Raw genomic sequence first — 220,169 nt, forward strand, 5'->3', positions numbered from 1 at the left:
GGCATTAAAGGGTTCATTTAGTTTTAAAATAATAATAATAATAATAATAATTACTATTATTATTATTAATAATTATTATTATGACAATGTCACAGAAACTAAGGAAACAGAAATAGGCCATACCCTCTAAATCTGCCACTATGGTAAAAGAGTTTTGGTGAACCCCTTGAAATATTTTGTGAACCCCTCAAGGTTCACAAACCACAGGTCATGAAATGATGCTCTGTCAATATCCAGTGGCAAGAGAAGCAAAGGGGGGGGGGGGGGGGCAATAACTAGTGAGACTACATGAAAACTTTGCCAACTAATTAAAGTTTTGCTGAGCATTTTCTGTTGGTGACATAACTTCCAAGCACTCTGTCACAATCTAAGAACACTGGCAAACTACCTGTATCAGTCACAGCCAAGATTTTACTAGTGTACTATGAAACATAAACAGTGGGTATTCTTTCACTCCATACAAATATCTCTTCATTTCACCTACACCTGTATTCCTACCCTACACAAATGATGAATGGCTCCCCTACAAAGTGTTGGCTTCTTATCTCTCTGTTCTCCACTCACTTTCACAGTCTCCCTTCATCCACTTTTATATTTACAATCTGCAGTCTACATTTCTCTCTGAGTTTTTCCCCTCTCATTTTTAACTGTCAGTTAATACAGTTCACTATAAAGAAGTAAGCAGTCTGGAATTCAGTCTCAGTTGTAAATTCAGTGCTCCAGATTTATTTCCAGCACAGTTCTGTTCCTGATTCAGAATTATGAATAACCTTCTGTTAAAAATTCGCTTCCATTTCAGACACAGTTGTATATTATATTTCCGAACTTTCAAATGGAACTAAATTTGTTAACTGAAATTATTTTAAATTCCATTTAGTCTATGTATTGTGACAAGTATATCTTTCAATGCCCACTGAAGTATACTCAGTTTTGATAAACTCATTTCCTTTGTCAGATGTCAATATTCTGACACATACATTCTGATATTCCAGACCTACATTAGTACAAACCGTACAATGAGGACAAATTATCACACACAACAGAAAAGGAGGTAATACATAAATACGAAAGTACTGCCGTTATTTAAGTAACTAATATTTTTAACTACTGTGGGGAAAATAAAAGACGTGTCTAAGGCAAATATTACGGTGAAAACCATGCTTCATATGCCAGTAGAGAACTTGGAACAATCATCTACTTGTTTGCACATAGCACAAATAAATAATTACTACATATAATGACATAATATTTTATATGAGAATACCATGCCATCCACTAGAGAGACTGAAACAATTATAGCACAGAGACGACATTTATCTTTCAAAATGCCATCCTTACTGAACAGCTGTAAATACAGAAATGCATCACAGAGGAAAGTGGACAGCATTGTCGAAGAGTTTTCTTTCATAGGTGATACAAACATGAATGTGTTGCTATTGGAATGAAATAAAAAACTTTGGTTAAATATAAAACATGTTCTCTGTACTTCACTGTGTTCCATACACCCTGTTGTAGATGAGAACCTTCTAGGGTGTGAAATTAGACAAATTATACATTAAGAGATATCAAACTTATTCTAATTAGGAACAGTTGTTTCATATTACGAATGTAAAAACTAAAGTATGCAACAGATCACATAAAGGTGAAACACTTTGGCAGAAGAATCACAAGAGGTTACCAAACAAGCCAATTTGTCTTTACAACTAAACCTTTTAAATTTCAAGAACTTATAACAAAGGGGTAAATCAGTTCTTATGCGATGAAGCAGCTGTTAACAGTCCCTTTTAAGATGGCAACAATTAAATTTTGCCCACCTTCACAGAAGGCCATGTCAGGCAGAGGGGTAATTATGTTATGCAGCTAAGATTAGAAACGACATAAGTGAGAACAGAAAACAGTGCAAGAATATTTGCTGACTGTGGTCGATGATTTCTATCTATATACTTGTGCAAGCAGATCTGAAATTTGCATTAGAGCCTCATTTATGATACTGGTGGGTTTTCAAATCAAAAGTACCAGTAATTAACAGACTTTGATCTACAGAATTTAGCTAAGACAAGAGATTAACTTTGATAGAATCTCAGTAAGACAGTTCTGAGTTCCAAAAATCTAACTAAGTCATTCACTGCACTGAAAATGAATAGCTCCAGATGTGTAATTTACAGTACACAGATATTTATGAACAGAAATATGACAGCTGTGAAAATCAAAATACTACAAAAACTACTGTGAGTTTACAAACATCTAATTCACATAATGCAGAGATTGATAAATTTTTCAATGACTTCTAATGAATGGCAAAGAGTTTCTTCTCTGAACTACTAACTAAATATCAACAACAAATAACTGGAAGTTCTAAATCAACATCTTGAAGGAAAGGGAACTATCATGATGACTTCTTGTTAGATAACTACTTCATAAGTAATCACAAATAAAAATCTATAATATAAACAAACAAACACACACACACACACACACACACACACACACACACACACACACACACACACAAATCTTGCAACAAAAGCTTATACATCTTTTTCAGTCAGGTATAATGGTCACAGAATTGTGCTATAAGAATGTTACACAAAGTAGATCTGTTACACAATTCTACATACTTGAATATAAATGTTTTTCTTTTGTTACATATCAATATATATATGTGGTGATTCGAACTACATCCATAAAAAGAAACTGTAGGTTTATTAAATGAAACACATGACATGCAAAGATTTGCTGTAAATGCTGTGAAAAATAATAAAAAATGTGTCTATGATAGAATAGTATCCATACTGTGGCAGTTCAATATAATTACAACACACACTTAACATTTAGATAATAGTAACAGTTCATTAAATGCACCAATTATTTTATTTTGCATCACAGTTATTAAGTTTGCTTCTGATGAAAACTGATTCCATCACAAATATTTATTTAAAAAAATACCAGTCATCATCTTTATTGTGTACAGAAAGGATTTTTTTTGTAAACTACAGGTGGCATAGCTTATATATTTTGAAATATTTTACTCACAAAATGTTTTAGTTAACTGTTAAAAATATAACACTTCACAAGATTTTAAAACAAACTGCCACCTATTGTACTTCTTTGGCTCAAAATTCATTATAGACAAGTTGGAAGGAAAATACAGACATCACTGCACAAAAAGAGATAGTAATTCAGTAGGGAATAGTTTCATCCCTAATATAATCTGAACAATGTGTTCAGACAAAGAAGAAAGAAGGTGTGACAAAGAAAATGCTGTGAAATACACACATCATCATGAAAATCTCAACTTAGCTTCATTCTAATATCAATGTAAAGGTAACATAGTCTTAAAAGTATGACATGGATATAAAGAACAAATAGCTATACACTGGCTTACAAAAATGTAATGTAAATAAAACATGACAGAATTTACATTCTGTTATGAAACTCAACAAATTTAAACATACACAATATGTGAACATATCCATATCCAGCTGATGCAGCTTCAAAAGTCATTTCCATCAGGAAAGTTTGATTACTGTGTAATGGCATTAAGAGTGCCACTCTTTTTTTGTCATATGACTTCCCAGTCCTCATCTGGTGCCACCTGAGAGTCCTGACTCTTTGATTCTTGTGGCTGTAATGACAGTTTTACAGTCTTTGGTCGATGCCTCAAAAGAGACCCCTTCTTCTCAATAGCCCACAGATCGTCATTCACAGAAGCTGCAAATTCAATTGTATCAACATATTTCTCTCACTAACAGTTCATGCACAACCTTATCACATATTTTAAAGATAAATACCACTAAAACTCATCAATTTTCAGGATCAATGTAAATTCTAAAATTTGTTCTGACATAAATTGTCTTTTTGTTGTTGTTGTTTATGTCAGAGAATCCAAGAGACCCGTGATTGCTACGATAAATCAGACTGCCAAAAAAATTAGTCTCATTATACACAAAAAGAAATGTTTTATATGAACCTTGTGAACAGTTGTGTGATGAAATATGAAATAATAATGAAGCTGGAAATTGGTAAAAAACAGAGGAAATGTTGTGAAAGGACTGAGAGGTAATTGATGTTTGTTGGCTTTAGGGTCACTGAAAATAGATGAAATGGCTGGAACTAAGAGAAAAAAAATAGACTAACATCTGTGAAGAACTTCACGAATATTTCCCAAATTTCTTAATTTTTTTTAACAACAACAAAATATATGTGACAATATGTTCTGATAAAAAGTTGTTTATAGACAAATTACATAAGGGCACCATCATCTTTCAGCTAGTTTCAAATACATATAATTTCCATGAGAATAAAGCTACATATCAAAATTAAATATTGCTGTATCCATTTTATAAATTAGCAAGCCGTTTATCTTGCTGTAGTATAATATTTTCATTCCATAAATGTTTTGTCTTTTATTTTACAGCTATTATTTATTTATTTATAATTCTGTCGCACCAATATCTGCATTTTCTCTCATCTGGTTGAAAGTGCAAGGAGACACTTCCATTTCATTTCACTTACAAAAATGGGCACATATCCACATCAAAATCTTTTTGTTTTCACATTTTGTTTTTCATTACACTTCACTGCTTGATCTGGCAATTTGTCAGTTAATGGATCTTGGTGGGGTTTATTGGGGGGGGGGGGGGGGGGGGGGGAAAGGAGAAATGTGTGCACTTATGCATGTATGAAAGTTGAATGCTGTGTCACATGTATGAAAGTTGAATGCTGTGTCAATATTAATTAAAGAGTGTAAAGCCAATAGTTAAGAATAGCTCTATTTCTAAAGGTATGTGTGTCCATACTTATGTGTCATTATTATATATATATTTTTTTAACATTTGGGAAAGAAATTGTATAAAATACCCTGCACAAGTTAAAGAAAAGAAAAGAAAATTAAAGGCACTGTGGACAGCGCTAGTCAGCCACTTTAAGAAGTTACTGTCTGTTCCAGTGAGGGACAAGCAATAGTCTAATAACCTTGAACATTCATAGCCAGTCTTTGCTAAGCATTTTCAAAGTTGGTTTCATCTCATTAGTCATTACTGAACAATCTGTATTAATACCACCCTGTGTAAAAATAAGTTAAGACTCCATGGAGTCTACACAGCTTCATGACATATTTTATGAAAAGTAATGGGCTATGTGAACTGCAAACTAAATCAATGAGTGTGTAGTTACAAAAATAAATATGCATTCATTGAAATTAAAATATCAGCAGCACTGTTTTGTTTATACACAAATTTTACTAATATCTCTTTGCTCACCAAATTAACTACAGAGAAGACATGCAATAAACTTGACCAACAAAACATCTTCCCCAAAATGTGAGATACAACACCAGAAGAATTCTTTGAGATGTTGATTGATTGCTGAGATAACCAAAGAGATCCTAAAAGTCAACCCTAGAAATCAGAAACATGATCACAGTCAGCAGAGTTATCAGCTTTTAACAACATAATGAGTTTTATGATTTCTTATGAGATGTGCTTTTGAAACTAATGTCTGTCAAAAGGATAAACACCCTCTGTTTGAGTAAACCTAGTGCATCTTTATTTAGTTATTTACTAGGAACGTGCAATGTTTGTTGCCAAAGCCAGTAAGTAATACTGAAACTGGTGGCCAGTGATATAAATGTGTCATATCTTTTGCTGCAGCTATGTTATGGTAACCCAATTTCGCTTTCATCTCTGCATTTGTATGTTTGCTGCTTTGTAATGCCCTAGACAGTTTTTGGTTTATTGTTAGGGTATTTTATTTTTCATGTGTATTCCATATTTTGCTTTTATGATAACATACTGTATGATGGAAAGAGTATATGGAGGGTCTGTACAAGGGCGATGTACTCTAGGGCAATATTATGGAAATGGAATAGGACGTAGGTGAAGATGAAATGGGAGATATGATACTGCATGAAGAATTTGTCAAAGTACAGAAAGACCTAAGTCGAAACAAGGCTCCGGGAGTAGACAGCACTCCATTAGAACTACTGATAGCCTTGGGAGAACCAGCCCTGACAAAACTCTACCATCTGGTGAGCAAGATGTATGAGATGGGTGAAATACCCTCAGACTTAAAGAAGAATACAATAATTCCAATCCCAAAGAAAGCAGGTGTGAAAATTACCGAGCTATCAGTTTAATAAGTCAGGGCTGCAAAATACTAACATGAATTCTTTACAGATGAATGGAAAAACGGGTAGACATCGACCTTGGGGTAGCTCATTTTGAATTCTGTAGAAATGTTGCAACCTGTGAGGCAATACTGGCCGTACAACTTACCTTAGACTCAGGAAACACAAACCTACACTTCTAGCATTTGTAGACTTAGAGAAAGCTTTTGACAATTTTGACTAGAATACTCTCTTTCAAATTCTGAAGGTGGCTGTGGGTCAAATACAGGGAGCGAAAGGCTATTTACAATTGGTATAGAAACCAGGTGGCAGTTATAAGAGTCAAGGGGTATGAAAGGGAAGCAGTGGTTGGGAAGGGAGTGAGACAGGGTTGTAGCCTATCCCCGATGTTATTCAATCTATATTTTGAGCAAGCAGTAAAGGAAACAAAAGAAAAATTTGGAGTAGGAATTAAAATCCATGGAGAAGAAATAAAAACTTTGAGGTTTGCTGATGACATTGTAATTCTGTCAAAGACAGTAAAGCAGGTGATGCTGAGGGAATCAGATTATGAAATGAGGCACTTAAAGTAGTAGATGAGTTTTGCTACTTACGGAACAAAATAACTGATGATGATTGAAGTAGAGAGGATATAAAATATAGACTAGCAATGGCAAGAAAAACATTTCTGAAGAAGAGAAATTTGTTAACATCGAGTATAGATTTAAGTGTCAGGAAGTCTTTTCTAAAAGTATTTCTATGGAGTGTAGCCATGTATGGATGTAAAACATGGATTATAAATAGTTTAGACAAGAGGAGAATAGTAGCTTTTGAAATGTGGTGCTACAGAAGAATGCTAAATATTAGATGGGTAGGTCAGGTAACTAATGAGGAGGTACTGAACAGAATTGATGATGTGGTGTCACCGCCAGACACCACACTTGCTAGGTGGTAGCTTTAAATCGGCCGCGGTCCATTAGTACATGTCGGACCCGCGTGTCGCCACTGTCAGTGATCGCAGACCGAGCGCCACCACAAGGCAGGTCTCGAGATACGGACTAGCACTCGCCCCAGTTGTACGGACGACTTTGCTAGCGACTACACTGACGAAGCCTTTCTCTCATTTGCCGAGAGATAGTTAGAATAGCCTTCAGCTAAGTCCATGGCTAAGACCTACAAGGCGCCATTAGCATTATATTGCATTTATCTAGAGAGAGTCTCACTTGTATCATCAAGAACGCTGTATACAAATGATGGATTAAAGTTAAGTATTCCAGCAGCTACGTACTTTTCTTTATAGCATTCATTCCGTATCCTGTTTCAGACCTAACGCCCGCCTGCGTGAGTTAGCGCGTGCATCTTGGCCGCCTCTTTCAATTAGTGTGCATAGTGTTGGCAAGTCTGCCGACACTACAGATGAGAAGAGGAATGTGTGCAATTTGACTAGAAGAAGGTATCAGTTGGTAGAACATGTTCTGAGACATCAAGGGATCACCAAGTTAGTTTTGGAGGGCAGCGTGGAGGAAAAAATCGTAGAGGGAGACCAAGAGATGAATACATTGGGCAGATTCAGAAGGATGTAGGGTGCAGCAGTTGCTTGGAGCCGAAGAAGCTTGCACAGGATAGAGCACCATGGAGAGCTACATCAAACCAGTCTCTGTACTGAAGACCACAACAGCAGCAGCAGCAGCAGCAGCAGCAGCAGCAACAACAACAACAACACATCAAATTATGGCTTTCTGGATGATTACTAAACTGAAAAGACCATGTATATATTTACTCACAATATAAAAGTCTTTTAATAACAAAATATCATCAACTGATATATTTTTGTAATCCAGAGCATTTGACTGCATGCATCACGATACCCTTTTAGAAGATTAAAATTTATTGCACAATTTGACCAGCCAGCTATGTGGAGATTCACAATGAGGCCCCTTTCAAACTCTCTCAGTTGCTAATAACACTGTCTTAAGTGAGTATGCAGCAACTCTATATTCTCCACAGTCATCACTTAACACCAGACACTGTTCATATCACTCAACACTAGACTCTGTTCACATCCCCCCACCCCAGGAGTTATTCCAAGTAAATAGGGCTTTGTGAGTGTAATGAAGTACTTGTGTAAATTAGTTTTACTTTTAAAAAAATGGGATGTTGGCCATTATAAATTAAATCCTCTCTTGGCCTAAGACATTATTTTATTTTTATGTAAACCACTGTAAATATACCTGTACATGTTTCATAAATGTGAACTGACAAAGTGTGCATGAAATCGTTTGATTTTTCTGGAGTATCCAAGACAAACAAGATTTGTACCTCTGCTAAAGAAAGGTGACACAGAAAAACAGGTAATTACTGCCAAAGTCTCGTTGCTTTCATCTTTCTGCAAAATAAGAGGATCTATTATGAAAGATGGCACATCAGATTACTTGAATAAATATAACATCCTCAATGAAGTAGTTTCTTCCGAAGCAGCAGAAAGTCAGACTCAGTCATTGCACAGTTTACAACAGTATCCTTGTTGCACTTGATTATGATGAATTTGTCACAGGCACATTTTCAGATATCTTCACAGCCTTTGATGATGTTGACCATAGCATTCAACTATGAAAGCTAGGATCATTTGGAATAATGAAGGGTTCCAATAGTATTTGGAAAATTGTACAGAGGACAGAAAATCATTTCTCATATAAACTGATTTTTTTTGTGAAATGTTTATAAGAAGCAAAATACATCAAAATAGCATTTCCTCAGCACACCATCTTAGGACCGATGCTGTCCTTGACGTAGATCAATAACTTTCCCCATAATATTAGACTTTGGGGTGGGAATCTGTTTGCTGATTGTTATAAAGCTCAAGGATTTCTACAATTGTCAACTTGCAATAAACTAACATTGAAGACACGGTAAACAAACAGCAATAATTTCTGCTTAAAGCGGGAAAATAATATTGTAATATTAAATTACAAACACAAAATCTTTATGATAAATATTGACTGTAAACTATAGTGGATAAACACACAAAGACACTAACAAAGAGAATGTTGCTACCATGTTATTTCCTTAACCATTTCGCGGGTGCATTTTTTGTAGTAACTCAGCGAAGACAATTTTTATGCTGCCCTATTGGAAATGTGATCAATTGACTATTTTTTGACAATTTTATTTTTGTGATTTAGGACCAAAAACTATTGTGGTTATCACCATGGCACCTTTGTGAGGTATTAAAATTGGTGGTACATGGATTTCCCACTTCCCTTTTGTGTGCTTTTATGTGTTGCCATTACATGTAAAAAAAAAGGGGGGGGGGGACAATCCTTGAAACGTTATCACACAATAAAGGTATTAACTGATACAGGTCACAATAATGTATATTGCAGAAGTGAAGAAATGTGTTCTAACAAGAATGTGTTCTAACATACAGAAACTGATTGTTGCAGCAGTTTTCATACATCTGTGCAGTGTACTACCACAAGATGCCAGGCATAGATAGAGGGGGTAAAACGTATTCCCAAAAGCTTTGGGCTACCCCTAAATTGGTGGTAAGTGTGCTTCCCAAGGGCCACAAATGACAGATTAATTTTGTGGTAAGTATACTTCCCAAGCCCCTTCCAGATACTACATCGGTAGTAACCATACTTCCCAATAATCATTAAAACACTGTTGTTTCGTGGGACACATACTTCCCACAGGCCTGAAGGCTATATTTCCCAACAAACAGCTGGTGCAGTAGAAGGCCATGCAAAGGAGCCCGGGTTCAATTCCCAGCTGGATCAAGATATTTTCTCTGCTCAGGGACTGGGTGTTGTGTTATATTCATCACCATCTCATCCCCATTAACACGCAAGTCGCCGAAGTAGCGTCAACTCAAAAGACTTGCACCAGGCGACCAGTCTACCCGACAAGAGGCCCTAGCCACACAACATTTCATTTCATGGGCAAGTATATCCCCCACGGCACGCAGAAGGGTTAAAGAGTAGTGTCACCAATTTGTAACAGATATGGCCTTGTAACAACATAATATTCTTACATACATTCTGTCAATTCTTGGCTACAAATTTTATTTTTTCTATTTTTTTTCTATTTTTTGTGATCCAATACCCAGAACGTAGATAAAATTTTTCCACTACAGAAAGAGACCATGAGAATTGGAACCTAAGATCATATGCAAGCACACTGTGAACAAACAAACAACTATTTCACGTTCTAACTGCACCATGTAAGTACATCAACTAATCTGGTATGGACATTAAGAACAGCATCAGTATTTGTTACAACAGCAGCAGCATTCATCATAATGGAACAAGTGTCAGGTTTAACTTACATTTACCAAAAAAACTAAACAAAGCACAATTCTCTATTTGAGAATAAAATTGTGCAAGGGCGTGCTGAAAGGTAATACGTCCAAATTTTTTATGTTAGAATGCTTTTAGCTTATTAAAATAAAACACATATTATGAACATTTTACATTTTTATTCTTCATGTCTATGTATTTGCAGCCCTCTGCTGAACTGGTCGCCCAACTGTAGCATGCAACATGGTTGTGTGCGATGTAACTATGGCGATGCGTGAGAAGCAGTATGTTGTAAGCCACTTTCGAGTTCAAAGAGTTCCACACGTGGAGCACCCTCTCTTTGAGCATGACAATGCTAGACCACATACCTGTGCTACAACACCTGCAACACTCCAATGCCTTGGGTTCACTGTCATCGATTATCCTCCATACAGTCCTGACTTGGCCCCATCTGATTTTCACATGTTTCCAAAACTTAAAGAACACCTTTGAAGACTTCACTTTGATACTCATGAAATGGTGGAAGGAGAGGTGAGGTTATGGTTCCATCAACAATGTCATACATTCTACAGTGATGGTAGGTACAAACTGGTATCTAATTGGTAAAAATGGGTTTGTCGACAAGGGAGACTATGTTGAGAAAGAAATATGTAGGTATGAATAATAAAGATGTTGAATGTTAATGATGTTTGGTTTAATTGGAAAACTTTATGAGTGTTCACATAAAAAATTTGGAGGCATTACTGTTCAGCTTGCCCTCAAACAATAAATTAAAGTCAGTCAAACTTCAGGTATTTAAAAAGTCAAAAAGCATACCATGAAATATTTCCCTATTGAGAATTATTTTAAAAAACACAGGAGTACACATTGATAAAAAATACTAACATATGCTACAGCTGGTTCAGTATAACAAAGTGATTGTTAGCTGGCTAGGGGAGTCAACCATTGCAACATTGAGTTTGATCACTCCTCCCGTTCTGTTCAATGTTTCATATCACTGACTGCTCAGCTTGCTACCGGTTAAAGAAAGAAAAAATTAATCCTAGGTTTAAGATATTTTGTTGTTTTCTCTGGGAGGAACTTACAAGTTTTGAAAGTCAGCATTAGTATTTTTCTTCTTTTAAGTACTTCTATTGATAGTATAGGAATCCTGTTCCTGGAGGTAAATATTAACCAAAAATTCTATCTCCATGTAATGTAAAATCAAATGGTATTACTATATGATATTCCACCAATCAATCAGATTCACATTATAAGCACAAAAGCCTGATCATAATGTCAGTCTGACTACAGACTGTAACACAGTAATTTTAAATGCTGAAAATAGTATTCCAAATCATTAATGAAAAATCTCATATAAAGAGGTGAAACAAATACTAACAGAGAGATAGAGGGGCTGGCCAGTACTTACCTCAGCTCAGTACAGCCGATAGATACACAAAAAACAGAACCGAAAAATTTACGTTCCCACCTTTCAGAACAAATGTTCCTTCATCAGGGAGGAGAGAGGGGAAAGAAAGGGAAGAAGGGAAAGTGGATTCAGTTACTCATAACCCAGGTCATGAAGCAACAGGGAAAGGAAAACAGGGAGGGTAGCAAGGATGGAGGCATGGTTGTCAGAGGGAAGCCAAAGATATTCTACTGTAAGTACTGTGCCAGCTTCAAACCAAAGAGGATGCATACAGAAGTAAAGAGGTATACAGTATAAAGATAAACACAACTATGTAGGATGAAAAGATGCGTGAATGGCTAAAGAGGAAAGGGAAAGAGGAGAAGACTGAGGAGTAAATGGGAGTGAGGTTGTTTAACGTAGGTTCAGTCCAGGGGAATGGCGGGATGAAAGGATGTGTTGGAGTGCAAGTTCCCATCTCCGCAGTTCAGAGGGACTGGTGTTGGGTGGGGGAAGCCAAATGGCACATACGGTGTAGCAGGTTCCTAGGTCCCTAGAATTATGCCGGAGGGCATGCTCCGCTACTGGGTATTGGACATCTCCTACGCGGACAGTTCGTCTGTGTCCGTTCATGCGCTCAGCCAGTTTAGTTGTTGTCATACCGATGTAAAAGGCTGTGCAGTGCAGGCATGTCAGCTGATAAATGACATGTGTAGTTTCACACGTGGCCCTGCCTTGAATTGTGTATGTTTTACCAGTAGCGGGGCTGGAGTAGGTGGTTGTGGGGGTATGCATGGTGCAGGTTTTGCAGCGGGGTCGGTTACAGGGGTAGGAACCGCTGGGTAGAGAAGGTAGTCTGGGAATATTGTAGGGTTTAACAAGGATGTTACGGAGGTTAGGGGGGGGCGACGAAAGGAAACTCTGGGTGGTGTGGGGAGAATTTTGTCAAGGGATGATCTCATTTCAGGGGTTGACTTGAGAAAGTGATATCCCTGGCGGAGTAATTTGTTGATGTATTCGAGGCCAGGATAATATTGGGTGACAAGGGGGATGCTTCTGTGTGGTCTGGGGGTAGGAACATTGTTGTTGGACGGGGAGGAATGTATTGCTCGGGAGATCTGTTTGTGGACAAGGTCTGCAGGATAGTTGCGGGAGAGGAAAGCACTGGTCAGGTTATTGGTGTAATTGTTGAGGGATTCATCACTGGAGCAGATACGTTTGCCACGAATACCTAGGCTGTAGGGAAGGGAACATTTGATGTGGAATGGATAGCAGCTATCAAAGTGAAGGTACTGTTGTTTGTTTGTGGGTTTGATATGGACAGAGGTGTGGATGTGCGCTTCAACAAGATGAAGGTCAACATCCAGGAAGGTGGCTTGGGTTTTGGAGAAGGACCAGGTGAAATTCAGATTCGGAAGGGAGTTGAGGTTATGGAGGAAATTAAGGAGTGTTTCTTCACCTTGAGTCCAGACCACAAAGATGTCATCTATAAACCTATACCAGGCCAGGGGAAGCAGCTGTTGGGTCTCCATGCAGCCCATGAAGAGGTTAGCATAGGACGAAGCCATCCTGGTTCCCATGGCCGTTCCCCTGATTTGTTTGTAGGTCTGGCCTTCAAAAGTGAAGTAATTATGGGTTAGGATGAAGTTGGTAAGTGTGATAAGGAACGAGGTTTTTGGAAGATCTTCGGGTGGGCGTTGGGAGAGGTAGTGCTCAAGGGCAGAGAGACCATGGGTATGTGGGATGTTTGTGTAAAGGGATGTAGCATCTATGGTGACAAGAAAGGTTTCAGGTGGGAGAGGAGTGGGAATGGATTTGAGGCGTTCTAGGAAGTGGTTTGTGTCTTTGATGTAGGATGGTAGTGTGCGCGTGATAGGTTGGAGGTGTTGGTCTACCAGAGCTGAGATACGTTCTGTTGGGACTTTGAAGCCTGCTACAATGGGACGGCCAGGATGGTTCTGTTTGTGGATTTTGGGTAATAGGTAGAAGGTAGGAGTACGGGGCTCAGGTGGAGTGAGTAAGTCTATGGAAGCCGTTGTGAGGCCTTGTGAGGGACCTTGGATTTTTAGAATTTTCTGCAGCTCAGTCTGGATGGAGGGAATGGGATCCTGGGTATCAGCTTTGTAGGTTGAGGTGTCGGAGAGTTGACGCAGTCCTTCTGCCACATACTCCACACGGTCAAGTACCACAGTTGTTGAGCCTTTATCCGCCAGGAGGATGACAATAGAGCGGCACGGGATTCAGCTGGGGTGATGTTGGGGGTTGTCGGGATGTTCTTCAAGAAGGACTGGGAGGCAACACTGGATGTGAGGAATTCCTGAAATGTCTGCAAGGGATGGTTTTGGGGGAGGGGAGGAGGATCCCTTTGAGAAGGCGGTCGGAACTGTTCTAGACAGGGTTCAACACTGGGGCTAGTATTTGGGGGCTGTGTTTGGGTAGTGAAGTGATATTTCCAGTTGAGGTTCTGGGTGAATGAGAGGAGATCTTTAACCAGGGCAGTGTGGTTGAAATTAGGTGTGGGGCTAAAGGTTAAGCCTTTTGATAGAACAGATGTCTCTGGAGGAGAGAGGGATCTGGATGAGAGGTTTAGAACTGAATTGGGACTGGTGATATGTGGCATTTGACTGTGGTTATAGTTGAGATTTGGTCTGTGTGGGGTATGTGCTGGGATGGGGAGATAGAGTAGGGTGGCTAGGCTAGGTTTGTTGGGTATGAGGGGGGTTTGTTGAAGGTTCTGTTGTGGTTGGTGTTTGTGAGGGATAGGGAGAGGGACCCCACTTCTTAGGTGTTGCACTAGCACTATGGATAGTTTTTTCAGGTGGTGTGTGGCATGGAACTCAAGTTTGCAGCTGGCATCTAGGATGATGTTCCTGAGTGTGTTCTCCAAGCAAGGGTTTAAGAGGTGGAGGACTTTGAAGAGAGATAGGAGCTGTTGGGAGTGGTGGTTACATGAAGTAGTGTAGAGATTCAGCACAAGTTGGGTAAGGGCTAAGGATTGAAGGTTCTGGAAGTCCAGGAGAGACTGGTGGAAGGAGGAATTGCACCCAGAGATGGGAACTTTTAAGGTAAGTCCTTTAGGGGTAATTCCAAAGGTTAAGCAGGACCGGAGGAAAAGTATGTGGGATTGCAGTTTGGCTACGGTGAATGCATGTTTCCGAAATGAATGTGAATAATGTGGTATAGGATTAGGGTACATAGTGGGTAGGGAATTTAAATAACTAAAGTTAAAATAGTAATCATAAGAAGGAATAAAACACGGAGGGAAGGACGAGAAAGAAAGAAATTGTGTTGGTAATGTTCAATACCAAAGGAAGACCACTAAATAAGAAAAATACGGAAAAAGATGACCAGACCAAGCAACTATGTCCATATCAGGGGAAAAGAACACACGTTGCTCAAAAACTGAGATCGCGCGTGCCACAAAAGAGATCACGCGTGACGCAAAAAAGATCGCGGGTGACACAAAAAAGATCGCGGGTGACGCAAAAAAGATTGCGGGTGATGCAAAAAAGATCGCGGGTGGCGCAGAAATGTCACAAAAAAATTTTCCTGTGGCAGAGAAAGATAGCCAATGGCATAACATTATCGCCAGAAACATGAAATCGACGGAAGTGTCATCTAAACACTTTCTCTTCTTCAGTGTTTTATATATACATAAATAAATAGTTTCGTCTCCAACTGTGCTAGTTTCATTTTCCTCCTATTATCTTGTTCCGTTTATAGTCCACTTCTCTTTTTTTATTTATTGGTTTATTTATTTAACATTCCATAGTTTTAACGTTTGTTATTTGCTGTTCTCCAGCCAACAATCACTGGCAACAATCTCTTCCACACCTACCAGTATCATCCATTTCCGTCGATTTAGCTGCAGAAAATCCAAAAAATCCAAGGTCCCTCACAAGGCCTCACAACGGCTTCCACAGACTTACTCACTCCACCTGAGCCCCGTACTCCTACCTTCTACCTATTACCCAAAATCCACAAACAGAACCATCCTGGCCGTCCCATTGTAGCAGGCTTCAAAGTCCCAACAGAACGTATCTCAGCTCTGGTAGACCAACACCTCCAACCTATCACGCGCACACTACCATCCTACATCAAAGACACAAACCACTTCCTAGAACACCTCAAATCCATTCCCACTCCTCTCCCACCTGAAACCTTTCTTGTCACCATAGATGCTACATCCCTTTACACAAACATCCCACATACCCATGGTCTCTCTGCCCTTGAGCACTACCTCTCCCAACGCCCACCCGAAGATCTTCCAAAAACCTCGTTCCTTATCACACTTACCAACTTCATCCTAACCCATAATTACTTCACTTTTGAAGGCCAGACCTACAAACAAATCAGGGGAACGGCCATGGGAACCAGGATGGCTCCATCCTATGCTAACCTCTTCATGGGCCGCATGGAGGAGGCTTTCCTGAAGACCCAACAGCTGCTTCCCCTGGTCTGGTATAGGTTTATAGATTACATCTTTGTGGTCTGGACTCATGGTGAAGAAACACTCCTTAATTTCCTCCATAATCTCAACTCCTTTTCGAATCTGAATTTCACCTGGTCCTTCTCCAAAACCCAAGCCACCTTCCTGGATGTTGACCTTCATCTTGTTGAAGCGCACATCCACACCTCTGTCCATATCAAACCCACAAACAAACAACAGTACCTTCACTTTGATAGCTGCTATCCATTCCACATCAAATGTTCCCTTCCCTACAGCCTAGGTATTCGTGGCAAACGTATCTGCTCCAGTGATGAATCCCTCAACAATTACACCAATAACCTGACCAGTGCTTTCCTCTCCCGCAACTATCCTGCAGACCTTGTCCACAAACAGATCTCCCGAGCAATACATTCCTCCCCGTCCAACAACAATGTTCCTACCCCCAGACCACACAGAAGCATCCCCCTTGTCACCCAATATTATCCTGGCCTCGAATACATCAACTCCACCAGGGATATCACTTTCTCAAGTCAACCCCTGAAATGAGATCATCCCTTGACAAAATTCTCCCCACACCACCCAGAGTTTCCTTTCGTCGCCCCCCTAACCTCCGTAACATCCTTGTTAAACCCTGCAATATTCCCAGGCTACCTTCTCCACCTAGCGGTTCCTACCCCTGTAACTGACCCCGCTGCAAAACCTGCACCATGCATACCCCCACAACCACCTACTCCAGCCCCGCTACTGGTAAAACATGCACAATTCAAGGCTGGGCCACGTGTGAAACTACACATGTCATTTATCATGCTGACATGCCTGCACTGCACAGCCTTCTACATCGGTATGACAACAACTAAACTGGCTGAGCGCATGAACGGACACAGACGAACTGTCCGCCTAGGAGATGCCCAATATCCAGTAGCGGAGCATGCCCTCCAGCATAATTCTAGGGACCTAGGAAGCTGCTACACCGTATGTGCCATTTGGCTTCTCCCACCCAACACCAGTCCCTCTGAACTGTGGAGATGGGAACTTGCACTCCAACACATCCTTTCATCCCGCCATCCCCCTGGACTGAACCTACGTTAAACAACCTCACTCCCATTTACTCTTCAGTCTTCTCCTCTTTCCCTTTCCTCTTTAGCCATTCACGCATCTTTTCATCCTACATAGTTGTGTTTATCTTTATACTGTATACCTCTTTACTTCTGTATGGATCCTCTTTGGTTTGAAGTTGGCACAGTACTTACAGTAGAATATCTTTGGCTTCCCTCTGACAACCATGCCTCCATCCTTGCTACCCTCCCTGTTTTCCTTTCCCTGTTGCTTCATGACCTGGGTTATGAGTAACTGAATCCACTTTCCCTTCTTCCCTTTCTTTCCCCTCTCTCCTCCCTGATGAAGGAACATTTGTTCCGAAAGCTAGGAACGTAAATTTTCGGTTCTGTTTTTTGTGTATCTATCGGCTGTACTGAGCTGAGGTAAGTACTGGCCAGCCCCTCTATCTCTCTGATAGAAAATGGTATTCCATTGATTAAATGTTACCTTTTGTGAAAATCTTTACAGATAGTAAATGGCAGCATGTAAATCGGAGAATACAATGGATATGGATCTAAAACAGCTGTACGACATAATGCAGTCATTAATTCAGACAGTAGTAAAAATATCTTACCTGTAAGAGCACTCACAGCTCCAGGTATCCTTTTCCAGTAATCACCAACATAATTGGAAGGTGATATGCCATACCGCCTGTACACACTGCCTCCTGGATCCAATGCCCAAACAGCAGTCCCACTGTCACCAACATGGAAAAATTTGAAATAAATTGTGTGTAGGTGATTTTTACATAACTTCTGAAAGATAAAACTCAAATTTCTAGACTGAAGAATTTTAAAGTCAAAGACGAAGCATGCAAATATATTGGAAATGCCACTCCACTAAGTCTGAGCAACAACAAGTGCCACCAACATTCTTTTTTCAAGTTAATTTGATTAGAAAAGTTCTCAGAAACGAATGGAGCATAGTGACAATAAAATTTTAAGAAAGTCCTGAAATGTTATTGCAATTAAATCATTTTATTACTGACACAGAAAATCCATTCCTAAAACGAATTTATCTCTAGACATATTAAAATATACCACTGTGAAACAACTTTATGGAAAGGTGACAGGAAAGATATAATCAAATTTTCACTCTGCAGCTGAGTGTGAGCTGATACGAAATTTCCTGGCAGATTCGAACTATATATTGGACAGAGACTCGAACTCAGGACCTCTGCCTTTCATGAGCAAGTGCTCTACCGACTGAGAGAATAACTTCTGATGAAGTTTGGAAGGTAGGAGATGAGGATGTGGCAGAAGTAAAGCTACAGAGATGGGTTGTGAATTGTGCTTGTGCAGCTCAATCGGTAGAGCACTTGCCCACAAAAGACAGAAGGTCCCAAGTTTGAGTCTAATAATTATTGTTCAATTTTCTATGGACTGTTTTTCCAAAACATTTGATAAAATAATGCACTCAATATCTATCAGGAAAGCAAGCCTTCAATGATGTGGATGAGTCAAAAGTATATTTTAACAAAGTGAAGCAGTTGTTAGAAACTGCATTAATAATGAACTATTCTTAAATTGCTATAAACTATTTGCAGTGAATCATTCTAAATTATGCTAGTAAGATTAATAGGAAATCTGCTAATTTGGAAAAGAAGTTGCTGCTTCCTCAGTTGTATTAAATAGCTGACATTTATCTCCTATCATAAGACTAATATATACGTGATCACATTGGGGCTTACAATAGAAAAAAAAAATGTTACGTGAATGAAGTAAGAACAAAGGCATATCTGACATAATCACTGTTACTTATCATGCAGCTAACAAGCATTTTTAAAATCTTGAAGCTAATTAAGGAGAAAGTATGTTTTTTTTTAAATTTATACCGATCCTCATATTCTTGCTTTATGTTTGCTAAGATTTTGTTAAATACCTTTGCAGCAGAATACAGACACCCATTATGGACATTAGACAGTGAGGCAAAGTGTACCTGAATATTTCTATCTACACCCAAAAACTGTACAAATTGTTGGTGGTGGTATATTTCTTGTGCAGGACTGAATATATAGTGTTCATCTGAAATTATCTGCAATGTTACTGGCAGTTTCTTATGTAACTGTTTCTCAAATGGCATTAGTTATTGCACTCACAAAATCTGCTAAAAGAGGGGCATCTTCAAACTAAACCTATTCCCCATATGCACCATGGGATGCTGAGTTTCAAGCAATTGCTTCCCAAGGTGAACCCTGCACTAATAAGTTGTTTATCGACCTCACAATTGTGAATCAAAATGTTCACTTTCAGAAAATACACTGGAGCTACTGTTTTCTTGGTAAACTGGAAAACATATGCTTGTCTGTGTTCCCCCAAGATTGCCTTCCCATTTACACTGGTCGCGTATGGTGACAGTACATTCCCCTTCAGGTTCAATTCCCAGTCACCACCGTGTACAAAAATCTCTTCAGCTGGTAATGCTGTTTGTTGTCGATAGTCACTCAGCAGGAAACTTTTCTGTCTGGATGCCTTTTACTTGTTTGGATTCTCCATCGCCAGGTTTCCCTTCCAGAAACTCTAACACCTTTATGCTCCCTTATAACCCATCTGCGAACCTGGCTTGGGATGTGCCATCTATTTCCAGGCTCTTATCTCCTTGCATCTAGATGCAATGTCCCTTTTTTGCTCGGCCCATTTCAGTCTCTTTAAGGAGGGTTGTTAAGCAGAAATACGGACACCTCCATGAGAAAGCTATTAATTGCTGTTTAGACCACATTCCTGGTAATGGTCATAAAAACTAATGGCTCCCTCCAGCTTTGTGGAGATTTAAAATCAACAATCAATGCCTGGGCACAAGTGGAATCTACCCCATACCACATCTAGAGGACCTCCTCACAAAGCTGGTCAGAAGTGATTATTATTCTAAGATCTACCTTGCCGATGGGTATTTGCAGATCTTGATGGATGAGGAGTTGCCAAACATCATGGTTATCAATACTTCCTTTGGCCCTTTGTTATCTCTTCCACTCCAGCAACCCTCCAGAGGTACCTGGGACAATTACCCAAGTCCATACCTGCTTGCACTAACTACATCGATGACTTAATTGTCATGGTGACGATGCATCAGGACCACCCTTTGTGGCCTATTTACTTCATTGTGTGACACAGGGGACTAGTGTCGCTTATACAAATGCCAGTTTGTAGGAGCAAGTGGAATATCTCGGACACTTGTTCAACAAACAAGGGATCTAGCCCACTGACCACAACTTCGCACTCTGAACCACTACTCTGCCCATAAAACTTACAGGAGCTGCAGACCTTTTTTGTTAAAGGTTATTTATTATTCTAAGTTCCTCTCACAAGTGGCTTACATTAAGCATCTGCTAAACCAGTTGTGGAAGAAGAGTATTCAGTACAGGTGGATGGCTGCCTGTGAACACACTTTCAAGAGTTTAAGCATATGCTGCACTCGGTACCCAGCCTTGCACCCTTTTACCCATCATGTCCACTAGTTTTGGCCATGTTTGCCTCTTTGTATAACATTGGTGCAGTGATGGTGCATGGGAATGATGATGACACTGAGCAACTATGAGTAGAGATGTTGACACCTGCTCAAAAGAATTACTCACACATAGAAAAGGAAGCTTTAGCTATTACATTTTCAATTAAGAAGTTCTGTATTTGTTTATTCTAGACTAAATTGACACTCATTATGGACCATAAACCACTGGTTGTGCTATTTGGGCCATGGTCCCAGCTTGCAGAGATGACAGCACAACATCTCCAGTATTGGACACTTTTCCTCAGCTACAAGCCCACTGCACAACATGCAAATGCGGACACTTTATCTTGCCTCCCCACAGCACCAGATCTGGTCTTTGAACAGCAGGAAAGCTACTGTTTTCAAATAAATCTGGTGCAGCAGCACACCTTGGACAGGTTTCCTGTTGCAGCCACTCAAATAGCTGCACACACACACACACACACACACACACACACACACACACACACTAGGACCCTATCTTATAATATGTGGTCCATGGGTGCCACACACATTTTCCAGAGAGCACCAACACAGAGCTCCGGGTCCGGGATCGCCCCTCCTGCCATCTGTCAATCACCACCAATGTTCTCCTGCTTAATGCTGATATGATTACTCACTGTGTCATCATCCCGAATCTCCTGCCGTAAGTTTTACAACTCCTCACCAAGGGCATTGGGTATGTCATGAATGAAAGCCCTCATTAGGCAACATGTCTACCGGCTGGGACTGAACGACGACATGGAGGCCATAATGCATGGCTGTTCTGCATGCACCTGGCACCAGGCTGTTCTGCCCCAAACTTTTGCCCTCTGACCACCCCGTCATCTCAGGTACCACATTCATTTGGACTGGCCCCTTTCTGGGTTCTAAGTCGCTAATTGTTACGAATGCTTACTGTAACAACCATTATGTAATCAGCATGAACTCCACCACAATTGACACTACAATTGACACACACACCCAGATTCTTGGCACAAAGGGCTTCCCCAACTACTGCATTATACAATGGGCCCAAATTCATGGCAAACACTTTTGAACAATTCTGCACCTCAAATAGCATCAAACACTTATTTAGATTTCACCCATCCTCCAAGGACCAAGTACAATATATGGTGCAGATGTTAAAACAGAAAATGTTAAAAAGGGGGTGAGAAACACCACCAACACAGCTGTTCCTGAGTACATACAGAGCCATTCCTGTCCACAACCATAACCCAGTGCAGCTTCACCATGGGCGGCAACTGTTTACTCTCTGTCACCTCAGCTGTTTGGGGCCAATGACACATGGATGACAACTGCGTTGGTTATCATGCATGGGCAGTGCCTGATGATGGTTAACACCCTGACAGGTTTGAAGTACCGTCATACTGACCAATTCCATCCACGCCTCCTGACTGCACCACCGCTGCTTGCTCAATCGGACCTGCAAAGCCAACCCTTGATGGTCTCATGATTGCACATGTACATTTTGCACTACCAAGCACTAGCGGTGGTTCCAATGGAAGCAGGCATGGTGTAAAAGTTTTACCACATCCTCTGCACCATCAGCCGACATCACCTGTGCCACCGCATCCCAGCTCATTGCCGAACACCCTCAGTTCCTCCCAGCAGCCAGTGGGCTTTAATGCCAGGACACCAGCTGTGCAACAAATTCACCTTCCAAAGCATTTTTCATGTCGCTTCTGGTCCTATGCACACGTTCCTGTAGGAAGGGATCTGGTTGGCAGATAAAGAATCAATGAAAACCTCTAGGTGGCACTGCTGGCTACAGAGCCACGTGCAGCTTGCCAGGCAGTGAGTGCCCACTGCTGCCCCTTAAAGCTAGCAGCACAGCAGCTCTGTCCTCAGCCATGATTGCGGTGCTCTCATGTATTATTCTCACTACAAATCACTGTTTGGTTTTGGAATTTGCTATGCCTTAGGTTGTCAATTTGTATTGTTCATTTGAACTTGATATTCCAGTGTCAGTCTTCCTCAGATGGTGGTGGTGGTGGTGGTGGTGGTGGTGGTGTGTTCGCACTAGACAGCTCACTGTTAATGGCCTTGGATGGTTTTCCAGTTCTGCAGGTTATTGAGTCATTCCAGGTCTTGTCAGATTCAAATTACATTACTATACCCACTTCATATCTGCATTTGCGATCCAAGAACAAGTAATGGATTCTCAGCAACATTTTATGTCATCCTTCATCACTGGTCGGAGACTAGCAGCAGTCGTACTAGGGAATTACTAATCCAGTCACAGGCTGGTTTGTACCACATAAGAAAAGGTTGTTTTGGAGTAGTGGCATGACCAGGAAGCATGGACTGCTGACAGATGGTGCTACACTGTGTTCAGCAATGAATCGCAGTTCTGCGCTATCCTAGATGACCATCATTATCAGGTATGGCTGTGACCTGGGGAAAGGTCTCATTATTCCAATTTTTTGGAGAGGCACGGTAGTATTACTCCTGGTATCATGGTGGGGGTAGCCATCATGTATGACGTCAGGTCATGGCTGGTAGTGACTGAGGGAATGGTACGCCATGGACACCATGTATCTTCATGTGTGACCTCTAATTGTGCTGCAATTTTTCAACAGGTCAATGAATGATCACACACGGCACATGTCTCCATGAGCCATCTGCAATGATGTTGAGATACTCCTGTGGCCAGCAGGATCCCTAGATCTGTCCCCAATAAAACATGAGATCAGCTAACACTTCAACTCCATCCTCAAGTTAGTAACAAGGACCAGTTACAACAGTTCTGGGCCAGCTTGCCACAGAAGAAGATACAACAGCATTATGACACCGTTCCCAACCAAATCAGTGCATGCATCCAGGCCAGAGGGGATGCTATGTCATACAAATAAGTGGCCTCATACTGTCAAGTTCTTAGTTAATTTTGATTTGATTGTGTAATCTCTGAAACAACAACAACACACTCCCTCTCACACCATGAATTATTATTCTGTTTTCTTTTCCTCTTCTCTGTGCTTCACTTTTTTGTCACACAGTGTATTTGTAACCAGAAGGTCAATTATGGATGCTAAGTTATTAGCATCTCTTGATGTACATCTGATCAATCATGGCACATCAAAAGTGTAAAGGACATTTATGAGGTTGTTACTGATTTCATCTGTGTCATTTATGATTGTATTCATATCTTCACATAATATAATCTTATTTTTGGGAGCTCGTACTTTGTCAAGTACTTCGGATAATTTATTAAGAACTGGTGTCTACACTAGCATAGGTGACTATCATAAACAAAGAATGGTTAATTTTTTTTTTTGTAAATGCCAATCCATGTAAGTTCAGTATCTGACATTTCAATGTGTTTTATTGCCAGTATCTGTGGCCCTTGTCATGTCTGACTTTAAACTGCATTTAGTTTTTGTTAATGGCATACATGTATGACCTTTTGCCCTTTATACAAGTTCTTCAATAACAGCTTGTTCTTTCATACAATTAATAGTTCTATGTGTTGTATTTCTGTTGTCTACACCAGTGTTGTGATACGTACTACGGTATAACATTTAAAACAGCAGTCTTTGTATCAGTCCTAGAAATAGCAATGGAGCGCATTTAATACTAAGTATAGAACGCTGCATAAAGCTCAAAACTGATTGCAGTCAAATTTTTGGGGTACATCTAACTATATACTTAAAGCAAAGGCTAATGGGAAATGGAGGCGGTGTATTTGCCACAATAAACAAGAAACTCAAATCTACAGAGATAAAAACTTAAGCCACATAAAAACTTAAGCCACTAGCAGAATCGTCTGTGAAAGACTTGGTATCAAAGATGGGCATAAGCCTGTAATTAGACCTTTCTATCGACAACCAGACTCACCCAAGATGTAGGGAAAAGTATGAAGTAGGGAAAAGTATGAAGTAGGGAAAAGTATGAAGTAGGGAAAAGTATGAAGTAGGGAAAAGTATGAAGTAGGGAAAAGTATGAAGTAGGGAAAAGTACGAAGTAGGGAAAAGTATGAAGTAGGTAAAAGTATGAAGTAGGTAAAAGTATGAAGTAGGTAAAAGTATGAAGTAGGTAAAAGTATGAAGTAGGGAAACATATGAAGTAGGTAGAAGTATGAAGTAGGTAGAAGTATGAAGTAGGGAAAAGTATGAAGTAGGGAAAAGTATGAAGTAGGGAAAAGTATGAAGAAGGGAAAAGTATGAAGAAGGGAAAAGTATGAAGAAGGGAAAAGTATGAAGTAGGGAAACATATGAAGTAGGGAAAAGTATGAATGCTCCCCAATATTACTGTCACCAATTAAGGAGACTTTAACCATGCAGTAATCAAGTGGGATAGTTACAGCTTTGTAAGAGGCAGACATGACAAGGCACCCTCAGAACTTTATTAAATGTGTTTTAGAAAACTACCTGAAACAGATAGTTTGGGAAACCATTCATGATGAAAATATATTATACTTGGTAGCAACAAACAGATCAGACCTCTTTCAGGATGTCCATATTGAAACTGGTGTCCATGAACATTTAGCAGTTCTTGCAAAAAATGGTTATTAAAGTACAAAGGGCAGTTAAAACAAATAGGAATAGTTACTGTTTAGTAAGTTGGATAAAGAGGCAGTCATGATACATCTCAAAGAGGAAGTCAAACCATTTTCCTTTGGGCAGGAGCATGTAGAGGAACTGTGGCTCAAGTTCAAATGACTAGTTGACCATACACTGGATATGATACGTACCTAATAGAACAGTTCATGGTGGGAGAGACCCTCCATGGGTCAATGTCAGGAAAGTTCTAAAGAAGCAGCAAATCTTCCTTGATAGGTGTAAAATGCAGCTTAGGGCTCTATACAGAGAATTACTGGATTAAATGCATATGGCTATCAAGAGGTCAATGCGAGAAACCTTCAACAACTGCTACAACAGAATACTGTCAAAAGAGCTCTCACAAAAACCAAAGAGATTCTTGTTATATGTAAAGGCTGTCTGTAGCATCAAAATTATAGTCTAAACACCCAGATGACACAACAATTATAAAATTAAACATGGCTTCAGGCCCCAGAATTTGAAGCTGAGTTAACACACAATTTAACCATAATTTATTGTAGATGTTTTTGTCGAACAAATAGCTGTGCCCAATGGTCAGAAAAAAGACACAGGTCATGCTTACCTAGAAGAAGGGTAACAAAAAAGAATCACAAAACTATTGTCTAATCTCATTGACATCCATTCGTTGCAGAATCCTAGAACATATTCTGAGCTCAAACTTAAAGAATGAGCTACTCCATGCCAACCAACAAGGATTATGGAAATATCAAGCGTGTGAAACCCAGCTTGCGCTTTTCTCACACAACATTCTGAAAGACTTCTGAAAAGCATTTAACTTAGAACACCACCTACTTTTATTCACAAAAGTATGGTTGTACGGAGTATCAAACAAAATTTGTAAGGAGAGCTCAGGCATTTCTTCTCAGTCGGAATACAGCATGTTATACTTGATGGAGAATCATTGATAGAATAAAAATAATGTCAGATCTGCACCATTAGAGGTGTACTGGAGTCCTAGTCATTCGTGTTATATATTAACGACTTGCCAGACAATACTAATAGCACACTTAGTCTTTTTGCAGACGGTGTAGTTATAGATAATGAAGTACTGTTTGAAAAAAAATCTGCAGAAATCTAAATCTGCATAAATATTCAATCAGATCTTGACAAAATTTCAAAGTGATTCAAAAACTGGCAACTCGCTTTAGGTGTACAGAAACAAAAATTATGCACTTCATGAAATAATAAAAAAATTAAAAAAATGCACTAGCTTACGGCTACAGAGCCAGTGGTTCACAGTTAGAATCCATCAACTCACGCAAATACGTGGCTTAATAATTTGCAGGGATGTGAAATACACTGAAGCGCCAAAGAAACTGGTACGGGCATACGTATTCAAATACAGAGATACATAAATAGGAAAAATACAGTGCTGTGGTCAGCAATGCATGCATAAGCCAAACGTGTTTGGCACAGTTATTAGATCGGTTACTGCTGCTACACTGGCAGGTTATCAAGATTTAAGTGAGATTGAATGTGGTGTTTAGTTGGCACATGAGTGATGCGACACAGCATATCTGAGGTAGCGATGAAGTGGGGATTTTCCAGTACGACCATTTCACAAATGTACTGTGAATATCAGGAATCCAGTAAAACATCACATCTCCAACTCTGCGGCCGGAAAAAGATCCTCTCTCACGATGACTCAAGAGAATCGTTCAATGTGAGAGAAGTACAACCCTTCCACAAATTACTGCAGATTTCAATGCTCGGCCACCAACACCTGTCAGCGTACGAACCATTCAACGAAACATCATCAATATGGGCTTTTGGAGCTGAAGGCCCACTCATGTACCCTTGATTACTGCGTCATGCTTTACGCCTTGCCTAGGCCCGTCAACATCGACATTGGACTGTTGATGACTGGAAACATGTTGCCTGATCAGACGAGGTATCGTTTCAGATTGTATCGAGCAGATGGAGATGTACGGGTATGGAGACAACCTCATGAATCCACGGACTTGCATGTCAGCAGGTGACTGTTCAAGCTCGTGGAGGCAATATAATGGCATGGAGCGTGTGCAGTTGGAGTGATATGAGACCCCTGATACGCCTAGATACTACTCTGACAGGTGACACATACGTAAACATCCTGCCTGATCACCTGCATCCATTCATGTCCACTGTGCATTACAACGGACTTGGGCAATTCCAGCAGGACAATGCGACACCCCGTATGTCCAGAATTGCTCAAGAGTGGCTCCAGGAAAACCCTTCTGAGTTTAAAGACTTCCGCTGGCCACCAAATTCCCCAGACATGAACATTATTAAGAACACCTGGGATACCTTGCAATGTTTTGTTCAGAAGAGATCTCCACCCCTTCGTACTCTTACTGCTTTATGGACAGCCCTACAGGACTCATGGTGTCGATTCCCTCCAACACTACTTCAGACATTAGTCGAGTCCATGCCATGTTGTGTTGTGGGACTTCTGCTTGCTCAAGGGGGCCCTACACGATATTAGGCAGGTGTACCAGTTTCTTTGGCTCTTCAATGTAGAATACCAACATCAGCATAGTCATATAGCAGTGGCAAAATTTGTTGACAGGACACTGGAAAAATGCAGTCAGGACACGGTTTACGAATCACTCATGAGTGTCACTGTAGTATACTGCTCGAGTATTTGATACCTATACTGAATAAGACTAGCAGGCAATACTGAACGTACACATAGAAGAGCGGCACAAATAGTGACATGTTTCTTTCACTCACAGGATTTGGAGTTCTGATATTGTGCTTGTGCAACGTTACAAGATTTTTGGCGATGAGAGTGATATTCTACTCTGCATGTTTTGTTTTGCATTTCACTATGACCAATATGTCAGTGGGCGAAATTATTCAATCCCTTGTTGAACAGCAGCTAGCTATCACCAGCCAGCACCAGGCTCTCTCCATGGTACTAGACAGTTTGGCAGCATCATCGACATGCCAGTGTTCACCACTGTTGACGCAACCCCCCAGTGTTTCCTCCATACGATGATCCTGCAGAAGATTGGGATGCATATGAAAATCACCTCTATCAACATTTCCAAGCTTTTGGTGTCGCTGAAGTCACTTTGTGTACAGTTTTCTTTCTGTCGTGGATTTCTCTCCGTGTTTATCACCTTCTGTGTCACTTACATCCTCTTCAGGAACCTGCTACTCTCCCTTTTGATGAAAAGTGTCCGTTGCTCTCTACTTATCACTTCAAGTGCACTCAAGTTATTGCTGCTCACATTGATTCTACCGTTCTCAAAATCAGGCACAACAGTCGTACAGAGCCTGGGGAGTGAACTTCATGGGCTGATCCATCATTGCAAGTTTGTTACTGAACTTCCTTGGGCCTCATATGTTGACTTGATGGTATGTGATGCTATAATACGCTTGGCCCCCTATATAGCACATCGTGAACAGGCTTTACAATGTAAAAATCCCTCTCTTGCAGAGCTTTTGAATATTGCCCAGTCTTTTGAAGTATCTAGGGAGGAAGGAATTCAGACAGAAGCTTGGTGTGAAGTAGCCACTGTTGGCTCTCCTCCTCAGCCTCATGGGGAGGGCGGAGGGGGCAAGATGAGGATGTGACCATGCAACTACCATCTCCATTAAGCATGAGGCAGCGTCACACTAAACAGCAACAGCAGTCAGCGTCACAACAGCTGGCGCATGGCCCTCTCCTGGAGTGCCCTCCTTCATCAGACATGAACATGGTTGTGAACATTGTTCCCCAACTGATGGTAGCCCCAAATAAACTTTACACTGAAACACATGCCATGGGCAACATGTTAAAAATACACAAGTAGACAAGGGCGTGACAGTGATTTTGTTAAATTCTTAAACCTATGTGGATCTTTGATCACTGCCATGTTCCCTGTCTCTCACTGCTTGGTCAGTTGCAACAAATAAAAATATGGATGAAGCTCTGTACCAACAATCGGATGCGCCCCGCTCGGAATTTTCCTCACTGTTTTTGGAAAGTTTAGGGTGTGCTACCGATTTCAAAACTCAGATCACAATGAAACCAATGGTGTGCCCCAGTTTGTTTTTTGTGCCCAGCCAATCCCAATAGCTTTATGAGAACAATCAAATCAAAACTCGATTACCTTACACCCTTGGGTGTTGTCACACTTGCCTCATTTAGTGAATATCTATTTGGGTGGTAATCGTCAATAAACCGAACAGTAACCTCTGGCTTTCTGGTGATTTTAAAAATTTTGTAATCTGACAGTATATTATTGATACATTTTCCTTATTCCATCAGGGTGAACTCTTAGCACAACTTTCTGGGACCCAATATTTTTTCAAGGTAGACTTGCCAGAAGCCTACTTGCAACTGCCCCTGGCTGATGATTCTAAACATATCCTTGTGGTGAGTACCCACTTTGAGTTATATCAATATCAGCATCTGCCATTCGATGTAGCTAGTGTGCCTGCTATTTTCCAACAAGTTCTGTAGCAACTCATGGTCTCCTTGTTGGGACGCATTAGGTATCTGGATGATATTGCAGTTTCTGGTTTCTTAGCAGATGAACATTTATGGAACTTTTTGTGCATTGCTTGTGGTGCTGCAGGCCTCTGGATTGACATGTAACTTGAACAAATCACAAATTTTTCAGCCATCTATTGCCTATCTTGGTTATTAAGTCTCGTGGCCTTTATACCAGCATGTCGATGCCATTGCAGCTTTGCCATGTCCAACCAGTGTCAAAGAGCTGCAGGCCTTTCTCAGGAAGACTGCGTACTATCATAAATTTCCACCTGATGTGCCCTTCATGCTCTCTTATGTAAAAGTGTTTCTTTTCACTAGTCGCTTGCCTGCGAGTAGGCTTTTGCTTCATGATGAAGTCAAAATTACATTTGGCACCTTGCTTGATTACATTGCAACCATGTCAACATCTTGTTTTGGCCACAGATGCCTCCCAGTATTCTCATACACAAAAATGCAGTTCCGAACATCCTATAGCATATGCCTCCAAAACCCTAATTCAGGTGCAATAGCACTACTCACAAAGAGAAAAAGAAGCCATTGCTATGTACTAAAAATTTCATATTTCCCTATAGGGGATCTAAATTTCATTTTATTACAGATCATGAACCTCTGGTTTCTCTTTTACATCCTTCAGCATCTGTACCAGACAAATTGGTCCATTGCCTGCAATACTCAGCTCTAATTTTTGTCGCACTATAATTACCAGATTCATTTCCGCCCTACAGCACAACATGCAAATGCAGATGCTCTTTCCCTGTTGTTGATTGACCATGATCCAGCATTTGATCATTATGAACTGTTGTGTTTTAATTTAGACACCAAAGCCCAAAACACCACGGATCATTTTCCCATTAGCAGTACTCTGATTTTGGTGGCTGTTGCGGCTGATCTTGTCTTATGTCAGGTTGTTCCCTTTTTCCACCACAGCTGGCCAGATAAACCACCAGGCCAGGTGTCTGTTCCCTTGCATACTTATTTTGCTCTCTGCTACCGCCTCTCCATTCTTCATTGTGTGTTACTGTTGGCTACTGAAGAGCCAGCATCCAGCGTTGTGATCCCAAATGCACCTTCTCCATCTGGACAATTGGCATGTTTCTCATACCGTACAAAATTGCTGGTCTGCTGCCACGAGTTGTGGCCTGTTATTGACAATGATATTATGCATGGCAGTGCGCCACTCATCAACCGGCAGCATGAGCCTCTCTTTGTCTGTGACCCGACCCGACCTAAACCGACCCGACCCGACCCCCCACCCCCACTCCCTTCCCCAGTGGCCATGGGAGCAAATTCGTGCCGATTTTGTGGGTCCCTTCTGTAACTACTTTTGGCTTGTAGTAGCTGACTTTTTCTCAAAAAATTTCCTTACGTGCTTGGTTGCCCTTTGGCAATTACTGTCAAGGCCCTCACAAAGATTTTTTCCTTGGAAGGATCGCCATATACACTTGCAAAGGTCAACAGCCAACAATTTGTGTCTCATGTTTTCGAAGATTTTTGTAAAATGAGTGGCAATCAGCACATTACAGCCACTCCATTTCATCCTCAGTCCAGTGGCTGTTCCGTACTTTCAAAATTTGGATGAAAAAACATATCACGCAGTCTTCTCCTGAGGAAGCCTTCGATAGGTTCTTCCACTCATACAGGTTCACTCCAGTTGACAACTGCAGCCTGGCAGAGCTGCTCCATGGCCACCAGCACATAAACTACTACATCTGTGCTGGCTGACACCCAGCCACCCACCAATGCCCACCTCGCAGTGGTTACCTCTGGGCTCCACCGTCTGGGCTCGTACCTTTGGCCAGTGCCTTAAGTAGATACTAGCAGTCATCCATCACTGCCCAGGCTGCCGCCTATGCATCATGTGTATTTCCGATGGCTTGGTGTCACAACACTACAACCAGCTTCATCTACCTGTAACCAACCACACGCTGGAGATCCTGCCAGCCCTGTTGCCACCTCTACCATCTGCACTGGCCACCGCCGTATGGTCCGTGTCCCCTCCAGCTCCTGTACTGCCTTCATTTCGAGTGCTGGGTGGAGTATTTAGTGCCATGCTGCCTCTGTCTACACTGCCGCTGCCTCTGTCTACACTGCCGCTGCCTCTGTCTACACTGCCACCTCCGTCACTGAATGCTTCTCTAGATGTGAACATGGATACAGTGCCTCTATCACCAGAGCTCCCTTACAGTCTCTCGTGGGCACCTCATCTGTCCACACTCGTGCAATTTCAGACTGTTTTCTCCTGTTATGGAGCAACATCTGCTCCAGCAATCATCCCCTTCCAATGAAGACATGGACATCTTCACAGTGAACATTTATCCTCACGAAGGAGGGGGGTTGTAATTCTATGGAGGAGCACACATAATTAAACAGCGCGTGCCCACACAGTTGGCCTAAAGGGGCCATCTCGCATTGGCACAGACAGCACAGCAAACACTGCATCATGTGAGAAACAGCCTTATATAAGCCAGTGTGTCGAGCCCTCGGAAGACACTAATGTTTGTGTGACAAGTGTGTACTTCACTGTTAGACTGTGCCTTAATGTACTCCTTGGTTACATGTGTTTGTACCAATTAATACATCATTCAATATCTTAGTATATTCCTTCATGTGGAAGTGGAATAAAAGTTGGTGAGAATTCTGATTTTGTGTTTGTGCAGCGTTACAAGAACAACCATTAATGTAAATCTTTATCTCTCAAAAATTCTACATCTACATCTATTCTCCACAAACTGCCATGAGGTGCATGGCAGAGTGTACGTCCCATTGTGCCAGTTATTAGGGTTTCATTCTGTTCCATTCACATACAGAGTGTGGGAAGATTGATTGATTGAATGAATGTGTCTGTACATACAATAATTAATCTTATCCTCACAATCCCTTTTTGAGCGATACATTCGGGGTTTGTAGTATACCCCTAGAGCAATCATTTAAAACCGGTTCTTGGAACTTTGTTGATAAACTTTCCCAAGACAATTTAAGTCTGTATTCAAGAGTCTGTCAGTTCAGTTCCTCCATATCTCTGTGATACTCTCCCACAGATTAAACAAACCTGCGAGCATTCGAGCTGTCCTCCTCTGTATATCCCCTGTTAGTCCTATCTGGTGTGGGTCCCACACATTTGAGCAATATTCTAGAACTGGTCACACAAATGATTTGCAGGCAATCTCTTTTGTAGACTGATTGCACTCCCCCAGTATTCTACCAATAAACCAAAGTCTACCACGTGCTTTACTCACAGCAGAACCCAAGTGGTCATTCCTCATCATATCCCTGCGAAGTGTTACACCCAGGTATTTGTATGAGATGGCTGATTCCAGCAGTGACTCCTTGATATTATAGTCATAGCATACTACATTTTTGTAAAACTTTACACTTCTGAACATTTAGAGCAAGTTGCCAATCTGTGCACCACATTGCAATCTTATTAAGATCTCAATGAATATTTATGCAGCTTCTCTCAGATAGTACCTCATCATAGATAACTGCATCATCAGCAAAAAGCCTGATTGTACCATTAATATTGTCTGCAAGATCATTAATATACAGCATGAACAGCAAGGGCCTCAACTCACTTCCCTGGGTCACACCCGAAGTTACTTCTACATCTGATGATGACCCTCCATTCAAGATAACACGACATGTCCTCTATAACAAAAAGTCCTCAATCCAGTCAAAAATTTCACCTATATCACATATGATCATACTTTTGACAATAAGAGTAGGTGTGGTACCGAGTCTAATGCTTTTCGGGAATCAAGATATATTGCATCTACCTGGTTGCCTTGGTCCAAAGCTTTCAGTATGTCATGTGAGGAAAGTGCGAGCTGGGTTTAACATGATCAATGTTTTCGAAATCCATGCTGGTTGGCATTGGGGAGGTCATTCTGTTCAAGATACCTCATTATATTTGAGCTCAGAATATGTTCTAAAATTCTAAAAAAAAACTGATGTCAAAGATATTAGATGGTAGTTTTGTGGATCACTTGTACTCCCCTTTTTGTAGATGAGTGTGACCTGTGCCTTCTTCCAAGAACTGGGCACGGTCTTTTAACTCTGTTCAGTTTTAATAATTTCAGCTGTTTCTCAACACCACTGACACTAATACGAGGGTGGTCCCATCGGTACCTGGCCTGATCGAGACGTGGCAGTCGTCATTGAAAAATATCTCTGGATTAGAAAGTATACAATCTATGAAGTATGTGTTTCAAGTCTGAAGACACCACATTGTTTAGTATTTGTTTGGCAGCCATCAATAGTGAACACTCTAAGTGAATATTTGTGAAAATGGAGAAAATTCGTCATCGGTATGTGATACTTCCCCCCCCCCCCCCCCCCTCCCAACCAATATTGAATGTGAGCTAGATTCTACTTTGGGAGAGTCTGCTCCCTTGTTGACAACAGTAAGCTGCCAAGACGAGCATTGCAGTGGTAAACAAAATGAGGCAACAACTCCAGAAATGGTGAAGAAAATCCACAAAGTGGTACTGGATGATCATTGACTGAAAGTGCACAAGCTAGCAGACATAGTAGGCATTTCAGAAAGTGCAGTACATTGCATATCTGAAAATTTGGACAGGAGAAAACTGTGTGCAAGGTTTCTGGCGCGTTTGCTCACACTTGAGCAAAAACAGTGTCATGGAGATGTTTCAATTGAGTGTTTAGTGAAGTTTCACAGCAACAAAGCTCATTTTTTGCACTGTTCCATAACCATGGATGAAGCATGGGTCCACCACCTCACTCCAGAGACAAAAGAACAATCAAAACAATGGACACATATTGGAGAACCGACTCCAATGAAGGTGAAGACCATTTCATCTGCAGGCAAGGTCATGACATCATTTGTTTTTTGGGATGCACGTGGGATAATTTTCACTGACTACCTTGAAAAAGGAAAAATTATAAATTGCAAGTATTATGCGAACTTACTGCATCATTTGGGCAAAGAAATAAAGCAAAAATGGCCGCATTTGGGCAAGAAGAAAGTGTTGTTTCTTCATGACAATGCACCAGCTCACAAGTCCATTATTGCAATGGCCAAAATTAGTGAATTAAAGTTTGAATTGCTACCTCATGCACCTTATTCACCAGACTTAGTGCCCTTGGATTATTTTATGTTCCCAAACTTGAAAAAATGGCTCGGTGGTCGAAGATTTTCAACAAATGAAGACGTGATGTCGGCAGTTAATGCCTATTTTAAGGAGTTAGACAGTTTTCATTATAAAAAGGGTATCAAACTTATTGAACATCGCTGGGAAAAGTGAGTAGAGCTGAAAGGAGATTATGTTGAAAAATAAATACATTTTTCCAAAATTTTTGTGTTTTCTTTGTTGGGTCAGGTACTTATGGGGCCACCCTTGTACTTATTTAGCTCACCATTTCAGAGGTATGAGGATCAAATTGGGGCAATTCTCCTGTTTTCCTTTGTTACGGAACATCTGAAAACGGAGTTAAGCATTTCATCTTTTGCTTCAGTACCCTCAATTTCAGTTTCTGTCTTGTTAGCCAGGGACTGGACACTAACTTTGGTGTCACTAACAGCTTTTACATATGACGAGAATTATTTTTGGATTTTGTGAAATGTCATTTGACAATATTCTGCTACAATAGTCACTGAAGGCATCACACACTGATCTTTTGACAGCCAACCGCATTTCATTCAGCACCTCTCTATAGCGCTACACTTTTTTTTAAACCTATTATGCAGTAATCTCTGTTCCTTTAGAAGTTTCTTTACAGTGACTGTATATCATGGAGGTTCTCTCTCATTATGAACTCTTCTACTGGGTCAACTATTCTTTTAAACTTGAGCCAGACTTACTCTATATACTCCTGTCCTGTGCTGAAAGTTTCAAGTTCCTCACTGTGATATGACACTACTTATCTTTTAACCTCATTTACTGAGCATATATGTTTTCTGCATTTTTTAGTTGTCCTTTGTACTTTGGTAATCATCAATGCCACAACTGCGTCACGATCACTGATACCAGTTTTGATGTGGGCATCCTCAAAGACAACAGGTCTATTTGTTGCCATTAGATCCAATATTTTCCCAACATGAGTAGGCTTCCTAACTATTTGTACTGGGCAGTTTTCAGAGAAGGTATTTAGTAGAGTTTCACAGAATGTCTTGTCCCACTCACTACTAACAAAATGGTAATTTTCCCAATTAGGTGTTGGTTGATTAAAGCCTCCACTGATTGTTACAGTACAACTGGGGAACTTATGTACAAGTGATGTACAAGTGAACTGAGGTTTTCTTTCACAAATTATTTCCTGGGGCAGTGCACATTTGGTTAAGTGTTTACTAAGCAACAGCAAGCAATAAGAATATGTTGCTTAGTAGATAGCTGAATATCTCGCACAAACTTTTTCAAAGATGTACGCATTGCGACATACTCTCTCCTGTATATTTTCTCCTTACTGGTATTCGTGACTAATAATAAAAAATCAGTCTCATTTGAACTGTGAATGTACAAGACCAAAATTCCTGGGCTTTGACTACTTATCAGCATGCTCAGAAATGAGAAACATCCTACTCGCAATTCTTCTAACACCTGTCATCCACTCTATGTATGAGATGTCCTAGTCCACTGTTATGCCACACCTGCTCCCAACCTCTTGCCACATTTGTGATACCCCTATGCGAGACCCAGGTGCAACACCTGTCTGAAAGACCCACTTAGCACATCCTATTCCAGTCCCATCACAGACAAATCCAAGTTTATCAAAGGCAGTCATATCATATACCAGCTCTGCAGTAATTTCTGCTCACCCTTTTATGTGAGCATGACTATCATCCAACTGTCCACCTGAATGAATGACAACTACCAAAGTTCATGCAAGATCAAAGTTCACCAACCAATGGCAGAACACACTTCTGAGCACAACATGCTTTGTTTCACTGGCTGATCACATCCCTTGCCATCTGTCTTTCGCCTTGACACCAGCTTCCCTAAATTAAATAGAGGGAAACTGATCTTTGTGACACATTCTTCAACCCTGTAATCCCTGATCTCTGTTAGCCTTTGCCCTGCACCCATCCCCACCACTGCCAGAGGACCCTAATTTCATTTAACCTGCACTCACAACCTCACATAGAGACCCCCTTTCTCTGTTTTATACTCCCCTCCTTTCCAGGTTTCCATGTCATTTTCCACTGTGGCCAGAACAAGAACACCTCTGCCACATTCCTATCCTATGGAGCCTGTTGCAACTTCATCCCAGCCATCTGCCACCCTTTCCCAACCCTCCCTCCTGCTCCCTCCTCATTTCTCCACTCTGTCACTCCACTCCACACAATGCTGCATCCAAATCGAGCTGCAGTGCAGATGGAATGTAGTGTGAGCTTTGCCAATGTAGCCACATAGGTGTATGTGTGTGCCAAGTGACCCTAGGTACTGTAGTGAGTAGTTGCCTTTACTCCCGCCATTACTTATATTCCACCACAGACATTCCTTCAATGAATGAGGCGTCCCATGCATCTTCAAAACAATTATAATTTCCACAGCTACAATGTTAGAAGACATAATGAATGCAAGTGCTCATCATTAAAGCTGTCTATAAGGCCAGACAGGTATCCAACATTTGGCCATAAAAGTCTTTGCTTTGCTCTCTGCCAGACTCTTGGGTAAATGATGAGAGTTTCGATCTAAACTGAAATAATTTCTTATTGGCAACTCTTTTTATTCTATATATGAGATTTTGACTACACACTGGTGTCTTACAGAAGACAAAGATGTTTACATTGGTGAATTTTGTTTTGTGGGCGTTAGCCCTTGGTCCAAGGTGTATTTCTGTGTCTAACATTTAGTCTCCTAATACTGAGCATGTTCTAAGTTAGGAACTTTTATCAGGGTCTATAACTTCTGATGATGTTTCCAGCACCACAAGATGAAACCAGGGTTGCCACACGCCTCCCCAAGTGAAATTCCCTGATATTTCCCTGATTTCAGACAAGTTTTAGCATTTTTCCTTGACAAATTTTGAGATCTCAAGGGTAAGTAACGACATAAGTTGAGGAAAAAATTTGAGGACTTCTGTATTTCTCCCCCCGTGAGCAAAAATCCTAACTATTAACACCAACATCTTTTATAATGAACTGTTTTTAGATGGAGAAAGCAAGCCAAATGGTATATGTGTTTCATTAAGACCGCTGTTGTTATTTTATTTCAATAAAACGAAACACATCTGGTGACAAAAGTACACATTTCCTTGGTGTCACAAGACAGATTTAAAATATCTTCACTGATTTCGGAAATAACCTCAGAAAAAGTAGGCCTCTTGAAAGAAGTGTATAAGGCAGGGAAGAGTTGTGTAAACCAGCACTATAGGTGACTGCCAACAAAATATTGGTTCTACTATTTTCATTATTGTCGGTTATTACCCACTGTGTTATGTCTATTATTTTACAGGTGTAGTGTGACTTTTCTTTTTGAGAAATATATGAGTACATAGTGTACAAACCGCCAGTGACTGCCATAATTTTCTTCTAATATATAAACTACTTTCAAAGTGTCAAAATGTACTACAGTAAATAACATGTCTATAAAATGCTGCACTGTATAATGTACTTGCGGTGAGACAGTTGCAATTCCTAAAATCCAACATCTGTGGCCTCTGGCCTGCCGAGGAGCACCCCAATCCTGGGTCTATGGATAAACCATGAAAATCTGCCACATTATGTCACATACAAACAGACCTGGCCTGCAGGCAGATTGGTGAGGCTAGATCTGGTGGGCAGGGCCTGCATATTAGTGGTAAACAATGGGCTTCAGATCGGCAGAACCAATCCGTTAGAGATACCCGCAGAAATGGCCTGTGGTTTTGGCCCATCATGGGAATCCACTCATGTGGCCAGCAGTTTACTAGTCACAGACAGCAATTTCAGCAGTGATATATCCATGCAACATATAACTTGTGCAAATACTCTGAGAATCAGTACTAATCAGGATAGGTAGCAACTCACTGTAAATTTGATCACTGAGCTGCAGACAGGCATATAGAAAAGACAATAACACTCTCACAACTAAACTTTCAGCCAGTTCAGATTTTGTCAGTAAGCGAGAGAGAGAGCGCGCGCACACACACACACACACACACACACACACACACACACACACACACACACACACACACACACACAAAACTTGTGCACACATAACTGCCGTCTCCGGCAACTGCGTCAACAATCTCAAAGAATCAGATCCAAACAAACCAATCTTCACATCTTCCTGCCTCTCATCGGCAGGTGTTAGGCTAGCAGTGAGAAGTGGTTGCAGCACTGACTGTAAGCTGAGGGGAGTGGTAGAAGGGGAGAAGCAGTAAGAAAGAGGGAGTAGGGAAGAAGCGCACATTCTCAGCTGCACCCAGCCAGCAACGATACATGATATCTCGGTAAACACACCATTCCAGCTACTGAAACGAAAATGAGATTTTTCCAGTGTTTTTTTCACATTTCCCTGATTTCCCTAATATGTTTGAAAGTCCCTGATATCCCCTTATATCCAGAACTTGTGACAGCCCTGTGACATGTAATGGACAGAAATAGGCCTCACACCATGGGCTAATGCCCATAAAACAAACTTCACCAAGTACACATAAGACTAAGATGTTGATTTATGTTACAGTTAAGGCACAGTGCTACTGAGTAATATATTAATTGCCAGAACATAGTCACAAACAAACACAAATTATGTTTGCCACACAGTGATTCTGTATTTATTAGCAAAAACATCTGACATTGTCAGAATAGGAGAAAGCAGTTATAAGCAGATAATCATACATAAAATTAAAAAAATTTAAAAACTTTTCAAAATTTTCTGTATATTTTCTTAACCACATTTAACTTCCCCCTCCCCCAAAGTGGTAACCAGTTTCGGTAGCAACTACCACCTTCAGATCTGAAGATGATAGTTAAACTTGAGCATACTGCATTCCATGGATGAACATTATGATGTTCCTTGTAGTAAATAAGTTTCTTTCGGTGAGTCAATGAGGGTTCATGGGAAATACAGCTTTTTTCACACAAATTATTTTGGAGATAGAAAATGCTAGTAAACAGGTAGGGTTTAACTTTCAACATTTTGGAAAGCTGCATAATAGTTGAAAGCCGTATAACAGTTCCAAATACCGTATTTACTCGAATCTAAGCCGCACTCGAATCTAAGCCGCACCTGAAAAATGAGACTCGAAATCAAGGAAAAAAATTTTCCCGATTCTAAGCCGCACCTGAAATTTGAGACTCGAAATTCAAGGGGAGATAAAAGTTTTAGGCCGCACCTCCAAATCGAAACTAAGTTGGTCCATTATGATACGAGACACAATTGAGGTCGAACGAATGACGATACAGCTACAGTAGTTTGGTTCGAGTCGTAAGCTTAGCAGTTAAGCTTCACCAGGAAGCCATTGCTATGTGTCAGGCGCTCCGTCCGTATTTATACGGGTACCCTTCCTTTTTCACGTGCTTCGTCTGGTTTGAATTGATTGCTTATTTTTCTTTGATCTGATAAGTGCCGTTATGTGTTTACGTCACTCTAAGCTGAAAATGCATTACTGTACTGTGTCATGCATTGTTTGTCGCATTCTGATAATGGCTTGCTCTTGTGCGCGGTTACTTGGACTGCTGCTTTCTTTGATAATGATCAACAAGAACCAAATAATAGACTGCATATGATGGAAGATGTTCTGAACGAGAGTTTAGCGAACATTTTTCTTCGTTTGAAAATCTTTGCAGACGCCTCTTTAGTACATTATATTCTGCACAGAAATTAGTCATCTTAGATTTAAAAATCTAGTCAATTGCCGTGCTTCATTTCTGACAGTATCACTATTAGGCATAAGAATAATACGAATATAAACATGACATGATTTGTGTATTCTTCCGCGTTTGCTGTGCTCTCGCTCTAGTTTCGTAGTTTATTAGGCAGACAGGATTTAAATGAGACAGCAGCAAGCACGAAAGAATACATGGCAAAATGTTTATATTCGTATTATCCTTATGGTGAAGAGAATACTGCATGTGATTCACGATTCACAAAAGTTCCTAGGAGCAACCATCTCTTCTCATAGGTAGGAAAAAATTCAGGACGTAAGGTTTCCCATATTGACAAACACTCCAGTCTTGCCAGTCGGATTTTCGTAGTACATTGAAATGCTGCTAGAAGATGAACAATACGAAATTCTATTTACTTCGTTGGATAATGTATGAAAGTGCAGTGGTCGAAACTAGGGGCGGAGAAAAAAGCTCGTTTTCCACTTTCTTTTTTTTAAATTTATTTACTGACGAAGAGGTTTTGGCGCCAGTATTTATCTTTGTGCCTGCAAGACATGCCTGTTGTAGCGCTACATATATTCGATGGCAGAAGTTAGTTGTGGCGGCACCTACCAACATTTTTCAGAACTTCCGCTTACTTTGCACTCAATTCTAAGCCGCAGGCGGTTTTTTGGATTACAGAAACCGGAAAAAAAGTGCGGCTTAGATTCGAGTAAATACGGTAGTCAGCTGATAACCAAGATAACCCTTCAAGGGACATCCCGGCCAATAAACGCCATACAATTATTTCATTTCACCAAGATATGATCCTACAAAACATATTTACATACAAGTAATTTCATTAATTTTTTTGTGAGTACCACAGGGATTGAATACATAGGTGATTTTTTTAAACAAAATGGCACTATTTTCTATTCCTCCAATTTTTTTAACTCCTCTAAAACACAATTTTTCAAGTTCTGCAAAATATGAATTTGTTTCTGCTATAACACCTTTACTCAACATTAATTTCTTCCACCAGTAGCAGGCTGTATCATAATTCCACAAATTTTGCTATGGCAATGACAGATGTATAGTTGAGTCCATAGTAGTCCTGGCGACAGAGAACCTTTCTCTTCACCAAATAGGTTCACATCTTATCCAAGTGTTTTGTGGAACTGATCCAGCAATGAAGCATAATATGTACCTATGATCATTTTACCCTTTGGTCGGCAGTCTATAAATACCATGCCCTGGGAATTACAAAAGACAAATGCAATGATTTTTTCCACTGACAAAGTGGTTTTCACTTTCATCCACTTGTCAACAACCGTAGCATTCACAGCACTCTTCTTGCTGACATTTCTCATAGCTCAGTTCCTATGCAGAATATTCCCTTCACTTGAGATATTTGCAGTCTTGGCTTTCTTGCAGAGCCAATAGCTTTCTGGCCCAAGTTACAGGACTTGGGGGTCATGTGTGCATAAGGTGTGCTTGCTTGTGTGAATGAATGGTATGTTTTTCTCTTTTTCTGATGAAGGCTGGGGCCAAAAGCTTATGTGTAAGTGTCTTTTAATTGTGCCTGTCTATGCAACTTAATGTGTCATCTTTACGGTAAGTAGCAATCTACCTTTTCCAACACTGTTGATATTCCTAGCTGGAGTTTCCATTGTTTAAAATGTAATTGAGACACTCATGGAACTTTAATGGCAATCTTAATAAATAAGGCAATGTGTTTCACACAAAATATGTGAGTACCAAGAAACAATGTGCAATAATTCCACTGCCTCCACCATGTATCTCCAGCAGGGGACATGAGAATAAGATAAGAGAGGTGAGGTCTCAAAAACTAATGTATGTAAACAGTCATTCTCCCTTCGGACCATAAGTGATTAAGACAGGGAGTGCCTAATACTGCTACAAATGATACTCAACCATGCATTGTTAAGTGGCTTGCATAGCATTACTGAAAAACAGATGCAGATCACATTTGCGGATCTCATAATAACAGATCATGTGTCAATTGCTACATGCATATGATACATTTTTTCGGTGAAAATATGGCTACATGCTGATTATTCATATGATTTGTTTTCACGCTGATCTTAATCTAATTAAGTAGCCCAACAAAACTCATGTTATCTATTCAGTAATTCTATTACAGCGTAGAAAAAATTATGAAGCTAAAATCATTTCAATTTTTTGAAAGCTGTTAGCACCTTTGTTACATATGTAAAATGATAAAATAAGACAAAGTTGTGAATAACAAAAGCTATTTTTTGTTTTGTTTTTATGATTACTAATACTATTTTCAAATTATAAGACATTCTTAGCAACAAACTTCATGTACCATATAGCTGTAATTAGTATATTTGGTTTTTTAAACAATAGTTCAAGGATGTACATCTAATATTATACTTATAGCATATTGCTGTACAATGACTACTTTGTGTTTCAATACAGAATTCCCTCAAAATATTACTTCACATAATATTAATGACTGGAAGTATGAGATGTAATCTAACTTTCTTATGCATTTGTCATCAAAATGTTGATCATAAACAAAGACAATGTTGTACTTCTTGAAGTTTTCTCAGTAGAGAGAATATTCCATCATATTTTGGATATATATCCTAGACATTATAAAAAAATACTATTCTGGATGTTAGCTTTCAAGCGATCTAATTATTTTCCTAATTTCCTCAGGAGAAGCTGGAGTAGCATCAAATTAATTTAATGCTTGTGTTACTGTTGTTGTGCTGCTTCTTCTGAACTGCCCGTACAGAGTTTCTAACTAATGTTTAGAAACAATATAACATTTAGGAAGTCATAATTTTATATAACATTGTTGGAGAAGACTGATATTTATTGTCATAAAATTATTTAAAAAAACAGTCTTGATCGCTGTCGATGTTATCTCTGGCCGATTTTGGCCTTTTTATTACGGGCCATCATCAGACTTTGCACCAACTGGATGAATGGCACCATCACTGCCATCTAGATGATGCAAACTCCAATGATGGTTTGTCATTAAAAGGCCAAAACTGGTCAGAAGTTAACATCATCTGCGATCAAGGCTGTTTTTTAAATAATTTTCCGTTTAGGAAATGATTGAGACACTGAATTACCAGAGATATGCAAAAAAAGTTATAAAGTCATATTTATTGATTTTAATTAGGTAACATTTATTATGAGCAAAGTAATATCAGTTCACATGATGCACCACAATGGAACAGCAAACAAGACAGGAGTACACAAATAGACAACGGACAAATGTATAAAACCTGATTCAAGATTATTATATATTAAACATTTAATACTATGCAAAATATTTTAAAATCATGTAGAAGTGATATGCTACCTGATACTCAGTGCAACAGCATCAATTCCAGAGACCAGCACCCAACCACTGCCAAGAGGAAAATCTGGTAGTATGTCTTTTCTAATGTATACTTTCCTCCTGACATCAATTGCCCACACCATGTCTGCTACAGGTCCAACGTATACCTTATCGGAGAACAGAAATGTAGTTACAGATTAATGAGAAAGAAAAACCAAATACACTATGTTATCAAAAGTATCCGGACACCCCCAAAACTCGCGGACTTCGGAAGTGGTCAGGTGATTGGTTGTCACTTGTGTCATTTCCACACTCCTAAACATCCCTAGGCCCACTGTTTCCAATGTGATAGTGAAGTGGAAACATGAAGGAACACATACAGCACAAAAGCATACAGGGCGATCTCATCTGTTGACTGACAGAGACCGCCAACATTTGAAAGGGGTCATAATGTGTAATAGGCAGACATCTATTCAGACCATCACACAGGCATTCCAAACTGCGTCAGGATCCACTGCAAGTACTATGACAGTTAGGCGGAGGTCAGAAAACTTGGAATTCGTAGTCAAGCAGTTGCTCATAAGCCACACATCACGCCGGTAAATGCCAAACGATGCCTTGCTTGGTGTAAGGAGAGTAAACATTGGACAATTAAACAGTGGAATGACGTTTTGTGAGTGGCAAATCACGTACACAATGTGACAATCTGACGGCAGGGTGTGGATATGGCGAATGCCCGGTGAACATCATCTATCAGCACATGTAGTGCCAACAGTAAAATTCGGAGGGGGTGGTGTTATGGTGTGGTTGTGTTTTTCATGGAGGGGGCTTGCACCCCTTGTTGTTTTGAGTGGCACTATCACAGCACAGGCCTACATTGATGTTTTAAGTGCCTTCTTGCTTCCAACTGTCGAAGAGTAATTTGGGGATGGTGACTGCATCTTCCAACACGATCAAGCACCTGTTCATAATGCACGGCCTGTGGCAGAGTGTTTACATGACAATAACAGCCCTGTAATGGACTGACCTGAACAGAGTTCTGACATGACTCCTATAGAATACCTTTGGGATGTTTCGGAATGCCTACTTCACACCAGGCCTCATTGACTGACATCGATACCTCTTCTCAGTGCAGCACTTCGTCAAAAATGGGTACCATTCCCCAAGAAATCTTCCAGCATCTGATTGAATGTACGCCTGCAAGAGTGGAAGCTGTCATCAAGACTAAGGGTGGGCCAACACCATATTGAATTCCAGCATTACCAATAGAGGGTGCCACGAACTTGTAAGTCATTTTCAGCCAGGTATCCGGATACTTTTGATCACAAAGTGCATATGTCGATATTGCAACACTTGCCACAATACAGTACCACATGCCACAATTTGATAAATAAAAAGACCAATTTAAAGTTCTAACTCATTGGTATCATCACAGCAAAACTGTAGAATATATGGAACTTTTATTTGTGGCACATAAGTATGTATGCAACTGCTTTTCCACCTTCAGTATTCTCGTCCTTGGTCTGGGCTGAAATGGATCCTACTTTCCAAGCTACCACCAGTAATTGACCACATTTAGTATATACACACACTTTTACCATCACTCTCATTTTGTTTATAACAAACTTTGTATACAATATTTTCGACTGTAGTGCAAAATCTTGTCTGCAGCAAATTGCTTGTCCACTGCCACTGAACTGATTTATGCTGTTGAAATTTGTCACAAATTCCTTAAACACGAACACTGTACAACAGGAAGGGATGTGACTGATGCCTGTGATTGTTGGCATGGAATAGAAAGAGGGAAACAGAAAGCATTATCTACATCAAGGGGTACTGCTTGGTACCAGATATATATTATTGATTGGCTAACTCGGTTCATGGCACATGGTCCCAGTTGCAGGTTGCCTATCTAACAAAGAAAAATTTTATTTTCAATATTTCATATAATTACTGACAAAATTAAAATATTTAAAATGCTGTCATAATCAGCTCATTAAGAGGTATACATTTATGTTAAAGGTATAACACAGCAGCACCAGTATCACAGTTAGAAACTGTATATACAAAGAGTCAATAATTAAAGACCCAGTTAAAAAATGCTATAGAAAGAGAACCACTGTTCAAAATGATGTCAAATTTGAACAGCATATTTTTAACGCAGGAGGAAACATCATGGGGAAAAAAAGGAAAAAAATGAAGATTTGACCACATACGGCACTGAAAGTGCCAGAATATGCATACCAACAAATGTGCGGCACAAGTCTGTTCCTCAGTTTCCATCCAAGATGCCCATCATGACTGTCTCCTTGAAAGATCATGCACTGCCGATACAGCTCTTTTACATGAATGGGGACTGTGCACCAGTAGCCCTGCAGAAGTTCCACACACTCAAGGGTATGGAAAAAGGCACTGATCCATCTGCTAATTGTCTAGGTAATTACAAAATTTGGAAAGACAGGTTCTTTTGAAGTGCAGTGTGACAGAGGGAGGATAGTATTTGATCCAATGTCAGCAATGAGTTGGCCACAGCACTGCAGGAGGGGTTGAGTGGTGGTATGCAGACATGCAGTGCAGGTGGAATTGCCTGAACTTTGGACATGCCTGCGAGCATGGTGCATAAAATCCAACGAAGCATTCTGCATTACTATCCATACAAAACCACCCATCTTTAGTAACTGCTTCCTGCTGACCTGCCAGCAAGACAAATGATCACTCTGGAATTTCTTGGTCACATAGAAGTGGACAGTGAATGGCATGGAACATTCTGTGGACAGACGAAGCCTATTTCCATCTCTAAGGACATGTTGATACGCAGAATTGCAGAATATGGACAACAGAAAATCCACACACACACATCAACCAGTACCACTTCATTCTACAAAGGTAACTGTGTGGCGCAGGTTGACGGCATCACTTATCATAGTGCTGTATTTTTTCGAAGAGATGAGTCCTGCGGGTCCTGTTACCTGCACCATCACTGGTACACGCTACGAGTGTCTTTTGCGCACCAACATCATTCCAACCATTCAACAACATGGATGTGTGGGCATGATCATTTTTGTGCAAGATGGTGCTCCTCCGCACACAGCCAGTGTAATGGCTGCTTCAGAGGCATTTCAGAAATGCTAGAATTATCAGCTCTGTCATTACCTTACAGCCTGGCTGTTCGGATCACCTGAGCTTAATCCGTGTGACTTCCAGCTGTGGGATTATTTGAAAGATGTTGTGTTCAGTGCTCCAGTTATGAATGTAGCTGAATTAAAGGCAAGCAAGACACTCCGATCTGTTGCGGAACATGTTTCTTGATTTCAACTTTTAGCAGAAAATGGTGGACAGTATATTGAAAATGTTTTGCACTAGTCTGATGACAACTAGAAACCAACATTGTTTTGATTTTTTAAAGTGATTTTAGGCACCAGGACAATTAAAAACTGATGTCACTTGCTTTTCATGCAGTTTTGGGCCTGAGGACAATTAAAATCAGATTTTTCCCATCTGATGTAGCACTTTGTGGGATCTCATTGTGGTGGATGGACTTACCTAACTAATGCTGCCACAACTGTTGACTGCCAAACTTCAGCAGTCATGCACACTGAACAGTACAGATGGTGCAATGTGCTATTTACATTAAGGCACAGCACCATCTTTTGGTAAAAGTTTCATTAAATTTTTTTGTTCCATGACGTCCCACCTCCCACACACACCTCCTCTGCCCCATCCCCAACCCCACCCTCTGTGTCAATAATATGCTATTCAAATTTGACATCATTCTGAGCAGTGGTTCCCTTTCTACAGCATTTTGAAACTGGAACTTTCATAATGGACACCCTGTGTGTCTTGAGGCGGTGTAACTCACAGTGTGCAAATTACGAAGGCTGTACTTATTCAGTATTTGAGAATGAGCGTGCTTAGCAACTTCCAAGAAGAGTTACGCGTAATTTTAAACCTTTATGGAACATTTTCTTGCTGATACCTCCACAAAATGATGAACAAAAAATAGTTTATCACTTACCACATTTTCACTGTTCATGCAATAAAACTTCAGCAACAGGCATGACACTTTAAATGATTACTTTTAGTGCTATTTGCAACACATTTTGCACACAGTATCCACACATGCCACTGAATGTACCTACAGAATTATATCACAGTACAAAACACAATTTAGGAGATATGATGTTATAAACACTGAGATGCATGAAAAATTAGCTTCTGCTTGAAACAGAGTGCAAATTACCAAGGCTGTACTCGTCCAGTGTTTGATAATCAGAGCAGGTAGTCACTTCCAATTAACTGTAAACATAATATCTAACTAGTTCACTTTTTCTAAGTTATATGCTTAATGTCAAATATTTAACATGTTAATTCATCTGTAAAGTAATCAGGTGATTGAAGCTGTTTTATCATTTGTGGGGGGTTTACTAATATTCATCTATCAAATCAGCACCTTCTGTTCATCAGCGTCTTCAATATTCTTTTAATTTTCATTCGCAGTAAGCTTACTGCTGTTTGTAGTTGACACTATCAAATGTTGTGGCAAGGCAAACATCAACACAAAAAAGTTTCATATTAGAGGTTGTGGCAGTCTTTCACTGCAGGCACACTTATCATTAAGTTTGAGACACATCACTGCGGCGCCACCTCTGTGCAGTCGGCCATATAAATCGGTGTTTCACACCAAATCTTTGCAACTGTGTCAGTGTTGTTATTTCTAACGCGCCGCACCTTTCTCTAATGCTGCCACATTGGTGAGTGATTCTTTTCAGCATTTGTGAATTTTGAGACAGTTTCACGTATTGTACTAGTGCAGTCATTGAATAAATGTTTTTCTTGACCACACGTGGATATTGTTCCCTGTGCAGCGCCCACTACGCCTTGTTGCACTATTTCAAATGTGTAAGTTAGGTGAGGACACATTCCTACACTGTTGATCAAAAGTGATGTTCTATTTTGGCATTTTGTTGGTGGCCTTGTACTGCTAGCACTCATTTTGGCTCTGGCACACGTACAACTGACCAGCAACTTCTGTTTTCTTGCTACAGGTAATACCATGCTTCGAATCACAAGCTGTTTCTCTTGCATATGTTCTGCCATCTCTTGTGCGACCCAGCAACCACAGCTTCCACCAAAGGACCAACCGATGTGTTGCTACATGCGGCTGCTGCTCCAGCACCTCATGACTTCACCACTGCGCTCATTGTGCACCTCATTGAACTGGAATGCTGCAAATGCCACCCTGTGCAAGTAACTCACAGTGATATGATCACCAGCAGCCCAACCCCCGGCACCAGACAATCTCACCGGCCCCTGCTTCTGCCACCACCGCTGCCATCCCTCCTGGTCTCGACATGCCGCTGCCGCCACTCCCCCTTATGCCGCCACCGTTCCATCTGGCTGTTCTGCGGCTCACATGCTGCCCTTCAATCTGCGGTACATGTACCTGTGGTTTTCCTCAGAAGCCGCCATCTTTTCCAGCTGCAGCACCACCCAGGCTACCACCAAGTTCGCTATGGTGATCAGCCGGCACTAGCTGACATATGCGATGGAGGTTCGTGACATCATCTCTCTGCCCATACCCACTGACGGCTACAAGGCACTCTGGTGTTGTCCCACGATACAATTCATACCATCAAAAAGGTAGGGCATCTGGCCCCTGCTTTGCCTCGAGCGCAATTCCTGTACCACCTCCAAAGCCTAACAGAGCCACATATGGTCTGCCACGGTGTTACCCTGCTTGCCCAACCCCACCCCACTGCCTGCCTGTCATCTTGGTTGACGCCAGCCAGTGAGCCACTGCCGTTGTCCTGCAGCAGCATGCAGAAAACATCTGGCAACCGCTACCCTTTTCCCAGCAAGCTCTCTGCCACTCAGTGGTGCTGCAGCAATACAACAGGCAGCTCCTTGCCATCTACAAAACAGTCAAATACTTTCAGCCACCAGCAGAGGCCCGTCACTTCACGGTCTTCACCGCCCACTAGCCTATAACATTTTCCCTAGTCAGAGACTTTGACAAGTGCTCGCCACATCAGTATGGCATCTGTCATTTGTCTCTGAACTTTCTACTGACATAAGTCACATAGCTGAAATTGATAACATCATTGCTGACTGCCTCAGCCATACCTGTGCCATTGTTTCCTCCCTCGATTATGAGGCACTTAGCAGTGCACAGAAGTACAACCCAAAACTTCCCCACCTATGTCTTAAACATACATCAGCTCTAAGCTCAAACAGAAGTATCTTGTGTGACATATCCACCAGCTCACTGCACCCGTTCCTGTCCGCTCACTGCACCCATTCCTGTCCGCTCACTGCCACAAAGCCACATTCAACCAGTTGCACGACCCGGTGCACCAAGGCATGCGTGCCTCCTTACCCTGGTGATGCAGCATTTGATTTGGCCAGGTTGCAGATTGTGGGCCCACACTCGCCTCACCTGTCAGCGCACCAACATCGGCTCTCACGTATGTGACCCCGCCGCCATTTTCCCAGATGTCAGGCATTGTTTCATCCACGTTCACATGGACATCACTGGTCCTCTACTGGCCTCTGACAGCTGTTGCTACCTCCACATCTTCGTGGACAGATTCACCCGCTAGCCTGTGTCAATGCCAATATCGGATGTCACTGTCGCCATGGTAGCTGCCACCTTTCTCTTCAGTGGATTCCCCGTTTAAGCTGCCCAAGCCATGTCACTATGGATGCCAATTTACATCTTCCATTTCTCATGCACTGAAGACCTCTGTAGGACTGACTTGCCCTGTCAGCGAGATACCATACCACCAACAGCAAGCTGGAAAGGCTACACTGTACCTTGAAGACTCCCTTCGCCTGCCATGACAACAAGCAGACTGCTGTCCTGCCCACCCACTCAATTCCGATCCCAGCCAGGTTCTAAATTGGGACACTAAGACATTTACCCTGCACCTCCAGGCACCCCTACCAGCGTTTTGATTGATAGGCTGAAACCTGCCTATACACTGCCCAATCTCACAACACCCAGCCCGACTACCATTCTCATCAAAGCCCCACAGACACAGGCCGCTGCCACCGCCACGGTCATCAGTGGCTCAAACGGTGTCACCACAGATGAAGTTGCTGCAGACGCAGCACCAAGCAGCTCCGTCACCGAAGCCACCAATACTCTGGCCTAGCAAACTATGATGGAGGACAGCATAGGAAAACCATCATGCTGCATCAGTGCCAGCCTCCAACCCACCAGTTGTCAACAGCACAGGCTCAGCATCCCCGACCCACAGGATGCTCATGCCTCTGCCACTCTACCAATCCTGCAGCCAATACCTGAGGCAGGGATGTCACCTCCGTACCTGTCAACAGCCCAGTGCAGCTCTGACATCACATTGCAACCTTCACAGCTTCCACAACAGTGTTATTTCTTGCATTCCAAGCTCCCAACACCAGAGCTGCCACCACCCATCCTCAGGCTGGAGGTGTTGGCAATTAACGCTCACAGTGTCTGCCATGTGCACTTTCAGCTGTCAAACGTGGCCACCAAGGCATCAACCCCTCCTCGCAGCCAGCAGGCAACACTGCTGTGCCCTTTCCTCCAGAGCTCTGCAATGGCAACCAAACCCAGCACATGCCCACTCTTGTGATTGCATCACTGGACACAGGCTCAGGCCGACCTGACCCGGCACCCCTCACCTCTCGAACTGCTAGCTTATTCATTGCTTACACTCACTGTTAGTACCATGGCTCCCACTCGCTTTCATGCAGTGGACCGGCACTTCCGTCAGCCGGCTGCTCCTTCCAGCTCACACTCTGCGTCCGCCTCCATCACATAACTGGCAACCGCCGTGTCCAAGCCACTGCCCACATCATCACTGCTGGTACAACATGTCCCTTCACGGGTTCCAGCCTTCACCATTGACACATTGAAGGGGAGGGGGCATTGTGTGAAAGCCTTTTGCTGCACAGCTTTCTTAGCAGTTCTATACGTACCTAGCTCAATGTGGCTGTATGCTAAGACAGTGGGTTTCTTCCATTGTGTGTTTACTTCCAACTAAAACTATTCACCCCACTGTAAGCCCAATAACTATATACACCAGTCACTGACTACCAGCACAGAACAACAGCTTGGTCCCTAGCGAGGCTCCTGCAAACCCTGCCTCGCTCTCAGTCTTCACCTGCTTCTCACGGCATCATCATCATCATCACCATCATCATATCATCGTCATAGTCATCATCATCATCATCACCACCACCACTGTTTGCTTCGCATTGTGACGGATGTGCCACCTGGCAATGCTTATCCCGAAGTTAGAGACAAACCCGCGATGCACTGTCTCTGTGTCTGCTATGCAGCCAGGTGTGTAAATTGATGTTTCACATGCCGTGTGTTCCGCCACATATGATTAACCCCACTTCTCACATCGAAAATTACTTGTGTTGCGCTGGTGATACTCAGGGATGAGTTTTCAAGTTCACTCAGTGTTGTTATTTCTGCCGCGTAGTGCTTTTGTCTGGTGCCACATTGGTGAGCAACTTTTTTCAGTGTCTGTAAATTTTGAGACAGTTTCAAGTTTTGCAGCAGTGTAGTCATTTAGTAAATGTGTTTATTAACACACCCACACCTTGTTTCACTATTTCAAACTTTCCTACAAGATATATCATTCAGAAGTGAAACCAAAAAAAGTTAACTTTCTAGAAAATTTAAAACATGCCAGAACAGAAAACACAAGGGGGAGACAATTAAAAATGAACTGTAGCAGTTATTTCCAAAGGAAGTTTAATGTCACATCATCACTATACTCTTTCTTATGAATTAAATAAGTATCATGCTGCCTGTGAAACATGCTAAAATCATTACTGTATAGATCATATGTGACATGAACAGCTAGTGTTGAATTTTTGTATTAGACTAACGCTTGTCTAGAAATGTGAGAAATAATAAGGGGGAATACGAAAAATGAACAGAATTTACCGCTTCAATATCAACTGTGGAGCTAACCCAAATAAGGCATACATCTTTTTAATATCTGAGAATCATCAAGCAGTTGACATCATGTGCAAAAAAGGAGAGAAGATACAATAACCAGTTGTTGTTAAGGTATCAGACTCTTCTCCTCAGTACAGTAACCAATAGAACTGGAGATGAAAGCAAAACTTGACATAGTCCGTCATAGTACAGGGTGGGCACAGTAGCACATTTGTAGATTCTATTTCGTAATTATTTTTATGCTTCTCAAAAGATGACTATTTGTGATATTTTCAGTTCATTCCAAAATTCAAATGGAACATATGTAAGTCAAAATGGATGACATAAATGATATTGTTCAATAATAACTTCTTAAAACTTCAGAATTTTTGTAGTTCAGTCTTGGCTTCTTTTAAGTTAGCGAACATCAAGCATTTTACAACCTGAGTCTATTTGTGTGTCCTAAGTGGGTTCAGAACTAAACTACTGACTCCAATTTAAATGCATTATCTTGACACACAAATACCAAATGAGCACTATCATGGAACAACCACTCTAATATGCTATAAATGCATGAATTTACTTGTTTACATTGCAGTGCTAGCTACAACTAAATTTTCTACTGTCTTAATATGGCCCGTCTGCATAACTGGAATCAATGTAAATTGTTCGCATTACGTGTAACTTAATTTTTTCAGTAAGGGTTGGAAATAAATGGCAATGGTACAATGCACATTTCTCCTTTACGCAAGGATCATTTTGGACACCATATGCTTCAAATTCCATGACTGGTTGCCACATTCTTTATAATTTTATATTCCACGTTCGCTGCACAGAAAGGGAACCTTATGATTCTCTAGTTCTCTAAGTACAAACTATTGGGCCCTGAGGAAAAATGAATAGCATCTTTTTTGTACGTGATTTCATGTAGTTTAGTTTTGTACTGGGATATGTTTTTGCTAGAGACCAAAGTTTTCATGTTCAAGATAAAGTGTACAAAAGTGACCTTCAAAGCACTCACTGCTCACCAGACAGGAATTTTAGTATGCTGTTCATAACACTAATTCTTATCTGTGTACAAAAAATTTGTGGCTATACGAATTATTTCCCTTATCTGATCTCTTTTGGTCTTCATTGGCTTGGTCATTACACTACTAGCTTTGTAGGCTATTTCATTAACATTATTAATTTGAACTTCCCTGTGACAGTATTGAAAGGAAAAAGAATTTTCTCAATATTATGCATAAACTGATTACATGTATTAAGAAGGTCAGACAAATGAAACAGTTTAAGTGTTAATTTTATCTTGTTAAAAAATGCACATATTTGTGAGGTAAATTTATAAATACATTAACTTTATAATTTTCAAGAGCATGACTAAAATAGTGGCATAACAGCCCAGCCAATGAAGACCAAAAATGGGCAAATGTGGGAAGTAATTTGTGTAGTTGCAAATTTTTGTGCAATGGTAGGACGGAGTGCCACGAACACACTAAAAATCTTGACCAGTGGGAGGCTGGCTGTTGGGATCAGGGTGCATTGGAAGGCCACTTTTGTATGTTTTTCTTGCATAACTCAAAAATGGTGGCCTCTTGCAGAAAACATACCTCAGTACAAAATTAAACTATATTAAATTACCTGCAAGAAAGGTCCTATTCACTTTTTCTCTACGACCAATAGTTTGTGTGCAGAGAGTGAAAGAAACGGAAAATCTTGCACGTCATGCATGCACTGTAGTTTAAATAGTTTTTATAGAGCAATGTGTGGCAGTTTCCCCTGCAGAATGTTAATTCATATTTGCTCATTTTAAGTTTCATTTTGTAACTATTCATCAACTGAAACAAATCTCTCATACTATGAACAAAAGAGAAAATGTTCACACCATGGTTAGTAACATGAAAATTTGATATTACTCATGATGTATTCTTTTATAAAATGACCAATAAGGATTTTCTATTAAACCACAATGAAACTAACATCATAATATTTGACATCAATACTAAAGCTTTCAGTTCTGGAAACTGTTTAATACAAAATAAACCTTTGGTTAAATAAATCTGCACAAATATGGTTTCCCTCTCCCATGTTTTGTACTCACTTATAAACTTACCAAACTTTAAGCACATATTCTGAGGTTGTTCTGATTCTTATTACCAAACATACATTAGCGAAAAAGGGAACCATTGTAGAAGTACATCATTTAAGAATCATTTGAAACTAGACAACACCCATATCTAAAGAGTGTTCTGTTGCCACCTCCACCTCCTCTGCCACCACCACCACCTCCACCTCCTCCTCCTCCTCCTCCTCCTCCTCCTCCTCACATTCCATGGAGTCACACCTCTGTAACTGAGTTACAACTCAAGGATTTATATTTACTTAAAGACATGGCTCCATTTCCAAAAAGCTGATGGAGAACAATAAGAAGAATATACACTGCTTCAATTTGTCGGAATAATTCTTCTTCTTCTACTGCTACTACTGTTAGTTTGCAGGTGTGGTAGAGGATTTATTAGTATCATTGTTGTTATTATTATCATGTTTCAGGGTTTGTAGCCATGTTAATGTTGTTGTTTTCCCTCCAAGGTATTTTGACAACTTCTCTCATTATCTTTGTCAAATATTTAGAAATCATTTCCAATAATAAATCAGTCTCACAGAAACTTAAGATGAACTAAAAGGCTGCACCAAACCATAAAAAAATTACAAGTACAGAAAATGGCATAAAATATTCATTGGAGTTCAAACAGCAAGCTCCAAAATCTGCACTAGACACCTGAAGACAATAACTAAGGTCATTGCGAAAATACTGCATAAATAAAATGATAACATTAACTCAACTGAAAAGCCAGGAACTTTTAAATCATCAATTTCACTAAGAAACCCTGAAATATCTAATAAAAATAATAAATTGTGTTCAGCTGCTTATCTGAAGCACAACATAAAAGAATCGATGTAAAGACTGACAAATAATCTCCATACCTTTAATGCTGCATACTTTATTACGTTATTTTAGATAACTAATGGCCCTTATAGTCTACAATACATAGCCATAGCTTCATAAACTATCCATTTTGCCCCTGCCTGTTTTTGAAGAGTACCACCCATACTTTTACTTCTTCACTTCAGTATTTATATGTATTATAAATTACATCCAAGAGTACTGACCATTCCTCCTGGGACATCCTGTACAGTACCTAAGCATTTGTGTTGTGATGTACCATATTATTTCTACGGCCTTACGTTAATTGTAAATGGCTTTTTACAATTTTTTTGCTATTACTATTATTTTTAATTAAAATTCTAAATTTATATTTTTTTCAATATCTCAGACAGGAGAAAATAAAAAGTAATCTGAGTTCACATCCAAATGCTCACTTTGACAAAATGAATCTTGGTATGAGTTCTTTCATCCGTTGGTATCCACGCAGGAGAGAACGTGGAACTTGAAACAGATTGAGGAATTCCAAATGCCATATAAATATCTCCTTGTGCATCACACGCCCAGATGACATCTCGCCCACAAGACACATGAGTGAACCGAACATTATCTGGAACAGTCAAAGTCAGTGTTTTCAGGAAAAAAGAGATAGAGCAGTCTCACGTTCCAGGTAAAACAATAACTGAAATGAAAATCTAAAATAATAAAATGACTGATTTTTCCAAATGGACCCACATGTAATGGGAAACTACTACGGCTACAAGTTACACTAGGATTGGAGAAATCAACTCTAAAGTGCAGGGAGATTTTTGATTGTAGTTCAAAATATATAATTTAAATCAATAATTTTATATAGCTCAAACTTTCAAAATCACTAACTAAATTTTACGTAATCATTAACTTTTTACCCACGGCTACAACTGCGTGCGTATATAGCACATGTTGCACAAATTTTTGCTCCTCTCTCTCTCTCTCTCTCTATCTCTCTCTCTCTCAGACCAACTCCTCCTCCCCATCTCTCTGTCCATCTCCTCCCTCTATCTGTCCTCCTCCTCCTCCTCCTCCTCCTCCTCCCACCCCTCCCCCCAGTATTCGTATCCTACTGTATCTCTCCACGCCAACAGCTACCTGTCTCCAGCCCCTCCCCTTGCTTTCTACTCCTTTCTCCCTCTACCCACCTAATCTGACCCAACTCCTCACCCCACTGCATCTGCCAGCAACATTTGCATTCTATTTTGTGCACCTGTTTTAACTCCAAGCTTGGCTTTTTGGTAAATGGTTTTCTTTATTACTAACGTATTTGCATTCTGCCAGAAACATCTTTAATATATTCATCAGAGCAAAATATATTCTGAAAAAATTATTGCAGGAGTTAACGGTTCAGATATGGATAAACTTGATTAATTAAAAATCTGGTATTTTTGTTTCAACTGATTGGATTATACCAAGAGCTTTGCTACAAATTTCATTCATGAAAGGAAATGATTATCACATATAATAAAAGTGTAACAGTAATACGATAAATCAGATACACAAGTCATGTTGTGGTAAGCCCTTGGTGGAACAGAAATACTTCCTTGATTATACAGTAAGTTGTTACATTTACTCTTTCTGTTATTTACATACATCAGTAGACTATACAGATTATGTTACAAGCCATTTCCATAAACAAACAAAAATATAATAAACCTAATAAAAAATATTAATACTACAAAAATTGTTATTTTTTTTTAGTAATTATTAAATCAAAAGGCAAATTCACTTCAGAAAACTATAAAATTATGAGGCAGGATTGTTGGCCACTAGTTACAATCAGGAGTCAAAAATTTTAGTACTGTCAACACATACACATGTGTTGTGGTCTTCAGTCCAGAGATTGGCTTGATGCAGCTCTCCATGCTACTCTATCCTGTGCATGCTTCTTCACCTCACAGTACCTACTGCAACCTATATCCTTCTGAATCTGTTTAGTGTATTCATCTCTTGGTCTCCCTCTACGATTTTTACCATCCACGCTGCCCTCCAATACTAAATTGGTGATCCCTTGATGCCTCAGAATATGCCCTACCAACCAATCCCTTCTTCTAGTCAAGTTGTGCCACAAATTTCTCTTCTCCCCAGTTCTATTCAGTACCTCCTCATTAGTTACGTGATCTACCCATCTAATCTTCAGCATTCTTCTGAAGCACCACATTTCAAAAGCTTCTATTCTCTTCTCATCTACACTATTTACTGTCCACATTTCACTTCCATACATGGCTACACTCCATACAAATACTTTCAGAAACGACTTCCTGACACTTAAATCTATACTCGATGTTAACAAATTTCTCTTCTTCAGAAACGCTTTCCTTGCCATTGTCAGACAACATTTTATATCTTCTCTACTTTGACCATCATCAGTTATTTTGCTCCCCAAATAGCAAAACTCCTTTACTACTTTAAAAAGCATCTCATTTCCTAATCTAATTTCCTCAGCATCACCCGATTTAATTCGACTGCATTCCATTATCCTCATTTTACTTCTGTTGATGTACACCTTATATCCCCCTTTCAAGACACTGTTCATTCCGTTCAGCTGCTCTTCTAGGTCCTTTGCTGTCTCCGACAGAATTACAATGTCATCGGTGAACCTCAAATTTTTTATTTCTTCTCCATGGATTTTAATTCCTACTCCAAATTTTTCTTTTGTTTCTTTTACTGCTTGCTCAATATACAGATTGAATAACATCCGGGATAGACCACAACCCTGTCTCACTCCCTTACCAACCACTGTTTCCCTTTCATGCCCCTTGACTCTTACAACTGCCATCTGGTTTCTATACAAATTGTAAATAGCCTTTCACTCCCTGTATTTTACCACTGCCACTTTCAGAATTTGAAAGAGAGTACTCCAGTCGACATTGTCAAAAGCCTTCTCTAAGTCTACAAATGCTAGAAACGTAGGTTTGCCTTTCTTTAATCTATTTTCTAAAATAAGTCATAGGGTCAGTATTACCTCCCATGTTACAACATTTCTACGGAATCCAAACTGGTCTTCCCTGAGGTCAGCTTCTACCAGTTTTTCAATTCATTTGTAAAGAATTCGTGTTAGTATTACTGCAGTGTTATTGTGCAGTGGCAGGCTGAAGTAAAATTTTTTGTCACAGTCATCAGTTCTTACCAGCCAAAATTACAAAAATGTAATTGAAAACTAAAACAATGAAAAATTCCTTAGGTGTTCCCTGCATTTTTCCCAGATGAAAAACTTCCCGAAATTTTAAGGAAATTCCCAAGGATTTGCCTAAAATTTAGGGAAACATGGGACAATTACATATGGCTGATCAGATGGGGACCTCAAACCCACGTGTCTTAACAATGGCACCAATTACACATAAATTCCACTGTCTTAACCACAGCACCAACAGCCTAACAAGTTCATAAAAATATTGCAATAATATCATTTCTAATCACAAACAACTTATTATCAATACACATTTTCCATAGCTGGAGTAACCTTTACATAATTTTCATCAAACTCAACTAGTCGCCCAAAAGATACACAAGAAAATAAAAATTTTAACGTGAAAGAAAGTTACCTATTTGTGATAAATCAAGTCGTTTCCAATTATATCCATTATGGCAAGTATCACTGAGCCCCTGTCGAATAAAGACTTCCCCTTGAGCAGTAAGTAGCCAGGCTGCCCGCAGTGTGGCAGCAAGGCACACCACTTGAGAAGTACTTGGCAACTCCACAGGCTACCAGCGCGGGAAAAAATTGCCAGCATCAGATCATTCTTACATTTGGAGCATGCAAACAAACACACAGAATTTTTGGCATTCACAAAGGAAAATTGTGATAACATGACAGCACTTAATTTACTGCTATTCACTGATGATTTCCACTTTGGTCAGTAGCCTCATACTGATAAAAATGCAATGATCAACTTCAAAACAGGTGTTCTGTAACACAATAAAGAGTTCATCACATGGCAAACTTTTGTTATCAATACTTTACACATAACAAATATAACAACTGAAATACGGTTAGCTTATTACAACTGATTATGGCATGAGCTCCAGTCATATCATAACAAGAAACTCTTAGGTAGGTTGAATTCACAATTACATGATGATAGACATCATGAAAGATTTTTGGAATACTAATTACAAATGACATTCTTCATTTATATAGACAGTTATATGAAACAGGGTGTCGGGACAACACTGTTAAGAAACTTTTGAGGGGAAGTCAATTTAAGTATAAAATAATACGGCTGTCATACGTTAATGTAATATAAAGTAAAGAATCTTTGGACTCTGGGTGCTGGGGTCCCACTGGGTTGAGTAGCAATCTTGGCTGGGGTGAATTGTGGGAGTTCAGAAGAGGTGTAGTATAGGGCAGGCTAGGAGAAGGATAGCAGGTTGTGCTGGGAGAAGATGCTGTAATACTGCCTTTGGAGTGTGCAGGGAAGTGGTAGGGACAGGGTGGTTGGCTACTAGGTACATCATGAGGAAAGGGGGGAGAGGAGAGAGAATGCAAGGGTCTCACTGAAGCCTTTGCAGGCCAAAATTACTCTTACCACCTTGTCCAAAAATATATCTACCAGACCTTAACTCCACAGACAACAACATAATGTAACAGACTGAGAAAAATAATAGTATATAACACGATCCATACTTTTAGTGCATTACCCTATATCAATTGCTGAGTACTTTACAGTCTTCTAACTTCTGTTTATATTTTGTCACTCATTGGTTAATGCAGTATGTGCTTACAAATGCTGCCAAAAGTATTTTGCAACCCAACTATATTGAATAAAATTAACAACAGGATAACATCACATCAGCTTAAAAGTAGTTACTATAAAGTGGTGGAAAAGATAGCTATACTAGATTATTTAACCTTCATACAAGATCATGTAAAAATGTTAGGAGCAAAAATAATTATGTAATTAAAATATAACTCAAAGTTTTCAGAAGTCATTGTTTACAAAATATGTTATGTTAAAATTTCATATAGAAAATGCATCTCTCAAAATATGTTTATGTCAAACACATTTGTATATTCTGTAAAGCTAATGTTGCACCTGTTGTGAACTGACAATTTTCCATTATAAGTCAATTACTGTAAAGGTTTCTATAATCAATTTATACATTTCCAGTGTTAAGGTATTATTTACAGCACAGCAGATGTGTTCACGAAATTAGCGTCTGTTTACTTTACAGTTAGCACTGCAACTGTGTTCATGAAGTTAGCATCTGTTTAGTTTACTGTTAGTTCCAAGTTAGTGGCAGATAATCAGGGTTGCAGTTTTTGTAAAAATATATTTGGAGTTTATTAAATCAAAGTCATGACTAGGAAATTTAAGTGTCATTTAATTTGAATATCGACATTTTCCCACATATAAAAATCTGGGAAACAATAGCAAGCAGGTACTGAAACACATTGTCAATGAGAACTGGACAGAACAAATACTCCCACATACCCACTGACTAGACACAAAGGAGCACCCCCACGTGACTCAGTACCTCCCAGCACTAGAGCGACTGAATCACATTCTCCACCAGGGTTTTGATTACCTCTTGTCATACAATGAAACAAGAAATATTCTCCCTCCTACTCTCACAGTGGTATTCCTGTTCCCACCTTATCTATGTAATATCCTTATTCATCCATGTTCAAGCCCTGCTCCCAACACTGCACCCCAAGGCTCATACCCCTGAAAACAATTATATGCACCAAAAGAAAGGATAAGTTGTAGGACTGATGCTTCCCACACATTATAAAGGTTCAGGTAAACTACCTTCATCAAGGTGAAGCATCATTGCACTAACACAAGAATGCTGCAAAATTTTCTATATTACTACTATTTAAGGTGCATAGTGTGTGTCACAGTGGTTAACATTGGTGGCTGTCACACTGCAGACAGTTGAAACCTGACCACCAACAAATATTTGTTATTTATTATTTTTCCTTTTTTAAACATTATTGTAATATCTGCACTCTCCATACTGGAAGACAGTTCTGCTCCAACTGTATATCGATGTCAGTAATAAAAGCGTTTTCAGTTCTAAGTGTTGTGGTTCATTGAAAAGCACCTTCAGATTTGGAACCGATTATGGTTTCGATGGTACACTATCTCAGTGTGGGGTAATTGAGATGATGTGAGACCTAGTGCTGCACTCTTGGCTGCTAAAGCTTCCCAACACAACAGCCAGCAATCGTTTTCTTGAAAAAGTGGATGGGGTATTTAAGAGAACAAGTTCTCATTCAGTTTTAACAATAGACTTTGATGAGCTGGCCACACTGAACAAATGGAATATTGTTAAAGTAACTAAGACATACTTATAATAAATATTTAGTAATTTCTTGCATTGTTGCAAGTGTACTGAGTTAGAAATATAACTGCATTGTTGCAAATACTGAGATGTCTACATCAACTAAACTAAATTGTTTATTTGGTTCACTGATGACAGTTAGCAAGACAAACATGGCTCAGCAAAGTCAAAAACCCATGTGATCATATTTTAATATGACTAAGTGTCGAACAATAAATAACCTTTGTATTCCTTAAAACATAAGACAGCATAGCAAAGTGTGACCTCATCCGTAGGAATAAGTTTCTGCAGGATTGAAGAACCGAATTTCATAAGAGATAAACAAAATGAAATATAAAGTGAGAATGTAGTACTCTCATGGAGAAATTACTGTGCTGGTGTCCACACGAACTCAAAATATTTCATAGATTTTGTTCTAAACAATTCCTTTTGTTTTGTTTCAGGTGCTAATTAATTATCAGAAATGACTACAAATCCAGAGAGAGCCCAACACATAGCTTGGCATGCTGAAATGAAATCAACATTCCTGGTTGGTTGGTTGGTTGGTTTGGGGAAGGAGACCAGACAGCGTGGTCATCGGTCTCATCGGATTAGGGAAGGATGGGGAAGGAAGTCGGCCGTGCCCTTTCAGAGGGACCATCCCGGCATTTGCCTTGAGTGAACATTCCTGTCCAAAGATATTTCTGACATGAATTTGAAATTCAGCCAAGAGACATCAACACAATTAAGGCTTCGTATGACAAGTTTGTAGCCAATGGAAGTTCAAATAGACAGGTCCTGCATACAACACATGTGTGGTACAGGAGAAAAGAAAGATTTCCAAAAGAAGCACATGAAGGTCAGTTCGTCAACTGTCATGACCACTAAGTATTTCTCAATCAACAAGTCACCAGCTACTGCGCAACAGTTCACCAGCTACTGTGTAGACTTCACTTGCATTCTTACAAGTTCAAATTGTGCAAACACTGAAGTGAAATGACGTGCAGCTTCACCAACAAATTTGCTGTTGAGATGCTGGACCAGTCTGGGCAACTCATCAACTATCTAGGAAATGTTTTCCCTGAACAAGCAAGTTTCCAACACGTGTGATGGTTAGCTGGTACAACATTCTCATCTGGGGTTCAGACACCCCCACCCCACCTCCAGTTTTTGGGAATATGACAGAGATGGAGGCCACAATATCTGACCTTCTGACGTTACTCATTTTTGCACATGCCACAGCAATCCACTCATTAAATACAAAAACACTGCTAGCTGGATAACCAAGATTTCATGATCGTCAAATCACAGCCTACCAAATCATGAAAGCATCCAAATTTTGTCGAAATTACTCCCAAAAAGACCAATAAGTAGTTTTTTTTTTTTTTTTTTTTTTTTTTTTTTTTTTTTTTTTTTTTTTTTTTTTTTTGGTACTTTTAACTCAATGAGAAGTAATGCACTTGGTGAAGAGGAACATTTGTGCAAAATATTAGGACATTTTTTCCTTAGTAATGTTGAATAAGTTTATGTACAATTATCTGTTATTAAACCTTAAATACACAAACAAAACAAATAATTAAAAGCATTCTCATTGTACACCAGTTATCAGCTGCATCTACACCATTTGAAATTGAGACCAACTTCATTAGAAACTTTACTGATAGATGAATGGTACAGGCTTCCACACCAGTGAGGAGAATTAGATATCATAAATATAATGTCCCCTTAGGAGTCAAAACATGAGCACTCATTATTTTGATCTTTTGTGCTACACACTTCTTATATACAGAGTGAATGCTATTATTTTTGCCTCATTTTGTTTTTATTATTGGGACTTCTCTGTTGAGAGAAAGTAGCCCAATATTTAAAAAATACCCTTACTTCAGAGTAGAACATCATCACACAAATTTATCAGAGAATATTAATTTTGGTTTGCTCAAAATAATTTAAATGACTGTTTTTGTTTTTCATGCACACTGCTACAAAACTGTAAATATTAGTAAAATTACTTTTTGTGCTCTATGCACAATGATCATAAAATTTTATAACACATAAACTTACCTGCAAGTTATGCAGATCTGGTGATGAGCAATAAAGATTGCCATCCCGTGAGAACAACCACAACTGGCCTTTATCCTCATGTATGCCTTCAGCACTGACCATCTGCCATTTAATAGCTGGGTACAATAACCTCACATTCACTCCACTCCACTGATGACCTATAAGAAAAATAGTGGTTAAATGTTGTTGACTCATTTAATACCACCAGACACACCTGTCATGCTTTTCTTTACAGTTATCTAATGCTCTGCTTTTTACAATTACTGTTGTTATCACCACCACCACCACCACCACCACCATCCACATCTATATCCATACTTCACACGCTACCTTGCAATGTGTGGCGGATGGTACTTTGCACACCCTGTCACTTCCTCCCTTTCCTCCTCCAGACATAAATGGTTCGCAGGAAGAACAATTGCCAGTAAGTCTCCATTTGTGCTCAAATCTGTCTAATTTTGCCTTCATGGTCTTTCATGAAATATATGTAGGAGGAAGCAATATATTTATTGACTCTTCTAGGAACATACACTCTCAGAACCTTAACAGTAAATCACACTTTGACACAGACTGCCTCTCTTGCCTAGTCTGCCACTGGAGTTAGTTGATCCTCTCCATTACGCTTTTCTGCTTTTTAAATGAACCTATAACAAAAGATGCTGCCCTTCTTCAGATATTCTCTACTTTCTCATACAGATCCCATACTGACAAGGAATATTCAAGTATTGGTTGAACGAGGGTTTTTTAAGCTACCTTCTTTGTTGATGAACTAGATTTCTTGAGGATTTTTCCAATGAATCTGAGTTTGGCATCTGTTTTTCGTGTGATTAGTTGTATGTGGTGGTTCCTCATTAAATCACTCTGTACATATACTCCTAGGTATCTTATTCGAAGTAACTGCTTCCACTGATTGTTCTGCAATCATGTAATCATACTATCCTCACTCCTCCACAGAATCAACACTTTCTCTCCTATCTGTTTCACCTGGTTCTCCTCAGTCCAGCATCCCACCTTCCTGTACCTGGGCCTCCATCTTTCAATAGCTCCACAAAACCTCTGTCCATATCTATCCTATTAACCATCAATTCCATAGCTGCCATACATTCCACAGTAAAAAGCTTCTCTCTCCTTCAGTCTGGTCACCCACGGACACCGCATCTGCAGTAACAAGCAATGCCTTGCCCAGCTTGCTGAGTGTCTTTCTAAGTCCTTTACAGACAGTCATTGTTCTTCAAACCTAGCCCACAAACAGAACTTCCATGCTACACCCACACATGCCCTTAATCCTCTGAGCACACCACGAACTTGCTGCAACAGAGCATGACCCTAATTACTCAATATCACTGTGGACTGGGACAACTAGTTATTCTTCTCTAGGACTTCAACAACTTACCATTGTACCCAGGAGTGAAGAAGATCCCACCCACAATCCTTGCACTCCTCTCAAAATAGAATTCTGCCACCCACTTACCCTACAAATGATCTTGGTCCATCCTTATGCCACAACCACTTCCTACCCCTTGAAACACGGCTCATACCCATGTGGAAGATGCAGGTATTCACCCACTCATATGTACAGTTCCATCAGAGGCACTCTCTACTGCTATTGCTGCACAGCCTTTTATGTGGGTACAACCACCAACACGCTGTGCATCCAAATGAATGGCCATGATCAAACTTTGCCCAAAAATGGGATTGACCATCAACGGCAGAACATGTTGCTAAGCACAATATGCTTGACTTCAACAGATGCTACATAACCCATGCCATCTGGATCCCTCTCATACCAGCTTCTCTGAACTACGCAGATGGACACTGTTGTTCCAATCCTACAATCCCTCTGGCTTCAACAATGTCCACTAGACCTGTCACACCCATCTCCATTTGTGTCCTCATTCTCTCTAGGTCACTCAGTCTACACTCACACCCTGCTCTGTAAAGTATCCCTTACTCTCTATTCCATTCTTCCCACCAACGACCCCCCCCCCCCTCCCCGGCCATCCCTCCTTTATTCTGTACTAGTTATCCCTGGAGGAGGACATTAACCAGTGGCTAACAATACTTTCAGTCTTGTTTATGTGTCTACCACTCTTGCAACATCTCATCTTTATAGGGAGACGTTACCTTTACTCATTCCATTATTCACAAAACCATTACGAGTTGTGTTATTTGAGTTTGTGGACACCACTTTCTGCCATGGAGAAGCTAGGAAACTACTACTATGTGTTCTGACATACATGACAATGAGTTGTACAAGGTGCCTGTTATTCAGTGGTTCACTTCAAGACATCCAGTCATCAGCATGTAGCACAGCTTGAAATGAAGATTACGGCTTAACATCCCACTGACAATCTGGTCATTAGAGAAGAAGCACAACACGAGTGGTGAAGGAAATTGGCTGTGTCCTTTTCAAATGAAACATCTTGGCATCTGCTTACAGTATTCAGGGAAATCACAGAACACCTAGGTGTATATAGCCAGGTAGGGATTTCATCCACCATTCTTGTGAATGAGAGTCCACTGACTTTGTCACTGTGCCTCCCTGCTTGGTAAAACATCTTGAGTATGAGGTTCTTCTTATGTAGCTTTCTGTCATCCTCGTGACACAGGAGTGTACAAGAGTCTCAGTTAGTGTACAACATACCACAGCAACTGAACTAAATGACATTGTTGTGACTGATAATTCACAAGCTGCAAGTACTTTTATGTCATTCTACAAAACTTTCTAAGTGTAGCAGAAAAAATGGGATTAAATGGTTCAGTTGTGGAAGCAACAGGATATATGCAAAATGTCATTCTACAAAACTTTAAACAACCAAAAGAAGCACCAACATCCTTCAGGGAAATTAATTAAATTTTAAAAATTGTAAATGACAAAAGCTCCCTTGGTGTTGATGGAATTTCAAACAGAATTCTGAAATCTTGTTTCAAGTTAATACACAATGCCCTTAGTGATAAGTGATACATGCAAAGCATTACTGGCACAGGTTTTTTTTACAGCCAGGTTAAAATATGCCACTGTTAAACTGCTTCATAAGGAAGGTAATGGAAGGTAATATGGAAATGTCGTGTGGCTAGGGCCTCCCGTCGGGTAGACCGTTCGCCTGGTGCAGGTCTTTCGATTTGACGCCACTTCGGCGACCTGCGCGTCGATGGGGATGAAATGATGATGATTAGGACAACACAACACCCAGTCCCTGAGCGGAGAAAATCTCCGACCCAGCCGGGAATCGAACCCGGGCCCTTAGGATTGACAGTCTGTCACGCTGACCACTCAGCTACCGGGGCGGACAATGGAAGGTGATAAGACAGAGTTAAACAACTATCATCCAATTTCCTTATTGATATCTTCTTCCAAAATATTTTAATAAGTACTATACTCAAGGGTAGTGGAAACAAGTTACTTAGCATATTACGAGTTTGGATTCCGAAGTGTTGCTCGACTGAGATTACTGTTTATACATTCACTCCTCAAACTGTACAACCCTTAAATAATAAAATATTGCCCATTGGTCATTTTTGTGATCTTTCCAAGGCATTTGTTTGTGTAGATCATGTTACTCTCATAGAAAAACTCAAGTTTTATGGAAATGATGGCTTTACACACAGCTAGTTTGAATCATATTTAACAAACATAATGCAAAAGGTCATACTGAATAAATCAACTATGTCAGAAGTATAGAAAATTTTAGTGACTGGGGATAAATTACAAAGGGGATCCCACAGATGTAAATTTGGGTCTACTCCTATTCCTTACATATGTGAATGACCTTCCACTTAACATTCAACAAGCACAATTTGTACTTTTGTAGATGACACTAAAGTAATAATAAATCCCATTAAACAGCAAGCAACAGAAGAGACGGTAAATGATATTTTACAAAGAATTATAATGTGGTTCTCAGAAAATGGACTCTCCCTAAATTTTGAAGAAACGCACTATATTCAGTTCTGTACAACAAATAGAGTCGTGCCTACAAATGATGTAGCACATGAGCAGGAGTCAGTAAACAAGGTACACTGCTCCAAATTTTTGGATCTATATATTGGTGAAAATCTGAACTGGAAGAAGCATATTACTGAGCTTCCCCAATAATTAAGTTCAGCTACTTTTGCTCTTCGTGTAATTGCTAATATTGGAAACAAACGAATCAGCCTCCTGACATATTTTACACATTTCCACGCAATAGTGTCTTATGGAATAATTTTCTGGGGTAACCCATCACTTAGGAAGAAAGTATTGATTGCAAAAAGGCAAGCAGTAAGAATAACATGTGGTGGTCACTCACAAATGTGATGTAGGTACCTCTTCAAGGAGCTAGGCATTTTAATTGTGTTGTCCCCAGAAGACAACACTAGAGAGGAAAATGACCTTTGTTACCTGTTATTGAAGGTATCAGTGGCTCATAAATATGCAGCAACAAAAATCTTTGATCGCTCACCCAGTAACATAAAATATCTGACAGGTAGCAAATCAAGTTTTAAATCTAACTTAAAATCACTTCTCCTGGACATCTCCTCCTGTTCCATTGATGAATTTCTACTTGAAAACCAGTAGCCAGTAAAAACAAATAAATTTGTTGTTTAATTGTAACTGCATGGGAGGGACTAAACTGATCATGTGTTCATTGATGTTAAACTAATCAAGTATACATTTTCCGTAAACTGACTGATTCTGCATCATTTAGATATAAGAATCATTCAAACAATGTATGGAACATGTGACTAACTAAGAGGTTAAGCCAAGATCCACATTCTATTTAATATATCCTCACTGGAGCATGTACAAAGCATACTATTATAGACGACTGTTGTGGTGACCAGCTTAAAAAATCATGATGTGCCAAACCTGAACCCAGTGATAGCAGAGTGAGTTTGATGGGATGCTTGTCATTTAGTAGCATCCAGAAGGCATGGCTAGTTTATGAGTGCTGCAGATGCAGCAAGTGATATGATGGTCACCCTCCTCAGCTCAAATATTAACGTACATCTCAATCAATGGTATATGTTACATACACTTACTTAATGACCACATAAAGTACAGGGAAAAAAATTAAAACACTGAAATCAAGATGTGTATCACAAAAAGGGCTCTGTTGTGCAGTGTGGTCTGCGAAGTTTAAAAGCTCATTATATTTACAATTATTTAAGCAAAATAATCATATTTATAAATCCCTTGTGCATAATTCTTCACCCCAATAATCAATGCAAATTTTCTGACAGGTATGGAGACAAGTGAAATTCCTGCATAACGGTCAGGAGCAAAAACCAGTGCAAGGAATGCCACTGAGTGTTGTGCTACAACCAACACGAAGGGCAATGCCTGTCATTTTTGGTAATGCAGTAACTGCCACTCCAAGTACAAAATATTTGAGTATAGGACACTGATCTTGAAGCTTAGCCATTTGGCAGTAATACTATGTGTACGAGGTGCATTCAAGTTCTAAGGCCTCCGATTTTTTTTCTAACTAACTACTCACCCGAAATCGATGAAACTGGCGTTACTTCTCGACGTAATCGCCCTACAGACGTACACATTTTTCACAACGCTGATGCTATGCTTCCATGGCAGCGGCGAAGGCTTCTTTAGGAGTCTGTTTTGACCACTGGAAAATCGCTGAGGCAATAGCAGCACGGCTGGTGAATGTGCGGCCACGGAGAGTGTCTTTCATTGTTGGAAAAAGCCAAAAGTCACTAGGAGCCAGGTCAGGTGAGTAGGGAGCATGAGGAATCACTTCAAAGTTGTTATCACGAAGAAATTATTGTGTAACATTAGCTCGATGTGCGGGTGCGTTGTCTTGGTGAAACAGCACACGCGCAGCCCTTCCCGGACGTTTTTGTTGCATTGCAGGAAGGAATTTGTTCTTCAAAACATTTTCGTAGGATGCACCTGTTACCGTAGTGCCCTTTGGAATGCAATGGGTAAGGATTATGCCCTCGCTGTCCCAGAACATGGACACCATGATTTTTTCAGCACTGGCGGTTACCCGAAATTTTTTTGGTGGCGGTGAATCTGTGTGCTTCCATTGAGCTGACTGGCGCTTTGTTTCTGGATTGAAGAATGGCATCCACATCTCATACATTGTCACAACTGACGAAAAGAAAGTCCCATTCATGCTGTCGTTGCACGTCAACATTGCTTGACAACATGCCACACGGGCAGCCATGTGGTCGTCCGTCAGCATTTGTGGCACCCACCTGGATGACACTTTTCGCATTTTCAGGTCGTCATGCAGGATTGTGTGCACAGAACCCACAGAAATGCCAACTCTGGAGGCGATCTGTTCAACAGTCATTCGGCGATCCCCCAAAACAATTCTCTCCACTTTCTCGATCATGTCGTCAGACCGACTTGTGCGAGCCAGAGGTTGTTTCGGTTTGTTGTCACACGATGTTCTGCCTTCATTAAACTGTCGCACCCACGGACGCACTTTCGACACATCCATAACTCCATCACCACATGTCTCCTTCAACTGTCGATAAATTTCTATTGGTTTCACACCATGCAAATTCAGAAAACGAATGATTGCACACTGTTCAAGTAAGGAAAACGTCGCCATTTTAAGTATTTAAAACAGTTCTCATTCTCGCCGCTGGCGGTAAAATTCCATCTGCCGTACGGTGCTGCCATCTCTGGGACGTATTGACAATGAATGCGGCCTCATTTTAAAACAATGCGCATGTTTCTATCTCTTTCCAGTCCGGAGAAACAAAATCGGAGGCCTTAGAACTTGAATGCACCTCGTAGAATGGAGAGCAGAGAAGTCTATCAAGTCAAAACATTCACAAGACAATGCAAGTCTTACAGCTTCAGCCTACATATCTCCAATATTTTATTACTTTGGAGAATGGACAAAAGCAAACTGACGATCACTGGTCAGAGGTGGTCTAACAACACAGGACATAAAGTGAAAGCTATGGTTAGAAAGAAAAGGATGGAAAAAACAAAAGGTGTTCCTAAGTACTGGTTTTTGGGAGGAATTAAGAGCTGTTAATTAACTCTCTGCGTGTTGGTTACCAGGTAAATAATTGACACCCATACATAGGCAGCATCATTTGCAATGGTGTCAAGAGCATAGGCACTGGACCTATAAGGAGTGGGGTCACATGCTCTTCTCGGATGAGATCAGATTCAGCCTGAGTAGTGATTATTAACACACTCTCAAATGGTGAGAGGTTGGAACACACGACGCACCAAGGAACAGTGTCGAACATGATTGTTTTTGGTTGTCCATGTGTTTTGGTGTCAGAAGGCATAATACTGCAAGTGTACTGACCTCCTAATCTTTGAAGATGGCACACTCACCAGTTGATATCATAGGGACTCAGTACTCCTTGCCACTTGTGCATCCTTTCATTTTTACAGATGACAATGCATGACCTCATCAAACAGAGCAAGTGGAAAAACTCTTGGAATGAGAAGATGTTTCAAGAATGGACTGGCTTGTCTGTTCCCCCAACCCTCGACTAAAATCCAATAAAGCATGTGTGGGATGCATGGGACATGTAATGCAGCATGTCCACACGCACCAAAGACCGTCTAGCAGTTGTCAGCTGCACTGGTGGAAGAATGAAATGCCTTACCACATGAACTCCGTACCAACCTTGTGGCCAGAATGGGAGAACATTGCAGAATATGCATTGCTGTCCTTGGTGATCACGTGTCCTGCCTTTTTGCAATATCCAGAGGACTGTCATAAACTGCAGTGACTTCAGTGTAATTATTGTCCCTAAATTAAAGTATCATTTCTGTTCATCTCATTGTGTATTCCTATCAGTTACTTTCTGTACTACACTGTAGCAGCTATTGCTATGTACAGGCCAAATTTCATTGAACTATGTTACTTGGCAGTGGCTTTGAGCAAAAGTTAATTTCATCCTTAAGTTTTGTAAACCAATTTATATTACAGCTGAAAACTCTATTACTAAAAAAAATATCATGGCTGCTCAGGAAATGCTGTTAATTTTGTGGAACATTCATATAAAATTTCTTGCCTCAAAACATAATAAGCTTCATTAATAAAAAGGATGCACTTCTAATAAAAATATATGCATGTGAAACTGCAAATAAAATGACAGCAGATATGTTGCATTAATAGTAAATCACTTTTACATCATTGGAATTCAGTACAGACAGCTAGATGGGCACACATTAATATCATACTACTCTGGGATCGATAACAGGAGAGGAATAGCCACACATGTATGTCAAATTCAAAGTTAAGTCCCTGTTCATGCCGTTTGTAAGTGAAAACACACAAGCTGGCAGTTTACAAGTTATCAGAGGGCTTCACCAAACTATTAGAAAGAGTATAAATAAGATTATGCAGAATTAAATGCAAACTCATTGTTAGTGGAGACTTAAATATAAATTTATTGTGGGGCTCTTAATGTTGATTTTCTACCGAAAGTACTTACCTAAGACACATAAAATTGTTGATGTACAGCTTTTGATTATTTCCCAGTGTAAAATTCTCAAGAGAAATGAAGGTCACCAAGTAACAACCACTGGCAGATTGATTTTACAGCTAACTACCTCTAGTGACTCAAACAAAAAAAGGGACTGGTAATGATGCTTCTAAGCATTATAGACAACTATTGACAACAAAAGAAGAAGATGAATTACATTCAGATTATAAAAGAAATTGTTTTTTAATAAAACAATCATAACCAATGACTTGATCATTATGGTTCTCTACTTTATTAGATACTGGGAATAGATTAACAATGGAGAGAGAAAGGATGAAAGACTTTATTAAACATTTTCCAACAACATTTTGACTCCTTTTTCCATCTAAATCAAATGAGAGTAAAATTAAACAGAATTAGTGCCAGGGATGGTAGATGTATGGGATTAAAGTATTCTGTGCTAAGAAGAGAGAGTTCTATTTAAACCACAAGGCAAGCAGTAGTCAAGAGTTCTAACTCCATTACCAAGAGTATTGTGAAATCACACATTCTGTTACCAAAGAAGTGAAAGTAACAAAAAATTAAGTCTTTTCATCTACACAGTAGAGATACTCTGGACTACTATGAAATTAAAAATAAAAAAGTAAATAATACACAAATTTAAAAAATACAAATTGTGACGCAATTTACATTCTTCTCAGTTAACATCTGTGACAGAAATAATGACAAACAGAAATCATTGGGCACCAATTTAAATCATTGATAGTGGCAGCAAACATAACAGCCAAGCACATACACACCAGAGACTCATTTCAAAAATACAACCCCTAAAGAGATAACAAGAATGATTAGGACACTACAAACTGTTAAAAGTTTAAGCACAGTTTAAACAGAGTCTGAAAGACTTTTTGATAGGCAACTTCTCCTACTACTGAGACGAATATCTTAACAGGGACTGTTAAACCAGGTTAAGTAAAAATGTCTATTAGATTTCAGTTCTGACAGCACTTGGCCACAACATTCAAGATTAGATATTTTGTGTATGATAAATTTATTAATAGTGCATAACAATGTTTCATTCCCACAGCGTGTTAACCCTTTTAGTGCCAAATACGATCTGATCGTGATCCAGATTTTTGGCGAAAAATGCCAGTAATGATCTGATCGTGATGCCCTTCTCGTTCATTTTTTCTGTGCTTGAAGGCAAAGATGTTAGTATTTCCTAGCCAAGATGCAGAAGGAAGGTTGAACGCACTGTATATTGATCTTCTTTTTGATTGTCAGTGCAATTTGTCTATTAAAATAAATTTCTCTGTTGTTGTTTATTTACCAAATATTTTGCGGCAGCAGTGTGTTGTCAGGTAAGAAGTTGCCATTCAATATGAGTAATATGGAAAGTAGTGAAAGTGAAGATGAATTTGCAGGATCTGCAGAAAGTGAATTGGATTATGAGATGTTCAGTGGAGAAGAGGACTCGTCATTTTCTTCTTCAAGTGACGATTGTGCATCAGCAAATGACGACCAATCACAACTGAATTGTAGTGCAAATACTTTTGTTGAAATAATGGATGAGGCATCAGACAATCCGCCCCCTCCACACTTTGTTTATGCAGAATTACAAGGCCCTACACATATACTAGCAAACACCATACCAATTTTTTTCCCCAATTTGTTCTTTTCGCAACAGCTTCTTACGATTATGGTGACTGAGACTAACAAATACACTCACCAGGAACAAATACACTCACCAGGTGATTGAGTCAAAGCATTTATCACCAAATTCATGAATCAAACAGTGGCAACCAACAACTGTAGCAGAAATGAGGGCTTTTGTAGCAGTGATTTTGAATATGGGACTGATAAAAAAGCCGATGATTTTTAGTTATTGTTCAACTGATGCAAACCTGTTGACACCGCGGTTTTCGCAAATGTTTTCACGCAACAGGTTTTAGTTGTTGCTGCGGTTCTTACATTTTGTAGACAATTCGAAATTTCACCGTCCTGGTCACCCATTATATGCTCCAACAGCCAAATTTCAAGTGTTGGTGGATATTGCCAACAGTGCTTTCTGTCGCCACTACACTCCACACCAGCAACTGAGTGTTGATAAAAGTCTTGTTCAGACTCGCAGCTAATCCAGTACCTCCCCAATAAACATCATCACAGGTGGGGAGTCAAATTTTGGATGGTATGTGATTCAGTAAAAGTGATGATGATAAAAACGAAATAAAAAAGAATGGTGTGGGATATGTAGTCGTCATGAAACTACTCGCTCTTGGGAGCTAAGTGCAAAAAGGTTACCATGTGTTTTGTGATAACTTTTTTACATCTATTCCTCTGGCAGAAAAGCTGTATTCAGTAGGCACTTATCTAACAGGAACAATTAGAAGAAACAGAAAATTCCTGCCATGTGGTCTTCTGTCAAATTATGCCGTAGGTCAACTAAAGTTTTTCAGCAAATCTTTTATACTTCTCTGTGGCTTCAGACAGAAGAAATCACAGAGAAACCCAGTCCTCGTTATTACATCATCCTCTGCTACATCATCAGAAAAAACAATTCGCAATAGGCAGTCGGTCAAGAAACCAGATGTAATTTTTGAATATAGTAAGTACATGGGTGGCATTGACTCATCTGATATGATGACATACTGCTATTTAGATGAGAGGAGGACTGTCAAGATGCGGAAGAAGGTAGTGTTCAGCATAATTGCTAGGATGTTGCTGAATGCATATGTTTAGTATAAGGAAAGCCTAAACCCCAACGACAAACCATGGACACGACTGAACTTTAACACCATGGTCATTTGCAAACTTTCTCAACAGTGGTTTCAGGCAAGGGCTGCAACCACAAATGCAATTGATATAAATGTACCTGCTCCAACAGCATATGATGTAAAGACTCTTACAGGGAGAAAGGAATGCTACTGCAGTGTTTGTTTTATGAAGGGTAAGAAGCGGCGTTCACAAACAGTATGCATTTGTTGGAAGAAAGGACTGTATCCTTCATGTTTTGGTCAGTATGTGTGCAAGTAGTTGTCATAACTGCAACCTCACATTTGTCAGTGATTTGTGACTGAAGAACTGAGAACATGTTCAGAACAAAACAACTTTTTTGTTATGTTCTTTTTGATTTTTTCCTTAGTGTAATAAACAATTTTGTATTCCTTTACAATGTTTTTGTTAAGAAAACTACAGAGATTCCACATATACCTGAAATTTTTGAGTATATCATCATTTTATGGGTCTCAAGAGCGAAGTGAAATCAGTTTTAATTTTTTCCGATAGACCCCATTATGAAAACAATTTTTTTCTCTGAAAATATGTTCTTTGACAATGTGTATTGCACATATTACTGTAGCCAGCAGCATTCCCTAAAAATAAAAAAAATTACATTCCTTTATGCAACAGTTTCAATTTTATTGCAAGTATGGCAGAGGATTGCATTTTACTGTACAATCGCATCATCTTTTGAGAAAACATCTGGCACTAAAAGGGTTAATTTTGTAAATATTAGCTGTTCCAGTTTACCGCATTGTATGCACCTATTTCAATAATCTCCTGACAAATGATCAGGGTAGTAATATTATATTCAAATGTTTTATGTTATACTTTTTGACTTGTTCCACACCCATGAGAATCATCTCATTTTTTTGGATCTATGGAATGAAAACTGAATAAATATGCCAGAAAAGAAACATCCATAAAAAGATAGATAAAAAAATCAACTCACCAAGTGGTGGCTGTGGAACACACATATAAAAAGTTATTACAGTTTACCAGCTTTTGGAGCCAGTGGCTCCTTCTTCTGGCAGAAGGAAGAAAGTGGAAGTAGGAGGGGTGGAGGAAACGGACCGGTGAGGTTTAGGAAAAGGGAATGAGTTCAGAAAAGTCGCTCAGAATCCCAAGTCAGGGGAGACTTACCTTCACAACCCTTCTGCCAGAAGAAGGAGCCACTGGTTCCAAAAGCTTTCAAACTAAAATACCTTTTTATATGTGTGTTCTCCTGTCACTGCTTGGCGAGTAGATTTTTTTGTCTATCCAATTAATTACATTTTCTAACACAGATTTTTTCATTGATACATCTATAACAGGAAATAAACGATCACATCTATGAGATAATTCATTCATATCAATACTTCCAACATATTTTGTAAATGTGATGTAATAGAAATATTGAACATATTCCTTAGAAAAGCTAATCAGCTGCTTCAGTTTCGCTTTCATGATTATCCACAGACACAGCCAAAGTCTAACAAAAGATTTTGTGCTGAAGCCGAACAAATAAAATTATTCTGTTGGTGTATTTTGTTACCTTCACAATGTCTTTTTGACTGTGTGAACAATAAAATTTTACTTCTTAAACTAAAATATGACATTTGCAGCAGCTCTTTTACATGGATGTAGTATTATCTTCATAATAGAAAGCAGAGGGGCACAATGACAAACTGCACCACAGGATTAACAATAAACTCAGAAAGCAGCAGGACAAAGTATGGTGTCCTACAGGGTTTGGTAGCTGTCCAACTTTTGTTCTTAATCTACATAAATGAATGGCCAATAACTTTAAAACAGTGTCCACGTGCTGCAATGTCTGTTGGTGACACATGGATATCAACCAAGGACCAAATCGTGACCAAATTTCAGACAGCATAAATGATAACTGAAAATGCCTACCACTGGTTCAAAGTAAACAGCATAAATGTTCATATTCTGAAATTTAAAATATATAAATTGCATATAGAAATTTAAATTAATAACTATATCATGAATATGTGTAAAAATCCTTGCGGTTCAGCTAAAAAGAAATAGTTTATATACTTGTACTCCCTGTTGTCTTCTGAAATTCTCTTTTGGGGCAGTTGAGATTAATTAAATGACTTATTCAAAAAAAGCAAGCAGTAAAAAGATTGTTTAAAGCAAATGACCACAAATTGTGGAGAGTCATTTCCAGAAATCCTCAAATTTTAACACTCATTTCCCAATACATTTATTCCTAAATAGAATTTATTGCCAATAAAAATATCAGTTTTGGGTGAATATTAGTTCATCCAACCAACATACAAGACAAAAATAATTTCCATGAACAGTGAATTTTTCTCTAGGGTTTAGAGCAGGGTTGTGTAATATGATGCAAAGGCAAGCTCCACCAAATAGAAAATTCAGAGCAGATCTTACTAACATTTTAGGTTAGGCTTTACCATGACTGTTAAGGACATTAAATGAAATAACAAGTTTACTGTTACCAGTCACTGTTTATTTATATCCACAATCTTAGTGCTATACCTCCAAAAATTTTCTGATTCTTTAGATTCACAGATAGCATTCTTGTTAACTGCTTGACACACAACAGCGTTAGATGATAACACATCTCCACCGCTACAGATGGAGGTAATATTCTTTGATAAATATCCATCATCATCATTAAACTACCATGAACATCCATTTGATATGCACTGCTGGATAAAAGCCTCTTTTAGAGATTTTCCAAGCATTTAAGACTTCAATGATACACATTCATTCTGCTCCTGCATGTTTCCTGTAATCTATCCAACTTGTGTTAGGACATCATATTGGGTTTTCCTTATGTCTTGGAATAAAGCAAAGAACTTCGTTGTACCTCTATCATCCATTCACTTTGCTGCATTTTACACCAACCTCCTTTTCAATTCCATTACAATCACAATAACAGCTTCCATGCCAGCTTGTTCCCCGATTTTTTTTTTTTTTAATTCCTGTTACTCCTAGCTATTCCCAACACTGTTCTCTAAACAACTCTCAGTTTTTGAATAGTTTTTGCAACAGAAGTTCACACATCACTCTTGTGAGACAAACCTAGTAATGCACACAAACTGTAAACTTTCTATTTCAGGCACGTTGGAAGATCAGTTTCGAAAATTCTATTTAGTTCACCAAATGTACACCAGATAATTTTCAGTATTTTGTTTATTTCTTCTGCTGTCTGGCCAGTCCTTGTCTTCAACTATTTTAGCATAAAAGCTCGTGTATTGGTTCTATGAGTTAATTTTTAATTTGTGTCTTGTCAATGTGTTGATTGTACATTATTTTATGCTTATTTTGATAGTGTCTTATTTCAAATTTGCTCTATTAAGATCTTGACATTAAGGTTTAGTAGCAGCAAACGGTACAATGCCAGCAACAAAACAAAGATGGTTCAGGTACGTCCCTTTGACCTGTAGTTACTTTATCCACTCAAGGATCAGAAAACTACTTATAGGACCATTGTGAATAGTTTTCGTAATATGGAATCTTCTAACAAGATTCCTCGTTCAATTCTGAAATTCTTAAAATAGTGATGAAGTCTTAATGGAACATATCCTTTAGTATACCAACAAAACTTGAATCAATACTGCATGAAACCCAGTTACGTAAATATTAAGCTAGAAATAGGAGATAAACAGGGGCTATTTAACAACATTACTTCAAGTAACAGCAACTTATCTCAAGTAGCTTCTTTCCTATTAATTTTATTATGTTAAATTCAACCTGTATAGGCAGAAATACATAGCAGTGTGGAGAAAGTTCAGTGTTAATATAATGCACATATTTACAATGTTAGGAAAAGGATAGACTGTACTCACCATAAAGGTGACCTGTTGAGTTGCAGACAGACACAATAAAAAGACTGTTAAATATTCAGCTTTTGGCCAAAGCCTTCTTCAGCAGAGAAAACACACACACACACACACACACACACACACACACACACACACACACACACACAAGCAATCACACCTCATGCACACGAGTGATACCATAGGCAACTCAAACCGGAAGGCGACTGTCAGATGAATAGCAATCTGGAGTGTGGCGGGGAAGGTGAAAGGATAGTAAGTTATGAGTGGGAGGCAGAGAGGAGCATTGTCTGGCGGAGCGTGCAGGGACTAGATGGCGGCCTGACGTGACAGCCAGGCACAGAATCGGGAGGTGGTGTGTGTGTGTGTGTGTGTGTGTGTGTGTGTGTGTGTGTGTGTGTGAAAGGGGGGGAGGGGGGCAGGAAGTGGAAAAGTAAAGGAGTTGGGGCTGGGATTGGGAATGGCGTAGGGGTAGCCAATGAGGATGTAGAGGTTGAGTAGGTGACGGAACACAATTCCAAAAGGGAAGATCTATAGTAGGATGTCCCTCACTTCAGGATATGATGATAGATAATCAGTGCCCTGAAGAAGGATGTGGTTCAGCTGCTCCAGTCTGGGATGGTACTGGGTGACACAGGGGGGCACTCCAGGATGTGGGACTCAGGTATGGCACTGGGGTAACAGGAAATGACATAGAAAATGAGCAAATGAAGGCAATGGGTGTGGGTGGTTGTAAGGGGAGGTGGATCGAAAGGAAAAAAATGTATAGTTACACAAAAACAGGCACAAATATGTAAAAATATGCACAAATATGTAAAAATGTGCACAAATACATAAAAATGTACAGAAACATGGGAAAAAAGGAGCATATGAGGTGTGGAAGTTTGTGTGGCACACATTGGTGTGGAATATAAAATGCAAAAATATGTGCGGATGGAGGAAGAAATATGATTAATATTACAGTCCATGGGAAGTATTTGGGACATGAGGTATTGCACAAACAATTGACATGGCTACATGGCCAGCTGGTGTTGTGTGTGGATGAGATCATTGACACAGTGGAGCTCAGAAGTGCAGTGTGCAGTCTGGAAGGTGATGAAAAAACACAGGAAGGAGGAGAAAGAACAGACACTGAGAAGGGTAATGCTTTAGAGAACAGTAACAAGGGAAAACAATACAGAGTTGTGGGATGGAAGAAATGTCCAAAATCAAACCAACCTGAAGTTTTCAGTACATGTGTACATATTTAATTTTCAATAGTTGTTTCACTATCGTTAATCTATATCCTAACTCGATACACATTCCTCAAGGTTCTTCTTCATGGCACAATCTGTTGAACATGAAGAACTGAGTCTTCATGCCTTCTTTTACTTATATGTTGTTACAACATGCAACAGTTATATTAGATTGTATGATGGTATCCTGTTTCTGTCTAGGAAGCACAACAATGAAGCAGAATTGATTCATTCTATGATATTCTGAATGATTCTCATTGACAGCACATAATAATTTTTTCCCCAGATTTGGTTGCATAAATATGTTTGAAAGTTCTAGCAGAATGTAGAAAATTAAGGAGTAAATGAGATTACTCACCAAATAGCAGAATTGTTGAGTCACCTACAACAGAAACACACAAGTGAGGAAGAAACAATATTATGAGAAGGAAAGTTGCTACGCACCATATAGTGGAGATTCTGTCACAGATAGGGGCACAATAAAAAGATTTTCACACTTATAACTTTTGGCCAACGGCCTATGTCAACAAGAGACACATATACATACACGCCCACACCCACGTCCGCCCATGCACTCATGCACGCGCGCGCGCGTGCCTGCCCGCGCACACACACACACACACACACACACACACACACACACACACACACACGACTGCAGTCTCAGGCAACTGAAACCACACTGCAAGCAGCAGCACCAGTGCATGATGGGAGTGGTGACTGGGTGGGGGAAAGGAGGACACTGGGGCAGGGAGGGGAAGGGATAGTATGGTGGGGATGGCGGACAGTGAAGTGCTGCTGCAGGCAGGGGAGAGGTGGGAAGGGAGCAGGAGAGTAGCAGAAAAGGAGGGAATATATAGGGAAACATTCCACGCGGGAAAAATATATTTAAAAACAAAGATGATGGGACTTACCATACGAAAGCGCTGGCAGGTCGATAGAAACACAAACAAACACATACACACACACAAAATTCTAGCTTTCACAACCAATGGTTGCTTCGTCAGGAAAGAGGGAAGGAGAGGGAAAGACGAAAGGATGTGGGTTTTAAGGGAGAGGGTAAGGAGTCATTCCAATCCCGGGAGCGGAAAGACTTACCTTAGGGGGAAAAAAGGACAGGTATACACTCCACACACATATCCATCCGCACATACACAGACACAAGCAGACATATGTAAAGGCAAAGAGTTTGGGCAGAGATGTTAGTCGAGGCGGAAGTACAGAGCCAAAGACGTTGTTGAAAGACAGGTGAGATATGAGTGGCGGGAACTTGAAATTAGCGGAGGTTGAGGCCTGGCGGATAACGAGAAGAGAGGATATACTGAAGGGCAAGTTCCCATCTCCGGAGTTCTGACAGGTTGGTGTTAGTGGCAAGTATCCAGATAACCCGGACAGTGTAACACTGTGCCAAGATGTGCTGGCCATGTACCAAGGCATGTTTAGCCACAGGGTGATCCTCATTACCAACAAACACTGTCTGCCTGTGTCCATTCATGCGAATGGACAGTTTGTTGCTGGTCATTCCCACATAGAAAGCTTCACAGTGTAGGCAGGTCAGTTGGTAAATCAAGTGGGTGCTGTCACACGTGGCTCTGCCTTTGATCATGTACACCTTCCGGGTTACAGGACTGGAGTAGGTGGTGGTGGGAGGGTGCATGGGACAGGTTTTACACCAGGGCCAGTTACAAGGGTAGGAGCCGGAGGGTAGGGAAGGTGGTTTGGGGATTTCATAGGGATGAACCAAGAGGTTACGAAGGTTAGGTGGATGGCAGAAAGACACCCTTGGTGGAGTGGGGAGGATTTCGTGAAGGATGGATCTCATTTCAGTGCAGGATTTGAGGAAGTCGTATCCCTGTTGGAGAGCCACATTCAGAGTCTGATTCAGTCCCGGAAAGTATCCTGTCACAAGTGGCGCACTTTTAGGATTCTTCTGTGGGAGGTTCTGGGTTTGGGGGGATGAGGAAGTGGCTCTGGTTATTTGCTTCTGTACCAGGTCAGGAGGGTAGTTGCGGGATGCGAAAGCTGTTTTCAGGTGGTTGGTGTAAAGGTTCAGGGATTCAGGACTGGAGCAGATTCGTTTGTCACAAAGACTTAGGCTGTAGGGAAGGGACCGTTTGATATGGAATGGGTGGCAGCTGTCATAATGGAGGTACTGTTGCTTGTTGGTGGGTTTGATGTGGACGGATGTGTGACGACGGCCATTGGACAGATGGAGGTCAACGTCGAGGAAAGTGGCATGGGATTTGGAGTAGGACCAGGTGAATCTGATGGAACCAAGGGATTTGAGTTTGGAGAGGAAATTCTGGAGTTCTTCTTCACTGTGAGTCCAGATCATGAAGATAGCATCAATATATCTGTACCAAACTTTGGGTTGGCAGGCCTGGGTAACCAAGAAGGCTCCCTCTAAGCGACCCATAAATAGGTTGGCGTACGAGGGGGCCATCCTGGTACCCATGGCTGTTCCCTTTAATTGTTGGTATGTCTGGCCTTCGAAAGTGAAGAAGTTGTGAGTTAGGATGAAGCTAGCTAAGGTAATGAGGAAAGAGGTTTTAGGTAGGGTGGCAGGTGATCGGCGTGAAAGGAAGTGCTCCATCGCAGCGAGGCCCTGGACGTGCGAGATATTTGGCTATAAGGAAGTGGCATCAATGGTTACAAGGATGGTTTCCGGGGGTAATAGATTGGGTAAGGATTCGGGCGTTCGAGAAAGTGGTTGGTGTCTTTGATGAAGGATGGGAGACTGCATGTAATGGGTTGAAGGTGCTGATCTACGTAGGCGGAGATACGTTCTGTGGCGGCTTGGTAACCAGCTACAATAGGGCAGCCGGGATGATTGGGTTTGTGAATTTTAGGAAGTAGGTAGAAGGTAGGGGTGCGGAGTGTCAGTGGGGTCAGGAGGTTAATGGAGTCAGGTGAAAGGTTTTGTAGGGGGCCTAAGGTTATGAAGATTCCTTGAAGCTCCGCGTCAAGAATGGGATTACCTAGGCAAACTTTGTATGTAGTGTTGTCTGAAAGCTGACGCAGTCCCTCAGCCACATACTCCCGACGATCAAGTACCACGGTCGTGGAACCCTTGTCCACCGGAAGAATGACGATGGATCGGTCAGTCTTCAGATCACAGATAGCCTGGCCTTCAGCTGTAGTGATGGGAATAGGATTAAGGTTTTTCAAGAAGGACTGAGAGGCAAGGCTGGAAGTGAGAAATTGCTGGAAGGTTTGGAGAGGGTGATTTTGAGGAAGAGGAGGTGGGTCCGTGCTGTGATGGAGGACAGAACTGTTCCAGGCAGGGTTCAATTTGGATAGTGCCTTGGGAAGTTGGATCATTAGGAGTTGGACCAGGGTTATTTTTCTTCATGGCAAAGTGATATTTCCAGCAGAGAGTGTGAGTGTAGGACAGTAAATCTTTGACGAGGGCTGTTTGGTTGAATCTGGGAATAGGGCTGAAGGTGAGGCCTTTGGATAGGACAGAGGTTTCGGATTGGGAGAGAGAGTTGGAGGAAAGGTTAACTACCGAATTGGGGTGTTGTGGTTCCAGATTGTTTTGATTACAATTTTGAGGTTTTGGGGGGAGTGGAGCTGGAAGTGGGAGATTGAGTAGATGGGAGAGACTGGGTTTGTGTGCAATGAGAGGAGGTTGAGGTTTGCTGGAAAGGTTGTGGAGGGTGAGTGAGTTGCCTTTCCGGAGGTGGGAAACCAGGAGATTGGATAGTTTTTTGAGGTGGAGGGTGGCATGCTGTTCTAATTTGCAGTTGGCCTGTAGGAGGATGATCTGAACAGCCAGTGTGGACGTGGGAGAGGAAAGACTGAGGACTTTAATACGGATAGGAGTTGACGGGTGTGTTCATTGGCTAAGTTGATGCGTAGGTGAAGGATTAGGCAGGTGAAGGCTATGGATTGTTCAGTTTGGAACTGGTATAGGGACTGATGGAAAGACAGGTTACAGCCAGAGATGGGAACTTTAAATGTGAGGCCTTTGGGGGTAATGCCAAATGTCAGACAAGCCTGAGTAAATAAAATATGGGAGCGTAATCTGGCTAGGGCGAAGGCATGTTTGCGGAGGGAATGTAAGTAAAACTTAATTGAGTCGTTGTGGGGATGTTGTGAGGGTGACATGGTATTAGAATGTGGAAAGTGTAACATGAGGCTCAAATGAAAATAAAAATAAAAATATATGGGGAGAGATAAAGGTGAACTAGAAAGCAACTGGAGATCTGGTGTAAAAAAGTCGAAAAAGTGTTGGTTAAAGCTGAGCTATGTTGATCCTGTGATGAACTTAGGTTGGTAAACAACAATGTGCACAAAGGTTAGGTGGTTGTGTTGCCTCCAAAACGCGTTAAAGGGTGAAGAAATTCGGGAAAATATCAAAAAAACTGCTTGTAAATGTATTAGTTTTGTGGTGGCAGATTGTGAAAATGAGGCTAACAATTGTCTGACAAGGAAATAATCACATTAAAACCTGTGGGAAGCGGCTGAAAAATGATCGGTGATGTGGGAAAAACGGAAATGGAAATATAGCGAATGTTGTTAGAACTAGCCAAAATGGTTGTTTAATAGGTGAAAGGAACTGTTTGTGAACTGGGAACAGTGGATTTTATAGCAGCAGTAGTGTTGAAAGTGGAAAATATGTTTTTTGGTTATGGTTTGGAAGTAAGTTACGTATTATTGAATAAATATATATATATATATATATATATATATATATATATATATATATATATATATATATATATGCAGGATAAAATTGTATGGTAGATTACAGTAAAAAGGAGAATGTGAATACAAAGTGAAACTACTTGCACAAACAAAAAGAGAAAGTAAGATGACAGAAAAGATTTCGAAATGCAACAGTGACAATAACAAACGTAGTTGTTGGGTTCAAATTAATGATATGAATATAATAGACAGAAACATTCCACATGGGAAAAATATATCTAAAAACAAAGATTCTGTAACTTACCAAACGAAAGCGTTGGTACGTTGATAGAAACAATAACAAAGAAAAACACACACACAAATTTCAAACTTTCGCAACTCACGGTTGCTTCATCAGGAAAGAGGGAAGGAGAGGGAAAGACGAAAGGATGTGGGTTTTAAGGGAGAGGATAAGGAGTCATTCCAATCCCGGGAGCGGAAAGACTTACCTTGGGGGGGAAAACGGACAGGTATACACTCGCACACACGCACATATCCATCCGTACATAACAGACACAAGCAAACATATGTAAAGGCAAAGAGTTTGGGTAGAGACATCAGTCGAGGCGGAAGTACAGAGGTTCATCCCTATGAAACCCCCAAACCACCTTCCCTCTGGCTCCTACCCTTGTAACCGCCCCCGGTGTAAAACCTGTCCCATGCACCCTCCCACTACCACCTACTCCAGTCCTGTAACCCGGAAGGTGTACAGGATCAAAGGCAGAGCCACGTGTGACAGCACCCACTTGATTTACCAACTGACCTGCCTACACTGTGAAGCTTTCTATGTGGGAATGACCAGCAACAAACTGTCCATTCGCATGAACGGACACAGGCAGACAGTGTTTGTTGGTAATGAGGATCACCCTGTGGCTAAACATGCCTTGGTGCACGGCCAGCACATCTTGGCACAGTGTTACACAGTCCGGGTTATCTGGATACTTCCCACTGACACCAACCTATCAGAACCGGAGATGCGAACTTGCCCTTCAATATATCCTCTCTTCTCGTTACCCACCAGGCCTCAACCTCCGCTAATTTCAAGTTGCCGCCGCTCATACCTCACCTGTCATTCAATAACATCTTTGCCTCTGTACTTCCGCCTCGACTGACATCTCTACCCAAACTCCTTGCCTTTACATATGTCTGCTTGTGTCTGTTATGTGCAGATGGATATGTGCATGTGTGCGAGTGTATACCTGTCCCTTCCCCCTCCCCCCCCCCCCCCCCCCCCAAAGGTAAGTCTTTTAAGTCTTTCCATTCCCGGGATTGTAATGACTCCTTACCCTCTTCCTTAAAACCCACATCCTTTCGTGTTTCCCTTTCCTTCCCTCTTTCCTGACGAAGCAAACTTGGGTTGTGAAAACTTGAAATTTGTGTGTGTGTATTTTATTGTTTTTATTGTCTCTATCAATGTACCAATGCTTTCGTTTGGTAAGTTACAGCTCCTTTGTTGATTATATATATATATATGGTTGTGCCTATCTGCACCTCAGCATCTCAGCTATATGGTGAGTAGCAACTTTCCTTCTCATGATATTGTTACATTCCATTCTGGATTTTCCATTGTTAAATGAAGAAGAAAACTTGTTAGCTTTCAGAATAAATTCTTTATTGATCTAAAATACAAATACACACAGTCAGCACAATGAAAGGACGTGTGTGTGGGGGGGGGGGGGGGGGGGCGTAACAAGTTTTCTCTTTCATGTATGCCTGTCAACAACTCAACACTTCGGCTGTTCAGTGAGATGTCTTCTTATCTCTTATATTATCTTCATTTTTTCGCAAACTGGTAGATAACTTATGCTGAAAATCTTATCTTTTTCTGACAACTTCATCAAATTTACATAAATCGAAGTTGATGTGTCAGGGTTGATTCTCAGTAAATTCTTAGTGATTATACTCCAATATGTCTTACTTCATCTTTTGGTATGATTCAGAGACCATTTGCTGGATTTTAGCCATTCTCATTTTCTCTTAATATTACAGTTCATAAATTATCATTAAACTACAAAATTGCGACATGTAACCAGTGCACTGATGAGCAGATTGTTAGTGTGTAAAAATAATGGAAGAATTATAAAGTAATAACAGTTAAAAAGAATATATATTGCATTATACACTGAAGAGCCAAGGAAACTGGTACACCTACCTAATATCGTGTAGGGGCCCCGCAAGCATGCAGAAGTGCTGCAACATAAAGTGGCATGGACTTGACTAATGTCTGAAGTAGTGTTGAAGAGAATTGACACCATGAATCCTGCAGGGCTGTCCATAAATCCGTAAGAGTACGAGGGGGTGGAGATCTCTTCTGAATGTAACATATCTCTTCTGAACAGTACATGCAAGGCATCCCAGATATGCTCAATAATGTTTGTGTCTGGGGACTTGTTGGCCAGCAGAAGTTTTGGAACTCAGAAGTGTGATCCTGGAGTCACTCTGTAGCACTTCTGGATGTGTGGGGTGTCACATTGTCCCCACTTCATTGCTACCTTGGAGAGGCTGTGTCCCTTCGTTCGTGTGCCGACTGTAACACCATGTTCAATCTCACATAAATCTTGATAACTTGCCATTATAACAGCAGTAACCAAACTAACAACTGTGCCAAAGACTTGTTGTCTTATATAGGCACTGCCGACTGTAGTGTCATATTCTGCCTGTTCACGTATCTCTGTCTATACCAGTTTCTTTGGCACTTCAGTGTAATACAGACAAGGCAAAAGATATGCATCTTTTTAGACGTGCATCACACTGAAAAAAGAAGAGTGATGGGGTTGCCATTTTTAGCCAAAGATCACAGTGTAAAATCAATGATCAGTGATGAAGCACAATTCTACCTGAACGTTACAGTGTACAATGAGTACTGTAGGCAAAACTCAACAAATAGTTCACAAAAGTTGTTCCACTGGCTTCGCCACAGCTCCAGTATCAAAGGTAAAGATCAACAGCAGATATTATTTTTACTTTTAAAGAGGAGAATGCCAGTCACATCTGTGTATTACAATGAAGTGTTAAATGACTCCTTTGATCCTGAGCAAATAAAGAAGGAACTTATCACAAAATCAGGTTTTTCAGAGAGTGATGCAATAATCCACATGATTAGACCATGAATGACCATAGTAAAACACATCCTCCTCCAAAAGACAATCTTTCAACCCTACGATATTGCATGGGTCACACAACCATTTGTGATTTATTCTTGTGGAAGAACTTGATAGCCAATTTGTATACCAAAAAAAAAAAAAAAAAAATGACGCTCAGTAGACGATTTAAAAATGGCACTCGTCAAAGAACTATAGCTAAGCTACATAAATGTTAGGGGGACAATTTTATCTAGGACACGAATGAAATCATACAAATTGAAAGACAAAGTGTTTCCACTGCCCATTCGTGCTTTTGTTCTAGTTGAGACAACGACAATTTTCAAAGAATCTGTAATTTGCAGTGCCAAATTTCAAAGCAGTTTCAGTTTAACCATGTAAACAGAGAGAGGAGCAATATACCTGTGAATTCTGTCTTGTTCATATACACATAAGTAGCCATTTTTTCCGATATCCATAATGTGTCTTCACCACATGCCACAATTACAGTACACTGAGGCCGAAGATTGCAAAGATAATTATCAGTCAATTTGTTTCGGAACTGTTCCAGTGGTGTCGTCTCTTGGAAAACATAGTCACTCACTAAAACCTATTAACCAGAAGACACACCCATCAGTGTAAGTTATGATCATGTGACATTGAAAAATTTCATTATCAAGACAGCTACCACTAACCTGCCACCATGAAGGTTTTGGTTCAGTGAAGTCATCTGAAAATAGTATTGTATTTTTTGAGTCTATGAGCCAACCAGTCTCATGGCACCCAAGAGCTATGTCTACAACATTGTGTACTTCAACTTTATTCCATTTTCTTCCCTCAGGGGTCTTCTCACAAATATGAGATCTCCAGAGAACTTCTCCTGTTGTGGTAAGAATCCATACTCTCTCTCTGAAGCAACATATACGAGTTGCCATGTACACACAAGGAACCTGCTCTGGTGTACTGAAAGGCCTTTCTCTTGTTACATATTTATGGATGTACACTCTGCCGTCAAGAGAGACGGTCCATGCTGCTGACTCACTCACAGCTATACACTGCACATCTTTAGCAGCTTCTAACCACTGAGTACCAAAGGGACCTTTATAAGATGGCTGTTTGAGAGCATAGGCTGTATTTTTGTACAGTTTCCACACCAAGTCTCCATTCTGTGACATGACAACCTGTCTAGCTTTATTATCAAGCTTCTGCCACTTCAATCCCAAACGGCTAAAATTGCTGAAGAATACAAAATCTCTTGAATCAATACAACAAACATAATGAGAACAGACGGACAGTGAGGTGATGGGGCAGGGAGTTTTGAACTGAACCCACTTGTCCCCACGTTCAATTGGTGATATTTCAGTTACTACAGTATCACTTTGTTGGCCAGGTGAATAAGTATCCAGTGAAGTGTGGACACTAGGTGGTGCACTGCTGCCTGAAGGTGGTCCATAACTGAGTACACTATTGTAAGATGAAAGTTTCTCATCAGAAACTTCTACTGAATTTGAATATTCACAGTCTTTAGTGGAATTACTAGTATAATCTGTAGGGCACTTATAATCTGCAATCACATCATGGCAGGCATCTTCTTGTGGCTTAGGACTTTCTAAATCCTTGTTTGAGTTTTCATTTGTCACACATTCAGAAAGCTCACCATTTGCTACAGGACCTTCTGGATCAGCTGAAGCATCTTTGTATAAAGTATCTAAGTTAAGAAATTTTGCAAGACGCTTTTCTTTATCTGCAACATCTCGTTCTATTGAACCAGGACTTCTCAAATCAGGCTTAATGTGGGGTATTATGCAGTCTTTCTCTTCTGAATTATGGCTTAAAGTGATTTCCCCAAGTTTCCTGCTACTGTCAGAGATCAAACCATTTACATTCACAACTTCTGTCTTTTCACTTACAACACAATCACTGAGTCTCACAAGAGTATCTTCCGAGGAACTAGGGTCAATACACCTGGTTGGTGTACTGGCGCAGTCAGTACTGCCACTAACTTGTTCACTGCTACCAGCCTCTTCACTGTCAGAATTAACTGAACGGATGCTGTTAGTACTTGTGCTCATAGAGTCAGATCCAGATTCCAGTCCTAAAATGAAAGTGTTGATTATAAATTATGCACCCTATAATTTTGTGTAATTGTATAAAAAATAAAAGCACTGAAAATTATCAGTTTTAATGAATACATAAATTTAAGATTACAGAATGATTTCATTAATTAGAAAACTAAGTTAGAAATTATACTACAATCAGATAGCTAAAAAAACAATGGAGAAAAACTATGCAGAAAAACTATGCAGAAAAACTTTCCCACTAACAAGAAAGCCATTTGGTGTTCATAAATGCAAACAAGACATTTCTGTAACAACAAATGAACTGTATTTGAAAAAGAAATTATTCAGTGGAAGATGGTGTACTGCCAGGGAAGGTTGTATTTTTAGTTATCATTACATGTATTATAATTAAATGCAGTGATGACAATGACAGTACTACTAATGTGTGTGTCTCTGTAGACAGTTCCCACACTCCATCTGTTTTACTGTATGGGCTTTTGTTGGCTTCCAATCCACAGAAACCAAAACACTTTAGACTGCAATGAATATATGAACACTGCCACTGACAACATAAGCAGCAAACTGTAGCATTTTTGTGTAGGTCCCTCTTCAACCTGCTATAAATCGACAGTTGCCTATATATGTTACATACTATCAAGGTTATCACTACATGGTCCCATGCCTTGAATCAGCACAGGAGACAAGTAACAACTATGATGATTTGTGGTGCTACTGGATACAACATGGAGCCTTGATTTCATATATTGGTGGTAACCTGAAACACACACATTCCGTCAGAGAGGTTGCAGCACCCAGAGTGCAACCTCTCCTTCATGCATTTTCACATGCCATATTTCATCTGGACATGTCTGCCAGCTTGTGGCAGAGAAAGTGCAAAAGTTTTTCACATGTATCATTCTTGGTAATTCTTGCACTTTTCAATTTTTGCAAACATTTGTGTACATAGTAATGAAGTCTGGCAGGTAGGTAGGTGTGTGTGTGTGTGTGTGTGTGTGTGTGTGTGTGTGTGTGTGTGTGTGAGAGAGAGAGAGAGAGAGAGAGAGAGAGAGAGAGAGAGAGAGAGAAACATTACATAAATTAAAAGAACAGAAAGTGACCTGATAGGTGTTTATTTTTGGCCACTTTTCTTGATTTGTTCTTTCCATGTTTTGGTTTGAAAAGGATGTCTTCAAACTGTTGTTCCCCAATTTTCTCAAGTATCTCAGCTCTTGAGCTGTCTAACGAAACATTTGATCCTCTGTGATTGTTCGACTTCCTCTCTGAGCCCTGTTGAAATATTCCTTGTAAATTTTGTTCTCGTCAATTTTTGAACTTTCTGAATGTAAAGGTTTTCTCTCCACATTAAGTTCCACCTGAAAAATGAAAGGCTCAAAATAACAGCTGAAATATGAAAGTTTTTTGCAATTCAAACCACAAGATGTCAAATATGTTGTGGGAAAAAAAAACTCTCTGCTCCCATCTTCTGCAGGCTGACACTGATAGAATCCCAAACAGATTTAACTGCACTGACATGCTGCTAAAACCTTCATCTGCACTATTTCTAACTGAAAACATAACAGGAAGTTTCTGTATTGTATAAAATTTTCTCTTAATGTAAAATGAAGTTGCTAATAGTTTCAATAATGAACTTTAACTCTGCAACAGAGTGTGCACTGATCTGAAACTTCCTGGTAGCAAGAACTGTCTCGGACTGGGCTCAGTTTGAGTCCCTGTCCAGCACACAGTTTTAACCCATCAGAAAGTTTCAAAGTTGCTAACAATTACCCCAATTTCATCACAAGTGTATAGCTAAGATTTCAGATCAATATCATAGTGAGGCATATAATACCATGTTATTAGTATTAATACTTGTCGTGTTCATGTAACCCGCCATGGTGTATTTGTGAAGAAATTCAGATGGAAAAACAGCATTACAAAATATAACCACAAATTTTACGCCATATGGATTGCATAATTCATTATGAATTATTTTTCAGCCAGCACTTCTTTAATTAGATGATGGAAAGAATTGCCCAGAAGTCACCTGCAGCTGTTAGCAGAAAAAACAATGACATTAAAGAATGACTTCACGTCTACATTTTTAAATGCAGAAATCTCACAGTAATGCCATTTTAAATGATAATATATGATACGCCTGGATGCTAAACTAATTGTTAAGAAAATCTATCAGGTCTACTTGATAATCCATAGCTTCCATGCCAGGATCGTCAAATAAAATGAGTTTCGATTAGTCTGGCTGCTTCAGATATTTTTACTCAATGCCTTATTTGTCCATCGGCAGCGAAAGTGGAAATTTTTATAGCTTGCAGATCACTGTCTGAATTATATGTGTGTGTTGGTATATGTCTGTAAGATTCACAGTATGCCAAGACAAAGCAGGTTTTGAACCATGCACACTTCTGCAACTGAACTTGTTAGCAGAGTTGTTTTATTATGAGTTAGATAATATGCTCTATGCATTATACTAATGGACTAACCAGAAATTTTCCTTGTTAACTTTCAGCTCGAAGTATGTTCTTACCAAGTCATCAGTTGGCATAGCAATGATGGGAGGAAGTTCCATGGCCTCGTCTGCTGTAATAATAGGGTTAATGTCTTCATGCTCAATGGGCTCATTACTTCCATCAAATCTGTTGAATAATCCAAATTTATTGAATGGTATAGCCGGAACAATTGTGCTTCCTTTGAATTTTGAAGTGAATCCACGCAATGTCAGTGTTACAGTGTTGTCTGTCAGTGATACAGGTATAGACATAAATGTGGGATCCTGCTGATTTTCCTGTCTGTATCCTATCACACAAAGAAAACATATAAAATTTACAAAATTTTCAGCGTAAACAGAACTTTACATATTATACAAATACCCAACAATCACATCTACACCAGAAGAAACTACAAAATATAAACATGATAATACATGTAATATAAGAATTAAGAGACACACACATTCAGATGAACAGCAGTAAACCCTGTGCCATAAGAAAAGAAAAAAAAAACACATTTCATGTTATAAATCAAATTTTTGTAACTCCAGAAGCCACTGATATACAAGAAATAGTGCTTAGAATCATTGGGGTGCAGAGATTGACACAATATGCAAATGTAAAACTTTAAATCAGCATTGAAAGTAATGTAAAAGTGACCATACATTTTTGTCAACTGATTGAATTTGTTCAAATTACGCATACAGTTGGAGTAACTCTTGTTGTATGTAGGTGTTACTTTTTTCACATAAATAATTGATTGAAACTGAAGTGGTTTTTTGAGTCCTCAGCAAAGGAAGGGTACAAGCAAACAGACATCCACCAAATGACACAGGTTGTGTAAGGAAAGAACACTGACAAGAGTAATATTTACAGGTGTTTGAAGAAGATTAAAAATGGGGAAACCACCATTAAAGACAAACAGTGCGGTAAACCTCAAACTGTAAAACAGTAAAAACTCAAACTGTGACCACTGACATGAATCATCAGAAGGTGAATGAGTTGGTTCACATGACTCAATGATAGCATAACACATTGTTTTTGATGGAATCTATGTTGATGGTGAAATGCTGTTTAAAATAATAAGACAGAGAGAATGCAATCTTCTGAAACTGTTTCACTGTGAAAGTTCATAATGCAGTTCATCCTTTCTATCACTGTATGAATATCAAAATGGCAGATATTGAGATACGTGACAGCATAAAAGGAAATCAACTAAAATTGCCCAGCAATGGAAGCTGCCTGAACATGATGAGATAGCTGTAAGATTATGTGAAATAACTTGCTCCTCTTCTTGTAGGATTTTATCATAAGGTGCTGGAGCAATGAAGGGTACCATGCAATTGGTAAAAACCTCAAGTCAATCCCATTTTTAAGAAAGGAAAATAAATGTCCTTTATAGAAAGCTATGTGGGTTCTGCAAAGAGTGAGCTTATGAAATTCAGCTTGCTCTTTCTAGCCATGAGATCCAGAGCACCTTCGAGAACAGCAGCCCCAGTGATACGATTTTTCTTGACTTTCAGAAAGCATCAACACAATTCTGATCAGTTGCTTAGTGAACAAAATATGAGTGTACATACTATTTGTGACTGGACTCAGGACTTCCTAGCAGATGGAACTCAGTATGGGGCACTTTTTTCTTTTCTTTTTTCACGTTTTTAATTATTTTCAAGTTTTATTCAGACAGCAACGTTCTTTTTGACAACCAATTTCCCTTACTAGCGTCCTCTGTTGTCAACATCTCATGAATTCAATACTTCATTTTTTTATGAACGGTACAGCTATACCTTGAAGAGATGAAGTTCTACACACTTCAGTTATACAGCTAGCTGCAGCTACTCTGAAATATTTCAGTTTTCCATCAAATCACGAATTAAGTTTCCATTAATTACCCTCTTCACTTGAAAGCAATTCCAGAAATTTTTGTAAAACCATACCTCAAGCTGGTCAATTTGGTACCTCATTTGCCCATTTCTCGCACAACATTTGGCGACGAAAATTTGAAAAAAAAAAAAAAAAAAAACCATTGTGGTGTAACATACACACACACACACACACACACACACACACACACACACCTACCCAATATACTCATCCATCCCTACACAAACCCTGCTTCCAACACCTTACCTCATGGTTTCTATCCCTGTAATAGACAGAGATGCAAGACCTGTCCCGTACATCCTCCCACCACCACTAGTCACAAACATCACCTATCCTATCAAAGGCAGGGCTACCTGTGATACCAGTCATGTGAGCTACAAGCTAAGCTGCAATGTCTGTGCTGCATTCTATGTGGGCATGACAACCAACAAGCTGTCTGTCCACATGAATAGCCACTGACAAACTGTGGCCAAGAAACAAGTGGACCACCCTGTTCCTGAGCATGCTGTCAAACATGACATCCTTAATTTCCATTACTGCTTCACAGCTGTGCCATACAGATCCTTTCCATCAACACCAGCTTTTCTGAATTGCGCAGGTGGGAAGCTTCCCTGCAACACCTCTTACGTTCCTGTAGCCCTCCTGGCCTCAACGTTCATTAGTCACTGTCCTCACACATCCAGCCCCTCTCTGTTCCCATTCCCGCACTAAACAGCCCTCATTCCACCATCACAGCATCTTTTTACTTCTCTCCTTTTCTGCTACCTCCCCTCCCCACCTCTCCTCTGTCTTCCGTCTAATCTGCAGCACTTTACTGTCTGCCACTCCTATTCCTCCCCACCCCAACCTCCTCCTTACCCCAGACCCAGTCGCCACTCCCATCATGAACTGGTGCTGCTGCTCGCAGTGTGGCTAAAGTTGTGCCTGAAACTGCAGTCGTGTGTGAGTTGCATTTGCGTGTGTGCACGCGCGCCCTTTTGTGTGTGTGTGTGTGTGTGTGTGTGTGTGTGGGGGGGGGGGGGGGGTCTATTTTTGATGGAGGCCTTACTGGCCGAAAGCTTTATTTGTGACAGTCTTTTTGTTGTGCCTATCTGTGACTCAGTATCTCCGTTATATGGTGAGTAGCATAATATTGTTACATTCCATCTTGTATTTTCCGTTGTTGATTATAGTGTGTGTAGTTTTTGCTCCACTCAAAACACATGACTAAAAAGAGCAAAGTAAAGACTTACTCATGTTGTTCAACATTACTTGAATAGGCTGGAAGTGTAGTAATAGTGTTAAGCAGCTGCAGTACTTTTGGTTCAAGTGTGGCTGTTAAGCAGATGATTTTCATCCATAATTATACACTCCTGGAAATTGAAATAAGAACACCGTGAATTCATTGTCCCAGGAAGGGGAAACTTTATTGACACATTCCTGGAGTCAGATACATCACATGATCACACTGACAGAACCACAGGCACATAGACACAGGCAACAAAGCATGCACAATGTCGGCACTAGTACAGTGTATATCCACCTTTCGCAGCAATGCAGGCTGCTATTCTCCCATGGAGACGATCATAGAGATGCTGGATGTAGTCCTGTGGAACGGCTTGCCATGCCATTTCCACCTGGCGCCTCAGTTGGACCAGCGTTCGTGCTGGACGTGCAGACCGCGTGAGACGGCGCTTCATCCAGTCCCAAACATGCTCAATGGGGGACAGATCCGGAGATCTTGCTGGCCAGGGTAGTTGACTTACACCTTCTAGAGCACGTTGGGTGGCACGGGATACATGCGGACATGCATTGTGCTGTTGGAACAGCAAGTTCCCTTGCCAGTCTAGGAATGGTAGAACGATGGGTTCGATGACGGTTTGGATGTACCGTGCACTATTCAGTGTCCCCTCGACGATCACCAGTGGTGTACGGCCAGTGTAGGAGATCGCGCCCCACACCATGATGCCGGGTGTTGGCCCTGTGTGCCTCGGTCGTATGCAGTCCTGATTGTGGCGCTCACCTGCACGGCGCCAAACACGCATACGACCATCATTGGCACCAAGGCAGAAGCGACTCTCATCGCTGAAGACGACACGTCTCCATTCGTCCCTCCATTCACGCCTGTCGCGACACCACTGGAGGCGGGCTGCACGATGTTGGGGCGTGAGCGGAAGACGGCCTAACGGTGTGCGGGACCGTAGCCCAGCTTCATGGAGACGGTTGCGAATGGTCCTCGCCGATACCCCAGGAGCAACAGTGTCCCTAATTTGCTGGGAAGTGGCGGTGCGGTCCCCTACGGCACTGCGTAGGATCCTACGGTCTTGGCGTGCATCCGTGCGTCGCTGCGGTCCGGTCCCAGGTCGACGGGCACGTGCACCTTCCGCCGACCACTGGCGACAACATCGATGTACTGTGGAGACCTCACGCCCCACGTGTTGAGCAATTCGGCGGTACGTCCACCCGGCCTCCCGCATGCCCACTATACCCCCTCGCTCAAAGTCCGTCAACTGCACATACGGTTCACGTCCACGCTGTCGCGGCATGCTACCAGTGTTAAAGACTGCGATGGAGCTCCGTATGCCACGGCAAACTGGCTGACACTGACGGCGGCGGTGCACAAATGCTGCGCAGCTAGCGCCATTCGACGGCCAACACCGCGGTTCCTGGTGTGTCCGCTGTGCTGTGCGTGTGATCATTGCTTGTACAGCCCTCTTGCAGTGTCCGGAGCAAGTATGGTGGGTCTGACACACCGGTGTAAATGTGTTCTTTTTTTCCATTTCCAGGAGTGTACATGGGCTTTGTGAAAAGTAATGCACAATGGATATGCAGAAATGGCTAGAGGACAAACGTAAGGATTTTGAAGCATATTTCGAAAAGGGAAAGATGGATGCCACCTGCAGTAAAATTGAGGAGGGCTTTGGAGAGAAGAGAAGTAGCTATCTGAATATCAAGACCTCAAATGGAAAACCAGTACCAAGCAAAGAAGGGATAGGTGGAAGGAGTATATAGAGGGACTGTACAAAGGAGATGAACTTGAAGGCAATATTATAGAAAGGGAAGAAGACTTAGATGAGGATGGTATGGGAGATATGACACTGAGAGAATAATTAGACAAAGCACTGAAAGGCCTAAGTTGAAACAAGGCTCCTGGGGTAGATGACATTCTGTCAGAGCTACTGATATCCTTGGTATAGCCAGTCAAGACAAAACTATCCTATCTGGTGTGCAAGAGGTATGAGACAGGCAAAAACCCTCAAACTTCATGAAGAATTTAGTGATTCTACTTCCAAAGAAAGAAGGTGCTGACAGATATGGATGTGAATATTACCGGACTACAGTTGAATAAGTCATGATTGTAGATATTAACACAAATTCTTTATGTAAGAATGGAAAAACTGGTAGAACTTGACCTCTGGGAAGGTCAGTTTGGATTCCAGAGGAATGTAGGAACACATGAGGCAGTACTGGCCGTATGACTTTTCCTACAGGATCGCTTAAGGAAAGGCAAACTTAACGTTTATAGCATTTGTAGACTTAGCAAAAGCTTTTGACAATGGGACAGGAATTCTGTTGTTGGATATCTGAAGATAACAGGGTGATGTACAGAGCATAAGGATATTTACAACTTTTGCAGTAACTAGTTGGCTGTTATGAGTCAGTGGGCATGAAAGGGAAACAGTGGTCGAGAAGGGAGTGACACAGGGTTGTAGTTTATCCCCAGTGTTATAGAATCTGTACACTGAGCAAGCATGATATATATATATATATATATATATATATATATATATATATATATATATATATATATATATATATATAGTTATAATAGAGGGAAACATTCCACGTAGGAAATATATATCTAAAAACAAAGATGATGTGACTTACCAAATGAAAGTGCTGGCAGGTCGACAGACACACAAACAAACACAAACATACACACAAAATTCAAGCTTTCGCAACAAACTGTTGCCTCATCAGGAAAGAGGGAAGGAGAGGGGAAGACGAAAGGAAGTGGGTTTTAAAGGAGAGGGTAAGGAGTCATTCCAATCCCGGGAGCGGAAAGACTTACCTTAGGGGGAAAAAAGGACAGGTATACACTCGCACACACGCACATATCCATCCACACATACAGACACAAGCAGACATATTTTTGTGTCTTTATGTGTGGATGGATATGTGCGTGTGTGCGAGTGTATACCTGTCCTTTTTTCCCCCTAAGGTAAGTCTTTCCGCTCCCGGGATTGGAATGACTCCTTACCCTCTCCTTTAAAACCCACTTCCTTTCGTCTTCCCCTCTCCTTCCCTCTTTCCTGATGAGGCAACAGTTTGTTGCGAAAGCTTGAATTTTGTGTGTATGTTTGTGTTTGTTTGTGTGTCTGTCGACCTGCCAGCACTTTCATTTGGTAAGTCACATCATCTTTGTTTTTTTATATATATATATATATATATATATATATATATATATATATATATATAATAGAGGGAAACATTCCACGTGGGAAAAATATATCTAAAAAGAAAGATGATGAAACTTACCAAACAAAAGCGCTGGCAGGTCGATAGACACACAAACAAACACAAACATACACACAAAATTCTAGCTTTCGCAACCAATGGTTGCCTCGTCAGGAAAGAGGGAAGGAGAAGGAAAGACAAAAGGATATGGGTTTTAAGGGAGAGGGTATAAAACCCATATCCTTTTGTCTTTCCTTCTCCTTCCCTCTTTCCTGACGAGGCAACCATTGGTTGCGAAAGCTAGAATTTTGTGTGTATGTTTGTGTTTGTTTGTGTGTCTATCGACCTGCCAGCGCTTTTGTTTGGTAAGTTTCATCATCTTTCTTTTATATATATATATATATATATATATATATATATATATATATATATATATATATATGAAGTAGGAATTAATGTTCATGGTGAAGAAATAACTACTTTGAAGTTTGCCGATGACACTGTAATTCTGTCAGAGGGGGGAAAGGACTTGGAAGAGCAGTTGAACAGAATGGATAGGTCTTAAAAGGAGGATTAAGATAAACACCAACAAAAGAAAAACAAGAGTAATGGATGTAGTTGAATTAAATCAGGTGATGTGGAGGGAATTAGATTAGGAAATGAGACACACAAAGTAGTAGATGAGTTTTGTTATTTCGGCAGCAAAATAACTGATGATGGCCAAAGTAGAGAAGATATAAAATGTAGACTGGAAATGGCAAGAAGAGCATTTTTGAAGAAGAGAAATTTGCTAACATCAAAAATGGATTTACTTGTTAGGAAGTCTTTTCTGAAGGAATTTGTGTGAAGTGTAGTCTTGTATGGAACTGAAACATGAAATTCTGAACAATTTAGACAAGAAGATAGATGCTTTTGAAATGTGGCAATACAGAACAACGCTGAATATTAGATGGGTAGATCGCATAACTAATGAGGAGAATCAAGAGGTACTGAATTGAATTGGGAGACAAGAAATCTGACCAAAAGAAGGGGCAATTGATAGGACACATTCTAAGACATCGATGGATCACCAACCCTGGTATTGGAGGGATGGATGTGTGTGTTTGGGGGGGGGAGTAAAAATCATAGAGGAAGACCAAGAGATGAATACAATAAACAAGTTCAGAAGGGTGTAGGTTGCAGTAATTATTTGGAGATGAAGAGACTTGCATAGGATAGAGTAGCTTGGAGAGCTACATTACACCAGTCTTCAGACTGAAGACCAAGACCACCACCACCAACAACAACACAAAAATAGTCAAAGATTGCTCAAATTACAGATGTAGAAAGGAATGACTTTTCTTCATCTACATCTACATCCACATCTGTATCTGTACTCTGCAATCCATATTATGGTGTGTGGCAAAGGATACTTCTGGTACAACTGTTATTCCCCCCCCCCCTCCCCCCTTCCTTCCTTCCTTTTTTTTCATATGGTGTGGGGAAGAACAACCCATTTGTAATGCTCAGTGAACTCTTGGTTTCTCTGAGTTGTCTCATGGTGTTCTTTTTGTGAGACATACATGAATGAAATAATATGGTGCTTGAACCTTCTTGAAACTTAATGCTCTAGGAATTTTAACAGTAAATTTCTCTTCGGGACACATTACCTTTCTTGTAGAATATGCCACAGGAATTAATTTTTTGAACAGTTTAGTTTAACATTCTTGTGCTTACTAAATAGACATGCGACAAAATACTCATACATTGGAAGCCCCCCCCCCCCCCCCCCTCTCCCCCAATATCTCTCTCTTCCTTGAAACCAACCTGGTGAGACTCCCAGGCTGATGAGCAACACTCAAGAATTGGTCAGCAGAGTATTTTGTAAGCCACTTCTCTTTGTATGAATTACAATTTTTAAGGTTTTTCCAGTGAACCTCAGTCTGGCATCTGCTTTTCCTACTGTTTGTTTTTGTGGTGGTTCCAATTTAGATCACTCCAGACAGATATTGTTGAGTATTTTAGAGCTGTTACTGTTTCCAGTGATTTGTTGTTGGCAGTAGTGTAATTAAACAATAATTGACCTCTTCACATTTTTATTCACAGTATGTTAGATTTATTTATGTCGAGACCAAGCAGTCCATCATTGCACCAATCACTGATCCTCTGCTGTTCTTCCTTTATTTCGATACTCTCCTGTTGTTGTAAACTTTCTACAGACATCAACATTTTCCAAGAACAGATTTACAGAACTTCCAATGTAATCCAAAAGATCATATGTTGTAAACATTAACGACCTCATAACAGTCCATTGTCCATTGTGGTACTCCTAAAGTTACTTTTAAATGTCTTGTTTTGCCCCATCTAGCTGAAGACATACATGACAGCCCAAAATACTAAAACATAGCTTGTTTTAAAAAGTATTCATGGCTAGTTGCATTCTCCTTCAAGAATTGCTAATAACTTACAGGCTTCCATTTCAGGTTCTTCGGCTGATGTTTGTGTAACGATTTTTCTGACATTTCATCAGCATGAGTACCTGGCATTGTCAAAGATTCACCCCTTCATTGCTGGTAGCACACTAGTGTCAAACCTGAGGCCAGAGGCTATATGTATTTGCTGCACTAATGTTGAGGGCCTTTCCCTAATCGTTATCACCGTGTTTCATTGTTCCCCACAATGGTCATTTGCTACAGCACAGGAATTCAGGATCATTTTATCTTGAGACTTTCTGCTTTCTTAAAACTACTGTCATGCTTATGACTTTCAAAGACATCCCTGAACAAACAGGTGTAATAGCACTTCTCCGCAGATAGAACCTGCCTGTCAGCAAATTTTATTCTGTGGTCGGTCTCAAACAGTATATGCTCTGTCATGGTTAATTTCTCCACCTCTACCAATCTGCAACATTGATGTGTTAGATGATTCTGGTATTCCTGTATTGTCTGATCAATTCAACATGGACTTTTCTATATATACACAGTTAGTGGTACACTCCTCACACCACAAATGGGTCCCTTTTGTTATCTGCCAATCTGAGACAATTTCCTATTATTCCATATGTACCCATGTAAGCGGACAAGGTAAGTCAGAACTCCCTATCTTTGAGAACTATCATTCAGTCTGTGATAGAACCCATCTAGGTTAGTTATGAACTGTTCCAGGAGATTGTGTCAAAATTTTACTTGACATTCCTTTGTGGAAGCAGAACAGTTTTCATGGGTTGCATAGTTCTGCTCCTTCTGCACATAATATTTTTCCTCAATATATCTCTTCAGAGTTTGTTTAGTCATTCAGGAGTACAAAAATTGCAGACTGAAAAATCTCCATTTTTCCTTGATCTAATGGAAAACTGATTCCCTTACACTAGAAAGAGAAAAACTAGAACTGAGCACAAAGAGTTCGGTCAAGCCATAAAGGTAAGTAATAAATTTTTTCTGTATCCTAATGAGATGATTCATGAAACAATATGACTGACACTAATAGAATCTTGGTGAAGTTCATACTAGTAGGTATAATTTTTATTTTTGTTTTGACTGTCAATTATAGCATCCCAAAATCTGTGAGAAGGAAACAAATATTAATTTTGCTCACAAACTGGATGCTAATCTCATAAGAGTTACGATCTGCTAAGAGATATCACTGCGTGGCTGTGGTCACTTTTTTCTGTCTAAGAATTATTGGTAGTGGAACTCAGGGTTGCAAAGAAGGCATACAGGTGGACTGATGTGACAACTTGTAAATTGTTGTAGTAGCACTTATCAGAAGAATACAAACGTTCAGTTTACACAAGTTTTAAAAATTTTATTTTAATAAGAGAGGAGAATATTGTACATATTTAGTTTGGCAATTTTAAGTAGATGGACAATGATGAAAAGTCACACAAAAATATAGCAAAACTTGGAAAATACAAATTCAGAAAATGACACGTTATAATTTGAACTTTCAAAATAGATTGGAAATTAATATCAACTTGTAAAATTTGGCAGTTATGAAATTTCCACAGCAACCTACAAATAAAGTTATATTTTAAAGGCAGCACACAAGTGGAATCATATTTAAGATTTGCACAAAGTCTTTAGCCTGAATAAAATGCCTGCAAATAGTGGATGAAATCAACTGCCTATTAGGAACCAATTTGTAAGTGACAACTTTGATATCCTTCATTTAATATGTTTATCTACAACCTAAGAAAACATGACAAAGACTATTCTACTGCAGCAGATTTACAGAGAAAGTCACCTTAAGTTTAACAGCAAAGGGCCAACTAGATTTGAAGAAGTATAAAAATTTCAAAACAACTACATCAGAACACAGTTTTCTTCAAACAATAGAATAATAGGGTGTGTCAAGCTTTTTGTTGTTCTGTATGGGATGGGTTAACTTCAGTTAAAAAGTTATGAACATCTTTTATAACAACAGTCAGAAGAGATTGGTTTGCACAAAACAGTTTAAAAGGTTTTTGTTAATTTAACTGAGAACATACTTTCACTAAAGCTTTGCTATATTTGTGAATCTGATTGTTTCTGATTGACTGACTGATCGGGCCAAGTGGGTAAGGATCAAATGACAAGGTCCTCAGTCCCTCAAGATAACAGTGGTGCATTCGGAAGCAGGAAGCAGAGATGTCGACTGAGAATGAGTCTAATCAGGAGATTCATAATAATAAAAGTGAGAAGACTAAAAATTTTATGGATGTCTTCTGTGCCATCAATAATAAAAGCAAGGTAAAGGAAATAGGGAAACCACCAGATGGGCGTCCCTGGGGCTCTGCATGCGACAGGGCACATCCCACTCGCACCTGTCCCACCCCTGGTCACTAGTCAACAACACCCACTACTCAACAAAGTGCAACACATAGAATAGAAAATTGGGTACAGCAGAAAGAAGACAAATAAAATCTAATAATGATTAAAACAGGGTAAAAGAGGGATGAAAGAACAGCCTGGTCAAGTAGGTAGGATCCGGGAACCCCAGACCTAGCATACAACAGGAGATACCCCATCCCCAACCAACATGCACCTGGTCAAGAGGTAGGTTAAAAACTTACTCATAACTGAGAATAACAATCACCTTCACAGAGAAAACTGACAACCAGTTCAACCACATGTCATTGTACCAATATTAGTGGCAGTAAGTCCAGAAGTCCATGCTTGGCATAGAGGGCTAACAGGAGGGGGCATTCCACCAAGATATGCACTCCACAACCACAATGTGGGGGTGGCTCGTTGAGTGTGGCATGTAGTAAGCCAACATGTGCCCGTATGTAGTCAGTAGTAATAATAAAGTTCGATTATTATGGGTGAGCTCTGTCCACTGCTGGTGCAAAGCTCTTTAATCCGAATGATTCACAACAAAATAAAATTTTAAAGAGCTGACCCCTACCTTAGTTGTTTTGGGTCGAGTCGTGTTGGTACAAGTTGTTAGATAATGTGCCTTTACTCACTGCTGCCACACTTTAACGATATAAGCATATAACAGTCTGTGGCACAGAATGAATACACCACTGTAGTTTGCGAGTGTATGTTGGCAGCACTGCATGAAATTTAAACTGGTTTTATGTCCCTGCCCTCGTTCAACCTGGGGTGAGCACTTCAAAAAGTTATTGCACTCAATATAAAAATGTTTCTAAGAATTTTATCTTCCATTTATCTATAGAAGAGTGATGGTACCCATGTAACTGTTTATAATTTGAACCAATATCAATCACATTGCATTTACTCAGTAGAATGTTAATTTATTTATTGCATTTTATTCTCGAAATTGTATATCAGGTGTCAGTAACTTCTTCACCATCATCAGTTCTAAAATAAACACTAATGATGGTAAACAACTTAGCGAAACCTAGTATGCAATATGAAGAATAAAATCCTATATTTATAAATTAATTCCCAAGTGAAACTGGTTCAGAAACATTTCTTTTACAATTGTTGCTTTAGCTGGGCATGCTCTACTTAGCCACTAAGCATTTTATTTTTGTATTACTTTTTACGTATTTAATTTCTTGAGGTATTTTACTATTTTTACTGTGTTGTCATCATAGTTTTTTTTACATCAGCCAAAGATGCTGAAGAACAACTTACATTGCAGCAAAGTCTGCAAGTAAATGATAATTGGGATTTCTCACACCTAAAGTCTCAACAAATTGATCGTGTGATCACTGAAATGATTGCCCTCAAAAACATATCATTTTATTTTGTTGAGGGTACCGGCTGCTTTTCCAAAGAATAAGCTGAAAGGTAGTGATATTTTTACTTTGTATTTGTGTGATAACTTGCACAATAAGCTGGCAAGAAAAATCAAAAATTTACTTGAAGAATTTGAAAAATGTCTTTCACAAATGACATATGGTATGACCTACATTCTGGAACTTCATTATTTAGTTTGCTCCTCACAGTATTTCTAAGGATTTTCACAAGATATCTATAATTTTGAAATGTGGAGTCATGACTGGGCATCATACAGGTGATGTAATACCGACAAGATTTGAAACGATATTTCAAAAATGAGACATAAATCACCAAGCAGTGCATTGTATTGTTGGGGATCGTCATGGATGTTAAATGATTAATACATAGCAGTTTTCTGGCTTTGATGCTGTGAATTGTGCAATACATCAGACACAACTTTGTTTTCAAGTTGCTGTGAAATCACAGGAGTGGCTCCTACAACTTACTGCTAAACTGAAAAATCCAATCACGATGATGTCCACTGAAGACTGGATAAATGTTCAAAAATTTGTAGAAGCAATGAAACCATTCAAAGAAATTACCAGAAACTTAAGTAGTTCCCAAGCGAGCATTCTGTAAGTCATACTGCTAATTCAAGTTCTTGTGACCACTTTACAGCAAGATGAAACAAAACCTGATACTTCAGGACAACTCCAAAATTTTACAAGAAAGTTATGTGATGAAGCGAATTCAAGCACGGGATTTGAAGAACTCACGAAAAATAATAAGTACACAACTGCGATGTATTTAGATCTGCGATACAAGTCAAATTTTCAGTGGCATCGTCACAGAGCTAGTTGAGTACCAAACCACCAGAACTGTTTATAACCTATAGGCACAGTGACAAAAATGTAAATAAAATAGCTAACATATGTACATATTACAGGCCACTGATGATGCCTTGCAGAAAATAAAGGCGAAACGCGTATGGCACTAAAATTGTGTTTTATTCAGTTGCTGTCAGACGGTCCATAAGTGAAAATCATCAACATACCGTAGTATTACGCGCAACTGAGGAGGACAGGACCAAAAAATTGAAGATGTCAATACAGCTATGTCAAGCATTCCCTGTCAACGTGTACAACAGGTTCAAGAAAATACATCTGAGACTCCATAAGACGATACAGCATATAAAATTCAACAGAACATGCAAAAAGAACGATTTAATTCCAAGCTACATTAATGTAAAGGTTAAAAACAGTTCTACAGTGGCACAAAAGTCGAAATCATTCGCAGAACGATATTGGTTACTACATGAAATTAAGATGCTCTATTCGAAAAAACAGCACCTAAACTTGATGCTCTATGAAACTCATCTAGAATTGGCAAAAAACGTAGGAAACGCCGCAGTTTTCATGGCACTAGTAGAAAAAACTGAGCACAACACATACATAGCAATGAAACATTTACAAAACAAACATAAACACAAGATAATGAAACTAACAGTAAAAAAGACGCAAAAATACATTTACATTTTAAATGGGAAACCACATGAACACCAACACTCATTCCATCCACGCTTAGTTAACCTAACAGAGACAGAACTACACGAAAACGAAAAAATGCTCTTGGAAAAAGGCTTGAAACACTGCACCAATAGCAAGGTGAACAATCAATACATAGAAAATCTCATAGTAGAAACCGAACACATCCTTACACGTGAAGAACAACAAAATAATTGTGAAATAAACATAGGACTGACAAGAGAACTAGTAAAAGAAGAAATAAAAGGCATAATAAAACAAACACAGCAGACACACAATAAGAACAACCAAACAGAAGCAGCTATGATGAAAAGGTTAAAACAAAAGTTAACAAACAACAACGTATTAATAACAAGAGCAGACAAGGGAAATGTAACAGTACTCATGGATAAAGAGCAATACATCACAAAAACCAAGGAATACATAAACACCAACGCAATACAAAAACTGAAGTCAGATCCAACTACACGATTCCAGGCAAATGTGAAACGAACACTGAAAAACATTGAACACACACTCACAGACAAACAAAAATACTACTTAACACAGAAAAACCCACAAGCACCAACACTCCGCAGTCAACCGAAAGTACATAAAGACGGAATGCCAATGAGACCTGTTATCAACTTCAAGAAAGCCCCAACATACCGCATAGCCAAACACCTCCAAAAGTTAGTTACAAAACACTATAAAGTAGAGAACAACAGAACAGTGATAAACACAGGAAACCTAATAGAAAATATACAGAACATACAGGTACCACACACAGCATCACTGATTTCATTCGATATAGAAAATATGTATACCTCCATCCCTATCACAGAAACAATAGAAATCATAGAACAAAATCTCTCATCCCACAGCAACCTCACCACAGACGCAATAAAAGAAATAACAGATATGCTCAGACTGACAACTGAACAAAACTACTTTCAGTTTGAGGAAGAATATTATCTACAAACTGATGGACTGCCCATGGGATCCCCAATATCAGGAACACTAGCAAACATTTTCATCAGTCACCTTGAAAATCAGATATTTGATAAGATAACCACAAATGAAAGTTTCAAAATCATATATTGGTACAGATACGTGGATGACATTATTTGTTTGGTAGACGAGCCAAGTGAAAAAATAGATGAACTCCATTCAGAAATAAACAAAGCTCATAAGAACATAAAATTCACACTTGAAAAAGAAAAAGAAAATCAAATAAATTTTCTTGACATTACAATTAAAAAAGAAAATGGAAAACATACATTTAACATCTTTAGAAAACCAACAGCCACGGACACAATAATACATTCCACATCCAACCACCCCCAAAGCCAGAAATTTGCAGCACTAAGACACATGTTACATAGATTAAACAGAATCCCACTCAGTAAGAGAAACTATGAACAAGAAATGAACACGATCATACAAATAGCTAGGAACAACGGGTATGACACACATGTGGTACACAGGCTCAATCAAAAAATAAAAACACAAATAAAAAACAAACACAACATTTCCACAATACAAAAGAACTCACAAGCTGAAAACTTACAAACACACTCAACAAACACACACAATGACAACACCACACAGAAAAGAACCAGATGGTACACCATGACCTACACACATAAACTAACACACAGAGTTGCAAACATCCTAAAGAGACAGGGCTTCAAAATAGCATATAAGCCTGGGCAAACCCTTCAATCACACCTAAGCCAGCCAGCTACCAAGAGGGACAAATTCCAACAATCAGGAATATATAAACTTGAATGTCAAAGTTGTGATGCAGTATACATAGGTATGACATGCAGGAATTTTGAAACAAGATACAAAGAACATATCAGATGTTGGAAGTATGAAACAAACCATTCCACATTTGCAGAGCATTTAAAACACTACAACCATCATCCTACAAACATGGAACAAGAAATGAAAATAATGAGAATAAGCAACCATGACAAACATCTTATACAAATGCAAGAAAACTTCCACATCCAGAAAGCCATAGCAGAAAACAAACATGTGATAAATGAACAAACACACATCAGCACAGGCTCCTTACTACACTTAATAAAGGAAATGATAACATAAGAAAAGTATATAACACCAAAATACACACACACACACACACACACACACACACACACACACACACACACACACTCACACATACACAGCCCCCTCTTCAAAAAAAAAAAAAAAAAAAAAAAAAAAAAAAAAAAAAAAAAAAAAAAAAAAAATGCATAACACCAAAATACAGACAGACATACATACACAGCACAAAAAAAAAATATATATATATATCACACCAAAACACACACACATACACAGGACATAAACAAAAATAAATAATTAAATACAATAAAATAAAATGACACCAAAAAACACTCACTCACACACACACACACACACACACACACACACACAAATGCATACACGAACAGACCACAGATACTTCGATAGTTACACTCATAAGTTTGGCAGTAATATTCGATCTTTGGCAAAAACATTTGACAGTCAGCAACAGAAACCAAAACATTGCATTAAAAAAAAGCGTTCAGTGCATAGTGCTGTGGAATGCAGGAAAAAGCAGCAAATTGGCGCTCATAGGAAGAAGAACAAGACCAAAAATGCAACAGGAGCGTAATATGTAAGAAACTGTCTACGCAACCTGTAAGTACAGTTCAAAACATTACTACTTAATAGGAAATACCAACCACCAGAACTGTTTATAACCTATAGGCACAGTGACAAAAATGTAAATAAAATAGCTAACATATGTACATATTACAGGCCACTGATGATGCCTTGCAGAAAATAAAGGCGAAACGCGTATGGCACTAAAATTGTGTTTTATTCAGTTGCTGTCAGACGGTCCATAAGTGAAAATCATCAACATACCAATTACTTAATTTGATGGTGATTAAAGCCAGAGATCCAAACGCATCTCAAGACGACTGGGTACCTACTAGCTCTAAAAGGTGCAGCCTTCAAGAAGTTGTGGCTTAATCACAACATCTCAATTTGAAACACTGTTACAAACATTAAAATTCATGTTAAATATGAATGAAGATAAGCAATACCTGACTATAAGTAAGGAAAATGACAATCATCTTTTGATGCTACAATCAAACCTACTGGAGTACGTAAAGGAAAACAAGACTTCTTCTAAAAGATGATCGGCTAATGTAATGAAAATCAAATTGACATAACTAACGCTTTCTATTGCCGCTATCTCACCAGTATTTCTCAGCTCCTCCCAGTAGCGTAGTCATGAACAATTATTCACTGGAGCTGGTCTGATATATGAAGAACATCGAAAAAGGTTGCAAGGTGAAAAAGTGGCAGAATTACTTTTTGTTAAATATAATCTGACACTGATAAATTTTGAGTATTAGAATAACAACAAAATAGTGTTTGATAAAGGCTTGTTGCTTTCTTCTTAATATGTACACTTCTGCTAAAATTGCCTTTTGACATATGTTTCCATTTCTGCTTCTGTTACCACACTTCCATCGAACACCAGTTGTAGGGGGTAAGTAAAGTGTGATGACATCAAGAAGTATTGTACACCTTATTCAGGTCACAAAAGACTGCAATAATATGTTGGCGTTTACAAGCTTTTGGATTGCTGCTTTCAACCTAAACAGATGGTTGGTTGTGGATTGTTCCTGCCAAAAACCAAAATGATAGGGGGACAAAAGGCACTGAGATTCGAGAACCAAACATAATCTGTGGGCAACCATCCTTTCAAGAAGCTTATGGAGTATATTGGTCAGGCTAATCAGCCGGTAGCTGCTTAGAGATGTTGGGTTCTTGCCTGGTTTAGAATAGGAGTGGCTATGCTATCTCACCACTGCAAGGAGAAGGCACCTTGGAGCCAAGTACAACTTAAGACCCTGAGGGGATGTTGCCTTTGGGGAACATTCAGATGTTGCATCTTCTGACTGTGAACTAAATCAAAGCCTGCATCTCTACTGTGGGATGAGTCAAAGCCTGAATTAGTTCCCAATCAGTGGAGGTTTCATTATAAGATTCAGCTTGGCGGGGAGCAAAATATAGGGGGACATCTTCATCTTAACGATTCTGCAGTAGAAAGATAGCTGGATAGGAAAAGGATATTGATGCTGTCACAAAGTAGGTTGCAAGGTGTTCTGCAAAAACTGATGAATCACCATGTAAAATGAGACCTGGAACAGTTGTTGAACTTTAGCAGCCCATGAGACACAAGAGCTTGGTCCACACTTGAGATGAAGACGCATATGTACCCAGGGAAGAGAGACAGCACTCTCAGGGTTCCTTCTTACTGCTTTTGATTAGACAGCAAGTCTTAGTACGAAGTTGCTTGAAGGTGATAAGATTGGTCTGTAAAGGATGTCATTTGAATCATTGCAGGGGTCATTAGCAATCCTGAATAGCTTTTGCAATGTCTTCAGTCCACTATGGTACCGGCTGATTGGAGAAGGGAGGGGGGGGGGGGGGGGGGGGGGGGGAGAACTGTAGAAAGGGGAATAGCAGTTCCAGCGGTGTGGATGTTCGCATCTGAGACAACTTGCACAATGTCATCAATTCAACCTGGCAGCGAGGCAGCAAATGTGAGAGCGGAAGCATACAAAGTCCAGTTGGGTCTATGGTAGTGTGGCCTACCTAGCGATGGCAAGGAAATGACAGGATCAGCATAAAGTGGTCAGTGTAACTAAGGTCATCATGTAGTGACCAATGTAGCAAAGCCACAAGATTAGGAGAAAAGATAATTAGATTGATAGTAGAGAAGGTGACATGGGCAGCACTGAAATGGCTAGGAGAACTATTATTGAGGAGGCACAAATCGTGGTCTGTGAGAAGTTGGTCAATTAGAAGGCCCCTACCAAACAAAGTGGTACTCCCCCACAAGGGGTGGTGTGCACTGAAGTCCCCAAGTAAGAGGGAAAGTGTCGAAGGTTGTTGGATTTATGTGGTCAGTTCAACATGAGTGACCTGCATGGAGATACGTAAATGTTGCAAATGGTAATTGCCAAGGTTGTTTGCACCTGCACAGCTATTGCCTCCAATGACGTATGAAGCGGAATCCATTCACCGACAACATTTGTACAAACCACAGTACAGATCTCTCCAGATGTCATCTCAGGACCAGCACACGGTTCCAACAGAATGCACAATACCCATGATACTGTGTCCAGACTAAGCGCCTGCAACTCTCGCTTCCTGCGAAGCAGACCGGTAAAGCGGCCCCCAGACCGAGTAGGGGTAAGCCTGGCCGGTCGTCCCGGAAATACAGATGCTTCCCAGAGACCACCAGGAGGCGTCCACGGCACTGCAAGAGCTCGCTACAGCTGCGGACCTCTTTCCTTCCGTTCGACACGTGACTGCAAATAGAGCCAGCCACATCCATGCGCCAAGCAATATTTAGGCTGGCGCAGGAGCCTGGAGAGGCACTTCACGCTGAGCGAGCCCATTGGTGTCATCGTAGCCGCCGCGTCATCGTCCACTGCCGCCAGCGTACCAGAGCCATCCTCGCAGGGCCTCTACTCATCCTCGGACTCAGGTGACGGTAACGTGGACTCCGCACTGCTCTTCACAAGACGCCCGGGGCTTGGTTTGGTGAAGTTGTATGGTTACTACAGACAGTTTATGTTTGGAAAAATCTCTGATTTAGTTATTGGTAGGCTTGGAGCATCAGTCATACCTCACGAATATTTTTTCGTAAATTTTGAAAAAAGACTTTAGTTTAAATAAAAACGCTATAACTCACACTCTGAGATTTTCCTATCCGCGGACAGAGGATATATTACATGGAGTGTTGGAAAGTGGTCATCAGTGAAGTGAGTTTCTTTGAGAGTGATGCGAACAGCAGAAGAAGAGGAAATAAGGTGCTGCAATTCTGGCAGATGACAGCAGTACCCATTACAATTCCATTGAATGATCACATTCTAGGAGGCCAGGTTATGCGTGAAGGGGCCATGAGGACCGGTCACACCACTGGATCACCACCTATCACCAGTGGGGGTAGAGTCACACAACAAACATTGGCTGATAATCTGACTGTGTGGAGGGGGGTGGGCAGGGGGGAGGGGAGATCTGGCACCTCCAGGGACACAAGAGGAATCTTGTTCAGATTCTTATCCTCCTCATCCTTTTCCTTCATAACCTCTGGTGGGCAAGGTACATTCACGGGGCTATCCACAATGAGCACAGGGACAGATAAAAAGCGGACAGCCCTGGGACCTGCAGGCTCTGGCTCCTTCAGGCATTATTTGGTGTTGGCCTCTAGTCCAGGGGTTGCTGGGCAGAGGGATCCCAAGAGGGACCCCTGTCACAGGTAGACACTGAAGGAGAATTCTTCTCTGGCCAGATGTGGGAAGTGGTAGCCAAAGAAGGTACTGCACAAACCACAAGAGAGGAGGGTGGTGAGAGATCTTCTTTGGGAAAGGTTGGGAGTGGGGGGGGGATGCAATGGTCATAATATTAGCATAATTGATGATCACAGGATGTAGGCATTCATATTTCTTCCATGCCTTGGTGTACGACAGGTGGACACCAGATTTGTATTCCTGGATCTTCTGTTCTTTCTTGAAAACTGTGCAAACTTGTGAGTTGACACACAGAGGTGGACGTTCACAAGGACTATATTCGTGGAGTGATCACCCACAGATGCAGAATTTTGGGTCAACCATGCAGCAGGATGACATAAGCCCACAGCGTAAGCATCTGAAGGACCTCATAGATGGAGGGATATATGGTTTTACGTCACACCTGCAGACCATGGCCTTAACTTCCTCCAGGAAGGCATTCCCTTCAAAAGCTAAGATACAAGTCTGATAACATATATGCCTCACTGCTGGAGATTAGTCCAGAGCCATTTATCTGTTTGAAGCATAAGATCTCTGTGAAAGATGATTCCTGTGACCATGTTCAAAGTTTTGTGTGGGGCAATGGTCACAAGTATGTCACCTCCCACCACACACCTTAACAGCTGTAGATTGGGCAGCAGAGAAAGTTTTAATTAATACGGAAAAATTTCACATTTTTCGCAGACTCAACTTCTCCAAATTTGTCTTCATTGTTTTTGATAGCAAAAATAATGATTTCATTGCAGTAAAAGTATCCACATCAGTCTTGGTACATACTAAGTATTTGGTGAACTGTGTTGCACACAGATGTCTGGGTTGGCGCTCTCCACATAGCATAACCAAGAATCGTGGGATCATATCAACCTGCATTATAATAATCTTCCTCATCTGAAGAGACTGCTGGGGCCTTGCAGCCACCAGCAGAAGAAAGTTTAATTCACTTCACGTGCGAATCTCCCACTGTGGTACCACCTACACCGAACGGAGATCTTCCCACAGGCACCACCCAGGCACACCACAGTTATCTGGCCAGAAAACCATTGCCCAGGGTCCATGTGCCCCAGCTATCACGGGCACATACTACTTGACTTCCATGGAGAGTTTCCAGATGAGACATCAACAGTGTGGTCCCCGTGTGGTCAGGGGGCTATCATTGTGCTGGTACTTTACAACCGCCCACTACAACGGAATGACTTAACTATGCAGGATGTTTTGGTGTAGTGCATTTACAAGAAAGGAAGTCAAACCCAACAAGGGGACCATATAGCTAAATATGAAAAGTTATGGAATGCCAAAAGGAAAAAAAAATGAGTGTCCAAAATCACAAACCAGATCCAAGCACACGGAAGACCATACAGTGGAAATGCAGAGAGGAAAAAAGAACAGTAGAAGATAGACTTGCAATATGGAAGTAGTGTTGCAAGGGCTGGGGTTCTACAGTGGTCAAGCATGTACTCACAAGAGAAATGTGAACCCTCCAGGGAGCCGATGGTTTTTGAACTCCAAAATGGACAAATTAGAAAAATCCTGGGGCTAGACATAAGAACTCTTAATGTAGCCACTGAGTGAATTCATATGCAGCCAGTATACCACAACTGGTTCTCTCTAATGTAGTGATGGAAGAGAGAGAAAAATGAAGCCCTTTTGTAATACTGTAATATTTAACTCCCATCATTTTGTAGTCAATGTAGTACACTCATTGCCTTGAGCCACAAAATAATAGTACTATTTTATACACATATTTGGTATTCCAAAAGGAAATAATACAGAAGAGTTTGTTAAAAAAAGTGGAATGCTATATTTAAATACTCCAAAGAGGACATACTTTCCCGGGAAGTAAGAGATACAAATTGTAATAATTTCAGCAGGGCAAGGAAACACTTTAACAATCTTTCAGCAAGCAGAATCAAATGCAATTAATATGTACTTAAAGATAATTATTTATTCTGTACAGCTGCAAGACGATGAATCTATATGGCAGCAGAAAACTCCAGCCCCTCCTCCCCCTTTCAATTCATCATTTAAAATTAGTTTAATTCCCATAAAACCATTTATTAATGTGACTCCCTACTTTCAGTTTTTAAAATATGATCCCCTCCAAGCACACAAACAAAGACCTTATAAAGATCACTTAAATTCCAGTGAGTTAACTGTTCTTTGTTTACCCCCACCAGAATTGAGTACATGAGATCATACTCTATATAAGAAAAAGTATCCAGACACCCCTACGTAATGCAGAACTGACCTGTAGGTGTCACAAAAGGCAGATCTGCCAATAAAAAAGGTGTCAAGAGAATTGTGCTGTCAGTAAGAAGCAGTAACAGCAGAATGAGTCAGTCAGAAGAGTTCAGTGACTTTTGTAAGACGTCGTGGTCTCCTGACCTTCATTGCTTACATATTCCACCCTCACAATCATATTCCCCACATCAAGACACTTCATTCGAAACCAAACTCGATAAGATAAAGTCAATGTTGTATGAAGCCATGTAAACAATATGCAAATAACAAGTAAGCGCACTGTGGTTGAAATACTCAAGGCTTGCATACACACATACATTCCAGACACAATGGTCACAGGAACTTTTAGTTCGAGAGAGGCAGACCATACGCCGGGAGGCTGGTCCCTTCAGAGGACGAGTCAACCTCGGCCGCCCGTGGAGCGGACAGCGTTTGCCCAAGTGAAAGGAAGAACGACCCCGTGTTAGGCTTAAAAGCAAATTCCACTACATTGTGTGGGAGCGCCCAGCCTATCCATTCTTTACACAAATAGCAGGCAGTTTCAGAGATTTTCGCAGGGAGACAGCAAACGCCAAACGCTGATGCTACAGATTTCTGGATTGGTTGCCTTAAACGAAATGTCATTCTCCTGTTTTAGAAGAGCAATGCTGATTGGCAGACGATATTCCTGACGCCTTGAGCTGAAGGAGTAATGGAAGAGACTGAAAGATATACCCCTTCACGTCTGGCGTGGAGCGGGGCCATTCCGTTGTTGCTCTTGTAGCGAGAACATGTAACGAGAGCGTGCGCGCTCGTACGTGTACTCAAAGAGCGAGTAACAAGTCTCTCCTCAGTACTTCACTGGGAGAGCACCTCTGTCGAGAGCAAATCGAAGTGCGACTCTATATTGAGTCCTTGCGATTAAGCATTATTCACTGTGTTGGCTGCCACACTTATTGCGCGGCGTGAACGGACAGAGTTATAGTTAAATGCCTGCGAGCGAATTTTTGAGCGGCATCGCGGTGGACTCGTTATCTGAACAGTGTACCACACCAATAGTTAGACTAGGGGCGAATAGGAGTCCTTGACTTCATCAAGGCGTAGGGAGAGTTTGATTGGCGAAGGTCAATACAGATAGAACGAGAGTTATCTTATTTGTCAGCAGTGAGCGGCACAGACAGCAGTCGTCGTAGCTTACAGTATTGTGCGCTACAGCTCTTGTGAGCCCCATATTTCCTCCACAACAGTACACTTCACTGCATTTCACACATGACAGCCTCGACCGTACCTACCAACATTCTAATGGATAATTATTCAAGTTGAGTTGGCGGCAGCTCTCAGCCATTCTGCCAAGTCAATAACAATCTTAAACTTTGTATAGAAATTTAATTAGCAAATCCTATCCTTGAGAGGTAACTTCACATTCAAAAAAGAACCCGGAAATAACTTCTTCAGTTCATAACTAAAGGTGCCATTGTGATTTCTCAGAATTTTAGCAAAATAAACAATAATTTTTGTTAGTTTCATGTTTTTCTTACACTAACTAGCACTACTCCAGTACCCAAGTATCCCACTAGTTACGTAAGAAATTTTGTGAATTTTTGTGTCATTTCCTTACAGCGGATAACTTCAAAAGATATTTATTGCTGAAAGTTTTTCAGGCATTCCTCTTTAGAACATCAGGAGCATCTGTCTGACTTCTGTAGTAGTGTGGGGGGTGGAAATTGCATCTTGCAGGAACCACAGGGTAAAGGGTACATCTCAGATTAATCCGTTGCGCAGAATGACAGAATAGCACCCACACGTACACCACAGACTTTGAATGGGGACCGGTCACTGGAAGTCACCTGAGTAACAAATCCATCACGGTCATTTATGTCCTTTGAAAGCTACCCATGTCAACTTTTAGTAATGTGACAGAAATGGAAACATGAAGGAACAGCTTCAGCTAAACCAACACCAGTCGGACCTGGTGAAGTGACGGGCAAGGACAGTCAAGCATTGAGGAGGATAGTTATAAAAAATCGCATGAAATTAGTAGACAGAATCACTCGTGCATTCCAAAGCACTACCAACAGTCGAGCTAACAAAATGACTACTGTATTTACTCGAATCTAAGTCGCACTTTTTTTCAAACCAAAAAACCGCCTGTGGCTTAGAATCGAGTGCAAAGTAAGCGGAAGTTCTGAAAAATGTTGGTAGGTGCCGCCACAACTAACTTCTGCCGTCAAATAAATGTAGCGCTACACAGGCATGCTTTGCAGGCACAAAGATAAATACTGGCGCCAAAACCTCTGCGTCAGTAAATAAATTTAAAACAAAAGGTGGAAGACCAGCTTTTTTTCTCCACCCCAAGTTTCAACCACGGCATTTTCCTACATTATCCAACGAAGTAAATACAAATTCCATATTGTTCATCTTCGAATGTAGCAGGATTTCAATGTACTACAAAAATCCGACTGGCAAGACTGTTTGGTATGTTTGTCAATATGGCCAACTCTACATTCTGAATTTTTTCCTACCTGTGAGAAGAGATGGTTGCTAATAGGAACTTTTATGAATTGTGAATCACATGCAGTGGGCCTATTCTCTTTACCATAATAATAATACGAATATAAACATTTTGCCATGTATTCTTTCGTGTTTGCTGCTATCTCATTTAAATCCCGTCTGCATAATAAACTACGAAACTAGAGTGAGACAACAGCAAATGCGGAAGAATATATATATCATGTCATGTTTATATTCATATTATTCTTATGCCTAATAGTGATACAGTCAGAAATGAAGCACGGCAATTGACTAGATTTTTAAATCTAAGATGACTCTAATTTCTGTGCAGAATGTAATGTACTAAACAGGCGTCTGCAAATATTTTCAAACGGAGAAAAATTTTTGCTAAACTCTCATTCAGAACATCTTCTATCATATGCAGTCTATTATTTGGTTCTTGCTGATCATTATCAAATAAAGCAGCAGTGTAAGTAACAACAAATAGCAGTCTCTTGCCATTGTTTCGCTAATGAGACGATTCCTCTCTTTTTTTTAAATTGTAAGCGGCGGTAGTGTGCACAAAAGCAAGCCATGCCACAAGCGACGACAGGTCGTAAACCCTCATTATCAGAATGAGACAAACAATGCATGACACAGTACAATAATGCATTTTCAGCTTAGAGTGACGTAAACACCTATAACAAAGAGAATGGCACTTATGAGATCAAAGAAAAATAAGCAAGCAATTCAAACTAGACGAAGCACGTGAAACAGGAAGGGTACCCGTATAAATACGGATGGAGCACCTGACGCATAGCAATGGCTACCTGGTAAAGCTTAACTGCTAAGCTTACGACTCAAACCAAACTACTATAGCTGTATCGTCATTCATTCCACCTGAATTGTGTCTCATATTACAATGGACCAACTTTGTTTCAATTTGGAGGTGCAGCCTGAAACTTTTCTCTACCCTTGAATTTCGAGTCTCTAATTTCAGGGGGGCTTGGATTCGGGAAAAAATTTTTTTTCCCTTGATTTCGAGTCTCATTTTTCAGGTGCGACTTAGATTCAAGTGCGGCTTAGATTCGAGTAAATACGGTATGTCTAGGGAGTTAAAAAGAATGTGCTCCAACTGTCAAGCAGCTCCCCATAAGCCACACATTTCTGTAGTCAATGCCAAGCGAAGCTTGAGGCTGCTGAAACATTACTGTTAGAAAAAAGGTGGGATCTACATATAGATGTGATTTACTTATCTCCACTTTCATAAAAGGCTATTATTACTTTCTTGGAAATACAGCTTGACTCATCAACTGATTAAAAGGTAAATCAAGGGCAGCCCTATTAAGTCAGTACAAGATCTCAGTATTTTGACTGAAATACCGCATTAGCAAGAAAAGTTACTGCTTTTCAGTGACCTAATGATATTTATGATTTCTGTAGTAGTTCAATTGGCAATCTTGAGATGGCCTAGTGGATTATGCAATGCTTGTTTAAATAAATCTAATGAATTTGTTTTTGAGTGTCTATTTTTTGTCCCTTATATGTAAAATAAGTTATTTTACTTACGTATTACTCAAGCCAATTTTGTTAGCCTTCTGTTAATACTTTCCAAAATGGTACTGCTATTACAGTGGGATATCCATTTGAAGACTGCCTTAAATAAGCTACTTTTTAATGTGAAACATATTATATTTTTATATCATTCACCCCACATGTTTTTGTGTTACCTGACTTTTCCTTCTGAGACAGTATATACATTGTATGTTAAACAATACACATGACATCGTAAGTAGCTTAATTCGTCACTCATACACAGACTTGTATAAACTTTGAAGTTAATCAGTACTAAGAACAATATCAGAACTGACTTTGAAATAGTCCCTGAACATATATGAGAATTATTGTTTGACTTCAGACATTGCTGCCAGTGTAAACAAGCACATAAGACAGCCACATAGCAAATGCTGCAACGTAGTTGTATCCCAGCATTTGTTTGTGGTATGTACATAATAATGAAAGGAGGAGTTTAGAGTATGGAATGAAAGTAGATAAAAATGGTTCAAATGGCTCTGAGCACTATGGGACTTATCAGCTATGGTCATCAGTCCCCTAGAACTTAGAACTAGTTAAACCTAACTAACCTAAGGACAGCACACAACACCCAGTCATCATGAAAGTAGATACAACTTAGTTGTAAATTAAATGTTAGTATGCCACTCATAAAAAAGAAGTAAATAAAATGTTGCAGGTTTTAAAATTCAGGTGATGTACCGTATTTTCCCCAAATTCGTCATTCAAAAAATACAGGGTCTTATATTCACAGATTAAACAACGGCTGCTGAGGTAAACATTTTTACATTGTTCAGTAGAGTATACAGGGGTAAGAAACATTTATAGGAGTCACATGACATTTGAAAATGAAGTTTTAGCTACTGAGGTCACATGCAGATTTATTTTGTAGAATTCAGAAGGGCAAGGCTTGACAAATGATTTTCGTGTTCCAACAGGCTTGAGATTTCCTGATACACTGAAGCACTTGACACAGTATCGACACTGTTTGAACAATCATGTGACACTGACTCACGAGATGCTAGGAGCAAGAGATTACACAAGAGACTATGAACTAGCTGCTACAACACATTATTGTTCTGATGAAAATTTGACAATTTTGTGAAACACAGGAGGAAATAGTATTAAATTCTATCATCTTACAGACTTTTGTTGTGTCTGAACAGGTTTGCAATAAAAGTCCTCTTACATGTATGGATACCATATACAAACATCAACCCCACTTTTTAAGTAAAGGTAACATTGAAAAACAGAAATGTTGTCCTTCAGAAAACATCAGTTAATTCAGAACCTACACCAACATTTTATTTATTGTGAGGGACTGTAATGATTTGCTAAGTGGACTGCATGAGAGGAATTTGGTCACTGTTCTACATCTACAAGGATACTCTGCAAATTACATTTAAGTGCCTGGTAGAGGGTTCACTGAGTCACCTTCACAATAATTCTCTATTATTCCACTATCGAACTTTGTGCAGAAAAAATGAACACCTATATCTGTGAGAGCTCTGATTTCCCTTATTTTATTACAGTGATCATTTCTCCCTGTGTAGGTTGGCGTCAACAAAATATTTTCGCATTCAGATAAGAAATTTGATGACTGAAATTTTGTGAGAAGAATCCACCACAACAAAAACACCTTTGTTTTAATGGTGTCCATCCCAAATCCTATATCTTGTCTGTGACACTCTCTCCCCTATTTTGCAGTGACACAAAATGTGCTGCTCTTCATTGAACTTTCTCAATGTACTCCTTCAATCGTATGTGGTAAGGATCTGCAGCAGAAGAATTCCAAAAGAGGATGGACAAGCACAGAGTAGGCAGTCTCTTTAGCAGATCTGTTACATTTTCTAAATGTTCCGCCAATGAAAGGCAGTCTTTGGTTTGCTTTTCCCCACAACATTTTCTACGTGTTTTACAATTTAAATTGTTCATAACTGTAATTCCTAGATATTTAGTTGAATTTACAGCCTTTAGATTAGACTGATTTATCATGTAACCACAGTTTAACGGATTCCTTTTAGCAGTCATGTGGAAGACCTCACACTTTTCATTATTTAGAGTCAATTGCCACTTTTCGCACAATTGAAATATCTTTTCTAAATTGTTTTGCAAATTGTTTTGATCTTCTGATGATTCACGTACTGGAATACCAGGTAGAAACATTACCAGCATTTAATCAGCTTTAGAACACAATGGTGACACTCGAATGAAACAAAAAGGAAAATTAATCCAGAATGAAATGTCTAAGAAAGAAAATAAATCGTATTAAACTGGCTGTAATTGTCATTGCGAGAATAAATTGCAGCGACAAGACTTGTCATGGAGATAGTACTAACAGACATCACTAGATCATGGAAAGTTCAAGAACGGGACTTAATTGTAACTGGGATCTTTTATTTATATATTAGTTGGTGGTGTTACATATGACCTGCATATTACAAGATATTACTGTCTGTGTTTCACTGATGCCCAAGTGCAGGACTATGGAAGGTTTGGAGGGGGAGTAGTGAACCTAACTTGGCTGACAGCTAGGATGATTGCGAGGAGGAGACATTCTCTACTTACGTATTACTGTCCAGCATTCTTCCAACAAGCAATTGTAAAATTCTGTACACTATTGGCTTTCTTTCAAATACTTCCTCTGATTGAGCATTAATGAACAACCACATGGAGATTTCACTTTAACAACTGCCATATGATATGTACTCAAAGACAAGCAACCACAAAACTCCTTGTTGAGTGTAGAGATGCTTGCCCATGCATTGACACATGTAAGAAATATTATATCTGTTCTTGTATCGACTGAGAGGCAGCAACAGTGAACCACACAAACTGCAACCACAGACACTTAATACTGTTCTAGTTAGGTGAATATGCAATTTGGAACTTTTTCAAATTATGCTCAGGTAGATTTAATAATATTCACTGGGACACTGCCATCTTTTGTTAAGGAAAAACATCTGCATCCTAGGACACACGTTGTCATCTAACTTAAAACATATCAAGTAGGGATAGCTTCACTTGTTGGAATTCTACTCCTTAAATACATTCATTTTCTCTTTTTTCCACTGTACATGTATTGTATATTCCATAGTTACGTAAAAAGACCAAACTCTTGTCTGTCACATATTTCATAAAACTGTGTAATTTCCTGATTATGGATTACATTAATATAAAAAGGATAACTGGAAATGTTTCGTTTTAAGAAATATTTCATGATTTACTTTACATGCAAACTGTGTGAATATTAATTTTCAATGTCACTACAACAATATTATGAAAAGGATAGTTGCAACTCGCCATGTAAAGGAGACACTGAGCTGCAGACAGGCACAACAAAAAGACTGTCAGAAAGTTAGCTTTCGGCCAACAAGGTCTTCATTGGAAATAGACAAAAACACTCACAATAGAACGCACACATAAATGCAACTTACACACAATTGACCACAGTCTCTGGCTGCTGACGCCAGACTGCGAGCAATAGCGCATGATGGGAGAAGCAACTAGATGGTGGGGGTAAGGAGGAGGCTGAGGCAGGAAGGGACAGTAGGGCAGGGATGGGAGATGCTAAAGTGCTACTTGTGTGAGCGTACAGGGTCAAGGTGGAGAGAGGGTAGGGCTGCTAGATGCAGGCGGGGGGTTAAACAGTGGTCCGGAGGGGGGGAGGTAGCAGTAAAGGAGAGAAGTAAAAGGACTGTGGGTGCCGAGCTGTGTCAGCTCATTCTATGATCTTACATCTTTGTCTACTAGCGCAATCTGTCTCTGTCTAGTCACCATGTGGCACCATCTGTTAGTTGATTCTTTGGTTGTAGTTTCTTTGGAGTTGGTTGTTGACCACATGGGCAGGAGTCACTCGCAGTCACTGTGTGTGTGTGTGTGTGTGTGTGTGTGTGTGTGTGTGTGTGTGTGTGTGTGAGGGGGAGGGGAGGGAGGGGGAGAGGGAGGGGGAGAGGGAGGAGGGGGCACATGTGATGCATGGTGAGCTGTTCATGGAGCTTACGGGCACAAGATTGTCTACGCGGCACAGAGGTAGATACAGTTGTGTTGGTCAGCAATATTTGGGCCTAATGTCGATGCAGCTGGTTCATCATGGATTAAGGAGGCATAGTTGCTGATGTAGGAGTTGCGAGTGCTATTTGTATTGTACTGAAAGTTGTTGCTTCCCTAGCTAAGGTAACAACTATAAAATTGCCTAAGGCCATGGTAAGCAAACGCTAGTGACCCAGTGAATCTTGGTTTATCTGGGTAATTAAGTTCTGTAGCTCTGATGAAATTTTGTCCCCTTAAAAAAAAAAAAAAAAAAAAAAAAATTATTGTTCTAAATACAATTACTATTGTCATTGTTTGAGTTGCCTGTTACCTTTTATCACACTTAAGTAAATGTGTTAGAGTACCCCTGTGATTTCGTGGTTATTACATTAACTTCTTGTTATATTTTATTGTAAGATTAATTGGTTAATTCTTATTGTAATATCCTTGTTGTAATACGTACGGTTTGATTGGGGCTCGGGGCCACGCTCTCGAGTTTCTTGTCTTAGTTTGAGATTTTTCATATGTCCTATGATTATTATACACAAATTATATGTCTGTCTGTCTGTTCTCAGCTTTTCCAGCTATTTGCAGCATTTGGAGATGCTGCCCCAGGGCGTTATCTGTTACCCATCAGTTCATTGTGCACAGCCTGACCGCATCAGCTGAATACATGCGTGTGGGCGACGCGCTGCTTTACATCTCACCATAGCCTCTGAGATGTTGGAGCCCCCTGGCTTGCTACAGCATTCCTCATAAGTTGAGTTTCTATCTCACAGCAATCGGGCATTAATTAACCTGGAGTGCCCATTATTCTAAACCAGTGCTCTCAGACCTGGCCGGCAGTACCTGCCCCTTCCATGTTTTCCCTGTCGAAGTTTGGTTTGAACGTAATATTTTTTATATTGATGTAATGCTCAATTTGTTAAATGGTATTTTATTATTTTTCCACATCAGTATCTCGATAATACCCAAGGGGCTTCTCTGACTGATCAAATATTGAATAACTGCATTTATAATTGTTCCTGTGCTTGTTGCATATAATATTAGTACTTATCAGGGCTTCAGCTCGTCAGACGCCAGACTCGTGAAATTTCATGGTTTGACCAGCTAAATGTTGGAATTGTAATCTTTATCATCATTGCTTCCATTGTTTGCCCAGCAATAAGTGTGCTTTTGAGTTATATTTCATTGTGCTACTTGCTTGTTAGCCCTTCCTAAATTGGTGCATTTCATTTATTAAAACTGACTAATTACTCATCAACTGGTTTAACTGAAGAAATTTTAAAGTAACTGTCTGAATGCCTTTCCTTAATTATTTTATCTAATTTTCTTCTGAAATTTGAGTGGCTGTTAACATTTTAAATCTGTTGCTTGCACTAATTATTGTCACTCATTAGTCATACTTTCTTAATTACATTCACTGCAAGCAGCTATTATCATTTGTATTTTATTGATGTTTTTGGTATCTGTGCAATAAAAGATTGTTGGACTCTTGTGAAGTAATAAATGGCTTGTGATAAATGGTCTGCACCTTTCCGATGCCCATTTTTTTTTTATCCTGGGGCATCCACTGACATTTTAGATGAGCTGGTGGAATGGAGGGCTATGTAGTGCTCAAATGGGAATTGGGAAGGGGATGATGGATAAGGACAACGACTAACGAAATTTAAGGCCAGGAGGGTTACAGGAATGTAGGATATATTACAGGAGGAGTTCCCACCTGGATGAGGATATTGTGAAGGTTTGGTGGGTGGCAGAATACTACTTTCAGAGGGGTGTGAAGGATAGTGGGTACGGAACTCGTCACTTCAGGGCACAATGAGAGGTAATCGAAATCCTGGCGAAGAGTGCCATACAGTTGCTCCAGTCATGGGTGGTACTGAGTCACAAGAGAAATGCTCCTCTATGGGCAGACAGTGGGACTTTGAAAGGTGGTGGGTGACTGTAGCATATAAAAACCAATCTCCAGTCCCTTATCTCTTCAGGCACCCATCACCTCTCAAAGACCCACCATCTGTCCATAGAGAAGCATTTCCCTTGTGACTCAGTACCAACAGGAACTGGAGCAACTGAATCACATTCTTCGCTAGGATTTCGACTACCTCTCACTGTGCCCTGAAATGAGGAATGTCCTACCCACTGTCCTTCCCATTGGTATTATGCCACCCACCAAACCTAAACAATGTCCTCATCCATCCCTATGATCCCTCCTGCAAACCCCTTGCCTCATGTCTCATATTTGTTATAGCTCTAGATGAAAGACCTGCCTCATACATCATCCTACCACCACCTACTCCAGCACGGTCACAATCATCACTTGTCCCATCCAAGACAAGGCTACCTGTGAAACCAGTCATGTGATCTACAAGCTAAGCTGCATTATATGTGGGTATGACAACCAAAAAGCTGTCTGTCTGCATGAATGCCCACCAACAAACTGTGGCAAGAAACAGCTGGACCAACCTGTTGTTGAGCGTGGCACATATGAAATTCTTCATTTCAATTACTGCTTCACAGTGTGTGCCATCTGTATCCTTCCCAACTACACCAGTATTCCTGCATTGCAGAGATGGGGACTCTCCCTGCAATACATCCTACAGTTTCATAACCCTTCTGCCCTCAATGTTCGTAAGCCATTTTCCTTATCCATCAGCCTCTTCCCCGTTCTATTCCAGCACTACACAGCCCTCTATTCCTCTCATGCACGAACAGTCTTTTTACTTCTCTCCTTGTCCACTATCCCCACCACCCTCCTCTTACTCCTCCTCCTCCTCCTCCTCCCAGCCCTCCATCTATCCTTCCGACTGCACCCACCTAGCTGCCCTAACCTCTCTCCACCTCATCCCCGTATTCTCACACAAGCAGCACTTAACCATCCCCCACCCCTACCCTGCTGTCCCTGCTGTCCCTTCCTGCCCCAGCCTCCTCCTCCTCCTCCTCTTCCTTACCCCCACCACCAGGCTGCTTCTCCCACCATGCACTACTGTTCGCACTCTGGCCTCAGCAGCTAGAGACTGCGATCATGTGTTTGTGAATAGTGTTTGAGCGAGAGTGTGTGTTCATGTTGTCTATTTCTGACAAAGGCCTCGATGGCTGAAAGCTAGCTTTCTGAGAGTCTTTTTCTCCTGCCTATCTGCGACTCAGCATCTCCGCTATACGGTGAGTTGTAACTGTCCTTTTCATGATACTGTTACATTCCGTCCTGGACTTTCCAATGTCACTAAAAGTTCTTTGTTTTAAGACAGACATATCATATCCGAAAGCCCTTTACAGCAAACATTTTATTTTTTCCTAAATCATATTTCGAAAATTATTTCTATTCAAAATTTTCATGTTCCAGAATGTTCAAATCATAAAAAAATATTTCTCTCCAAAATCTAGTGACAGTTTTGTAGCCCAGATTTTTCTATTTCCAGAAATATATATAACTTAAATAACCTGTTAGTTTGCTAATTACTGCAATTAGAAAATTTCACTTTCTGCCAACTTTTTAGTGAACTTCAGGAATCCCCGTACACATTAAATTGCTTTTCCATAATACAGTACCTACAATTTTGCCATTTGAAAATTATTCAACTCCAAGTTAAACAAAATTCCTTCTTTGTCTATTGTATTTTTGTATCCTTTAATTTTGCTGTCTCTTCTGTTTACATTAATTTTATAATTTTCTGTATTACACATGTCTATAAACAGGCACTGTGTACTAAGCCATAGTCAGTTCACACTGTATAGTCCAAACGTAACCATCATCTAATTTTTAGTGAGTGCTTAGTAGTTATAGTGTACAGTTAATATCTAACCACATTACTAAATTCTGTCATAACACTATTAGTTTAGATGAAGTGCTGGCCTGTGGTACATTAAATGTACAAATTCCTGAATACAAGCTGAACCTATGAGCCCTAATTTCTTATATCTTATCTTCATGGTGCTTACGTGCACTGTTGAGTTGGAGGCAACAGAATCGTTCAGCAGTCAGCTTCAAATGCTGTGTTCCTCAAACATAACATCGCCTTTCCTCCAGGGATTCCCCTTGAATTGTCGATGCATCGCTGTGACACTTGCATGGTGTCCGAACCTACTAGTAACAAATCTAGCAGGCTGCCTCTGAATTGCTTCAATGTCTTCCTTTAATTAGACCTGGTATAGATCCCAAACACTCGGGCAATACTCTAGAACAGGTTGCACCAGTGTGCTATATGTGGTCTCCTTTACAGATGAACCACTCTTTCCTAGAACTCTCCCAATAAACCAGAGTCGAGCATTTGCCTTTCCTACCACAATCCTCACATGCCGTTGAACGTCATATCGCTCTGCAGCGTTATGCCCAGATGTTTAATCAATGTGGCTGTGTCAAACAGGACACTAATAATACTGTATCTGAACATTATAGGTTTCTTTTTCTACTCGTCCACATTTTTATACCTTTAGATCTAGCTGCCATTCATCACACCAACTAGATATTTTGTCTAAGTCATCTTGTATCTTCCTACAGTCATTCAACTTACACATCTTACTGTACACTACAGCATCATTAGCAAACAACCACACATTGCTTCTCACCATGTTCGTCAAATCACTTACATATATGGAGAATAATAGCAGCCCTATCACACTTCCCTGGGGCACTCCTGACAATACCCTTGTCTCTGATGAACACTCACCATTGAGAGCAACATACTGGGGTGTATAACTTCACAAGTCTTCAAGCCAGTCACAAATCTTTGAACCCATTCCATATGCTCTTACCTTCTTTTAATAGCTTGCAATGGGGCACCGTGTCAAATGCTTTCTGTAAATATAGAAATGTGGAATCTGGCTGTGCCCTCCACTCATAGTTCACAGTATATCATGTGAGAAAAGGGCAAGCTGAGTTTTGCGTGAGTGATGATTTCTAAAACCAAGATGATTTGTGGACATAAGCTTCTTGGTCTTAAGAAAATTTATTACATTCGAACTGAGAATATGTTCACGGATTCAAATCAATATTATGGATATTGATCGGTAATTTTGTGGGTCTGTTCTTTTGATCTTCGTATACAGACTGTTTCAGAAGTGATGGTCAATATTCAGGAACATGAAAGGAATGATAATTTGAAACAAAAATGTCTAGTAAACATGGGCTTTAAAATGCATATCTTACGAGTTATGAGCAATTCTTGATCTTCAATACTGTGAAACAAATCTCTCCTAATGCAAGCTCTTTGCTTTCCATATTTTGGGAAATAGTAGTATGGACCAAAACAAGAAAAAATGTCCAATAAACATGTGCTCAAAAATGCATATCTTAAGAAGAACTATGAGCACTTGTTCATCTTTGCCACTTTTAAACACAACTCTTCTAATGAACAAGTGCTCGTAACTTTTAAGGTATGCATTTTAGAGCACATGTTTACTGAACATTATTTTCTTGTTTCGGCCCATACCACCACTTCCCAAAATATGGAAGGCAAAGAGTTTGGAGTAAAAGAGATTTGTTCCACAGTATCAAAGATCAAGAATTGCTCATAGCTCTTTAAAGTATGCGTTTTGGAGCCCATGTTTACTAGACATTTTTGTTTCAAATGATCATTTCTGTTATATCCCTGCATTTTGACTATCACTTCTGAAACACCCTGTATACAGGAGTCACCTATGACTTTTTCCAGTCACTTAGGGCTTTGTGCTGAGCTAGAGATTCACGATAAATGCAAGCTAAGTAAGGGGCCAAGTGTGCTGTAGAGTACTCTGAAAAACCTAATGGGATTCCATTCTGACCTGGTTACTCCTTCAGTTGTTTCCCTACGCCAGGGATGCTTATTACCATGTCATCTACCAGGAGTCTGTTTGATGGTCAGATGTTGGTATGTTTGTATGATTCTCCTGCGTGATGATTTCTTTAATGTGAAATTTTAAACTTTGACTTTTGTTTTGCTGTCTTCAACTGCCATACCAGACCGGTTAACAAGTGACTGGATGGATGCCATAGGCCCACTCAGCGATTTTACATGGGACCAGGATTTTCTCTGTTTCTCTACCAGATCTTTTGGTAAGGTATGATGGTGGTAAAAGTTCTATGCTTTGCGCACAGATCTTTTCACAGACATCCATTATTAAACCATGGTGAGTCTTTTCCATCCTTAATCCACTTACTAGGTACATAATTCTCCAGACCATGATTTACAATTAGCTTACAATCTACCCATAATTCCTTTAAGTCCTTCATACTTGTACTAAGTTATGTCAATTCACTCTCCAAGTTAGATGCTAGAATCTGCTTATCTGCTCTTTCTAGCAGAAACACTCTCCTAACCATCGTAAGTGATTTATTACATTTTGTAACCATAGTTGCTATAATGACATCATGATTGCAAATATTCATTTCTATACTGATGTTGTCGGTAAGGTCCAGCCTATTTGTAGCTACAAGGTCTAAGATATTTCTGTAGCATGCGGGCTGCTGATCTAGGTGCTATAGACAGTTTTCTGAAAATAAACACATGACTGTCTGTCTATACCACCTGCATGAATCTGTAGACATCCTAGTCGATACTCTGTAGGTTAAAGTTGTGACCACCTAGTAATGCATGATCTGGGTATTTATATGCTGCTGACCACAGACATTCTTTGAATGACTCTAGAACTGTCACTGCAGAGTTGGGTGGGCAGTAAAAAATCCAATAATTAAGTTGGTTTCACCTAGACCCATTATAAGTGACCAGATAACTTCACTGTCACACTCTACTTCAACTCCAATAGAGAGAATATTTTTGTCAACTGCAATGAAAACTCCCCCTCCTACACCCTCTAATCTGTCTTTCTGATACACATTTCATGACTCACTAAATATCTCCAAGCTTTCCATTTCATGTTTTAGACAGCTCTTGGTCCCGAGAAAAATTTGGGAGCAAGAACTTTCCTGGAAGGCAGTAAATTCAGGAACTTCCCCAATGACTAATTCGACAACTCTCTGATAAAATTTTGATAGTCAAAGTGTCTTTACTCTGAATGCAGTCTGACTTCCCTTGCTGCAGATCAACTGGCGAGTATTCAGAGTATCTGAAACAATCACTTAGCCTAAAAAAATCCTCATGTGCACTCCACAAGTACTCTGCTACCCAAGTAGCTGCTTCCTTTGTGTAATGGACCACTGACCTATCAAAGGAAGCCCTACAAATCCTCAACTGATAATGCAGGTCTAGAAATCTGCAGCCAAGACTGTCACAGAGTCAATGAATCCTCTGCTTGGCTCCAAACCACAAGACTCTGATGAACTCTGGGAACAGTGCTTTAAATTGTGAGCTCTGCTTGCACACCACACGTGAGGCCAACAGCTTTCACCACTTCTGCCAGCCACCTGTATAAACTGAGGATGGCCTTAGAACCCATGTGACAAGTGTCGGCAGTGCCAACACAAGCCACAAGTTGCGGACAACTGCACCCTGCATGCTCAATAGCTGCAGGGAAGGCCACCTCCACATCCCGGATGAGGCCCCTTGGCTGACATACTGAGTGCACACCGGCTTTCTTTCCAGCCCCAAATGCTATATGCCTAAGGGGCTTCACAACGCGCCTAACATTAGAGCTCCTGCTAACTACTAAACCCCTCACCCCATGAGCCCACTCAAACCCACCTGAAGGAATGGCCACCTGTCCACTCACAGGGTGAATGGGAAAATCCAGACAACCAATTCCCACGTTGGCCCTCCGCCTCGAGTGACACAAATGTGTTACCTCCTGCCACTCATTCTACTGTCACGCCAGATCCCCTGATCTATTGCATTAGGAGGTTTCTTGGTAGCAGAGCCCATGTGCGAAACAATCAACACTTGAGGTGTCCCACGAGACAGGGCAGATTCTCCACCAGCGTTACACATTGAGGCAGTACCCTGAAGGTGACTGATCGTAGCCAAAAGAGCATGCAACTGTTCCTATACTGCGGCTAGCTCCTCCTACATCCACACACAGCATGCACACTTCCTGCCCACGCTAGCAAGACTAACTGAAGAAGTAAACTATAAAAGCAGACAGAATCCTAGATATGCAACTTGCTCCTCTCATGATGTGTCCCTAATGGATGTTGATGCCTCAGTGAGCTATGTAGCTGGCTATTCAAAAGAGATGAAAACTGCAGTACAGACTGCCCGAATTTACACTTCAGTATTGTGAATTCCATCAGGAACCAATCAACAAAGAAGGCATTATAAAATAAGAAAATCGGTAAACTGTGAATAAGATAATTTAGTATCCTTTAGCAAAGATAAATTTACTGTGTTTGTTTATTCCTGTGTAAAAATATGACGATTACAAAAGAGTAAAGGATTGACGACAGTATCACCAACGCTAGTACCGATGCAAATTTATCATATGAAAGTGAATGCAACAGGAATAGTCTTGATCCTGTAGAGAAATTTGAAACTCATATGGAAAGACCGGAGGAAGTTAATGACATGTTATCAACAATAATGAACTATATGGAGGGAAAATTTAAGGCAATTGATGACACTAACAGACAAAATGGTGAGTGGCTAGGAAATATTAAAGACAGACTCTGTGCTAATGAGATTTGTTTGGAACAAAAGGAGAAAAATAATGAGATTCATTTGGAATATATGAGGAAAAATAATGAGATTCGTTTGGAACAAATGGAGGAAAATAATGAGATTCGTTTTTAATCAAATGGAGAAAAACAATGCAGCTCAGTTAGTTCAGAATCTTAAAGACATCAGTGATAGATTTGAAAAACAGTTCAAAGAATATGAAAAGAAAAATGATGATCACTTTCAAAAAGTAGAAGCAAAAATTTCCAGTTTATGTCGTAATATGGTTAAGATCACAGGTAAGGTCAATTATGTCGAGAGAAACGTTAAAAACGTAGATGCAAAAGGAAAACCTGAAAACTAAAATTAGCACAGGTAGAGAGAAAATCCATAATGTGTTTAAAAGTGGTACATGCAGATATCAAACATGTAGAAGATACAGTAATACAGTATCCGATCATATTTCTATTGTAGACGATAAAATTGTTAAAGGAGAAGGCAAATTTGAACAAAAGATAGGAATCATTAGTAAAAAAAAATACAAGCAAATAAGCAATGAAGAAGTCAAGAGTTTAGAAAATAGTATTAGTGACATCACTAAGAAACTTGAAAGTGTTAGTAGCAATATGGTCACCAATAGTTTGGCGAACAATATTGGTACTATGTGGGGCAACATTCCAGTAAAAACTTTTCAGATGAGAGCAGTATGCATCCGGTACATTTCCTGCAGCACTACAAAGATAACTTTTTTCCAAATATGAATGATAATTTGAAAATTAAATTTGTGAAAAGATTTCTAGAAGGTGAAGCATTGGCATGGACTAATCATTATTGTATTGAGGGAATGGCTTTTGCAGAGTTTGAGGAGGGGTTCTTAAGTAAATTCTGGTCAGGGACAGAACAAGCTAGAATAAAATGTGAATTCTTGAATGGACCTGTTTATGAAGATGAGTTTGGTAGCATGAAGCAATTTTGCAAAAGTCAGTTAAGAAAACTCACTCACCTATGCAAAAAGAAAACTCACTCACCGATGCAAACCTTTTGATGAACTCGCTCAAATTGATGCATTAAAAACAAGACTACCGTATGAATTACAGTGGGAGTTAGCTTATGGACCTGATGACACAATAGATCAGTTTTTGAAGTATGTAGACAGACTAGTCAGCATTATTTAGAGAACGGGTAAACCAGCACACCATAATCAAAACCATTTTTAAAAGACAGGACACACAAATTGGGGAAACACACAACATGATAAAAAGTAACCACACAATTTTGGAAGTAATGATTCTCATCAGAAAAATCACCAGTACAACTTCAAGAGATCACAAGGAAACAGTTTCCATCAGAAGGGTCAATATGGAAGTAATCATAATCAATTATGTAACAAACACTTTGGAAGTAAACCAAACAAGTGGCATAGTCCTAATGGTATGAGGAGAACTGAACAGTTAAAATACTGATCAGGGCTCCATTGGTGGTCTGCAAGGTAGGAGCTACTTATACACAAATGGAAAGGAAAGTGTTTAGTGGACAAAGGAAGTCAAGTATCTGGGATATCAGAATCATTAAGTAAAAAACTGAAAACTAATAAGGATTATGTTGAGTTACCTGTAGTAGGAATTAATTTAAGAGGTGCTACTGGGAGGCACAGTAAGTCAGTAAGGAGTCAGGCTTTTATTACTTTTGAAATTGAAGGAGTATCATGGGTACATGGGCGTCTTGTTATTCCTGATCTCACAGAGGATTTTATCTTAGGCATGTCTTGGATAACAAAAGTAAGTGCAGCATTTGATTGGGTAGGACAGAAATTAATGATGACTCTACCAAGTGGTAAAGTCATTGCTATGAAACTTCTTAGGTCAAATGTGTCGTGTATGAATAAGACTGTAAACAGTATTGAATTTACAAAATAAGGTAAGTACATTGAAAGTTACGTCGCAGATTTTGACACAGACGAGATAGAGTTTGAAAACTTGGTAAATGAAAAAGTAGCCGAAGCTAGAAAACTAACTGAGAACCAAAAACAAGATTTGAAATTATTTTTCTGGGAATATAGTGATGTATTTAGCAAAATACCAGGTAAAGTAATTGGATACCAATGTACTTTGCAGATGAAGCCACATAAACCTTTCTTTACAAAACCATAGGGTATTCCAATCTTGAAAAGGAAGCAGTGGAGAAAGAATTACAAAAGACGGAAGTGTGTGAAATCATTGAGAGAAGTATAATCCCTTATAATAATCCCTTGGTCATTGCAAATTAATCTAATGGACAAGTCAGATTAGTACTAGATTCCAGACAGTTAAACAAATTATACAGAAAAACTGACCACCCAGAGAACATCGATGAGTTGTTATATAAATTTAAAAACATCCAAATTATGTCAAGCCTTGACCTGACACTTGGTTTTCATCAAGTACTCTTGCAATTAGTTCTACGAAGTTCACTGCTTTCTTATACAATGGGAGATGTTACCAATATTGTGTAGTGCGTTTCAGATTAAACTCATCAGTCACAGAATTTATAAGAGTACTTGGCCAAGAAGTTGTGTCAGAATTAACCATTTATGTAGATGATATATTAGTGTCAAATCAAAGTTGGGAGGATCATTTGAAGTTGTTGAAAAAGGTGTGTGAGAAACTCAGAAGAGGAGGAACGATGTTAAAACTAGAAAAATGTAAATTTGGTGTGCCATAACTCAAATTTTTAGGTCATGTCATTACTAAGGAAGGGAAAAGTGCAGACCCTGAGAAAATAAAATCGATCGTAAACTTTCCATCGCCTGGAAACCGAAAACAACTGAAATCTTTCTATTGAATACGTGAATTCTATTGAAAATATATAAATGGACAATGCCTTAATGTAACATGTTTCAGCAACTTATTTAGAAAAAAATACTATGTGGAATTGGTCTGAAGAGTATCGAAGGTATTAGAGAAAATTAAGAATGAACTTTGTAAGAACAATCTTTAACACAGACCAGATTTTAGTTTACCATTTTGTTTTCAAACTGACAGTAGTGATTATGGGTTAGGAGCAGAACTATTTCAGGAGAAAGTTGTGAATGGAAAAAATCTTCACTGCACTATTGCATTTGCCAGTAGAATGTTACTTTAACATGAGAGAACTTGCACAGTTACAGAAAAAAGAATTACTCGTGGTACGCTGGGCATTTACAAAATTTAAAACATACCTGTTAGGACACAAGATAAAAGTGTATTCAGACCACAAAGCTTTAAGTTATTTACAGGAGTGTAGACTATATGATAACAAATTAACCAGGTGGGCAATGTTTATGCAACAGTTTGATTATGAAACTGAGTATATTAAGGGGTCAGAAAATGTAGTAGCTGATGCTTTATTCAGGTTACCAGTATGAGGAGATGAGGAAATCTTTGATCAAGAGTAAGAAAAAGAATTTGAAATAAGATACGTGAAGGGAATCCAAGATGAAAAGCTCATAAGGACGCTTTGCAATAACATCAGGAGGGGACAAAATAAACATCCTAATAGAAAGTGGTTAAGGATTGTTTAGGCAAAAGAGGGTATCATAAACTTGACAAATACTATACGCTATTTCAGGGAACACTCTTTAGAAGAACAGATATGGACTCTCAAAATTGGAAGCCATGTTGGCCAGAATGTGAGGCAGACAAGTTAATAAAGTACACCCATGAAAGTTATGGTCACTGTTGAATACAGAAATGCATACAAAAGTTACAAGAAAATATCTACTTTTATAAAATAGTAAAGAAGGCAAGGAATGAAATATCAACTTGCGACAAATGTCAAAGAGTAAAAGTAAGTAACAGAACAAGTCAAGGAGAAATGGAGAACATTATTCCGGATAAGCCATTAGATTTAGTAGCTGTAGACTTTTATGGTTCTTTACCTAAAAGCAAAGGTGGTCATTGTTTTATATTCGTCATGGTTGATGTACTTTCCAAATTAATTAAACTTTACCCTGTTTGAAAAGCTACGAGTAAAGAGATCATTACAAAGATTGAAAGAGATTACTTCAAGAGCATAGGAAAACCAAAAGCCATACTATCTGATAATGGTTCACAATTTGTTTCAAAAAACTGGAAAGCATTCATGGAAAAAACTAACACAAAACATATCTTGATATCCGAGTACAACACATCTTCAAACCCAGCAGATAGGTACATGAGATAACTAGGGAGACTTTGCAGGACCTATTGTAGTCACAAACACCCTAGTTGGTCCAACCATGTAAACAACTTTGAGGACATCATTCACCATATGAAATTATGTTTCATCTCAGACCAGCGAATCTTATTTCTGAATTAATAGACTTTCCACAATGTGCCTTAATATCTAAGACTTTTTAACATTATGCAGCCCTGTCAGCAACTGTGATAATTGAACATGTAACACGTCAGCATCAGTTGCGAATAGAAACCACATTTTACCCAGGTTTCAGCCAAAAGAGTTTAGTGTCACTCGCTTCTGAAGAAGGCCAAATTATTTTGGATGAAACCTGGGTAAAGTTTTGTTTCTATTTGCAACTGAGGCTGACATGTTATATGTGCCTTAATAGCAATGAAAGAATGTGAAGAGATTGTAAAGAAAACATGAAGAAACTAGGTGAAGCTAGAAAAAACAGACATGATAGGAAAATAAAGGCTACCACATTCAGAATAGGCGACCATGTCTTAGTGAAATCCCACGAACAATCGAAATTATTAACAGCAGAACTCAAGAAGTTTTTTGATATTTACATTGGGCCATTTGAGATTATTGAGAACCCTCACCCAAATGCATACCAATTAGTATATCCTGAGTCGAGAAAGCTGTCTGGTCTTAGGAATGTTGTTTCTTTGAAGCCGTATATGAGGAAAGGACAAATTGAGCCTACACACATGCCTTTACCTGGAAAGAAGAAATATTGTGAGATACGGTCACAGAAACAAATTACAATCACCATACTATGTATGCCATGTAACATATCTCATGCAAAATGATTTTGCATCTAGACTGATTGTCACTTAATTCTTGTATACCATTAGATTTCATGATTCCAATGTGCTTGTTTAAGTAATTGTACAGTATGTAATGAACTGCAAAATATGTAAACTTGATAAATGAGGGATGTTATTTTAATGATGATGCTAGGAGACAATACATGTCACCCAGCATGACAGTTTCAGGATAGCAGAGTGCTGTCCTACCACACTATACTACATAAGGATCTATAAACAATTCTTCAGTTATTTAAGAAACCAGTAAGATAACAACCAGTACAACAGTTACTTGATGGAGGTGGAGAGATCTTCACACAGGGTTTTGGTAAAACATGGACATGTCTGCAGCCGTGCTGACAGCCAGACTACACAAGGTGATGCCTTCAACATCGGCAAGACCCGTTGAGTATCATTATTGTGAAGATAAATATGAGAAATATGTATTATGTTATTCAAGTTTTGTATCAGTTCTGAATTAGCCATTCTTGCTTATGCATGTATATTGCACAGTTGAATATAGTGGCAGTACTTTGCATTACACAATAAAAATGTATAAAATTTTGAAGAGAACATAAACATTAATTTGTGATGAATTATTTTCTAAGATATTTGGAATACTGTTCTATGGAAAGCTCACTCACTGAATGAATTTTATTGTTGCAAAACTATAAATTACTATAGTGCTAAATGGAAGCAGTTTGTTGATCTTTGGTTTTGGAAATATGACGATTTGTCAGTTTTAACAGTGAACTTTGATATAGACTGAAATGATAGGAATAAGATAGTGACTATCTGTGAAAATTTATTAGATTTCTCATTTAGAGAGTGATTAAAGTGATATCAAACATGAAAACAATACTACACATGTAACTGAAAGTGATCAGTCGGCGAGTCAGAGACTATTGCACTCAACAAAGCAGCAGCTCTTTGCTATCTTTGTTAGTTATAGCAAACCAGAATCAATGGTGCTATAATGTACAGAAAATTTAAATTCAATTTGCACTTCTGCAATACAAAAAGAAATCATTTGGCAGCTGTGTATGATCTTAAGTGGACTAGCAATAAGTCATACTGTGGGGGAGCTGTATGTAAGATACATATGTAATGGATAACACTACTCTATCTACATAACGGTCATATCTCTGCACTGTATGTTATTTCACAACTGTCCACCAAACCCAACGTTCACAGGATGACGATCTAAGAAGAAAGACCAGGAGGTTTCCAACATATAAAAACCAAGTCAGCAATGCAGCAAACTGTTCAGAGAATAATGGGCCATAAGCGGTACTTGAAGGGTAACAACAGTTTAACACAATGAGAGCGCACATCAAACCACAATAAAGCATATTTCTTTAAATGAGTGGAAAATGCATAAATCTGATCTTTTTTAGACACAAGAGAAGGAACACTCATTGGACAAAAGTGATCTCTTCCAGTCATCATTGGTCTAAGCTGTTTAGTATCAAAACCATTTATGTCATGCTGATAAGTTCTTGGCAGTGATCAGTTGCTAAGGTTGGATGTAGAGATGGCAATACTTTCTGCAATATCAATATATTGATTTTCTGATAAATTATCTGAGCCATATCAATGCTGCTGATGTGTTGGCAGTAAAATGTTGATATTTTACATGTATCAGAGTTTTTAATCAATAAAAAAAGAGTGAAGAAAATTGACAGATGTGAAACGGGAAAATGTTATTATTGAAATTTGTCATATGAAATGTTTATCATCATTGATTTAAAAAAAGTTTTGCCAGTATGATTTTACTGAAGCTGGTTCCATCACTTTCAATGATATGCCACTAAACTCACTTAACAAGTTAAGAAGAAGCCTACAATTTGACATACAATCTGTCTAAAAGTGCAACTTTGCATTTCTGAGATACACAAATACTGCAGATGTTGAAAGCTACACCACATACCAGAAACAAATAAAAAAATCCCATTACAAACTAGGGATTTAACCTTGACACACTAAATTATTAGGCTGTGGCTATGCAGCTGAATTACTGAGAAATGCATTGGAATTGAACTACTTTCACTCATTCTAATATCAAGAGGGGCATTCAATAAGCAATGCAACACATTTTGTTTCTGAAATCAGGATGGCTTTATTCAGGATTACAATACACCATACCATTCCCCCCTTTTCTGGCTACAAAACCAATGTCGGCGCCAACATTTTGTTGTCTCAATAACTTCACCATTATCCACGTACCATTTCCTGTGGAGAGCATCCTTCATTGGGCCAAACAGGTGGAAGCCTTCTGTTAGTGAGGAACCCAGCAGGCATACACCTATGAGTACCCCAAATGTTGGCCAAGTGTATCAGCACTACCAACGAAGATGTAAAGTTGTGCAGCAAGGTGTTTGTTTGTGAACTATCAATCATCTCAAATGACAGTGTCCGAACATTCCAACATTGCAGGAGTCACAGCTGTGTGTGGCTGTCTGACACGCACATGGCTGGACAGGTTTGTGCAATCTTGTTGCGATGACGACACACCTGCACCCAACAACTCATTATGCTTTTGTTTACTGCCAGCTCTCTGTAGACCTTCTCCAAGCACCTACGAATATCTGTGATGCTATGGTTTTCCACTAAAAGAAACTCAATGGCAACTCTCTTCATGGAACACACATCTGTTACAGACATCATTCTGAAGGCTATGTATAGCACCGCCATCCATCGGAACTCCATGAAACTACATGGACTAAAGTGGAAATATTCCACGATGTTCTGCAACGAATTCTGTAATTTTTCAATCAAATTTGGCCAAGAAAAAAACTGTGTCACCTTACTTATTGAAAGCCCCTCTCGTCGTCTTCCCCCCCCCCCCCCCCCCACACACACACACACACGATGACAGAAAATAGTAGCTATTACCTGTTGCAGTTATGTAATATATTAATATATTCTATAAAAAAAGGTATTAACATATTTGTTGCTTTTAAATGTAAGCATTAATACATTTAGTTAAAAAACTTGTAAACAGTTTTATTACTTCTGAATGCACAAAACTGATAGAGCTAGTTAATCAAATTAATCATATATCAATACAGATGTCAGAGACAACAGGTTCCATAAGATAAAAATCATATCTGGAAGTCAGCCACATTAGCAGTATTTTGAGTTCTACATAGTATTTTACTTCGATGTTGACTTAAAGGAATTCAATAGTGGTGTTCATTTAAATACCAACAGCAAGTTGTCATTTCTAGAACAGACTCAGCCTTAGAAAATTTGAAGATGTGTCAATGAACCATTTGCTTTGTAGCACAAATGGAGGGTGTTACACTACTTTTGGCTGAAGTCAAATGACACTTGATGGCCAGCCAATCAATGTACTCAGAAGAGGTAATGAAGAACTAGTAGAAATACTCAAAAGTTCTGAAAGTATTTGTCATTTTAACTTCTTGATGTTTATGCAGGCTCAGAATGCATGTCTTGTGAAGGCATACCGCTTGTCACTAATTAGTAGATATCCTTCACACTTTATTTGGTTGCTCAATTTATGTTTTACATCAACCACTTTATATATTAACCCTTTTGCTGCTCTGGGCATGTATACGCATCCTGTTACACTATTCCAGGTGTTGCGGACACATGTATGTGTGCCGCATGGATTTTCCTACACTGCTATGGATGTCTGAATGTGTACTGAGCTGCTGACCTCTCACTGCTTCGAATGAATTACTTCTATATCTCAATAAATAAGAAAGTTTTGAGTATTTCTCATACAACATATGTGCATCATTGGGTGCTATCATTTGCAGAAAGCCTCATTTCAATATTTTGAATCATTTATGATATACGATTGTTATGGTCACAAGATGCGTGATGCGCAAGGACATGAATGGGAGTGTCGTGTGCTACCGTCCTTCAGACCTAAAAATCAGTAACTTGAGAATGAAATGAGTTATCTTCTTCTCTCAACTTTTGTTAAATTTTGATATCTTGTCCACATTATATTCACTGTAATATATAAACTAGGATCGACCACACGCAAAGTTCACACAATGCATTTTTACCTTTGCGAACACTCAGAATTTCATGCAATGTTTTACTTAAGTAGATGCAGTGCAATAAGTATGACAGACAACAAAAATAAATTCAATTCTTTATCGAGTGAAGATATCAGACTGTGCGATGCACAAAAATCAAAGTTTATCACCTAAAAGTTTACAAAAAATCTGATAAGTATTTCTTATCAGCCAGAACACTGTATCTCAGCACAGGCATCAGCATTTGGCACCCAGTACGGCCATAACAAAAGTAGTTTCAGCACAGAATGGAAAGAGCACATATGTAGCATCAAAAGGGTTAATTTGCAAATATTCAAGAAAATTTTCAAAATTTTTGTCACAAATGTTACAACAAGCATCAGTTCTACCATTTTTTTGTAAAGTGTCTTCACCCACAACTTTTAGTATCCACACTCACTACACTAGCTCAAGAACTTAAACACCAATCAGTAAAAATCAAAAGTGCAATATATTACTTCTTCAACTGAAAGCCAACAGTTTACACCACACGGACTTGAGTGAGAATTGACCAGACAAGCAGTCTTTGGCTTGATGGGTTCAGACAGGCAGAGGGGTCACATTGCCTCCATGTTTCAAACACACAAGGAAATCAGGAAGTTGTTCAAATGTTGTACAGAGTGAGACACACAAACTCATGCAAAATAATTAAATACTTGCCTAATACACGAGTTGAGGTGTGTTATCTATTTAGTATTAGAGATGCTTAAATTGTTTTGACTATCAACATTTAATAGGCACTAAAAGCGTGTAAAAAATAGAAATATGAAACTCCAATATATCAGATGAATGTTTTGAGTACGGGTATAAAAATATAGACATTGTCTCCACAAAACATCAATATTTCTTAATTATCACTGCCTGATATAATTTGTGTGTTATTACCTTCATGTTTCTCTCTCACAATCATTATTAACTTTCAGCAACCCCAAACAAGACAATTGGATTTTATTTATTGTTACTACTATGTGATGCTTTGGGTAGAGTTGAGTTTCATCACATGATCTTTGGCAGTTTTACTCACAATATATATTAAGTTTGGACTACCAATAAAGTAAAAAACTAAAATACAATAAAATAAAAATTATGCTCCAAGCCACCGTAAATGTTAGTGTTTCTGCACTTTGCCTCTCACGCATTCTGGCCATCAGCAGGGGAGAATTTGTAACAAATGATTAGACTACTCCAAATTAACTACCTTATTTCAATAGCAGACACCAGCAGCAGCACATAAATGGTGAGTGATACCACTGCACAAATATTCAATGCTTCACAACAAAGCCCTTAGCAGACTGACTCAGAATGTTATGCAATATGCAATCAAACGTACACATCAATGTGTCTATGTACAAAAGAAATTCAGGAGTTACTCAATTGATCAGCAACAGGTAAAAATATATTTTTAATCTGTCTCCATGCTGAATTTTTTAAATTAAACTGCTTTGTATAACATTAAGATATTGCAAGTTCATATTTCAAAACAGAACCAATGTGCTATACTTTCTGTACTTTATACCAACCTTGCAATTCTGATGGCGCTGGAGGTGCTTCAGGTCCATATGCCAAACGAATCAAACTTCGACCACCTTCTAGCACAAAAATCTCATCTCTTGAAACAGACACATCAAGTACACCCCGAAGGCCCGACACAGTTCCGACAACAGAGATATTAGATGGATCGAGAATGTATATAGAGTCAGGACTATATGTAACAAGCAGATTCCCATGAAACTGCCTGACAGGCCCAAACTGAGGATCTCCACGAACAGTCCTCAAACGTTCTGGTAGAGGGTTAATAAGTGGCACTTCTGGGTGATGGTCAGAAAGTGCATCCTACAACAAAGGAAATATAAATCAGTCATGCAGAAAAGCATTTGACACACATTTTATGTAGATTTAGGAAAATAAAAATGAAGAAATGTATTAGTGAAGTTAACACTAAAGCAGTGGGGTAACTACACTGACAGAAAAAGGAACTGCAACACAATGAAGGAGTTTTGTGACATAAATGAAAGCTGGTAGGCATGTTTCTACATCTGAAAGATAATGGCTATTCAAATTTCACACTGGTCACATAAGAGTGGCACTAGTAGCACCACTATGAGGATGCAAATTAAGTTTCTTTAAATACACACTGTAATGATCATGGGCATTTAAGATTGGACATAGTGAGCTGATGTTAGCCAAGAATGCCTTTCAGGTAACAATACACCATTACCAAAACTGTAACGAGTTTGAATGAGGTCGTGTAATAGGGCTATGAGAAGATGGCTGTTCCTCCTGCGATACTAAAGACTTGATGGGAATGTAGCCTCTGCACATGACTGCTGGCAGTGATGGTCATTAGAATGTGAAGTCTCAAGAAGATCAGGCTCCGGACAGCTACATGGCACCATCGACAGGGAGCACCATTGTGTTTGGTGTACAGCTCTCACATACAATACTGCATCCAAAGGAGCAATTGCAGCAGTAGTTGGCATCACCATGATACAATGAACTGTTACAAATCACTTACTTCAGGGACAGCTTTGAGCCAGGCACCCTGTAGTGTGCATTCCACTAACCCCAAATCACCGCCATTTGTGACTTCAGTAGCATCAAGTGAGAGCTCATTGGAGGGCAAAGTGGAGGTCTGTTGTGCTTTCTGATGAAAGCTGGTTCTGCCTCAGTGCTAGTGATGGCTGTGTGTTAGGAGGAGGCCAGTTGACACACTGCAACCAACCTGTCTGCAGGTTAGACACCGGGACCTACACGTGGAGTTATGGTCTGGGGTGTAATTTCATATGACAAGAGGAACACTCTCTTTGTTATCCCACACATCACGAATGCATATTTGTATGACAGTCCAGTAATTCAACTGGTTGTGCTGCTATTCATGAACAGCATTCCAGGGCATGTTTTCCAACAGGATAGGACTTGCCCACAAACTACTGTTGAAACCCACCATGCTCACACCCTGTGTTGACGTGTTGCCTTGGCCTGCTCAATCACCAGATCTGTCTCCAATCAAGCACATATGGGGACATTATCAGACAACAATCCCAGCATCATCCATGACCAGCATTAAACATTCCCTCTATTGACTGACCAAGTGCCACAGGCGTGGAACTACATCCCGCAAACTGACATCCGGCCCTGTACAACACTGCATGTATGTTTGCATGCGTACATTAAAAAGTCTTGCAGTTTCACTGGTTATTAGTCTACCAAGATTTCACATTTGCCTTGGTGAATTTAACATTTACATTAACCTGTGATCTTGCTATGTTAATCACTTAAATATGTTGTGAAGACAAATGTATTCCTTAAATTTCATTACTGTACATTAATTATTTTTTGGTGTTGTGTTTTTTCAGTCTGTGTATATGTCTTATAAATATTTACATGGCTGAGTATTAAAAGGAGAAGGGGTGAGGGAGAGGGGGAGGGGAAGAGGGAGATTGTACAATGGCTAAAAAGAGCAAAAGATAGCACATACAGTGATTTCCAGATCTTTAAGGATGCCTCTACACTGTCTATCAGTCACTGGCATGTGGCTAGTTTTCTGGGCTAATTTTTATTCGCACATCTCGATATTTCAATATCTGACTAGAGGTGACACGCTAATCACTTTTCACAATGCAATGCCTGCCCCAATTAAAGTCTCCACTTTGAACAATTAGTCAGGTATAATGAATAATGGAGAAAAAGGCATGGAAAAACACCCTTTTGATGCATAAGATTGTGGAGCACAGAACAGTGCATTGGATTGCCAGTATTAAACTGATCTAGAGTTTCACATTGGAAAATGGCTTCAATTACCACAAATAACATTTACTGGTTAGCTGGATGCTACCAACGTTTTGCAAATGAAATGCCTGTGCACACATTCGAGAGGTGCATTCAGATTTGCCTGTGTTTACACAAAGGTAACTACTGTACTGATACTGCTTGAATATGTTGCATATGACGAGAATAAACAATTAACAGAGCAGAGAGATTGTAGTTCTTATTAGGAAGTGTTGTGGCCTGAAAATGACACAGCACCAGGTTTCTTCACAACTTAACATCATGTCTAAAGTCATGTAATTCTGATGATGATGAGGTCTCAGTGATTCAGAATTTCTACTATTCAGAATGTTGTAACATTCACTCCTAAATTATACACATTCTGCCAGAATTTTCCACACCTTATTAGGTTCTATTTCCAATTTTTTAAAGTGTCAGCTACTTCTGGCAATTCCTTATGAATTTCCACTTTGTTTTGTCCTGTTATCTTTGACTACACATAAGACAAGTCTTAAAATCGGAATATGGCCACCACTTCCTTTAACATTTCCACTATAAAGACCAATAAACACATTTCCTGCATCTGTGAGTAGAAGTTTTTATAGATAGGATACTTTCATCTAATTGTAGTATATTGTTGTTGTTATTGTTGTGGTCTTCAGTCCTGAGACTGGTTTGATGCAGCTCTCCATGCTACTCTATCCTGTGCAAGCTTCTTCATCTCTGAATAACTACTGCAAACTACATCCTTTTGAATCTGCTTAGTGTACTCATCTCTTGGTCTCCCTCTACGATTTTTACCCTCCACGCTGCCCTCCAATACTAAATTGGTGATCCCTTGATGCCTCAGAACATGTCCTACCAACCGATCCCTCCTTCTTGTCAAGTTGTGCCGCAAACTCCTCTTCTCCCCAATTCTATTCAATACCTCCTCATTAGTTATGTGACCTACCCATCTAATCTTCAGCATTCTTCTGTAGCACCACATTTTGAAACCTTCTATTCTATTCTTGTCCAAACTATTTATCATCCATGTTTCACTTCCATACATGGCTACACTTCGTACAAATACTTTCAAAAATGACTTCCTGACTCTTAAATCTATACTCGGTGTTAAAAGATTTCTCTTCTTCAGAAACGCTTTCCTTGCCATTGTCAGACAACATTTTATATCCTCTCTACTTTGACCATCATCAGTTATTTTGCTCCCCAAATAGCAAAACTCCTTTACTACTTTAAGTGTCTCATTTCCTAATCTAATTCCCTCAGCATCACCCGAGTTAACTCAACTACATTCCATTATCCTCGTTTTGCTTCTGTTGATGTTCATCTTACGTTCTCCTTTCAAGACACTGTCCATTCCATTTAACTGGTGTTCCAAGTCCTTTGCTGTGTTTGACAGAATTACAATGTCATCGGTGAACCTCGAAGTTTTTATTTCTCCCCCTTGGATTTTAATACCTACTCCAAATTTTTCTTTTCTTTCCTTTACTGCTTGCTCAATATACAGAATGAATAACATCGAGGAGAGGCTACAACCCTGTCTCACTCCCTTCCCAACCACTGTTTCCCTTTCATGTCCCTCGACTCTTGTAACCGCCATCTGGTTTCTGTACAAATTGTAAATAGCCTTTCGCTCCCTGTATTTTACCCCTACCAACTTTAGAATCTGAAAGAGAGTATTCCAGTCAACATTGTCAAAAGCATTCTCTAAGTCTACAAATGCTAGGAATGTAGGTTTGCCTTTCCTTAATCTTTCTTCTAAGATAAGTCGTAAGGTCAGTATTGCCTCCCGTGTTCCAACATTTCTACAGAATCCAAACTGATCTTCCCTGAGGTCGGCTTCTACCAGTTTTCCATTCATCTGTAAAGAATTCGCTTTAGTATTTTGCAGCTGTGAATTATTAAACTGATTGTTCGGTAATTTTCACATCTGTCAACACCTGCTTTCTTTGGGATTGGAATTATTACATTCTTCTTGAAGTCTGATGGTATTTCGCCTGCCTCATACATCTTGCTCACCAGGTGGTAGAGTTTTGTCAGGACTGGCTCTCCCAAGGCTGTCAGTAGTTCTAATGGAATGTTGTCTACTCCCGGAGCCTCGTTTCGACTCAGACCTTTCAGTGCTCTGCCAAACTCTTCGCGCAGTATATCTCCCATTTCATCTTCATCTACATTCTCTTCAATTTCCGTAATATTCTCCTCAAATACATCGCCCTTTTATAGACCCTCTATATACTCCTTCCACCTTTCTGTTTTCCCTTCTTTGCTTAGAACTGGGTTTCCATCTGAGCTCTTGATATTCATACAAGTCGTTCTCTTTTCTCCAAAGGTCTCTCTAATTTTCCTGTAGGCAGTATCTATCTTACCCCTAGTGAGGTAAGCCTACACATCCTTACATTTGTCCTCTAGCCATGCCTGCTTAGCCATTTTGCACTTCCTGTCGATCTCATTTTTGAGATGTTTGTATTCCTTTTTGCCTGCTTCATTTACTGCATTTTTATATTTTCTCCTTTCATCAATTAAATTCAATATTTCTTCTGTCACCCAAGGGTTTCTACTAGCCCTCGTCTTTTTACCTACTTGATCCTCTGCTGCCTTCACTACATCATCCCTCAGCGCTACCCATTCTTCTTCTACTGTATTTCTTTCCCCTATTCCTGTCAATTGTTCCCTTACGCTCTCCCTCAAACTCTGTACAATCTCTGGTTCTTTCAGTTTATCCAGGTCCCATCTCCTTAAATTCCCACCTTTTCGCAGTTTCTTCAGTTTTAATCTACAGTTCATAACCAATAGATTGTGGTCAGTGTCCACATCTGCCCCTGGAAATGTCTTACAATTTAAAACCTGGTTCCTAAATCTGTCTTACCATTATTTAATCTATCTGATACCTTCTAGTATATTCAGGATTTTTCCATGTATACAACCTTCTTGTATGATTCTTGAACCAAGTGTTAGCTATGATTAAGTTATGCTCTGTGCAAAATTCTACCAGGCAGTTTCCTCTTTCATTTCTTACCCCCAATCCGTATTCACCTACTATGTTTCCTTCTCTCCCTTTTCCCACTATCGAATTCCAGTCACCCATGACTATTAAATTTTCATCTCCTTTCACTATCTGAATAATTTCTTTTATCTCATCATACATTCTATCAATTTCATCATCATTTGCAGAGGTAGTTGGCATATAAGCTTGTACTACTGTAGTAGGTGTGGGCTTTGTGTCTATCTTGGCCACAATAATTCATTCACTATGCTGTTTGTAGTAGCTTATTAATTCATTATTAAACCTACTCCTACATTACCCCTATTTGATTTTGTATTTATAACCCTGTATTCACCTGACCAAAAGTCTTGTTCCTCCTGCCACTGAACTTCACTAATTCCCACTATATCTAACTTTAACCTATCCATTTCCCTTTTTAAATTTTCTAACCTACCTGCCCAATTAAGGGATCTGACATTCCATGCCCCGATCCGTAGAATGCCAGTTTTCTTTCTCCTGATAACGACGTCCTCCAGAGTAGTCCCCGCCTGGAGATCCGAATGGGGGACTATTTTAATCATACAGTAAAGCTGCATGCCCTGGGGAAAAATTACGGCTGTAGTGTCTCCTGCTTTCAGCCGTTTGCAGTAGCACCACAGCAAGGCTGTTTTGTTTAGTGTTACGAGGCCAGATCAGTCAATCGTTTAGACTGTTGCCCCTGCAACTACTGAAAAGGCTGCTGCCCCTTTTCAGGAACCACACGTTTGTCTGGCCTCTCAGCAGATACCCCTCCACTGTGGTTGCACCTACGGCACGGCCATCTGCATCGCTGAGGCACGCAAGCCTCCCCACCAATGGCAAGGTCCATGGTCCATGGGGGGGAGGAATTGCAGTATCATCATCATCATCATCATCATCATCATCATCACCACCACCACCACCACCATCAACATCAGTTATCTGCTATATTAGCAGGTCCTTTGCCTCTCCATTTTCTGCTATCCATTGCTTCCTTCTTAAGGCTGCTGTATGTTGTACCGTCCATCATGTCATACAGTATCTGGAATCTCTTCCTTCCTCGCTTCCTTTTCCCTTCTACATAACCTTCTAAAACTGTTTTTATAAGTCCATCATTCTTTCTTAATATATGCCCAATGCAATTTCTTATTCTTCTCTTTATTACATCTAGTAACTGTCTTTTCTCTCCCACTCCTCTCAGTACCTCTTCTTTTTTTCCTCTGTCCATTCAACTTATTCTTTCCATCTTCCGCCATGTCCAGATCTCAAAAGCCTTCAGCCTTTCTCTGTTTTTTTCCTCATAGTCCATATTTCAGTGCCGTATCGAAGAACACTCCATACAAGACATTTTATGAGTCTCTTTCTGAGTTCTCTGTCCAGACCACTGCCAAAAATTCTCCTTTTCTTATAAAACGCCTCTTTTGCCATTGCTATCCTTGTTTTAATTTCTGTGGTGCACTTCCAGTCGGTGTCTATCCTGCTTCCAAAATACTTAAAATTTTGCACCTGTTCTAGTATTTCTCCATTCAGCATAATTTTTATTTCCTTATTTCCCCCTAGTGACAATACTTTTGTTTTATTTATGTTAATTTTCATTCCATACTTTTTTCTGTTAGTTGCAATGGTGTCCACCAAATCCTGTAATTCTTTTTCCTCTGTGGCTAGAAGGACCATGTCATCAGCAAATCTCAAACACCCTACTCTCCTTCCTCCAATTTCTACTCCTTTGTCATCCAATGAGCATTGGTCAATCATATTTTCCAAGTAGAGGTTGAAAAGAGTAGGTGATAAACAGCATCCTTGTGTTACTCCTTTTCCTAGTCTGATCCAGTTAGTACTTTCTCCTCTCACTTTAACTGAAACTTTTTGATTAAGATATAATAAGTTTATAAGTCTTCTGGTTTTCCAGTCCACTCTCCTTTCCCTCATTATAGTCGCCAGCTTGTCCCAAACCACATTGTCAAATGCCTTTTCTAGATCGATAAAGCACATATATAGGTTTCTTCCTTTTTCAACAAACCTTTCTCCCAAGATTCATAGGAGCCCTATTGCACCCCTGGTGCCTGTATTCCGTCTAAAGCCAAACTGCTCGTCGCCAAGATTCTCCTCCATTACTTTTTCAAGTTTTTTATGAATTATTCATATGTCTGCTTGTGTCTGTACATGTGTGGATGGATATGTGTGTGTGTGCGAGAGTGTATACCTGTCTTTTTTTCCCCCCCTAAGGTAAGTCTTTCCGCTCCCGGGATTGGAATGACTCCTTACCCTCTCCCTTAAAACCCACATCCTTTCGTCTTTCCCTCTCCTTCCCTCTTTCCTGATGAAGCAACCGTGGGTTGCGAAAGCTTGAATTTTTTTTTTTGTGTGTGTGTGTGTGTGTGTGTGTGTGTGTGTGTGTGTGTGTGTGTCTATCAATATACCAATGCTCTCATTTGGTAAGTTACATCATCTTTGTTTTTAGATATATTTTTCCCACGTGGAATGTTTCCCTCTATTATATTCAGATCATTAATTATTCTCAACATCACTTTGGCTGCATGTGAAATGAGGCTGATTGTCCTGTGCTCGCTGCATTTCTTGGTTCCTTGTTTTTTCGGTAATGGAATCATTACTGTTGTCAGAAAGTCCTCAGGCCATTCAGCACTGTCATATATTTTATTACATAACCTCAATATATCTCTTATTCCATCATGGTTCAAGCATTTTAGTATTTCTCCCGGTATTGTATCTGTACCTACCGCTTTGCCATTTTTCATTGCAGCTATGGCAGACTTTACTTCTTCCATTATGATGGTTGGTATATATAAACAAATTACAATACTCAAGAAAAATATGAGAATCAGTAAATGATACTTGTAACAAGAAAGGTTGAGACCTACCTTGTATATGAGTGTCTGCTGGACTACACCATTTCTGTCTGCAAGCCAAATACGAAGACCAGGCCGACTGGCATAAATGATCAGATCCTGAGGTCTGCCGGTACCTGGAGATAATGTTGCACCTAGATGACCAAGCCTAAAATAATAAAACCTTGAATAGAAGTTTGTTGTCTAGTTCTTAGAATCAGTCTATAATAACGGTAACATTGTTGGAAAATCTACCAAAGTGTAATTCTTTATTTCTCCTCGCACTTCTTGATCATTACCAAAAACAAGAAGAGAGTCTGATGAATATTTCTTTGTCTGCTCCATAAACACATCACCAAAAAGAGTTTTGTGTGCAGCCCCAACTGTCGAATAAGTTTACATCACTATATGCCAGTAGTGCAAAGGTGCAAAGTTTGAGCATTTCATTATTTAACATTTAGAAAATGCTGCTGTTTGAGATTTTCAGTTTCTGAAACAACTAGAAAAGAGCTTAATTTTGAATATGAAATAAGACTGAAAACAAATCAACAATGTAACTGGAAACAAACCATTTTTAATTACCTTTTGAGTCAATAAGTATGTAAAAACTAGTTCCAAGGCAAATGCAGCATTCTGTATGAACAGAAATTGTTTGCACAGACATAAAAGAAATTATCAGCTATCAATAAACCTATCTTATAGAAATAACCACAGTAACTGTAACCAATTAAACCATCTAGATTCACAGCTGAATGGATTAAGAGATAGTTGCATAAGAAACTTGTTTGAATACTGGGTGAAGACATGGATTTAGCTGCACCAATTTTCTGCGTGTGCCTCCCCCAATTTAATCAGAATATCACCAAAATAAAGACTGAAAGTTATCAGATGGGTTCAGGGGAAGGAAAGTATATAGTATTAAGGTTTAACAAAGCTCTGATGGTAAGACCACTAGTGGACATGCTTGGATTGAACAAATAATGGGAGGGAATCAGTCATTTCTTTTCCAAAGGAACTACAAGAATTTAAACTCCAATCCCAAATGCAAGTCTAGTACATTAACCTTCCTTAATTATGTTAAATGGAATTGAAATCATTGACATTAAGATAAGACAATGTTCTAACTACCTTTTCTCAGGAAGAGTTATATATCTAAAATATAGATTTAAATATTTTTTTAGAAAAGTAAATTTGTTAACAAACTGGAAGACTGTCTAAATTACACAGTTTATCTTCTAAAGTAGGATTTTACTGAAGCTGATTCCATCACTTTCTTTGATACAACATTCAACTCACTTAAAATCAAGAAGCAGCATACCAATTGACAAGCAATCTGTCTAAAAGTGCAGCTTCATAATTTTGACATACACATGTTACTGTAGACCGTGAATGTCACATCACACACCAGAAATGAATTTCAAAGTGCTACTACTACCTAGGTATTTCACATTGACTCTTTTAAATTATTAGACTGTCACTACCCAGCTGAACTACTGAAAAATGTTGCTCTTTACGTTCATTAAGGACTCAGTTTAACTAGAACTTTCACTTTATTTTATTTTCTTATTGTGCATACTAAGAAGCTTTAATTACAGCCACCATGGAATAACAAACTTCTTTTTGTTTAATTCCAAACAATATAGATATTATTATGCCAACATTATCATGTTAAACACTTTTAAACACATTAAAAATACAAATAGTAATTTGTCATGTTCGCACATCACCACCTTGTTTGCAGCATAGTCAGTTTAGGACTTCAACTAATCTTGCTGGAAATCAAATTTCACAACCAGGTCTTGTTGTTGTTGTTGTTCTTGGTTTTTCACCTTCTGTAGCAGAGTCTGGTTGCTGGTGTTGTGCTCACTGTTCAACTGGAGTGTCTTCACGGTATTTTATTATTCTCCTTCATCAGATAGGCAAATTTTAATTGATCAATGGAAATATTCTTTACCTGGTCTTTCACTTTAAGTCCAAAACATTTTGTGTTCCTTTCAATTATTTCATAAGGGCCTCCATTTGGAGACACTAATGCCTTCTTCGCTCACTCAAACCTTACAAACACATGTGTTGAGTTGCTAAGGTCCTTACGCAGGAGTGGTGTTTCTTTTGCTTTGTAGGGATATTGCACAAGTTTCACACAATTCATATACTGCTTCAGCTGTGACACAGATTGAGATAAGTCTGCACCCCTTTCTGTACCATACTCTTTAAACCCCCAACACACACACACACACACACACACACACACACACACACACACACACACACCTACACCTACACCTACACCTACACCCACCTGGTATCCTGATGTGTGTGACATAAAATGTTTCTGCAATTGTAGCATTAGTGTTTTCTCTAATTAAATATAGAAGACCAAGAAGAATCACTGTTATTACTTTAGCCCATTTGGCAGTTGCATGGGCAAGGATGGCTGCTTCAAGTTTCCCTGTGAATGATATGCTGTAGTTTGGGTTTGATTAAAGCCACATATTTTTTATAGTGCTTGGAATAGCTCTGAGTTAAACTGTCTTCCACGGTCAGTCACTATTTCGTAGGGCGATCCAAAGCTAGTGATACAACAACTGAAAAATGCTTGTGCTAATGCTTCTGCTTGTATGTCTCTAAGAGGTACTGCTACAATACAATTTGTAATATATGCATGTTAAAGAATAGGTATATTCATCCAAATGAGGCACTGGTTCATCAGTTTAAGGTGAATTATTTTGAAGTATTCATCATTATAGTGAAACTTTCCTAATGGCACTTGAACATGTCATGATACTTTGTTTTTCTGACATGCAGTACATGTTTTAGCCCAATTTCTGACATCCTTTTTGTAATGAGATCCCAGATATCTTCAACAAATTTTGGTCCAGCTGAGCGAGCAGTTAGTTAAATGTAGTCACCTCCGTAGCTATACCGGCAATTGTGAATTGCGCTTGGTCCTGACAAAACCAGATTTCTGCCTTTTCTGTCCAAAACAGCAGTAGCTTAACGCTTACCTTACCAATTTCCAGCTTGCATTCAGGATTATTACCTTCAGGTCCTTCACTGTTGACATTTTGCGAATTTTTTAAACAAAGTATGCGAAAAATTCAAGTTAAAAAATTACATGAAAATTTCACTGAAATTACTTTGTAAAAGTCATTATCTTGCTGATCACATTGGGGTCGCCAATTTGTTGCTCTTTACATTCATTGAGGACGCAATTTAACTGGACTTTTCAATTTATTTTATTTTCTTTTTGCACACACCAAGATACTTTAACTACAATCACCATGGAATAACAAACTTCTTTTCTGTTTTATTCCAAAGAACAATAATATTATTATGCCAACATTATCACAGTAAACTCTTTTCAAACATATTAAAAATACAAACAGTAAATTTTCATGTTCCCACAGAAGTATTAGGTTGGTACATAAGTTTGTAGTGTTTTTGTTTTGCATGTTGATATTCTGGTTGCTATGGGTTTAATTATTGACTGTCATTTTTTATTTGTAGTTCACTACTGCTGTTCTAGTTTACATATTAATTGTCATTTTATCATATGGAGATAGTGTGTGGAGCTGTGGATACTAGAAAGTGGAGTACCAATTGGAGAAATCCAAACATTTCTGACATATTCTTCTGTTTTTGTTCAAGAAGGAGCTGACAGCAGCAGAGGCAGCCAGAAACATGTGCTGTGCATGGGACTAATACCATTGGACACAGCACAGCAAGAAAATGGATTTCTGTTAAGTGTTAATTATTTTCTGTGTCTTGTAATATGTTATGCAAGGTATTTTTATATATGTTCCATGTTCCATGCAATAATGCTGAAATAGTTACTCTGTGTCAGTCAGTTGTTTTCTTACTCAAACATGCTGTAGTGCTGTACATAAGTGAATGATATATTTGTGTTCTCCTTTATATACCACAAAATAGTTACTTATCTTTAAAACAAGAACTCATCAAGAGGTTATGGGCCCAGAACAAATCTATAGGCTTGTCCAGATAAACACAAGTACAAAACTGGATATGTAACTATTTGTCTGTTATTTTTAAAGGAGAGCACAAACAGGTCAGTGAGGCATTGCATATCAGTGAATAGTCAGAAGTAGTGCAAATTGGAAAATTAGTGTCACAAAAATCGTCAAAGTATAGTCAGAAAAGTAAGTTACGTGTATTAACTTCACAGACAGTAGAGTTTTTACCCATTACCAATGGATTCTATTAAGTTACAATTGGAAATTTTGTCATAGGATCATCAAGGAACTGTTAACTACATTTCTTAGCAATTTAAACTAGATTTAACATTAAAGTCAAAGAAATTGTGTTCATTAGCAACCAAACAGGAAATTAAACCGACAGGAGGAGAAACTGATCAACATGTAAAAGTTTGGATTGAGAAAGATCTTGAGGCACAATTTTTATAGGTTTAAACGTCAGTAGCAACACAGCCAGGAAAATAGCAAATTACAAGTCTGCTAGTCAAATGCTTAAAAAATTAGAAACGATATATGGCAAGAAATCAGATGTGACAACTGAAGGTCTGCAGAGAAATTTCTTCAGTTACAAATACGATACAATTTGGCTATTCAAAACTGTATGCATATTCAAGAATATGCAGAAGATTTAACAACGGAAGGTGAAGCCATGAAAGAGAGCTGGATTATGTAGCAAATTCTTGAGATGTTACCGCCGAAACTTCACCACTTCTGTACTGCATGGGATAACGTAACGGCAGCTGACAAAAATCTTGACACATTGTTTGAACGTTTGCGTATAGAAGAATATAGGTTAAATGAGACAGAACCGTTAAGCACGTCCCACACTAATGCTTTTATCTTAAAACAACGTAAACAATTTGTCAAAGCAGGTCAGCAGGAAACGTCTACAGTTCGATGTTTCAAATGCGACAAAAACGTGCATGTAAAGAAACACTGCAGAAATAAACCATGTGCCAAATATTTAGTATACTGTAGAGAGAATTCTTCATGTAACAACTGCAAACAAAAGGGTCATTTTGCCAGGGGATGCACAAGTCCAAAGTTAGACAGAAACAAGACAAGCGATAAACTTGACAGTAAAGAATCAAAAGGTTACAAACATAAAGCACTGGTTGCTCTTGGATTATCTATTGCCAATATAAATGAAATAAATTTGCAATCGGGTCGAGAAAACATTTGGTACCAAGACTGTGCTGCCAAGCAACATACGACATTTAGAAGGGACTGGTTAATAAATTACGTATAATTAAATCACTGTACAAAAGTGTTAATTGGTGATGCAACCAAATTAGAAGGAATTGGAGTGGGAGATGTCGAATTTGAGGCTTTTGATGGAGAACAGTGGTATGAGGTAGTTCTGGAGAATGTTCTATATGTACCAAACATAAACTTTAATTTAATTTCTGTTACTCAAGTCTTAGACAAAGATTCTGTTCAGACTGCAAATGCAGATCTCTCAGTTTTCAAAACCGATGACAATCTGAAATCTTTAGCAATAGGTTGATACGAATGACAGCTGTACAAAATGTTGTTTCGTACAAAAGAATTTAACAAATGTGTGGTGTCACCGCCAGACACCACACTTGCTAGGTGGTAGTTTTAAATCGGCCGCGGTCCATTAGTACATGTCGGACCCGCGTGTCGCCACTGTGTGATTGCAGACCGAGCGGCACCACAAGGCAGGTCTCGAGATACGGAATAGCACTCGCCCCAGTTGTACGGACGACGTAGCTAGCGACTACACTGATGAAGCCTCGCTCATTTGCAGAGCAGATAGTTAGAATAGCCTTCAGCTAAGTCAATGGCTATGACCTAGCAAGGCGCCATTAGTAACATTGCATGTATCTAAAGTGTCTCACTTGTATCGCCACAATCTCCAGATGTACCAAAAGGATGGATTAAAGTTAAGTATTCCAGAAGCTACGTACTTTTCTTTATAGCATTCATTACGTATCCTGTTTCAGACCTCACGCCATCCTGCTTTAGCTTAGCGCGTGCCTTTCGGCTTCCTCTCATTGTGTCTAGGCTGTCTTGTCTAGACACAACATTTTTGGCGACGAGTCGACGGAAAGGGTCTTGTTCTTTCTAATTGCTTACATTTACTTGTGTCATGGCTTCGCCAGATGTACTGTCCGAATTTTATCGCTTGCAGAATCAGCAGACGCAGGCGTTATTGGATGCCCTTGGACAGCTCGTCCAGGGTCAACATGCACTGCAAAACGATGCGGCCGCCGCCGCTTCACCGCTACCGCAGCCACAACATGCTGTTGCACCCACGTTCCGGCAATATGAACCAGCTAAGGAAACATGGACGGAGTGGTCACGCCAGTTTGGATTTCATCTCGCTGCCTACAGAATTCAAGGTAACGAGTGGCAGCCTCACTTATTATCTTGTGTCGGCGTGCAAACGTACCGTGTGATAGTGAAATTATTTCCCCGAAGCGACGTAGCAACTCTGTCCTACGAAGAAATTTTGTCTGCTTTAGATGCCTATTTCAAGGAAACAGTTAATGTAGTTGCAAAAAGGTATACTTTCTTTCGTACGAAACGTACGGCCGGTCAGACTAATAGGGAGTGGGTTGCAACATTGCAAGGCCTTACTCGGGATTGTGCTTTTGAGTGTGAATGTGGACTCCCTTATTCAGATACAATGGTACGTGATGCAATTGCACAGAACGTTTCTGATGTTCGTATACGGGAACAGATTTTGAAACTCGTCAATCCCTCCCTTCAACAAGTGATAGACATATTGGATAGACAAGACACGCTTGACTTTGCTCAGGAATCATTTGCAACTTCGCCAGCCGTGTGTAACATTAACTGGCCCACCGGGCGCGCTGCACAGAACGGTCGACTGCCCTCGCACACATCTGCGCAGCTGCCGCCACGCTCTAAACCAGGTGTGCCGCGCCAGCATACAAATGCAGTGAAATCATGCCCACGGTGTGCTACTAGACATTCGCGTGAAACTTGCCCGTCACGCCAAGCTATTTGCTTTTTCTGTAATAAGAAAGGACATGTTCAAAGTGTTTGCCAGAAAAAGCTCAGACCAGACAATCACAACCATTCCAGGCCCTTTGCTTCGCGCCGGAATCGAACCAAGGACACTCAGGCTCGTGGACCTTCGCCCATGGACATTCATGTAGTTAATTCCACCCCGTCCAGTGCCATTTTCTCTAACAGTGACTGTGTTCATCCCACACAAAGTGTGCATCGACGTCGCCGGAAATCACGTCAATTAGCAAGTGATACTGTACCTGTATCAGTTCAAATTGCACGAGACAGTCGCTCTTGTCGTCAGCAGGACAATAAACTTTTTGTAGATTTGGACTTTAATGGCAAGGTCATACCATTCCAGCTCGATACCGGAGCTGCAGTTTCATTGCTCAATCACGACACGTACAAACAACTGGGCAAACCTCCGTTGCGTGCCGCACATGTTAAGCTAACTACATATTCAGGTCACAAGATCCCTGTGTTAGGACAGTGCAGCCTTCTTGCAACACACAAGGGAGAAACAAAACTTGTGTCATTTTACGTTCTTCATTCTTCTTCTGCAGTGAACTTGTTTGGTTTAGATTTATTTCAATTGTTTAACTTGTCTATTGTAAATCAGGTCCTATCAGTGAATCAGACTGTGCCTTCAGACAGTGTTTCTCGTCTGTGTGAAGAATTTGCAGACATTTTTGCACCGGGCCTTTGTTGCGCTAAGAACTATGAAGCACATTTGGAACTGAAAGTAAATGCGCAACCGAAATTTTTCAGAGCGCGCAATGTACCCCACACATTGTGTGATCAGGTCGCAAGAACATTAAACGATTTAGACTCACAAGGAGTAATTGAACGTGTGCAGGCTTCTCTCTGGGCCTCACCCTTAGTAATTTTGCCAAAACCTTCCGGAAAACTGAGACTTCGTGTGGACTTCAAGGCAACAGTGAATCCACAACTACTGATTGCAACTTTTCCCTTACCCCGCCCGGAAGATCTTTTTGCTAAACTGTGCCCGGGTAAATATTTTTCGAAGTTGGACCTAGCAGATGCGTACTTGCAACTCCCAGTGGACGCCGAATCCCAGCGCGTCTTGGTGGTTAACACGCATCTTTGTTTGTACCGATTCAAAAGACTGCCATTCGGGTGTGCATCCGCCCCTCCATTGTTTCAGCAATATTTACAAACTGTTTGTGCTTCGGTCCCTACCGCCATGGTCTTCGCTTGCGGAAGGACAAATGTGTGTTTTTTTCTCGTGACTTACCATATCTGGGACATGTCATAAATGCACAAGGCATACATCCCAGTCCAGAGCACCTCCGTACCATACAAGACTTGTCTTCGCCGCAGAATTTGAAGCAGCTGCGGTGTGTGTTGGGAAAAATTAACTATTATCATCGCTTTCTGCGCAATGCCTCTTCCATTTCAGCTCCGCTTCATCGCTTACGCCGTAAAGGTGTTCCGTTCGTCTGGACGACGGAATGCGAACACACCTTTCGCCAGTTGAAATCGGCGTTGCTTTCACATACTTGCCTTACGCCATTCGATCCCCAGAAACCCCTTTTGTTGATGGTAGATGCATCGGATTTCGGGATCGGTGCTGTGCTTGCGCACAAAGATGGATCGCATGATCGCCCTATTGCCTTTGCGTCCAAATTGCTCTCATCTGCGCAAAGAAATTATTCTCAGATAGAGAAAGAAGCTTTGGCTCTCATATTTGGTGTTACTAAGTTTCATGATTTCTTGTATGGTCGTCACTTTACCATCATCACAGACCACAAACCTTTGACGTCGCTTTTTCATCCGACCAAGCCTGTACCTCCACGTACAGCGCAGTAATTCATTCGCTGGTCTATTTTCCTCTCGCAGTACCGCTACGATATCTTGTATCGGTCCACTGCTAAGCACGGAAAGGCCGATGCGTTGTCCCGTTTGCCTGTTGCTGAGGATAGAGCATTCGATTCTTCCGAACTTGCTTGCATGTTCACTGGTTCGGAAACCGATGAAGTGGTCGAATCGTTTCCGATTGATTTTCGTCGTGTAGCTACAGCCACAGCTGCTGACCCGGTCCTTGCTACCGTTTTGCATTTTGTTGCTACGCAATGGCCTTTGTCAAAGTCTCGGATCGAGGATCCGTTGGTTCGCCGATTTTTTGCTCACAAGGAGAGACTTTTTGTTCGACTTGGTGTTTTGTTGTTGCGTTCTGATAATGATCAGTCCAGAGTCGTGGTCCCACGTTCGTTACAGTCCTCTGTTTTATGGCTTCTTCACCAAGGACATTGGGGTATAGTGCGAACGAAACAACTTGCTCGTCAGCACTGTACTTGGTTCGGACTCGATGCTGCGATTACGAATATGTGCTCTTCTTGCCTGGCTTGTGCCGAACAACAATCCGCACCGCCGCGGACAGTCTTTGCATGGCCAAAAGCCACTTCCCCTTGGCAACGCTTGCACATCGATTTTGCTGGTCCATTCTGGAATGCTCGATGGTTGGTTCTGGTACATGCCTTCAGTAATTTTCCTTTTGTTGTCCGGATGTCTTCCACGACGTCAACTGCCACCATCCAAGCGTTGTCTGCTATCTTTTGCATTGAAGGTCTTCCACAGACTATTGTTTCCGACAATGGCCCACAATTCATGTCCGCAGAATTTCAGTCATTCTGCCAGGCCAATGGTATTCAACATCTGACATCCTCGCCGTTTTCGCCTCAGTCAAACGGTGCCGCTGAACGTTTGGTCCGGACTTTCAAGTCACAGATGTTGAAGTTGAAAGAGTCGCATTCTCGGGAGGACGCGTTGTTGCTCTTTTTGTCATTGTATCGCTCTCAGCCCCGAGATGGTCGCTCGCCGGCTGAGTTGCTCCACGGTCGTCCTCATCGAACCTTGATGTCTTTGCTGGACCCACCGCATCAGGTTCCTGTGCAGCGGCAGACTTCTGCTTTTGCTCCAGGCGACGTTGTATTCTATCGCAACTATCGAGGTTCACGGCGTTGGCTCGCAGGGCGCATTCTTCGCTGCCTCGGCCACGCGATGTATTTGGTTTTGGGGGCCTCTGGTGAGATGCGTCGGCATCTCAATCAGCTGGGCCTCTGTCATCACACGGGTTCTGCCGCCCCCCGTCTGCTTTCAGCGACGGTGCCGTCCGGTCAGCACCTGGGGACCCACCTACTGGCTCGCCTCATCCCCAGGTGTTACCGACGATGCCTTCCATTTTGCCCCATGGCAATGCGCCGCTGCCGCGTCTGCCGCCGCCGCCGCCGCCTGTCCTCCAGCCGGCGCCGCCCACAGTGGACGCTTCGCTGCAGCCACCAAACGCCTCCCTGGGTCACGCGCCGCCGATCGCTTCCCGTGACCAGCTGTCCTCCGCCATGGAACTCTTGCCCGCTCCGGACCACATGACGTCATCGCGCGTCGGATACCCCGACGCAATGGAGGTCAACCCTTCGGCCCCTCCTGTCTCTTTACGGGCGCATACACCGCATGTTGACGTGCACCCTGGACTAGGTTTTCAGGCGTTTCCTAGCTCCCCTCGGGCCGAATGGCCGGGTGCGGGTGGCACAGCCTCGCCAGTTGTTAGGCTCCCCACCTCATCGCATACGTCAACATGGGGTCCTCCCCACGGCGGGCGGAAGCCTTATCACACGACCGTTCGCCGATTTGCGGGGGAGGAATGTGGTGTCACCGCCAGACACCACACTTGCTAGGTGGTAGTTTTAAATCGGCCGCGGTCCATTAGTACATGTCGGACCCGCGTGTCGCCACTGTGTGATCGCAGACCGAGTGCCACCACAAGGCAGGTCTCGAGATACGGAATAGCACTCGCCCCAGTTGTACGGACGACGTAGCTAACGACTACACTGACGAAGCCTCGCTCATTTGCAGAGCAGATAGTTAGAATAGCCTTCAGCTAAGTCAATGGCTACGACCTAGTAAAGAGCCATTAGTAACATTGCATGTATCTAAAGTGTCTAACTTGTATCGCCACAATCTCCAGATGTACCAAAAGGATGGATTAAAGTTAAGTATTCCAGAAGCTACGTACTTTTCTTTATAGCATTCATTACGTATCCTGTTTCAGACCTCACGCCATCCTGCTTTAGCTTAGCGCGTGCCTTTTGGCTTCCTCTCATTGTGTCTAGGCTGTCTTGTCTAGACACAACAAAATGTATGACAGCAATCTCAATTAAAATGGCATGAAAAGTTAGCACATCAAAATGTCGCACATGTCAGGGACGTACTAAAAATAAATGGTATTGATTATATTGATGACTGGAATGAATATGTATGTGTTGTTTGTATCTATGGCAAGCAACATCACAAATCTCATCCGACAAATTTGAAAGTTGCTGAAAATACTTTGTATGTAATTAATGTTGACTTTTGTGAAAAGAATCTCATGTTGTTATGAGGAGCAAGATATTTCTTGTTGTTTAAAGATGATTTTTCTCATTTCTCAACTGTTTATTTTCTCAAGGCAAAATATGAAGCTGTTTCCAAATTACAAAACTTTCATGAAAATGGTGGAAATTAGTTTGGGAAGAAAGTAAAATGTTTTAAGTCAGACAACAAGACCAAAATCAAGAACGCACTCACTAAAAGGCTTGTAGATTAACTTGGTGTTTTTCACATCAAGATGAACACGTACACACCTCAGCAAAATGGCAGAATTGAAAGAGAAATGCGCACAGTTGTCGAGTCAGCATGATCGGCAATACACACATGAAACCTGAATGAGAATCTTTGGGCTGAAGCAATAAATTATGCCGTCTTTACACTAAATCAAACTAGTAGAAGTTCAGTAAAAGGAAAAAGTCCTGCTGAATTGTGGTTTGAACAAAAAATAGATTTTGATAAGTTGAGAAGTTTTGGATGTGACTGCTATGTTCTGACAGAAGATCACAAACAAAGAAAGACTGCAAAGAAATCAAAGAAAGGAACCTTTGTCGGGTATGATTTGGATTTACCCTACTACAGAATCAATCTACCTGATGAAAAGGACTTGGTTACTTCTGATAATGTCATATTTGATGAATGAATAGAAGACAGAGAAGGTGCTAGTGTAATTAAATCTTTCACAGGAGAACAGAATGAATTAAAATATCCAGAAGAAACACAGATATCTGATGACTGTTTCTCTGATGTCTCTGAAGATTGTAGTATGTCATCTAATAACATAAAACAAAATTAAGTCTCACCACCGAAATTACACGACCGACGAAACCTTATGAAACCTGTCAGATTTAGAGACTATGAAATGGATCTCAAGCAACACAATAATAATGCAAACTTTGCCATGACTGGTGAAGTTGAAGACATTTCTGTTTCAAATGCCTTGAAAGATAAGAACTGGTATAAAGCAATGCCTGAAGAATACAAATCACTAACAAAATTAAAAACTTGGAGTCTTGTAGAACTCTCAAACAATGCAAAGCCTTTGACCTGTTGCTGGGCATTATAAAGCCAGACTAGTTGCTAGAGGTTTTGAGCAAGAAGAAGGACTGGATTATTCAGAAACTTTTAGTCCTGTAGCACAATATGAATCAACGAGACTATTGCTTAGTATTGCGGCTACAAATAAAATGAAAATAGAAACATTTGATGTGAAGACAGCATTTCTATACAGTGATCTGCAAGAGGAAATCTACATGAATCAACCTGATGCATTCAACTATAGTACAAATAGAGTTTGTAAGTTAAAGAAGAGTTTATATGGCCTAAAACAAGCTCCAAAGAACTGGAACGAGAAATTCTTAAATTATCAGATGACATTAGGATTTGAAAATACGGACGATGATCCTTGTAACTATTACAATGAAGACAGAAGCATCATTCTAGCATTGTTTGTTGATGATGGACTAGTTATTGGGAGAACGACAGACGACATCACTGAAGTTTTGAACAAACTTAATCACATGTTTGAAATAACTGTTGAGACTCGCCGATCATTCAAACCGCCGCCGCACAATTACGCGCGTCCTCTACGTGCGGCGCTGTCTGCCAGCCATGCAGCAGCTGCGCCACCTGAGTGGCCAGCCGAGCAGCTGCCGCTAGACTGGGACTCAGTGCTCATTCGAATGCTAACACGTACACATGTCTTGCTTGTCAACTTACTCTGTGACTTATATGTGTTGTGTCGTTCTGAAATGTATGTGTTAAACTTGACGTTATAACAACTGGTGACAAGGATGGGATTTTTCCTTTTCACCATTGACCCACAGGTTTCCATGGCTACTGTCGAGCAACTATTACAAAATCTCCTTGAACAGCAAACGCTTCTAACAGCGGCGATTCGCGATTTCGTCGCGGCGTCAAATGCAGGGCGTTTCATCGTTGGCTATACCTCCTTTTCCTCCTTACGACGAGACGGCGGAAGACTGGTCTGATTATGAAAAACATCTTCGACAGCACTTCTTGGCATTTCATGTCACGGACGAACAACCATGTAAGTCTCTGTTCCTTTCCTGTATTTCACCTCAAATGTATCGGTTGTTGTCGCAATTGGCTCCTTTGAAGGATCCTGCATCTTTGTCCTTTGCTGAAATGTGCTCACTTCTGTCTGTCTATTTTCAAAAGCAAACGCATGTGGTACCCTCTCGTGTTTCCTTTTATCGTTGTCAAAAACAGCGACATCAATCCTATCACGCTTGGGCTGCTGAGCTTCACGGCCTCAGTCGAAAGTGTCAATTTGTTACTGACGTTCACAAAGAATCCTATGCCAATTCCATGGTATGGAATGCTATTATCCGGTTGGCGCCCGACAAAGAATTTCGGCAACGTGCCCTTCAGTTGGCAAATCCGACTCTAGATGAAGTTCTCTCCATTGCGCAGTCTTTTGAAATTTCTCACGCCGCTGGGGCACAAATAGAGGCGTGGGGTGATGTCGTGGAAATACAACCTCTGTGCACTGTTGACGACGCGTGCGGCGCGTCCCCGCCGGCCGACGTGGCCGCAGTGCGCTCCCACGCGTAGCCTCGGCCTAACCGTAAACAACCCGCTAAGAAACTGCAGCAAAACCCCCGGCAACTTCCTTCATGTCCGCGGTGCTTTACGAAACATTCACGCGAGGAGTGTCCCCAACATTGAGCTTTGTGTCACAATTGCAAAAAGAAAGGTCATGTGTCTTCCATTTGCGAATCCGACCGCATACATGATGTTCATGAACATGACGCTGATTCTGATTCTGTGTTGTCTGTCAATTGCACTTCTTCCCTTTCAGGGAAGTTATTCCTCACTGTCCAAATCCTTGGTCAAGATGTTCGCATGCAGGTGGATACCGGTTCTGCTGCCACTATAATTAATTCTCAGACGTATCTTCAGTTGGGTTCTCCACTCCTGTCACCTGTCACTCGGCAATTACGGACGTACAATAAACAGAAGATTTCTCTCTTGGGACAGTTTAATGCTGAGGTATCTTACAAATCCGTCGTTCGCACTGTTCCCATATTTGTGGTCAACCAGAGTAACGCAGAGAATCTTTTTGGTTTTGATGCCTTTCGTGTTTTTGGGTTCTCCATAGATGACTCTGTCAATATCGTCCCTGATTCTATTCCTTATGCCCAATTGGATTCCTTGTCGACGACATTTTCATCCCTTTTTTCTCCTGGGTTAGGCCGTGCAAACGACTTTGAAGCTCATATCACGCTCAAACCCACTGCTTGGCCTAAGTTTTTTCGGGCTCGGCCCATTTCTGTGGTCCTTCGTGACCGGGTAAAACAGGAGCTGGATCGTCTCACTACTTCAGGGGTCTTGCTTCCTGTCACTTCCAGTGAGTGGTCCTCTCCTGTCGTTGTCCTCAACATTCAAATGCTGATGCTCTGTCTCGCCTTCCCATGGGTGCTGATCTGGCATTCGATAGGGACGAACTTTTGTGTTTCCACCTGGATGTTGTCGAGCAGCGGGTTGTGGATGAGTTCCCCATCACTGGGGACAGGCTGGTGGCTGCTACGGGTTCTGACCCTACCCTCTCCCGGGTTTTACGCTGTATTCAGAAGGGTTGGCCAGATCGCCTGTCCGCTAAGACTTCTGATCTGTTGTGGAACTACTACACTTTGCACTACTGCCTCACGGCTAGGGATGGTGTTATCCTCCTCTCCACTGACAATGCTTCGCTGCGTGTTGTGGTACCTGCGTCTTTGCGTGCTTTGGTCTTGCGCCTCCTTCACCAAGGGCACTGGGGTGTGTCTCGCACAAAATTTCTGGCGCGCCATCATGTGTACTGGCCTGGCATTGACTCTGAAATTGCACACATGGTCGCTGCCTGCAGCCCTTGTGCGTCACAGGCCGCTGCCCCGAAGTCATCTTTGTCACTGTGGCCTTCGCCTGAGACGCCCTGGGAGCACATTCATGCTGACTTTGCGGGACCCTTTTTAGGTACTTATTAGCTCCTCGTAATTGACGCCTACTCCAACTTTCCTTTCATTGTCTGTTGCACGTCACCTACCACCGCGGCAACCACCAGTGCTCTCGCCTGCATTTTTTCTTTGGAAGGCCTCCCCTCTACTCTTGTTACTGATAATGGTCCGCAATTTGCCTCTTCCGAATTTGCGAATTTTTGTTCTCATCACGGCGTTATGCATGTTACGACCCCGCTGTTCCATCCACAATGAAACGGTGAGGCTGAACGACTGGTCCGCACATTTAAGGCTCAGATGTGGAAACTTCTGACTTCTTCTGCTGCTGATGATGATGATGCGCTTCTCCAGTTTCTGGCGTCTTAACGTTTCACCCCCATGGGTGACCACAGCTCGGCTGAGCTCTTACATGGCCGACAGCCCCGCACGCTACTTCATCTTCTGCGGCCTTCCACCTCACGGCCGCGGGTGCCTTCACTTGGCTGGTTCACCGACGACGACCTCATCTGGGTACGGGTATATGGCAGGCAGCCAAAATGGAGTCCGGGCCGCATCTTACGACACCGTGTCCGACGCCTGTATGAAATCCAGATGGACACGGGTGTTGCAGTGCATCATTCGGACCAGCTTCGGCCTCGTGTGCCGGCAACACCTGTTCCGAATGCCACTACACCACCTTCGGCTCCACCTGACGCTCGGGATCTTGGTATCTCTCAATACTCACAACGCAGCCCTCTCACCATCATCGCAATGCCAGCACAAGAACGGACACCACCAAGAGATGTGCCCATGCAGGAACCGGATGACCATCCTCTGTCAGAACCAATCTACTCGCCTTCTCCTCCAACGGACGCCGACACATCGCCCATGTCTCCTGTCCTATCAACTGGACTTGCCGCAACGGGCAGATTGGTGCATGGGGCCCCAGCAGATTCGACCCCTACGTCTCCTGTCATCTCGACCCGTTATCATCGGGGACACTTCCGTCCGTATGGGAAGCCTCCTCCTCGAGACTGATAACCATCCTCAGATTTTCATCTTTTCTGCTCTCTATTGAACAACATTCCAGGAACTTCCTTTCTGGATGAAAATGCGCTCCAAACATGGCTAGACGCGTTATTTGCCTCAAAACCATGTGATTACACCACACCTTCGCTGTTCCACCAGAAGCATAACATTATGTTTTGAGGTTGCACACAGGTCTTCGTACAGGGATTTGCTGCTTTGTTAACCCAGATTTGGCAATGTTGAAAAAAACTTACAGAGAATATTTTACTGATGACTAAAAACTCCATTTTTTTTTATATATATATATATATTTTTTTTTTTTGTGCTTATTAAACTTGTGGAAAAATGCTATGAACTTATCCACCAACCAAATACATCGGAATTTAACTGTTTCCACTTATTCTTATTGTATGTTCTGTATACACCAAGACAGAGAATGGTAGTTGCAGCTACATGATACATTAACATATTACATAAGAAACTTCCTGGCAGATTAAAATTGTATGTAAGACAGACTCCAACTCAGGACCTTTGCCCTTCATGGGCAAAAGCTCTGCCAACTGCGCTACCCAACCACAACTCACAACCTGTCCTCACAGCTTTACCTCCATCAGTACCTCATCTCATACCTTCCAAACTTTGTAGATGTTCTCCTGCAAAGCTTACAGGACTAAGAGTTTGGAATGTAAAAGATAACGGATGGTGTAAAGCTGTAAGGATGGTTCATGGGCCACATCTGGGTAGCTCAGTTGGTACAACACTTGCTCGCAGCAGGCAAAAGTCCCAAGTTTGAGTCTCAGTCCAGCACACAGTTTTAATCTGCCAGGAAGTTTCACATCAGTGCACACTTCACTGCAGAGTGAAAAATTCATTCTGGAAACATCCCCCTTGCTGTGGCTAGTCCATGTCTTCACAATTACTTTTCTTTGAGGAATGCTAGTCCTGCAAGTTTTGCAGAAGAATTTCTGTGAAGTTTGGAATGTAGTTGTTGAGATGCTGGTGGAAGTAAAGCTGTGAGGATGAACCGTAAGTTACACTTGAGTAGCTCAGTTCATAGAGCACTTGCCCCTGAAAGGCAAAGATCCCCACATTCAAGTCTCTGTCCAGCGCATTGTTTTAATCTGCCAGGAAGTTTCATATCAGCACACACTCCACTGCAGAGTGAAAAAATTCATTCATACTACGTAAGATTTATTTTACTTTTTGTAAAATGGCTATAAATTGAAAAACCTCCAAAACTGAAGGAACCACTATGTTTGAGAACTCTTCCAAACAGGTAATGGAATGTGAGAGTTTAACATCCTATCAAAGACAAGGACATTAGACATGAAGTGTGAACTCAGATTGGCAAGGGGCGAGGAGGGAAATCGGCAATGTCTTTTTCACAGAAATCTTTCCACTGTTTTCCTTAAGTAATTTTCAGAAATTAAGGAAAACCTAAATGAGTATGGCCTTATAAGGATTTGAATATAATCTTCCTAAAAGCAAGTACAGTGTCTTACTGCTCCATAACCTTGCTTGGTACCCAAAAGTGAGGAAAGGTTGGAAGAAATAAAACTATCCAACCACTACACAGGAAAATCATTCAGGACCCTAGGTCATCTGAGCCACAACAGAAAAGACTGAGTGAGAAATCAAGAATGAAAATTACTTATTTTATTCTGATATCAATCGGTAAGTTAAAGACCCCCTCCCCCCCCCCCCCCCTCTCTCTCTCTCTCTCTCTCTCTCTCTCTCTCTCTATCCCGCCCCCCTCTCTCTCTCTTTGCTTCCTATATTCATAATTTTGACAGCTGTAATCTAACTAGCTGATAAAAAGAAAAAGCTTTCAACCACTTTTAATTTACTGTGAGTCTGTACTCCTTGCCATATTTATGTGGACAACTTTCTAAGTTAAAGCAAGTCAAAGACGAAATAAGTTTCTTAATCACATGATAGATTTATTGATCCCACATTAATCTGTTATGCATTTTCACACAAAGGAATATTGTAACATTTGTCTCATTTAGTGGCTGACTTTTATATCTTCAAGCAGGGACTTTCAAGCAGCATTTCAAAAGTCCTGGTTAAAAATAAACATTATTCCAGCATTGAGCACTCTGAAAGGATGGCAAATGGCTATTACTCATTTCTTCTGAAGAAAACTAATCCTAACTACATATTTGACCCCCTATTTGTCACATCACTTGGGTGTATTATATTGAACAATAATAAGCTGTGATTGAGCAAACAAATATCATGACAATTCAGTATACTACTTCACATCTTCTACGGAGCTCCACAAAAAGTTGTTTCCAGCAAAGCATTCAGCATCCCCCTCCCTCAACCTTCCTGGAGTCCCTCTGAACTCCCTTACTTTTCCAGTAGGTTCAATTTCCCTGGGAATTCTCAATTTCATAAGTTTTCTAACAAGTTGCTGTCCTGGACAACTAATTAAGATGGACTGAACTGAATTGGCAAGAAGAGAAATTCATGACACAACTTGAAGTCTCAGTTGACAGCATACAACCTGAGGCAATATGGAACAGTCAGTGACATTATGCAGGTTAGTAGAAGGATAAACAATGTACAGAAGGATAAAGGCTTGACTACAGTAAGCAGATTCAAGTGGATTTAGGTTGCATTAGTTATGCAACGATGAAGGTTGCATGGGATAGACTAACATGGAGAGCTGCATAAAACCAGTCTTCGGACTGAAGATGATGACTACAACCACCACCACCACCACCCCCCCCCCCATTCCAACAACAACAACATGGTATTGGCAAATTCAGTGTTAAAAATGAAACATTACACAGTTCATATATAAAAACAAAGATGAGGTGACTTACCGAACGAAAGCGCTGGCAGGTCGATAGACACACAAACATACACACAAAATTCAAGCTTTCGCAACAAACTGTTGCCTCATCAGGAAAGAGGGAAGGAGAGGGGAAGACGAAAGGAAGTGGGTTTTAAGGGAGAGGGTAAGGAGTCATTCCAATCCCGGGAGCGGAAAGACTTACCTTAGGGGGAAAAAAGGACAGGTATACACTCGCACACACGCACATATCCATCCACACATACAGACACAAGCAGACATATTTAAAGACCTTTAAATATGTCTGCTTGTGTCGGTATGTGTGGATGGATATGTGCGTGTGTGCGAGTGTATACCTGTCCTTTTTTCCCCCTAAGGTAAGTCTTTCCGCTCCCGGGATTGGAATGACTCCTTACCCTCTCCCTTAAAACCCACTTCCTTTCGTCTTCCCCTCTCCTTCCCTCTTTCCTGATGAGGCAACAGTTTGTTGTGAAAGCTTGAATTTTGTGTGTATGTTTGTGTTTGTTTGTGTGTCTATAGACCTGCCAGCGCTTTCGTTCGGTAAGTCACCTCATCTTTGTTTTTATATATAATTTTTCCCACGTGGAATGTTTCCTTCTATTATATTGATAACATTACACAGTTCTAAATACAAAAACTTAAAAATAGTATACAAAACAGAAATAAAATTGGACTATTTGACAGACTGAAGGAAAGTAATAACTGATCTAAGCAAAAGAATTATTGATGGAAACTAAGTATAAGTTGCTATTACTGACTTCACAAGACCAATACATTACTTAAGCCAGAATGTTAAAGATGTAGGTTCAAACCTGCTGTTGCCTTTAATATAAAAGTGTGAAGCACTAAATTAGATAATTCTGTTATATTTTTTATCTGCAAATCAGATAAATGACGCATCTCAAAAAATCAAAGTAATGAGTACAATTACATTTTTCTTTCTTTTTGTCCAACTTGTACCACCTTCCAGCGGTCATCACGGTGGCAGAGGATGCTGCGATACAATGTTGAAACGAGTAATAGCTGCTGACTGTAGCTAAGCTGCACGATTTCATACTTCTCATTCAGTAGTTCAACTGATTTGCTTAAATGCTGTAATAATTACAAAAAAGTTAGAAACTTATAAACTGAAAATGTGTGTATAAAGAAAAGTTAGTAGTTAATGAAAGCTTTTATGCAAGTTATCATCAATGGAAACTAAATATGAAACTTTTTTCCTGTACTTATACTTTACAGTTGACTTCTCACATTAAATAAAATTATTTGATTGATGTTATTACATTGACATTATATTGTGTGGTAGGACAATCTGTCAGAATTCAGCATTTGAATACTCTCAAATGGTTACACCATAATCTAAGACAAGACGAATTTTCATCACCAGTGAAGAAATGAACCAGTTACAAAACTACTGTTGGCAGCAAGGAGGCACTAACAATGGATGTTAACTTACTGTAGTCCAATTGCCCTGTTTTATGCCACTAAATATGACCAATGGCATCATAATTTAGTCGGGAAATATATGGAAATATTATGGCATTTTTAACTATTAAATTTAATTATCATGCATGCTTTAAATGTTAGGCATCAATTTTGGTGTCCATTATCAAAATTCACAACAAATATTAAAAAGGAATTTTTCAGTGTAATAAAATTCAACAAAATAGTGAATCTCCAGTCAGAAAAATGCCACATGCCAACTTTCAGGTTACAAAGCCAGAACATCCCAAATAAACAAAGATATGGTACAGTTCAGTTCCAGTGAAACCACCAACATAAAAACTATTTCGTGTCTTATAATTGCATACACTTTCACAGCCACAGTCAATTTGGATAATATCATTTTGGTCACTAGGTATCATTTTGTAAGGCTAAATATTGACACAAGATCAAAGTCTCTATATGGTGGCAATACTTTTGGCTACCCTGTATATAGCATCATATTTTGTTGTAATGTAACAATCAGAATCACTGTTCTAGCATACACCCTTTAACAAGGGTCAGTGTTCCTTGTTAGATGACTCGTCACAACTTGACTATTCCTTTCTGTCCATGGAATCTTTTGTGGAGTGAAAAGATCAAAGATCTTGAAGCCACTAGATACATGGACTTCATACCGCCACAGCTACCACACATTCACTGAAATCTGCTACTTCTTTACTTACATTGTCTTCAGTTTACCTTATAGCTTTATGTATATATTTACTGTGACATCCATTAGTGTAAAACCTAATTTGGAGCACATTTACCTCATTTTTGAGATTGTCAGCACAGCTTGTCCAATGAAATCAGAATGATCTCACATGGGGCACAGAGTATTTATGTGCTGAATGATAGACTAATGTAATGGGTTCGTTGACTCAATTCAAATAGCTACAGGTTTTTCTCCTACAATAATTAATTTTGTTAACTGAACTTAACATCTGGTGTTTCCATGTCTTTAGAGTTTTCTGCATTAAGTATTAAGCAAAACTTGAACAATTAAGTTCATATATTCAGCCCCTCATGCTCACTATATACCTAATTTTCAAAAATTCTCTATATACTGACTCTTGCCACTCTCAACCTAATATATTCCTGCCTTTATGTGTGTTTTTGTTTCTGTTCTGAACAGATATTTTGGCACAGTTTTGCTTTTCCTACAACTGATGTAGAGTTTCTAACTTTTTTGATGTTTCCCATTCTATGTGTTAACTAGTGTAAGTTGTACTGCATCACTTCTAGATTTTGAACATGTTATTATTGTGTTTTCAAGTATTGTCAATGTATTCCGTGTCTGTGTGTAGTTTACAATGTGTGTGTTTTTTTTTTTTTTTTTTTTTTTTTTTTTTTTTTTTTTTTTTTTTTTTTTTTTTTTTTTTGCTGCACTGCAATTTTATTGTGTGTTCTGTGTACTATATGCACATCACAGCCATTGTTCTCCATTATGTTATTATTATCGTTCTTGTTTCTATTTTCTCCTGGTAAGGCAGAATGACAAGTGGAATTCTTTGTTTTAATGAATAATATTTTCAGATATTTGAGCAAATTGAGTTTACACCTAAGAATAAATCCATTGCTGTGAAATTTCCATATGTTGTGAAAATATGCTTCTTGCTTTATCTTTTGTGGTCATACCTAGAAATTTTCTCTGTGTGCACATTTACTATAATTTTCACGTCTACCATTGTTTTCTAAGTGTTTCAAGATTATGTTTGCTATTATTCTTGATACTGGGGCACAATAGGTGACTTCTGCTTTTATAGGTAGAACTCATTGTAAAAATAAAAATAGTCATGTTCCTGTACAGAGTTCCCATATGCACTTGTCATGAACATTTTTAGAACCAAAATTACTAATGTTGTTTAGGTTGACAACACACCATTTTTAAATTACGGAAACTTGGGGCCAGGTGCTCCGACTGGACGTGGGATTGGCCTGTTGCCATTCGTCAGTTGACGGCCAGTGCTATGGTTTTTGCGGTGTTATGATTGTCACGGCCAATCTGAGCACATCGTGCATTGTGCTTGTAATTGCTCTGTGTCAAATAACTAAGCATTTACAGCAATTCTTGCATGCTGCGCAGTCGAGACGAAGTAGCACTGCAGAAGCTACAAGATAACAGTTATTACATGGCCCATTTGAATTTTAATACTTTTCTTTACATTTGCGCAGCTGCTTCCACAGCCTGTATAACATTTATAATGCAAAGGAGTCTGCTGACCAGGAGGAGATTTAATTTACATTAAAACAAGTAGCTGTACAATAAATGATTAATTTTTCAGCTGACGTAGCTATGAACCAACAAAGACACAATTTCATGCCACTTTTGCACTGTTAAACCATTGTAGTAGGAAATATTTACAATGATAGTCATTTACAGCAGCATTGTTGATTTTGTGGTGTGAAAATAGGTACTGTACGTAGACATAGTTATAGATGCTTATTGCCAAGAGATTGTTTTTCCTTGGTCACTGCTTATAATAGCATTTATGCCACATAATCACAATAATTAGATGCAAGGCTCAATTCATGATTATTAAAGTATATGTGGCTAAGAACTGTCCTGCACTTTACATTACAAATGGATGTGCTAGGCTCAGAACCCATGCAATATTTTACAAGCTAATCTCCAAACAGTACTTGGGTTTATTCGAAGGAAACCATAAAAACATTTAACTACAAATAAACATAACCAGAGGAATGTTGGGGAAAACAGCCAGTGTTGTAATGTGGGTGGAGGAAGGGAGGGAGAGGAGAGGATGTCGGTGAGGAGCTATCATGCTGAATTGATATACAGAGCTTCCCATCTTCACTGGTAGCAAGGGGAATACAGTCACTACCAACAAGTACAGAGATGAAATACTGCACCCACATGTACAGCTTTTCTGAGATGCAGTTGATTCCAATTATGGTGAGGTCTCTACATTTCATTCTTAAAATTGATGTCTCAGATGACTTGAGGGAACAAATTACAGCCTAAAGCTGCCACCAAGTAATCTTCCAGATCTCTATCTAGCCCTACCTCAGTAATGGGAGAAACTGTCATAGGTGCTACTTAACCACCTTACAGACAGCCTTTTCAATCAGTGCCAAGCACATCAGTAGTTATGGAGTAAGTTTATCCCCTACAAACTGTTTCGTTATTATGGAACACATGTTTCAGTTTTCAAACTTTTTTGTAATGTGTACCTTTGATTTCAGTTCTCCAATTATGTTTTGCATACAGTTGCATGCCAAAAGTCTTGCAATTGAAGTTTACTTTGATATGCAAGCCTTTCTACATCTTATTCATGAAAATGCTCCCATTTCTGGATTTTTTCTAACTTTGAGGCTCTAATGTAGGTGTCCTCCCGAGGAAAAAAAAAATCATCTTGTCTAACAGAAAGTTCTGACTGGCAGCAAAATATTTAAACTTCTGAATTCTTCTCCATGACACTGCGATATATATTTAATGTTTTTTTAATGTTGGGACTGTATTTTAGCTTTTTGAAGCTGTAATTTACTACTGCCCTTATTTGTCTTTGTTACTGCACTAATAAAGGCTTTAAGTTTTTCTTTGAGATATCAGTGTGTGTTATTGGTATCTTCTGTTCTGGCTGGTTTTGATTTAGTCTTTATCATCATCTTTCTCATTCCTTTCCACGTTGGTTCTATTGCCCAGTTTATATCAAATTCACAATAGTTTTGTCATTCTTCTTATGCCTCTACAATGAGTTTTAGTGCATTACTATCAAGAAAAGCTCTTGTTACATGATCACTTACCATGTAAAAATCTATTTCTGTTAGAACAACTAGACCATTTTTGTCTCCACTAAAAAGCTTCATTCCATTCATGCTCCACTCAATGGCAGTAACAGCTGATGTATGGAGACCACTAATGGTGTACCTCTCAACCTGGAAGAGAATGTCAAATCATCTGAAACTGAAGGTCACAAACCCACTAGTCAACTGTTTACCTTAAATCACATATATACTCTCTGTTCTTACTTGTTTGTTTCTTTTAGGTTTCATACTTTCCGGTAAATTATCTGGAGGGCTCTTTGGAATCTGGAATACTGTTACACTTCCCTGGTCATTACCTGCTGCCACCATATAGTCAACTGTTGATATTACTTTCACACATGTCACAGAAGCAGCTGTGTTCTGCAAACAATAGGATGTTGTACATACATTTATATCACAACCACATCACACAGCAGACTGTTTTGTGGTCAGTCATGTCAAACACCTAAATCATAAAATTATGAAAAACAAGATAAGGTGTGCACAGGAAAATCCAAATTTAAATATTATTTCATAAACATTTATAGGTTGTCATATATAATGTAGTGATATTTTTAATTACACTCTTAATTTGAAATATCATGTTTAGAATTTAGATTCAGGAAGAATATTTCTCATCTAGTGTTCTTTTAATGATTGTGCACTTTGAGCAGTCAAATATACACAATAAATATGCATGAAATATTTGTGGATTTTGCCCAGAGATGATGCACTATTTCATCATGAAAATGAACAAGCACACATATTTTCACTGCATAAACAAAGGTTTTGTCCAACATTCCCCAATCAATTCCTCTTTCCTCCCTCAAGAAGACTTTTTTATGTATGTTTCAATACAAGTTGTGACTACTGAAGTTAAATACTGATCAGCTCATTTGTCTCTTTGTCAACTGACCACAGACAACTTTTTTCTGTAATACTGATTCCATGTCAAACTAGGAGGTTTCAGTAACACAAAACTCTTGTGCAGGTTATGTGATATCAAATGTAGTACTGGATAAAATACAGTGTCAGACATAAGCAATACATTGAGAATTACAAGTAGCTACAGGTGAGTATTATAGCTGCAGCTTACTGCATTGGGAAGCAAAACTACAATCAATCTTGGTTTGGTCAGCTACCTGACTGAACTCCCTAGAGTCATTATATCAGTTTAGTTACAAAACATTGCTTAAAAAAAAGACCAGTAACCCTGCTGTACTGGGGCAAGCCCAGGGTATCACTGACAAAGTGATGAGGGAGGAAGAGGGGGAGAAATCACAACAACCTCATTATAAAACTAGTTCACCTGGACTGGGTGAAAGTGGCTGCTAAACTAAGTTTGCAGCATCCAAAAGAGAACCAAATTCTCATGCCATTTGACTTGTACCAATTTTGTGATGATAATTTGAGAAATATCAAATTTGTATTTGTTGAAAATCAGAAACTGAACATGCTCAACCTGTTCACGGAGAATGTTCAGTTCCTGGCTCCACTGTCACTGGGATAAAGTAAAATCATCAGTTCATCCTGTTGATTTACTCAGGATTCAGGTCAGTTAGAAAATCAGGATACTCTAATTTATTTCTAGTGATCTTCTGTGATGCCAGTTCTGAGTTAGCACATTATGTAATTGTGAATGTAAATGTACAGCCAGGGCAGTACACTGCTTGCCTCTGTAATGACAAATGTGGTTGAAAATGTGTGACTGATCTCAGCTGAGCAGCATGATGCACTGACAAATATTATGCATCCTTGCATACCATCACATTCTTTCCACTAGATACTGATGAAAAATTCATCCTAAGCTGCAGAGCTGCACCTATTGGCGACAATCCCCGTGGCTGCTACCGCCTTCACAGGCTTTCAGTACATTTTACCAAGATTGTTGTTTCAATCGTGGAATGTAAGTGTAATTTGTTGTAATAATCAATTCATTTTTTAAATTGTAGTCAGACAGGCTGGGGATCCAGTAAGATACAAATTCAGAATTTCACACATTGTGTTTGGACCATCTTCATTTCAATGTGTGCAACAGCTCAAGTACTGCATATAAAAAATTAAAAGACTGTGGAATAACGTTTGGTAAGTGTTCAAATCTACATAACAAATTTCAACAAAACCTGTGATGCTACAGTGGGGATGCTCGACCATTTGACCAGAATGATCTGACAGTTATTCATGGCAATAAATGATCACATGAAAACAATATACTGGAATCGCATAACTCAAAGAATGGCAGTACTGCTGCAGAAGAACACCAATAACATAATGCCTAATCTGTTCTTACCTCACAGCGTAACCTCTGCAAATCACGGTTACGCCGACCATACCAGTATACTAAGCCAAGATTAGTTCCAACTGCTATGTATTCAGGCAAAATATCCACACAGGTTAAGCTTAGCTCATGTGTGAACAAACCACGTTGTGCCTTCAAGGGTATCTGCTGTAGCAAATCTTCTAATGGTGCCCATTCTCTCAAGACACCATCATCTTCACTTGAAGGGTCAGTCATGTCTACAGCTACTGGAAAAAGAACACAGTATATTGCATTAAGTATGACAATCCTTTGACACTTACAAGCACAATACAATGAAAAAAAAATTATTTCTCTAAGCACTACTGTTCAACACAGTCTTCAACGATTACCCATATGAGGTTTACTAGTCTCCCATAGGGCACCGCCTCAGTGGGTTGATAGGAGACTGCTCACTAGATACAAAGGTTATCAGGGAAATAAAATACTCTGGGAGGATCAAAACTATCATGGCAGGAGAGGCTCACCAAGCTGTGGTGTAGGAGGCTCTCGTAAGAATACAGCTCCCCAGAATCAAGACGCCTGGTCTTCCAGGCATGGGAATTGTGCAAAGGATAGTCAACGTATGCCTCAGAAATAGAACACAATTTACTGAAACAAAAGGTGGCACAGCTACAAGGATAAGTATTTTGGTTCTTGGAATATTAGAAGGCTATACCACCCGAGAAATGCCCAAACAGTACTTTCTAGTAGTGCTCCAAGAAATAAGTTGGCAAGGAACGAGGTCACTAAAAATACGAGACAAGACAATAATGTATGAAGATTGTGGTCAACAACATGAATTTAAAACTGGATTCTATATTCATAAACCAATAAATGACTTGATACAAGGATTCAAACATATCAGTAACTGAATGTCATACATCACAGCTGTTAGACATAACATTTCTGAATCCAAATGCACCCACAGAAGATAAGGATGACAACAAGAAAGAAGAGTTCTACAACTATTAGGAATTTCAGCTTACACAAGGAAAGTTCTGATAATGGAGTTCAACTTATACACTTTGCAATTACAAGTGATCCGATACTAAGCAGCACAAAAGTCAACACAAATTTATTCATTTAAAGTCAAGGATATCACCAGATGGAGAAGTAGTGAATCAGATTGACCCTGTAGCTGTCCAAAAAAAATTTCACAACAGTATTAAAGATGTTAGAACCTTTAGGAATGCAGAGTGTGACACAGACTTTATAGTAAGCACATGAAAAAGTGAAAATAAAACTCGAAAGGAAACTACATAGAAAAAGAGTGGAAATGACTAGACACTACATAGAAAATCTGGCATAAGAAAGTATAACAGAAAACTTTACAAAACAAATGGAAAGTACTGTAACAAAAACAAGCCTGGCCCATAGGAAACAACAAAGTGTGGAAAGCAGATGGAGACATCTGATGAATAGTATTCAAGAAGTAACTTCCTATGTTACAGGGGACAGAAAAAGACTTAAGAAAATACAGTTTAACACTATGTGCCAAGAAAAAGTGCTGGAGACAAGAAATGGGAGGAAAGCACCTTGTTCAAGAAAGGAATAATATGCCTCTGAAAGAAAGATACTATAAAATCTGCCAGGAAACACAACATATATGTGTTGGCTCACCCTTAGCCTTGATGACAGCTTCCACTCTCCCAGGCATACATTCAATCAGATGCTGGAAGGTTTCTTGGGGAATGGTAACCATTCTTCATGGAGTGCTCCACTGAGAAGAGGTATTGATGTCGGTCAGTGAGGCCTGGTACGAAGTCTGCATTCCAAAACATCCCAATAGGTGTTCTATAGGACTCAGAACAGGACTCTGTGCAGGCTAGTCCATTACAGGGATGTTATTGTCACGTAACTACTCTGCCGCAGACGGTGCATAATCAACATTTGCTCGATCGTGTTGAAAGATGCAATCGCCATCCCCGAATTGCTCTTCAACAGTGGGATGCAAGAATGTGCTTAAAACATCAATGTAGGCCTGTGCTGTGATAGTGCCATGCAAAACAACAAGGGGTGCAAGCCCCCTCCACTAAAAACACAATCACACCATAACATCACTGCCTCCAAATTTTACTGTTGGCACTACACACACCGGTAGATGATGTTCACCAGGCATTCGCCATACCCACACCCTGTCATCGGTCCGCCACATTGTGTACCATGATTCGTCACTCCACACAACATTTTTCCACTGTTCAGTCATCCAATGTTTACGCTCCTTTGCACCAAACGAGGCATCATTTGGCATTTACCAGCGTGATGTGTGGCTATGAGCAGCCACTCGACCATGAAATCCAAGTTTTTTCACCTCCCACCTAACTGTCATAGTACTTTCAGTGAATCCTGGTGCAGTTTGGAATTCCTGTGTGACGGTCTGGATAGATGTCTGCCTATTACACATTACGACCCTCTTCAACCGTCAGCGATCTCTGTCAGTAAACAGACGAGGTCGGCCCGTACGCTTTCGTGCTATACGTGTCCCTTCACGTTTCCACTTCACTATCACATCGGAAACAGTGGACCTAGAGATGTTTAGGAGTGTGGAAATCTCACATACAGGGTGTGGTAGATAAGTAATGAGACTCAGTCTAGAAAAACAAATTTATTGATCCAATTTGTACAAAACGTTAATATTCTTCAAAGTACTCGCCTTGGGCGTCGACACAACGTTGCCAGCGCGTTTTCCAAGCTTCATAGGCCCCACTGTAGTCTGTTTGAGTTATCCCAGTTAGTGCCTTCGTGGCAGCATGTTGGATGTTCGGAATATTGTCGAAACGATGACCCTTCAGGCATCTTTTGACCTTCGGAAATAGGAAGAAATCAGGACGACCTAAGTCAGGGCTGTATGGTGGCTGTGGCAAAACTTCAACTCCAATTCGGGTCAAGTAGGAGGTCACGAGGAACGCTGTGTGCGCCGGAGCGTTGTCGTGGTGGAGACGCCAGTGTTGAGCAAGGTCCTGTCGCTTCCGTTTGACGGCTCTGTGCAATCGCTGAAGGACTTCTTTGTAGAATTCGGCATTGACAGTCTTCCCCTGAGGGACAAACTCTTTGTGAATTAACCCCCGCTTGTCGAAAAACACAATCAGCATTGTCTTGATGCGGGACTTTGACATTCTTGCTTTCTTCGGCAGCGGGGATGCCGGTGTGTGCCACTCCGAGCTCTGGGCTTTCGTCTCCGGGTCGTACTGGAATGTCCACGATTCGTCGCCTGTTACTACGTTGTCTAAAAAGTGTGGATTATTTTCCAAATCATTCAACATCTCACGGCAAATGTCCACTCGTTGTTGCTTTTGTTCGGCGGTGAGCACTCGGGGAACCAATTTTGCGCAAACTTTCCTCATCATCAAATCTTGCGTAACAATTTGATGAACCGTAAATTTATTCACGGAGACCTCATCGGCGATCATTTTGAGACTTAAACGACGGTCGGAGTCCAGGAGTTCTTTCACTTTGGCCACCGTTTCATCCACACGACTCGTTGAAGGGCGTCCAGATCGTTCCATGTCTTCAACGGATTCCCTCCCGTTTTTAAATTCATTAAACCACCGGAACACTTGAGCTCTTGATAGGGAGTCTTCTTTGTAGGCCTCCGTAATCATAGCAAAAGTTTCCGAAGCAGTTTTGCCCAAGCGAAAGCAAAATTTGATTGCATACCGCTGTTCTATCGAGCGATCCATCTTCAGCGTTTTCACAAGTGTCACGGGCACACGAACAACGTAATACGTGAAGCTCGACCCTCACTGCACCAGAGCTCCGACGCGACTGCGAACCGGTTCTATTGTTAGCTCAGATCCCCCACCACGTGACGTACAGGTGGAGACCGCCCTGCGAGCGACTGGGGCGCCGCGCGGCGGCCAGTCTCATTACTTATCCACCACACCCTGTACAGACATATGACACAAGTGACACCCAATCACCTGACCACGTTCAAAGTCCGTGAGTTCTGCGGAGTCCCCCATTCTGCTCTCTTATGATGTCTAATGACTACTGAGGTCACTGATATGAAGTACCTGGTAGCACAATGCACCTAATATGAAAAACTTATGTTTTTGGGGGTGTCCAGATACTTTTGATCACATAGTGTATGAAAGGTTGGAAATTACTAAGTAATGATGAAATTTATTGAAACACACAAAACATATAAGAAGTAATGAGAAAAATAAGAGTGGTACTTTTTTGACATTTATATCACATGCAGGACCATGGATTAACCAAAAAGAACTTCAATTATTTGCAGGATAAGAAGTCAATAAGTTGGATCCATGAGGTAGAAAAAAGGATTTAGAAAAAAAAAAAATAATATAAAAGCTGAAGAAATGACTGATGTGTTTATGGAAAGAGTGCTCAATGTGGCAGTTGGGAGAGTGAAAAAGCTATAATGAAATGGTCAAAAGACAGGGAAGGACAGCATAGTGAACAGATGAAAGAGTACTTGAAGAACAGAAGAGAATAATGGATAGGGAACTAAAATTGGCATGTGGAGCTAACCTGGCCCACTCAAGAAGAAGAGGAAAATGGAGGAGGAGGAGGAGGAGGAGGAGGAGGAGGAGGAGGAAAAATCTTTTGGTAAATCCATTGAAAGGAACAGTTCATAAAGGATCAGCATGAGAAAATACTGAGGAACTAGAGTGTCATACAAAAAAGGTGGAAGACATACCTTTCATAACTACTCAACTGCAATGATCTACATTCTTATTTAAACTTGAGGAACCTGGTACATTTGATGTGCAATTCACCACCCCGTCAGTAAATGAAATGCAGTAAGCAACAAATAAAAGAATAACAAGGCTTCTGGGGAATCTACATGTATGCCAAGTTATTAAAATATGGAGGGCCACAACAGGAATTTGAACTATAGCTTTTAATAGAAACAATTTTGAAGACAGAGAACATATCTGAAGACTAGTAAAAAGAGTAGTTATATTTGACATACTTTTAAAAAAAAATTACCCCCTTGTGTGTGATAACAACAGATGAATAGCTTTACTGGAGGTATATCTTATAAATCCTATTGATTTGCTCTTAAACAGGGTGATCTCCATAACTGAAGAACTAATTTGGAACTACCAATGCAGTTTCTACAGAAACAGATCCACATTAGATCATTTATTCACTCTAGGAAAAATTACCGAGAAGGCAATGGCAATTCTAGATAGATGTCCACATAATTTCTAGATTTCAAAAACGCCTGTGGTAGTGTACACACAGACAGACACTCCTAAATACAGGGTGTCCCACTCAAACCTCCCTGATTTCAAGGACCCAGGAGAGAAAAACCACAGTATATTCACCAATGAAAAATGCAAAACACTGATTGTAGAGCATCTCAAAGAATTTATATTCCCGTGTAAGATGTGCCAAGTATCGTCACCAGAGTGCAGCATAGTCGCATGAAGTGAAAACGGTGACTCCACAGCAGCGTGCGCAAGCAGTAGTGTGGTTTGCAGGAACAAAATCGCCGATTACTAAATTATCACCGTGTGTATGGATGTGATCCACCTGATGTAAAAACAATTAAGGAATGGTATAGGAAATTTATGGCAACAGAAAGCGTTCTGAAATATTCTGGTGGTGCACTTTATGGAATTTCAGAAGGGACAGAGGAGGACATCAGACAAATGTTTCTCATAAGCCCATGTAAGTCAATTTGTCAAGCATCTAAGCAACTTGATGTACCTCGATCAACACTGTATCGTTTAGTTCACCAGTGTCTTCGTATGTGTGTGCCAAGTGCAAATTCAGCAACATCTGATGCCAAATGACAAACCACACCGACAACAATTTGATGCGGATATGCTGCAGCGTATTGATATGGATGCCACCTTCCTGGAAAGATGTTTATTCTCAGATGAGGCAACCTTTCATCTATCAAGAAGGGTTAATAGGCATAATATTCGAATTTGGGGTTCACAAAATACGCATGTTGTCATTGAACATGTTCGTGATAGCCCTAAACTAAACATCTGGTGCGGGCTAATGCACAACAGGATTGTTAGACCGTTCTTCTTTGTGTAACAAACAGTGAATGGGTCAGTGTATCTGGACATGTAGGAGCAGTTTGTGTACCCTCAGATACAAGACTTGCAAACCAACATCATTTTTCAACAAGATGGAGCTCTGCTGCATTGGTCAATGGTTGTTCACAAGTTTCTGGATAGGAAATTTCCCAATCATTGGATCGGACGTGGAGGACCCATTGCCTGGCCACCACATTCACCCGACATTATGCCACTTGATTTCTTCATGCGGGGATTCATGAAGGACCGCATGTATGCAACCAAAATGGACGATATTCCTACGTTGTGACATTGTATCACTAATGCGATTGCAACAATAATGGGGGAAATGTAACAATGAACTTGGCAAGAAATTGAATATAGACTCAATATTCTTCATGCTACAAATGGTTCAAATGCAGAGGTGTACTGATGATAAATAAATAAATTCTTTCAGATGCTCTACAATGTGGTGCACTTTTCATTGCCGTATCTACTGTGGTTTTTTTTCCCCTGGGTCTTTGAAATCAGGAAGGTTTGAATGGGACACCCTGTATAATGAGAGAATGAGAAATACCATCACAATCAGGTTAGTTAGAATGTATATTGATACACTTTGTACCACACAGACGCATCTGTACAAGAAACTGAAAATTTTAAGGTGTACACCATACTGAAAGAGGGGAACACCTATCTTATTTAACCTCGCCTTAGATAAGAGCAATAGAGATTTTGCTAAAATTAATCCAGAAGTAATCCAACTGCAGATGGGTTAACATTACTAGACACGCCTACACAGATGATGTAGCACTGATAAGTAGCTCCAAAATAGAATTAATCAGATTTTGTTGCAGGTGGATTCACTTTCAAGACAGTCAACTGTTTCGAGTACCTAGGGAGTCTCTTGAGTAACAACAACAAAACATATATTAAAATACATGCCAAACTAGCACCAGCAAACAAAACAATTTTTAGTTTTAGTAATATTTTAAGGGAAAAACAATTAAAACTAACTTTAAAATTTTCTTGTTTCAATCACCTATTATACCAGTAACATTACACAGATGTGAAGTATTAATATTTAGAGAAAAAATGATTAAAAGCTGTTAATATTTGAAAGTAAAATACAAAGGAAAAATTTTTGGAACTATATGTGGTGCAAAGAACACAGAATGGAGCGTAAGAAAAAATGAGGAATTGCAAGAGCTGTACAACACATAACATTGTTGAAGTGCTAAGAAGTGAGTACTATCTGACCGAAAATCTGTCAAGGGCTACACAAACAATAATCATGCAGTTCAGTCTGTATAACCTTTCTAATATTGTCTGTTTTATGATGTGTAAAATATTTACTGCTGTTGGCCTGTTAACTTTCAGTCATAATAACTTGCACACTTCCTGGCACAATATTCAAAAAGCATTTCAACACAACATCCATTACCTTAAAGGGCTTTGACTCAATTTTGTGTACACAATACTTGTAAAATTTAAAATGGAAAACTAGATGTGCATGCAATAGTTAACAATAAGGACTGTAGGGAGTAACTTATTGAGGAAAATCACTTAGTAGTATATCATTTGCTGTGCAATAAAACTGTTTGTAAACTATTTATGCATGAATTATATACTGGATTAGCTCCACATAAACTTTACAAGTACTGTCATAGATATTAAAAATTCACAACCACAAATTTTTAGGACTATGTGTATGGACCTAAGAGAAATTGTTTTATACTTTTTAGTACAATTTAAAACTACATTATATTAGAAAGTTTTATTTAAATAATTATTATTTAAGAGTCTTCTGTTTTATTGATATACAATATAAAATGAATCCACACCTTTGTCCAAGTTGCAGTATTTTTTATTTTGTTAATAGCTGTTTCATTGTAATTATATTTATTCTCTCAAAGTCAGCCTGAAAATCAATGCAGAGAGAGTAATATAGCCGATGATGCTATACAGAGAAGTTGTACAGATTGTCCTCCCTGCAAGTTGGGCAGCTGAACTAAGATACTTTAGCACATTATTCAATAATCACAGCTTAATGATGGAGATAAAACACGGGCTTATGAATACCCCCTAAAGATTTTAGTTTCAAAAAGATTATAGCTTCAGGTACTAGCACCAATAAAACTAAAATCAAGACACAGAACACAAAAATAGTTCCAATGGTGCTAATAAACTAAGTCCTTGAGTGTCACAAATGCAAATGCTCTTACTATAATATCTGGAGATGAGTCCTGCTAAATACCCAAAAATAAAACTGCTGATGCTGTCTCTTTTGAATATTCATATCCAAAGTTAAGATACAAAAATGACTCCACATGGTCTAATATTTAATGCTGAGATATAACCACATCATCAACACAAAAGATATAATGATAGATAAAAAATGTGCCTGTTTGAAGATTTACAAAAATGGAAAAGATAGTCATGGGGAAAAAAAAAAAACCCACCAAATTCTCCAGTCTAACAAGCTAGGTAACACTGTGAATTTTAAATGTGAAGTAATTATTTTAACTAGTCGCAATATTATGAAAAGGAAAGTTGCTACTAACCATATAGCGGAGACACGGAGTCACAAATAGGCACAACAAAAAGACTGTCACAAACCCAAATCCACCTGGCCTCAACCTTTGTTAGTCACTGTCCTTACCCATCCAGCCCCTGTTCCCATTCCAGCACTACGCAGCTGTCATTCCACCATCACATTCTGTCTTTTTACTTCTCTCCTTTTCTGCTACTACCCCCCCCCCCCCCCTGCCCTCCACCTAACCTGCAGCATTTCACTGTCCGCCACCCCCACCATACTATCCCTCCCCCTCCCCCTCCCCCTCCCCACCCCAGCCTCCTCCTTACCCCTACCCAGTCGCCTCTCCCATCATGCCGAAAGCTTTATTTGCAACAGTCTTTTTGTTGTGTCCTTTTGTGGTGCCTATCTGCGACTCAGCATTTCCACTACATGGTGAGTAGCAACTTTCCTTTTCATAATATTGTTACATTCCATCCTGGATTTTCTATTGTAACTAGTCACTTTTATTAGTCACTTTTTTGGAGGATTGGACCCCCACAATTAGTTGAATTTATTTAAATTAATAAAACAAACAATTTGCACATACAACTTTTGTCGTCAACATGTGGCACTGTCTGGCAGCAGAGTTCCTTCTAAAGATTGAATACTTAAGTAATGTTAGTGGATCTTGGTTCTGAGGATTCTCCTGTGGGGATGTATATAGTAGTAGTGCTAAGTTAGTGTCTTGAATATTAGTGATTAGTTATATTAAAGTGAAACATATACTACTCAGTGACACAGCCATCGTAGCCATTAAATGGCTGAAGTGAAACATGTTTTATACCTAAAAAAAGAAGGAAAAAAATGCTTGCTCGCATACCCTTACACTGATACACATCCCAAACCTGTTGGTGTGTAGACAAATCTGTCAAGTTTCATGAGTAGATCTAGACAGATGAAGAAGAGAAGGGTGCGCGCGCGCACGTGTGTGTGTGTGTGTGTGTGTGTGTCCATACAGCCTAGCTACCCATAGTCATCGCATCTGCAGTGCCGAGCGGTCCCTCTCGAAATACACTGAAGGTCTCATTGAGGCCTTCAGTGATTATCCTCCCAACCTTGTACAAAAACAAATCTCCTGTGCCTTATCTTTCCAGTCTCATACAACCTCCCAAAGTCTCACTGTCTGGTCACACAGGAGCATTACCCTCATAACTCAGTACCACCCAGGACTGGAGCAAATTAATTACATTCTCTGCCAGGGTTTTAACTACCTCCTGTTGTGGCCTGAAATGAGAAATGTCCTGTCCACTACCCTTCCCGCCCCTCCCACAGAGGTATTCCGCCATCCACTGAACCAACACAATACGCTTGTCCATCCCTATACAAATCCTGCTCCCAACCCCTTACCCCATGACTCATACCCCTGTAATAGACCTACATGCAAGACCTGTCCCATACATCGTCTCACCACCACCTACTGCAGTCCAGTCAGAAATATCTTATCCCGTCAAAGGCAGGGCTACCTGTGAAACCACTCATATAACCTTCAAGTTAAGCTGTAACCACTGTGTTGCATTCTATGTGGGCATGACGACCAGCAAGCTGTCTGCATGAATGGCCACCAACAAACTGAGGCCAAGAAACAAGAAGACTACCCTGTTGCTGCTCAACACAACATCCTTCATTTCAAAGACTGCTTTAGTGCCATATGGATCATCTCCGCAAACACCAGCTTTTCTGAATTGTGCAGATGGAAACTCTCCCTACAGTATATCCTATGTTCCCGTAGCTCTCCTGGCCTCAACCTTTGTTAGCCATTTTTCTATCCAGCCCCTTTCCTGTTTGTTCCCATTCAAGCACTACACAGCCCTCATTCCACCAACACACCCAGTCTTTTTACTTCTCTCCTTTTCCACAACCATCCTCCCCCCCCCCCCCCCTCCCCAATATCCTGCCCTAGCTCTGTCTAACCTCCCGACTGCACCTAGCTGCCCTACCCTCTCTCCACATCGTCGTTGTGCACTCCCCAGCAGCACTTCACTGTCCTTGCTGCCCTCCCCCACCCCACCCCAGCCTCCTCCTTAACCCTCACCTAGTTACCACTCCCATCATGCACTGCTGCTGCTGCTCGCAGTGTGGCTTCAGTTACCAGAGACTGCAGGCACGTGTGTGTGATTTGCATTTGCATATGTGTTTGTGTGTGTGTGTCTGTCATCTATTTTTCACAAAGGCCTTGATGGCCAAAAGCTTATATTGTGACAGTTTTTTCTTTGTTGTGCCTATCTGTGACTCAGCATCTCCGCTATATGGTGAGTAGCAACTTTCTTTCTAACAATATTTTGTAAGAGTTTAGGCTGTTGTTAAAAATACATATTGTACTGTTGTAATGTTCTCATTTTTGTCTCTCACAACGGACTCTAGTAATTTTTTTCACATTTATTCATTTGGCATGTTTTTGGCTTTATGTTGGGTATGCAGAATACTTACATTTGTATTATCAACATAATGTTTTGTTTAATGCCTGTGGGAGATTATTGCTCATACGTTGTAGCCCCCCTAGAGCTGAAATGATTTTCTGGAATCTGATGTCAAACAACCTGCCTCTTTGACTAGTGTAAAAACAGTCACAGCTTAAAAATTTAATTTTGTAAATATGCATAAGATATAGTAGCTTTGCAGCATTGTTACTATGAAGTAATTTCTGCCCAAGCTTTTCTCAATGGTAAAAGATACGTTAGTGCCTTTGAATGTCACTTTCCTCTTTCATATTTACCTGATGGATTCCCAACTACATGTCTGGCCAGTCTTACTCTCAAAACCCATAGCTCCACCTCAAGCCTAAAGAATCAAACCCACATTTCTTCACAGCGAGTGAACAGGGTTGCAAGGAAGAGTAAGCATATGGATACGAGCTAAGAAATTACGAACTCATAAACTCTTACTGTAGAAAGACACATAAAGGTAGAGGCATAGGCATTTATAGCAGAAATGATATAGCATGTGGAAAAGTCAAAAGGATTGATGGTCTGAGTAAAGAAATGGTACTTCACGTTGCAACAATAAATATAAAACTAGGTAACAACAGTCTGATTACAGCAGCTCTGTTTAGGTCAGCTGGAAGCAGTATTGAAGAATTTGTCAGTTGTCTGGAGGACCCATTGGGGAAGACATTGGCATATAAAAAGCATAAGTGTTGTTTCTTGGAGACATCAACATGGACTCTTTATATAATAGTAATAATTATTTCCATTATGTTGACTTACTTCAGTGTTATAACTATTATCAAATAAACTCAGAGCCCACAAGAATAACTGTAGAAACACAGATATGCATGGGTCATATTCTCACAAACACAATAAAGGAGAACATAAACATAGCCATCCTAGAAAACTACATATCTGACAACAGAGCCTTGCAATGGAAATTGATGTAATGAATGTAGATATAATTAAAAGTGGCATATTTATGTATAAAACAAAATTTAATTATAATAAACTTAAGAGGGCACTAGGCAATGAAAAATGGGAACCAGTTTACAATGCAACAAATGTGAATTGTAAATGGGAAAATTTCTATACACTATTCCATAAAACTTTGAATGAAACATCCTTTAGTAAAACAAGTAAACAGAGCTATTAATCACAAAGCTGAGAATTTCTCTTCTGAAATCATTGAGCTGAGAGAGAAAATGAAAGACTGTTAGATACTCTTTAGAGATGCTAAATTACAATACTATTTAACAAAATACAAACTGCTCAGGAAAAAAACACAGATTATTTGAGTAACCTTAAAGCTCATAAATATGTCTATCATACAAGCAACTCAACCTGCGTTAGTAAAACAGCCTGGAAAATAATGTACAAAGAATGTGGGAAACTGCAATTCCATGAACACACCAGCATAATGTTAAAAGGAACTGAAGATATAACAAATGACCCAAAATAAGTTGGGTTGATTTGGGGTAAGAGACCAAACTGCGAGGTCATCGGTCTCATCGGATTAGGGAAGGATGGGGAAGGAAGTCGGCCGCGCCCTTTCAAAGGAACCATCCCGGCATTCGCCTGAAGCGATTTAGGGAAATCACGGAAAACCTAAATCAGAATGGCCGGACACGGGATTGAACCATCGTCCTCCCGAATGCGAGTCCAGTGTCTAGCCACTGCGCCACCTCGCTCGGTCCCAAAATAAGTCTGTGAGAAATTCATAGAGATGTATAGTACAATTGGCACAAATGAAACACATCGCTGGGCACACACTTTAAATGTTACAAATACAAGCCGATCTTTTTTCATCCACGGCATTACTGAGAGGGACCTCCTAGTAGTCATTTCAAAACTTCTAGCTAAAATATCTTGTGACTGGGATGACATTTCACCTAAGCTGCTAAAGAAATGCAGAGGAGAATTAGTGAAGCCTCTGACATATCTAATAAGTATCTCCCTCTGTCATGGAGAATACCCTGATCATCTGAAAATCACTCAAATTCTAGTGGTGCATAATAAGAGAATAAAAATTGACATGATAACCTGTAGGCCAATATCATTAACTTCAGAGTGTGGGAATTTAGTAGAGAAGGTAATATTGAATCAATTTGAGGTATATTTCATCAAACAATCTATTCAACAATCCACAAATGGTCTTAGAAAAGTGAGTTCTACTATAACTGCAGTAGCAAATTATAACTTGAAATATTAAAAAAGTTAGATGAAGTACGAAAGGTAAGAGACACTTTCCTGGATATGAGTATAGCTCTTGACACTCTGAAGCTAATTTACAAAAGGAATGAATAATCGGCAACAATCAAATCAGGCCACAAGGTACTTCAGTGTGGTTTGTCCCAAGGAAGTATACTGGGGCCTTTTCCATTTCTTGTGTACATTAACAATTAACTGAACCCCAAAACCGTCAGATTGTAAGCTACGCTGATGATACATGTTTTGTCAGTTGGGGTCAAGATATGCAAACTACTACAAACAGTAGTGAAACCAATTATAATTTTCTGTCATGTTGTTGTACTGCAAACAATATAATTTTCTGTCTCGTTATCATACTGAAAATAAGATATTTGTAAATAAAGAGAAGGCAATGACACTGAAATTTATGCTTAGCAATAATCGGAACACAAATAGTACTCAATTTACACCTCCACTGGCCTTAGGTACACAAACCAACACAAATTTTTGGGTATAGTTGCTGATAAACACCCTTCATTGAAAGAATATATAGACCCCATTTTGTAAGAAAATCAGCATAAATGTGTATCTACTGAAATGTGTCTCAACCTTCCTAGACCATTATCACTTGAGACAAATATACTTCAGAGTGAAACATCCACATCTAACATAACATACTGAGATTTGGGGTGGGCCATCAGCTGTCTATACAGATAGGCTCTTCAGACTATGAAAAAAGGCAGTAAAAGTGGTAGCAAAGATGAACAGGAGAGACCATTGTAGAGAAATGTTCAGAAAATATAAAACACTTACTATATACTCTATGTACATCCTGCAGGCAATAATGTTTGTGAAACAAAATCCCAAATATAACCTAACAAACAGTAATGTACTTGGGTACAATACACGGGGAAGGGAAAACTTTCACAGAATTGTACGTAAAAAAAAAGGCTGCAGACCACAGTCCACATACAATGGGAACTCTTTTATAACAGACTACCACCTGACTTCAAGAAAGTTATTTTACACACCTTAAAGAATAAACATAAGTGTTTATTAAGAGAAAAAAGCTGTTATTCAATAGAAGATTACAAGTTGTAATATCTCTTTCTAAAACAGTATATATAGCTTTTTTTTCTTTTTTTTGCAAAAACAAAATGATAATTTCTGATCACCATGCATTTTATAATTGTATGTATTTATCTTTCGAGCTTTACTGTCTCTCTGTAAAATGTATATAGCATGTTTGTTTCTGCAACAACAACAAAATCATAATTTCTGACCTTCACTATTTGTATCAACGTGTGCACTTATATATGTTAACTAAACCTTTGCATATGTGAACTAAATGACAATGTCTGAAAATTGATTGTTGTATGGACAGCAAACAAGCAAACAAATAAATCCCTTAGCATCATAAAAATGATAATGATGATGAATGAAGTTTCCAAGGTAATCAACAGCATAGTTTTAAGTCCCTTTATCCTCATAGCAATGAGTCAAAAGAAGAGTTTTGTGACGAATATAGACTCACATCAATAGCTGTGATTCGTTCACAAGAAATTAATTACTCAGGATAGCGAATAGAGAGTATCAATAAAAGACGATATAGGTCATGCACTGGTGAAGGCAGAGAAGCAGGAGAAAGTGCACAGGTATAGGTTCCCCAGGTAAGGGCTGGGGCACAAGATGTACATTGCATCTTCCTTTCTTTCTCTATCCTTTGCACAGATACCAGGAGAAGATAATGTGGAATCAAAAAGTGATAAGGACAAGTAACACACAGATAGATTTCAAGTACATGGAGGTAAGATTTGGAGTTTACATCTGGGCCAAGGTGGAGCTGGGTGGGGACCTCCTCCACGGCAAAACAAGTGGCACAAGATGAATCTTCACCAACTCCATCCCACAAGTCAACTACTACAATGTGTACTTTAAACCAAGTGGTAATATATGCTTTCTCATAATGGGTTCATATGCAGCCTGCTTTCATAGCTTCATCAGCTAGTATCCTCTGTAATGACTTATCAAGACCTAATCTACATGACAGGTTAAGTGAGCCTGGGCATGCCTCAAGGATGTGGCAGGTGCACAGAGTAGGTTTCTTTTACTTCAGTGTGTAGCCATGTGTGAGGAAGGTATGACCATTACAAAAGTGACAAGACTACAGTTTCCATTCGAGACAGGTGAAGTGACATTCTTCAGCTCTTGGTGGGGGCTATTACCATTATAAGTTTGTTGGGTAGCTCGGTGGCCATTCATTCTTCTTTCCATTTTTGCAATACAGTGTCTGATATGGCATCACAATTCATATTGGCAGCAGGTCCCACGCTGAGGCTTCCTTAACAAAAGTACTACCACGATAATTGTCTGAGATGTCTAACTGGCTTGGGATTCAGTAGAATATCTTGGAGATTCTTATATTGTTAATGTTGTATAAAATGTGTGAATGGTGGTCACCAACGTATGAGTCAGAGAGTAGGTGCCAGTTAAGCCCACCCAGTTAGCCATGCGGTCTAACACACTGCTTTCCAGGTGGGAAGGCGTGCTGGTCCCTAGCGCGAATCTGTCCAGTGGATTAGTGTTGAGGTGCAATGTGCCGGCCAGTCTGTGGGTGGTTTTTAAGGCAGTTTTCCATCTGCCTCGGCAAATGCGGGCTGGTTCCCCTTATTCCACCTCAATTACACCCATTGGGGTTACACTTGTCTGGTGTGAGATGTTCCCGGAGGAGGGGGGAGGGGGGGGGGGGGGCTCTACTGGCGACCAAACTGCACAATAACCCTAGGTTTGATGGGGGGGTGGCATGAGTGGACTGCTGTAGCCTATTGTGGGGTTGTGTACCACTGCAGGCGACGGCAGGGACGAAGGACAACGCCTCGCCATTGTTTCTAGGCCCCCAGTTCCATACGACACAATACATTACAATACAAAGAGGCAGTTATCTTCAAGCTACTGAGAGAGCCACAGCACAGGCGAATATTTCTGCAGGTTGGGTTTTACATGTTTACGATCTCTATGTACTGCTAATAAGCTTATGATTCTGGTATGCAGATACTGTATATGTCAGACACAGATTGTATAGTTAATGGGGACCAAATAGAACATAGAACAATAAATGTTAGAGTCTGTGCGATTCTTGATGTCGCAATATCAGAGATCTATTCAACTACTGGTCTGCACCCCATCTGTGCAGTGGTGGGCAACTTATCAAGTTATCTTAGAAAAAAAGGAGCTCCAGAAACACGTCTTCCAGTCCTCCTGCTGCTGCTGCTGTTCTCCATGTCTTTGAATAATTCATAAGGAGACGGATTTTCAGATTCTGGAAAAGTGTCACGTAATGAGGATGCTCTGGTCTAAAACAAATCTTAATCGCATAATTAATTATGAACTGTTGGTGAGATACCTTTAAAGACGGAGTTCTGCTTCTATATGCAAACAATTGAAAGGTCTCATGGGGAAAGCTCCAGTGAAGGTAGACTCCTCTGTGGTGCACAGGGTCTAGTAGGCATGAAACAAAGTGCTGCTGACCTGTAAGTGGCACATTTATGCTCTAATTGGATTAATATAAGTGACTGGTAAAATTTTTCTATGACCTGTCAATCTGCTCCCCAAGTAGTAGTTAAGAGAAAGTGTAGATAATTTATTTTCTGCATACAGGTTGTCTTGAGCTACTTTTACATGGTCACTATGACAGTTTGTGATCAAACAGCACTCCTAACAAGAAATGTCATCTACCACTTTCAGCTGTCAGTTATCCAGATATAATATAGGGTGTGAGTGGGTGTGTTGGGATTGATTTAGTGGAGGAGACCAACCAGTGAGGTCATCGATCTGATCGGATTAGGGAAGGCAGACTGCCGTGCCCTTTCAAAGGAACCATCCTGCCATTTGCCAGAACCAATTTAGGAAAATCACGGAAAACCTAAATCAGGATGGCCGGACACAGGATTTAACCATCGTCCTCCCGAATGTGAGTCCAGGTTGCTAACCACTGTGCCACCTCACTCAGTGCTAAGGGGATGGATCGAATTCCACAGAAGAAGATGATGGTGAAGTTTTTAGACAAAATATTATACCCATGTTTTGAGGCCATATTCATATCTCCTGAATGAGTATTTAAGTATGACATCCCACTGAGCCTAGTGATCTAGAACTACAGCACAGACAGAAGTCTTTGACATATGAGGCCAATGATATATTTGCTCCAGCAACAGCAGCAATTCCGTTTATGGCAATTACAGAGACCGTAGTACTCACGACTGAACCCTGCAGAACCCCATTCACCAGGACATATTTATTGTTGAGAGTCATATCAACTAACTCAAAATGATGATGGGATACTTTTTTTTCTTCTTCGTGCAAAAGTTAGTAGATTGCCTCAGGAGCCCCACATGCACAATATAGCTAACATGTGGCGCCATGATGATGCATTGTATCCCTTTTGGAAGTCAAGGAGGACCACTACCAAGTCTCAACAAGGATGAAGGCCTCCCTACTGGCAAAGTTCACATAAAAAAATGCGGTTTCTTGTGGATCTTGACTTTAGAAACTCACTATAAATTAATGGACACAAATTTCTTGTTTCCAGACACCAATAAAGCCTGTCACTGAGCATCTGTTCCAGGAAATTGCATAGGTTCCATTAAACTTATCGGTCTGATATATATATATACACACACACACACACACAAAGATGAGGTGACTTACCGAACAAAAGCGCTGGCAGGTCGATAGACACACAAACATACACACAAAATTCAAGCTTTCGCAACAAACTGTTGCCTCATCAGGAAAGAGGGAAGGAGAGGGGAAGACGAAAGGAAGTGGGTTTTTAGGGAGAGGGTAAGGAGTCATTCCACTCCCGGGAGCGGAAAGACTTACCTTAGGGGGAAAAAAGGACAGGTATACACTCGCACACACGCACATATCCATCCACACATACAGACACAAGCAGACATATGTCTGCTTGTGTCTGTATGTGTGGATGGATATGTGCGTGTGTGCGAGTGTACATACAGACACAAGCAGACATATGTCTGCTTGTGTCTGTATGTGTGGATGGATATGTGCGTGTGTGCGAGTGTATACCTGTCCTTTTTTCCCCCTAAGGTAAGTCTTTCCGCTCCCGGGAGTGGAATGACTCCTTACCCTCTCCCTAAAAACCCACTTCCTTTCGTCTTCCCCTCTCCTTCCCTCTTTCCTGATGAGGCAACAGTTTGTTGCGAAAGCTTGAATTTTGTGTGTATGTTTGTGTGTCTATCGACCTGCCAGCACTTTTGTTCGGTAAGTCACCTCATCTTTGTTTTTATATATAATTTTTCCCACGTGGAATGTTTCCTTCCATGAATTTGACAATTCCTTTGCATGTTTCAATTCCTGTAAACTATGAGCTAGTGGTTTGTGGGCACAGAGCTGGCACCCAACAGCATCCCAGATGTGTTCCACTGGGACCAGCCCAGGCAAATTTGAAGGCCAAGATATCGGCATGAATTCACTACCATGCTCCTCAAACCACTGTAGCACATTTCTGGCCTTGTGACATAAATAGTTTTCCTGCTGAAGGATGCCTTTGTCATCAGGGAAGAAATCAAGCATAAAGGGATACACAGACAGTACACAATTCACGTAGTCCACAGCTTTTGTAGTCCCTTCAGTAACTATCAAAGGTCTCATGGAAACATAGGTGAATGTTCCTCAATGCACACTACTGCCCCCCCCCCCCCCAACCCGTCTACTCCCATGATGCAGTGCACATTTCAAACAACTGTCCGTCAGATGATGGTGTGTCCAGAAATGGCCACTGACCTAGTCATCATCATCATCATCATCATTTATTGCCTTATCGGGCCTTTAAGGCCTACAGCAAGAAGAAAACTAGTGCAAAAATAAATGTCATTCACCTGACCAAGCAACAAGTTTTCATTGATCCATAGTCCTACCTCAAAGATCCTATGCCAACTCCAACTGTAATTGAACAATGGAAAATCCAGGATGGAATGTAGCCATACGGGAGAAGGAAAGTTGCTACTCACCATATAGCGGAGATGCTGAGCCGCAATAGGCACAGTAAAAAGATTCACACAATCATAGCTTTTGGCCATTAAGGCCTTTGTCAGCAGTACACACATACACACACACACACACACACACACACACACACACACACACACACACAAGCGCAACTTGCACACACATCTGCAGTCTCAGAGAGTGTAGTTTCAGCTCTCTGAGACTGCAGATGTGTGTGCAAGTTGCGCTTGCATGTGTGTGTGTGTGTGTGTGTGTGTGTGTGTGTGTGTGTGTGTGTGTGTGTACTGCTGACAAAGGCCTTAAAGCTATGATTGTGTGAATCTTTTTTATTGTGCCTATCGCGGTTCAGCATCTCTGCTATATGGTGAGTAGCAACTTTCCTTCTCTCCAATTGTAATTGACAATGTCATTGCATCAACATGGGAATATTTATGGGTCATCTGCTGTGAAGTCTCACAATCAATGAAATTTTCATTCTGCAGCGGAGTGTGCACTGATATGAAACTTCCTGGCAGATTAAAACTGTGTGCTGGACTGAGACTCGAACTCAGGACCTTTGCCTTACACGAGCAAGTCTCTACCATCTAAGGTACCCAAGCACGATTCACGCCCCATACCTCATCTCCTACCTTCCAAACTTCACAGAAACACTCCTGCGAAACTTGCAGAACTAGTACTCCTTTCTTCCAGTGAGAGAGATATCACCTAGGTCAATACAGACTCAGAGTGCTTGAGATTGCACTTCAGTTGCTTCTTTAGTCAATAAGATCCCAGTCTTCATTTTCTCCAGCATGGCAACTTTTCCAAACTTCTCTTTTAATATTCTCCTCAAAAAATATAGGTTTCATTGTTGTGCTAGTCCTCGTATGCATGAGGTATTGAGTAAATTGTTTGATTTCTTATTTCCTAGCCTGGTCCTTGTCCCAAGGCATGGTTAGCAAAGAGGTGGCAAAGGGTCCACACTAAATTTTCTTATTCCAGTCACTAAGACAGTGAGTTCCACATGGTCATTATCTGGTCTAAGTTTAACTCACACCATCTACAGCAGTCAAGGGCTCTCCTCAGGGGTGTCATCGAGCCATAGCAACATCCACCTGACTTGATGTTCATTGTTCACAGTTAGATTAAAACTGAAGAAACTGCAAAAAGGTGGGAATTTAAGGAGATGGGACCTGGATAAACTGAAAGAACCAGAGGTTGTACAGAGTTTCAGGGAGAGCATAAGGGAACAATTGACAGGAATGGGGGAAAGAAATACAGTAGAAGAAGAATGGGTAGCTTTGAGAGATGAAGTAGTGAAGGCAGCAGAGGATCAAGTAGGTAAAAAGATGAGGGCTAGTACAAATCCTTGGGTAACAGAAGAAATACTGAATTTAACTGATGAAACGAGAAAATATAAAAATACAGTAAATGAAGCAGGCAAAAAGGAATACAAACGTCTCAAAAATGAGATCGACAGGAAGTGCAAAATGGCTAAGCAGGGATGGCTAGAGGACAAATGTAGGGATGTAGAGGCTTATCTCACTAGGGGTAAGATAGATACTGCCTACAGGAAAATTAGAGAGACCTTTGGAGAAAAGAGAACCACTTGTATGAATATCAAGAACTCAGATGGAAACCCAGTTCTAAGCAAAGAAGGGAAAGCAGAAAGGTGGAAGGAGTATATAGAGGGTCTCTACAAGGGTGACTTACTTGAGGTCAATATTATGGAACTGAAAGAGGATGTAGATGAAGATGAAATGGGAGATACGATACTGCGTGAAGAGTTTGACAGAGCACTGAAAGACCCGAGTCGAAACAAGGCTCCGGGAGTAGACAACATTCCATTAGAACTACTGACAGCCTTGGGAGAGCCAGTCCTGACAAAACTCTACCATCTGGTGAGCAAGATGTATGAGAGAGGCGAAATACCCTCAGACTTCAAGAAGAATATAATAATTCCAATCCGAAAGAAAGCAGGTGCTGACAGATGTGAAAATTACCAAACAATCAGTTTAATAAGTCATGGATGCAAAATACTAACGCAAATTCTTTACAGACGAATGGAAAAACTGATAGAAGCTGACCTCAGGGAAGATCAGTTTGGATTCCGTAGAAATATCGGAACACGTGAGGCAATATTGACCCTACCACTTATCTTAGAAGCGAGATTAAGGAAAGGCAAACCTACGTTCCTAGCATTTGTAGACTGAGAAAGCTTTTGACAATGTTGATTGGAATACTCTCTTTCATATTCTGAAGGTGGCAGTGGTAAAATACAGGGAGGGAAAGGCTATTTACAATTTGTACAGAAACCAGAGTTATAAGAGTCAAGGGACATGAAAGGGAAGCAATGGTTGGGAAGGGAGTGAGACAGGGTTGTAGCCTCTCCCCGATGTTATTCAATCTGTATACTGAGCAAGCAGTGAATGAAACAAAACAAAAATTCGGAGTAGGTATTAAAATCCATGGAGAAGAAATAAAAACTTTGAGGTTCGCCGATGACATTGTAATTCTGTCAGAGACAGCAAAGGACTTGGAAGATCAGTTGAACGGAATGGATAGTGTCTTGAAAGGAGGATATAAGATGAACATCAACAAAAGCAAAACGAAGATAATGGAATGTAGTCGAATTAAGTCCGGTGATGCTGAGGGAATTAGATTCGGAAATGAGACACTTAAAGTAGTAAAGGAGTTTTGCTATTTGGGGAGCAAAATAACTGATGATGGTCGAAGTAGAGAGGATATAAAATGTAGACTGGCAATGGCAAGGAAAGTGTTTCTGAAGAAGAGAAATTTTTTAACATCGAGTATAGATTTAAATGTCAGGAAGTCGTTTCTGAAAGTATTTGTGTGGAGTGAAACATGGACGATAACTAGTTTGGACAAGAAGAGAATAGAAGCTTTCTAAATGTGGTGTTACAGAAGAATGCTGAAGATTAGATGGGTAGATCATATAACTAATGAGGAGGTACTGAATAGAATTGGGGAGAAGAGGAGTTTGTGGCACAACTTGACTAGAAGAAGGGATCGGTTGGTAGGACATGTTCTGAGGCATCAAGGGATCATCAATTTAGTATTGTAGGGAAGCGTGGAGGGTAAAAATCGTAGAGGGAGACCAAGAGATGAATACACTAAACAGATTCAGAAAGATGTAGGTTGCAGTAAGTACTAGGAGATGAAGAAGCTTGCACAGGATAGAGTAGCATGGAGAGCTGCATCAAACCAGTCTCAGGACTGAAGACCATAACAACAACAGTAAGGCAACAGGTCAGGCAGCAGAAATTTGAGTCCTGCGTTTCAGTGGGCTAAATATGAGAGAGTACGCAACTCTATGCCAGATTGGTTATTGTATTGATTTTCTTAAAGGAGTACTTATACCATTTGCTGAGAATGCATAGGTAATCACCTTACACCATGGATAGATGGGTGGAGGGTGTGGAAGCAGTAGGTTACCATATGTTGTGGGTGGGATAATTTCAGAAGAGGAGAATCTCTTGTAAGAATAACTCCCATCTGACAGTTTAGAAAAGTAGTGGTGGAAGGGAGGACCCAGGTGGTGTGGGTTGTGAAGCAGTCATTGAAATCAAGCATGCAAGATTAGCAGTCTATTGTTTTCAATATTGCTGCTATTCCAATTGGGATTTTTCACTGACTGACACTGTACAGGTAATATTTGTTACTGCCACTTTGTAAATTAATACTGTAATCTACCTCATCACTGAAATTTTTTATGTCCAGTTTAATCACCTACTTTAATTTTAGCAATTTTTAATTTATACTGTAGAATAATTGTAATGCATGGTTTTATTTTTTTATACTTCAGTTCCAGTATAGTAAACACTCAAGTCTCTAATTATTAGCATATTGTAATTTTTTTGGTGGTGGTGATGGTGGGGGTGAGAGGGGGGGGGGGGGTTGTGATAAACATGGCTTGTTATATATCCATACAGTTCTTTTGTTTGCTGGATCAACAGAGCATGAATGAATGAATGAATGTACAATCAACACATCCATATACTTAGGTATGCTTCAACATCCAGAGTCAGTTGACTTAAAACATTTTCTGAGTATGTACTACGTCATAATGTAAAAAACTATACTGGAGATGCCAACATTTTGGCCACTGTTACAATGGTCTTCTTTACGATCTACTCAAAGAAGGCCACTTTCACTGTGGCCGAAACATTTATTTCATCAGTATAATTTTTTACACTATCATACTCAAAAAGCTTTTACGTCAAACAACACAGTCTACAATCTGATAAGCCTCCTTGCCTCAATCTCCACTCAATACCACACTCACTGACAGCCCTGTTCCCAGGCCTGCTCCCCTCCCCATTTCACTCCATCATTCTACACTCTCACTCTCTCAACTCTACTGCAGTCTCCTTCCTCTGGCCTATCTTCCCATACCTACCTATTCCTCCATTTCACACAAAACTTCCCAGTGCCTGCAGCAGAGCTTTCTGAACAGTACCCCATTCATATCCCATATCACTCAGTTCACCTGACATAGCACCTCATCAAACCAGTCAAACTGAAATACCAAGGCAACTGTGGTAAATACCTATGCAATGAAGTGAAGTGGGACCTGTAAGTGCCAAGAGACACAAAAAGGAGGCAAAGCCTTCTAGGTGATCAATGACACAGATAAGATTTTAATATCAAAGTATTAGGGGTCTTTGACTTTTATTTACTTGATAGAACAAGTTGAAACAGATCTTTGCACATAAATGTACACTCCTGGAAATTGAAATAAGAACACCGTGAATTCATTGTCCCAGGAAGGGGAAACTTTATTGACACATTCCTGGGGTCAGATACATCACATGATCACACTGACAGAACCACAGGCACATAGACACAGGCAACAGAGCATGCACAATGTCGGCACTAGTACAGTGTATATCCACCTTTCGCAGCAATGCAGGCTGCTATTCTCCCATGGAGACGATCGTAGAGATGCTGGATGTAGTCCTGTGGAACGGCTTGCCATGCCATTTCCACCTGGCGCCTCAGTTGGACCAGCGTTCGTGCTGGACGTGCAGACCGCGTGAGACGACGCTTCATCCAGTCCCAAACATGCTCAATGGGGGACAGATCCGGAGATCTTGCTGGCCAGGGTAGTTGACTTACACCTTCTAGAGCACGTTGGGTGGCACGGGATACATGCGGACGTGCATTGTCCTGTTGGAACAGCAAGTTCCCTTGCCGGTCTAGGAATGGTAGAACGATGGGTTCGATGACGGTTTGGATGTACCGTGCACTATTCAGTGTCCCCTCGATGATCACCAGTGGTGTACGGCCAGTGTAGGAGATCGCTCCCCACACCATGATGCCGGGTGTTGGCCCTGTGTGCCTCGGTCGTATGCAGTCCTGATTGTGGCGCTCACCTCCACGGCGTCAAACACGCATACGACCATCATTGGCACCAAGGCAGAAGCGACTCTCATCGTTGAAGACGACACGTCTCCATTCGTCCCTCCATTCACGCCTGTCGCGACACCACTGGAGGCGGGCTGCACGATGTTGGGGCGTGAGCGGAAGACGGCCTAACGGTGTGTGGGACCGTAGCCCAGCTTCATGGAGACGGTTGCGAATGGTCCTCGCCGATACCCCAGGAGCAACAGTATCCCTAATTTGCTGGGAAGTGGCGGTGCGGTCCTCTACGGCACTGCGTAGGATCCTACGGTCTTGGCGTGCATCCGTGCGTCGCTGCGGTCCGGTCCCAGGTCGACGGGCACATGCACCTTCCGCCGACCACTGGCGACAACATCGATGTACTGTGGAGACCTCACGCCCCACGTGTTGAGCAATTCGGTGGTACGTCCACCCGGCCTCCCGCATGCCCACTATACGCCCTCGCTCAAAGTCCGTCAACTGCACATACGGTTCACGTCCACGCTGTCGCGGCATGCTACCAGTGTTAAAGGCTGCGATGAAGCTCCGTATGCCACGGCAAACTGGCCGACACTGACGGCGGCGGTGCACAAATGCTGCGCAGCTAGCGCCATTCGACGGCCAACACCGCGGTTCCTGGTGTGTCCGCTGTGCCGTGCGTGTGATCATTGCTTGTACAGCCCTCTCGCAGTGTCCGGAGCAAGTATGGTGGGTCTGACACACCGGTGTCAATGTGTTCTTTTTTCCATTTCCAGGAGTGTATACATAAATGTAAAGTTCAACAGTTCACTTGCTTCTTGCAGCTAAGGCTATGGTTGTCTGTTCTCAATAGCATCCATTGTCTTTTTTGTATAGAGATGGACCATTTTGCTAGTTGTGTTTGTCACATTACCATGAATTCAATGTAGCAGACTTCACTCCTGTATGAGAGCAGTTGCACCGTAAAGTAGTTGTGAGTCTGTAACTTACCAAACAAAAGCGTTGGTATGTTGATAGGAGACAAAAAAAAACACACAAAACACACACACACACACACACACACACACACACACACACAAATCCCTATATGTGTGCGTGTGCGAGTGTATACCTGTCCTTTTTTCCCCCTAAGGTAAATCTTTCCACTCCTGGGATTGGAATGACTCCTTACCCTCTCCCTTAAAACCCACATCCTTTCGTCTTTCCCTCTCCTTTCCTCTTTCCTATTACAGATCACAGTTAATTGTTTTTCAAAATATCTCATCAGTTGTTTTACATGCTCTCTGTTTTCATTTGGGTAGGCTTACACTGTATTTTTTATGTATTACTTAATGAATGTACTTCAATGGTTACAATCCCAAATCCTAACTTACAATTAAAAATAGTGCATGTTTTGTTTTAGCATGATCTAGGGGCCACACTGCACTGAGGAGAATGAAGGAGCTGTGCATTTAGCATCTGAGCTAGGAATCTGACTAATCATCTCAGAGTATTTGAACAAAAGTACAATGTTATTTTGTCCCAAATCACTTTTTCCATATCCGTAACCTATTTTTCTGAAATCTGTCTGGTGTCCACTGCAGGAACACTGTGGCTGTATTAAAATCATTATTATACTAATAGATTTGTACTTCAAGACCATTTAATTAGGCAGATATCGTACTTTAGACTTGGGACTCGCCCTTCAAACTTTAAAATAGATCTTCTTGGATTGAATTCATAGCCCATTTCATTTACCTGAGGTTAGCTGTGGAACCTATAAAAGAGTTGAACTTTTTTGTAAGAGACCAATGATAGCCTTGAAAGAATACCACAATGGAATGATACTTGTTAGAAGTTTAACAGGGAGAATGTAAGACTGTCTGCGTACTAACAGTCTGCTGAACAGCATCAATTAAGGCTATATCAATGACCATGCGAACATCAATGATCTGCATTTCATTAGAAACATGGATGCAGATACTTTTCCTCTCAGAACTAAGGTGAATAAAATTGTAAGATAAGATTACAATAGAGCCTTGCATGTTTTCATTGTCTATTCAGTCTTTAGCGAAGCACCTTTTTCCCTCTAATAGAAACAGGACAGTATACCTACCAGAAAAGATGGGCCAAATCTGTCCATAAACACTATTGGTGAGATCAGTTTACATCTGCATAGCAATTATATGGTGAAGTACTTGATACTGAAAGCAAAATATTGTGTTCTAATATTTCATCTTATATCTCAATCTATGTATTCAGTTATCTTGTGGCCAAAACTTGCAAATAAATAAATAAATGAATAAATAAAATAAGACTAACACAGATCGCACTATTATTCAAACTAGTAAATTCTTTTACACAGTCTAGACACATTGATGCGACCACTGCCTGCGTTTGACGTAAACATGAAATAACAACTCACAGACGGCAGGTTCAAAATGGCTCTGAGCACTATGGGACTCAACTGCTGAGGTCATTAGTCCCCTAGAACTTAGAACTAGTTAAACCTAACTAACCTAAGGACATCACAAACATCCATGCCCGAGGCAGGATTCGAACCTGCGACCGTAGCGGTCTTGCGGTGCCAGACTGCAGCGCCTTTAACCACACGGCCACTTCGGCCGGCTCAGACGGCAGGTGGCAGCACAGCTGTGGTCATCGTGTAACACGCATGGCAAAATGGTGCTATCCAAAACTAGCACTGAAGCAACTGTGGTGCACCATGGGCCACAGTTTACAGGGGTGAACGACAGCTGCTGAGGTGTCTATGGGCAAACAGATGTGCAAATGTTGAGCATCTGACCACCCAGACAAACGACAAAGCTACCAACAGTGTCTTCTCAATGAACATACAGCGAACGTTGACGTGTATGGGTCTCCACAGCAGGGTGCCTAGTTCAGGCACCCGTGCTGTTCATTGGCAACAAAGGCTGGAATTTGCATACCAATATTGCAATTGGACAGTCAGCAAATAGCGACAGGTGGCCTTTTCAGATGAATCAAGTTTTATGCTCCGAAATGTCTTAAAGTAAACACCTTACAACAATTATCAGAAGGATCCAGGCAGAGGAGGGAGCATAATGGTGTAGAGAAGGTTTTGGGACATTCGCTGGATGATTCCGTCATTCTGAAAGGCACAATGGATCAACCCACGTATGCATCTATCCTTGGAGCCATGTCCATTACTGCATGCAGATCATTTTTTCCTTGGCACAATAGCATCTATCAGGAGGACAATGCAACATGTCACGCAGCTCACAGTGTATATGCATGATCCGAAAAGCATAAGGATGAGTTTACTGCACTCCGCTGACCATTTAACTCCACAGATTTAAATCCAATCCAAAACACGTGGTACCATCTCAATCACATTGTTTGCTTAGCGGGTCCTCAGCCAAGAAACCTGGTGCGGCTAGCCACAGCATTTACGTCAGCATCTCTATTAGCACCTTACAGAACTTCACTGACACACTTTCTGTGCATCTTGCAGCAGTGTGCACTGCAAAAGGTGGTTATTTGGACTTCTGACAAGTGGCCACAATGTGACTGAACAGAATAGTTTTCTTAAACTATTTGATTTCTTTAAACATGCACTTATCATGCATTTTTGTGTCTATATCTAAGAACTACCTTACTAAATGTCAGGAAAATGTGTAAATTGCATGGCACAGCTCCTAAACTTATTCAAGGCAAAAAATAATACTGTCGAAAATGCCAGTGAAACAACCATATAATAGCCTTCCCTCAATTCCTTTACAGATTTTATTTCATATTTTATGGACAGCAGCAGCAGCAGCAGGAGGAGGAGTAGAAGTAGTAGTAGTAGTAGTAGTAGTAGTAGTTGCTGTTGTTGTTGTTATTGGCGGTGGTGGTCACAGTTGTGCGGTGGTCACAGCTGTTGTGCTAATAATACAGTAAAAACATTTTCCCTAGCACATCATTTGATCAAGCACTAAAAAATGTCATGGTGGCTACAGGAGAAGAGTTCACATGGGATCCAAAGTTACTTGGAGCATGTTCGGAGTGTGAGAGTGATAGAAAACATAAAAACCAGCAAAAGAAGAAATGAAGTTTGAGAACTGGCAGAAATGCAAAAGAGGGACTGAAGGGTCATTACATTGATAAATGGGCAGAAGATTCCTTGGATACGCACAGGTGGTAGGTATGTCAATGTTTACAAGAAACACTCAAACATTATTTAGAAAACATGAGAATTGTATGTTTAATCTACATCCATACTCCGCAAACCAGTGAAGTGCTGGCAGTGATTATTTCCCATTGTATCAGTTATTAAGGTTTCTTTCGATTGCAGTCAAGTAAGGAGAGCAGGAGGAAAAGCGATTTAAAAGTTTCTGTGTGCATGCTGCAATTAATCTCACCTTGCCCTCATGATCCCTAAGGGAGCAACATGTAGCAAGTTATAGAATATTCCTTGTGTCATCATTACAAGCTAATTCTTGGAACTTTGTAAGTAGGCTTTCTCAGAATAGTTTGCATTTACCTTCAGCACTCTGCCAGATCAGAGCTTCCACCATCTCCATGACACTTTTCCACAGATCAAACAAACCTGTGACCATTTGCACTGTCCTTCTTCTTATATATTCAATATCCTCTGTTAGTCCTGTCTGGCACAGGTTCCACACACTTAAGTGGTATTCTAGGGTGGGTTGCACAAATGATTTGTAAGCATTCTCTTTTATAGGCTCATAGCATTTCACTGGTACTCTATGAACAAACTGAATCTGCCACTTGCTTTCCCTACGAATGAACCTGTGCGATCGTTCCAGTAAATATCCCTCCAAAGTGTTACCCCATGTTTTTTGTGTGAATTAACTGATACAGTCATGACTCATTAATATTTTAGTCAAAAGAAACTTTGGTTTTGCATTTTGTGAAGAGCACAATTTTACATTTCTGAATATTTAAAGCATGCTGCTAATCTTTGCACCACTCTGAAATCTTATCATGATATGACTGAATATCCATGCAGCATTTTTCAGGCAATACTTTATTATAGTTACATGCATCATCTGTGATAAGCCTAATGTTACTATGATGTTAACAAAGTCATTAATAAACAACATGAACACTAGGACACATTCATAGGTAACTCCACATCTGTTGATGACTGTCCAAGAAAGCCTCACTCCAGTCATAAAATTCACTTGATATCTCATATGATTGTACTTTTGAGAGTAAGTGTAGGTGTAATACTGAGTAAAATGCTTATAGGAAATCAGGAAATACTGCATATACCTGTCTTGATTCATGCCTTTCGGTATGTGAGAGTTGGATTTCATATGATCAATTTCTTCAGAATAAATTATTGTTGATATGGAGGAGGTCATTCTGTTCAAGATTCCTCATTATTTTTGAGCTCAGAATGTGTTGTAAGATTGTAAAACAAATAGCTGTCAAGGGTATTGGTTGGTAGTTTCGTGGATCATTGCTGCCACTCTTCTTGTAGAGTGGTGTGACCTGTGCTTTCTTCCCACCACTGAGCAGGCATTTTTGTTGAGGGATCTATGGTACATTATGACTAACAGAGGTGCTAACTCAATCACAAATCCTGTACAAGATCCGACAGGGATTCCATTGGGCCATGGAATTTTGATAAATTTTAAGTGATTTCAGCTGTTTCTCAACACCACTTACACTAATACCTACATCACTAATTTTTGTAGTGATGTGAGAATGAAATTTGGGGAACACTCCTGGATTTCTTTTTGTAAAGGAACATTTGAAAACTGAGTTAAGCATATCTGCTTTGCTATCCTCAATTAAAGTTCCTAATTCATCCTTGAGTGTCTCGAGTGGTACCACTAAGAGCCTTTACATACAAATAGAATTTGGGTTTTATTGGAGTTCTTATTATAATATTCTGATATTGTAGTCATTGATGTCTTCACAAGTTTCTTTAAAATGACTGTATACCACAGGAGGTCCCTCAAATCCTGAACTCTTCTACTGGGTACATATCTACACAGTGAATAGTCAACTATTCTTTTAAACTTGAGCCATAGTTCCTCTACATGCTCTGGTCCAAGCTGAAAGTTTCAGGTTCCTCACTGAGATATGACACTACTGCTTATCTAGTTTACTGAACACACAGATAATTCTATTTGTTTTAGCTTTCCTCCGTATTTTGGTAATAAGTGTTGCTGCAACTTCCTCATTGTCACCAGTACCAGTTACTATGCAACCATCCTCAAACAGGTCTGATGTATTTGTTGCTGTTTGTATAACACTGTACACAGTCCTACCCCAATTACCAACACCCAGGTCACTGCGCTCCTTTTTTATTAAAAAAGAGGTGGCAAGTGATAGGAAGGCATCCCTCCAAGTAGTATATTGACCTTCGTCTTGTAATAAACAAAACTTTACATGTACTGGTATCACAAACAGTCTCTAGTTTAAAGAAGGCTTCCCTCCTTGAGCTTCATTACAGTATGGTTAGAGAAGGAGATTACTGTTCAACGTCCCGTCGACAACGAGGTCATTAGAGATGGAGCACAAGCTCGGATTAGGGAAGGTTGGGGAAGGAAATCGGCCGTCCCCTTTCAAAGGAACCATCCCGGCATTTGCCTGAAGCGATTTAGGGAAATCACGGAAAACCTATATCAGGATGGCCGGACGCGGGATTGAACCGTCGTCCTCCCGAATGCGAGTCCAGTGTGCTAACCACTGCGCCACCTCGCTCGGTAGTATGGTTAGAGCTCTCAAAACTAACAGCAAGAGGAATACTGTGAATGGTATTTTGGCCTGGCAACAAAAGAAGAGTGAATCCATTAATAATCACTCGCTGTAGTCCCAGTCACTTGCTACACCAGAGAAAGATGACTGAGTGTCATCTAAGCAGTGTGAAAAAAATATTGGATCACGGGCTTGGGATAAGTACCAGGAAATGTACACAGTAACGATTATGGTACACTGCGGAAGTTTTAAGAGTAATGAATTTCAGTTCTATTTATATTTCATTTACCACTCTTGGTTCATATTACTCTCTATTGTCATAGGAGCTGTAACTACAGACTAATAATAAGTGAGCAGTTGTAGACTGTCTTATTGCTAACAATTTTCACACACATTATATGAGAGTGAGAAATTTATGGATAGGAAATAACAAAGCACTGTCCAGAACTTGCCAACACAGAAAATGTTATTGCCACCGCCAGTTGTCAAATTTTTACCCTTATGAACACCAGAAAAACTGTTGTACAAATTGCTATTGTAAGAACTGATTTCTACTTTGAAAACTAAACAGAAACGAAGAACTGTCTGTACAATAAATTACGGTGTAAATCCAATGAAAATACTGACACTAAAATTTACATCACTTCCGAGAAGTCAATTAACAATCTGTCAGATTTCTCTCTCTTGCTTGGCGATTTCACCGGCACATCACTCCACAAAGCATGCATTCCTGCAGTAGTTTGGTCAAGAAACCGTGTATAGGTTTCCAGAAACAGTTTATTAACCAATTAACGAAGCAAGCAAGCGCATGTTATGCATTTATACACCAACATACATACAATCCATACAAAATGCAGAGTAGTAAATTTTAATAAACCTGTTTAGCACATAGAGGGGTCACTAAAACAATTCGAAAACATATCCAAGTCGAACATAGTATCCTACTGATGTTTTTAGTCAAACAGGCACAAGCCAAGGGGATTTACTGACAACAGTGAAAAATCACATAAGAACGAAAAACATAACAGGTATTTCGAAAAATGACTTTTTTTTAATGATCATGCTCAACCATTGACAACCGACAAACCGAAATGTTTTCGTCAGAACTGGTAACTCACTGCACAATTTGAAATAAAGGCTCCCTTTTTCAAGAGTATCCTTGTATCTTATGTACAGTGGAACGAAACCAATCCTTAATCTCCATATCAACAAAACTACCTTTAAGTTTTCAATAAATGGTGATTCTGAATCGCAAATACATACTATTATTTGACTGACAACGATGTTGTTTTATTCATATCCCAATGTTGACATATTTCAATCGCAAGCACTTCAGACCTTATTTACATCACAAAAACATTTCCCCTGTCATGTACATCTCTGATTCTTTTATGGCTCTGGTGATGTCAGCCCAGTGCGGCCAACGTAAAGAAGTTCTAAAACGCAGATGAACAATATACCAAAAAAGGATGTGGTCATAACGAAATGACCATAATGAAACCCAAAACAAAAATACGAACGAGAACGTCTCACAATCTACAAAGGGACCATATTATCAAGGATAGAAGTCCTGAAGAGATAGCTCTTCTTGTACCTACACAACACACTTTTTTCTTTTTTTAAATCGGCAAACCGAACAATTTGGTGGAAGCCTACACACAGACCGACTAACAGCACACAGCTCTTGTTGCTTGCTGCTTGTTCTTTATGTTGGATCTGTTGACGTTATGTTGCTCGAGATGATGCTTGGTCTCCCAAAAAACTGGTAACGATAGTCTCAGAAAATATCATATTACACAAAGAAAAGATTTTAATTTCAGTTAAACAGTAGCTTTTCTTTAAGTATTTTAAAAGCAATACTTTGGACATGTTTAGTTAGTAGTCAGCAAGTTTTTCTTGATGTTAACGGTGTTTTATGTTGAATCAGCATTGATTCAGTTCTTAACTGAAGAAATGCTATTTCACATCAGTATGCTTGCTTCTACTTAATACTTACCATATCAACACAAAATGTAACTGTATGTTTTTATTCAGCAATTCTTCTACGAAACTCTTAAACCTTCATCTCTTGAGACCATTGAGCTGCAAAAATATATTAGAAATAGTGAATAGAATAGTGAAAGTGAGTGGAGTTGAGGTTTATTTAAGGAACCAGTGATATTTACAATATCTTCACAATACATACATTCACTTATGAAATTTGATATTAATGTTGATGTTGTGGTCTGCAGTCCAGAGATTTGTTTGATTCTGCTCTCCATGCTACTCTATCCTGTGCAAGCTTCTCCCAGTACCTACTGCAACCTACATCCTTTTGGCTCTGCTTACCGTATTCATCTCTTGGTTTCCTTCTACGATTTTTACCCTCCACACTGACATCCAATACTAAATTGGTGATCCCTTGATGCCTCAGAACATTTCCTACCAACTGATCCCTTCTTCTAGCCAAGTTGTGCCGCAAATTTCTCTTCTCCTCAGTTCTATTCAGTACCTCCTCATTAGTTATGTGATCTACCCATCTAATCTTCAGTATTCTTCTGTATCACCACAGTTCGAAATCTTCTATTCTCTTCTTGCCTAAACTATTTATCGTCCACGTTTCACTTCCACACATGGCTAAACCCCATACAAATACTTTCAGAAACGACTTCCTGAGACTTAAATCCATACTCGATGTTAACAAATTTTTCTTCTTCAGAAACGCGTCCTTGTCGTTGCCAGTCAACATTTTATATCCTCTCTACTTCGACCATCATCATTTATTTTGATCGCCAAATACCATAACTCTTATAGTTCATGGTGTGGGTTCCTGTTGTCCTAGTTCATGAACCACGGGCAACATATGAGTGGCCAAGTAAGTGGTCCTGACAGTCGGGATACCAGTTACTGTGGAGTAAGGCTGGGCATCTCGGACATATTCTGAGTCATGGTCACCTTTGTGTTCAGACGGCAAAGACTACCAAATCCACCGGTTAGTCCCTCAACCGTTAGGGGTAAAACTCAATGGGACCCAGGGCAAGTAAGGCTATCAACCTGCTTGATGCTGGCAACAATCAGAGCAAAATGCCTCGGACCTTCGGACGTGACGAAGTCCCACCTCTAATTGACAAACCAGGGACTCCTAAGATACGACTCGGCAAACGAATGGTATCGAGATGGGGAGCTATTAATATCAATGGGGGCTACTCTGGGAAGAAAGTAGAGCTGGCAGAGGTTGCAAGTAAGATGGGGTTGGACGTTTCAGCTGTTAGTGACACTTGGGTAAGGGGTGAGAAAGAAGAGGAAGTGGGAGAATACAAGGTCTACCCATCAGGAGACAAAGCAGGAGTAGCACAATGGGGTGTAGGGCTTTACATCGGCAAAGAAATGGAACCCAGCGTAGTTGCAATAAGGTATGTAAACGAACGACTGATGTGGATAGATTTGACAGTGTCTAGCAAGAAAATTAGGATTGTGTCAGTATATTCGCATTGTGAAGGAACAGATCAAGATAAGATAGATAGTTTTTATGACGCTCTCAGTGATGTAGTTCTTAGAGTAAATGACAAGTACAGTGTTCTGCTCATGGGTGATTTTAATGCCAGGATTGAAAATCGAACAGAAGGGTATGAAAATGTTATGGGTAAATTTGGAGAGGATATGGAGGCCAACAGGAACAGGAAACAACTCTTGGATATCTGTGCCAGTATGGGCTTAGTAATCACAGACTCCTTTTTTAAACATAAGAACATTCACTGATATACTTGGGAAGGCAGGGGAACCAGATCTCTCATTGACTATATAATAACAGATCAGGAATTCAGGAAGGCTGTGAGGGACACACGTGTATTCAGGGGATTTTTTGATGACGCTGATCACTATTTAATCTGCTGTGAAATTGATTTTGTGAGGCCAAAAGTGCAGGAGGTCAGGTCCATATGTAGGAAGATAAGAGTGGAGAAACTTCAGGATAAGGAAATCAGGCACAAGTACATAACAGTGATCTCAGAAAGGTACCAGTTCGTTGAATGTAGTCAATTACAGTCATTGGAAAAGGAATGGACAAGGTACAGGGACACAGTACTAGAAGTGACTAAAGAATGTCTTGGTACAGTAGTGTGTAAAGTTAGGATGAAGCAAACAGCTTGGTGGGATGACACAGTCAAGGCAGCCTGTAAAAGAAAAAAGAAGGCGCATCAAAAATGGCTACATACTAGAAGCCAGGTAGACAGAGAAAGTTATGTTGAAGAAAGAAACAAAGCCAAACAGATAATTGCAGCAGCCAAGAAGAAATCTTGGGAAGACTTTGGAAACAGGTTGGAGACTATGGGTCAAACTGCTGGAAAACCATTCTGGAGTGTAATTAGCAGTCTTCGAAAGGGAGGTAAGAAGGAAATGACAAGTATTTTGGACAGGTCAGGAAAACTGCTGGTGAATCCTGTTGATGCCTTGGGCAGATGGAGGGAATATTTTGAAGAGTTGCTCAATGTAGGTGAAAATACGATCAGTAATATTTCAGATTTCGATGTACAATGGGATAGGAATGATGATGGAAATAGGATCACATTTGAGGAAGTGGAGAAAATGTTCAATAGAGGGCAGTGGAATAAAGCAGCTGGGGTGGATGAAATAAAGTCGGAACTCATCAAATACAGTGGCATGTTAGGTCTTAAAAGGGTACAAAGGATAATTGAAATGGTGTGGGAGTCGGGTCAGGTTCCATCAGACTGGATGAAAGAACTAGTCACACCAATCTTTAAACATGGAAACAGAAAAGACTGTAACAACTACAGAGGTATCTCTTTTATCAGCACTGTGGCTAAAATCTTCTCAGGTCCTGTTGAAAGGAAAGTGCAAGTAGTAGTTGAGGACAAATTGGATGAAAATCAGTGTGGGTTTAGGCCTCTTAGAGGTTGTCAGGACCAGATCTTTAGCTTACGGGAAATAATGGAGAAGTGTTACGAGTGCAACAGGGAACTGTATCTATGCTTTATAGATCTAGAAAAGGCATATGACCGGGTTCCTAGGAGGAAGTTATTGTTTGTTCTACGAGATTATGGAATAGGAGGCAAACTTTTGCAAGCAATTAAAGTTCTTTACATAGATAGTCAGGCAGCAGTTAGAGTTGACAGTAAATTGAGTTCATGGTTCAGAGTAGTTTCAGGGGTAAGGCAAGGCTGCATCCTGTCTCCACTGTTGTTCATATTATTTATGGATCATAGCCGGCCGCGGTGGTCTCGCGGTTCTAGGCGCTCAGTTCAGAGCCAAGCGACTGCTACGGTCGCAGGTTCGAATCCTGCCTCGGGCATGGATGTGTGTGTTGTCCTTAGGTTAGTTAAGTTTAAGTAGTTCTAAGTTCTAGGGGACTGATGACCACAGATGTTAAGTCCCATAGTGCTCAGAGCCATTTTATGGATCATATGTTGTAAACAATAGAGTGGCTGGGTGAGATTAAGATATGTGAACACAAAATAAGCAGTCTTGCATATGCGGATGACTTAGTTGTGTTGGCAGATTTGATTGAAAGTTTGCAAAGTAATATTTCAGAGCTAGATCAGAAATGTAAGGACTATGGTATGAAGATTATCATCTCCAAAACGAAAGTAATGTCAGTGGGAAAGAGATATAAACGAATGAATGCCAAATAGGAGGAACAAAGTTAGAACAGGTAGATGGTTTCAAGTACTTAGGATGCATATTCTCACAGGATGGCGACATAGTGAAAGAACTGAAAAGGAGGTTTTCAAATAACTTCCGGGAATTCAGCCAGGTAACACTTTCAGCGACCGCCGATATTTCGGCGGGAGAACACCCCGCCATTTTCAAGGCAAACTGCAACGGACAGGTGACGTACATGTTGTTTTAAATATACATGATTATGTACAAAAGATGCAACGTTTACTATCTGATTCAGCGTATCGCAGAATCGATGCTGAACCCGCGAAAAGTGTTGAGAGAAAGACCAACAGCCTCCTGAAGAAAAGTGGTTTGTTGCAGGACACAATCAAGAGGCTTAACACCAATAGTCCCGTTCCCCCTAGGTAATATGGCCTTCCAAAGGTTCATAAGGAAGGGGTTCCTTTCCGTCCTATAGTGAGTAACATCGGCGCTCCGACATATCGTGTATCCAAGCGTCTTGCTTCTCTGTTGAGTCCACGAGTAGGACGGTGTGAACATCATATCAGGAACTCAGCTGATTTTTTACGTCGTTTGGAGGGACTGAGGCTGAATGACTCTGATATTTTAGTGAGTTTCGATGTGGTCTCTCTCTTCACTCGTGTTCCTCGATCTGATTCGTTGCGGTTAATTGAAGCCAGGTTTGGTGCTGATTTAACTAATCTCTTTAGGCAAGTGTTGACATCCACTTACTTTTTACTTAATGACGAGTATTACGAGCAGACAGATGGAGTTGCTGTGGGTAGTCCGTTGTCTCCTGTGATCGCAAATTTGTTTATGGAAGACTTCGAGGAACGTGCATTGGAGTCGGCGCCTTTAAAACCCGCCTGTTTCTTTAGATACGTTTACGATACCTTCGTTGTTTGGCCTCACGGTAGGGAGAATTTGAATTCGTTTTACGATGGAGGTGGAAGAGGATGGTTGCCTTCCCTTTCTCGACGTGTTGGTTAGGAGGAAGGATGATGGATCATTGGGACAAGCAGTCAACAGGAAACGTACACACACCGACTTGTACTTACAAGCTAATAGTTGTCACCATTCGGCTCAGCGTGAAGGGGTACTTCGTACCTTGGTACACAAGGCACATTTCGTTTCTCACGCTGAGACTTTGCCAGCTGAGCTGGCCCATCTTGAAGTTACATTTCGTCAAAATGGTTATAGTGATAGACAGATTGAACGTGCGTTGCGCTATCGACCAACTGTACATCGGGTGATTGATGATAATTCTGAGTCAACACCTAAATCTAATGCCTTTTTGCCTTACATAGGAAGCGCGTCCAATAAGATCGGTCGTATTTTACGGAAATACGATGTGAAATGTGTTTTCCGACCTCCATCTAAAATTAGAGCACTTTTGAGTTCCGTTAAGGATGATCTTGGACTGCGTAAGGCGGGTGTATATCGTATTCCTTCTAGCTGCGGCATGGCATATATTGGTCAAACTATCAGGACCGTGGGGGACAGATGTACTGAGCATAAACGGCACACACGATTACAGCAGCCAAATACATCTGCTATTGCCGAACATTGCTTGGATACTGGTCACCCCATGTTATATAATAACACCGAGATATTGGCATGCACGTCCAGCTATTGGGACAGTGTCATTAGGGAGGCAGTTGAGATTAAATTAGCGAGCAACCTTGTTAACAGGGATGGAAGTTTCTGTTTAAACTCTGTTTGGAATCCGGCTCTCTCCCTTGTCAAAAAATAGAGCAACAGAGTCAATGCTGCCTCACCTGCGAATTCATAGTCTCAGTATCGATAGCTCTGACTTTGGTCATCTTTGGTGGCACTAGTGTTCAGTGTGTGTGTGTGTGTGTGTGTGTGTTATCTTTCCTGCTTCTGTCCGAGAACCGAGGTTTTAAATTTGCATGTACGCCGCCTGTCCGTTGCAGTTTGTCTTGAAAATGGCGGGGTGTTCTCCCGCCGAAATATCGGCGGTCGCTGAAAGTATTACCTGGTTGAATTCCCGTAAGTTATTTGAAAGTTGTATACGCCAGGAGAAACTCAGGTCTGAAAAGGAGGTGTAGCAAAGCTAAAGCATTGGGCGCTCAGCTATGATCTACTCTCGTCTGCAGGAATGAAGTCAGTACAAAGACTAAGTTATCTGTGCACCGTTCAATCTTTCGACCAACTTTGTTGTATGGGAGCGAAAGCTGGGTGGATTCAGGTTACCTTATCAATAAGGATGATGTTACGGATATGAAAGTAGCTATTATGATTGCAGGTACTAGTAGATGGGAACAATGGCAGGAGGGTGTCCACAATGAGGAAATCAAAGAAAAACTGGGAATGAACTCTATAGATGTAGCAGTCAGGGCGAACAGGCTTAGATGGTGGGGTCATGTTACACACATGGGAGAAGCAAGGTTACCCAAGAGACTCATAGGTTCAGCTGTAGAGGGTAGGAGGAGTCGGGATAGATCAAGGAGAAGGTACCTGGATTTGGTTAAGAATGATTTTGAAGTAGTAGGATTAACATCAGAAGAGGCACCAATGTTAGCACTGAATAGCAGATCATGGATGAATTTTATAAGGGGGACTATGCTCCAGACTGAACGCTGAAACGCATAATCAGTCTTAAATGATGATGATGATGATGAATACCATAACTCCTTTACTACTTTAAGTGTCTCATTTCCTAAACTAATTCCCTCAGCATCACCTGATTTAATTAGACTGCATTCCATTATCCTCGTCTTGCATTTGTTGTTTTCATCTTATATCCTCCTCTGAAGGCACTGTCCATTCCGTGCAGCTGCTCTTCCAGGTCTTTTGCTGTCTCTGACAGAATCACAATGTTATCGGCAAACCTCAAAGTTTTTATTTCTTCTCCATGGATTTTAATTCACACATCAAATTTTTCTTTTGCTTCCTTTACTGCTTGCTCAATATACAGATTGAATAATATCAGGGACAGGCTACAAACCTGTCTCACTCCCCCCCACCCCCCATCCACTGCTTCCCTTTCATGCCCCTCGACTCTTATAATTGCCATCTGGTTATTGTACAAATTGAGAATAGCTTTTCGTTCCCTTTATTTTACCCCTGCCTTCTTCAGAATTTGAAAGAGAGTACTCGAGTCAACATTGTCAAAAGCTTTCTCTAAGTTTAGAAATGATAGAAACGTAGGTTTGTCTTTCCTTAATCTATTTTCTAAGATAAGTCGTAGGGTCAGTATTGCCTCATGTGTTCCAACATTTGTACAGAATCCTAACTGATCCTCCCCAAGGTCGGCTTCTACCAGTTTTTCCATTCTCCTATAAATAATTCATGTTAGTATTTTGCAGCCATGGCTTATTCAACTGATAGTTCGATAATTTTCACATCTGTCAACACCTGCTTTCTTTGGAGTTGGTATTATTATATTCTTCTTGAAGTCTAAGGGTATTTCGCTTGTCTCATACATCTGGCTCACCAGATGGTAGAGTTTTGTCATAGATGGCTATCCCAAGGCTATCAGTAGTTCTAATGGAATGTTGTCTACTCCCGGGGCCTTGTTTCGACTTAGGTCTTTCAGTGCTCTGTCAAACTCTTCATGCAGTATCATACCTCCCATATCATCTCCATCTACGTCCTCGTGTATTTCCATAATATTGTCCTCAAGTACATTGCTCTTGTATAGACCCTTTATATACTCCTTCCAACTCTCTGCTTTCCCTTCTCTGCTTAGAACTGGGTTTCCATCTGAGCTCTTGATATTCATACTAGTGGTTCTCTTTTCTCCAAAGGTCTCTTTAATTTTCCTGTAGGCAGTATCTATCTTACGCCTAGTGATATATGCCTCTACAGAAAGGGATACATGACGCTGCCACATTAGTCTTTGGTCATTAACCAATGGCATTAAAAGTCTGACAGATAGGCAACCAGCATTTAAAAACGAATTTGAAAAATTCTAAATGACAGTTCCTTGTGTTCAATAGATTAATTTTTGAATACAGGGTGGTCCATTGATAGTGACCTGGCCAAATATCTCACGAAATAAGCATCAAACGAAAAAACTACAAAGAATGAAACTCGTCTATCTTGAAGGGGCAAACCAGATGGCGCTATGGTTGGCTCGCTAGATGGCACTGCCATAGGTCAAACGGATATCAACTGCGTTTTTTTAAAAATAGGAACCCCCATTTTTTATTACATATTCGTGTAATACATAAAAAAATATGAATGTTTCAGTTGGACAACTTTTTTCGCTTTGTGATAGATGGCACTGTAATAGTCACAAACGTATAAGTACGTGGTATCACGTAAAATTCCGTCAGTGCGGACGGTATTTGCTTCGTGATACATTACCCGCGTTAAAATGGACCGTTTACCAATTGCGGAAAAGGTCGATATCGTGTTTATGTATGACTATTGTGATTAAAATGCCGAACGGGCGTGTGCTATGTATGCTGCTAGGTATCCTGGACGACATCAGCCAAGTGTCCGGACCGTTCGCCGGATAGTTACATTATTTAAGGAAACAGGAAGTGTTCAGCCACATGCGAAACGTCAACCACGACCTGCAACAAATGATGTTGCCCAAGTAGGTGTTTTAGCTGCTGTCGTGGCTAGTCCGAACATCAGTAGCAGACAAACTGGGTAAGCATATTTGACAGTGGAAAAGCACAGTAACATTGCAGAGGAGCGAATAGTTTGTGGATGCGAGCCCCACTGTGTCCCTGCTAGTTTGGGAATTAGGTTGTTTTGAGTGAAGATTTTCATTTTGGTGTTCTTGCAGTGAGTTTTGCATGTCTGAGTTCTGTCGAGATTGACTCCCAAGTATTTAAGTGCGTGATAATGCTGGAGTTGAACGCCTGACCATTCAGTATGTATCTCACGATTAGTTTCCATGTTCCTTAAATGAAAGGCACACGCTTGTGTCTTTGAAGGGGTTGATCTGAGTTGGTTCCTATTTTAGTAGCTTGACAGTGTTCTAAGTGCAGTTGTCAGGTTTCTTTCTACTGTTTCAAAGCATGAGCTCTGCGTAGCTAGGGCCAGGTCATCTGCAAATAAGTATCTCCTTGTGCCCAGGGTCAATGGCTGGTCGTTGGTATAAATGTTGAAGAGAAGTGGAGCCAAGTCGCTTCCCTGAGGCAGACCATTTTTCTGTGCTCTCCAGTGACTGCATTGTTCATGAAATTCAACAAAAAACCTCCAGTTTTGGAGGAGGGTGCTGATTAGTCACTTATGCCCTTAGCTTTTAATTTTACTAACTGAGAGTAAATTTACAGCTAAGTTTGGGATATGAATGACGTCAGGTGCTTCTATTTTTACTGTTTTATCGCCAATGTAGAAGGACAGATCAACACTTCCAGTAATCTCCGCTACTAAGCCATCACCTCTCACGCTTCTCACTGAACTATTACATTGCTTGACACTATGAAGCTCCTTTCCATCATTAGTAATGGACATTGAGGCACAGGAATTTAAATACCATATATCCTTTCCGTGAGACTGTTTAGCATCAGCAGCAAGAAAAGCTTCTTTTGTTGTGTCTGTTTCCTATGTACATATACATCATTATCCTTTTTTACGAGCTTCTTCCTGTTTCGTCCTCGGTAAAACAATATTTAACAATATGATTCGGTCTATTGCACTTGTAGCATTTAATAACACGTTTTGTAAGATCTTCTTATTTGTATCTAGAGCAGATTCTCCATTTCCATTTGCATCTTCGGCCTTGACGTCTTGCAGAAGTTTGACTTTAATAGAATCTCGCGTGATACGTGTGCCACTGTTTTCAAGTGCCATGATCAAAGGCTTATAATGATCTGGCAATCAAGCCAGGAGAAAAATTCCTATCCTGTCTTCACTCACCACAACCTTCATTTCATTTAACTTAAATGCAGTCGTTATTATTTGATCGCAGTAGTTGTCTATCGACTTGTATTTTTCTAATTTGGTTGTGATTAATGACCTAATGTGTGAGTCATGAGTCTTCAAATGCTTTTTCAAGACTGTCC

General features: G+C 40.2%; 1 protein-coding gene across 1 annotated transcript; it reads right to left on the reverse strand.

Moving 5' to 3' along the window:
• Nucleotides 1–2,943: 2,943 nt before the first annotated feature.
• LOC124589813 lies at nucleotides 2,944–209,952 on the reverse strand. The gene is given in 18 exon segments (XM_047131602.1): nucleotides 2,944–3,711; nucleotides 17,917–18,038; nucleotides 43,964–44,109; nucleotides 56,259–56,431; nucleotides 59,400–59,559; nucleotides 64,183–64,340; nucleotides 88,612–88,798; nucleotides 88,884–90,283; nucleotides 91,367–91,558; nucleotides 91,561–91,621; nucleotides 92,791–93,059; nucleotides 142,507–142,819; nucleotides 150,638–150,773; nucleotides 170,699–170,859; nucleotides 175,012–175,143; nucleotides 175,237–175,392; nucleotides 177,302–177,537; nucleotides 209,827–209,952. Coding segments are annotated over 17 exon segments (4,140 nt in total). The 5' UTR covers nucleotides 177,527–177,537; nucleotides 209,827–209,952; the 3' UTR covers nucleotides 2,944–3,562.
• Between the last annotated feature and the right edge of the window lie 10,217 nt (nucleotides 209,953–220,169).

The sequence above is a fragment of the Schistocerca americana genome, chromosome 2, assembly GCF_021461395.2.
Source record: "Schistocerca americana isolate TAMUIC-IGC-003095 chromosome 2, iqSchAmer2.1, whole genome shotgun sequence".
NCBI classification, from domain to species: Eukaryota; Metazoa; Arthropoda; class Insecta; order Orthoptera; family Acrididae; genus Schistocerca; species Schistocerca americana.